General features: G+C 42.0%; 4 protein-coding genes across 7 annotated transcripts; 3 read left to right on the plus strand and 1 right to left on the minus strand.

Moving 5' to 3' along the window:
- Positions 1-3,344: 3,344 nt before the first annotated feature.
- Positions 3,345-164,615, plus strand: PCSK5 (proprotein convertase subtilisin/kexin type 5). 4 transcript variants are annotated; one of them, XM_079996045.1, is made up of 21 exons: positions 3,345-3,936; positions 26,754-26,858; positions 46,490-46,603; positions 62,051-62,194; positions 63,409-63,485; positions 86,795-86,883; positions 93,137-93,309; positions 105,425-105,637; positions 112,866-112,966; positions 129,573-129,676; positions 141,498-141,615; positions 143,662-143,871; positions 149,941-150,077; positions 151,171-151,314; positions 151,655-151,757; positions 153,709-153,902; positions 155,760-155,844; positions 156,577-156,674; positions 156,962-157,091; positions 157,894-158,009; positions 161,324-164,615. In XM_079996045.1, exons 1-21 carry the CDS (start codon positions 3,736-3,738, stop codon positions 161,437-161,439), a joined length of 2,772 nt encoding a protein of 923 aa, XP_079852171.1. In that variant the 5' UTR covers positions 3,345-3,735; the 3' UTR covers positions 161,440-164,615. The 4 variants fall into 4 exon arrangements, with proteins under 4 accessions (XP_079852171.1, XP_079852173.1, XP_079852174.1 ...); XM_079996047.1 differs by lacking the exon at positions 3,345-3,936 and adding an exon at positions 4,324-4,432; XM_079996048.1 differs by lacking the exon at positions 3,345-3,936 and adding an exon at positions 10,431-10,452.
- A 697-nt stretch (positions 164,616-165,312) lies between these two features.
- Positions 165,313-229,878, plus strand: LOC307226505 (proprotein convertase subtilisin/kexin type 5-like; the record flags this gene model as incomplete). The annotated part of the gene is made up of 19 exons (XM_079995206.1): positions 165,313-165,344; positions 172,862-172,972; positions 177,849-177,985; positions 186,644-186,847; positions 189,031-189,099; positions 206,470-206,512; positions 208,040-208,182; positions 210,218-210,418; positions 211,640-211,873; positions 218,711-218,794; positions 219,177-219,321; positions 221,155-221,372; positions 221,982-222,215; positions 222,767-222,997; positions 223,477-223,654; positions 224,175-224,392; positions 225,809-225,909; positions 226,980-227,166; positions 227,829-229,878. The coding sequence occupies 19 exons, from the start codon at positions 165,313-165,315 to the stop codon at positions 228,239-228,241; spliced, it is 3,183 nt and encodes a 1,060-aa protein (XP_079851332.1). The 3' UTR covers positions 228,242-229,878.
- Positions 229,879-235,871: 5,993 nt separating this feature from the next.
- RFK (riboflavin kinase) lies at positions 235,872-242,949 on the minus strand. Its single transcript, XM_079996184.1, has 4 exons — positions 242,793-242,949; positions 240,713-240,864; positions 239,812-239,914; positions 235,872-238,531 (listed from the first exon to the last, which is right to left on the minus strand). Exons 1-4 carry the CDS (start codon positions 242,872-242,874, stop codon positions 238,401-238,403), a joined length of 468 nt encoding a protein of 155 aa, XP_079852310.1. The 5' UTR covers positions 242,875-242,949; the 3' UTR covers positions 235,872-238,400.
- Positions 242,950-273,860: 30,911 nt separating this feature from the next.
- Positions 273,861-278,475, plus strand: GCNT1 (glucosaminyl (N-acetyl) transferase 1; the record flags this gene model as incomplete). The annotated part of the gene is made up of 2 exons (XM_079996118.1): positions 273,861-273,900; positions 277,093-278,475. Exon 2 carries the CDS (start codon positions 277,165-277,167, stop codon positions 278,473-278,475), a length of 1,311 nt encoding a protein of 436 aa, XP_079852244.1. The 5' UTR covers positions 273,861-273,900; positions 277,093-277,164.
- Positions 278,476-288,358: the final 9,883 nt, after the last annotated feature.

Consider the following 288,358-nt stretch of genomic DNA (forward strand, 5'->3'; position numbering starts at 1 on the left):
CAGTCAATGGTGATGAGTTATAGTCCCACAACATCTGGGGGCACCACATGGCTGCCCCGAGTAACCTGGTCCTCAGCGTTCTTTGCTTAGGTTGCTTACGTCTCTCTGTATGCTTGCCAGTTGCTGCACATATCAAAAACAGCTGTAGTTGGTGGGAGTTGCAGTTCAAAACAAAACAACTGGAGAGCAACACATTGGTGAATGCTGCTTTTTTAAGCTTCATACTGTGGTCAAAATCATCCTGTTATTAACCCATCAGTGAACACTTCTCTATATGAGGTTAATTCTACTACATAGTTACATTAAAGGTACCCCTGCCTGTACGGGCCAGTCTTGCCAGACTCTAGGGTTGTGCGCTCATCTCACTCTATAGGCCGGGAGCCAGCGCTGTCCGCAGACACTTCCGGGTCACGTGGCCAGCGTGACGAAGCTGCATCTGGCGAGCCAGTGCAGCACACGGAACGCCGTTTACCTTCCCGCTGGTAAGCTGTCCCTATTTATCTACTTGCACCCGGGGGTGCTTTCGAACTGCTAGGTTGGCAGGCGCTGGGACCGAACGACGGAAGCTCACCCCGCTGCGGGGATTCGAACTGCCAACCATGCGATCGGCAAGTCCTAGGTGCTGAGGTTTTACCCACAGCACCACCCGCGTCCCCACACATAGTTACATTAGAGACAAATAAAACCTATGAGTACCAAGAAGGGAGGAAGTGGATATGGGAGAGAAAGTCACTGTATTGATAATGCTGTTGTATATTTGAAGTAGAACATGAAAAGAGTCGTAACTGTTATCTCAAGAGAGTGCTTTCGTCAAACTCTCAGAAAGTCTTTCTTAGAACCCGTGTACATCTTGATTACTTGAAATATATCTGCACTAGAGTACTGGAAGAACATTACAAGCAGACAGTTAATCACCAAAAGGAATTGGGGTGGGTGCTTGTGTTGGAGGTCATGGAACAAACTTCTTAGTTGGAGATAAGACTAAAACTGCCCAGATGGTTTACAATAATAGTTCTAAATATATATCAGTCGCATCAGGGCTTCATGAGAAGATCTATACATAACAGCATAAACGTATGGCACAACTTTTTGACACAACTGTACATAAAGATAGTAACTCGTGTTATGATGGGATTCAGTTTTCTGCATAAAATGACCAACTTGAGTCTTATCAAAATGTTGCACTTGCACAAATCATGGGCTGCATCTGCAGGGCTCCCCCACCTGACAAACACAACTTTTATATGGGAGGGATCATCAAGGCCCTTCACTGCTAGTGTTGAAGTACAGTTGGGTCAGCTTCTGTGCATGGAATGGAGGACGACACCAGGCTCTTTTCATCGGGCAGCAAAATATCTTGGACCTGTCCTGTCCTCAAAAAAGGAATGAGATGCTTCCTTGTTGTGTGGGAGGCTGGGTGAGAAGGAGGGACGAGCCAAGTGCTGGGGTGCAGATAGGTATATCTGAAGTAGAAGGGGCAGGTGTGCAGCCCTGGACACTCCATTTCCTCTCCCTCAGTTTGTTCACCCCTTTCACTTCTCCATTCATCTGCACTCACATTCCCATGGCCATTCTGGATTTCCATTATCCATTTCCTTTCTTCTCTTCTTCCTCCAGTTTTCTATGCCACAGCTTCACGCTCAAGTTGCCTCAACCCTGTCTAAGCACTGCATATGTAGAGAGCTGTTGCTGGCAGTAGCCCAACCAAATGGCTAAGGTGTGGCTGGGGCAGGGGTGCAGTATTGAAGCCCACCTGACCTACAACCTGAGAAACTCTGGTTTCAAGCAACCAGGAATGGAAACCTTCCATTTCCTTTTTGTGTGAAGAGGAGGGAAGATTGCAAGAGCCTGAGGGGTCTTACCAGCTTGTCCTCATAACAACTAATCATGGTCTGTTCCTTTTGAACTGCTTTTGGATTGCTTCTGATCTGGTGACACTGTTGATGAGCCTTGGGTATGATGAAACTGGTGTACAAAAACTGAAGATGTTAATGATTCTGTCTAATCATTAACTTTCTTAACTAACTAAAACCTTTGGTGATTGCTTTGAAGTAACCTTAAATCTTCCGCCATGCCATTTCCCGTGTTTGCTCAGCTGAAACACAGAAGTTTATAAAGCTTCTATAAAATTCACAATTCAACACAAATTCATGTTTTAAAACTATCATTAATGTGCCAATCTAATCACCAAATTAACAAATAACTGGTTTTACCTCTACTATTATGCACTGGTATTCAGTGGCTTGTGTACTCCAATTAGTGCTAGAAACAGATCCAACAAATGGCTGGCTTTTATATCTTCAAGGGCCTTCCCCTACCATAAGAGCTTTGTAGGGGGCCACGGGCATAGCCAAATCTGCCCCCCAAATGAGGTTCTTCCCCCCCAACAAAAACCCTGGCTACGCCCATATAGTGGGCATAAGAAACTCAGTAAGAAACTTCCAGATGGGAGCTTCACTGTAAATGGGTCATTGAGATATAGCAAATGGGTAGCTGGCAATAGTTTAGCGTGTTGCTTTTAAACTTGTTTGTATGAGGAACACCAGTCCCACAATAAACATGTGTCTGGAAGAACTACTCAGCCTGACGGTGCCAAAAGCTTCCGGAAAGAAACATCATCATTTGAAGACTATGCCTTACTGCAGACTCAGCTCTTCACCCTGTCTAAGAACATTTTGCTTTTGTTTTAACTACATCTCTCCCCCCCCCCCTGTTGTTTTTTAAACCATGCTCCAGGAAGAGTTCTGTGAAACTGAAGCACATGCTCCCCGCTTGGGACTTTCAGGGGTCTTTCAGTGAGTTCTGCTGCTGCTGCTGCTGCTGCGTGGATTCTCGCTCTCGCGGCCCTGCGCGGTTGCCCGCATTTTAAAATACTAGTACACTGTATTTCTTATACGTTCCTCTCTGTCTGTCCAAAAACGCACCACGGGCTGTACTCTTTTTGAAAAAGCGACTCCCCTCCCTCCCCAGTCGAGTCAGAATCGGGAAGCGCTAGGACCAGGCGTGCGCGCGGAGGAGAGCGAGCGAGACGGAGAGACGGCGGGCATCGGACGGGAGGGGAATCGAGCAGCAGCTCTTATATGCGGAGAAGGCGGCTGCTGCTGCTGCTGCTGCCATTTCCACTCGCTCTCCGCGTTCCCCTTCCAGAACCGGGAGGGCGGCGAGGAGGAGGAGGAGGAGGAGGAGGAGGAGGGGGAAAGAGGGAGGCGACCGAGCCTGGCTGAGCTGGGGCGCTCGGCTGCCAAGACACACACACACTGCTGCTGCTGCGACTCTGCACAAGTGAGGAGGAGACCGGGAAGGAGAAGCCCCCGAGAAGCGCGAGAAAGAGGCAGCCCCCTCTCTCCCTCCCTCCCTTCTCCCCCGAGACTCTCGTGGCGCAAGGCAAAGGACGCGAGCTGCAGAAAGTGGGACGGGAGGCTCGGCGTTTTCTTGAGAAACAACCCAACTTTCAGCGCCTGGAGGAGAACTGGGCAACGTGGAGGCGCCTGGGGCTGCGGCGCTGGGCCAGCGAAGCCCCTCGGGAGCGCCCAGGCGCTGAGTCCAAGTTCTGGCTGGCTTCCTTCCCGAGGTCCCTCTCGGTTCCCGCGGCGGGCGGGCGGGCGGGCGGGCGAAGGTGCCCGGAGGTGAGCGGGGAAGCCCGGAAAGAGCCGAGGAAGGAGGCGAGAGAAGTTTCTTTCGGAAGAGCAGCGCGCAGTCGGGGAGGTCTTTTCGCGCGCCCGCCTGGCCGCCGAGATGGGCTGGAAGAGCGGCTGGCGCTGCTGCGGCGTCCGGAGCGGAGCGGACCTGCTGTGCCTGCTGACCCTCTGGCTGGGCTTCTTGCTCCCCGCCTGCAGGACTCGCCTCTACACCAACCACTGGGCGGTGCGGATAACCGGCGGGAACCAAGAAGCCAACAGGATAGCTAGCAAGTACGGCTACATCAATATAGGACAGGTAACCCTCCGCCGGCCCAAGGTCCCCCGCGCTCGCCCCACGGCTTCGCGTCCCGCCGGGCGGGGAGGGGGGGGAGGCGGCGGCCAGGCAGGCGCACATCTGCCGGCGGGGAAAGGCCAGGAAGCGGACGCCCCTCCGCCGGCATCTCCGGCGGCGCAAAGGGCAGGTAGAGGTCTGGCCAGGTCTCCCCTCCTCGTGCGCGCGCGCCCCCGAGTTCTCGAGGAGCAACTCGCGGTCTCGGAGGGAAGTGTTTCGGGGGCTGCGGACAGGCCGATTTGGGAAGGGGAGAGGCGGGCTGGGGGGGAAGCGGAGCGGCTGCGGAGGGAGGACTGCGAGGAGGCTGGGAGGGCGGCGGGGCGAAAGCGCCTTCCGACGGGGGCGCGGGGGCATCTTCCTTCGCCCCGGGGCTGCCATGGGGCGCTGCTCGGCAGCTTCTGAAAACCGGGAAGGAGCAAAGCCGCTCAGCAGCCGTTCCCAAACTTCCTGTGTTGAAGAGGTAAAGGGGGGGGGGCGACGCCGACTCTCCCTCCCTCCCTCCTCCGCTGCTGCCGAGGCTCGCGCCCGGCCCGGAAGACAAGCCCGTGGATTTGCTCACTCTTGGGCTTCGGCTATGATTTAAGCCGCTCCAGAACTCCCCCGCCGCCCGGAGCACGCAGCTCCGCCAGGCTCTGCCTGCGTTTGAATCTCGCACACCTTTCCGGTGGGGCTTTGCCTCCAGGCTGCTTGCTGAAGACGTGCGAATAGGGCTGGGCGTTAATCGGAAGGAATGGCTCCCGGGCGGCTTTAAAGCTCCGAGGAGGGGGAAGTGGAGGGCTGAGGAGGAGGAGGAGGCGCCGGTTTGGTTTGTGTCCCTTCGGCGATCGTAAAAGGGCGACACTCGCGCCGAAAGCTGGGACGAAAACCAAGGGCGCCGCGAGGGGAGAAGGAGCCGCGCTGCGCTGCCGGCCAGGTGGATTTCTCGGTTCCCCTGGAATCCTCCCCGCGCCCCGAAGGGCTGGAGCTGGTGGGGCTCCGGCGCCTGAGTCAGAAAGCAGGAATTTGATGCATCTGCCCGGATGCTTGCTCGGCTTCTCTCCGGGTTTTCATTCTGCTGCTGGGGGGGGGGCAGCTCTCCCCCCCCCGCCCTCAAGCAGCTAGAAGTCGAAGCTCTCGCAGTTTACAGCCTGGCCCGTCCCCGTGTCCTGAGCTCTCCCTTGCTCTTTGTGCAGTGGACTTTGAGCACAGCAAATGGAAATCAACATTTTAACAAGCAGATGGTGTGTGTCCCTCCTCATAGATGGGCCAAGATTTCGCCTCGGCTTCAGCCAGCATAACAGAGAAGGGGCGGGGGCGGCGGGAGACAGGATCACATTTGTACCATTAGGCATCAGTCCTGGAACTTTTCACTACTATGGATCCCCCCCCCCCCGCATTTGGGAAGTATAATTAGGAATACCTTTGAACAGAAATGGAGTAAGCGAACCCTACTCCATCAACTCCACTCTTCTGCAATTAGGACACAGGCTTCCGGATCTGATGCTGAAACTTCAATTGTGCTAGAATCTCAAGCCCCCCCCCCCACTTAATTAAACAAAGTTCTGGTACAGTAGTGGGTAAAGACTTAATCATGTTGATTTATTTTTTAAGCTGAATGATGGGGAAAGTTACAGAGGCTTTGCTACTGCATGATGCCTTGTGCTGACCACTGACCTTTGTTGAGGGGACATAGGAAAATGAATGACAAGAATACACACTGAAAACAGTGGAGGCTGTCTGAAGGCCCACTGAGGGAGTCGCCAGCTGGGCACCCATGGTTGCACATATCCCTACAAAAAGCTTTCCCTGGTCCTCACGGCATCCCCTCCCTCCACTTGAAATTAGGCTTGAAATTAAAATTCTGTTGTATCCAATATAATACGTTGCGATGTGTGCTTGGTTGTGTTTCTGCTGCTCGCAGCAAGTTTCTCTGGTTTGCATATGTGTCCATGAGCTCAAAAAGGTTGGTGACCCCATGACCATTGGAAATAATGGGAACAATGAATGCCAATTGACATGACATGCCCAACTAATTGACTGTCAGGAGCATCTAGAGGGTGGCTAAAAATTCAGCTGTCCTGCTAAAATCCAGGGAGTGCTGAAACCATTATGCAAGAGGAGGTGTAGGTGTTCAGCTTTGTAGAAGAAATGTTCAAGTCTTCAAGAAACGTTTTGAGGAACACTATGTAACTTTCAAAGTGCTTTAGAAAAGTACTTAAGCTTCAGTGGTATTTCTACTGACTTTTCATTCCATATATGCGGTTGGCAGGTTCTTTAATGCAGATGTTTGGGAGATGTCTAATGTTTGAATTAAAGTGGGCTTCCACTTATCTGACTTGATTTAAATTTACTCGTATAGGAAACACCTGGAATTTGCAGAATCCACAGATGTTTGGTTAGCAAACACCTGGAACTAGCTACATCCCCCTGCCAAAAAAGAAAAAGGCAATGAGAAAATACTTGGACCCAGACAAATGCAGTCACTCAGTAAGGAAACACCTGCTGCATGCAGTAACACTTAGAAAATACCCTGCTGCTAAACTGTCATTCTAGACAAGATGGAAAAATAGATTCTCATTACTGACAAAGTCTCCGTGATAACACATCACACATTTCATGGCACTTAGCCAGCTAAGGTGTGAAGCATGCAACCCAGAGCATAAGCCATGGATAGCATGGTTAAAATAACACACAATAGAGTTTTGCACTTATTCTTTATGACCCCAGTACAGGATAGTGTTTCCTTCTGGTTAACATATTTATTACACAAATGCAGAAGTCTAGGGCACCAGTTTCAACCTATACAATACAGATCTTTATGCTGTAAGAACCCATAAAATACACCTGAGCTATCATACTATCAACCTCTCCCCTACCAAGTAGCTCAGATTAGAGGACAGTAACACTTGTCCATTTTTGTTGTGTCATAAAATCAGTTCACACATACTGTATGATTACAGTGAAAGTTTCAAAAAGTAGTTTATTATGGCCCTTAATTTGAAGAGCTTTCTCTCGATCTTCTATGAAAATAAAGTGTTACTGCACAGGCAGTGTAGAAATCTTTGCATAATAAAAGTTCATTTCAGCTACTGAAGCTGTATACACTAAAATACAGTCAAAAGGGACTGATCTACAGTCTACCTGTTGGTGCTCAGTCAGATAATAAAAACTGTTAGATCAATGAGCACAATAATGCAAATACTGAAGTGTCATTCTATGCTGATCTTGACTAGAAGCAGCATTTTGTGTAATAACACTGACAATTCTAAACTCTTCCTGTATTTTGGTATTGGTTATTCTTACTTCTGTTTCTATAGTTGAAGCATAAAGGTAAAGGTACCCCTGCCCGTACGGGCCAGTCTTGACAGACTCTGGGGTTGTGCGCCCATCTCACTTAAGAGGCCAGGGGCCAGCGCTGTCCGAAGACACTTCCGGGTCACGTGGCCAGTGTGACATCGCTGCTCTGGCGAGCCAGAGCCGCACACGGAAACGCCGTTTACCTTCCCGCTGGTAAGCGGTCCCTATTTATCTACTTGCACCCGGAGGTGCTTTCGAACTGCTAGGTTGGCAGGCACTGGGACCGAGCAGCGGGAGCGCACCCCGCCGCAGGGATTCGAACCGCCGACCTTTCGATCGGCAAGTCCTAGGCGCTGAGGCTTTAACCCACAGCGCCACCTGCGTCCCTTATAGTTGAAGCATAGCAATATGTTAAATAGATAGATAGATAGATATAGAGATAGATAGATAGATGATAGATAGATAACAGAATACCCCTTTGATTAGATTTTTTTAAAATCCCAGATTATTATTTTCTCATGTTCCATGGCTCAGTAAAGACTTATATAGGCGTGAATTATATATTGCATGTACACATAGTACTATTGTTAGGTTACTCAAGCAATACAGTGAATAGGTGTCATGAGATTGCTTATATGTAATAATGCCACACACCAGTAGTATTAATAAAATACTAGTTAAGCTTCAACTTGGGGAGGATAAATATTGGACAAGTCTACAAGGAGAACAGATTCCTCAGATTCAGAAAGAGATAGTCTCCACTATTGGAGAGTTCCATAGCTCTGTCTAGTCAGGTTATGTGAGATCAGTTTCAACCTGTTATTTCCGAGGTTGTGGACAGGCTGCTTGGACGAGTGAAAGCAACCACCTGTCTCCTTGATCCTTACCAATCATGACTCATAAAAGCGAGCCAGGCGGGTTGGGCAATGGGCTCTGTGGGGTGGTGAATGTTTCCCTCTGTGAGGGTATCTTCCCTGAGCCCCTTAAAGAAACAAAACACCAACCAATGTGGCCAATTATTGCCTGGTCTCAAATCTTCCATTCCTGGGCAATGGATAGGGAGAAGGCCGTCTCTCAAGCTACGTTATGCTTAGTCAAACCATTTCCCCATCTACTACAGGGCTGCCTCCTCTAATTGGTAGAAGCTCTCTGAGGTCTCTGGCAGAGAGTGTTTCTTTCCTAGCTATGTTACTTGTGAATTTTTCAAGTGGAGATGAACCTTGGCTCTCCTGCATGCAAAACATATTCCCAACCATTACAGTGTTGTAATGATGTGCTAGTGTGGATTTTTACATTGTTGATTAGTACAGATCATGGCATTGGTCCAGCTAGCATTGCTTTACTATAAGATATACCCATCAATGAACTATATGTGAGCCTCGCAGGTGCAAACAAACATCCTGATCTTTTAGTACTTATTGTAAAGATTAATCTCTAGGTATTAGCAGAATTTAATTATCACCTTTCTATAAGAAAGAAGTAGACTTCACAACTTCTTTCAAAAGTACCGTAACTCTGGGAAATGTAAGTGATTGAGTGGGTGGTCATTGAACAACTCCAGGATTATCTGGAGGATGTGGACCATTTGGACCCCTTCCAATCAGGATTCAGGCCCCATCATAGGACTGAAACCGTCTTGGTCAAGCTGGTCAATGATCTCTGGCGGGCTAGGGACAGAGGTGAAAACTGTTTCCTGGTTCTGCTGGAACTCTGAGCGGCTTTTGATACCAATGACCATGACATCCTTCTGGACTGTTTACAGGAGTTTGGAGCTGGGGGCACTGCTGTACAGCTCCTTCCTCCTGGGCCGTGTCCAGAAAGTGGTGTTGGGGGATGAGTGTTCGGACCCCTGGGCAATCACTTGTAGGGAGCCTCGTGGCTCTGCCCTCTCCCACATGCTTTTTAACATCTATGTGAAGGTGCTGGGAGAGATCCTCAGGCAGTGGCGGACCTATATTTTTGGGACCCTGAAGCTTGAACAGATCTGGGGGCCCCTTCACAACCAGCAATGAGGTCTAGGTAACCACTGTTATTTTCTCCTGTGGGGTTGTTCCAGGGCAGATCACTTAAAAAAAAAAAACGGGAAAAAAACAAACGAAAAAACCCCAACCCTTCTACATCTCAGATTTTGATTAATATTGCTGCACTGAATTATCTCACATGTTAAAGATTTTATATGACAAGCTGCCATTCAATTATGCAAGCAATTTAATTTGGAACACTTCATTGGACAGAATGGTCATATACTAGTATAATAAACAAAATTGGTATTAAAATGGTATTAATATTATTAACTTAACAGAGGTGAAAGATGACTAAGTATTGCTCTAATCTATAGTTCAATGGATGCAGGGTTACATATATCTGCCATTACCTAAGAATCCAAGGTCTCTGTTTTTTTGCTGTCCTTTGTATTCCAAAAAATAGCAAATACTCCCAGGGAGATTGTTTAATTGGTTTACTTTTAGGACAATAAGTAAGAGGTCAGAAAGGCAGTGATTATATTGTCAGCAATTCTTAACAGGTAACAAACTAGTTTACCTTAGCAGGTTTACTTTTAGGACATGAGGTAAGAGGTCAGAAAGGCAGTAGTAGCCCTGTCAAGAATTCTTAAGAGGTAGCAAACTATTCTTGTTCATATTCACTTTTCTATGTGAATTTGTAAAAGAAATTATATTCATCTTATTCCGTTTACCACATTTTCTGACTAGTTCTTTGAATCCCCCCCCCTCAAGCAGACACCTTACAACGGGTCCTCAAACTATGGCTCACGGGCCATATCCAGCCCCCAGGGTCCTAAATCCAGCCTGCCTGGCCATTTCAGAACCCACCGCAAAGTCTGAGGTTGAAACGCCACACCGGGTTTACCTCAGCGCGGCGCAGGGACTGACTGAGCGGGTGGCGAGGTCCTCAAGCCCAAGGCTGAAACGCCACACCAGGTTTAGCTCAGGCTCAGGCTCTGCCTCAAGCTCATTCCCCAGTCCCTCATTCTGTCTCCCCCCCTGTCTCTTGGTCGCCTCTTCCCGGTCGTGCGCTGCCTCGCCGCCGCCGCCTCTTGGCACACACGGATTTCACACAGCGCACATGTCCCGCTTGAAGTCAGGGGCAAACACCTCTATCGGTTTCCATGGGGTGGTGCGAGGGGGCCGCAAGTCAGGCCCGTCTTTTTGTTGATTTCCCCATTCAAGAAACTGACCCGCCAAGGTGGGCTTTGCAGCTGTTTATTTTTTGTTGCTCTCCTCTCCTCAGTTCCCACCCAGGAGGCAGAAAGGCTCAGTGGTCTTGTCTCGTTTGCCAAGAGATCTCCGATATCTCTTTTGCCAAGAGATCTCCGATATCGGGATTTTTAAAAAGAGGCTTCCCCGTAATGAAGGGTGGCTCCTTGGTTAGGGAACTGCAGTACAATGGTGCCCCGCAAGACGAATGCCTCGCAAGATGAAAAACCCACTAGACGAAAGGGTTTTCCGTTTTTCGAGGCGCTTTGCAAGACGAATTTCCCTATGGGCTTGCTTCGCAAGACAAAAATGTCTTGCGAGTCTTGCGAGTTTCCCCCCTTTCCCCCCTTTTTCTAAGCCGCTAATAGCGCTAATCCGCTGAAGCACTAATAGGGATGCTTCGCAAGACGAAAAAACCACTAGATGAAGAGACTTGCGGAACGGATTATTTTCGTCTTGCGAGGCACCACTGTAGTACAAACAGGTCCAAGTTGCAATCCACAATTCCCCAGCCTCTTGAGCTGCTCCTTCTCTTTTGAATAGGGTTACTCGTGAGAAAACGGCTCCTGTCTCTGGAGTGCAAGAGGGCATGCTCAGGGCTTTAGAACTGGGTCCTTAGCTGTGTGCCTTTGGAAGTAAATTCAACCCAGAAGGAATGGGCTGCGTGGTTCCCAGTCTCTGCATTAACTTCACACTTCTTCCCTATGCTCATTTAGGGAGAAGTTCTTTGAGTGAAATTCTTAGTAAATTTTAAAAGGGTGGAGTGGGGCAGAACCAGGGTGACAGTCTGGCATCAAAATCTAAAGCCTATTTATTATGGTGGATTTTTAATAATGTTGCAGTATATATATGTTTGAGCACTGACCATTCATATTTTTTTCAAACTATAGTCCTTCCCCCCAACAGCGTCTGAGGGACAGTGAACCGACCTCCTGTTTAAAAAGTTTGAGGACCCCGCCTTACAACCATCATACATAAAGGGGGCAGGGAGGAAATAAATCTGGAACAATTTTTTTCTCTCTCTGTAAATTTTCTTGCAGTTCTGCCTAATCAAGGTTACTGTTTAACTTGAAAGTTTTCATACTCCTACACAAACAAAACAGTAATTCAATGGGGCTTACTCTTAGATAAGTGTGCATAGAATTGGGGCCTCATTTGAGGATTAGCAAAGACAAACATTAACCTTGAACTCTTGAAAGTCAATGGAAGGCTTAAAATGTTGATTTTAATATGATGAAGTTTTGGGCCAAAGGCCCAAAGGAATAGAAAACTTGAGTGAATGAGGATATTCTTCAGAACTTATGAGTAACAGGATATATTTTTTTAAAAGAGAAGACAAGAGTCAGATCTTACAAACCAGTTCTTGAGAAAACTGTTAATATTGATACTAAATTAATTTTGAGAGAAGTAGTAGTTGACTATTTCACTAATCGAAAATATTTAGTCAGTTAACCTGTCAAATACTATTAAAATATGGTCAAATGTTGAAAAATACTACTCCAACATTTAAGGTTATGCTTAACTGAAATAGGCACACTGCAGAAACCTTTTTGCTCCCTGAAAACTACCTCACTCTTCAGCAAATTTCAGGACTGTAAAACGTTTTCAGATATGAAACTGTTTGCTTCCTGGCTTCCTTCCTGGCGCTTCTTCAGAGCGAAGGCAGTGCTTTCTGCCTTCATTCTGAATTGCCTCTGTGACATCACATAGCCAAATCTACTGACCTACATAGCACTATGTTGTTGAGTCATTTAGTCGTGTCCGACTCTTCGTGACCCCATGGACCAGAGCACGCCAGGCACTCCTGTCTTCCACTGCCTCCCGCAGTTTGGTCAAACTCATGCTGGTAGCTTCAAGAACACTGTCCAACCATCTCGTCCTCTGTTGTCCCCTTCTCCTTGCGCCCTCCATCTTTCCCAACATCAGGGTCTTTTTTTTTTTTTAATACATTTTTATTCAAGATATACAATCACACACATCGAAAAAAACAAAAAAACAAAATACACTTATTAATAAACATATTAATTCTAAATAATTTACATAATACAATATATTCTCTCCCCTTTTATACAAAACACAAACAAAAACAAAAACACCAACATAAAATTCTCTATATTTGGGCTCTATTTAAGAGCCTTGGACTCCCTTCCACCCTTTTGGTAAGTATCAAATAAATTCCACGATCACGTATTTTCTTTTTAATCTTAAATATTAATTTTTCTCTGTAAGTGTTAATCCTAAAACCGCCAGTGCTTTCTAGAATTCATTTCCAATATATTTCCAATATTTACTCCAATTTTTTTGAAATTTCTGTTCATCATGATCTCGTATTCTGTCTGTTAATCTAGCAAGTTCAGCATAGTTTACCATTTTTACTTTCCAGTCACTTATGCTAGGTATTATTTCCGATTTCCAGTTTTGCGCCAACATGGTTCTTGCGGCTGTGGTGGCATAGAGGAATAGCATTTTGTCCTCTTTTTGGATTTCTTTGCCTGGCATTGCCAGCAAGAAGGCTTCAGGTTTTTTGGGAAAGGTGTATTTAAAGATTTTTTTAAGTTCGTTATAAATTAATTCCCCAAAAACTTTCACTTTATTACAAGACCACCACATATGGTAGAGGTCGCCTTCTGCTTCTCCACACTTCCAGCAACTTTTATTCTTTAATCTATACATTTTTGCCAATTTTGCCGGCGTATGATACCACCTATACATCATTTTCCAGATATTTTCCCTCAATGCCATACAAGCCGTAAACTTTATGTTGTTATTCCATAGTTCCAACCATCTTTCAAACTCGATATTGTGACCGATATTGTGACAATATCGGTCCCAACACCAGGGTCTTTTCCAGGGAGTCTTCTCTTCTCATGAGGTGGCCAAAGTATTGAAGCCTCAGCTTCACATAGCACTATATACAGTGTTTTTTTCTGGGGGTACGCAGGGGTACGCATACGCCTAAACATTTTGTGAATCTTTGTACTTTTTTCCATTTACTGTATTTATTTTTTCTGATTTGAACTATAAAATGGTGATTTTATTGAGTCAAAATGAGAGTACCCCTAAATATATTTTTTTAAGAAAAAAAGCACTGACTATATATATCAGTATATATCACATTTACTATAAGACCCCAGTTTGACTGGAGTCCCAAGACAAGAAGAGGAAGTTTGTGAGAGGGAATTGTGCAGGAGCAACAAACAAGACACACTGTGAAAACCAGTCACAAAAAATATAAAAAAACCAAGTAGTGGGTGTTCACGAATACTGTGGCCCCCTCACTTCACATCAAAAAATCTTGTGAACTGCCCAGAGACCTGTGGGTATAGGGCGGTATACACATTTAATTAATTAATAATATCCCCTAGCTACAATCAGTGCAGCAGTAATTCAAAGCATTAATTTAGTGGAACTCTCAGAAGTAGACTTCTGCTAATAATATTAGAAAACCCAAGTGAAACAATGCATTCTAATAAATTGAAACTATCATTTTTACAAATCAGAAAGTTATGCAAATATAAAGTATATAAGTGTATGAAGGAGACTTAACAGTTCTTGCTGGTTTTTATCTTGGAATTGCAATGTCCAGGCATAATTAAAAGTGTAAACAAAAAACCACTACCTACTTTTTTGAAGAGGGGGCAGTGATGGAGGTATAGCAATAAGATGGAGAGCATGCTCTCATTAGGGTTAATGGCCAGGCATCCTACGCAATGTGTTTAGTGCTACATATGGCTTGCCAAGACTTGGTTCAGATCAAATTTATTTGGTTCTTTTTACAATTTGTGGTATTTGGAGAGTTGTGACCAGCCATAACAAAACAGCTCATACAGAAAACACAGTGAGACTTAAATTTAGGCAAGTATAAGACAGTAACACCCAGTGAACTTCATGGCTGAGTGGGGATTTGAATCGTGGCTCCCAGGTCCTAGTCCTACAGACAGCGGAGAACCTCCCCCCCAATTTGCAAAGTCACAGATACGTGGAGCTGCCAGTGAGAGATATTGTTTCATTCTGTCCATTCATGTCAACATAACATGATTATTTTCAAAGTTCTAATGTTTTTATTTCTGTAAAGAAAAGCACTTACCTGAAAATGATTCAGGAACTCTCATGCAAACCTTTACAAAAGTAGGGTGATGATCCACCATTTCTAAAAGAAATCCCAGCATTATGCTATCCTTTAAGAGACGTGGTGACCAGAATTACACACAGTATTCCAAGCGCAGCTGCACCATTGTCTTGTATAAGGCCATGATGGTATTTCCAGTTTCTGTTTTCAATCCTTTTCCTAACGGTCACTACACTAGGTAAAGGTAAAGGTAAAGGTACCCCTGCCCGTACGGGCCAGTCTTGACAGACTCTGGGGTTGTGCGCCCATCTCACTTAAGAGGCCAGGGGCCAGCGCTGTCCGGAGACACTTCCGGGTCACGTGGCCAGCGTGACATCGCTGCTCTGGCCAGAGCCAGAGCCGCACACGGAAACGCCGTTTACCTTCCCGCTGGTAAGCGGTCCCTATTTATCTACTTGCACCCGGAGGTGCTTCGAACTGCTAGGTTGGCAGGCGCTGGGACCGAGCAGCGGGAGCGCACCCCGCCGCAGGGATTCGAACCGCCGACCTTTCGATCAGCAAGCCCTAGGCGCTGAGGCTTTAACCCACAGCACCACCTGCGTCCCGGTCACTACACTATAATTCACCAATTTTACTGCTGCCACAACCTGGCACACAACATCTTAACCACAACATCCTAACTGAGCTTTCTGCTATGACCCTAAGATCTTGGTTCTTGGTCAGCCCTCAACAGCGTATATGTAATCTAACATTTTGTCCCAGCATGCATCACTTTTCACTTGTTAACACTGAATCAGATTTATCATTTTAAGGCTCATTTAACCAGTTTGGAGAGAGCTTTTTGGAGCGCTTTGCAGTCTCTTTTTGATAAAAACTACCCTGAACAACTTGGTGTCATCAGCAGACTTTGCTAACTCATCTCCAGGAAGGGCTGGAGATTTGGGTTCAAAAAGCAGGCAACACATAACCAGTAAATCTCACCCACTGTCACAAACGCACAGGACCATAACCAAGAACGACAGCAGAATGGTTTTCTTATATATTTCAAGATATAAGAATATTTATTCTACTTACACTCCTCCCTCCATACCAAACACACCATCAGATACACAAAATCAAATGGGCAGGGACACAGGAAGGGGGGCACCCTTCCCAAAAAAATCCTCCTTTCTCTCATAATTTATGGTCTGCTCTCCCCATCCTCATGCTCAACCTGTATTCCTAGAAAAAAAGATGCAGCAGAATTCAAATAAAGGGGGGAAACCTTTATTCTTCATGCTTGGGCATGGAGCTTAGTTATTCAATTATTTTATGTTACTTATTTATATATATATATAAATCTGTCCTGCCCTCCTAATGCCCATGCACCATTCCCCGCTGTCCCAGATTTGACAAGATTAATGTTAAATTAAGATTAATGTTAAGATTAATTGTGTCACTGTTGCAGATTATTGTGGGAAATTTACAATGTTCTGCAAAATATAAATGTGCTTATTTAGATGTGTGCTCTTGTATTAAGCACGAAGAGCTGTCAGATGTTACTTCTGACAACATTGGTTGAAAGGGATGGAAATACTTTCCCTTTAACTAATAATACAATTGTGTTCTGTTCAGTTCAGGTATCCTTCAAAGTCTCTCAGTTAGGATTATTAGTATTTTTGTCTCTAGGATCTGCCATGGCCAGCAGCTGAGGCATTTAACTACGCAGATGTAGTGGAGGGTAAAATAACTTTTAAAGTTAAAAATGCTGTTGAAAAGCTGAGCCCAACTCCCGCCACCATTTCCTTATGATGATATCTGGATAGTTAGGAAAAGAAGCTGTCGTGTCATGTTGGCACTCAGTTGGTACAGCAGGTAGATACTTAATCACAGGGTCCTGAGTTCCAAGTCCCGTGTTGAGCAAAAAGATTCCTGCATTGCAGAAGGTTGAACTAGATAATCCTTGTGGTCCCTTCCAGCTCTACAATTTTGTGATCCATCTCACTCAACATTGTCTGCATGGGCTAGCAATGATTCCCCAAAGTTTCAGGCAGGGTCAACCCTCTCTGGAGATGCCAGGCTTTGACCTGCAAACTTCCACAAATACAGCTGGTTCCCTTTCTCCCATGGAACAATGACCTTCCCCTTTCTTTGCTTACAACCCTAATGTCTTCTCACTCAGGACTACAGGTAACTGCAGGGGTTGGTGTGGGACTGAAGCTCCAGCTCCTGCTTCTCTTGTATGAAATACTCTCTCTACCAGAGACATGCACTTGTTTAGGCTTGACACTAGACAGCATTCCTAAAGATGTGATCTGACAATAGTTTGTTAATGCATTTCTCACTAGCTATCTTCTTTGGCTTTTTTTGGATTTGAACTATAAAATGGTGATTTTCTTGAGTCAAAATGAGAGTACCCCTAAACATATATTTTTTAAGAAAAAAAGCACTGGGAGGAAGTATATCCTAAAAATGCAATCTCCTGAAGAGAGTTCAAATAAATGCTGCAACAGCAACAATACCATGGTCCTGTTTGTGGGGGGAGGGGGAAGCAAGAGATTTGAATGCAGCCATGAAAATTACAGTATAATGATGTATCATCTTAAGTCCTGTAGCTTCCCCCATTTCCTGTAAACACAGCTTTGTGCCAGAAACACATTTGTGCTTTTATACTAAAACATTCCTGATAAGTTGCATACGGGAGAACAGCTTTGTCAAGGACCACAGCCCTGATGCCCACTGTGACCCTGAACAAATCAGAGTTGATCAGGATTCAGCACATTTGCTTCCTCCAAAGTCAGATTATCTCCAAGGCTAATGTTTAAAATGTAGAACAGTACAGTATTTATGTCCATTTTTAGGCATGCATTTTCATAGGAGCTAACCAATTTGTATGTTTCTGTTAACAGTTTAATACAGGGAACAGAGTGCCATTAAGTGCTTGCGGAGGCCTATACTCTCATCAACACTCACATCTGCTTCATAGCAGTCCTGGCTGCAGAATTTGAAGGCCTTCATGCAATGCACCCTTAGTGGGCCGCATCAACCTATAATAGTTTAGCTATGTGCCAGTCATGCTGCTCCAGTTCTCCCTCTCCCCCCAGCACCTTGCACACTTCTCCACTTTCCCAAGTCCACAGCAAGCTGCATGAAACTAAAAGGGGAAGGGTGCTCTTATTTTGTTACCCCCTCCAACACAGCAAGACCCAGAGAACTTGAGGGAGAGGCAGAATGTAGGTCTTTTCTTTCACTTCCCTGCAGGCTTTGGAGGAAAAAAAATGGAACTAATGGAACTTACTCCCTAGTAAGTATGTTTAGGATTACAGCCAAACTATTTTTGAGTGACGGTAGACTCAGCTACACAACTGCAAATAAAAGGTTTTAAATGTGTTATAAAGTGCAGTATACAAATGTGACACTAGATGGCAAAAGAGAGCTATGCCAAATTCAATGTGGTTTTAAAATAAAAATAAAAAAGCATTTTCAGTGCTTTTTTATATGTGTGTAGATTCCACCAATGTTGTAAACAATATTTAAATAAAATTCACTTGGTATTAGTTCCTGGATGAGACTATAGGCCTCCTTAAACAATTTCTGCAGAATTGATGTTTGAAGAAACAAGGCTGAGTATTTCATTCCTGCAGTGGTTGGCATCCGACTGTCTCAAGAGACAATGGAGGGCACCTCTGGGAGTGAAGTCAAATGCTGTGTTAGCAGCGCTAAAGTGACCGCCCTGAGAAGCAAGCCTGGCCAGTGTGTATGGAGGTCCTGCGCTGCTCAGGGGACAGGACCCCGCTCTCGGCCTTGTTGACACTGACGTACTTCTGGAAGCTGGCACCAGAAGTGGGCTTCCAGAAGTACACAGCCAGCTTCTGGAGGTGCGGCTGCTGTGATGGCCTGCCAGACCTTGCTGCAGTGGAAGGAGGCGGTGACAGAAGCAGCAGCGGCCTGCCAGGTCTTGTGGGAGGTGACAGAAAAAGTGGCAGTGGCCTTGCAGGCCTCAAAGGCCTCTTGGATAGGCCTTGGATAGGCTGGGGAGGCAAAGAGAGAGAGCCAGCCAGCAAAGGGGAGGCAGCGGGATTGGGGCAGAAAATGTTGGCCTGCGTGCCTTTGGCACCAGGCTGGGCTCAGCAGTTGCTGGAAGGAGGCTTACAAGGCGCGACCCAAGTGTCTTAGGGACTCCACTCAGGATTTGTGCAGGATTTATTGCTTCGCCTTTTCTTCTCCCTGCAATGGCATAGACTTTATAAATGGTTCTTGGATTGTTGAAATAAATGCTACGTATATTACTGATATATCAAACTGTAGAATGGTGTTTACTATTTTCCATGCCTTGTTAACCTTTTTTTTACAGATAGGCACATGGGGCTGACTTTGATTCAGTAGAAAGTCTAACAAGGCTGTTAAAGTTTTACTGCTGTGACAGTTGATGCTGATAAAATAAATGGGTGAGATGCTGTGATGGATATTTAATACCTCAACAGATCACTTAGTGAATGAAACTCACCCCCAATAATACCCAGGGGTTGGAGCGTTATTATTGCACAGTAAACTGTCTTGGAGTTGATGATAGGGAATTACTTAATCAACCTTGATGCTGCAGTCAGTAAAATGAAAACATTGCAATTATCCTGACCAGTCATTTCTGCCTTTTGATTTGTAAGGCGAAGTACAATGTTAAAAGGCTTATTGGTTGTTGTGTTATTAAGTGTACCATGGAAACAATATAACTGTTGTAGGTTACTGTATTAATTGCTTTGAACACTGTACTGTATGCTCTTTTGGCATAAATGCAAATCTGTAGTTTACACTAAACAGACACACCTTGTTCCAAAACTAATCAATATCTCAAATTATTTATTTTCTCTAAGGCTGATTCCTTTGCTCATATCAGTTTAATTGCATTGGCTTTACATCTGGTTCACATGAGATTACATCAGAGTAGATACAGCATTTGCTTAACTGATAAACTAATAATCAGTGTGAAGAAGACTGAGCAATTTACTTAGCTTACTCTGAATAGGGAATCAAGTTTTTATTATTTGGTAGCTCAAGGAGGTGAACAAAAATAAGGGAAGCCAAAAAGTTCAAGTAGATTAATAGGTACCATCCAGTGGGAAGGTAAACAGCATTTCCGTGTGCTGCTCTGGTTTTGGTGTTCTGTTGTGTCAGAAGCGGCTTAGTCATGCTGGACACATGACCCGGAAAAACTGTCTGCGGACAAACGTCGGCTCCCTCGGCCAGTAAAACGACATGAGCGCTGCAACCCCAGAGACCTCTGCGACTGGACTTAACTGTCAGGCAGTGGCGGAGCTTCATGCTCCGGCAAGGAGTGGTGGTGGAGAGCAGACGGGGGTGGGGCTGGCATGGTGCCCAGTGCAGGCAGGGGGGCAGCTGTGATGGCACCCTACAAGGATCGCACTGCCGGGGGTGGTGCGCTCCCCCCACACTCCTCTTCCTCCACCACTGCTGTCAGGGGTCCTTTACCTTTACCTTTTTAATGAAAGTTCTGGGAAGGCAAACCAGTATCTGGTCCAAATGCAGTATGATGGCAGCTTTTCCATGTACTTAAATGTGTAGAAAATGGGGGATATAGTCTAGTTGTGACATGTCATCTTATGGTGAGCTAGAGGAGGACTTTGTAGACAAACGTCCCTTGCAGATATGATGGGCTGATCTGCTGTTAGTGTTCTACCAGCTAGTAAATACTTACCTGTTCACATAGGCATAACTAGGCACTGATCCTTAGTACTGATTCTACAGAATACTGGATTCCAGTTTGCATATTTTATTGTATCTGCTTTATTTTGTAAACCACCTTGTTATTATTATTATTTTGTAATGAAAGGTTGGTATGTGAATAATTCTCAGTAAATAATAAAATAAACTAGCAGAAAAGCACCTGGAGGAGAGAGAACTGGGGAGATCTAAGCTGTAGATAAGGGACATGGGTGGCGCTGTGGTCTAAACCACTGAGCCTCTTGGGCTTGCTGATCAGAAGGTCGGCGGTTCGAATCCCCATGACAGGGTGAGCTCCCATTGCTTGGTCCCTGCTCCTGCTAACCTAGCAGTTCAAAAGCACATCAAAGTGGAAGTAGATAAATAGGTACCGCTCCGGCGGGAAGGTAAACGGCGTTTCTGTGCGCTGCTCTGGTTCGCCAGAAGCTGCTTAGTCATGCTGGCCACATGACCTGGAAGCTCAGCCAATAAAGCGAGATGAGCGCCGCAACCCTAGAGTCATCTACGACTGGACCTAACGTTCAGGGGTCCCTTTACCTTTTAAACTGTAGATAAGGAAATATTTGATTCCCCTCACCCTTGGCTTGATACAAATTTGATACAAACCCCTTTTCTACCCAAATGGTGCAAGTCTATGTTTATATATACAGAATGGTCAGTCCATCTAGGTCAGTCCTTAGCTTCCTCTATGAAAAATTATAATCCTTAATTATATATATCCAACTCCTTCTTATTATATGTATCCAACTCCTTCTTCAAGGGCACAGTGGCATACAAAGGAGTATTATCCACATAACTGCCCTGTGTGGTAAATTAAGGCTGAGAGAATGTGAGCAACCCAAAGTCATCCAATATGAGCGGGGATTTAAAATGGATTTCCTCATCCATTCCAATATTTCTCCGCCACACCATGCTGGATCTCCATTGTTCTTGGAATCTCAAGACTGAAAGCCGATGAGGGGCTAATCTGACTTTTTATTTATAAAGAACACATTTTTTTGTTTAGTGTGCTGTTAATATTGGTAGACTTCCAGCAACTGAGTTGTTTTGAGCTGTTGCTCAGCAAAAGCTTGAACCTTCTGAGGTGCACAAAGGCTTTTGCAGAGGGTTGAACAAATCATTTTTCCATTAAATGAAGAGGTTTATGTATGAGTTACTCCTGAAAATCTACAGAATAATTCCCCTTCACTTTTTATTAACTCACAATGCAAATAAAATATTTTATATTGACATCAATAGATGAAATATAAAGACTATCCAGAAATTGTAAATAGTTTCTCACTATATTTGCTCAGTGTATTGATAAATAACATTGCATAAAGATTGCCCACTTTACAAGAAAAAAAGAGAAAGAAATATCAGTGGACATGTCTTGTACTAAATGTATATATCAATAGATCTCTTTTTGCCATTTCAAAATGTACCAGGGAGAAGGCTGGAATCATTATTGAAGCATATGAATTCTAGGCATGACAGTTATGCCAGATTGCTCTCTGGCAATTTTTAATCTGCTCTTTGAAGGAGTGTCATTTCTCAGTGACATTGCATTTGATGTTTAACTATATGTGCAGATTCAGCATCTTCAAAGTGGAAATGGAAGGGGGCAAAAGATACTGATGTAGCCAACTGAAAATCATATTTAGAAGCTTACTAAGCAGTATGTCCTTGTTTTAGACCAATTGCTTTGATTCAAAGAGATAGTGTTTCAAACACAGAGCTCCACTGCAGGACATGAAGAAATCCTAGCATTTGCCATATGTTCATTAAGATGAGAGGTGAATATTTATTTCACAGTTGCTTGAAATAATCTTATTTTATGCATCTGCAGTAGAAAGGAGTAATGTAAATGTTGCAGTGAAATTGTGTGAGCTCACAGATGTAGAAAGGCACAAGCTTATCATTGGTGGAATTGTAAACAAATGGTCTAATTTTTACCATACCTCCTTTGCATTTAAGGAGGACTAAGATTACAGAAGTATCAATATTTTATCTTGGTAAATAGTATGTTCTGTTTTTCTTCACGTACATTCTAAATATAGCAATCCAAAACAAGGGCGATACCGAGAGAGAGTGAGAGAGAAATTGGAATAATCAGATGATCAGAAGCACAGAGGAAGTTTTTTGAGATGACGTTAAAGTGAGAATAATCCATTCTTAAAAACATCTCTATAGAAATATAATCAAATTGTATGTTGCCCAAGGAAAACAGGTTTTTAAAAAACCTGTATAACTGTAAGCACCACTTTCAGTCACTCAGAGGTTTAGTCAGTTTCTGAATATATTTTCCTAGTCGTATATGCAGTGTGTTTTTGCTGTTTTTGAGCTTCTCAGGGTAACTAAGGTTTTTTAAAATATAAAAATTCAGTAAGCTAGATAAATATGTCAGTGTTGCTATATTTAAAATCGATACTGTACTTCACTAAGGGAGGTGGCAGGCTGATCTGCGATAAAGTCACAGCAGAATGGAGTAGGTAGAAGAATCTGTCTCTGACTGAGCTGCTGCTCAGAGTTTAGATGAGAGATAGGTAAGGCAGACTAAGAGATAATACAGTGTATGTGGAACTGCCTTTGAAGACTTCTTAGAAACTTATGTTCATACAGAACACTGCTGCTAGGTTACTACCTGGAGCTGACCAAAGGGAAAACAACCCCATCAGTTCCACACAACTAAATTGGTTGCCAGTTCTTCCCTGAGCACAATTCAAAGTGCTGGTCCTTACCTTTAAAGTTTTGGGATTCAGGTATCAAAAAGACCACTTGAGCTTGCTGAGGTTGTTGCCAGAGGCGCTTCTCTGAATTCCCCTGCCTTCTGAAGTGAGGCGAGGGTGGTGGTGACGAGAGAAGGCCTTTGCAGCTGTGACGCTCTCTGTATGGAATGCCCCCAGGTGCATTTTCAGTGTGGCTTTAATGTGAAAAGTTCGGGGGGGGGAGGGCTTTTATTCCTCTGCTTGGGGTTTATTGTTCTGCTGTGTTAATCCATATGCTTTTATTTTATTTTTATGACTGTTGTGCCCTGCCCTGAGAGTTTTGTTAAATTTAAGGAGAGTATTAAAAAAATCAATACACAGGAAGAAGAGAAGTGAAAAAAGTAAGAGTTCACAAGAGAGAGAGAGAGAGAGATCAGCAAGGAGGACTGGAACCAGGGCATGAGGTGGTGTACATGGCCAGCTTAAAATGCAGCTAAGTTGCTCTTTTTCTCAATTCGGATCGAAGTTGGCTTGGGGGAAAATGCAGTATTTTGTATATTAAAAAATGACAAGAGAGATACAAAATAGATATGGATTGTGACTAACGTTGTGTGTATACCACTTCCAAAACCGTCCGTGGAAGTGCACTTGATGCAGAGTAAATGGAAGTGTGTACATAGCTTTAGGAAAGCATGGGGTCCATAGTAATAAGAAGGTAAAGAGCTGAACAAGAGAGAATGACAGAGAAGAGAGAGGTTTGCATGGCCAAGAGCAGCCAAGCTGCAGAATGCTGAAATTCTTCTAATATTCGGATTGCAGGCTTCAATTTATGATTACAGCCTTAACTGCTACATATTCCTTGAGTAATTTGCTCAAAAAGCTAGATGGGCTATATGTTCCCTGCATCTCTTATCTTTGTCTGAATATTTGCATAGTTAATTAATGATTATGTTGATAGACCGTTGTAACTGTTTAAACTCAATTTGCACCCACATGCCATGCGCTGCCCCCTAAAAAATAAAAAAAGTTGGGGGCAGCCTGGTGTCACTGCAGTATATACATTAGTTCTGAGCACCAGAGTTGTCTGTTTCTTCTTTGAGTATTGCTGCATTGTACATAAGTACATAAGTAATTCCATATTGAACTGCACCAGAACAACACACTGTATTCTTAAATCAGCAGCGGGCAGTTAAAACACTGAACGGCCTGGAGAAAACTTTCAGTTCCTTTTCTTTTTATGAAAATGCATTTTGTTTTGTATGCATCAAGTAATGGATTTGAAAAAGAATTTAATTTCTTTCTCTAATATTATAGCTTTACAATAACTCCAGTCATTGGGGTGGAGCAAAGGTTCCTCATTAAAAAGTAGAACCTCTTTGATCTGTGTTAATTAAAGAGAGGCACATAGAAGATGAAATTACATTGAATATTTTGGCTTAATAACTACAGTATGTGGAAGCTCCCCACACAAATGAAAACCCTAAAGTACTTGGGGAGCCTTCAAGAGTAGAAGAAGCTCCTTGCTGCAGACCTTTGCTCTCAATCTCACTGAGGGCTGTTAACGCAACAAAGAGGATCCTGTGGAGCAGGTGGTTCGTGACAGCACACTCTTGCTCTTAGGGGACCAGATTCAATTAACCCAGCATGCTAGTGGAACCTAGCACAGGGGCTTCTGCTAGTGCAATGGGGCTCCCCGCTCCCCCCCCCCCAGATCCTCTCTGGAGGGTCAAGAGAGGGAGGATGAGAGGAGAAATGCTTGCAGTGACTGAAGGATCAGGAGAGTGTGACGTTGAATTCCTCCCCTTGCTTTTGGTTATGTGTGAGGAGCATGAACTCCCGAATGGGGCTTTTGTCAGTGCTGAGCCTATAAGCACAAATCCTTTGCTTGATTGTTGTGAGTTATTGTGCCTAGGTGCCCACAGGCAATGTCTTGTTAGGTAGCCAATTGAAGTGAAACCTATATTGCTTATTGCTATAAGATTAGATAGTTGTATAACTTGGTATTTATGATGGTATAAGAGAGCACTTCCTTTTCAATAGTTTTTTTCTAATACTGTAGGATCACCTACAAAGATTGGTTAGGAGAACCACTCCTGGATAGCAGGTAGTCACACATTGCTATCTCTTTGCAAGCTTTACAGCACCAACTGTGCTGTCATAACTGTCAGACATCTCTGTGACATGGACAGCATACAATGCTGGCAACACCTACCTGGGGCCTGCAATTCTTCCCCATCCTCCAGTGTGTTAAGTCTTTTGGTAAACTGGACTGGACTGCAAAAGGAGTTCAGTTTAAATATCAAAAATTATGCCAAACCTGTGAGTGAAGAAAATGAGGAAGAAATGGTTTAGTTTCTGCATATAGTGAATACTTTGGAATGAAGATGTGAAACGCGCCTCTGCAGGGAGAGAATCCCACAGCTTAGGGGCTGCCACAGAGAGCATTTCTCCTGGGCTGCCACCACCTGAACATGTAAAAATGATGGAAGAGGATTCCTACTGCCAATCTTAACACAAGAGAGTTTCTGTAGGGAAAGGGGTGGTCTTTCAAATGCCATTTAGGGCTTTAAACACTAATGTGGATGTTGTGACGTGGGGTTTGTGATTTCTGAGGAGGGGAGAGCTACGTTTATAGGGACAGGGAACTAGCTAGAAAGGATACATTTTGGAGGGAACAATATCAGGCAATCACAGTCCTGCCTTTTGGAGGAAACCAATAAGACAGAGGATCCAAATACAGCAGCTTAAATGAACCAATAGTAGCTGTACCCTCTGGAACCAAAAGGCAGTTACTTTACCCTAATGCAAATACAGACAATAATAATACAGATATAAAATCCTTTGACTCAATACACAACAGTGGACATATTTAATTCAGCTGGAAAATGAACTGGCAACCAACACAACTGTTTTAAAGCAGGGGTTATATAAGTTTGAAATGGAGGCTTTCAAACCCCCAAGGCTTGTCTTTTAACCTCATGCTTTGTAAAGGTCTGAATATTTATAATGCTGGAACTGTCAGTGGTATTCTTATTTTTTAAATTATATCTAAAGTGAATCTATAATTTAAAAAAAATGTTCATTTAAAAAGATGTGTGCTGGTTTCCTAATTTTTAATAAAAGGAATAATCTAAAGTTCTAATAGAATTTATTCCTTGTGATACTTCAGATGGATTTTGTTTTGTGAACTAATGATATAAAAAAGCTGAATATAGTACCTTTTACAATAAATTTCCTTGAGCGTACTGGCTAGCAATGCAGCATAATGGTTAGAGTGTTGCACTATGACCTGGGAGACTGGGGCTTGATCCCTACTCAGCCATGCAGCTCACTGGCTGACCCTGGGAAGAGATTTCTTACCACCTCACCATTTCTTAGCCTAAGCCATTTCCCAGGGTTGTTGTGAAGATGAACTGGGGAGAATCATGTACGCCACCTTGAGCTCCTTGGGAGAAAAGAGTGTGTGAGAGAGAGAGAGACTGATTATTTTTATGCTTTTTTGTGAAAATAGTTGGGTGGTAATTTGTACAAAATTACTTAAAATGCTGCATATAAATTAGACATTAAAAAAGATAGAGACAGACAGAATAAGCATCTCAGTTATAATATATGGTTATACAGCTATACAGTCCATCCATTTCATATCATATGTCCTTTTGAAAGATGAGCGCTGAGGATCAAGTAAAACAGCAGGAAATTGCATAATTTATAGTGCTGGTTTTCTTAAAAAACAAAAACAAAAAACCCCAGACAAACTGTTTTTAATAAGTTAAATCTCCCTCTTTTCTCCCTCTCCACTTTCCCCCCTCTCTACAGATTGGAGCACTGAAGGATTACTACCACTTCTACCATAGTAAAACGATTAAAAGGTCAGTTCTCTCAAGTAGAGGTACTCACAGCTTCATTTCAATGGAACCAAAGGTAAGATAACACAGCTAGCCAGTCATATAAGATGCAAGCACTTACATTTTTAATTTGAAATTTTACACTAGGAGACATTTACCTGGATGGCATCTAAGATTTCAAGAGCTGACATATTATCTGTTCATTGAGCTTCTGCTTCACATTAGGATATAATGAAGACAATATTGTATTATTAACGGATGTGCTGTCCTAAGATGTACAACCTAGTTCATAAGGGACTGGCGTATGTATCTGGTGATCTGTAGATCAACCTTCACTAATTTAAGCAGCCACAAATTAGTATAATAGTTTCTTGGTATGCTCTTTGCAAGTAGTAGCCATGTCTTAGAATGAAGAAATATACCTTGTGACAGTAGATGGTACTGCTATGCAATCTCAAGAAACTGCATGTTGTACAGCAGTTGTTCTGGCTGGGTTGCAGCCTTTGGCACAGTGTAGCAGATGTAGGTGCATTGCACCTGTGTTCACTCAGAGGCTGCAGTCCTGAAACCATTTCCTTACTTTGGAGTAGCCCAGCTGTTTGGTGAAGCGCTTTGAAATGTAAATGACTTGAGGGGTATTGCATACCAGCCACAAGTAGTTTGTGGATAAGGTTGCTAGATGTCTTCTGTTTTTTCCTAAGGAGAGCCTTCTTTAACTGCTTCACAACAGGCAGGAATTAAACACACCAACTTTTCCTAAAATGCATAAGATGGAAAAGTTGTGCCTCTTTAATTTCTTATTGTTATGCAACTTTACAATGTATGGATCTTCCATGGGGAAAAGAAAGATGGTACTTATTTGACAAGTTTTTGTTTAATGTATCAGGAACAATTTCAATTTTTACACTTCTGTTTTTTAATAGTATATTCTGACTTCTGTTGAATTTGTAGATATCTTTTTCCTTTGTAACATACTTCTCATGATACTTTTCCATTATTATAGCTATGCCAAACTTTGGCCCTCACTTTTTCTTTTTCTTTTAGGCTGAAATGATAGACTTTCATGTGTGGGGAGGGAAGGTGTTGTAAACCTCTTCCAAGCATGCCATTTCCCAAAGGTTGTTCATAGCTGGTAACATCCACTGTGTTTCCCCTCTCAGCTACCTGTTGGCTGCCATTTCCATCACAGCCAATTAAGGAACTTGTACATTTCAGTATGTGTCTTGATTCTAAGACTTGATATGCCAGTTGCTTGATGTCTTGAAGTACAACATGTACAGATAGCTAACTCAACACAAGGGTTATGCTCCTGGGCATAATCACTTAAAGCAATTAGGGGCGGGGGTTGATTGCTGGGCTTTGGGAAGTAGGCAGGAGAACTCTGACAGGGTCCCAAAGTCCTCCCACCTGCTTCTCAGAGCCCAGCAAGCAGCCCTCCTGCTTTGGAAAGGTACATGCTACCTGCCAGATAGCTTGCAGTAGTAATGTGGCACCGTCTTTGTCACAAGTACAAATCCTAGAGTATATGCATGTTAGTAGACCATGGAAGTGGAGGAAACCCACACCAAGAACTGTTATAAGACAGTCTCATTTCTTTGGCAAGACTTAAGCAATTGTTGGTCATTTGTTGCATGTGATCCAGTTTATTTGCATTTCACAGAATATCTTAATGTTTAACCACATGACTAATTTTGTAGCAATGTATGGAAAATTAGCACATTGTAAACTCTTTCTTTTTTTTGTTTTGTTTATCTTTCTATTAATTGTTGTGTTTTCATTTTGTTCATTAAACAAGCTAGAATTTCATATTAGAATTGCCATTTGAAAGACTTGGTTTTACTAACAACATAGGATTACTGATGGAAATGAACATAAATGTTCCCTGGCGAACTGAGATCTTAACTTGTTGTAAAAGCCATGTTTGACTTCTTGCATTTATAGCTCACCTTCTTCATAATTATCCTGACTGTCAGCAAATGGCTCAAAAGGTTCAGCCTTCATATTCTTAATTGTGCATGCATTTGTTTAAATGGCATATCAGAAAATTTTCTCTCCCTCAATCTTTCCTAAGCCCTTTGTGAGGGTCCATTAGTCTGACAATCTCATTGTAGATTGCTGAACAAGAAAGACTCATCTACAACTTTACAATGATTCACTTCCTAATCAGTGTGACAAATAGATTAGGATGTGAAATGTAGTCAATAAGATTGCACTCATTCCTTTCCTTTTACTTAAACTGCTCATTAGACTGGCTGTAAGGATGGACTTTGAGATTGCGTAGATACACTGTGCTGAAGCAAGTTGTGGAAAAAAGTAGTAATATCCATTGTCCACTTTATCCTGTTATCAGAAACCTAAGCTCCAAAAAACAGGCAGGTGTCATGTTCCAACAAGTTGCAGTGTTGATAGCACTTGTCTTGAAGGCAGATTAAGGTCTTTGGATTTTTACGTTGAAGGAAAGCTGGTTATTGTTCCATTAACTTGCAAGAGATGTAACACAACCTGATGAAATCTAAACATTTAATAGCATTGATCTTGCAGAGGACATAGGGGTTTGTGTGTGTGTATGAGGTTTACTGTGATATATTTGGTTCCACTATGCCTCATTAACTAGAGCCCTTAAGTAAGTCCTTAACTAGAAGTATTCCATGCATCCCACATAATGTTTAAAAGACTCAGCTGCAAACCAGCAAAACTGCTGCTTGAGTCATGCATACAGGGCAGCATACAGGCTAACAGCCTTTATATACTATGTCAGACATATGGATCACCTATTTGAAGAACTGCATTTTTGTTAAACATGGCCTCAGCCTGCCTCAGATCCTCCCAGGGGAGGCTGGGGTGAAGCCAGGGCACATGTAATTAGAAGAGAGAGATGTTGCATCTCAAAGAGCAAAGATGGGGCAAGACAAGTCTGATGGTCCAGTCAAGTTCTAGTGGTAAGTCATATCCAGAGGGCAGAGACTTGAAGTGCTTTCTGTGGCCTCCAAATCTGCCTCTGAACCTCTTGGAGCATCAGGGCCAGAGAATGTGACACTACCATAATTTCAAGTGGGAGAATTATGCATATAAAGGCAGATATTTTGAAGCTAAACTAGCGTCGTCACTCCATATAATTCTGAAGATAATTTCGAATCCCAGCTGACCTCAAGTTGCAGACAGGGGCGTATAAGTAGGGACGGGGGGGGGGGGGCGGTCCACCCTGGGTGCCATCATGAGGTGGGGTGACATGCTGGCTGAATCCAAACCCCCTTTTGCACAAAAAAACGCTGGTGGGACCCATAGAATCCCGTTTGCCCTTTTAAGTGTCGCCCTTTTAAGTAGGCTCTGCCCCTAGAGGCCGCTCTCCTGAGCCGCGGAACCTCTTAGCGGCTTTGGAGGGCAGCGATTCCTCCATCCAGCCTTGCACACCTGTGCACCAAAGCAAGTGAGCGTGAGCTGGAGCTGCTGCGTTCCTTTGCCTCCCCTGTTCATTGGTGATTGGTGCTTTACTTTATATTCACTTGCTAAGTACTGAAGATCAATGAACACAAGGTGCAGCTGCTGTATAGGGTGACATTAACTAGCACAAGGTGGTTCTATCATTAGGCCAGGCATAGGCAAATTTGGCCCTCCAGATGTTTTGGGACTACAATTCCCATCATCCCTGACCACTGGTCCTGTTAGCTAGGAATTATGGGAGTTGTAGTTCCAAAACATCTGGAGGGCTGAGTTTGCCTATGCCTGCATTAGGCAGATAGGCTTGAAGCTGCTCTGTCTCCTTGCAGAGGAAGCAGTCCTAGGTTAGAAGTGAGTAGTTGCAAAGTAGCTTTCTGACATTTTTGAGTAAGACCTGTTTGTATAACTCCTGCTATTTCCATAGATGATATTTTTATTAAGGCTTAAGTGAATTGCTGAAACAGGTACACAGCCTAAAAGGGAAATACAAATATATGTATATATTGCCATTTTTAGGGCAACTTCCTGTTTGCTTTGAGCCTTAATTCAAATCTCTGAATAGTTATTCTAAAATTCAGTTTACATTGCTAGACATCATGTGAGAGGAGTTTTTCAAAACCAAAATTAATCAAGAGTTATCTTAGGTCCACTATGAGTCAAGCTCAGCTCTCTGGCTTGGCCATCTTGTCAATTGAATTGATTTTGATGATGTGATTTCAAAATTTGCAGAGAACAAAGTTTGGAAAAAAATGTTTTAAGTGCTTATGCTCACAATGTTAAGTAAATATACCAGAAAATAACACTTGCAACTGTAAGTACACTATCTTATTTTTCCTTCTTTTAATAATTTCAATGTGTGTGGGGGGGGGGGTGACAAGAAATTTCCTGCTCTGGGTATCACCTGACCTTGCTACGCCACTGGCTGCAGATAAAGCTATAAAGGACTGACAAGAGGGAGGGAGCCTCAGCAAAACCTACGCAGGAGAGTGTAACTGCTCCCTAAAGCAACCATTCTTTCACTTAGAGAAAGTAAAGAGATTGCAGATTACTATTCTGAATTAGAAGACCCTGACATGAGCAGTTAATGCGGTGAAGAAGGCACAGAGTGAAATGATAACAAGGGAGAAGAAAAAGAAACAAGTAGTGGCTGCCCATCTTAGCAACAATTCTTTTTATTAAATCAAGGAAATCAGTTCTCCTGCCATTGCCCTTCGCTTACCATGTATAACACTGCTTCTCTTGAATTTCACATATTGGTAGAAATGCTGGATTATATTGAGTAGGCCCTAGAGGGGAATGTGGGGTGAAAGACTCATCTGAATGAGTCATAGGATAATACAGCATGACTCTAAAGGAGCACAGACACAGCCATATTTTCACAAACCCATTTCTGCTGTATCGTGTAGCCCTTTGTAATTAATTTATATGCATTCAACAGCTTCCTTTGGTCAAACACTGCTGTTCCCTTTTTTGCCCAGAATGTTTGATGTGAAGCAAATAGCAGGTGTTCATGATGTGCATTTGCAGTTGTACATAATCTGTATGTGAGTAGCTAGAAGAATCCCAGACAGGAAATGGAAAAGTGGATAAAGGGGGGCACACAATCTCATGATGGGGACAATTTAAAGTCATCTTAAAATCGGAGCATTTGAGATGAGAGTTATGCATTTCAGTATAAAGCATTTACTTATAAATGTAAAGTGCGTGGAAATTATTTTATTATTTTTCATCTTGTCTTGGTCTATATGTAGAATAATGTGGTGAAATTATTTGAAAAACAGCAGTTGAAGGCTTTCATATTTCACATTTCAATGTGAGACAGAATATTACAGAGACTCAGAATTACTCAAGCGTATTTAGAGAGTTCAACAGGACCGGGTCCTAAAGGAATGGAGAGAGGGGGGAAATTGCCGTCAGCTGCACTCTGGGAGATGTTAGGAGACTTTATTCAGTTTATGTTGCCAGCAAAGGAAAGGCGGCAAGTGGCTAATCTGGCTGACAGGCTGGTGTGTTTCAAGTTGATCTAGAAAAGGAATAAATGGAGAAATAGTTGTTTTGTATCATAAGGGGCAATAATTTGGGGGGAAAGAAAAGGTAATTTACAGAGTTGGCTGCCATGAGATCCTATAGCAGAGGTGAGAGAGCAAGGGAACATGTTGGAAAGAAATTATGCAGAATGCACTAGGAATGTGAAAAGAGCAAAGGGCTAGTTTTATAGGGGTTTAACAGTCTCTGAATTCAGAATTTGCATAACAGGTTGAAATAAAGGCATATGTCTGCCTTTTAATACTGTATATTTGGAGTTACTTTCATGATTAGGTTATTTAGCTAATTCTAAAAGGAAAGTGCTGGTTGAAACTCTTACATATGTAAGAAACGTATGTTGAAACTCTTAAATATTTTTTCAAGTAGTCTGTGGGTTCTGAACCAGAATGAGGACGGAGCATATAAAAAGTGCCCCAACAAACATAAAAGTGGCATCATTATGTATTCTATTCCTGAACATAAGGGGAGAGTTCCCATCATCATGTAGTAACTCTCATGCATGAGAAGAAAATACAGTCTTACCTTGGAAGTCGAATGGAATCCGTTCCAGAGGTCTGTTTGACCTCCAAAACGTTTGTAAACCAAAGCGTGGCTTCTGATTGGCTGGAAGCTGCAGAAGCCCCATTGGACATTCAGCTTCCAAAAATACCGTATTGGCCCGAATATATGCCGGACCCGCTAATAAGCTGTACCTTTAAAATTCTTGGGGGGGGGGGGAGAAAAAGAGACAATGCCCGAATATAAGCCGCTCCCTTAAAATTGGGTTACAGGCTGAAAATTGCTGCAGTTGGTAGGATTGTAACTCTGAGCCAATTTAAGCCTTTGATCTTGCAAGCCCACAAAAAGTACCATACAATTGCTAAAATCGCAAATTGCTATTCAATCGCTACAATTCCGCAGACACTTATACCCACAAATTTACTTCATTTTCTACCTCTTTTTGCCTTTTATCACATTATCATAAAGATTCCAAATATGGTAAAAACTTAGAAAAATGCTGTTTTGATTAAAAAGGTCAGAATCAAATACACATTTATACATCACCCATGGTGGTTTTAATCTAGGAAACATGAACACCAGAAGAGTCCTGCTCAATTTCAGTAGAAAAATTATGGAGCAGAAATAGCACAGACCTAGTCATGTGTGTTCAGAAGTACCTCTAGGTTCAATGGAACTTACTTTCATATAAGTGTGTAGGAGTGCAGCCTAAGCAGTACAGTGGAACCTCAGGTTACATATGCTTCAGGTTACAGACGCTTCAGGTTACAGACTCCGCTAACCCAGAAATAGTACATCAGGTTAAGAACTTTGCTTCAGGATGAGAACAGAAATCGTGCTCCAGCAGCACGGCGGCAGCGGGAGGCCCCATTAGCTAAAGTAGTGCTTCAGGTTAAGAACAGTTTCAGTTTAAGAACGGACCTCGGGACGAATTAAGTACTTAACCCAAGGTACCACTGTTTATAAAATGCTCTCAAGTTTTGTTAAGACATGTGGTATCTAAAACCATGACATGGTACTACATGGGCATAGCCAGGGTTTTTGTTAGGGGGGCAGAACCACAGTTAGTTGAGTATTTTTATTGATTGGGAGGGCAGCTGCCTCCTGGCTACGCCCATTTTCTACTACAGTGGTGCCTCGCAAGACGAAAAGAATCCGTTCCGCGATTCTCTTCGTCTAGCGGTTTTTTCGTCTTGCGAAGCAAGACCATTGACGGCTTAGCGGATTAGCGCTATTAGCGGCTTAGCGGCTTAGCGGAGATTTCAACAGGCGTTGAAATTTAGCTCCTTTTAACTCAACTTTCCCAGTTCTTAGCTTCAAAAGTCTTTGCTTTAATCCTATTTACAAAACCGGAGGACGGACTTCCTTTTTGCGCCTTCCCGCTTCAGAGCCAAATTCAAGTTCGTTGTGCCGTTTTTATCAAGTTCTTACTCACGGGTTGTAGTTTAGAAGCCGAATTTTCAAAGGAAAAAGGTCAGCGCTCTCCGGCATCAGCTGTGCAGCTTCACTCCGCAGAAGTAGCGATTAACTCTCAGCACCGTCCTGTTCCGGAGCTCTTTTCCGAGCCCCTTTGCAAAACGGGGGGAGCGCAAAGGTGCCCGCCGAGTCCCACGGTCGCAGGCTTCACCCGCCTGCGGTTTTTGCGAGGGTCCCCGCTTCGCTGTAGCGGGTAGACCCGATTTCTGCGGAGCTTCCCCCTCTTACTCAGAAGGAGTCTGCCATTGCCGATGGCGCTGCCTCCAGAAGTCCCTGATAAGCCGCTTAACAGCTGATCGCTAAAAGCCGCTAAACCACTAATAGCGCTAATCCGCTAAGATGTCAATGGGCTTGCTTCGCAAGACAAAAAAACCGCTATACGAAGAGCCTCACGGAACAGATTAATTTCATCTTGCGAGGCACCACTGTATATGTAGGCTGTAGAAGCTGTGATATACTGCTAGTAGCAAGGTGCCGTTGCTGCTGACTTTGCGGCTGACTTCAGAACAGTACACTAACAGTAGGTGTCTGAGAATAGACAACACAAAGCCACTGTTTCCCATTTTGAAAGATTTAGGCACTAAAGAAGTGACAATTTCCCAGCCTTTCTCCCTCCCTTGCAATGCACCCACAGGGGGTTTGAAGATGCCTCTAACTGCCACCCCTTGAACAAGCCGGGGCACAACAGAGCTTCTGTCCTATTTATTTTTTTTCCCTTGGAAGAAGGGAGACAGAGAAAGGATAGAGAGGCCACATGCCCCAGGCTTGATACAGGCCAGGACTGGCGGGGAAGAGATGGGTGGGGAAGGAGCCGCCTCCAGCGGAGGATCCTCGCAGCCGTGGAGCCTTAGAGCCTGGCTTCTCCTCCCCTGGGGTTGTGTCTGCCTGCTTCCCTTGCTCCACACAGCAAACATTGTTTCCTCTGCCACCTCTTCCCTTAGACTGGCTAGGCGACCAGTCCTGTTCCTCCTTTCTGTCCATGGATTAATAGTACTCGATGACCTTGGGGACAAGGTGTGGGCAAGGTGTTTTGGTATTTGGAGATGCTTCTGCAAAACTCATTGTGGTGCTAAATGATGTTTGCAAAGCATTATGCTTTCTGGGCTATTTTGTCACCAATGGAACGCATTAAAATGATGTACGTATGCTGTGCCCTAGGGGCATTTAATCTCATGAGTTAATAATGTAATCCTACTATTACCTTAGTATAAATGCTCAGACACTAGAATACCTCTTCTGAATACATGCTTGTGTTTCCTTGAGCAGAATTTAACTCAGTGCATGATTTGTCAGTAGAATTTGTAAATGATCTAAGGATACTTAAAATTAGTATATGCTGATTTCTGAAGGGCTTATATATGGCCTGAGCTGTAATGCTAGGCTACGTAGAAAAGAAATCAGTTTGATGGCTCAACCATGCCTTTAATATTAACACATTTTTGAACACAAAAGCTCAAAGCATTGCTATTTCAGAATCTGAACCCCCAAAGTAATTGAAAAGGGCAGATTATTAAAATTACACCTCTGAAATACCTTTGATTCTTCATCAGATAATTTGTGTTTCTAAAATGATGTTTGCTTGATAACATATATTAGGTAAAATTATGGGGCTTTGCTTTAGATTGATAAAAAGTTAATATGAACTTTACAGTGCAATGGGAGGTTCATGGATCAAACATCAAATGTGCAATTAATCAAATGATGTGATCATAAAACAGGAAAATAATGGAAGATTTTCAGATTCCCCCTCATTCCGTTTTAATTCTTTAGCAATGCAGAGCTTTTCACTGGAACTAGGGGAACGCCATGGCCTTGCAGATAAAGAAGAAGCAGGCTGTGCTGGACAACTAAGCAAAATCAGCTATACTCCATCCCACAGTTAACCACCTCTCTGGTCATCCATATTCCTCTTAGAGAACTACTGAGAGAGGGGGGCAGTGTAAAAAGAGACCCTGGGCCATTTTTGAGGCTCTTATCAGGGCCATGTTAAGTATCGTGATTTAGTTTACTGAAATTGAGAGTCCTTAAATGCATTACTGCACAGCTTTCCAAACTTGTGTGACGACACGTTAGTGTGTCAATGCTGTGTGTAGGTGTGTCACACGAACGCTCCCTGCACTCCTCCCAGGGCTGGAAAGGGATTTGTTTAACCTCTGATTTGCTAGTAAAACTGAATTACTGTGTGACTAAAATGATGCATGTCTGAAAAGCATGTCACCGACATGAAAAGTTTGGAAAGCTATGCATTACTGTATGTTTAATTCTGGAATGTTCCCCAGTAATTCTTGTGTAATTGGTTAACTCTGGTCATATGGCAGGTTTCTTATTACAGTGTCCATTTTGTTGTGTGAGTTGTTGCTGTTTAGTCGTTTAGTTGTGTCCGACTCTTCATGACCCCATGGACCAGAGCACACCAGGCACTCCTGTCTTCCACTGCCTCCCAGAGTTTCCTCAAATTCATGTTGGTCACTTCTATAACACTGTCCAACCATCTCATCCTCTGTCATTCCTTTCTCCTTGTGCCCTCCATCTTTCCCAACATTAGGGTCTTTTCCAGAGAGTCTTCTCTTCTCATGAGGTGGCCAAAGTATTTGAGCCTCAGCTTCAGGAGCTGTCCTTCCAGTGAGCACTCGGGGTTGATTTCCTTCAGAATGGATAGGTTTGATCTTTTTGCAGTCCATGGGACTCTCCAGAGTCTCCTCCAGCACCACTTGTGTGAGTACTTGACTGTAATGGCTGCATTTCCAAGAAAACTGAAGAAGAGACAGTGTTAGATAACTCTCTCTCTAAACACAATGCAGGAGGAGTGGTAATGTTTCTGTGTGAATACATGTGACAGAAAGAAGTATAGAAGATGTTCTCCCAAAGAAGCAGTAAGAAGAAGTCTGCTGGAAGGAGAAAGTGGAAACCTCTCAGAAGCAGCTACATGGCCAAGCTGGGTCACGTGCAGAAGGTTGAGAGCAAGGACTGGAAAGAGAGAAAGACACAGTTAGTTTGAATGTTAAGGAAGAAGCTGTAATCTGTAACTAAGAAAAAACTGAGCCCATGCTTGGATAAGCATATGAATATAAATACTTTGCATATATTCTTACCTAGCTACATGTTCTGCAAGTAAAATCTTTTGAATATTTTAGCAAGTGTTTGGACATGGTTTTAATTTCAAGAAAAGAATCAGTATTGCACACGGTTTGGCTTCCTGGCTGCAATTTAGCTACTCTGCCAACAGGCCAGCCAACCCACAAGGCCAGGTGAGGTGGCTGCTTCAGGCAGCATAATTCACAGGGGTAGCAGATCCTGATGTAGATCTTTATCCCACCCCCTTGTTCCTGATGTAGATCTTCACTCACCCTTTCTTCCCTGGCTGGGGGAGACATCATTTTGTGGTTCACCCCAAGTGTTAATATGTCTTGGGCCAGCCCTGGTTCTCTCTCACACAAAATACTGAACTTTATATATGTGCTTCTTCCTTTGCTGCATGCTGCCCAACAAGGCAGTTAAACCTTTCCCCTATAGCAACTCTTGCTGCTTTGCTTATGACAAGGTGAACTATGCTGAGTACTTGCCAATTTACTATCACCAGGTGACAGTCTTCCTGTGGAATACCCTGAGATATGTCAGAACTTTATGAATTGACAGTTCTTAGTTCAGCTGTCTGACAGCAGAGCTTTTGAACGAATTCCTGTTGGCCAAACCATTGATTTAAGACTAAACAAAGACACACAGATATCAAAGTTCAGCCGAAGTACAGCAAAATCCAGCCTAAAATTGGATGCTGTGAAGAGATACTAGTCATCACAGGACAACACAGGAGTGGTTTCCATAGTCAAATAAGAAAAACAGGGCAGAATAATTTATCAGATCTAACCTATGCCCTTCATGAAATCTACAAGATTATTAGCAATAACTTCAGCTGGTTTTTCTCTTTTTGAGCCTTTCTCCAGAGTGAAGTGGTGGAGATACTTGGCTCACAGTGATCTGCACACAGAATACTGCTGTTCTGTGATGATACTGGGGAACTGCTGAACTGAATTGCCTGCTTTCAGCCACAGTCAATTTCACCCTTATGACAAAGATAATCCAATTCCTGGTCCAGGGATTTCATAATTTTTTCTTGAGCTCTCTTGACTTAATTGTGATCAACTACCAGTCTCTTCTTCAGTGATCAAGTCAGCATCCATAAAGCTGGCAGTGGTGATGGCAGCTGTGGCAAGCAGGCCAACACCTTATCTGATGCTCTGCATAGCAACTTTATGTACTTATACTGTATTGTACTCTATTTTTCTTAGAAGTGGAAGGCGCACTTGGTTTTCCTAACGTCAGTTCATAACTTCCATCTTGGTCATCAGCTGTTGGGGGGGGGGGGGTTATCATCAGCAGAGAAAATAATTGCATTTGATGCAACCTGCTTACTTCTCTGCTTATATTCAGCAAGCCTTCTCCTCTTACCACTTCCGCGTTTTGGCATATTTGTTATGCTCAGGCATATACAATATAACTAAAAGTACTTGACAATAATTTTTAATGATTTTTCTGCAATTTTACACACATTTTTTCACACTTTTTTAATAAGACAAGTTTAAAATTATTGAGAATTCCACAAAAATGCAAAATAGCCAATATTTTTATGTGGTTATTTACCAAGTAAAACTAAATTGCATTAATTTAACCAAAACATATTTTAAATTCCCAAGTCATGTTAAAACATTTAACACCCCTAATTTTTGAAATTTGAAAAATTCAACACACCCTAATCCCTTAATGTTGCTACCGTGGGGGGGGCGACTCTTAATGCTTTTTTCTACAAATTTTCCCTTTCATTTTGTCTCCCCCCCATCTTTCCTTCAATATAAGCACAGCTGTCATCACTTTTTTCTTCGCAGGATTACTGTGTTTGCACACAGAGTGTTTATCTTTTAATGCTCCTTCCTCATGTTAAGTTTCCTTTTCTAACTTGAAACAATTCTGGTCTTTGAACTTCTCTAAGCAGAGAAACCTTATCCATAGTTTTCTAACTGTCTGTGTATCATTTCCTTATTTATTTAGTGTTTTAATCTTTATACATTTTACAAATTTGTTCTTCATCATTCTCATTCCGTCTCTCTCTCTCTCTCTCTCTCTCTCTCTCTCTCTCTCTCTCTCTCTCTCTCTCTCCCCTTTGCAGGTTTCTGTTCTTCGTTATGCAATATTTCCTACCATATTTACTCTGCTATAGTTTCTCCCTCAGTCTGTGGCTCAGTCTGTATCTCCACATAAGAACATGAGGAGAGCCTGCAGGATCTGTCCAATGGCCCGTTCTGCTCAGCATCTTGTTCTCACAGTGACCAACTAGATGACTTTTCAAAACCAGGAAGCCAGATCTGAGCATAAGAGCACTCTCCCTTCTGTGGTTTCCAGCCACTGGTATTCAGAAACCTCATTGCCTCCAGCTAGCAGCTATGATAGCCTTAGCCTCCATGAATTTGTCTAAGCCTCTTTTAAAGCCAATATTGGACAGAATCTACATTGCTTATGGACAATTACCTGCAGTTGTTCACACTATTTTTTTCAGTTGTCAGTGACTGTCTCCAATTAACACTCTCCTCACTCCTCTCTCTGCCCATGAAATACCTTAAGGATGAGTAGAATTCTCACTTCTTTTGCATTACATTCTGTTTTTCTCTTTTCCCCAACCTGTTTTTTTAATTAATCTCTTCTTCTTTGATTGATTGATTTCTTCTTTAATTGCTTTCTTTCTTCTTTGCTTATTTTATCAACACGCAGATCTTTTTTCTTCAGACATTCACAGTTTTGCTTCCTACTTCCAAGGTATTCAACAGGTATTTATTTTTGTCTTTTATTTGGCCTCCCCACACAGTAAACACTTTACTAGCTGGTGGAATAATGTTTTGCAAAATATACTTGAACATGTGTATTCTGGATTTTTTTTGTTTGTGTTTAGTGTTTTTTCTTTTTGTCCCTGGATTTTGCTAGCCATACATAATTACCTGAAGCAATGGAAGCATTCCATAGAAAACAGAAGGGACTCCCCTGCCAAAATGCTATCAACATGTATACATCAAGTCATAGTGGGGATGGATCCTTGCCAAGAATAGGTGATTCCAAACACTCCCAACTGCCTGGCTATAAACAAAATAGTTTTTTGTTTTATTTGGGTTAAATCTCATTGTCAGAGGTCACTTCCAGATTCCGTCTTTATTGAGTATCTGATCCTATTTGTGTACGTGGTCATCAGGTGCACCAGGTTCTGCCCAACATGGGAGCGCAGTGTGCATGTGATGTCACAGTGGGAGGAGGCCCAGTGGGGCCTAGTGGCAGCCTGGGAGGTGCTTGACGGGACCCACCTAGCTGCAGAATATTGAGGGGGGGCCTCATCCTCCATGGCCCTGCATAGATGGCACACCTAGTGGTCATTATATGATGCTATGCCAAGTAGGGCTGGATGATATATTGGGAAATTGTCTGAAACCAGTATGGCGTTCAGATCACAGTACCAATTTCAGGCATTTTGAGCTGGCAATACATGGTGATGGCCCCGAAGCCATAATGTATTCCTAGCTCAAGTTGCTTGTGGACAGGTGCAAAGGTGCAGGCAGGCAGACGGAGCCCGAGAAGATGCTTGGCTGGAACCTTTTGAGGCTCCACCTGCCTGCCTGCCTCCACCTGAGCGGTCAGGGGAGGAAAAGGGAGTCCGCCCAGGTGGAAGCAGGCAGGTGTACAGAGACTGAGAAGGTTCTGGCTGTGCACCTTCTTGGGCTCCGTCTACATGCCTGCCTGCACTTTTGAGGAAGCTCCTGTGCCCCTCTGACTTATATGAGTCGGAGCAGTAGGGGGGGGGGCTCGCTTCCCACTCCCCAGCTGAGCAGTTTAAGTAAGCCCCACCCCTCCCTCTTGTGTGAGCTAGAGCAGTATGGAGGCTTGCTCAGCTGTAGGTCTGAGTAATGTTTCTCAGCTGCTTTTTCGTCCCCTAAGGTGGGGAGAAACAAACATCTGAGATACATTCCAGACATTGTGATATATTAGCATATTGTGATATTTAGCTGTTAATATATCACAATGTTGAAAACCATATATTGCCCACTTTCCAATGCATTCATTCACTTCACTTATTTACTAAATAAATAAGTAACTCCAAGCTTTTGGGGAAGCAGGTTTGTTGTGTGAGAGTTCCAAATCAACTTAAATGTGTGGCCTGAACTTGCCAATATGTGATTTAATCAGACTTCAAAATAGCAACAGCCTGAAAGTGATGTGTTTCTCTTGTAGGACTTCAAAGGCCACCTCTCTATGGTTTTCAAAGCAGCAACCACGTCAGTGGTTGGTGAGTTGAGGCAAGAATGCTATGTTGCTACACTACATTGCTAGTGCAACAAAGAGGTCTGGATTTGGTCCATTGCTGAATCATGTGATGGCAGCAGTGCTGGTTCAGGATCAAACAGATCCTTTGCCAGGCAAACACTGAGATGCTGTGGCGGAGGCTGGCAGAACAAGGCTTGTTGGATATCCAACAAGCCTTGTTCTGCCAGCCTCCGCCACACCATCTCAGTGTTTGCCTCAACCGAACCTTTCCACTCTGGTGGATTGGGGTTTTGGATTGCAGCCTTGGTATATTGTAAGCCTTTATTTCCTAAGAGCGAGTTGATGACTCAAGGGGACTGCTTTGCTTTAGGAAAGATTGCATCTTATTCTGTTTCTCTTTTTTTTCTTTTAATGTCCCTTTTAATGTTAACTTGTGACAATTCTTATCCACTAGAAGAGTGTTTATAAAATACTGCATTGAATACAAAAGCGATCTCTGAGATGACAAGACTGAAAATAATGTATTTTAAACAATTATTTAGATTTCAATCTGGCTTGGCTTTGATTTCTAGACATTCAGGAAATAGAAATATAGAACTTTTGGAATTGAACTGAATGAGAAAATGTGCACAATTACTCCTACAGCTAAGTGTGACATTATGAAATGTTTAAATGTGAAGAAGCCTTGTTTTTGCAGCCTCTCATTTTCTCCAGAAATGAAAATCTGTATAATCAATTACTCCATATATTTTCTTCTTCAGGGCGTATGAGCTTCAAACTATTGATATTTCAAAAATGAAAACACTTTTTAAAAAAACACTTTAAAAATATCACCTATTAGAGAAATGTGTGCATACATCCATACAATATTCATAGGAAACTACTGACATTACTAGAAAATAGCTGCTAAGACTAAAACCCACAGACACTTATTATATTCAACTTAGTTACTCTGTGGACTCAGTGCAAATTTAAGACACATTTTATAAATTGAAGACAGTGATTCTCTGCTTTAGCTCCACCTATATAATCAGTGCAATTACAAAAAAAACACAACAAATTTAAAACTATGGTAACCCAGCACACGGCGAAACTCACTTAAAAATCAAAAAGAAGCAGTTCCCCAACACTAATCCCATATGACTTTGAACACATACAGTTGGCTAATTTTTTGCAACTTTCTTTACTAATTTATACCCAGCTGGGAATAAATTTATTTTGATTATCAGCATTTTATCAGCTTTGCTCAAATATTAGGAATTGTAGAAAATAAGACAAGATAACATACGGGCCAACACTTGCCAAAACAGACTGGTTTTGGCTACATTTAAGTACTGTGGAGCAGTATGTAGGTTTTAAATTTTTGGCTAGTATGTTATTACTAGGGGCTGCATCATTGCCCACTTTGCTCCCCATGCCCCCATTATTCCCCCTACATTTACCCCCTAGAGCATGGAGGTCTAACATCTCAGACCAAGTGGGCCATAAAAGTACTTTGATACAAAACCTGTGATCTGTGCACTGAATTAAATTCCCATATTCTAAATTAAAGAGTTCACAATATAGTTAATATTATTTAAAACACACAATTAATATATTTAATTGAAAATGTAATTAAACTAATTATATTTAAAATATTTATTTTAAAAAATAATACACAAACATATGTATGCACTTTTGTTAACAACATAGACACTGAATCCCTGTCAGGATAAAAAGGAGGGGCTTTAAGAATTGTAACAGTGATATCATTATCATCATTATTATTTTAGAAGGCTTCTAGCAAAAATGATTCACGCCTCCTGTGAAGCCGGTAAATAAATGCAGCCCAAGAAGAAGAGTGCACGGGGGGGGGGGGGGGAGAGTGGCTCCCGGAGCCCCCGCCTGGCCTTAGCAGGTAGGAGTGGCCTGGTGGCAGAAGGTGCCACTGGACTGAGAGCTCGTAGGGCGAAGTGAGGGGCTTGTTCAGCAGGGAGAGGCGGCCAGCTGTGTTGGGGTGGGAAGAGAGGAGGAGGAGGAGGCACTACTGTAGCAGCAGCAGTGGAGGAGGAGGAGGAGGAGCAGGGCAGACTACATGGCTGCTGAGGCAGGTGGTGCTCAGCTCCACTCTGCCAGGTGAGCAAGTGAGCAACAGTCTACCTCTGCTGTTGTGAGTGGCACACGGGAGGCAGCTCCAGAGCAGCCGTACCTCCACTGCCACCATTGGGGGATCAAAGCAGTGCAACACGGACTCCCTTCCTTGGAGTTGGCCATGGAGGATCTCCACAAGGACACTGCAGGACAGCATGGCCTGCAGGCCCCCCTTCCCTTGTCCACCAGGGGCTGCCAAAAAAGGTCTCCCCACCCCATGCAACTTCTAAACTCACTTTTCACTTTCCCGACCACATTTCTGAAGCCACTTTTCTTTTCTGCATCCTTGCTTTGTGACCCTGTTTTCACCTTAAGCCCCATGTCTATAGTTGACCCCCTCATTTTGTTCAACCTCCCTTGCACATAGACCACACCCATTGTAACTTCCCGCATCTCCCACACCCACCAAGCACTTTTTCCATCTTCCACCCAACTTTGAAGCCATCATCCCCTCCTAGTCTTCAGATCCTTTCACCCCCTTGCTTTCATCTTTAACCCCATTCCCAAGCCTGCTATTCCCTTCTCTTTTTGCAACCTCCTTTGCTCTCCCATTTTCACCTTTATTTCCTTTCCCCGCCTCCTTACTTTTCACAACTCTCCATTGCGCACAGATAACCCCGTTCCCACCTCTCTCCTGTTCTGCAGCCTTCTTTGCACTCACAACTGATGCTAATATATGCTACTGTATCTTTAAGATGAATAGGATTTTAAGAGCAAGGCTGTTAGTTTATTAAGTTAGAGAATGTTAGTTTAAGTTGATGGATGTTGTACACATGTGGGTGTTTGCTTGCTAATAAAATATCTTTTCTAAATTACTGCACTGAATTTGGAACTTCATGCTGAAGATAACGCATGGTACCAGGAGTGAAATTCAGGATTGTGGGAAGGTGCTATAGAATATTTGAGGGCTCTTTATCTCTCTCACATAAGGAAGCTAAGGATTGGAAGAGTTTCTCAGTACTCAAACTGGTAGAAGTTTGAGAAAAGCAAAGGTGGAGGGACACAGATGAAAAAAAAAAGTTTTTTTAAAAATGGCGCACAGGACTTGTTCAAATTGGTTTGGTTTTTTTAAAAAAAACAAGCAGAAATAGCAGAGATGGGTATAACACAGAAGCTAACACCAAAAAGCTCAACGCAACAGAGCCTTTCCTAATTCAATTCTTGCAATCGTTAGTCTACTCAAATCTCTATGGCATGAGGAAGAATTTATGGGAGCTGAAGGGATGTGTGCATGTAGGAGCCACTGCCAGTTGTGCACGGTGGCCTCTGTATTCTAAGTGATGCTGCAGGCAGTTGACATACTTGAAAGAAGGCCTCTCATGTTCAGATTACACAGGACACATAAGTAATCAGTAGTGTTTATTATTTTGTAGGAAATACTGGAAAAATCAAATGTGCTTTTGTCCTTTGCTTCTGTGTGTTGGTTTTCTCAACCCTGGATGAACTCTGCTTGCAGCTTCTATTGCCGACCTTAAAAAGTCACCCTGCACAAGGGTTGCAAAATCCTGGAAATCCAAACTGGGATATTTACAGGAAAGGTCGATAGGTTTGCAGAATAAAGTGCAGTAAATTTCCTGTAAATATACCATATGTCAGCTACTCCGTAAGCCTCAGAACTTCCTATGACAGAAGTTAAAAAACCCCCACCATGAAACATTTGTATTGCAATGTGATTCAGAGATGCATTTCTTAGATATAATGTGAAAAGAACAAGTTAGCAACTGTTCTGTGCTACACTTTATAGAAAATAATCTATAGTGGTTTTGATGTGCTGTATGTGGGTGGTGATTATATTTCTTTTTTAAAATGAGAGACTATTGTTATTTTGATTATATGTTCTGTTTTGTTTTCTCTGCTGTCATCAATATCTAATCTTGTAACATATACCAAAAGGTTTCATTGTGGCTATGGTAATATTCCATTCAAAAGAAAGAGAACAAAAAATAGGTAGCAATTCACTTCAGAAGTGATTGTTTATCAAACTTCAAGCACAGCTGAATGTTCAGAAGCATTTTTAAAATAAAACATTTTCCAGGAAAATAAAGAGCTGAACAATGAGCAACAGGTTAAATTACAACAGGTAACTTAAAAGGGATGCCAAACAAAAGATGATCAAGGTTCCAGGTCATGTTTTCAAACTAAGTTACTTATTGTCAGAAACTTATTGAAGATTCTGAATTCCACAGAAAGGACTTGCAGATCTGAGTAGGCTATGTATAATTGGGATACAATAAATACATAGAATATTTCACAAAATCATTATTTTTAAACAGACATTCATGTATCGTTTGCTATGTAGTTGACTCTCAACTTAAATGGGATTTACAGTCTGGGGATAGCATGTAAAACCAAAGCCGCATATAGTCAAAACACTCACTCTCTGCACCTCTGAATGCTCTTCCGAGGTGAGTGTAGTGGTGGCTGAGATTGTGTATGGTTCCCCACCCCCAATGGAAGCCAGCCCCCTTTGATTGATTGATTGATTGATTGATTGATTGATTGGGAGGTAAGCAAATTAAGTACATAAGTTACGAGTAGACTGCATTCATTCTTTCTCTGTCATGATCTTGTGCATGTAATAACAGAAAAACCACCCTGCGTTCTTAACAACTGTATAGCTTGAAAGCCTGTTTTAAGAGTATTTAAGGCACTGTGCTCTCTCCACACACTTACTTTTAAGAAAAGTAGTACATCAACCTGAATTTTGCACCAAGAAATGTATTCAGCTCCTTTTTTGGAACAAACAACTGCAGATTTTATATATTTATTTAGGATAAGCATGGTGTTGTTTTGGTATTTACCACATGTTTTCCTTATTGACAGGTGGAATGGATAGAACAGCAGGTTGTAAAAATAAGGACAAAGAGGGATTACAAACCTGGTGGCATCCAACCCGTGTATTTTAATGATCCCAAATGGCAAAGTATGTGGTACATGGTAAGTTCATATAGGCTATTTCTTGACTAAAATGTTTCATGGTAAACAAAATAGAATGCCATAACTTTGTTTTATGTGAAGCAATAAAGGTTATGAAACTTGATCATATGAGCTGTTACCAATTCAGGATCTGTGTTTAGAATTCCAATACGTTAGGTTTTATCATGGTAGAGGGAGACGTGAACCTGTGTTAGCAGAGAGAAATTCTTTTCTTGAAGGATGTTGCATTTATCTTTAATTAAAGCTATAATTTCTTGAGAAGAAGCATAGATCCCAGAGTGATGATATGGTACTTTTGTGGTTTTCTGACCAACATTAGTGCAAGCTTCTTCCTTTCTCCCCAAATTGGATTACAGCAATGCAATTTATATGGAGCAAACAAAGTCTGAAAATTTCTGTAGGTGCAAAAAGCAGCCCACAAGGGTTTGGTCTGGAGTCAGCAGGTCACATAACATTATGCCAATCCTTGGTCAATATGACTAGTTGTGAGGGTTTTCTGTGCTCATTTCAGGGTTCTGGTTTTTACTCTTAAAATCCTAAAGGTCATAGTATTTCAGGAATCACCCCCTTGGTTATAAACTTGCCCAAGAAGATGATTCTGCTTTTAAGGCTGTTTTCTCTGTCCCCACCCAATCAGACGTTTGGTGGGTAAGTACAAAGGTGGAATTTGATACCGAGACATGGAATGCTGGCCTCCCAAAGGATATATTATCTTTCTCCATCAATGCTCACTTTAAGGAAGACACAAAGAACAGTGTAGTTTTATTAGGGATTCTTAAGGTAACACTTCTGAATGAGCCTTATCAAAGCTGTTTTTACTGTTGCTATAACCTTTCTAATTTTTCCAAATTTTTAATTTGCTGTTTTATTTGTTTATAATACTTTTTTCATATAAAATTCTCTGCTGTCTTTTGTTATACTTATTCTCAAGGCTCCCAAGCCCTATTCATGCATTATTAAAGTTAAAGTGTGTTGGAGATTCCAGGGGCTGTGCGTGCCAACCCTGCCCCTTTCACCTTAGACCTATTAAATCAGTTGGCTTGCTTTCAAGGCTCCTTGTGATCAGGAATGCTGGTCATGCAGGGTGACTTGTAAGCTTTTGAAGCAAACATTCAGACCTTGCTGTTTAACATTGCAAGATCAAGGTGGAGGGGGCAATGCCCAGCCCTGCCCATCCAACATGTTTTTATTTCAAGGAACTCATTGTGACTGGATTGAGGAGGCACTTTGCTGGTAAAACAGTTGGTCTGATATTTCAACAAGTAGCTTCAGGTGATAAGTTTAAAAGAATCCTTCCAGATATTTTGCTGTTGTTTTATGAATGTAAATATCATTGCAGATGAAATTATTTTCCTTTTTTTTTTGAGCAAATGGTGCAGAAACAAACAACTTAGAAAGTTTTATTAGTAACCAGTGTTTGCATTGATGGCTATAACAGCATTATGTTTAAAATAGTAATATGTTGTTGTTGTTGTTTAGTCGTTTAGTCGTGTCCGACTCTTCGTGACCCCATGGACCAAAGAACGCCAGGCACTCCTGTCCTCCACTGCCCCCCGCAGCTTGGTCAGACTATGCAATTGTTCAGATCTTGATTAACAAATAGCCTAGCAATGAAAAGAGCTGACCTAAGTTTATTGTTCCAACTTCTTCATCAAATACCTTTCATTCATATTTCTCAAATGATCTTTATTATAATTCTGTTGACTCCTACTATCTAAGGGACATAACTCAGTATGCTTTGCATGCTGCTGTCTTATATGCTACTCATAAACATAGTTACTTGGAATAAATACTATTAGTCTAAATTAATTTAGGGTCACATGAAAAGAATTTCATCTTTAGAACTGATTCTGAGTAGAATTGCTATAGGGAAAGCAGAGTTTGGAGTGTAAGACTCTGGAGATGCTGCATTCAAATGTACATAGTACTTTGGAGTTTGGGCATACGTAGCATCATCTTTAGGGACGCGGGTGGCGCTGTGGGTTAAACCACAGAGCCTGGGACTTGCCGATCAGAAGGTTGGCGGTTAGGATACCCACGATGGGGTGAGCTCCCGTTGCTCTGTCCCAGCTCCTGCCAAGCTAGCAGTTTGAAAGCACGCCAAAGTACAAGTAGATAAATTGGTATCGCTCCGGCGGGAAGGTAAGCGGCGTTTCCGTGCGCTGCTCTGGTTCGCCAGAAGCGGTTTAGTCATGCTGGCCACATGGCCCGGAAGCTGCACGCCGGCTCCCTCAGCCAATAAAGTGAGATGAGCACCGCAACCCCAGAGTCGGCCACGACTGGACCTAATGGTTAGGGGCCCCTTTATCTTTACCTTTACAGCATCATCTTTATGCAGTGAAGTGGGGTGGGAGCTGGCGCTCAAGCCTAAATTAGATTCAAGTACAGGTTCTGGTGTGCACAAATCTGACATTCAGATGTGTATGTGGGATGGGATGGAAAGACCAGATAGATCTTATGAAGACTCTCTAAGCCATGCTTTGATAAGTCTACCTAAGAGAAGAACTAAACAAACAAAAGATTAAATGGCAGATCAGAGTATTCACATCAACTTTCTTCATCTCAAACACCATTTTAAATTGAGGCCACACATTTATGTTTAAATAATGGGAATGATGTGCATCCGTTTGTACTTCTTAATGAGCAGCAGTAAATAATTTTCTAGTAAAGTGTCCCTAGAACCAATATTCATTAAACTGGCATTTTTCACACAAAAATGTAGAAATACGACATTTAATCTTGACTAGGGATGAATGAGCCCATTATAGTATTAATTTGTTCCAGTTTTACATGGGGACAAAACCAGTGCTATTTTTCTAGAAAAGACCAATGCTCACCACGAACTCACTTTTGTTCTTATATAATAGCAATGGTGCCCACCTGAGAGGTGCTGGAACTGAGTTCAAGCTGAAAATAAGCTTTGGACGGGACCAAGTCTGTGCTGTCCTGTTTCTGTGTCGGTTTTAAAGAGAAAATGTGTTGAAACCTGCAACAAAATATACATTTAAAAAGTGGGGGAAATTACTTAAATGGTGGTCCAAGTGGTAACATTAAGCTTAGTACCTATCAGGTGATATTTTTCTCCTTGCTGAGAATGAGATGGTTTCACTTTAATTTTTTTATTGGTCTATAGTGTGTCAGACACCGGAGGAAACAATCCCCAGGAGCGGATAAGACAAGGAAAAGTCCTTGCCACCCGCTTTTTATTCAATATTTACAGAGAGAGGCTTGGAACACAGCCTCTTGGAATAATGGCATTGTCCCGAGTGACTCTCCACTCCCCTTTTCTCCCACTTCTTCATTCATCATTGGCATCATCTCCCCTGCGGGTGGCGCTGAGCGCCCTTTGCTTCTGAGCTCTCTGCTCTACTACAGTCATACCTCGGGTTGAATGTGCTTCAGGATGAGCGCGTTCGAGTTGCGCACCGTGGCAACCTGGAAGTAACGGAGTGTGTTACTTCCAGGTTTCACCGCTTGCACATGCGCATATGCTCAAAATGACGTCATGCACAGAAGCGGCAAAAAGCGGCGTGCACATACGTGCCGTTGCTGGTTACGTTTGCTTCTAGATGCAAACGGGACTCTGGAATGGATCCTGTTCGCATCTAGAGGTACCATTGTACTTTCAAGGCTCGCCAGGTTCTGGGAATGGGGTCTGGAATGTTTTTTAAAGACCCTCTGTTGCCCTCCTGGTGCTTCCTCTTCCTCCTCCTCCTCCTCCTCCTCTCCCATTATTTCCCAGCTTTCCCCCTCATCTGCCTCTGAGCTGTGATCTCCCTCAAACCCCTAATTCTGAACTAAGGGTCAGGCTGGGAGGCAGTTTCCACCATTCCTCCTCTGCCCAGTCCCTGACATAGTGTGGGGTTTCAGTAATTGTTGGACACTTCACTTATGACTGTTGATTTTACTTTCAGAGAAAATAATCCAACCCACTGCCCACAAACGTTTGGCAGCCCCTGACTTAGCATGATGTATGAGTCAGGTCAATTTGTGCAAAGTGTGTGTAGCAACATAACATGTTTACACACACCAGCTCTTGTGTCCTGGCATTGTAGATTAAAGTACATTCTTGGTGAACTTTGGTGAGCCCTAGCTCTGGCTGAAATAAAACTTTATAGTCCCAGCTATTGGTTCACTTAGAAAAAGCAGCTTACGAGAGGTCTCCCAAGCTCAATTTGTTTTATGATGAACATTTTCAGTTTTTTCACATGTGTTTCAGGAGTATGAACGGACACGTTTCTTAAAAGAATTCTTCTTGTTGTTTTTTAAAAAATGCATGTGAACTGAATTCCTGGAGGGAGCTGCCAAAAGTTCTATTTACTGGCTTCTGAACCTGCTGAATAAAATGCCACAAGCATCTTAAACTCTGCAAGGGAGAAAGAAATGTCAAGGGTGATGGATCTTTAGTTTATCGTAGCATCAGTTTACACTGTTGATATGCCTGTGAATTCTACTGGCACTGTGTATGGCTTTTAAATGAAAAATACTGGTCCAGATTCAAAGAGCTGTTTAGGCTTTCAGAAGACAGGTGTCACAAGTTGCTTCTGAAACTCTCCTCTGTTTGCTGTGGAGTATTGTTGGGGAGCTACTGTTTGAGAAAAATAACTCTAAAGCTCCCATTGGCTCATAGAACTAGTTTTACAGTTCTTTGATCCTTTGCCAGTACAGTGGTGCCTCGCAAGACGAAAAGAATCCGTTCCGCGAGTCTCTTTGTCTTGCGGTTTTTTCGTCTTGCGAAGCAAGCCCATTAGCGGCTTAGTGGATCAGCTGATAAGCAGCTTAGTGGGTCAGCTGATAAGTGGCTTAGCGGATCAGCTGATAAGCGGCTTAGCGGATCAGCTGTTAAGCGGCTTAGCGGCTTAGAAAAAGGGGGGGAAAGGGAAAAAAAACCGCAGGAACTCGCAAGACATTTTCGTCTTGCGAAGCAAGCCCATAGGAAATTCGTTTTGCGAAGCACTTCCAAAACGGAAAACCCTTTTGTCTAGCGGGTTTTCCATCTTGCGAGGCATTCGTCTTGCGGAGCACCACTGTATATTCCTTTTTCATGTTTGCTTGAGGCATTGCAAATCATGATGGCAGAGTGTTTAATAAACTGAGCTCATAGTCTTATTTGCTGACTTTATTGATGTTTAGCTCCTGATCAGTTGTTAGTATGAATATCATAAGTATTTCAAAGTACAGCAGCTCATTATAACTCATTGCTGCTGCAGCAGAGAAAAATTAATAGAGTGGTACATGAGTATTTAACCAATACACCTTAATGGCTCCAAAGTCCTAATAAACAGAAATTGTTGATAAATACAGACATAATTTATGTGAGGCTCTTAATTATTTCATTCCCATAAATTGCATGTATCCCTTTCCAGAATGACAATACCATTTTGTTCATCATCGTTCAAATGACGTATCTATTATAGGCAGCATTTCTGTGAGGTTTAACTATTCAAACAGAACATAACAGAGTGACATAGTATTCTTTATACACACAGCTACTTTACTCCATATTTCACTAACACAATCAAACAAACTTTTTCTATTCAGCCAGTTTTAAAAATAAGAGAGTATTTTTTTAACCAGTCTTATTTTAGAGATATATCACTGTTTCCAGTGGCAACATATTTCTTCGGGGCTGCATGGGTGATAGCCTGCTTACCTGAGCCGCAGTATGTGGCCCAAACAAATAATTATTTCAAAGTACATGAGAAGCTGCATGGTTTTGCACAAGGTACAATTTGTGGAGGGAATTTCACCCAACTGATAAAACTAGGTTCTATTCCATGGGATACAATATGTATTTGTCAATTAATTACATCCTCATCTCTAACTCACTGAGATACAAAATACATACAGTGGTGCCTCGCAAGATGAAAAGAATCCATTCCGCGATTCTCTTCGTCTAGCGGTTTTTTCGTCTTGCGAAGCAAGCCCATTGACGGCTTAGCGGCTTAGCGGTTTAGCGGCTTTTAGCGGCTTATCAGCTTAGCGGATAAGCGGCTTAGCGGCTTAGAAAAAGGGGGGGGAAGGGGGAAAAAGTCGGAAAAACTCGCAAGACATTTCGTCTTGCGAAGCAAGCCCATAGGGAAATTCGTTTTGCGAAGCGCCTCTAAAACGGAAAACCCTTTCGTCTAGCGGGTTTTTCGTCTTGCGAGGCATTCGTCTTGCGGGGCACCACTGTATATAAGTACAGTGCTCATTTTGGATCATGCAGCCATTACTGTCGAGGTCAGGTGGGGAAACATATTGTCTTACAATCCAGTTTGGCAATTGGATGCTTCAGTATTGTCAAAGCAAGAAAAATTGTCAACCAAGTTAAAGGAATGCCTTTATTTGAATAGTACTCTGGATGTTAACCTTGTATGGGAATTGGGATATGGGAGGCCATGAAATCAGTTATTAGGGAAGTATATTTAAGAGAAACATAACATTTTTGGAGGCACAGAGAGGCAGATAAAGATTATTTGCTTATGGGGATAGCAAAGTTAAAAGTCAAATGCAGACACACTGGGAGTTCTAAAATTTACAAGAAATTACTAGTGAAAGGTGTGCTCTAAACATTTATATGATACAATCATACACAGTATGTGGTCCATGGAGAGATTATAATAGTTATTGATTGCTGCTTGACTGGAGATCGTGCACTTTTGAAAATCCAAGAAAGGCTTTTCACTCAGTAGACGATATGCCAACCTATGAAATATGGCACATAGCACTAACTGAGAAAATAACATCAGTGCAGTTTAGCCCAAGGTGAAATCCAGCAGGATAAGTCAGATGAGATCTGAGTCCCTTTTTTCGCATAGGAAAATTGTCACATGAGAGATTTACAGCCCTCATTTTCTCAACACTCATTCTGGAAAGCTACACTTACGCAGTGCAAGGTATTACAAGCTGTGAATGCATTGTTACGTTTTTTTGGATGCTGGCGATCCTTGCTTGTAATAATTTCAGACTCAAAACTTATTTTTGCTATGATTATTACAACATTTAATTACAATTTTCAATAAAATAAAAATAAAAAGATTTAAGTTCAGGCTTGCCTTGGCTCTGGTTGGTTCTATGACTAAGTGTTCCAGAACACAATGATTTAGGATATTGAGAAGTTTTTTTCCAGATGAGAAAGCTTCAAGCCTAAGCCAGCAACAAACATTGCCTCTGCTGGGATGTTGTTGCCGGAGGACTGGAACAGCTAAAGAGCTCAGGGGAATAGCTGAGGTGCTTGAGAAAGATACCTCCTTCTGCTTGACGAAATCAGGGAGAGCATCTGTTCTCAGTAGGGTTGTTCTTCCCCTGAAAGAGCAGGTACATTGTCTGGAGGTACTCTTTGATCCAGAATGGTCACTAGAGATACAGATGGCCTTCATGTCTTGGAGTGCCTTTTTCAAACTTCAGCTCTTCCCGAATAGAGATTACTGAGCACAGTTGGCCATAGTGATGTCGTGTTTGTAGTATTGCAATGTGTTCTACATGGAGCTTTGTCCTTAAATCACCTGGAAGTTATAACTGGTACGGAATACAGTTGTCAGAGTACTGCCATATGACACCAATCCTGAAAGAGGTTCTTTGGATACATATACAGTCGTACCTTGGAAGTCGAATAGAATCTGTTTTGGAAGTCTGTACGACTTCCAAAGCATTCAAAAACCAAATCACGGCTTCTGATTGGGTGCAGGAAACTCCTGCAGCCAATCAGAAGCTGTGGAAGCCCCGTCGGACAGTCAGGTTTCAAAAGAACATTCGAAAACCGGAACACTCACTTCCTGGTTTGCGGCATTCGGGAGCCAAAACGTCGGGAGTTCCAGGATGTTCGGGATCCAAGGTACGGCTGAACACTTCTTGCTGGAATTTAAGATGCTGATGTTGACCCATAAAGACCTAAATGACTTGGGACCCAAATATCAAAGGGAGTGCATCTGCCTGTATTACCCTGCCACATCTCTCTATTTTTTTTCTTTTTTTTAATAAAATGATATTTATTAGAAGTTTCAAAAATTACAGAGAAAGAAAAAAGAAGAAAGCAACAACAACAAAAGAAAATTTTCAAAGCATATATAACAATACTTAAAAAAGGGAAGAAAAAAAGAAAAAAACATAAAAATCAATACAACAATAACAATAAAAACACAATATTCCATATCTTTATCTTTCATTAACTTGTTTCATCGACCTACTCACACCTCCCTTTTTGTATTCTAGTTTAGTTATTTATTTCAGCAAATTCTTTCCATCCTTCTCAATTTTTTAAATAGGTTGTCTTAACAGTCTAACCTATTAATTAACTCAGCAAATCCTTTCCATCTTTCACTATATTCTGTCATTCAGTTTACCTTAGTTTATTTTAACCTTATCTTCCCAAAAATACCTTAAGACTTAAAACTTAATATTTATTTATACATAATTCCTTATAACATTTCTGCTAAAGCCAAATATTTTCATTCCAACATTTTTCCTAATACTCATTAATTTTACACTAATTCCTAAAATAAATTTTTAAAAGTTTTCTTCCAATCTTCCTCCAGCGTCTCTTCTTCCTGGTCTCGGGTTATGTCGGTCCTTACTGTCCATTCCATCTAGTCCATCAACCTGGTAATCTTATATCCAAGGCTCTTAAGTCTTTTCCATGTCCCTTCTGCAGTTCTTCTTCTTGTTTGTACTTGCACTTTACCTGGTCTTTTGTAGATCTCTTTCTTAATTTCTTTCCTTTCTCATTAAGGAGTAGGTCTCGGGGATGTTCCAACTCAAAAATATCTCCATCTCTCCTCAGCAGATCGGCCCATTCCCCACAGTCCCATTCTCCACAGTCAACAGTGTAGTCCAAAAAATATTTAAAAGCATGTTTCAAAGTCCCTCCAAACTTAAGGGGCCCCACAACTCCAGACCCCCCCCCCCGGCCCACTTCAAATTCAGCCTTCAACAACAATAGCTTATGCTCCTGTAGGGCCTCAGGACTCTCCATTTGTGTTACATTTGTGTCACCATATGTGACATTTTAGTGTATTTTTCATCTCTGTTGGAAGCCGCCCAGAGTGGCTGGGGAAACCCAGCCAGATGGGCGGGGTACAAATAATAAATTATTATTATTATTATTATTACTTGAGGTTCAACAGCAGCCTCCTCCATTATCTTCTGCGTTTGCACTTGCTCTATCAAAACAGATTCCTGAGTTGGCTCCTGGATGGTTTCTGTATATATATTCACTGTTTGTCCAAAGTTACTGACTGCAACAGTCATCAAATCCATCTTCTCATGCATCTGCTCCAACAAAGCGCTTGTCTTGCAAAAAGCAAGCACCAAAACTTCTTCCAAACACATTTTTGTTTTGTTTTTTTATATAATATTTATTAATAGTTTTTTTTAAAATTATAACATAATAAACGAAACATACAAAAAACATCACATTTCATAACATATTTTCTTATCCTTTTTGGACTTCCTCACATCTCCCTCTCCTACGTTCCAAAATATAAAAATTAATTCAGCAATTTATCACCTTGTCCCCACCTTATCTAATTTTCCAATGTTATATCTTAAATTTTAGATATATTCATTTCACTTTTTAAAACTTTTTAGTTTAGCCTAATCATTCCAAACACATTTTTGTTCAAGGTCACAGTCTGGTCCCACGATCCTAATCTCCACAGCTGTAAAATCCCCAGAACGATTCCAGCAACAATTTAACAAGCTCCCTCTAGAGGAGGCAATTTCTATTTGTATCCATCTTTTAAAAGCAGATCCAACAAAGAAAAATTACTTTCATTTTTCGGATTTTTTGTTTCTTTTAAATGCAAAAGGCAACATTGGAATCAATTTGTTTCTCTTCTTCAGCTAACTGTCAAAAGATGTTCCATTCACAGTCAATGAACTTCACCAAAAGTCTCCGTCTCTGACACCCCGTTCCCAGGTTTGAGACGGTGGAAATTTATCTTTCTTTACTCTCTCTCCTGCAGGCTTGAACAGTCAAATTTCCCCTCTTTACTCCTGCTTCCAAGAGGGGTTTAGATGATCAAAACAGGAGGAATTTAAAACCTTTATGTACAACTTTCCAGACTTTGGCTTGCACGATTTTTGCTTCAGACTATTTACAAAAGCGGAAGGCGGACTTCCTGTTTAGAACCTTCCCGCTGAGTGCCAAATTAAAGTGTTTCTTAGCCCAATTTTCCGTTCTACTCACGGGTACTTGTTTAGAGTCCAATTGTCCCCAGGAAAAAGTCAGCGCTCTCCGGCAACGGCTGTGCGGCTTCACTCCGTAAAAATAGCAGTCGATTCAAAACACCGCGCCGCTCACCCCACGTCGCTTAAGGTCCCCGCAAAAGGGGTTTCCTTGCGTGTAGGGGGGGCGCTCCTGGTGTCAGCCGAATCCCACGTTCCCAGGCTTCCTCCGCCTGGGATTTTTAAAGGGTCTCCGCCTTCGCCGCGGCGGCAAGACCCAATTTTTGCGGAGCGGGTTCCTCTGGATCAGAGGAATTCCGCCATTGCCGATGGCGCTAACCTGGAAGTGCCTGCCACGTCTCTCTATACACCATACCATCATCGAAGAGTGTCTAGAGCCACACTAAGCAATACTGACACAAATTGTGAACAGTATTTCCAAAAGTTTGAGCTATTTTTGAGGAAAAGATCAGCTGTTTCCCAGACCTATAGGTTTTTCCAATTCAGTTATACTCTTCCTTGTTTATCTAAGGCCATTCCTGGTCCTCCAGCTCCTCCTCCTCCTCAGGGAGGCCATGTGACAGCCCAGCTGTGTGTGCATCACCTTTGACCGGGAACGTGCCTTCGGTTTGGGCTCAGGCAGCAGCGGCAGCGCTGCATGTGTGGGTACACAAAGTTCTACCTTCTCCCTCCCTGCCTCCTCCTTTCTCTCAAGAAGGGATATCTGGGTGCCTTTGCTCCTGCGCTACCTCCTCCCCCCAGGTGTGTATTGTCCCTCCCTCCTCTTTTCTCTCCCCCATCTTGCTCTCTTGCTCCCTCCTCCTCCTCCCGCACCCTCCAGTCCCCTCTCCCTCCTCGTGTTCTCTCCCTTGCTCAGTCCGCTGCTCCCTGTTGTCTTTGTCCTCCCCTCCTGCACGGTTATTTCTTCTCCGTCCCCCCTGCTCCCTTTCTTTTTCCACCCCGATCAGTGGCTGGCTGAGTCTGACCTGATGGCCTCTGCCCTCTCCTCCTGCCTGCCTCTTGCTCCCATCGAGAAGCCCACCACCATGATCAGATACTGATCACTGCAGAAGGGCTCGCAGGGCACATGGAGGTCAGGGGTAAGGGTGTGGGCAGCGGGAGAGGCAGGCAGGCAGGCGCAGGGGGAGGGGTGGCAGTTCTGGCAACTTTTTCCTAAGAAAAACGTGCTGCCCAAGTTCATACAACCTTTCCCACAAGACAATTTAAAGAGGCTGAGAGCACCCTGCCATTTATTTACAGCATATATATGTCATTGCATGTGATCTTTGGCAATCACTCGTAGCCTCAACTTCGTTGGACTGGTCATGTTGTGCCTGATGATCCTCTTCCAAAGCAACTACTCTATTCCAAACTTAAAAATGGAAAGTGTAATGCTGGTGATCAGCAAAAGAGGTTTAAAGACTCTTTCAAGGCAAATCTTTAAAAATGTAGTATAAACACTGACAACTGGGAAACACTGGCCTGCGAGTGCTCCAGTTGGAGAACAGCCTTTATCAAAGGTGTCATGGGCTTTGAAGACACTGGAACTCAGGACGCAAGGGAGAAATGTGCTAAGAGGAAGGCACGCTTGGCAAATCCACACCGTTATCAACTGCAGCCCAGAAACCACTGTCCCCACCGTGGAAGGACGTGTGGATCCAGAATTGGCATCCATAGTCACTTACGGACTCATTGTTAAAACTGTGTTTATGGAAGACAATCTTACTCGGCTACGAGTGATCGCCAAAGAAGAAGATATAAGGAAGGCATACCAGTGATGGTAAAGATTTTGCTCTTGTTGGAGAAGAGAAAGTTCAGGCAAGGACAGTCTGCTGACATCACTAAAGGAGAAAGCTGTCTTGTGGCAGGTTTCCAAACCTTTTCAAAGGAATAGGGTTTATAATCTCACACCCTTTTCTACAGCCCAAGGTACATGGCTTGTCTGAGCCAAATAACAGAACTTATGAGTCATTTCCTTCAGTGAGCTGCCTATGGGCTAATTTCTTAGTGTTAATAGAAATGGAAGAAACCTGCCAGATCAATTGGATATTTTGGATGAAGAAGACTAAACGGGACTCGTCATTTATTTTATTGTAAGATAAGAGATGAAAAACCTATGAGTGGGTTGGACATTGGTCAGTGCATTCTTTTCTTTAGTTTTGGCAATTATTATTATTATTATTATTATTATTATTATTATATTTATACCTTGCCCATCTGGCTGGGTTTCCCCAGCCACTCTGGGCGGCTTACAACATATCTAAAAACATAATAAGAACATTGATCTTTAAAAATTTCCCTAAACAGGGCTGCCATCACATGTCTTCTAAAAGTCAGATAGTTGTTTATTTCCTTGACATCTGATGAGAGGGTGTTCTACAGGGTGGGTGCCACTACCAAGAAGGCCCTCTTCCTAGTTCCCTGTAACTGCTTCTCACAGTGAGGGAACCACCAAGAGAAAGCCCACGGTGCTGGACCTCAGTGTCCAGGCTGAGCAATAGGGGTGGAGACGCTCCTTCAGGTATATTGGGCCAAAGCCGTGTAGGGCTGTAAAGGTCAGCAGCAACACTGAATTTTGCTTGGGAACATACTGAGAGCTAGTGAAGATCCTTTATGACTGGTGTTATATGGTCCCACCGGCCACTCACAGCCACAGATTAGTCATCTTCCGAGTCCCCTTCAAAGGTAGCCCCACATATGCAGCAACAGGTGAGAGGGCATTCTCTGCTGTGGCACTCTGGTTGTGGAGCACCCATCCCTCACATTTTCCATAGACACCAACCCTAATGAGTTTTAGGCATCTTTTTATTTGCCAAACTAACTGGTTAGTTGACTGAAGATGTTTTGTTGATCTCATGGTGCTGTGATATAATCTTAATTTATTATTGTAGTAGTTTGATATTTTTTTTTAGATTGTTTTTATTGTATTATGTATTATATTTTATGTTGTACCCTGCCATGGGATTAATTTTAGTGAAGGACAGATTTAAAATAAATAATAAAAAGTATATTTTGAGTGCATGGCCATGGGGGGGGGAGGGGGAGAATAACCAGCTATGTTTACGAGAAACTATGACTGACAGGGTCAAAATACCTTGAAAATGAATCTTGAAATAGAACTGAAATCTTTATGCTATAAACTGTGCAATGCCTTGGACAGACTGTCATTTAAGTAGCCCAGCCTTGTTTGTTTACAAATCAGAAACATTATAAAACTTGCTCTTCAGCATATTGCATTGGGATTTCTAAAGTAAGTAAAAAATGAGAAAAAGCGGGGTTTTAAAAATACATTGAGACAAAATGGTTGTACACAAAAAAAAGAGAAAGAAAGGAAACTACTAGCAAAAAGAGTTTTCAAAATTTACCTTGCAGGGGAAAAGACCAAGGATTAAATTTAAAATTTTAACAGTTGTAAAAAAAAGAGGTGGATTCTCATTGCCAGACTTAAAACTACTGTTCTTAACCTGAAGCACCACTTTAGCTAATGGGGCCTCCTGCTGCTGCCGCGCTGCCGGAGCACGATTTCTGTTCTCATCCTGAAGCAAAGTTCTTAACCTGAAGCACTATTTCTGGGTTAGCGGAGTCTGTAACCTGAAGCTTCAGGTTAAGAACAGCTTCAGGTTAAGAATGGACCTCCGGAACGAATTAAGTACTTAACCCGAGGTACCACTGTACTATGAAGCAGCTTGTAGGATCTAGTTAAAGGAATTAAAGAATACAGGATTGTTAGACCTAGAATGTTATGGGAAACATTATGGGTAGCATGCTTATTTGTGGTATGATAAGGTAAAAATACACAAAGAATTTTAAAATCATTGCAGAAGGAGTATATACGGAATATAGACTAGATACTAAGCTTTATTGGAAAAGAAAACACCTTTATGGTTATCACCTATAGAAGCCAGTCAGTACTCAAAAGAAAATAAATATGATGGAAAAGTGGGGTAAATATAGAGATATATTTTTCTGGAAATGTATGTAAATTGAAAAAGTTTGAAGAAATCTGAGAATGGATATCAGATTGGTTTCAATATTATCACACCAATGAGTATTTTTAAAAGGATCTATTAAAAGGTTTTATTATGAGTTCTGATTTTGGGGGGAAATGCTTGAAGGAAGAGAGAAATTGAATTCAAAATGTATAAATTATTATTAGAATGGGAGGCGAAAGACAAAATCGTCTAATTGGTAATGATGAAAAGGGTTAAGATTTAGGACACAATATAGAAATAAGCAATATAGAAATAAGGTCAATACATGGCACTTAAAAAAAAAATACCTACTTGCCACCTTTACAAATTCCAAAGCACTAACAGATTGCATGGAGTACAAGGGAACTGATTTGGGGGGGGGGGGAGTGAATGAACTTTTGAGAACTCTTGTGACTAGTATGTGTTGCTATGATACTTGTTCTAAGAATTTATTCCCCCCTTTTCTGCTTGTTCTCATGGAGCCCAGGGGAGCTGGAGCAAAGCACCACTCCTGAGGAAGGCCTGAATAGGATACTCATTAAAAGGATTCACACTCTCTGTGGTTCCCAAATGTCAGCCTCATTTCTTTATAAAATCACCTCCATACACAACAAAGAAAATATGAGAGAGAACAGTTCATTTTTCATTTAACATAAACTGGTGTACAAAAGCTCTGTCATAGCTGCTCTTCAATAAGCACCTAAAGTGGCATTTATTTGGGGGGAATTGTTTTGGCTACAGGTTCTTAGCTGCTGTTCCCCTCCTGCTGGTGCTGCACTAAACATGCCAGGAACTCTTTTTTTGTAGATATAAAGGAATCTGGATAAGTTTCCAGACAGCTATTTCAGGGATTATACAGTACATAACACTGCCTCTCCCTTCCCACCCACCCCAAGCATTTTTTGTGTTTCCATGGCTATTCTGTGCAGGCACTTTGTCTACTTTTATCCACATGCAGTTGTGTTGAAAAATTCAAATACACTTTCTCCCCCCAGCAATCAAGTGTACTGTACTATGGAATGCTTAGAAAAGAGCTGTGGGGTTTCTAAAGGCCCATAATAACAATTAAGTGGTCTAATAACTATACCCTGATATGATGAGCAATCTCAAAAGAAATAACTAGCTCTATTTTCATTTCATTTAGCGTCCCTTTCAAATTATCTTGCTGTTTGTTAATTAGGGCATTGATTTTCTGTCTCTCCAGTTTAAATCAATATGCTCATTTGTGGATAATTAAATTGATTATACTAATGAATAGGCTAATATTTCCTTGCATTGCACTGGCAACTAATTTCCTGCTTTTTTTTCTTGTTTATTTTTCTTCCTATAGCACTGCAGCGATAATATAAACCTCTGTCAGTCAGATATGAATATTGTAGGTGCTTGGAGGAGAGGCTACACTGGAAAGAATATTGTGATCACCATCTTGGATGATGGCATTGAAAGAAACCACCCAGACTTGATGCAGAATTATGTGAGTCTCCACAGTGCTTCGGATAGCTGTTTTATTCTTTTATGCTTATTTGTTTATTTCAACAATTTGTATACTTCTTAATTACAGTATCCTCTGAAAAGGTGTGCAGGAGACTCAGTAGAATGAAACTTACAATTTTCATTTTGCAAGCCATGCATCTGAGACATGGGCACCACTAACTGCAGAAATTTTACCTATCAGTAAACCAAATCTGGTCTTGCCCTACACAAACAAGCTCAAATGTAATGCATTTGCTGTGTTGTTTCAATAATTAATCTTGTCTTGGTCTTTTGCTATGTGGCCATATGTGGTGTACTTTTCAGGCGAGCAGTATTCTGAATCACTGCATCAGTCACACGCAATCCATGCCCTCTAACCTCTAACCCTCTTATGCCAGGCCACATCCTACTACCCCAATGTTGGCAGCCCTCTTTCAGATAGAGTTGCTGATGAACAGGATTCTGAATTGCTGCACAATTCACATATAATCTATGTTCAGGGCAATGATCCCTGTTTTGATTGCTGCACCAATAATATCTCTAAACTCCAGTATTCAAAAGTATCTGGTGGTATTTTCTGCTACACTTCCTGTTCGGCATTATCCTTAGCTTGCTGCTGGAATATATTATTAGGACATGGTTAGAATCTCAATAGTTAACACATTTCTAGATTCTCACTGAGCATAAATTAACCAGGGATTACTAACTCCACCCCATTCAAGTCCTTCATGAATTTAACAGATCAACTTAATTCTCCACATCGTTTGCTACCTATTACCTAAGCTAAAAAATTCACATAAGAGAAAATGACATTAATGTTTAATTGTATTACATATGTGAATGAATATATTTTGGCAATGTTATACAGAATCACTTGAAGGCAATAGACTAATTAGTTTTGAACAAAGGTGAAATAAAGATTAATCTGCCTCATCATTCTACCACATCAAATAACAAGAGTTGCAAAGATACACAGATGTTTACATTGTTTTCTACAGGCAAATGTGGAGAAGAACCACATTTCACATCCATTAAAAGTTGCATATGCTCCCTGAAGATACAAAAAAATATGTCATCTAGTAGCTACTGTTAATAAAGATACACTTTCCCCAAACGGCTTTATTTTTCAAGTTGTATGTTTAAATTCTTTATTGACGCATGGAAATGTTTCCTTTTTCCATCTCTCTTTCCATTTCCCTTCTCTGTTGACTACAGGACCCAGATGCCAGTTTTGATGTCAATGGTAATGATATTGACCCCATGCCTCGTTATGATGCCAGCAATGAAAACAAGTAAGGCCACTCCTCTGGGGAATGCAAGGCATTGTAAATTCAATTGTATCATGTGCTCTCTCTTTTTTCTACAGCACTAATTGCACAAGTTGAAAAATTCTATTTTTGTTAGAATTCTTAACTTTTATCTAGTAAAGGTAATGCAGGGTATGAATTGTGTCTTTTGCACCTCACATATACATGACATATGGTGAAGAAGTTGTTTGAGCATATACAATATGATGTGTGTGTGTGTGTGTGTGTGTGTGTGTGTGTATACTATGTATATGGTTAGATCTCTGAATAAAGTTGAGTTACAAATATTTAAACTGCATTTATTTTCAGAATGGTATTGGTGATACTTTCTCAGGTAGCTTCTGATACTTGCTTGTAATTCTGGTGTCTAGGTGCTACTTTGAGTAATCCAAAACTGGTTGCTGTGTCTATACCAAACAGGAATCAAATACGTAGAGTTTTTGTTCACTAGGTTCATAAAATGCCTGTTTTTTCTGTCTGTCTGTGACTGGAACATAGTTGAACATAGTTCACTGTATTGTGGTCTGGCAAGCGTCATTTTTGCAGTCTCAGGGTGGTCATAAAACCGAGAGGCTTACTGAGTTCCTATTGGCTCACCATACATGACAGGTAGACTAAAACGGCTCAGTGACTGTCAAGTTGTGTAGACAAGGTATGGGGCTAGTCTGCCTATTATTACCTGAATACAGAAAGGTGGAGAAAAAATCTATGTGGAAGCTCCAAAAACTCCGTAACTCTTAAAAGCACAAGTTCCCTTTTGTGAGTCTTAATATGCTTCTCCCCTGTTTAGGAAACAAAATACATTTATGGTGGGAATAGTATGGTCAGGGCCTAAGGGCAGATGTGCCACTTCCTTTCTGTATGACTAAGCTGAGCAGTTTTATTGACTTGACTTCTCTGTTGTGGACATCTGAGAACTGGCTGACCAGCAGCCCTTCAGATATCTTTGTTGCAGGCTTTTTAGGACTTTAAAACAGCACTTTGAATTGCATCTGAAGATACACTGGAAGGCACTGCAGAACTTTAAGCATCAGCAATATATGTTTGATATGAGGGTCCAAGTTAACATCACAACTACAGTGGTACCTCGGGTTAAGTACTTAATTCGTTCCGGAGGTCTGTTCTTAACCTGAAACTGTTCTTAACCTGAAACACCACTTTAGCTGATGGGGCCTCCAGCTGCTGCCGCACCACCAGAGCATGATTTCTGTTCTCATCCTGAAACAAAGTTCTTAACCCGAGGTACTATTTCTGGGTTAGCAGAGCCTGTAACCTGAAGCGTGTGTAACCTGAAGTACCACTGTATGTCCTGAATTAGATGAAGTATTTAAATGCTCTTCAAAGGCATTCCGACGTACGCTGCATTGCAGTAATCAAAAGTGGTTGTTACAAAACCATAGATAACTGCACAAAGGCCATTCATTTTACAGAGGAATGCTCAGAGTTTCTATCTCGTTATGCCTGGATTGCTATGTAAAATGAATCAATCCAAATGCTTTGATTCCAAATAGTGTCATCATCCTGGTGCATCTGAAATGAAGATGCAATGCCATGATTTAGAATTTTGTGCTGGCATAGATGTTGGAATAATCCAATTCTGGCCACCATTATCATTAAATGCCACCAAAGTCACAAGTAAAAAAAAAAGTTAAAAATGAGGACATAAAAACAGAACTCCAGGTAAGACATATTTATTATATCATAGAGTTATCTAGTCCAACCCCCTCTAATGCCAGAATCTCAACTAGATCATCCATGGCAGATGGCCATCCAACCTCTGCTTAAAAATCCAAGGAAGAAAAATCCACTACTTCTTATGGGAGTCTGTTCCACTGTCGAACAGCTCTTACTGTCTGAAAGTTCTTCCTGGTATTTAGTTAGAATTTCCTTTCTTGTAACTTGAATCCACAGGTTCAGGTCCTAGCCTCCAAAGCAAGAAAAAATAAGCTTGCTCATCCTCCACATGACAGCCCTTTAGATATTTGAAGATGACTATCATATCTCTTTCAATCTTTCCTCATAAGGCTTGGTTTCCAGACCCTTGGTCATCTTGGTTGCCCTCCTCTGCACACATTCCAGCTTGTCAATATTCTTCTTAAATTGTAGTGTCCAGAATTGGACACAGTATTCCAGGTGTGGTCTGACCAAGGCGGAAGAGAGTGGTACTATTACTTCCCTTGATCTGGACACACTACTTCTGTTGATGCAGCTTAGAATAGTGTTAGCTTTTTTTGCTGCTGCATCACACTGTTGACTCATGTTAAGCTTGTGGTCCACCAAGACCCCTAGATCCTTTTCACATGTACTACATGCAATACACTGATCTCAGCCATACATTCTATATAACCCTTGTACCTGATGGCCTCCAGTCAACTCATTAATGTTAGGTTTGTTAATAATAGACAGCTCAGACCTCAAGCTTCCACTGTACTCAAGATGCCACACTTTTTGCCAAGCAAATCAACAACTGAAGGCATGGTTGAGTAAGTACAATGAGGGGAATGATACAAGCAGACTCTGTACAAAAGTCACTATTTCTGAGCATAAGGAAACAAGATTCTTTTTAAAAAGTGTCAATTTTTCATTTTAACCCAATTGATACTTTTTTTGAAAACTTATTTCTCTCTAGCCTTGTTGTTATCATAGCAATTACAATGGTCCCTTTGTTGTTTTCTTTCTGCAAGCTCATCACACATATTTAGTTTCATTGCAAATGATGGAGCAGTATTTTTTGTTTTGGTTGCCAAGTAGCTATGGACATTCTTGCTTGATTTTTCTTTGCTATGTTCCACTTAATTAAGTGGCCAACAGAGAAATCTAGCATCTAGGATTTTATCCTCTGGATAGGAGGGAAGGGAACTACCTAAAACTCCAACATTATTTACCCCAGCAAGTTTTCCCATTCCTGCAAAGAAAGGTCAGCAGATAAGGATCTTGGCTCCACTCACAGGTCGAAGGCAGGCAGCAACATTTTGGGATGTAGGTCTCCCAGGATTCAGTTTGCTCCCACCTTTGAAGGTGAGAGTCCACCTCATTGCACCATTTGGCCTCATTGCTCTTTGTTCCCTCAAATACTGCACCTCACAGAACAAATCTTCTCTCTCAAGGTCCGATTCCTGATCCAGATCCTGAGTGGCTCCAGCTAATTACATGTAGTTTGAACGGTGACACCTAACTAAGCTGGACTTACCTGCAGACATCACTGATAAACTCCAATCCAGGAGGCCCAAAACCTTTTGGCTCTGGTGCATGACCACAAGATGTTCCTACAAGAAACTGGAATTTTCTACTATCTTTTCCTGTTTCCAGAATCGCCTCGGTAGAGGCCTTTGACCAAAAACTATCAAGAAGTGGTGGCTCTCTCCTCCATCCTGTCATGACCATTCACTTTCCCCCTCTCCTCCCATCCACTCTTGAAATGATTCCTTAGAGGGGCAACTCTTAAAATGTTCCCTGACCAGGAAATGGGAAAAAGTATGATTGTGCCTTCCTTAATTGTAGTTTGCTATTCCCAATGAAAGGTGCAGGCTCTGCCCTTAAGACAGACTGCAGTACCTATCATTTTCGCTCTACTTTCTCCTTTCTCTGTATGTCTCAGGCGTAGAATTTGATTTTTCTTTCTGTAACTCCTGTCCTTTCTCAAGCTTTGTGAGTTCACAAACTGAATCCTGGGAGTCTTGCGGCCCCAAACTTTGCTGCCTGCCTGCAACCTGTGGGTGGAACCAAGACCCAATCTGCTGACCTTTCATTGGGAATTAAAAACTTACATTTCAGGTAGGTACAATTGTACTTTTTGAATGCCCACTCAAGATTCATAGATTGCCCCCTGAAGGACATTTGGTACTGATTAAGAATTTTTATTTATTTATATAATAAAACATGTAAACTACTTACTAGAACAAAAGACCTCTAAGCTAGTTGACCATTTAAAAAATAATAATCAGCCACCTAAACTCAAAACAATTAAAACAGCATCTCCCCTAACATGTGCAATAGATTATTCTAGCCGTCATTTTTTGTACCAGTTGCCTTTTCTCCTTGCTGGCTTTGGCTGGTGAAAACAGCATAGTCAAACTTCCTTGTTAATTTGGCATGTATAAAAAACAATTAAACAGAATATGGGCCTATAATACAGCAGGAATAGAAGGTTGCAAGATTAGAAAGCTTGGCCCAAAACGTGAAAGCCAAAATCTTCAAAGAATGAGAGTGGGAAAACGTGGGGGCGTGGACTTCTAGCTGCTGAGTTCGTTGGTGGGGTGTAATGAGGAATCTCTTCTTTCTTAAGAACTTCAGAAGATGGAAATACCTACTACAGATATTTGTGCTATCCTGAGCATATTATTATTATTATTATTATTTATTATTATTATTATTATTATTATTATTATTATTTTGCTGGTGTCACAAGTATCAAGTATTGAGCTGTGAAACAGCTACAATTTTCAGGTTGCCCAATATTGTTTATGTAATATCCTCATTTTTTTTAAAAAAGTACTGTGTGTTACCTCAGTTTAAGTAATTTAATACTCATAGTAATTTATGTGCCTTAAATTGTAGAGACACTTTTACATGTCCTGTTTGACTCTTCCTAATATTAAGAAATCCAAAACAAGACCACTTATTAGTATTTATTGCAGGAGCTGCCAGGGCTAAAGTAGTTAGTTCCCTGTTCATGCGTAATGAACCCCACAACCAAAGCTTTTTTCTAGCTCCAAAGGTGTCAGAACTCGCCTCCCCGAGAAGACCCATCCAAAGCCCAGAGACAATATCCTCTGGCTAGGGGGGCGGTGTCTCCTTGTGAGCCAGAGGCAGCCTCAGTCAGTCTCCGTTTGCGGAGGTGCCTCAGTCACCTTCACAGGACTGGAGAGATTGTGCGGGTGGGGATGGTGGAGATTGGGAAAAGAGGCAGCCTGCCCCACTTGCTCAGCAGTACCCCTCTCTGAGAGGTGCTGGAATGCTGTTCTGGGGCATTCCAGCTGGGAAAAAAGCCCTGCCCACAACCTTAGTCTGGAATATCTCTCTAGTAATGAAGGATGTGAAGGTATTACATCTGCTACTCACACCCTGCTCAGGCTACAACATTGCTTGGGCCATGGTAGTCTCTGCTGGCTCATTGTGGCTTACTTTCTGTGTTGGCTCCCACTCAGTGGCCAACTAAAGTTCAGCTTTGGCAGTTTATACTTTGGCAACTAGCCAGGCATCGTTTTGTCAAAAGTAGTTCTTTATCACTGCCCACTACTTTATTGCTTTTTAATAGGTGTCACATTATTTGCAGGGCAGCAGAAGAAGAAGGAGCAAAAAGGGTTTTCGTGTGTGTGTGTGTGTGTGTGTGTGTGTGTGTGTGTGTTTCTTGTGGCTGATTAGCTGTTCTCCCTGTGCAAAGGTCAGAGGGGGCAGGGTTTCTGTTGAGGTAGGTGATTAGCTGTGGGAGGAGCTTATCAGAGCTTGTAGGGCAGCGGCTGAAGAAGGAGCAAAAAGGGTTTTCGTGTGTGTGTGTGTGTGTGTGTGTGTTTCTTGTGGCTGATTAGCTGCTCTCCCTGTGCAAAGGTCAGAGGGGGCAGGGTTTCTGTTGAGGCAGGTGATTAGCTGTGGGAGGAGCTTATCAGAGCTTGCAGGGCAGCAGCTGAAGAAGGAGCAAAAAGGGTTTTCTTGTGTGTGTGGGCGCGCGCAGTTTGATCCATCTTTTAGATTTAGGGGAGCTAGTCTCAAACGTTTGTTGGAGGAGACCTAGGTTTTTTTTGGGGGGAGTTATTTGTCCTGTCTTCACGCTTTTTATGATGGCGGACCACTGTAGCCACCCCCAACAACACGTTCTCAAGATGGAGTGTGAGGGAATAGCTGCAGTTGCCTGCGGTTCCTGCGCAATGTTTGCCATCTTGCCAAAGGTTGCAGGCAGCTTTACCTGCAGCAATTGCATGTTGATTGCCCTCTTAGAAGACAAAGTCCAGCAACTGGAGGAACATGTAGCTACGCTCCAAAGAATTAGAGAGCTGGAGCTCTTCTTGGAAGCAACAGAGTACACCGTCTCCACCAAGGAGGAGATAGGGGACTCCCCTGAGAAGGAGGCTAGTTCACCAACACAGGAGCCAGATATATGGCGTGTAGTGGCTTGGGGATCTATAGTAAACTCCCACAGTGAGGTCACTGTTATTCTTCTCTCCCTTACTTTTCACCCAAATGCTCTCACTTTGGCTTTGAGGTTCTAAATCTTGGATCTCTTCACAGGTATACACATCCCTGACATATAACGCCACTCCTCCTCCTTTCTTGTCTGGTCTGTTTCTCTGAAATAGATTGTATCCCTCCATTATTACATTCCAATCGTGGGACTTATCCCACCAGGTTTCAGTGATGCCTATTATGTCATATTTAGTTTGCTGTACCAAGAGCTCAAGCTCATCTTGTTTATTTCCCATGCTTTGCGCATTAGTGTACAGACATTGAAGTCCATTAATCATTCCCCCGTGTCTCTTATTTAAGGATTTTTTTCCTCCCACCACTAGGTCTGCGTGCTGTTTGCTCCATTTGGTCTATGACATTTGGATGATCATCTTCATCAATTGATAGACTCCTACCTTCAGGAGCACTGTCTCCCTCCCCCGCATTAGTCAGTTTAAAGCCCTCCTGATGAGGTTTCTGAGATTGAAATGAAATGAAACATACAGCGGATATATCAAAAGATTAGCGAATGTACCGTATTTTTCGCTCTATGAGACACACCAGACCACAAGACACACCTAGTTTTTGGAGGAGGAAAACAAGAAAAAAATATTCTCAGAATGTCAGAAGCCAGAACAGCAAGAGGGATCGCTGCACAGTGAAAGCAGCAACCCCTCTTGCTGTTCTGGCTTCTGTGATCGCTGCGCAGCCTGCATTCGCTCCATAAGACCCACACACATTTCCCCTTACTTTTTAGGGGGAGGGAAGTGAGTCTTATAGAGCAAAAAATACGGTAATTATTTTGGCCAGTTGGACAGTATTTGGTCAGATTGCAAGTAGCTGCCCGTTAGGCATTCCATTATAAGACTTTCATTATATTATATTGCATTTGCTGACAGGCTATACATACTAACTAAATGACACTTTCCGTTTTTAAAACCAAGTTTTCAGAAGTGTGGATTCTGCCAGGAAGAAGCCTACAAACATTCATCACTTGAGCTCTGTGATAATTTTTAGGAAGCAATTATGGTTTCTTTAACTACTATGGTGTGCAGGAGTCCTGCCAGATAATTAGTTTGGTTTGAACAAATTGGCAGAGACTCATGAAGTCGTCGGAGTCACAGGCCCACACTAGACTTTCATGTTTGCTTCATTAAAGACAAGAGTCAGCTGTGTATGAAATCACTTCTGCTATGCAAAGTGTCTTGTTTTGTTTTTATGCTGAAACTCCTGTGCTGACCTCTCTCATGTTCAGGTTTCACCTGTAAATATACTTAAAAGCAAAGGTGGGCTGACTTTAGTCTTGGATTGCCTTAAAAGAAAAGATTCTCATGGACGTTGTATGCTTTTCATTTACAAAGCAATAATCCATATTCTAAACATCTTACTATTTAAACCTCATCCATATTAAGTGGTCATTCTATGAATTCTTGCTTTAGAAAATAAGAAGTACCTTGTTATATCAAAACAAAGTCTATTTAATTTAGTATTATTCATCATAACCCTAATCATTAGCAGGCATTAAGCAATCGGCCAGAAATTGGTAGACTTCATGCATTAAAAACCAGGAGCGATGTGTAATCGGCCTAAAAAGGTAGAGAATTTTAACATATGTTCAAAGCTTAGCTGTATAACATGGTCTTATTATCATTTCTGAACCTTAAAGGAGGGAAGCAACCACACCTGTGCAGATAGGGAGTCCCATTACCAGCATGCCACAGTGGAAAAAGCTGTCCCAGGTCCTCACAAGTTGTGCTTCTTAAAGTGGTGGGATGCATAACAGATTTTCTGATGTTGAACACAATGAGTGGATAGGACTGTATTGGGGGGGGGGGGCCAATATACGGTCACAAGCCAGTTATATGCAAGAACCAGCACTTTTAATTTTGCCTGGAGACTGCCTGGAAGCCAGTGCAGATGAAACAAAACTGGGGTGATAATGATCAGCAAAGCAGGCTCTAGAAAGTAATTTGGTCACTGCATCATCAAATATAAATGTATTGTGAAAGAGTACATTTGTTAAGAACACAAAACAAGATTCAGGTTTAGAGTGCAAATGCAGGTTGTATATCTTTAATCTCTTCTGGAAAATAATCATTGTAATGATAATTCTGTTAGGTTGCAAGACTGAGTGGGGACCAATTTTAAAAGATTTTTTTAACAACAACAACAAAAAAGGTCAGGCACTTTGTTCACTCGCAGAGGGGCTCTTCTGAGTGTGTGAGAGAGTGTGCTTAAGTATGCTGTATGTATTTGTGTGACAGAAAGAGAGGGAGATATGCATATGGAGCCTGTGTCAGAAAGCGAGAGGGGAGATGTGTGGTCTGTTTGTGAGTGTGGTCTGTTGGAGAGTGAGAGATCCACTTGAGCAGAGAGAAGATATGTGTGTGTGGTTATAGATCTGCAAAGTGCATATCTTGCCCATCAGGAGGACTGAGGCAACTGCCTCAGGTGGCAGAATCCCAAGGGGTGGCACCCCTGTAGGCACTCTGCTCACATCTTCTGCCACTGGAGAAGCAAGCAGCAGCTTCAGGTGAGATTTCCTGGATCTCTCATGAGATATTGCCAGAAGCCAGCAGTCGCAGCCATAAGCAATGAAACAGGTCTCTGTGTATGAATGTCCATGAAAAACAAATGCATGTGTGTTTGTGGTCTGCATGTGTGTGGTGAGCGTTTGTAAGTGAGATGTGTGAGGTCACCTTGTATTTTTTTTTCCTGGTACTGTGGAATGTTCCCTATTATTAGACCGCAACAGCACAGTTGTGTGTGGAAACAATATTGTGTGATCTCCAATCAGCACCAGCAGGGCATACATGACTTCTCACTGCAAGCATGAGATTGTCCAGGGATGGGGTGAGGGAGCCTCAGTGACTATAGTCTCTTTAATTTTGTGTTATGTCATGACCCCAATGGCAGCCATTTTGTGTTATGCCACACCCCCATGGCAGATATTTTGTGACAGGTGCCTACAGCACTTTCTCAAAATTGGAAATGTGCCTTTTGGTCCAAAAAGGTTGTCCCTGCACAGTCAACAATCAGGAAGCACTCCCAGAATCAAGCATAAATCCATACAACCATATTTTCAGTGGAATATGCTTTAGAATTACTTTTCAGTAGGGATCTGTATGGATCTTTGTTTTGTGAATGATTCATATAAAATCTAATTGGAGGCCACAAAGATGTCAGCTCATAGCTAGACCTCATTTTCAGTCATTCAGAAAGCCAGGATCTCTATGAGACTACAGCTTGAGGTTACAAGAGGTGAAAAGGCTATGTACACTCACCCTAAATTGCAGCAGATTCTCAGAGACTGCAATTCCTCAAAGGGGTTATAAAGATGTCAGAAACAGAAATCATGTTATAATTTGGGCTACAAGCTGTTCAGTGCAATCCTCTGCATGTTTACTCAGAGGTAGGTTTCATTGTGCTTGAAGTGACCTACTCCTTAGTCAGTTTAATTAATACATCAGTCAACTAAAGTTTTAGCTGGTTAAAGTGTTCCAATTTTTTATTAGTGAGGATGAAATTTAATGGCTGGGCAATAAGGCAAGGACATATTAACTTTTAGACTACTTTCATTACTGTGAGACAGAAAAAAAAGATTAAAGATTACACTTAATGGTGTGAGATACAAGGGTTTTTGTGAATAACTTTTTACTTAATTTTTGAAGAAAAAATACAATATCAAAACACCATGTTTTAGGGTTACCACATTTCAAAAAGTAAAAACCAGAACACCCCCAAGATTTTCGACTGACTTGCCTAAGATCTAGGACAAAGAGCCACCTTTCGGACCCCCCCCCCCCCCCCCGGACGTCAATTCCAGGACGCTACATGTTTTTAACACATAAAATAGCATCTTTTTAAAAAGTATACAGAAAAAAATAGAGGCACTAAAAGGTAGTAGTTAAGGGCATACAGTGATACCTCGGGTTACATACGCTTCAGGTTACACACTCCGCTAACCCAGAAATAGTGCTTCAGGTTAAGAACTTTGTTTCAGGATAAGAACAGAAATCGTGCTCCGGCGGCACGGTGGCAGCAGGAGGCCCCATTAGCTAAAGTGGTGCTTCAGGTTAAGAACAGTTTCAGGTTAAGAACGGACCTCCGGAATGAATTAAGTATTTAACCCGAGGTACTAAAAATTAATTAGTAGACCAGTATATATTGGATTAAAATATGATGTGAAATACAGTTGTTCAGTGTTCTTTCCCTAATGTCACAGGAAAGCACTTACACTGAGGCCAAGATAATATTAAAATGTATCTTTAAAGCATACATTGTTTAAATCACCTGTTTTTTCATCAGTTAACATTTATTTATGTTCACATCTGCAGTCATAATTATAGTGTTACTTTACGAAATTTAAAGTGCAATAATATAGCCACTTAGCTAGGCATAAGCCCCACTGAACTCAATGAGACTTACTTCTAGGTAGGCATATGCATGGGATTATGTTGTTAGTGTTGAATCTAAGAAAGCAGGTTAGTCTACACAAGTATAGAACAAAGGATGCGATCTTTTTTAGCTGCTTATAACTAAATAGCATGGGGAGAATTGAAACCAGCAAAACAATGATTTAAACAATTTTGAATCAAAGTACTTATTTTAACAATTTTGAATAAAAAGTACTTATTTTAACTGATTTATGAATTATATATGCCATTAAACAGAATTTTGCAAGGCAATATCCGGATCTCTCATCTCACTAAAAATCACATTTTAAGATTGACATTTTAACAACAAAGCAACTAACTCTTGAGTTACCAGAGCATTAGGAAGCTGGATATTTAATCTGCTGGATAGACTGTAAGACTAGCCCTTCTTATCATTAATGTAACCATATCCCTGCAATGTTAGTAAGTGTTGAAATTAGAATCTAGGCTAGGTTCCAGGGAAATTTTTACATCACGCTTAACTAATTACCCCTTGCAATTTTATTTAGACCTTCCACTTAAACATCTATGCAGAATTGGATGCTTATAAAATGTTTAGTTGTCTGATTTCTGTTCTTAATATAATGTTGTTGCTTAGGAAGCATGATTGATTGATTGATTGGCATAATTTCTGTACATAGAATGGAAATCTTTAGAAGGAATACTCTGTACAAAGCATGAGCAACTTCAGTTAATTTTGTTGGTCAAGAGAAACAAACAATGAATCCAAGCAATGAATATTTTATCCTAAGAAGTGAAAGGTGAACATAGTGTGTGACTGAATATATATTTAACATTCAGAGTTCACTTCAATTGGTTTTTGTTAAGAGCCTGACCTGGACATTGGGGATATACCATATTTTTTGCTCTATAAGACTCACTTTTTCCCTCCTAAAAAGTAAGGGGAAATGTGTGTGCGTCTTATGGAGTGAATGCAGGCTGCGCAGCGATCACAGAAGCCAGAACAGCAAGAGGGGTTGCTGCTTTCACTGCGCAGCAATCCCTCTTGCTGTTCTGGCTTCTGACATTCTGAGAATATTTTTTTCTTGTTTTCCTCCTCCAAAAACTAGGTGCGTTTTGTGGTCTGGTGCATCTTATAGAGCGAAAAATATGGTACTTTGTCTGAGAAAGAAACTTGGGACCCATCATGGCCTCAGCCCACAAAGCCCTACACCACATCACAGATCATACTCTGCCACTTTCTCCATGGAGTTCTGATGAAGGTGGACCCATTGGGATGTTAAAAATCAGTGGATAAGCTCTTGTGTGTCTGCAAGGAGACTTCAAAAATAAAATATATATTCAGAAGGAGGGGCTACTCAGGTTGAGTAGGCATCTACAGCACCTGATGACCAGGAAGGGAAATTTGGCTGCACTAGCCTAAAGCTGCTCAGTCTCTGCTGGACTTGTCCTGATATTGCAACTCCCAATAGTCCATCTTGGGCCCTTCTACTTCCATTGCTTGTTTTCCTCCAGTTTAAGCATCAGCCCCCTTGCCCTGCCTTGGTCTTAGACTGCTTGGGCCTTGGTATGAAGAACTGACCTGGTACAATTCTAAAGCTGACCAAAGGCCATCTTAGGAGCTGTTGGCATATCTAGTCTACTGAGCATTTGTTCATCGCTCATTTATCTCACACTTTCCAATACATTCTCCCAGCACTTCCCCAGTCCCTCTGTTTTGCTTTTAAAAAGAGTAAGTTTGTTGCATTAGGACGACCGAGAGCTTTAATCCAATTTAGTTTTGCAAACCTAAAGTTCTGCTATGTGATTGAATCACAAATATGACAGTCTGGAGGCCAGCGATATTCCAGGAATGTGGGGCTCAAATAGGGGTATGTTGGGGATGGCTGAAGATTTGCAGAGCCTTAAACTGCCTCATTCCCCTGACAGATTCCCCAAAGAGCCCTCAGCTGTACCACTCGTGGCACAATTAATTCCTTCCTGTTGATCGTGGGGCTGGAAATCAAAATCAAAAAAGAGGTTTAATGAAAGCAAAAGAAGGGCTGGAAAAGTTCACTGCCACCCACTGTCCTCGTAACAGTGAGCCATAGCTCTGCTATGGGGTTCTCTCACACACATAGGGTTGCTCCATTCATTTAGCTTTAAGAAATGGGATTAATAGCCCCTGGCCTCAAAGAAAACAACTTTTCATGCATTTGCAGAATTGGGGGCGGGGGGGGGGGGGGGCAGAAACATCAGTATTTATTTAGCCTGCAGCCCTTGGCTTAATTTCATGCAGATGGCAAGGAAAGGAAGGAGCTAAATGGCTGTTAATATTCTGTAAACTCACAGGTTCCTGTCAGACAGTTTGGGAGTATTTTAAATTATTATTTTCATTTCATTCACACACAGATACATCCTTCTTGACTCCTAGGAGTTCCTCTGAGAATGCAGAAGCTGCTAGAGGGACTTACGTTGGTAATGGGCACCCACCCGAATGCAGAAAGGCAAAGAGAGGAACAATTTCTTGAACAATCTAAGACATACTTATTCCCAAGTGGACATCCTACTGATATGTTAGGGAATAATATGTTTTTGTTTAGCTGATTCATACTTGTAAAAATCTATCATGTCCTCTGAAGAAGAATGGAAATCCTCAACCAATCAATCTGAACCATTTGAGCTCATATCTCAAGACCAAGCTTCATTTCACATGCACCTTTGTGCAACTTTCCCTCCACATTTTTTCTTAAGGAAAAACAACAGATGCAGGCTGCAATCATGAGTGGAGCACCAGAGGGGGAGGGGAGCATCTGCAATCATTTCCTCCTCTGCCATTTCCCCCATACGAATCTGCCAGCCAAGCTGCTTTCTCCTCTGCAGAGCCATATAGTTCTGCTTCTCTGGGGAGGAAAGCAGCTTTAGATGGGCAGTGAATGGGGAGGTGGCCCAGGGGGAAATAGTTAAGCAGTCCCCTGTACTGCTTTAGTCTAGAAAAAGACAGTGAAAGGAATGCAGCACCAAAAAGACTATTTTTCCTTAATAAAAAGGGGGGGGTATAGTATCTAGTTTGGACCTTAGTTTTGGTTTTTCCTTGCTGCAAAATATTCCAGTGTGAACTTGCTCAAAACCTGTCTGCAGTATTCCTACCAGTAGGATAAATTGAAAAGGATCGCGTGTAGTTGACAAAAGTCATCGTTTAAATGATTTTCTGTCAACATAACTCCAAGGGTGCACTCTCTCTCTCTCTCAACACTTAACTTCCACCTGTACCCAAACATACACACACCTTTTATCCTTCTTTTATTGCTTTCTTGGGAAATTAAAAGGAAAACAAATTTCCCTTTCCAGATGTCTAATATTACAGCCTGGTACAAAACAGCAGAATCTACACTAGAGCATAATATTTAACACAAAGACACAGAATGAATTCCCTTAAGATTTTGCTATTTTTTCTGTTTAAAACAACAACAATCTACTACAGTTTGCTGTAGAATATGTTCACTGTGTACTGAGTCAATTGCCAGGGCCGCTAGGGACTAATCTATACTAGTGAGTGGTAATGTTATAAATGCATTATAAAAATGTGACACCAGGGGGCACTGTACAGAAATCAATGGAAAATTGCACTGACAGCTATGTATCGTATTTTTCCCTCTATAACACACAGATTTTTTCTCCTAAAAAGGAAGGGGAAATGTCTGTGCGTGTTATAGAGCGAATGTGTGGTCCCTGGAGCCGAAAAATCAGGCAAAAATCAAATCGCGGCGCTTCACGGAGAAGGGAAATCAGAAAAGAGGAAGCGGCTGCTTTCCTGCATTCTGCCTCAGGGTCTTACTGCCCACCCACCTCTGTTTCGTTGCTGTGTTTGCTGAAACGGAACAAAAGCAGGAAAAGCCCCTCCCCTCCAGGCAAGCAGAGGGGAATTCCTCTCTGTGCTCCGGTGCTGCTGGGGGAGAGGGAGAGAGAGGGGGGAAGGGAGAGGGGGGGGAGAGAGAGGGGGGAGGGAGAGAGAGAGGGGGAGGGAGGGAGGGAGGGAGAGAGAGAGAGAGAGAGAAAGAGAGAGAGAGATGGCTGGCTTGGGTAGGGGGAAACATTTGCCTTTCTTTCCTCCCTCCCGTTAAATCCCTCTCCTGCATTCTTAGCCAGCTGCTTCTCTGCACACCCCTCTCATGTCCCTTCTTTGTTTTTCCTTCGCTCCCCACTTAAAATGTGGTTACAAAGCATAGATCCACATGGATCCTCAGGATCTTTGCATTGGGTCACCCCAAATTCACCATCAGATCACATAGCATGTCCATGGCTACAGCCTGCCCCCCCAGAATCACGCACCCACTGTTGCCTGGGGCTGCAATGGTGCAAAAACGTGGTTAAAAAGCATGGATCCACATGGATCCTCAGGATCTTTGCATTGGGTCACCCCAAATTCACCATCAGATCACATAGCATGTCAATGGCTACAGCCTGCACCAAAAAAATCACGCACCCACTGTTGCCTGGGGCTGCAATGGTGCAAAAATGTGGTTACAAAGCATGGATCCACAGGGATTCTCAGGATCTTTGCATTGGGTCACCCCAAATTCACCATCAGATCACAAAGCATGTCCATGGCTACAGCCTGCACCAAAAAAATCACGCACCCACTGTTGCCTGGGGCTGCAATGGTGCAAAAACGTGGTTACAAAGCATGGATCCACAGGAATTCTCAGGATTTTTGCATTGGGTCACCCCAAATTCACCATCAGAGCACATAGCATGTCCATGGCTACAGCCTGCACCAAAAAAATCACGCACCCACTGTTGCCTGGGGCTGCAATGGTGCAAAAATGTGGTTACAAAGCATGGATCCACAGGGATTCTCAGGATCTTTGCATTGGGTCACCCCAAATTCACCATCAGATCACAAAGCATGTCCATGGCTACAGCCTGCACCAAAAAAATCACGCACCCACTGTTGCCTGGGGCTGCAATGGTGCAAAAACGTGGTTACAAAGCATGGATCCACAGGAATTCTCAGGATTTTTGCATTGGGTCACCCCAAATTCACCATCAGATCACATGTCTGTGGCCACAGCATGAAGCCCAAAAATGATACATCCACTGTTTCATTCAGAATGTTTTTTCCCTTGTTTTCCTCCTCTAAAAACGATGTGCGTGTTATGGTCAGGTGCGTGTTATAGAGCGAAAAATACGGTAATATTTTTTTCTTAGCGCTTTTGTAGATCAGTGTAGATCCAGCCTAGAATTCTGCAGTAAAACATTGTGAATTGTGCAATCACAAAACACAAATTCTGCAATGGGAATATATTAAAGTGTAGAAGTTTTGGAATACAAAAGGTGTTTAACTTGCATGCCTCACAAAATGTGCAGAATTGCACAGTTGGGTGTTTCTGGCTATGTGACCTGAATTTGTTATGAGGATTTTTGGGGGAATATCTGGAAAAGAATACAACCGTGAAGGGATACAGTTCTTTTAAGGCAGTGGGATGTTCTGGCAGCAGTGGAGGGAGGTGAAAATAGCTGTGCTTCAGGCAAGAAGTTCCAACAACCAAGCACTAGAATTCTCAGTGTTATAGTTACAGGTAGGTAGCCGTGTTGGTCTGTCGTAGTCGAAACAAAATAAATTAAATTAAATTAAATTTAAAAATTTTTAAAAAGTCCTTCCAGTAGCACCTTAGAGACCAGTAGCACCTTAGAGACCAAGATTAACTTAGTTGGTCTCTAAGGTGCTATTGGAAGGATTTATTATTATTAATTATTATTATTATTATTATTATTATTATTATTTATTTAATTTTTTTATTTTGTTTCTTAATGTTCTCTTTTTCCTTTCCTTTTCTTTTTCGTATAGCTTCAGCAGAAATTGGCAGGACATTGACATGTTTTTCTCAGCAATCCTGAGGGTTAGGAACATGCTTTTTAAATGACAAATTTTCCAAGTGAATTGTGGCTACCACCTGTTTTGTGTGTACTACTTATATACCCAATGTTAAAAACAAACAGAAACCTATATTGTTACTGTCTGATATCTGAACCATGATGCCATCCTTTCCCATTTTCTTCTCATAATTCACATACTGCCATTCACATAAAGAAATATGTTTTGTTTTCTTTGTCTCACATTCTCCTTAAAGACTTTGGGTCATCTGAGCGAATTTCGTAAGACGATTTACATTTACATTTCTAGTTACTCATTCAAATTCCATCAAAACTACATTTTTCTGTATTGATATAAAGGTGTCCGAAAGCACAAACACTATACAGTCATACCTCGAGTTGAATGTGCTTCGGGTTGAGCGCGTTCGAGTTGCGCTCCGTGGCAACCCTGAAGTAATGGAGCGCGTTACCTCCGGGTTTTGCCGCTCGCACATACGCTCAAAATGATGTCACGTGCATGCGCGGAAGCGGCGAAACATGACTCACGCACGCGCAGACACACTGTTGCGTCTTGCGTTCTGTTCAGGATGCGAACGGGGCTCCGGAACGGATCCCGTTCGCATCCCAAGGTACCACTGTAGAGGACTTTCTGTTGTTGCCCTTGTTTCACAAATGCACAGGAATTCCTTTTGCTTTAACACTGTAAATAATCATTCAGAGGAACTCCTTGAATCTTAGGAAGCTTCCAAACAACAGCTCCTAGCACTAAACAAGTGTTTCCCAGCTATAAACTATAAGCAGAATTGTTACTGACTTTCTACACTGGAAAATATAGTTGGCGGGGAGGGGGGTTGTGTGTGCATTATCAATCAATCAATCAATCACCTATCATCTATTCCAGTTGGGGGTGGCTGTTTTAGTATACCTGATGTAATGACTTGTGAAGCGTGCATTTTAACTATTAATTTTTATTGTACTATTTATATTTGTAGTTTTAGATTATACGCCCTTCAGCATAGAATTCTTATTCTGTTAGTGTAAAGGGCCATGTACAGTGATGGTGCTATATAAATAAAAGTCAAAAGAGAACTAATAATTCCCAATCTGCACTTTTATTAAATAATATTTCAAGAACATTTCATCCATACAGTGGGTGAAAGATACTGTTTGTTTCCCCGTTCCTCCAAATCTTAATTTCTGAAGCGGCTACTTTAATTAATCATCAAAATAATTAATCATTTCCCAAATTATTATTATTATTATTATTATTATTATTATTATTATTATTATTAATTTTTATTATTATTATTAAACTCCCTCTTTCTTGTGGAAATAAAATTAATGGACCCTCCCCGCCCTTCTCCCAACATTCTTGATGCAGAGACTTTAATTGATCATTCCTATAGTTATATTATATTTTGGGACTTGAGATTTTATTTTAAATTGTTAACTAAAAATCTTTTATCTGTTGGCATCCCTGCCAGATGTTTATCCTCCATTAGGTGCTGAGTATATGTTTATTGTCAACTATGGTAGCACCCTTTTCATAAAAAATGAACAAGGCTGTGTTCTGTGATGCTGTGTATGCCAATACTGCTTCTAAGGAAGTTATCAGCCAAGGCAGCAGGTGGATGCTGTGGTGAACAGAGAGGGCAGAAGAAAATAACATAATCCCTTGAAATTTTTCCAAGACAGCTGCACAAACACTGCTGACGTACTTGGGGCAGACAGCTAATAACATGAATATTTGTGACTTGCTTTTTGCCAGAATTCTTTTGTATGCAAATTCGTTTCCACAGCATACACCAGGGAACGGGAATAAAAAAACCCTATAAATTTAAAGTATTATTTGCAAATGCCTTCATTGCTGCAAAAACTCCTAAAATAAGTAAATCAACAGTTAGACTGATATAACTTCATAAGGGGTTTGACTTTTGTTACTGAATTGTTGCTGTTTATCTTTATCATATTGCCAAAAAAAAAAATCACTCAAGTGGTTGGTCAGACTAATAAGATTGTTTTTTTCTTTTAATGTCAGTCTTTCACCTTCATGGCCTTTATAATTATGAATAAAGGCTTATTTATTTATTTATTATTTCTATTTTAAAAATCACTTTGAATTTGTGGGTACAGAAAGGTCTGAACTCCTTTCCCAATCATACTTCATGGTTGGTGATGGTGGGGAATTAGGGCAAAATACTACTGAAGCTTTTCCCAATGCCTTCCAGCTGGTGGCTCTCATTCTCTTCTTTCGCACGGTTCCTAGAATGACGCTGTGTGATGTAGCATTGTCCTGATGAGGGGTTTGGGGGCAGCAGGGGAGCTCCCCTAGAATCCCTCTTCAGAGTAGCATGGGGCCATCTTGTAGTGTTGCTCCTGGAGGCTTGGGCGACTGCCAGCTGCAGGAAGGGAGCGAATTTAGCTCCATTCCCCACCTGCCTCTCTCCAAAGTGGTGCAAATGCACACGTGTTTCAGCTTCTATATTTTGGGAGTAATTGTTTTGCTTTCAAAGGCAGCCACATCAAGTCTGGCACCATTGCAAAGGCTTAAGGCTCCCCTGTTCCTACACCATAAGCTCCTAGTCTGCATCAACATCTCCTAGTCTCATCATGTTGGCAATTTGGGAGGGGGGGACCTGCGTTGAGGGCAGAACTGCATAGTTAAGGTCATGTCTAGTTTGGCTCTCCTTTACATCTGGTGGAAATAAAAGATTATCTTAAAAGAGTGAAGAATGGTCAGCATATATGTGGGACTGAAAAGCAGTTCTGCTTATTAAATTCTATATTGGATTAGATTTTTTTTAATATTAAAAAATCTGGTAGAAGTATGCTCTGTAAACAGGCTAACTGTGTATAATGAAAGGATGAATGTTAAGGTCAGGTAGTTGAGACAGCAAAAATTACACCTTGACTTTCTGCCTAGACTAAAATCTTACACAAACGCAAAATGGATCAGGTTTCTTTTTTTCTTTTTAATTAAACATTTTGAGAGCAACCTGGCAATACATTCTGTAACAAGTGAGGTAGTTATTATACATAATACATGAATGTGTCACCTAGTTATTCTATGAGATTTCCCAGGTCCTGAGCGTCTTCATCTCAGAATAACTCTGCTGATCTGTTGCATCAGCCTACATTCTGACATAAACAGACCCAAGTAACCGAAGAGGTTGGGTTGCTTTTACCATCAGTGCATAGTGAGAACTAACCTAAGGTTACCAGGGTTTCCCAGGGACAGTCCCCGGATTTACAAATCACTCCCCATACAAAATCCATTGAAGTTGAAAAGTGTCCCTGGATTCATTGGAAAAAATATGGTAACCTTAAACTAACCTATGAAGGAAAAGGTTGTAATGCGTAGAGTTCAGAGGACAAAAATAGCATCAGTACTTTTTTAAACAATATATTTCTGAGATAACTGTTGAAAAAGTATTGGTGCTAAGAACATATGAAGAAAATGGCTTTAAAACACCTTATGGCATTCTGCCTGTAAAGCTATGTAGGCCCGGCCCTGACCTGCACCTAGCCAATCTAGCACACTGATTATGGAATTCATTGCTATGAGATGTGATGGTCATTCACTTAGATAGCTTTAAAATGGGACAATGACTGGATAGTACCTCTAAATTCAGAAGCAGCCTGCCTGTGAATACCAGTGACTTGGGAACACAAGCATCTGGTTGGCATTAGGAAACAGGATGGTGAACAAAATAAACCCTGGATGTGTTCTAGCAGGGCTCTCCTTTTGTTCATAGCTGAGAGATCATTTGAGAATGCTATGCTACTGCTCTGAGCAACTCGAGGGAAACATTGCACAAATAAGTTCATACTTATCTTTTTAATGCTTTTAGAAATGTGAGTTTTTGTACTGTTGGGTAGTAACATATCTTGGTTACATGATGCTAATATGTTACTCATGTGTGACAATTTATCATCCTCTCAGAATTGTTTTCCTACTGCTAAAATCCCCCCCCCATTTTAGTATTCATTTTCAGAATACTTCAATGGGTTTGTTAGCATTAAGCAACATTGAAAAATAAAGATAATTGCAAACAACAGAGATTAATCAAGCAGAAAATTTTATAAACATGGATTTCAGAATTGAACATAATAAAAGGCTTAAAATGCCAGTAAAATTATAATATTTATTACTTTGGAAAGCACCAAAATCTCAATTATAAAAACAAATATAAAGTGATTATATGCAATTCATTTTCATACATAAAATATTTAACTAAAAGTTTTGCAATTTTGTTAAATGGGGAGGTGTTATGCTTTTATAGATGCATGAATACGTTGCTCATGTTTTAAAACAATACTAACTAGACATAACTAGTTCTTTGATGTGACAAATATGAAGGGCTCTTATATTCTCTGTGCTTTCCAAAATATCTTCTCACAAGTTTTGGTTCAGTATCACTGTAGTCCAGTAAGTCTCTGTTGTTTCTTATACTGATTCATTGCAGAGGGACTTATTGTTAAACTCCTCTCAAAATTGTAGCTCTGGGAGAGGAATAGAGATCTCCTAACAGCTCTTAGCCCCCTTAACAAGCTGCTGCTCCCAGTATTCTTTGGGGAAAGCCGTGTCAGTTTAAAGGGGTATCATAGCACTTTAAATATATGATGTGAATGTGGTCTACATGTGAAAACTGTATACCAGGTCAAGAAGACACAAGGGCCTCTTTAGTATATCATGTTCCACAGTATGAATGCTTAAAATAGGATATGGAGTTGTTTCATAGTTATAATAAACCATGATTTCCAGAACTCCAGTGTTAACAAAGATCTAAAGGTAAGGTAAAGGTACCCCTGCCCGTACGGGCCAGTCTTGACAGACTCTGGGGTTGTGCGCCCATCTCACTTAAGAGGCCAGGGGCCAGCGCTGTCCGGAGACACTTCCGGGTCACGTGGCCAGCGTGACATCACTGCTCTGGCCAGAGCCAGAGCCAGAGCCAGAGCCGCACACGGAAACGCCGTTTACCTTCCCGCTGGTAAGCGGTCACTATTTATCTACTTGCACCCGGAGGTGCTTTCGAACTGCTAGGTTGGCAGGCGCTGGGACCGAGCAGCGGGAGCGCACCCCGCCGCAGGGATTCGAACCGCCGACCTTTCGATCGGCAAGCCCTAGGCGCTGAGGCTTTAACCCACAGCGCCACCTGCGTCCCAAACAAACATCTATGTTGGTGCAAAAACCACCACCAAGGTCACTTAGACAGCTGGTTATCTGATTGTCTGCTATCTATAATTAATTAAGTTTATATACCACCCATCATCCAAAGATCACAGGGCAGTTCACAGCATAAAAAGCCAAAATGAGAACACAAAATACATAGGAAAACAAAAACAAACCAATATCCCCCCCCCCGACAAATTTAAAAGACCATAGAATGTTAATCAGCACATTTCAGAGAATATTTTTCACCTGGCACCTAAAGACAGATAATGAAAGTGCAAGTGAGTCTCCCTGGAGAAAGTTTTCCACAAATGGGGAGCCACCACAGAAAAGGCTTGCTCTTGTGTTCCCACTCCCAGGGCCTTTTGTGGAGGAAACACATGAAGAAGGGCCTCCCTTGATGATTGCAAGGTTTGGATAGGTTCATATGGAGAAGGGGGCCCTTGAGGTATTGCAGTCCTGGGCCATTTAAGGCTTTATAGGCCAAAACCTGTGCTTCAGATTGGGCCCAGAAACCAATTGGCAGCCAGTGCCATTGAGCCACAATCAGTGTAATATGTCCAGCACACCCACTGCTACACCTGCCGATGTAAAGGAAAAGTAGAGCTGTGTGCCATCATATTGCTGACAATGTACTCCAAAATTCTGGATAACCCAACTCAGCAGTTCCATGTAAATGTTAAGCATTGTATGTGATAAAACTGAACCCCAAGAAAACTCATATTGAAGAGCCCTCCCCAAGCACCGGCCTCTGGAAATGGCCATCCAAATAGGACCAGAACCACTGCAAAGCTGTGCCACCCATCCTTAACTCGGGCAGCTGCTCCAGAAGGATACCATGGCTGATGGCACTGAAAGCCACAGAGAGATTGAGTAGAATGAACAGGGACATATTTCTCCTGTCTCTCTCTTGACAGAGGCTATCATACAGGGTGATTAAAGCAGTTTCTGGGCCAAAATCGGACCTAAACCTCAATTGCAATGGATCCAGAAAACAGTTTCCTCCGAGTGTGCATAGATCAGGTCTTTGACCATTCACTTAAGAACCTTGTCCAAGAAGGGGAGATTAACAATTCAGCAGTAGTTATTTTGAAGAGTTCCTGTTCAGGGCCACAGGTGCTCTTTGATACACACAGGAAGAAGTACTTTTACATAGTCTCTGTTGAAATGAAAGGGTGACTTTGTAGGCTTGGAACTCTGCACAGTGGTACTTCCCTGCCCATAAGAAGCCAGTGGGTTGAAAAGGAGGAGGCTGCAAGTAAGACCAAGGGGCACGGAAGTGTTCATAGCCGTATTTATTATAGATTGAAGTGCTTTTTAAAATTTATAATGATGGTGTCCTAAAAGCATCTGCTTAAGATGTGTGATACTTTTTAAAGTTTGATATCAATTCCATATGTTCTTAGAACATGCTGTGTTCGTGCTGCACTTGTCTAAACATGTTGATTAAAAGCAAAATCATAATTTTGGTTACTGGGTTTGACATCATTGGAATGATAAGGATTATGACTAAGCAGCAGTGCCTGAAGCAAAAGTTTAAATGAATTCTAAACATACATGGTGGTGTGTATATATATTTAAAGTGCATGTTTCAGACTGGGGCATCTTACACATAGCAGCTGAAGATGAACACAATCAATGGTATTAAATACAATCTCTCTCTTAGTGGTTAATAGTACTTATATTAAAATATCCGTCTATTCCTATAGGCATGGAACCCGTTGTGCTGGAGAAGTAGCAGCTAGTGCAAACAACTCACACTGCATAGTTGGAATTGCATATAATGCCAGAATTGGAGGTAAGTGTAACTGTTGTCTATGATTAATGTAAAAACCTAAGAGCAGAATCATAAGCAGGCTTGTTCAGAAATAAGCCAGACGAGGGAGAGAAAACACTCTAAAGCTAGACACAGTGCAGCCAATCGATGGGATAAGGCTGCTGCCTCAGGCAGTGGAAGCCCTCAAGGCGGCACCCCACCTGCCCCACCAATTTTGGGTGAGATTTAGCGGTGTGTGAAAAGACTCACCTGGAATCAGTGCCGATGCTGTCAGTGGAGGTGGTGGAGAGGGCGGTGCAGGCAGCAGTGGCAGAGCAGCACTTCCTGTTTCATCTCAAGTGGTGAAATGGGACATGACGTCCCTGGCTAGACATGAGATTTGTTCAAGGTGTATTTTGGATGGGGCCATGAGGCAGGGTCAAGCACCCACCTCAGGCAGCGGAAGTGCGAGAGGTGGCGCTGTGCCAGCTCCACTGCTTCTACTGTCAGTGCGGGGTGTGTTCCGATATGTGGCGTTGCTGCTCATTTCCCTGCCCCCAGATGGAGAAGCCAAGCGGCAAAGCTTTGAGGAGTGCCCCAGATCCTGCCAAGTTCAGCAGGAGCCAAGGCATTCCTTTGCCCCATGTTGCCACTCCACTCTCCCCCCAGGCAGAGGGTGGGGAGAGAAACCGAGCGGCAAAGTTTTGAGGAGCCCTCCGGCTCCCACCACGTTCGATGAGAGGTGGGGTGCAGTGGCGGCCATGGTGGGGGCACAGGTGGCCAAATGGGATGGGCTATGCTTGGTCAGGGGCACTGTTTCTATAAGCACATCTCAAATGCAAAACCTATGATAATGTTGTTATAATATATGTTGTTATAATATATCATTATATGCTACCAACTATTGTTGGAAATTAGTTCTTTGGCTAGATGGATTGTTGACATGGCCCAGTGAGGCAGTTTCCGCTAGTACATGGGTTCAATCCACACATACTAAACCGACCTACCTATGGCTTAGCACGAATGAGCATATGTCCAGTTTCCCTGAATGGAGGATGGAGCTACTCCGCCTTTGATCTTTCTGCTGCCATACCATCCACACATGGCTAAGTAATGGTTTGGCTTAGCATCACGTACATGAGAACTGGATTAATGTTTGCCTGTGTTGTTTTTTACAGCCCTAGTCCATCCAAATGTTTTAACAGCTAGATTGTTGCTTTGTTGCTGTTTCTGAAGTTACAGTGGAATTTAAATTATTTGTTATTTGCTAGGCTGAATCTCAGTTAGAGGACAATTCCTGAGTTATGGTGAACAAATTTAGATAGTCTATCCAGATAGTTACAAGGGGGTTGGACTCGATGGCCCTTGTGGTCTCTTCCAACTCTATGATTCTATGATTTCTGTTTCTTAAGTCTAAAAGTCAATGTTATGGGACATGCCCGGCTGCCATTAAAAATAGTGATCCTGTTTCTCCTCCTATAATTCCCAAGGATACAACATTGTGTTGCAAGTTGTTATCACACCCTATGCTTCCTCAGTTTCATAAGCAACAGTCAATGAAGTGAAACAGGAGCATGGAATCGCATCTTCATGAGTTTTTTATGTTATAGGGGAATAGGATATACAGACTTGTTCTTTTTTGTAGTAGCTGCACATCCTCTGCAATTTATAGTACCAGCCTACTGTTCTTGGCTTAAAGTCAGTAATTTTAAGTGAAATTCTTTATTTCAACATTTTCAGGTGTTTTTCCCCCCCTTTCATTATTCGGCTCAATAATGCCACTTTAATCTTAGTATTTCAGCTAATACTGAAGGAAGAAAATAGCATTGTTGTTACCTAGCTAAGTTCTACATTGAGTAGACCCATTGAAATTAATAGACCTACGTTACTTAAATCTATAAATTTCAGTAGGTATGACAAATGTTGAATACAACCCATTTTATGAATAACAATAATCTGTTAAAACCTGTGAACAAACTTGTGCTTGATGTTGCCAGAACCAGATTTCACTGTCTCAAGCTTAACTGGCTGATAGACAATTAAGATTTTCCTGTTACCAGAAACCCAAAATGTTTTGAAGAATGGTCTGTTATTGGAAAAACAAACAGTATGTTGGAGATTGTCCGTCAGGGTATAACTATTTGAAATATTCAATGAAGAATCTTTTAGCACCTTAAAAAATAGTAATTAATAAACTATTTTCAGAGGCTACAGTTATTTTATTTACTCTGTTTATATAACAGCCCATAACTGGAGATCTCCAGGAAGCTCACAAAGGAGAGAGAGAAAATGTACAGCGCAATAACACTATAACATATTAATTCAAAACACAAAACACAATATAAAACTTAAAGTAAGAGGCTTATGTGTTATTTAAAAGGCCCAAGTGAACAGAAAAGTCTTCACCTTGTGCTGAAAAGACCAACAGGATTGTGCCAGGCAATCCAGTTAAATAATGCCAGCATCGTTTTCCTGCATCTCCACTTAAAGCTTTTCTAGGCTGAATGCTTGGAAGGAACTTTTCTTGGGTCCTTGGCCTGCCGCTGCCAGACCAGACAGTGCAGACCAATGGTGTGACGCAGCAGCGGGCAGCTTCCTATATTCATAACTTGCTTGCTCTGATTATTTACGTCCTTAAGATAAAAGTAAAAGGATTGCGACCTGAATTAATGTTTGTTCTTTTTCATAAAGTAAATTTCACAGTGAGATCAGTATTTGGACAAGTGTGACCTCGCAAAGCATGAGCAGTTTTGTTTCGAATCAATTAGAAGGGGGGGGGGAGACTTTTTCAATAGAACAGCCAGGCTTGGGTTAAGAACTGAATAAACACTCAAGTTAATTCATAGCAAAGATGGGAACAAAGCTGTTATGTTTTATAATTAAAAGATGCTAATTTGGTTTATAAATAGAAACATTTATAACTTGCAGGTTGTCGAGACATGGTATGCTGTCTGGTTTAAGTTGAATCTCTGCTCTGGCAGAATAATAGAAACTGCATTTTAGAAAACAATATTGAGAGTCCTCAGCTCATATTAGATCCAAATATGATGCCACTCTTTGAATGAAGGCACGTTTTATATAAGCAATGAATTGGATTCATGTATGGTTCTCCAAGGGACGCAGGTGGCGCTGTGGGTTAAAGCCTCAGCACCTAGGACTTGCCGATCGAAAGGTCGGCGGTTCGAATCCCTGCGGCGGGGTGCGCTCCCGCTGCTCGGTCCCAGCGCCTGCCAACCTAGCAGTTCGAAAGCACCTCCGGGTGCAAGTAGATAAATAGGGACCGCTTACCAGCGGGAAGGTAAACGGCGTTTCCGTGTGCGGCTCTGGCTCGCCAGAGCAGCGATGTCACGCTGGCCATGTGACCCGGAAGTGTCTCCGGACAGCGCTGGCCCCCGGCCTCTTAAGTGAGATGGGCGCACAACCCCAGAGTCTGTCAAGACTGGCCCGTACGGGCAGGGGTACCTTTACCCTTTACCTTTATGGTTCTCCAAGCCTCCCCGTCAGCTTCTCTATGTAAACAATCTCCTGGCAGTGTGCAGTATCTCCAGTGTCAAATGCCATCCTCCACCTGCCTGCTAAGTTCCTAGGCTAGGGTTTTGCTCTGTGTCCCATCACTGTCCAAAGTCTTTGGACTGTGTTGCTCCAGGAGCCATCCCTAACTCCTTCCCTGCCTGCTTTTAGGTGTCAGGGCTGTTTAGGCAAGCATATGAGCCAGATAATGGCTGGGTGGTCTGGCACTTCCGTTCTTCGGCTGATGCTTTAGTTTACGCCTTTGATATAGTGATTACTCTTATGTGATTTATTGTATTGCATTTTAAGTATTGTGAGCAGTCTTACATCCCCTTTATAGATAAAAAGGCAAGGGATATATTTAGAAAATAAGTAAATGCCTCAAAGATAAAGAAACTGGAATTCTGTGGGTATATATAAATGTGGAAGAGGTGCCCATTTCTGAAGTGTATGCTAAATTGCAGCAATACAGAGAGGTCTGTTCTTGAATTATTGGTTGCTGTTAATTTATCCTTGGTTACTGATTAGTTTTGCTATGGAGTGAAGACATTACACAGAGTGTAATGAAGAGGCTGCGAAGAGCCATGTGTTTGTTAATAAACATGGAATGCCTCTCCTGATGTGAATCTGCAACTGAGACTCTTCTCCACATCGCTTTTTGGAGGGAGGCATAAAAGAAGAAATAGGTGGTTAAATATGTGGTTAGTTGGTTGGAAACCTTTTGTGTAGCAAGTGGCTAACAAGTTTAATAAATAGTTGTATCAATAATAAATAAGGTCAAGAAACCATATGGTAAAAAACTTTCCCATATAGTATATATATATATATATCTAACACTATTCTAAACTGGCAATCCCAGGGTGGCGTACAATAATAACAACACAATGTAATACAATACCAGCAAAACATACCACACCATAGGCCACTTCTTTTCTGAACACACTTCATCAGGTGACATCACTCAAATAAAGGCCTCAGTGGAATTCACCTTATATCTATCTATGCTTCAAGAATGAATCAAGCTAAGAATGAATCAAGCTCAGTTAGGCATAGTTAGGCTTGAACATAGCGGGACTTACTTCTGAGTAAACATGGATAGGGTCTGTGAACAATAGACACAGATACATGAAAGGAAACAGACAGCAAACAGAACAAACATCCTCACACTTGCATACACACAAGGCTGGTGTCAGGAGTTGTCATTGTGGGGCAGCCCCCTAGCCTTGGGCTGCTTGGAAGGATTGGTTCCACCCTTCCTGCCTTCTTTCCCCTGTGCTGTGCCATGCCACCAACAGTGTCGCCTATACTACAGCCAGCAGCTGGTGATATTAACTAGCCTGCCCAAGCAGGCGAGTGAACAGTAATGTCTGCCCATAGATGGAGGGTAAGGAAGCAAGTGGTAGCTGCTGCTCCAGTCCTAGTGAGCGGCAATGGCAGCTAAGTGCTGTTCACTTGCTTTCTCCCTTCCTCTGGGTGGCAGCTGCTGTGGTGGCTCATCATCACCCACCTGCCTAGGGTGTGGAGGGAGAGTGGCAGTAGCAAACAATGGTGTCGTGGGCACTGCTTGCCCTCTGTCCGGTGGAGGAAGAGGGGGAAACACCAGCACCACCTTGGTGACAGTGAGGCAGGCCATGGGGAGACATTGCAGAGAGACCTCCCCCCCAAATATATATATATATATATATATATATATATATATATATATATATATATAGTAAATTTTTATTGTTATAGAATTTTTCATATTTTGATATTAATCACATTTGCTTTGGAATGTTGTTGTTAGTTGCTTTGGGCTTCGTTTTGCAAGGAAAAGCAGGGCACCAATATGAAATGAAAGAGAGAGGAGAGAGAAATAGAGAATCTGGACTTAGCCCTATGTACACATACATAAGATTCATGTACATAAGAGGAAACAAAACCTCACACCATGAGGTGGAACTCAGCGGGCCTGCTTCTCACTGCCCCTACTATTCCTGCTTCTTTCACCACCAATGGTCTTTGTGCCAAGGCCTGAGTGTGCCCTCCTGAGATTGAGAATATACCATTTCTGTCACCATCAAGAGAGTTTTCCAGGTTCTGACACAGAAATAATTCCACACTACCTGGTTTAGCTCTCCAAGTGGGATTTGAATGGCAGTGGGGTGAAATGGTGGAGGTAACGGTAGTTACCTAGAGGGAAGTGCTGTAGACTCTGCCAGCAACAGGAGATCACCTTCCATATCAGCAGGGAGATTTCAGCAGAAGGCATTCTAGTGATCCAGGACTCAGGTAAACAGCAGCTCTCCCCTTCCCTTGAACAGTCTCTTTAGCAAGCAGCTCAAAGGAACTTAGGGGCACCGTATGCTGGCTTCCTCACCCCACTTATCCTTCCTTTCAGATGGATGATTGGCATGTTCATCGTGAACTGAGGCCAATTAAAAATGTATTATAATTTGTTTCCACACCATTACTTTCTGGAAAAACCCTTTTTTATTTTTTTTAAAATGTGTTTTGTTTGAAAATGGCCATTTAAAAAACATTAAATAGATAGAATCCTGTGAAAACAAGTAATCCAAAGACTTCATTTGAGCATAAAAATGCTCAAATGCTATTTATCTTTGGTTTATTTTGTTTATTAATAAAATAAAAAAACACATTGTCAAGCAGAACATGAAATACGAACAGTAACAAAGCTTTTTGGCCCAAAGTATGTTTGAGTCAGTTAAAAACACCAACCATTTCCCCCCCACCAATGTGCTTCAGTATGTCCATTGTCATACAATTTGCCATTTTTCTTTTCAAGGAGTACGGATGCTAGATGGTGATGTTACAGACATGGTAGAAGCAAAATCACTTAGCCTCAATCCCCAGCACATACACATCTACAGTGCTAGCTGGGGCCCCGATGATGATGGGAAGACAGTTGATGGACCTGCTTCTTTAACGCGCCAGGCCTTTGAGAATGGCGTCAGAACGGTATGTTTGTACACACACATCCTCTGTTTGTGCATTTGGAAAAGAAGAAAAATAAAGTAATATAGTAAGATAATGAAAAATAGATAATGTGGTACATTCTATGGTACCTGGTTTTGCTGAAACCAGGGGTAGGAGGAATCCATTGGTTCTGTTCCATAATTTTCCTGAACTAATTACTGAAAAATCCAGACATTATGAAGTACAAATGAATTGCACACTGATTACATAGTCAGCATTCCAGAAACTAGAGGCCTCTGAGCATGCCCAGGCAGCTTGGCATCATAGGAAATGAGAGTGACCTTGGGAAAAGTTCCTGCAATTAAAAATATTTGGCAGCTTGCTTGTCAGAGATTGGGTCCTCCATGTTCCTCTGGCAGAATCATTTTGGAGGAAAGAAGGTCTGATGTCTCTTGTTCAAGCCACACTGCGGGCCTGAGTGTATCTCAGCACCTTTCCTTTCATTCTGAAAGACGCAGCATGCACGGTAGCATGCTAGCCAAACAGGAGGCTCTCACTCTGTGGCCTCCTCTGTCCTACCTGCTAAGGACTACAGTCTCCATAGATTTCTAGAGAAACACTTAATTTCTAATCTTAATTTCAGAATCTTCCATAGCTACCTTCACAAATAGTATTCATTAAGGGGTTATCTTACTGTGACTGGCTGCATGGTTGCCCATGTCCTAGCGTTAGGCATGTGTCCTGAACATCCGAATATTGGCATGAACATTTGAAGGGAAGCTTTACATGAGTAGCTTCTTGTATAAAGGCTTCCTCATGACTGGGACTCTGTAATCAAATTCTGATAGTGTTGAAGGCTACACGCAAGCAGTCACTCACACATAGGCCCCCTTCCCATAGACATCTGTGCCAATATGTGGCTATCCCTGGGGCAGAGCAGGGGCACAGCCCTGCTCCTCAGTAATTCTATGACGACCTTCATGTGCATAGGACTTGAAAGGGCTTACATGTGGGGCATGAATGATAGAAGTAAAAACAAATGGATATAAAATCTCAGATAAAACCGGAAGGGCTGGGGGCTCCCTTTCATTGTAGTGTTTCAAAACAATAATGCTCTCTATTCATACATTTGCAAACTCAAATGAATGGAGTAACCAAGATTGGAAGTGATTAACTTGCTGAATTTCAACATCATGTTTATATTTTAAAGCCACAGAGATTGCAAGCTCCCTTTGTTGCAGCAATCTGAAATCATTGTATCTTCTGTTCAAAAGAGCAGAAAGCAAGTTAAGTTAGTTAAGTTTTTAAATTTTGAGAATCCTGTGTTTTGGGGGGGAGGACCAATCCTATGCTTTTTGAAATCTGCATTTCAGGCAAAGATTCAACAGGTACCATTTTCCTTCCTGACTCTACAGCAAATGGAATTGTTACTGTGGAAGTTCATTATTTAAGCCAGTGGTGGGGAACTTTATATATACTGTATTTATAAATTTTTAATGGATTTTACAATTTAACATTCAACACATTTATCATATAAAAGAAATGTGGTGGGAACTTTTGGCCCTCAAGATGTTAGAAGACTCCAACTCCAGTCAACCACAGCCAACATTGCCAGTATACAGGGATGTTAGAATATTTAGTCCAACAACATCTGGAGGTTTCCAGTTCCACATAACTCACCCAGCCAAACATGATCTATAATGCTAAAGTACATATCCCAACACATATTTATTGAGGCCTTTGTTATTCCTGTTGAAACCAGCGGGCTAATGCACAACTAACTCTGCATGGTCTTGGAATGCAAGTCTCTTAAAGATCTTTTCAATTCATTTTCTGGCCAAGTAAGCACTTCTCTTTTTGTTCCTTCTAGCTTAAACTGACTAATTCAACTCCCTTTTCACTGTATCTTTGGGAAAACATGCCATATGAATTGGGCTTCATGTTCCTTTAAATTCTGCCAGTTGGATTATAGTACTTGGATTTTAAAAGGAGCCAGGAGCAGTGTTTTCTAAAAATATTATTTTTTTATAATTTATTTGTATATTAAAAAAATAAACTCATACAGTAAAGGTAAAGGGTCCCCTAACCATTAGGTCCAGTTGTGACCGACTCTGGGGTTGCGCCGCTCATCTTGCTTTATTGGCCAAGGGAGCCGGCGTACAGCTTCTGGGTCATGTGGTCAGCAGGACTAAGCAGTGCACGGAAACGCCGTTTACCTTCCCGCTATTTATTTACTTGCACTTTGACGTGCTTTTGAACTGCTAGGTTGGCAGGAGCAGGGACCGAGGAACGGGATCTCACCCTGTCGCGGGGATTCGAACCACCAACCTTCTGATCAGCAAGTCCTAGGCTCTGTGGTTTAACCCACAGCGCCACCCGCGTCAAAAAAACTTGTACAGTATTGACACACTACATGAATACTCAGAAGCAAGCCAAACTGAGTTCAATAGCTCCCAGGTAAATGTGCATAAGTGGGTTTGCGGTTTAGACTGCAATTCTGGGCACATTTACCCCTTACGCAGGACTGCACTATAAATTCAGATTTTAAACTTATCTCCATTTCCATACTCATCAATTGATCAACTGCTTTTTTTCCTCTTAATCTTATTTAAAACAAAGATAAAACAACTACATACAAACAGAGAATCATCTCTGAATACTTCATAGAGCTTTGTCAAAGTGTGTATGCTAAAATCATTACAAATCTTAACAAACACCAAATGATACATAATAACCTCCATCACTTGAACTATTGTCCACAACTAAAAAGATATGTATTGTATTTATTTCACAGATGTATATTCCACCTACCTTCCATTATGAAATTCATTGTGTCGTCCATTAGGTCCTTAGGGAGTTCCCTTTCAGGCACTGACTCAGACACAGACCTTCTCAGCTTCAGCCCTTTTACTGCTCTTTCCATTCTGAACTTTAGAAATCTTTCCAGAAATGATGCAATTTGGATGAAGCATTAATGCATGGATATATTAATGCATCCATTGTTTTATTATTCATTCATTGTTACTTCAATACTCATTCTTTATGTATAGCAGATCTGAGAAGGAACCACCACATTTTCTTCCAGATCTTGCACTTGGGCTGGTGTTTTGGGAAAGATCCCAAGGGAAATTGTGGATTTTTTTAAAAAAAGTTTTTTTGCTTTTATGTTCTTCCTTTTCCATGTCCCGTGGCTACCAATTTGTGCCTAATAGCCACAATGTTGTTTTTGTGAGAGTACTCTCTAATGTGGAATGCCATCACTTCTTCTGTTGTTGCTGCCCATGGCAGCCAGTTTGTGCTGGCGCCCACAATGCTTTTATCAAGATACAAGTACTGGTCTAAACATTTACACCTGTTTTTTAAAAAAATCTCCATTGGACATGGTCAGTTATGTACTAACTGACATATTGCCAGCCGCAGAGCTAAGTCAATGTTTTCTGCAACAGAAGCCTTGCAACAGAATTCTGCTGTTTGTATCATCTGTACGTTTAAACAGGACCCAATACATTATGATGACAGCTCAAGGCAGTAGATTTTCTGTGCCCAAGGGACATGGTTCTTGTCTTTCAAAGGAGCTCTATTTCCTTTTATTTACATTTTCCTTGCCTTGAGGTTTTCATAAAGAAAAGTAGGAAGTAAACTTTAATTAGCTGTTTGCATTCGCAGAAGTGGTAGCATACCTTATAAAGAGAAAATAGCCAGGAAACTGTAGTGCCGGGGAGTTTGAACATGGAAGACTCCATGTTTTTACTCTGTGAGCAAAAAGTACTTTGTTGTCAAAGGTAAAGTTGTAAAGCATCCAGGAAAAAAACCCAGTTCTGGTTGGTTCTGTGAAGAAACATATATTAAAAGCTCCTATGCAACTGTGGCTATAGAATACTACCCAACTTTTTCAGGTCAATAACTGGGCTGCGTGTCTTCCATGCTGCATTCCTGGGCGAGTCACGTTACCCATGCCATGATCTCACCCTGAAAAAGCACTTTTTGTGATATTGCAACACTCACAATGGCCACCATGATTTTTTTTAAAAAATACATGGCTAGCTTGTTACTTTCCTCCTTCCTTCCTATTCCCTTTGTGTGCCCAGGTGGAGACCCCCCAACCCCAGGCGACACCCAGGTGGAATAATGGCTCGTGACAACATGTTATGGGATAAAAATTGGCCTGGCCAGAATGTTTCCTTGCACTGGGATAACGTCACTTGCTTGAGTGCATAGCAATGCAGAGCATTGGTGGGGAACCTGTGGGCCTCTAAATGCCACAGGACTACATCTCCCATCAGCCTTGACCCTTGGCCTGGCTGGGGCTGACAGGAGCTGAAGCTGCAGTATAACTCAGTCAGTACAGTAGGAGACTCTTTGATCTCAGGGTTGTGGGTTCAAGCCCTACCTTGGGTGAAAGATTCCTGCGTTGCAGAGGGGTTCGGACTAGATGACCCTCAGGATCCCTTCCAACTCTACAGTTCTATGATTCTATTAATCCTGCATTGAAGATATAAGTAAGATCCAGAATATACAAAAATAGGTATGATAAAAATTATTACGAGTTAGGTGGGAACACCAGCTTGTCCCTTTATACCCTACTGCTGTGATATTCTAAAGAAAAATAACTTTCTTTAGTTTGCTGAGACTTAAACTTCATGCTCTGTGATTTTTAGAAAAATTAGGATTTCACTTCTGCATTTTAATGCATCATATTTGTGAAGTACTTCCACACAAAGTGTGCTGATTGTCCATGACTGATGCTCATTGTGAGTTACAGATAGGTAGCCGTGTTGGTCTGCCATAGTCAAAACAAAATAATTTTTTTTTTCCTTCCAGTAGCACCTTAAAGACCAACTAAGTTAGTTCTTGGTATGAGCTTTCGTGTGCATGCACACTTCTTCAGATACACTGAAGAAGTGTGTATCTGAAGAAGTGTGCATGCACACGAAAGCTCATACCAAGAACTAACTTAGTTGGTCTTTAAGGTGCTACTGGAAGGAAAAAAATTCTTATTTTGTTTTGCTCATTGTGAGGACATTCTGATATCATAAAGCCAAATGTAATTACCTATAAAATACCATGAACCAGATGCCTAGTGGGTTGAGCTACAACTATATGACCTAATTTTGGCCACCCAAAGACCAGAACATATCCAGTATAAAAGAGAGCTGATACTTCTCAAAATGTCCAGTGTGCAGCGTCTAAGAAAGGTCAGAGTAAACAAACGGAACTCTTTCAGGACCCAAGGCAGTTCACAGCATAAATTAAACAGATACCATTGAAAACATGCAATAAATATAAATATAAATATTGAAAACCAGTTTGATAAGTAACCCTATTAAAAACAGCATTAGAGTATGGTGCTGATAACACAAAGGTTGCATGTTCGACTCCCATATGGGACAGCTGCAGATTCCTGCACTGAAATGCTTTTGATTCACTGGCTACATTTGAAGTCCCGGTACCTGTGGGAGTGTTAATTCTTCCCAGCAAACTTGTGAGTAACTATTATCTTAACTGCTTTTGTTGTGCTGCATTGTTAATAGGGCTCTGAGCTATTTATAATGTTCATAGTGGATAAACTTCTGTATGCTTTATGTATTTATGGAAAATATTCCCCAATATACATGTTTTTTAAAACCATTGCTATGGAAAAAACCTCACAGAGGACTGAGGATCCTTTTGCAAATGCTGACAGTGATGCGTGATATCACAACGACAGAGCTCTGAATCACATATCCTTGTTTAGACATGGTGGGAACAAACAGATTTCTTTTCATATGTCTGCACTGTCTGCATACAAAGGAGGGAGCAGAGTTGAAGGTGCATGTAGAAGGGGGGTACTGAATCTCCCCCTCCCTCACCTTATCTCCCCCCCCCCCCCACATCTGCTGCTCTGGCCTCCTTAATCTGTTGTTTCTTCATTGCACTTATATACCACCTTTCCTGCAAGGGAAATGTTGACACAAAATATTATCTGATGGAGCCTGGGCTTCCCTATTTTCCCTACCCTTGGTGGGTGTGAGGCTGTTCCAAAGCTTCTCTCAGGCTGTTGGTGTTCCATAAAAGAGCTGATGGTTCTGTGCTCCTTAGCCTGGGCTCACTGACTTCTCTGATTTCACCTACATTTCTCTTCTCCAGTAACAGAGGCAGAGCTAGGAAACGGGGAAGCAGAAACTCCCCTCTCACCGACCTTCCCTTCCGCTCTAGGAATTGGCAGCTGTATTGCAGCTGTTAACACTTGTGGAACCTCCAAGCAGAGAGCAAGGAGAGGCACTTGGCCTGTGGGGTATGCATCAAGTGGGGCAAGGAGATGGCACTTAAGCTGCACCCAGCTGTTGCTTTTCCTCTTCAGGTTGCACGCAAATTAGCAGTTCTGGTGGGCAATCAGTCCTAACCCTATCACAATTACGCAGGTGGGTGTGTTGATTTTATTTTTTATTATTATTATTTTTTCTTTTTTAATGATATTTATTAAGTTTCACAAAATATAACAAACTTCGAGACAACAAACAACAAACATCAGAAATACAAACAATATCAAAAAACATAAAAAACAAAAACATACAGAAGATTCAACATAATAATAGAAGAAACATTAAAAGAAAACTCTGGTTCGTTCTAATAGTCTTCAAAACCTTATTTTCCTTGCTTCCTCCCGCCTTCCCTTCTTGTATTCCACTTTAAAAAATTTTTCAGCAAGCTCATTCAAATTCGTTTTATCCTTTATCTTTCCCTTTATACTCTTCCTTATCCTAATCACTGGAACCCCATCATTTCATTTTAAATGGGACCATGGCCTGCACAGTGTGGCCTTCGCTGAAATTATCTCAGAGCTGGAAATCAGTTCAAAGAGTCAAAGTACATCTTACAGTGGACCACTATTAATTCATGGGTACTATTTTACCTAGCATTGTTTTAGAAACATTATGTTATTTTGACATTGCATTTACAGAAACTATAGCCAAAGCCAAAACGTCAGGTTTTTAGAAAATTAAAGCTATTTTTGTGGAATAGGTTTTTAAATTATTTAGCTAGCCAAATGATAATGCTGTACAAGCTGCATACTTAGCAAGGCTAGCTAGATCTGCATACTCATGAAGTACTGCACAGTTCTAGCATAGCATATCACACTTAATGTAATGGAGAATGGGAGGACAGGCTCTGAAACCTAAATCAGACACCTTGGCTTTTTGCCTGGGTCGGCACAGTGGCCTCCTTCTTGTTCCCAATACACCATTCTCTTACGTGAGCTGGATGAGAGCCAAAATGTTTGATGGACATTAATGATCAGATGTTGTGCTGCTGAGTCTCTTGTGAGAACTCTGCTTGGTGCCTCCCCTCTCATCATCACTGCCCCCTTTCATCTCTCTCGCTTCACCAACTTTGGCATTGGAGTGTGTGTTCAAAGTGTTGATAGGAACAGAAGGCGCTCTTACAATCACAAAACAACTGTCAATCTTCTGAAGGCGGAGGAAGGATTTTTAATTATTCAGAAATAAGTTGTTTTTTTAATAGAAACAAGAGTCCAAAGCATCAGTCTAAAGGGTAACAATTGTATTTTATGAATTCTAACTGCTCAGTAGTAGGCTGTGGTCCTAAGCACTGGATGTTATGGACATTTTCCAACTAAGTGTACTTAGTCCTGCTTCCAAAGTAAATTGTATGTTGTTGTTTTTAGTGTTGGCATTGGTTGCCTACCAGGAAATAAGCTTCCTTTATTTCCCCGTGAAACCTATAGGCATGGGATTTGCAAGAATAAAATATTGTGCATTTTTCTAAACCCTTTCATTGGGCCGTCTTAAGGATGACCAAAGAATGTTCAGCAAACTATTACAATACTGCGTTTCCCTCTATATTGTTTTCTATACAGAAGTAATAATACCCACCCACCTTATTTTTGTCACTTCACATATTCTGCACAGCTGAATTGTTGTTGTTTCTTTTGTCCCCCTTCCATTTTCTGTACCTTCTACAGTCTCAAATCACTGTGTGATATCACAGGAGGCAGCTTTTTAATTACTTCTATTGCCTGCTCATCTTGTCATTGGCATATTATGGAGAGGCACAGACAGTGGAGAAAAAGTAAATGAATCAGCCACTCTGTCCATTTCTATACTGCTCTCATGTCCAATTACTCTATGTTCAAGATACAGGTTCTCTAAAATTTCAGTTCACTGTCTTAGAAGCTTTTGATAAATGATGTTAAATGAGTTAACATAAAACTGAAGTAAGTGTATTCTGGAATCCCCGCTTATATGTGGGGTCTGTTCCTGGATGCCACAGGTGTCAGCCCCTTCCATTCCACCCCGTTCTGCCCTGCCTCCTTTTGGTGCTGAAAAAGTGCACATGTGCACAGTTGAGCACAATTTGAACACACACAATTGGAAGTTGTGTGTATACAAGCACATTCTTGAAGAGATAAATATGGTTTTTATATATAGGTATGCACACATTTGAGCATTTATGCACTTATTATTATTTATTTATTGCTTTTCTCTAAAAAGCTCAGGATGGCAGACCATGGTTTCCCCCCTTACACAACAACCCTGTGGGGTAGATTTGCCCAAGAGGCAGTCACTGGCTCAGTATCACCCAGTGATCTTCATGGCCAAATGGGGATTTTAACCCTGGTTTCCTAGGTCCTAGTCTGACATTCTAAATACTGCAGCACAGTGGCTTCTGACTGGGACATGCATCAGTTGATTCCATCACAGAAGAATTCACAGAATGTACTGTAGTGTTCAAAATGATTAAGGTACATTGGTACCTCGGTTTAAGAACAGTCCAGTTTAAGAACGATTCAGTTTACGAACTCTGCAAAACCAGAAATAGTGTCCCATTTTGAGAACTTTACCTTGGTCTAAGATAATTATTCAGTGGGTCTGCTCTGTGACTTAAGCAAATTATCACCCTTAAAAAAATCTTTATCACAATCTACGTTGAAGATATTTACCGTAATACAACCAAATGTGAATATAAGGTTGTATTCAAGATCTCAGAGCATCTATCTAGTGACAGAAATGTTCAGAAATACTTCTCTCTTGGGGAGGAAAGCTAGGCTACTACTAATACTAACAGCTTGAATTGTTAGCCAGAGTGAAAATACACAATATGTGGTTATGTTGCTGACTTTATTGTGTTTGGGAAAGTAAAATGTCTTGCATTCCACAGGTTCCGATTTCAGATTCCAGCCAGCAGCAGCTTTTGTTTTCTTATGTTTTCACTGTTAAATACTAATTATAGCTCTTTGGGGAATAGCTTGAAGCTGTTCTGGCTGTTATTCTAAAGTAAAGCAAAATTCTGAGTTACTACATAGCCTGTTATGATACTTCAGCATATTCATGCCAATTTATGCATTTAAAATCCATCCTCTACAAGAGTCTAGAATAAAAATGCTCCTTAAAATCCTAGACAATATTTTTGTTTTTTAACTTGGCACCTTTCTCATTTTTTCCTCTATTAAAAGCAAGAAAATAGCAACTGATTCAGATACATTCATACCATTTATTTTAAATAAAATTTATGAAGCTTGCAAAAGCTTGTCTTCTGTGACTATAGATACCAGCCAATAAATAGCTGTGGCAACACAATTTACTATGAACCAGAAACCATTAAGCTGACTTTGTGCAGGAATAGAGACTGGGGAGACAAGGAAAAACCTAATGTACATTCTGGGCTCTATACAACATATGAGTGTCTTAAGATCCTCTTTACCCTTCAGTTTCACCAATAGGTTCTTGTTGGTTGTATCAGAGTTCTTAGCATTTGAAAATTGTGGCGGAAACAGGATATAAACTGCTTAACTAGCAAAACTCATTACCAGTACTGTATTTCTGGAAGGAACCAAAAAGTGGTATAATCCCCAGCCAATTAGGCCAGAAGAAAAATTATCTCTGAACTCTGCAGAGCTGAATAATACCAAATACAACAAGAAACACTCTATATCCAAGAGATTATATTTTGGGATTTGACATGGCAAGATGTGCTTTCAGATTTGCCTGTAGATAACAGTTCATTCCCTCCAAACTTGCATTCAAGGCCAGTGAGAAATTAGCACCAGTCAATCATGGAAAATGTCTCACTGTGTTAATAGCCTGTTGATGGAAGAAAAATGTAGCTTAGAGTTATACGGTGTTGACTTTAAGTATTTGGTTTTCATCACATCACCTAAAATAAAATTAATAAACTCTTGCCTAAATCAGCACCATCACATTTCTCTGACTGACAGGTCTGCTGAATGTGAACTGAAGTTAGTTAATGAGTCTTTCTTTACTTCCCCCCCCCCTTCCCTTCTTTCTTTAGTCAGTTCAACAGTGACCAAATTGGCTGGGAGAAAGAAAACTAAATCTTAAATGGTAGGAAATATACAGGAAGACAGAATCAGTGACCTGGAGAGATTAGAACAGAAGAAGCTGTGGGCAACAGCAGGCAATTTGGTACTAATAATTTTGTAATCCAAAAAGAGGAAATTAACCACACAGATAGCAAAGACAATAGAATCCAAACCTTTGGTTTTTTTAAAGGTTATATTTCATGTCTTTAATTTTTAAATGATACATTTGTGGAGAGAAATTATAGATGGTAATTAGTATGAGATCAGAATGTAGGAAGTGGTCTTTCTTTAGAAATAGCAAAGATTTTTAATCGTTCCTTGAAAGAGATCAGTGAGTTGAAAAACAGATCATAGCAGAGAGCTGTGAATTAAAATAATTTCACATTCACATGGAAGATACAAATGCTCAGATTTGAATGATGAATTGGGAATAGTATGTGTTTTCTATAGTGCTAATTGAATTGCAATGCTTAATTGTGTACTGTACCTCATACACAGAAACCTCAGTCCAGCTAAAGTTAGTTGAAACTAGCTTATTCCATTGGTTTCCATGGGATTTACGGTAAATGGAAGAAATTGTATACAGTCAGAGTAAGTAGCCAAAGCATATCAAAATACTTCCTTCCTTCACTAAACCTTTATTAGGCATTGCAAATATAAGCCATCATAAAACATCCATATATAAAGTTTTAAGATATATACAAATAAACAACTATGAAAAATATGTAATAACAAGGATTTTCATAGGAGTTTCTTCCTGCTAAATAGTGCCATTTACTTATATTATTTACCTGGATGAAAAATCTAAACTTACCAGGGAAAAGAACAAATAGGTTTTTCCAAAGGCTGTTCTATCTTAGACCATTGTCTCATACTTACACATTTGGTTGAAAAATATAGACTTCAAAACAAGTCCAAGATTTATTCAGTTTTCACAGATTTTCATGGTGCCTTTGAATCAGTTGATTATGTGATATTGTGGAAGAAGCTTGTAGAGTTAGGAAGCAATCAACACTTGCTGATCTTAATACAGAATTTATATCCCTTTAACATCTGCCAGATCAAACATAGTGTCAAAGGTCACCTCAATTCCGACATTCCTAATACGAAAGATGTAAAACAAGGGTGCATTCTTGCCCCTTTTCTTTTTAATTTATTTTTATCAGATCTTCCAGAGCACGTTGAAAAAATAGAATCAAATGCCCCCAATATCAATCAAATCCCTGTCCCACTGTTACTGTATGCAAATGATATGGCCTTAGTATCACTGACGACAATAGCTCTGAAATGTCTTCTATTCTCCCTGGTTTCCTATTGTGAAACCAATAAACTCTCAATAAATTATGAGAAGACAAAAATTCTGGTCTTCTCTAATTCTTGGAAATTTGAGAAATGGAAAATAAGAGGACAAGAAATCCAGCAAGTAAAGATGCACAGATATCTTGGAATTTTATGCTCTCAGAGATAATAAAGGTACACTTCAAATCCTATATGAATGATCAATAGCAATTAAGATGTAAATTAGATTTTAAACCAGAAATATTTGTTCCATTCTGTCTGGGCCAGTTCAGGTGCTTAAAATTAGGCAGTCTCCCACCATTTGCTCAGCTCTCCTCCAGGCCAGTTATTCTGGGGGAAAGAGAGTGGGCTGCAGTGGTAATCAAGCTATATATTGGTTTCAGGGAATATTCTATCCTGACCCCACGTATGTGGGAGGAACCCATTTAACTCAGTAGGACTTGTTTATGGGGAGAAAGATATAGGATTGTGCTGTAAGGGATACTTACATGCTTACTAAATTGCATTAACTACCCTTTCCCTACTTATTTCAAATAGGGCCGAAACAGCTTGGGTTCCATTTATGTCTGGGCTTCTGGAAATGGTGGAAGGAGTAAGGACCATTGTTCCTGTGATGGCTACACCAATAGCATCTACACAATCTCCATCAGCAGCACAGCTGAAAGTGGGCGGAAACCTTGGTATCTGGAAGAATGTGCATCTACACTTGCCACAACTTACAGCAGCGGAGAATCCTATGACAGGAAAATAGTATGTAATATTTTCAACACTATCAAAGCATGTTTTTAACTCATCTTGTGGGAAAGGAAAGTATATCAACTAAGGCTTTATGCAGATGAATATATTTTTTGAGCTAGAAAATTTTGCTCAGAACACCAGGCACATTCAAAGGAGTAGAAAATCAGTGCTTATATTTCTAAGCCACTTTGTGCAAGCAAAAATTGGTTTGCACAAACAAGCAAAACTGGTTTGCACAAAAGTCAAATAAACAAAACGAAACAAAAACACCTGATCATCATCCTATTGAAGGAAAAAATCCTGTTCAGTTCTTTTACTATTTTTCCATCATCCTTAAAAATTTGTCCCAACATTTTCTCCTTTTCAGTCTCTTGCTACTTACTAATAAGGAGTTAAGGTCAGCTGTTTTTCAAAATATTGTCTATCATTTCTTCTAGTAATCTGGGATATTAACCATCTCTCCTGGAAATTTTGCTGTTTTCAAATGATTAATTTAAAGACAAATTCTGAGGTAATTCATCATTCCAGTAATATTTCTATTCATATCTACTTTTTTAATGTATCTCTGTGTGGCTTACTTCCTTCGTCTCATTGATATATAATAATAATAATAGGAAAACAGATTATTCAGTTCCCCAGTAAATCATATTCCTCTGATGAAATTTCTCATCATCTTGTTGTGGGTCCTTTGGTTCATGGTAAGATATTTTATATCCTCCTCTTGTGCAATGCTGGTGTTTTCCAGTTCCTGTGTCTTTGGAAACATGATTTAATTTAGAGCACATTGCTTCCTGAGAATAGGTAAGTTAGTAGGTAAGGCTTTCTGATACATACCACCTGAATCTCTAACACACCATACTTGGAGCAATTTGTGTTTTAAAATTATTTAATAATACTACAGCTGAAAGTGTTGGTTGCCTTGCTGAGAGTCCCATGTGGGGTCTAATGCATATTCAGGCTTTCTCATAGCAAGGGCTTCCATAATAGCTATTGTAATATATTGTTGCCCCCCCCCCATTCCTAATCTCCCAGTGGTGTGAGATTCATGTTTCCTTCAGAATGAGGCACAGGAAAGACTTTGGTGTCTTTGTGATATATGGTTTATTTACACATATGTACATGTTGAGCCTACGATGGAGGGGTTCAATATGGAAATCCAGCCTGCAGGTTTTGTTTCTATCTTCTTAGCTAACATAACTCAGTTCTCAACTTTAGCCTTTTGTCTTTCTAACTAACAGACAGGGGGTGGGGGCTGCCCGTTTATCCTCTGACACAGAACCACTCCCTTTGTTACCTTAATGACCCATATATAGTGGGCCATTACTTGGCTGCCTGGCTATTCCAGTAATTGAATCCATGCTGGATACAGTAATGAGAAGCAGGGCTCAGGTACACAGCCTAGCCACCACAAACTCATAACAGTATCTTCTTTGCTACCCTCAGTTTTGTGTTTTTATTTACAAAATTATTATTGCTACTACATCCTGAGTCCATATCTCAGGATGGAACTGAATGCATTTTGACAGGGTGACGCTTGGGTTAAGACAATGTCATGGGGAAAACTTCTCATCAGAAAGACTGAATGTTAGAATTAATGAATTATGTTTAATATGTCTGACTATACAGATATATACATACAGACATTTTGGAATTGGAATGAAAACAACATTAAAACATGGTGGAAATTGCATAATCAGTGTACAAAAGGAAATATTTGTGGGGAGGGGACTTGTGTGTGGAATTATTGGAATATTTCAGTAAAAATGAAGAAATAAATTGACAACATTCAGCAGTAGTTACACAACTCCTGTCCTAGGAGTTGCCTTAATTTTTTTTTGTCTCTTTGTGTTTCTTGTATATCCTTCTAACAATCCAGCTCAACATTTCATAAGCTAAATGCTTCCCATACATGAGCCTGATAATAGATGTTTAAATATACCAATAATACTTACTGTACGTATTAGTGAGGTATATGTATAGATTTCCCACATTCACATTAGAGTTGGTTCACACAAGGATGCTCACTTGATGTGATGATTCCTGCAACAGCAGGTTCTCACATGAGGAGATGAGTCTTTCACAGGCCAAATGCTACAGTTCAGTGCATCTCACATCACCTCAAAAACAAAACTTTTAAACTTCAGCTAGGAGTCTTCAAGTACTGAGTAATACATGCATAAGAAATCAAGTGATGTGCATTTACGCATAAGCTGGTCCAAATTTCAGAGTTTTACAGAGTGGTAAGCCTTTCACCTAGGAAACTTTGGTGGGGTGGAATTTGTGCTGGCCTGTTCTATGAAACTAAAATTTTGAATTGTGTATTCACTAATAGCATAGATTGTAAGGCCTATATACCATAATAGGATGTATCCGGATAGGTAGGATGTATTATAAAATGTAATCGGTGGTTTTCCATTTCCTGTGTGGTAGGTGGAATTATAAAAGAGACCGGATTCTCTTTGGGTGGTTCAAGAGGTGATTTGACAGAAAGATTCTGAATCCTTGGTTTATTCAGCTTGTACTGATCTAGTGTAAAGCTTGTTGCTGTTGTTGGTAATCAACTAAGTACAGTGGTACCTCGGGTTAAGTACTTAATTCGTTCTGGAGGTCCGTTCTTAACCTGAAACTGTTCTTAACCTGAAGCACCACTTTAGCTAATGGGGCCTCCTGCTGCTGCCGCACCACCGGAGCATGATTTCTGTTCTCATCCTGAAGCAAAGTTCTTAACCTGAAGCACTATTTCTGGGTTAGCGGAGTCTGTAACCTGAAGCGCCTGTAACCCGAGGTACTACTGTATTGGGTATTCAGATTCAGTTAACAAAAAAGAAATTCAGTTTAGCATGTTGTTTGCCTTTCTATCATAAAGTGCCACAATAGGAAAGAAATGATTCCTTCAAGACTCCATTAGGGTTGTATTTTCACTTTGAGGAACAACCAACTCAAAACCTTTAACATGTTAATAATGTTACAAACATTACAGGCTCAAGAAAGAAACATGAAATCTATTGTAATAGGTTTAAGATAAAAACAGTGATAATGTGATCAGCAAGGAAACTATGTTTGACCTGAATAATTGACCTTTCCCAATAGCATGCCTTCATAATAGCTACATAGAAATGCAGTTTCTCCCTAATATCAGAGCAAGTAACTTGACGAAAAGTGTTGCAACATAGTCATCTAGATAGGTGTAAGTAAGCACAAAACTGCTCATCCTGAAAATTCATAATGAGGCCCTTGAAGAGTGCAACTGAACATCAAAAGCTGGGGGGGGGCAGCAGAATTAGCTGAGGATCATACTGCCTGATAGACTACAGCAATCTTCCTCTCCAGAACCCCTTAGAGATTCATACATCCTAAATTGGATGTAGCATCCCTTGCCTGGCAGCAAGGTTAGAATGGGGTGGCTAGACATATTTGAAGTCATGTATCAATTCTTGATGGCACCCCAGTCCGGCTCCTTGGGAACAAAGATATGTGAAGGCATAGATTGTGCTTGCTGATAGCCAGTGTTAGCCATGCCTGCAAAGTCCTTTGAAAGGCAGCCGGCCCCAGCTAACAGATGGCCCTGGGGATGGATGGGCTGTCAGCTGTGGAGTGTAAGCCCCACCAGGCCTCCTTTAGAAGGGCAAAATCCCAGTTCTGCTCACAAAGCAAACAAATAATACTATTTAGAGGTTCTAAAATCATTAACCACACAACCATTGTAGTATTGCAGGAATGCTGCAATAAGAATGGCATGTAAGGCTTCTTTGTCCACGTTTATTAGAAAGATTACACTTATTCTGAAATCTATGAAAGTATGCTGTTTTGGTCATGTAAATTTTTATAGTGCCAGTCGTATGAAATGGTTATTTGAGCTCAGTTGAAGTCATTTTACCTGGCACATTAAAATAATTGCCAAGCTCAAACATGAGATAGCAGTTGGGATAGCATGTGGAGCAGGCGGGTTTAATCAGCTGTGGTTAAAAGATGGAGAATTAGTGCAGTCCCTGCCCTGTTGAATGGACTGACATCTTTCACACACTCATCCTCTTTTTATTTCAAATTTATACCCCTGCCAAACTTCACATTTCTACATTGTGATTAATGAGGTTGTTCTTCAGTGGTCCTGGAATCTCAAACATCATTTTTCTTCTTGAAGGAAGGTTGCTTCTTGGTGGTCCCACTCTTCGTTTTTGAAGATGGATACAAGCTGTCCCTGACAAGGCAATCTTAGCAGCAACCATTCAACAAGGGGGGGGGGATCGTGTTAAGCCTTTAGACTTTCATCTAAATATCTTAACTGCTGTCGACTCAAATGGGACACCTCAGTGAGTTTTCTTCAACATTTTCCATAGTGACATACTTGCCAAGGAAAGGGCTCTTTAATTAGCTGAAAATGTGATTGATTGTCTGTAGGGTTGTTGCCCATAGTTTTCGTTCTACTGTAGATCGTGTATGAAATCTACTAAAACAAACAACTGGGGGGCGATCAGCTTGGATCCAGGACTTGCCCACGTGGAAGCTGCTCACAAAACAGGCTTTCCCATCTCACGGCTGCAATCCAAAAACAGCCAACACCTGTCCTGGGAATTGAGGAACTGAGGAAAACCTTGGAAGAGTCTAACGAAGCAAAAACAGCTTGCACAGCTCCCATTCACACTGATCCTGCATGAAAACCTGTTTTTTTTACAGAAGTTAAAGTAAGAGGTTGGCATCTAGAAGGGGTTGAAGAAAACTGCTAAAGCTGAACATCCCAAACCAGTTGCATGTTTCTCTCTTTGGTCATGAGGCTAGGCCTGCTCTCCCTTTCTCTGCTAATTTTTGAAACTGACCCAACAGAGTTTTCATGTGCTATAAGCACTGAAAGGCAACAGTGTGTTTCTCTTTTTTGAATGGCTTCTGTTTCTTAGGTGTTCCTCGTTTCAGGGCTTAAACAACACCACAAGTGCATGTGATTCTGTTCTCTATATGTTTACTGCAAGAATTAAGCAGCACTGCTTTCCAGTCTTTCTGAATAGTGGAATCAAAGGCAATGGTTGTTGACATGACTGATAATTGTCAAACACTTAACATTTATTTTTAGCCTTTATAATTTGAATAGAAGGAAACTTAATCAGCAGACAAATATGAGTACTTGTATTAAGGTTTTGTTGTTTTGCATTGACTTAAAATGACTCCCCTCTTAGGGTTGAGCCTGCCATGGAGTAAGGAAAAGCAATCTGTTTCAGGCAGCACCATGAGGATGGGTGGCATCTGGATGAGGCAGCAAGACTTCTTAAAGTGTTGTTGCTGGTAGGAGAGTCACCATATGAATTATTCTTAACGCAGAACCACATATTGGGCTAGTAAGGTAAAGGTAAAGGGACCCCTGACCATTGGGTCCAGTCGTGACTGACTTAATTGGCCGAGGGAGCTGGCGTACAGCTTCCGAGTCATATGGACAGCAGGACCAAGCCACTTCTGGCGAACCAGAGCAGCGCACGGAAACACCGTTTACCTTCCCGCCGGAGCGGTACCTATTTATCTACTTTTACTTTGACGCGCTTTCAAGGTTGGGAGGAGCTGGGACCGAACAACGGGAGCTCACCCCGTCGTGGGGATTTGAACCGCCGACCTTCTGATCAGCAAGTCCTCGGCTCCGTGGTTTAACCCACAGCGCCACCCGACCCCTTATCTTTACCCTTATCTCCCACCACTACAACAACTACCAGAGGGTGGTGTCATGGAAGGGGATTTTTTCATTTGTGGCCTCTCAGCTAAGCCTGCCTGGCACAAACTTTTAACAACTTTCCAACACCAGGTTAAGTAGATTGTTGCAGGTTGTATGGTCCATATACTTCTGATTGTTTCATTGTTGCTGCTGTTGATATGATTCTTGGGATTGTTTTCATTAGTAGTTAGTATATTGATGAATGCAAGGTTTTTTTTAAAAAAAAAAGTTTGTAAACCACCAATAATATTTTCTTTTATTGGGTGTCTATTTAATCAAATAACAACAACAACAACAACAACAATATTTCTGGCTATGGCCCTGAAAGAGTCAAACTAGTATGCTATTACTTATGAAAGATAGCTGTGACAAAGTTTTAGAACTCAGGGATATGTCAAGCCCATGATATATAGATAGAAGTAGTGTTCTTATACAGTGGTACCTCGGGTTAATTCGTTCCAGAGGTCCATTCTTAATCTGAAACTGTTCTTAACCTGAAGCACCACTTTAGCTAATGGGGCCTCCCGCTGCTGCCATGCCACCGGAGCACAATTTCTGTTCTCATCCTGAAGCAAAGTTCTTAACCCGAGGTACTATTTCTGGGTTAGCGGAGTCTGTAACCTGAAGCGTCTGTAACCTGAAGCATATGTAACCCGAGGTACCACTGTATTGTCATTATTTCTTGAGTGCACCTGAATGCAGTAGCATTAGACTTGGCGTGGGGTACTTGTTTTATTCCTGACAACTGTTGAGAAAGTAAGAATTTTATTTTCACATAATTTTCTTCCCTGCATATTGTCATTCTGACTTTCAAGCTTTTTTTAGCACATACATAACTCAGTTCCTATTGTATGTCACCTTCTTGGCTCCCTGTTAACTTTTCTACTGGCAATTGCATTTATCTTTTCAATCGGCATTCCACATTATTGTTTTAGCAGCTTTGTACATTGTTTCCTCAGGCTATTATATTCCTGAGGATCATTATGTCTACTTGAGTAGCCAAGGCACAGCACCCAACCTTTCTCCAAGCAGCTTATATCCACACCTAGTGTGGACTGCTTTACTCCCCACACCCTATGTTTTGGTAACTTTCTTTTCTGTAGCAACTGATGGTGCAAATAATAATGATCTTCAGTTCATTTTTTGACAGATAGAAAACTTAAGCAGGGTGGAGTTTAATTTTTCATGCAATGTTAGCATAGAATATTGAAAATTAATGAACTGATAGAACTCAGTAATAAAACCCATTATTTTAATGACTTTCAATTTCACCTGTTGCTTGAAATTTCAAGGCAGCTAGTTTATCCTCTTGCTTTAAAGAATTCAAACCAAAGACTGTTTTTTTAAAAAAATTAAACAAAATTCTTCCCAATCAGTAATTAAATATATTTCACATGCTCATAAGTCATTTGAAACATGTTTTTGATTCCTACAATCTTGTGAACCGCACTGAAATCTTTTGACGAAGGGCAGTATATAAAAATAAAAAAATATAAATAAATAAATGAATAAACCATGCCATCAATTACATACTCTCCTTTTCCCCAGATCACCACAGACTTGAGGCAGCGTTGCACAGACAGCCACACGGGAACATCAGCATCGGCACCTATGGCTGCAGGAATCATTGCACTGGCTCTGGAAGCAAAGTAAGATTTGAGTGATATGAACAGTCATTAAGACATTAGCCTTTGCACATTTTTTGCTTTTTTGCTGCATTTACATCGAGATGTAGGCATATGCCTCCACATCAAGTTGGATTTGGACTGTAGTTATATTCTAGTAGATTCTCACTTGCTTAAAGTTAGTTTATATTTAGACACTGCTTAGTGGTTTATCATAGATCAGTGTTTCAGGCTTGTGAACTAAAAATACGCAAGTGGCACATGCAATCAGCTTTTATAGTTACTATCCTCGGTTTCTTACAAAATAAAGCCAGATGTGGGACCATATTTGTGTGCATGAATGAGAATTATACCTAGTTTCTGAGAATATTGGTTTGTATCCAGACTTAAGTAGAGTAGTTTCACTGAAATCAATTGGACAGATTAGGTGTGACGTCCATTGAGTCTATTCTCGGAATGACTTAGATACCATTGAATGTCTCTACTACAAATGTTACTGTTTGGCTGCAACATATCACTTATAACCAATTGTACTTGCTTGCATTTATTTTAAATATTATTTTAAACCACAGTTTCTAAGCAGTGTACAATAGGAGTACAGGAGCAATTCTAAAGGGGTATAGCATAAAAGTAGTTAAAATTAACCATAACATTGAAAAACCTGCTTTAGCTTGTTTTGTTGTTGTTGTTTATTTAATTTATACACTGCCCTATACCCGGAGGTCTCAGGGCAGTTCACAGAAAAAATCAAAATATAAAACCACAAAATACATAATAAAAATAAAAACAACCCAATAACCCCCCCCCAAAAAAAACCCCACATTTTAAAAGGGCATAGGATGTCAATCAAATCAACCAAAGGTCTGGTTAAAAATGAATGTTTTTGCCTGGCGCCTATACATGTATAATGAAGGCACCAGACAAACTTAACTTTTGTTGGTTTTACAAGACTGGAAACATAATTTTGAGCCAGCATCTAGCACTTGTCAAATTGCTATTGCTGAATTTACTGGGCATGTGTACGGGATTATAAAAAAGACATAAGAATTTGAATAAGAGACAATAAGAGATGGTAATTGAAAAGCTGATACTGTCTTAAGTAAATCAGTGCTTTTGTTATAATTAGATTGTTACCAATACAGTACTTGGGGAAAAGTTAATACAGTAATATTATCTGCAAATGACTTTTCTTGTCACATCTTAATCTTTGTTGTAAAACATAGTTTTTTCATAACTGGTGCATACACACACAAAAATATATATGATTACTTATTTAATGAATTGAAATTGCCTCTGATTGTTTGAAAAGTGAAGCAAATTACTGTAATATCTGAAACTATCAAAATATGAGACCACCCAACCCATAAATCTGTGTTACCAAGGGTCTGAAATCCATCACATTATTATGTGTGAGGAGGCAGAAACAATTGGCTCTTGCTGGTGTTAGTATTTGCAGAACACTTCTCTAGTAATAGCCAAGACCAGGTTGAAGGCCAGGCCTCTTCTCCCAGCATACTGTGGAAAACAAACCTTGAGATGGTGCTGTAGGCTTGAGGCTGAGAAAGGGAGAAGAGGAGGAGGAAACAGCTGTAGGCAAAGCCCCATAACATTTGGTACTTACCTCAGGAGCACAGTAAGGCATGAATAGGCAACAAAGAGGTTAGCTCCCTCCCTCTGCCAAAACAGAGGTCCAAAATGCTGACAGGCTAACCAGGTGGGGGGCAACCTCAATTCCTAAGTGCTAAAGGAAAGGCTGTGGGGTTGATATAGGAGGATATTACAGTGGTACTTCGGGTTACAGACGCTTCAGGTTACAGACTCTGCTAACCCAGAAATATTATCTCGGTTAAGAACTTTGCTTCAGGTTGAGAACAGAAATTGTGCAGCGGCGGCAGCAGGAGTCCTCATTAGCTAAAGTGGTACCTCAGGTTAAGAACAGTTTCAGGTTAAGAATGGACCTCCAGAACGAATTAAGTCCTTAACTCGAGGTACCACTGTATGGAATGCTAGCAATATCTGTGTTACCTGTGCACAGGGCTGAGCCTAGGAGAAGCGTAATAAATGTAAACACAGGAAGACAGAATAAGTCCATAGGCTCAGCCCTGTGCACAATTAACACAGAAATTACTGTTGATTAAAAGATTACAAAATGGGTCCCCAAATGCATATTTGGGTTGGGGTTAAATGTGTAGGATACCTGCCTTAGATGAAGAAAACTGCATCTCTTCTGTCAACAAGGCAGAACCTGTAAATAATAAATCATACTTATCTAACTTGGAAATATAGCCTGAACTTGATCAAAATTAAACCTTGTTCTGGGATTATTTAGATGCTTACACCTGAACCGTAGTTATGGGAGGTTTTTTGTCCCGGATGAAGCCTCCAGGAGGCGCCACTGAGGCTTCCAGCCTCTTTGTGTGTGTCTGTGTGGTGGGCAGTGCCAAACTGAATCTTTAACCCAGATGAAATACGACCTATTTTCACCCCTGTTTACAGTAATTACCCACTTGTTATAAATCCAGAAAAATGCCAGTTGTATTTCACACAATACTTTGTCTGGCATCATGCTGTTTTTTCCCCTAAGTCCTAAACAAAAATATTTGGTTGACTGGGTGGTATTCAGTAAAGTTTTACTCAGAGTAGACCCACTGAGATAAATGAACTTGACAGGTTCATTAATTTCATTGACACTACTGTGAATAAAACTTTGTTGAATACCACAGCCTGAAAGTCTCTTGTTAGGAAGCTGATATATAGACCTCAACCACATGTCTTTGTTCCTGATAGTCACCCCAGATTCTAGGTCCAAGTCCATGTCCTAAAGACCTGCAAAGTCTGGCTGAGTCCTGGCAGTGGTGTAATATGATTTTGTTTTTTAAGTTTAAGAGTGTGTTTTTTCATATTAACTGATGACAAAAGCTGTAGCGCTGAGGGATGAATCAGGGTCTTTCTACACAATCCAGTCTGGATTCAATTCTTTGAATGTTTTCTTCCTAATGTGGGAGAGAGTTCACTGTCTAGACTACTATTCAGCAAACAACCAAAGGAAAAATTCATCAGTAGGAAGCTCCCCCCCCCCCGAAAAGCCTTACAACTTTTTTTTTTACAACCGTTGTTTGATCACACTTTGATATGGAAATTTTTATATACACTAAGAGCTTTCCCACTGTCAGTAACTATAACTTGCATTATATTTCTAGAACTCAATGTAGTAATAACTGAGCTTCGTCATGTAAACATTCCGGATGGGAATTCATCATACTGATGGCTATAATCCAGTATAATTCATAATACTGATGGATGGATGAATCCCAGCAGTGTTGCAACTAATGTTAAACATGATCTCATATATTTTAGACCATTATTTGAGAAAATAAATAGGAGTAGAGGCAGCCAGATGCTCCATAAATGTTTTGAAAATTCACACCAGGGCTATTTAAGTACTATCTGCAGGGAATCTCTCAAGAAATCAAAGTATGTTTCCTTGTTTGACTTCTTCCAAGTAGGTATAGGTCAAGCATGGCCTGTTTATAGCGTTTTGCAAGCAGACTGTGAATATGTCCCAATAGATCCACACCTTGAGTACCCACTGAGTTCTTCCCTTGCCCTCGCAACTGACATGGAAACTGGTGGGGCTTGTAGTTCCAGTCCCTTCCTCAGTGGGACGTAACGCTTTGCTGTGGAACTGGAGTGCTTGCTGCTACATCTGCTCCTTCTCCTTCTCCAGCCCCAGATAAGTGGGCCTTGGGGAGGCAAGAGGAGGGAGAGGTTGGTGCTGAACGCAGTGGCTGATGCTTTGAGTACCTTCATTCATTTTGGACATGCTCATTTGGAGCAAACACCAAAGATCAAATTGAGTGCCACTTTTCACTCTTTTTCCTTTAAATTGTATTCAAGAATATGTACAAAACAGAGCTAAGATAGCCAGTGGGGAAACTACCTGGTTTTGGCAACTGCAGGGCAAAAGCAAGGCACACACCAATATTTATCCCTTCATCTGCCTTTGTATCTGATAAGATTCAGTGCTGATACCTGAATATACAACCAGGACTTACATAATTAGCAGCAGGTGTGTGCATCACCAAACAACTCACATGCAAACCAAAGAAGAACAGTGTGTTACATAGCCCAGTAAATTAGAACATTACATTGGAACAATTTTTGCATCAAATTTTGTTACTCTATTGTACAGCCCTGATTTAGTTCAAATGTTGTCACCACACCTAATCCAATGTGACTGATTTTCTCAGACAGAATGTTATGATATATATAAAGGGTGGTGAACCTTTTCCACTCTGAGGGCCACATCCCCTTCTATGCTGCCTTCCAGGGGCCAGATGGCAATGGTGGGTGGAGGCAGAAGCAGAAGTGGGCACAGCAACAAGTGCAAATGCTGCCTTTCTCCTCCATGCAGACAACCAAAAGACACCAGAGCTCAATGGCACATTCCAGACAGGCAAAAACAAGAGGGTGGGAAATCAGCAGGGTCATGGAGTGGGGAGCAGCCTGGAGGGGGACATATTTGGTTTCCCACTTCTAGTATACATGCTGAAGTATAATGTCTGGGGATAATGGAAAAATGTGGGAAATTGTTGCTTATCTGTACTAACAATGAACTATGGCTTAAGGACAACGTTCTTTGAAGTCTTAAGAAACTGGAAGGCACACAGATGTATTAATTCTCCATAGAGTATGAAGAATTTGTTGCTCTCTCAGCTGTAAATTATATTCCTAATGTTCTTTAAATTAGAATGTGAATTTTGGATGAATCACTGGATTTGGATTTATCTTAAGCTGCACAAAATACTGGAAGTTGTTTGGGTTAGTCTCTGAGTGATGGGTAATTTGTGGAACAGCCAGGCAGCTGTGTTATGTTCTGTTTATGACCTTTTGGGGTGGAGTTTTGTGGAAACTGTAGAGGAGGGAAATGTAGTGGAATACAAATGTTTTTTAATTTCTTTTTTTCTTAGTGGTCTACTGGCAAATTAATTAATTGTACAGCAGAGGGGTTGCAACATAGAAGGGTTCAAAGATGTGAATAAAATTAGCTTTGGCAAAAATGTAAAATTCTATTGTTATATAATACTTGGAAAGTCTCTTACCTCACTATCTGATGCATGTTTACTCAGAAGAACTCACACTGTGTTCAGTGAGCTTACTGCCAGGTTAATGTGCATTGGATTGATGTCTAAGGCTGTAATCCTATACAAACTCACCTCGGAACAAGTCTCATTAAACTCACTTCTAAATAGGCATGTATGGGATTGTTCTGTTACTTCAATATAGCATACTTTAGAAAAAACCCTCTTGTTGATTTTATTCCACCTGCTTCACTGAAAACCATGAGGTAACAGCCCAGTATACTTTCTTTTATTTTGAGCAGGAATAACAGAGTAGAAAGCATGGTGGGGCACCTCCACTCACCTGACCCCTTGCTGGTCAAATAGCTGCTGCTTAACCGGAGGTAGAGGTGAAGGAATGCCAGATTGACTCCACAGGTATACTGCACCAGCCTTTCCGCTACCTCATGCCTCTACTTTTTGGTAAGCAGCAGCAATCAACTAGAGGTCAGCTGTGCAACATTGCCCCGCCATGCCATCTGCTGCTGGAAGCAGACAAGGAGCATTCCATTCAAAAATGTTGTTCTTGATTCCCCTATATTTTCAATGGAGTAAGTTCCATTGAATACAATAGGACTTGCTTCTGGGTCTACTTTTTGGAACTGGGTGTTTCTTATGGGCATTGATGCAAAAGCAGTTGTACTCAGTCTGCTCAGCTCCCCTTGCATTCTGCATCTTCTGCCAAATGCAATGCTTCACACTTCATTTTAGGTAGGTGAGGGAATATAATTAACTATATTTTATTCCCCTACAGACTCACAGACAAAAGGATCCACTTACCACTTGTGGTTAAAAGTGTGGAGCCGAGCAGAGTTTAAATCCCATCTTAGGCTGTTTAATTAGAAGCATAAGAATTAGCTGTTAGGCTGATCTCCCCTTTATTACTCCATTTATCAAAGAAACATGCTGCAGACTGAAATGTAAGTTTAAAACATATTGTTTACTCACAGTTGAGTATTTGTATTTAGCAGTAACTGCATTCAAAGTAACTGAAGGTAAAATATTTGTGTTTGCCACAAAAACAGCTTCAGGCATGTGCCTGATGCTAGAGCAATTGGAGGCACGCCCTCCTCCTTGGCTGGCTGGAGAGAGAGTGTGGGGGAAGGAAGGAACAGGAAATACTTCTTTGCTGCTTCTTTCCTCCCGGAAGAGGAGGGGAAATATTATCACATAGAGCCTTTTCTACCATTTATGTTTCTATGGTCTGAGTCAGCCTATGAGCAATAGAACTCTATGGTCTTAACCGCTTCACATGCTAACTAGCAAAAAACATTCATTGTTAGATTTGACTGAATAGATCCCACACTTTTAATATTCTGCTTTGTTGTTTTTTCATGGTGCCATTTGGAAATAGTCTGCTTATCCCAGCCCTCTTAAAATCACGTGTACCTTCATATTCTGCTGCTGACATGCTTGTACAAAAGCATCTCTCCTTAGGATAGATGACACCAGGAGCCTAAGGATTCATTTTTGAACCTGCCCATTTAATACACTGTCTCTAGTCTGAATGTGTGACCCTCTAAACAAGATGAACTGGTTGTTGCTGCTATTTCCAAGTAATTGAGCCCTTTGGTCAAGTAACTGAGCCTATTAAGTTTGCACAAATAGGGACCTATGAATAATTCAGAGGATAGGGTGAAAGCAAAGAACTCTTTATTCTTCTGCCCCCTTCCTTTCCTTTGAAATAAATTACCCATTCCCCCCCCCCCCAGTTCTTTCAAAAGAGAACAAAAAATTCTCTCCCCCACTCCATTTCACCATGCAAAAGAATCCTTTGAAGGTGAAAATTGAGATCTGAGGATATTCTCCATTGGGTATACATCCTGAGACCTCAGTTTACGAACCCTTTTTTGGTCCAAGGCATCATTTTGCAGTTGTAAGTGTTAGACACAATTCCTTAACGGGGGGGGGGGGAGGCAATTGGAGCACCTTTTACAGGTTTAGACTGATAGACTAGCTGCAGCACTATCTAGAGACAGGTGATTTGGCCTCAATTCGTCATGGACTAGTGCGTCTAGACTAGACTACTGCAATGTGCTCCATGTGGAGCTAATTTTAAAGACAAGTTTGGAAATTTCAACTGGCACAGAATGCAGCTTCCTGGTTATTGGTGCAAATAATGACCATATGACACCATTACTGAAACAGCTGCACTACTTACCAATGAGGTTTGGGGCTCAATTTCAAGTTCTGGTTTTAGCTTTTAAATCCCTATATTGTTTTGGACCAGATTACTTGAAGGACTTCATCATCTATATTCTTCCTTTTTGTGATAAACTCAGACACAATCTGCTTTACACATAAAAATATGAAATTGCAAAATTAAAATACTTAATAAAACAAAGCATGAAAATTTTATGTAAAGTAGCACAGCAGACGTATGCCACATTATGCAAATGAACAATAAATGTTAAAGGCAATCAGCCATGTTCTCCAGTAAAGTGGGGACTGTGCACACTTTCTCTAGACATTGTTTAGAACAGAAGTGAGCTAATTACTGTATTTTTCGCTCTATAACACGCACCCGACGATAACACGCACATAGTTTTTAGAGGAGGAAAACAAGAAAAAAAAATCTAAACGAAACAGTGGATGTATGATTTTTGTGGTTCATGCTGTGGCCACAGACATGTGATCTGACGGTGAGTTTGGGGTAGCACAATGCAAAAATCCTGAGGATCCATGTGGATCCATGCTTTGTAACCACATTTTTGCACCACTGCGGCCCCAGGCAACAGTGGGTGCGTGATTTTTTTGGTGCAAGCTGTAGCCATGGACATGCTATGTGATCTGATGGTGAATTTGGGGTGACCCAGTGCAAAAATCCTGAGGATCCATGTGGATCCGTGCTTTGTAACCACGTTTTAAGTGGGGAGGGAAGGAAAAGCACTCAAGGGACAAGGAACACACGTGGGGTGGGTGGAAAAGGATGCTGTTAATAATGCAGAAGAGGGGTATAAGAGAAGGTTCCTCTCCTCTCCCGCTTTGCTCCTTTAAAGCAAGCAGGCTCTCTGTCCCTCTCTCCTCCCCACTCAGCGACTCTTCTCCCGCTTTGCTGTTTCAAAGCAAGCCACGGAGGAGGGAAGGAAGGGGAACCATGGATCCTCTGCTCACGACTGCAGCAGATCCCCCCCGCCACCCATAGGCATTAGCTCCATAACACGCACAGACATTTCCCCTTACTTTCTAGGAGGAAAAAAGTGAGGGTTATGGTGCAAAAAATACGGTATATATATTTTCCACTTCTAGTTTTTCAAATTTATTATCTTTATTAATCCTTTGGGGACATCATGAAGAGTGAGGGCAACTCCTTGTAAGCATCACATGAGGAAGATTTGCCATTTGCTGTTTGGCTGATGGGTCCCTATTTCACACACACACACACACCCAACACCCCTTGCTCATTTTTATTAATGCTAAACATTTGGGGATTCTTTTCTGGTAAAAAGATAGTTTGGTTTTTGAAATGTGGCCAGTTATCTATCAGTATTGGTTATTAGTCTTGCTAATACATTTTTTTTTCCAGCTTTCAAGAGGCTTAACAAGAGGTTAACAACTATCTCTTGGGAGGTTAAATGAGTGCTGAATCAATTAAGATTAATGAGTTTTTTCTCTGAGTCAGTGATTCGCCTAGGAAAGGATGCAACTTTGATATATATTGCATCTTTCTAGAAAAAGTGCTATTTTTCTAGAAAAAAAGGTGCCAGAACTGAACAAAAACCCTGCACCTACTTTATTCTACATACCTTTAAAGGGGGGGGGGCTATCCCTGCACATACCACATAATTCTGAGTCAGAAAAAGCAACACATGAAGCAACTCTGAAAATCATGTCTGAGTCGTGGTGGTGTTAAAGGGCCAGTAGCCCTGAGGCTCACACATAGAAGGAAAACAGCTTGGCAAACAACACTGTACATCTGTGTTTGAAATTAACAGATCCCTTTTCTTCTACGGCAGCTACCATGCTCAGTGAAAATGTAACCCAGGGCCAGGAGTAGCTTCGGTACTTTGGGTTTGCCCCATGCTCCATATATGCTGGGCAATGACTTCTGTGGAGAGTTACATTCTGAGAGTCCATATATTCAGCCTGCAAATTTAATCAAACTGAAGTTCATTAATTCCTTTTTTCTGGATCAGAGAAATGCTGTGGATGTAGTGTATCTTGATTTCAGTAAAGCTTTTATCAAAGTCCCCCATGATATTCTTGTGGAGAAACTGGTAAAATGTGGGTTGGACAAGGTAACTGTTAGGTGGATTTGTAGCTGGTTGACTGACCGAACCCAAGGAGTTCCTTGTCAACTTGGGGGGGGGGGGGTGACAAGTAGGGGGCCACAGGGTTCTTTCCTGGGCCTGTTGTTGTTCAACATCTTTATAAATGAATTGAGTGGATGCTCACAAATTTGCAGGTGACACCAAACTGGGGGAGGTAGCTAATGCCATAGAAGGCAGAATCAGAATTCAATACAGTCGTGCCCCGCAAGACGAATGCCTCGCAAGACGGAAAACTCGCTAGACGAAAGAGTTTTCCGTTTTGGAGGTGCTTCGCAAAACGAATTTCCTATGGGCTTGCTTTGCAAGACGAAAATGTCGTGCGAGTTCCTGCGGGGTTTTTTCCCCTTCCCCCCCTTTTTCTAAGCTGCTTATCCGCTAAGCCGATAAGCCGCTAAACCGCTAATAGTGCTAATCCGCTAAGCCGTCAATGGGCTTGCTTCGCAAGACGAAAAAACCGCTAGACGAAGAGAATCGCGGAACGGATTCTTTTCGTCTTGCGAGGCACCACTGTATGTCCGTACCAGATTGGAGAACTGGGCACAAGCTAACAAAATGAATTTCAGTAGGGACAAATGTGAGGTTCTGCACTTAGACAGGAAGAACCAGATGCACAAATATAGGATGGGGGGCACCTGGGTTGCTAGCCAGTACATGTGAAAATGATCTAGGGGTCTTGGTAGACCCTAAGCTTAACATGAGACAACAGTGTGATGCAGCAGCAAAAAAAAGGCTAATGCTATTCTAGGCTGCATCAACAGAAGTATAGTGTCCAGATCAAAGGGAAGGAATACAGTGGTACCTTGGTTTGCAACCGCTTTGGATTACAACCACGTCAAACCTGGAAGTGTGGGTCCCTTTTTTTGGATTACAATGCATTGGGGGGGGGGATTACAACCCCTTTTGGGGGGGGAAGGCCCCTCTTGCGAAAGCGCGCCTTGGGTTACAACCTGTTTTGGTTTACAACCAAACCTCTAGAACAGATGATGGTTGTACACCAAGGTACCTCTGTAGTACTACTCTATTCTGCCTTGGTCAGACCACACCTGGAATACTGTGTCCAGTTTTGGGCACCACAATTTAAGAAGCATATTGACAAGCTGGAACATGTGCAGAGGAGGACAACCAAGATGATCAAGGGTCTGGAAACCAAGCCTTATGAGGAATGGTTGAGGGAGGTGGGTATGTTTAGCCTGGAAAAGAGGAGACTGAGAGAAGATATGGAAGTCATATTTAAGTGGTAGGTCCATTGTGTGGAGACGATGGCTATTTGGTGACAAAGAGAAGGTTGAACTACTCAACACCTACTTTGCCTCTGGTCTTCACCCAAAAGGAAAGTGATGCCCAACCTGGTGATAACAGGATAAATGATGTAAAGAGGAACCTGCAGCCCAAGATAGGAAGAGAGGAGGTAAGCAAACACCTGCCTACTTTAAACAGGAGGAGATATAATAGCCATCTTCCAATATCTCAAGGGCTGTCACATGGAAGAGGGAACATGCTTGTTTTCTCCTGCTGTGGAGGGGAGGACCAGAACTAATGGCTTCAAGTGACAAGAAAGGAGATTCCGACTAAACATTCAGAAAATCTTTCTGACAGTCCGAGCTGTTTGACAGTGGAACGGTCTCCCTCAGGAGGTGGCGGACTCTCCTTCCTTGGAGGTTTTTAAGCAGAGGTTGGGTGGCCATCTGTCATTTATGATCTAGTTGAGATTCCTGCAGTACGGGGGGTTGGACTAGATGACCCTTGGGATTACTTCCAAGTCTATGATTCTTATTCCCTACACCCAGTGCTCCAGAGGTGTTTCAACTAATTAGATTCCTTCTTTACCTCAGAACACAAGATAATGATCCTGGTTGTTAACAAACAATAGTTTTGACTGACCACAGTTTTCCCAGTTTGGGTGTAACTTGGGAGTAATCGCAAATTTGAAAGTAGAAGCCTCTTTCTCCATTCTCCGCCTTCTGACTGTGCTCAATGAGACAGGGGGAGTACATGAGCCTGAGGCTCATTCCTAATTTAGTTCTGCATTTGAAACAGCGCAATATATTACAAACTAAATGAATACAAGAACCTTGAACCTGGTCTGACAACATAGGGATAGCCAGTAGAATGTTTTTTAGCACTGGTGTTACATTTTGGTGGTTGTCTGTCCCCACCAACTGTTTACCTGCAGCATTTTGCACAAGCTGGAGCTTCCCACCCAGGCGCAAGGGTGGCCCCACATGGAGCACACTGCGATAATCAGCTCTTGAAGTTACAAATGCATGAATCTCCATGGCCAAGAATTGCCTTAGTAGCTCTAGCTGGTGAGAAGGATTGATCCAGGAGACTCTCAAAAGAACGGCAGCAAAAAGTACAGTAAATGCTTGAATTTGCAAACCTGACAGAAACCCCCCCCCCCTTTTTTTTTTTTTGAGAAAATTTGTCACAGCACAGCTAGGCCCTCAGTTCATATGCTGCTCATGCCTACTTCAAATGTCGGGTGAAATATAGTTATTTAAATTAAGAAATTTAAGTTGCATATCTAGTAATTTAAATAGTAAGTAAGTAGTTAACATTGGAGAAATTAATCAAAATATATTTGTTAATTAATATTAGGTACAGAAATTTAAAACATGACTGTTGAGTATGCAGGAGATTAGTAGGCACCACAGTGCCCTCTAGTGACAGCAAGACTTAACAACAACTTAGGTACACACTGTGACAAGGGGGACCCTGGAGAAGCTAGAGAAGCCTGGCTGTACACCGCAGTTCTTCAATAAGGACCAAAACAGAATGGCCACCACAGTGAAAATTTTTGAAAAATAGGACTCTCTCTTGTACTTTCACCAAAAGGAAAAGTTATAGGTCTCTGTTCTGTGCTTTGTACTGCCAAATGCAATCTATGTTGCATTAGTGAGATTTGTTTCAGGGTGCTCTTGCTCAGAGTTTTTTAATCCATGCCTTTTTTGCAGCTATGTTTGTGAATTTGCACATATTATGTTTGTTCCGATTTATTGCCACATATACAAATGAGAAGTTACGTTATGCAATCAAGAGTGTTGATCATTTCTTGATTTTTTTGGTCAAAGGGAAAGGGGAGGGGAAACCTTTGATCACAAACCAGCTCATTCCCATAAGTGTTTTTTCTCCCCTTGTGTTGGGCACATTGCAGGTATATTTAATAACTAGCGAAATTATGTTAAATAGTGGGTAGACATAGCAGACGACGCAGCGATTTCTCCAAAGCAGCTCTTTATTTGTAAGCTGGAACAGAACTGAACAGCAAACAGCTCAGCCGGCCTGCTTTTATAGGCAGCCGGCTGTCAACATTGTAGCAACAACAACCCAGGGTTTCCCGCCTAAAGTAACTGATGTGAACCTGAGTGAAAACTATATACACGATACTCCTGGTGGCCAGGGTGAGAACTTCAATACATAACACCCCTCCCCACCGAGATAAGGCATTAGTTACAATCATAGTGTAACATACAGCATTACATACAGCAATACCCTTATTGGTTTCAGTAAGGCACGTAAGCATATTAATTGACCCAATTTACCATACAGCTTTACATGTGCAGTTTGTCCAGTGAACATAGTCTTTTAAATATGGGCTACTGGCCTTGCAGATTTCCTGGGCGGAGAGTTCAGCAGCTTCCGAGGCCACGGCCTCCTCAATGGCTTTCTGCAGTGTGAGGTCTGCCTTGGCAGACGGATGTCCCGGACCCCGCAGATGATTTGATCCATCAGGGCATCGTCTAAGTCTTGGAACTTGCAGTGCATTGCAGCCTGTCGGAGGGCGGTGGTGTAGTTGTTAATTGACTCCCCCCTGCCTGGTTCCGGTGGTAGAACACATGGCGAGCAGCAATCTTGGACGGCTTTTGCTCGTAGTGATTGCGGAGCTTCTCTTGAATTGTGTCCCACAGCTCTGCCTGGACAGCTAGAGGCGCAACCAATGCTCGGGCCGTTGCGAACACTTTGGGGCCACAAAGGCTGAGGAAGAGGCCCCGCTTACACTCCTGTGATACTTCTGTCAGCTCATTTGCTCGGAGGTAGCAGTCAAACCGAGCGAGGTAGCAGTCCCATGATTCAGAGGCTGGGGCAAACGGTGGTAGAGGCATGAGTGAAGCCATGGTTCCGATGCCGACGTGGAGGGCGATGGATGGAATACAGTGCTCTAGCCAGAACGGTCAGCTCTGAATTGGTTCTGCTCCGTGATTTCGCTCAGTGTTTCAGCTCTGTGATTCAGCTCATCTCAGAGGGTGGCCGCGTCAGGCTGTGCTCTGTTGTCCATCGATCCCACCTTCGTCGCCAGTGTTAAATAGTGGGTAGACATAGCAGACAACACAGCGATTTCTCCAAAGCAGCTCTTTATTTGTAAGCTGGAACAGAACTGAACTGCAAACAGCTCAGCCGGCCTGCTTTTATAGGCAGCCGGCTGTCAACATTGTAGCAACAACAACCCAGGGTTCCCCGCCTAAAGTAACTGACGTGGACCTGAGTGAAAACTATATACACGATACTCCTGGTGGCCAGGGTGAGAACTTCAATACATAACAAATTATTGTTTGGATCGGGTTTAATACCACATAGGAAAGAGAAAATATTTTATTAAAATCTTGCATTTGAACACATAAACATTGTTGGTCAAAGTGAGGCCTATGCTTTAATTTTTGGCATTTGTGTTTGGCATTTTGTGTAGCAACAAAATATAATTTTATATATTTAAAGCAATATCTCCTATGTACAGTGGTACCTCAAGTTACAGACGCTTCAGGTTACAGACTCCGCTAACCCAGAAATAGTATCTTGGGTTAAGAACTTTGCTTCAGGATGAGAACAGAAATCACACGCCGGCGGTGCAGCGGCAGCAGGAGGCCCCATTAGCTAAAGTGGTGCTTCAGGTTAAGAACAGTTTCAGGTTAAGAACAGACCTCCGGAACAAATTAAGTATACTTAACCCGAGGTACCACTGTATTTTATTGCAACATCTCCCCTGGAAATTATTAACATCATAATTCGTATTCATGGCCTCATTCTGTTTCCAGTCTGAACCTGGCAGAGAGTGGGAGCCCCCATCAATGAGTGTAGAAGAACTGGTGGAATCCATGTCCTTTTGTTGCCTAGGGGAATCCTAGTTTTACACAAAGGCTTTAATGTTTGCATTAATTTTTGCATGTGCATTGATTCCTCATACTTCCACTTCTAGTTCCCTGAATCTGAAGTTTATCATCTTGATTGTATGCATATAGCTAAAAGCAAAGTGGCACACACTCCTCATCAGCAACACAAAGCACTTATTTCTCCTGACCAAGTTGAATTTTGAAAATCTCACAGATTTAATCTACAGCAGAAAATAACGAATGGCAATGCTTGCTTTTGTATAAAATATCTACACATCCAATGTTTCAAAAAGCTAAACTCTTTGTCAGACCATGTTGTCTGGAATATATTAAAACGGATTAGGAAAATTACAAATTCAGCACTGTAGTTTGAATAGCAGGCGCATAAAGTTATACTTCTTTTGTGTCTTCCCAGAATATTCACAGTTCCACCTTTTTGAAAGTTTGATGATTTGGGGAATGTTTCCAAGCCACTTTTATTTGTATTAGTGGGAACATGAGAGCATTTATGCACCAACAAATAGTCAAGCAGTTATAGATAGAAATTTGGCAGGCAATGATGAGTACTTGAGCTTTCATTTCCTACTTTTATTTTGTTTAATTTCCATATTTGTGAAATCAAGCATTATTTGAATCTTCTATGGTACATTTTATTGTTTAGTTGTAGGATTGGAATGCATATAATATTACCATTATTATTAAAAAATATTTGCGGAATTGCATGTGAAGTATAGTAGAAAATCTTTATGTGTTTTATTTTAAAGTGTCCAACAGCTGCATTTGTCCCAGTGCTATAGGTTAATTCCGTTGTAGGAAGAATATGGGTTCTGTTCAAAATTGAGCTGGACAAAAAACCCTTTTGAATTATCTGTGGGAATTGGATGGTTATTTTACCTGACAACTTAATCTCATACATATTACTGACAACTTAATCTCATCCATATTACTGTTTCATTTCTTTTTACTGCTCAGATGCTTCTAGAGACTGGATTATTATTTTTCAATCCTTGTGAGTTTTTTTGTGGGTGATTGACACATTGATGTACTAACATGAAAGTCAAGGATAACCTGGACTTGAACTGTACTGATTGCTGCTAATTCAAATGTATTAGCAGACTCAGCAAAGGAAAAGGGCAGCAAGACTAGCAGTAGTTGCTCACAATTCCATTGCTAACAGAAACCACAGTTAGACCTGAAAGCAACCGTAAATTGCCTATTATTTCAGTGCTCTTGGACAGATAAGTAGTCTTACCATTTAGACACTACAGAGTTAAGCATTCTATAAATTGTTTAAATAAATAAATAAATAAATATTTTCTTTTGTTACAGTTTTTCTAGAGATTAAACCAGCAGGGTTTAATGAAGCCACAAGCCTCTGGAGCCATGCTATTCACTTTAGATGGGAGCAAAGGTCAGGGTGCAGGCAAATCTTGCACCAGTCTGGAACACTGTAATGTGGTGGCAGTGAGGCCGACATAGCCCCTACTGCTCTCTGTCCCCAGAATGCCCCATTATGGGATTTTCTGCAGACTCCACACCAGCAGTGTGACACTGGCATCGCTCTCTGGTCAGGGGATGGGGAGATCATTAAGTTGTCCTCCAAGACATCAGCAAGTGGTTGATGGGGAAAGTAGTTTAGGAACCACTGGTAGATGATATAGATTAGATAGATAGATAGATAGATAGATAGATAGATAGATAGATAGATGGGGAAAGTAGTTTAGGAACCACTGGTAGATGATATAGATTAGATAGATAGATAGATATAGATAGATAGATAGATAGATAGATAGATAGATAGATAGATAGATAGATATAGATAGATGGGGAAAGTAGTTTAGGAACCACTGGTAGATGATATAGATTAGATAGATGATAGATAGATAGATAGATAGACAGACAGACAGACAGACAGACGTTCTTCCTCTAACTATGAACCACTTCATGCTTGTAAAAACTTTTCTGCCCTGAAAATTATGAAGATTGAAATTTACTGCAGTCTTTTAACGCTGTATATTGGCTGGAATACATTGAGAAAGGTTTCTGTCCTTTGCTTTGAGACACCCCCTCCCTCTCCTCCTTGGGCTTTTCTTATTTTTTTGTTGTAAAATGACTGTTCACTGTCTTTCCCTAGTCGACTACTGACATGGAGAGATATACAACATATCATTGTAAGGACTTCACGGGCAGGGCATCTGATTGCTAATGACTGGAAAACCAATGGGGCTGGTTACAAGGGTGAGTATTCCCTTCCTATTCATCATTGCAAACCCTTTTTTCCACCTTCCAAAAGAGAAAAATCTCATACACTTTGCCTGCCAGTTAGAGCTATTCTATTTTGATTAATAAGATAAACAAGACCATGAGGTCAAACATTTGGGAAGTCTGCCTCCTTGTGGCTTTACCAGCCACTTGTATCATGTAGCTATGCCATATGCAAGTTAGAGGAAACCTGATTGGAACAGTTAATATAGGTTGATTTTGGAGGCAAAAATGCTCTTCAGCTAACTCTTAGGCTAGGAAGCCTAAATGTGATTTTTAAGCCTGATGTTTAGAATAGTATTTACAACATTATGATTTTTTGAAAGTAGTGATCAAAACAACCCTTACCTAGAAGTAAGTTCCTTGAAATCAGTTAGACGTATTTCTACATTATAAATTTAGGATCATGCTATAAAGCAGGGATAGGGAAACTGTGGCTGCCCAGATGTTGGACTCCAGCTGCCCCCAGCCCTGGCCACCGCGGGCAATGGACAGGAATGATGGGAGTTGGGGTCCAGCAACTTCTGGAGAGCCACAAGTTCTCCATCTCTAGTACAAAGGAAGCTAACCAACACATAGTTCCAAGTTCAAGTGCACCAACAAACTTCAAGATGTAAACTATTAGCTGTATGCCACCATTGTGCCAAAATAATAAATGATATCATTTACCACATTTGCAGAAAGTTGTTGGTTTTTTTAATGGTAGTCCTGGGGAAAATATTTGCCAATACAATATTTCTAAGCTTAATAAGATATTTCCTTTATGCAATTTGTATGGATATTTAATTTCTGAATAACAAAAAGGCATATGCAGTAATTTAAGAAGGAAATCACCTTTGGTTCCTGAAAACAATAAAACTAAAATGGGCTGCATGCAAGTGGTGGGTGAAGTCAGGCAAAAAAGGGGGTGGAGCAATAGACAGGACTCTTACCATTGCCTGGTGGACTACAGTCCAGCCATGCAAACGTCCTCTATCCAGGCAAGCAGCAGGCATTTCCAGACACATTCCAGCCCGCTAAAAACAGGCCAGGAAGGTGCAAAGCATGGCCAATTGGGGAATGACCTAGGGAAGAGACATGGCCGAGGGAATGTCCTGGGGGCTGGATAGAGAGGCCACGAGGGCCACATTTGCTCCCCAGGGCTGAGGTTCCCCACTCCAGATGTATGTCATCAGGCAAGACTTGCCAGCTACTTTTCTCTGAGCATATTTTTTCATCTGTGCCCTATCTTGGCTCGGTATCATAAGCACAAAAATATATAAAATGGCAGGGCCGGAGGAAAGTACACTGTGCCATATTATGTGGGATATTGAGGCACTATTTTCATGTGGGATTCATTCACATGCTGGCAGATTCAGATTGCACAAAGTTGATTTAGAGTTCTTGGAACAACAACCCCCCCCCCAAAAAAAGGACCCAATCAGACCTTTTGCAATAGGGGAATTGACTGGAAAATGCACTGTAAAGAGTGAAGTGACAATTGCTTAGCACAGCATCATATAACCCTGCAAAAAAATCAGAATGAATGTTCAAAAAACAGCTGATGTTGTCTAACCAAGCAAACTTCGTGCAAACATATCAGGATGAATAAATAGGTTGTCAGGAATCAACCATAGAATCATAGAATCATAGAGTTGGAAGAGACCACAAGGGCCATTGAGTCCAACCCCCTGCCAAGCAGGAAACACCATCAGAGCACTCCTGACATATGGTTGTCAAGCCTCTGCTTAAAGACCTCCAAAGAAGGAGACTCCACCACACTCCTTGGCAGCAAATTCCACTGTCGAACAGCTCTTACTGTCAGGAAGTTCTTCCTCATGTTTAGGTGGAATCTTCTTTCTTGTAGTTTGGAACCATTGCTCCGTGTCCGCTTCTCTGGAGCAGCAGAAAACAACCTTTCCCCCTCCTCTATGTGACATCCTTTTATATATTTGAACATGGCTATCATATCACCCCTTAACCTCCTCTTCTCCAGGCTAAACATGCCCAACTCCCTTAGCTGTTCCTCATAAGGCATTGTTTCCAGGCCTTTGACCATTTTGGTTGCTCTCCTCTGGACACGTTCCAGTTTGTCAGTGTCCTTCTTGAACTGTGGTGCCCAGAACTGGACACAGTACTCCAGGTGAGGTCTGACCAGAGCCGAATACAGTGGCACTATTACTTCCTTTGATCTAGATGCTATACTCCTATTGATGCAGCCCAGAATTGCATTGGCTTTTTTAGCTGCCGTGTCACACTGTTGGCTCATGTCAAGTTTGTGGTCAACCAAGACTCCTAGATCCTTTTCACATGTACTGCTCTCAAGCCAGGTGTCACCCATCTTGTATTTGTGCCTCTCATTTTTTTTTGCCCAAGTGCAATACTTTACATTTCTCCCTGTTAAAATTCATCTTGTTTGTTTTGGCCCAGTTCTTTAATCTGTCACGGTCGTTTTGAAGTGTGATCCTGTCCTCTGGGGTGTTAGCCACCCCTCCCAGTTTGGTGTCATCTGCAAATCTGATCAGGATGCCCTTGAGTCCATCATCCAAGTCGTTGATAAAGATGTTGAATAAGACCGGGCCCAAGACAGAACCCTGTGGCACCCCACTAGTCACTCTTCTCCAGGATGAAGAGGAACCATTGATGAGCACCCTTTGGGTTTGGTCAGTCAGCCAGTTACAAATCCACTGAGTGGTAGCATAGTCAAGTCCGCATTTTACCAGCTTCTTTACAAGAATATCATGGGGCACCTTGTCAAATGCCTTGCTGAAATCAAGGTAGGCTACATCCACTGCGTTCCCTTCATCTACCAGGCTTGTAATTCTGTCAAAAAACGAGATCAGGTTAGTCTGACATGACTTATTTTTCAGAAATCCATGCTGACTATTGGTGATCACAGCATTCCTTTCTAGGTGCTCACAGACTGTTTGCTTAATGATCTGTTCCAGAATCTTCCCTGGTATTGATGTCAGACTGACTGGGCGGTAATTATTTGGGTCCTCTCTTTTCCCCTTTTTGAAAATAGGGACAACATTTGCCCTCCTCCAGTCTGCCGGGACTTCGCCTGTTCTCCAGGAATTCTCAAAGATGACTGCCAGTGGTTCTGAGATCACATCTGCCAGTTCTTTTAATACTCTTGGATGCAGTTCATCCGGCCCTCGAGACTTGAATACATCTAAACTAGCCAAGTATTCTTGTACTATCTCCTTAGTTATTCTGGGCTGTGTTTCCTCTGCTGAATCATTTGCTCCAAATTCTTCAGGTCGGGCATTGTTTTCTTTATCGGAGAAGACTGAGGCAAAGAAGGCATTGAGGAGTTCAGCCCTTTCTGTGTCCCCTGTTTGCATTTCACCATCTTCTCCTCTGAGTGAACCCACTGTTTCTTTGTTCTTCCTTTTGCTACGAACATACCCATAAAAGCCTTTTTTGTTGCTTTTAACCTCTCTAGCAAGCCTGAGTTCATTCTGTGCTTTAGCTTTTCTGACTTTGTGTCTACACGTGCTGGCTATTTGTTTGAATTCCTCTTTGGTGGTTTCCCCCCTTTTCCATTTTTTGTACACATCCTTTTTTAATCTTAACTCGGTTAAAAGTTCTTTAGATAGCCACCCTGGCTTCTTTAGGCACCTTCCATGTTTCCGTCTCATTGGTATTGCCTGAAGTTGTGCTTTTACTATCTCCCTCTTAACAAACTCCCAGCCATCATGAACTCCCTTTCCTTTTAGTATTACTGTCCATGGGATCTCACCCAGCACTTCCCTAAGTTTTATGAAGTCGGCTTTCTTAAAGTCAAGAAATTGAGTCCTTGTATGCTTGGCTGCTCCTTTCCGCTGCATAGTAAACTTCAGAAGAGCATGATCACTCGCGCCTAATGATCCTTCCACATCTACCCCACTAACCAGGTCATCAACATTGGTTAGGACCAGATCTAAAGTGGCTGTTCCTCTTGTTGCTTCTCCCACTTTCTGGACAATGAAGTTGTCTGCAAGGCCAGTGAGGAATCTGTTTGACCTTATGCTCCTGGCTGAGTTTGACATCCAACAAATATCCGGGTAATTGAAGTCCCCCATTACTACTATCTCCCTTCCTTTTGCATGCTTGGCCATGTGTTCCAGGAAGGCATCATCTATGTCCTCCATTTGGCTTGGGGATCTATAGTAAACTCCCACAATGAGGTCACTGTTATTCTTCTCACCCTTAATTTTCACCCTAATAATAATAATAATAATAATTTATTATTTATACCCCGCCCATCTGGCTGGGCCTCCCCAGCCACTCTGGGCGGCTTCCATAGAAAGCAAAAATACAATAAAATATCACACGTTAAAAACTTCCCTGAACAGGGCTGCCTTAAGATGTCTTCTGAATGTCAGGTAGTTGTTTATCGCTTTGACATCTGCTGGAAGGGCATTCCACAGGGCGGGCACCACTACCGAGAAGGCCCTCTGCCTGGTTCCCTGTAGCTTTACTTCTCGCAATGAGGGAACCGCCAGAAGGCCCTCGGCACTGGACCTCAGCGTCCGGGCAGAATGATGGGGGTGGAGACGCTCCTTCAGGTATACTGGACCGAGGCCGTTTAGGGCTTTAAAGGTCAGCACCAACACTTTGAATTATGCTCGGAAACGTACTGGGAGCCAATGTAGGTCTTTCAAGACCGGTGTTATATGGTCTCGGCGGCCGCCCCCAGTCACCAGTCTAGCTCCCGCATTCTGGATTAGTTGTAGTTTCCGAGTCACCTTCAAAGGTAGCCCCACGTAGAGTGCATTGCAGTAGTCCAAGCGGGAGATAACCAGAGCATGCACCACTCTGGCGAGACAGTCCACAGGCAGGTAGGGTCTCAGCCTACGTACCAGATGGAGCTGGTAAACAGCTGCCCTGGACACAGATTTGACCTGTGCCTCTCACTTTGGCTTTGAGGTTCTAAATCTTGGATCTCTTTACAGGTATACACATCCCTGACATATAACGCCACTCCTCCTCCTTTCTTGTCTGCTCTGTTTCTCTGAAATAGATCGTATCCCTCCATTATTACATTCCAATCGTGGGACTTATCCTACCAGGTTTCAGTGATGCCTATTATGTTATATTTAGTTTGCTGTACCAAGAGCTCAAGCTCATCTTGTTTATTTCCCATGCTTTGCACATTAGTGTACAGACATTGAAGTCCATTAATCATTCCCCCGTGTCTCTTATTTAAGGATTTTTTCCTCCCACCACTAGGTCTGCGTGCTGTTTGCTCCATTTGGTCTATGTCATTTGGATGATCATCTTCATCAATTGATAGACTCCTACCTTCAGGAGCACTGTCTTCCTCCCCCACATTAGTCAGTTTAAAGCCCTCCTGATGAGGTTTCTGAGATTTTTGGCAAAAACATTCCTCCCAACCATTGTGAGGTGCAGCCCATCGCTTGCCAAAAGTCCATCTTCAAGAAACTGCAGTCCGTGATCTAAGAATCCAAACCGTTCCTGTTTACACCATTTGCGAAGCCAGCTGTTCACTTCCACTATTTTTCCCTCTCTCCCTGGGCCACGTCGTTCAACTGGGAGGACAGATGAGATGACAATTTGTGCATTTAATTGCTTCAATTTCCTGCCCAGAGCCTCGTAGTCTCTTTCGATCTTCTGGAGGCTATTGCTTGCAGTGTCATTGGTTCCCACATGAACCAAGAGGAAGGGGTATTTGTCAGTGGGTTTTATGATTCCTTGCAGTCGTTCAGTTACATCTTGGATCTTAGCCCCGGGGAGACAGCACACTTCCCGAGACATCTTGTCAGGCCCACAGATCACTGCTTCTGTTCCCCTCAGTAGGGAATCCCCTATCACCACTACACGCCTCCTCTTAGGTTTGGTCGGGGTTCTTCCGTGAGCTGTCCGTTCCAAGGTCGCCTGCACATTCCCTGAGGACTGACTTTGCTGCTCGTCTTCATATACCTGATCGACTGTAATGAGGGAGAGATCCTTAAATGGAGTCTGCTCTTCGTCTTCCATGCTAGGGGAGAGGACCTCAAAGTGATTGTGTATTTCTAAACAATCAGAGTGAACCCTGGGCCTCCTACTTCTTTGAGTCACGTTTCTCCATATATCTGGCTCCTGTGTTGGTGAACTAGCCTTCTCAGGGGATTCCCCTGTCTCCTCCTTGGTGGAGACGGTGTGCTTTGTTGCTTCCAAGAAGAGCTCCAGCTCTCTAATTATTAGGAGCGTAGCTAAACGTTCCTCCAGTTGCTGGACTTTGTCTTCTAAGAGGGCAATCAACATGCAATTGCTGCAGGTAAAGCTGCCTGCAACCTTTGGCAAGATGGCAAACATTGCGCAGGAACCGCAGACGACTGCAGCTGTTCCCTCACCCTCCATCTTGAGAACGTGTCGTTGGGGGTGGCTACAGCGGTCCTCCATCATAAAAAGCGTGAAGACAGGACAAATAACTCCCCCCCCAAAAAAAAACCTAGGTCTGCCCCAACAAACGTTTGAAACTAGCTCCCCTAAATCTAAAAGATGGATCAAACTGCATGCGCCGCTGCCCTGCAAGCTCTGATAAGCTCCTCCCACAGCTAATCACCTGCCTCAACAGAAACCCTGCCCCCTCTGACCTTTGCACAGGGAGAGCAGCTAATCAGCCACAAAGAAACACACACAAGAAAACCCTTTTTGCTCCTCCAGCTGCTGCCCTGCAAGCTCTGATAAGCTCCTCCCACAGCTAATCACCTGCCTCAACAGAAAAACTGCCCCCTCTGACCTTTGCACAGGTCAAATTCTTTGCATCACATTTTGTTTTCTGTATGTGCTCATACATGCTAATATCTAGAATACTAGAATACTATTTTGTCATGTTTTCTGCCATAGTGGCAGTAATTTATGAAATCTATTGTATTTTACAGTATTTGTCAAGATGTATATATGTGAAACATTGCAATATTCATATGCATTTGCAGTAATTCTGTGTCTTTTATTTTAAGCTGCTTTTGGGAGCCATCTGGTATATGTCAACCATATTTTAGGGTGGGGTTCACACACACACACACACACACACCCACACACACACACACACACCCCCCACTGCCTGATTAATGCCATAGATGAAGGGATACCAAGAACAGAATGTGACCTAACAAAATTGTTCTATAACCTCATGTTGGATTTGGAAAAGGGGAAAAACTAAATGGCCCCCATCACTGTGGAATTGAGGAATCAACTTTAACCCAAATAAAAAGAATAGTTTTAAGTAAATTAGTTTGGCAATGAAAGCTGAGCAATGGTTCCAATAAAACTGTAGCTCTCTCTAAACCTCTTGTTAGTTTTGGACCAAGGAAAAGCAAATGATTTAGATTAAATAACAATATCCAACTTTGAATTTGATGTGAGAGGGGGGGAAATTGCACACTGCTGTTGGCAAGAATGGATCGGTACTTTACTATTGCACATGGCAATATTTCGTGTAATATTTCACTATTGTCCTCAACTACAGCCAAGAATAACAATTAAATGCCTGTTTTTCATAGAATGAATTACTCTGATCAGACTGAGTTTCTTGTAGAAATGTACCATCAGTCTTTTGATGGCTGAAACATATTTCTTCCATGACATGTTCTTACTAAGGCTTATTTGAGAAATTAAGGAAGCAAGCTTCTAAAACTGATTTAAGCTGCAATCCTAGCCCCACCTGCCTTGGAGTAAGGACCATTGAATTCAGTAGGACTAACTTTGAGTAGACATGATTACTCTTGGTTACACCTTCCTAGGGATTCTATAGAACACTGTGGGACACTTCTGGGAAAACAAGTTTAGGATTTCACTGTAACACAGGATGCGGGAGAACTGCCTTTTTCTGTGAAAAATGAATAAGGAGCAAGTAGGGAAAATGAAAGAATGCCTTTCTTTTGAAAAGGGAAATCAGAGGAGTAAAACAGCAAAAACCTGAAGGAGTCTCAAACTCAACAAAGAGTCAATGAGAGCTGGCACCCTGAAAGTGGGTCAGCGTGCCTTTTCAGTGGGCTGATTAACTTGCTTGCATGGCAACGCTGTGCCTCAGAGCCGTTGCTCCTACCGATTTCAAGCCAGAAAACAGATGGAAAGAGCTAGAAATGCACCCATTGCTCCCCACAGTAATGGGAGATAAATGAGTGTGTGGGTGTATGTATGTCTTTATATTTGCTCCAGCTATGTGTGTTGGAGAATGGGCTGCTAGTATTCACTATGACTATTTAGCAAACAGTGTTTTTAAATTCCCATCAGCCAAATGAATTCTAAGTATTCATTTTTTCAGCTCAGAAAACTACATTTTTCTTTTCTAACTGCTTGAGATCTGGCTTATTTATAGTGTGCTTTAATAGAAACAGAAAGCTTAATAGACTGTAGTGTGTCCTGCAAGGCTCCTTTTCAACCTGCTACTTCACCTCATACAACTTTTCGAATAATTAATAAAAGCTCACTCTTGCAAAAACAAGGAAACATCCCTTTTCTGTCCTTTCTTTGTAGGCCTCAGAACTATTGATCTCTATCTGCTATAGCTTACAACCCTAGGAGCTAGGTCCCAGGGGCCCTGCATGCTGTGGTTCACACATTTTAAATGTGGGGGCCAGGCACCCACAAAGTGCAGCACAGCTGGGCATGCACGCCATGGGGCATACACACACATCACCACCAGGCCCCGCTATGTGCACCCGCTATGTCACCATACCCTGCTATGTGCACGAGGGACATCAGCACACCAGGGGTGTGATGACATGGCACACATGCCCCACATGCCCTGTGGTGTGCACACACACACACCGTTGACATCACACAGCCCCAGGAACCTGCAGTCTTTTCTACATCAGGCAAAGACCTGTTTGTTTAGAGGTCATAGACTTTTCAACATAACTTTAGCTGATGTTAACTGCTGATTGGTTGAGTTTTTATTATCTATCCAGGATGACAGTTTTGTGTTTAGCTGTTTTATGTGTAATTTTAATATTGTGTGCTACTCTGGCAACCCTTTTGCTGAAGAAAAGTCATACAAATAAATAAATTAGCAGTAATGGTAATCACAGTATTACAGCTATTATCCCATGGGGATTCAGTGAATCCCTTGTGTAGGAATAACCCAAGCAAGACTAGGGTCCCTTCTTGGATTAAATACTATAGTCTAAATATATAGATTTAAATATTTAAATATTTAAATCTATAGATTTGCCAAAACCACTGGAGGTACACCTCCCAGCACATCTTCAAAGTTTCCTAAAGGTCCTGTAACCCACCAGGACTCTACTGAGAAGCAATGCTAGCACATACACTAATTAATGGTTTGTTGGAGTGAGGACATAGTTTATGGGGGTGGGAGCAAGAAGCTGATCTGCTCTTTCCCCAAATCAAACATCTCCATATCCCTGTGGCAGGTTTGTGGTCTGCAAAGCACCAGTATTTCAGGCAGGGAGATATGGGTATCCAGTCTCCTTGTGCCATACTTGGTATCCGGTGGTATGGAGAACAGATTTGGGACTTCTTTTTCATAGCAGGATCACTGACATATGCAGGAGCACCAAAAAGATGGAGGGACTTTCCTTGCTCTGGCAACTAAGTGAGATATAAGTGAGGGTTTAAGTCAGGGTTTAACATTGTTTATGGCAGAGGAACATAGCAAAAGTCAAAGAATGAGAGAAATAATCAAGCAGATGCTGTATAGCTCTTTCCTTTTCTACTTCATGCTAGCAATTTGGCAATACTTCATTGCACAATTGTATAATGGAGGTGAGGTGAAGCTGTGAATTCCCCTTGGGATGGCATGAGTCCGGATGGGACTGCCGTGATGAGCTCCTTCACTTCAAAATGTAGCACTGCATCACTGTCACAGGGGACCTTTCTGTGTAGTCTAGAGAAAAGCTAGGCTTCAGAACTGCACAGTTCCAATATTCTTTAAAGTGGATATTTCCCTCATTTACAATACCTAAACAGTATAAAAAATTTACTTCTTTTGGACAGTCAAGCTAGTTGAGAACTGCATCAGCAGTTGTCTGTCTTCCACATGCTTCTACCCTGCTTTTGTGAGTCACAGGTCACCTTGCTACTTGGCTCACAATGAGATCCCTTGCTACAATACTCACATTGATGTAAAAGTATGCCTGAACATAATAAAGACATGTATTTAGAGCAGCAGAGAGGCTGCGGTGGCCTTTGGTAGCACAGAAATGACAGTATTTCATTAGACTTTTCAGGTAGAGCTTTGCAGTTCATGATAAATAAAAGTATATATCCCACCCATTATCTTTCCAAGAAGTTGTTAATGCAATTGCATTTCTAACATGTTACCTGAAAGGAATCTTATAGCACTGCCAGAGGCTCCTGAAATTGATAATGTCATGTTCAGCAACAGTAGCAATTCTAATTTAAACATATAAAAATGGATAACGTTTTAATGGTGTGGTCACATGAGTAAGCACATCTTTTTTGTCAAGATGTAGGGGATTAGCTGTTTTATCAACTCTGTAATGTTTTCCCAAATTAGTGTTATTCAGTCTGTGAAAATGATGGGCCTGTCTCAGTACCTAGAGCTGCTAGCCAAATCCATGTGATTGGGGGCCTTTGAAGTGTGAGCATTGCAGACAACCAAATATCAGCTGTCTGGAATGGCTGCACATGGACGTCCATAATAGCACCACTGAGGCTGTTTTGATTTGGCTGGCAGGGGTCTAAATCACTTGTGTGTATGCATTTTTGTTTAAAATGGCAGGGCACATGCTACTCTTTGTTCATCACAAAAGTAAAGTTCTGAAACATTAAGTGTACATTAAGTGTATCAGCCATGGGAAGTTAATGTGGGTACTACAACGTTGGGCGGTAATCTTTTTCTCAGGAGTAAAAAGATAGACTTATTAAATAAAATACATTCAAAATCAAGTTGCCAATAGGACGGTAGCTTTTTCTACCCATAGCTTGAAGAGTGTGATGGAATCAGGGTGCTAGCTGAACTATGTATGCAATTCTAACATGGTTTAATAGATAATTTCCATCAACAAATGCTTAAAATTAACAGTAAGGATTACTGAATTGCCTTGAAAGTTATGAGTACTAGAGCACATGATAACTGTGCGTGATACATTATACAGCTAACATAAGCAAAACTCAGCTTCAATAAAGCGAAAAAGAGCTTACAGTATAAATCTATACTATAGTCTATGCTGTATCATATTCAGAATTCCACAGCAGCCCGCACCATGGTGTTTGTGGATTCTGATTATGGCTTTTACTCCTTATAACATTCCAACATTTCATTCTAAAAGCTTGGGGAAAGCACCAGCTAAGGTGGGGCAGTGTTGCCCAAAGAGACTCAAAGATAATCTGGTGCACACACATGTGCTCCACCAGGCATTTTTCTATTGCTTTCTGGTATTATAGAATCTCAGCTGTAGGTCTGGTTGATGCATCCAAGCAGAAACATTGCCGTTCTATAATTATCATTCTGCAAGCCACACTTTTGTTTAAACACTATCTCGGCATGCAGCCACATACAGAAATGTTAATGTGAACCAGGTGATATCCAAAGATTGCAGGCAGTCACTTCTGTGATCTTAGGTGCAATTTTTCCAGCTGCCACAAACTCTGTAATTACATTACAATCACATGGGGAAATTGATTGCACATGTATCTGTGAATCAGACCCATATCTGACTTTGCCAGTTAACAATTGAACAATGAATTTAGATATGATTGGCAACTATATGCAGTATGGTTCTTGGCAATTAGGTGAGAGAGGAGAATTAAGAGGAATGTAGCAGTAATGTGTGTTGTGTTCTATGAAAGAGCATACAATTACTTTGTAATTGTAAACAATTCTGTTTATATTTTGCAGTTAGCCACCTATATGGATTTGGATTGATGGATGCTGAAGCCATGGTGATAGAAGCAGAAAAATGGACAACAGTCCCTCCACAGCATGTGTGTGTTGAAAATACAGATCGGCAAATCAAGTAATGCTTGTTGAAGACGTTTGTTGACACATATGCATGCATATATATTTACTGTGGCTGTATATTGCAGCTTGTATTTGTTTGGTTTTCTGTAAGCTAATCCTAAGGCAATGGTTCTCAAACTTTTTTTTTTCCTACTGGGCATTTGAAGATTTCTGAGATTCTTGGCAGATCACTTAATTTTGTGCTTGTGTTTTACAAATCAAAGCACATATATAACTCATTTTTTTATTATAATTTCAGTGCCAACATTGCCATTGAAAATAGCGCCATATTATAAAAACCATGGTTCCTAGGCCAGGGCCTTGTTAGCCTGTGAGACTCACAACAAGCCAATATGATCAAGTGCCAAGTCAGCAATTAGCTTTCCCTCTGGGTGGAAGAGATGCAGAGAAAATACCTTCTCAGATGCGGTTCCCCAACTGTGGAACATTCTCACCTGGGAGACGCACCTTTTTACATTTTAGGCACCATGCCGTGCCATTCCTTTTCTTCCATGTGTTTGATTGTTGACCCTAACCTCTTTTTTGTAGTTCTGGATCTATTGGTTAGCTTTAATATACTAGATAACAAATTATATCATTAATATAACATGCTTTGTGTTTAATAATAATATATAGACGTTTGAGAGGAATCCATCTAGTGACAGCACTCAGTACACTTCTACCTCACAAACATTTCTGGGTTTGGGTCCAAGATCTAAGCTCTCACTCCCAGTCCATGTCGGCTCTGGATATATGATCAGGGAAGTCTATGCATGCGCAGTCTGTACCATACACATGCTTTGCTCAGACCTGCAGTTGAATTCATGGAAGTCAGGACTAGAGGAAAATAGGTGCAACATAAATCCCTGCCCCCTTCTGTACATGCATTCACTGATCTCACACCAGTAAAGGGAGGACTGCAGCAGGTATCATACCAGGTGTTTTTTGAATAAAGAAATATATTAAGGATATTTGTGCTGCTGTTCTGTGAATGTCAGTTTATGAAGTTTCCATTCAGACTGATTTTTTATTTTAATTAAATCCTTTGTTACTTTGATGAATACTGTACGGGTGCTGTGCCCATACACAGCGAGGTCCCTGTGGGGCTCAATAGACTGTTCAATAGCATTGTGCTCCCTATGCATTCCATGCAAACACAGAGACAATGCCCCAGGATATTATGAGCAGTGGCAATTTTGTACATTATTCTGCTGCAGTCCTCCCTTTCCATAATTCAAAAGTTATTTGTGGTCTGGATCTCAGGTTTCCTATCTCAACTTTTCTGTCTAAGGTGGTATTTATCAGGCCTAAATCTAATAATTCCAATCAAATTATAATGACAGCCTCATGGAGGCTTATAAAAGCCTGAGCCAAAAGTAAACTAGAACATATTTGGCAGAGAAACCAGTTTAATAATGTATAGAGCTTCTAACACCTTGGGGCTGATTGCTGTTTCCACCCTTCACCTCTACAAGCCTGCCTTGATTTTTGGTGGCCCTGGTTATAACTTTTGTTTTTGACAAGCTCACTTCCAAGGATAGTTACTGATTTACATGATATGGAATCTACCGTACATCATAGTGCATGTATCTTTAGTTGTTTCACAATATCAAGCTGTGTGTGAAAGTTATAATTTGGTTAACGCAGTTGTATGAACCAGACTTCAGGGACACGTATGGTGGCTTGTGACTTAAATGTATCATCTCTCATTTGTGCCTTCAGAAGAGGCTACTCGTACAGCTCAAATAATTTTTAATAGAAAGATATGAAAGACAATATAAATTGTTTTCTGGAATCTGGAACTTCTGTAAACTAATTGGCTTTCTTGTTAACTGTGGTGATGCTTATCTTTTAGCCTGGAGTACTATTTATGTGAGGGTATAATTGATTTCATCTAATGAATAGAATGTTAAGCTTACCCAGGCATGTAAAAAAAAGTCCTGCTTAAGCCTATTTCAGTATCACCAAAATTCAATACACAGTTCAAGGATAAAAGTGATTTATAACAAATTATTTTTAGTATTCACTGGAGACCATGACTATGTTGGTGTCTTTGAAACAGAACAATACGACCAGATAATATTCGTAATGGACCAGATAATGGTGTCCGTTCAATATACAAGGCGACAGGCTGCGCAGATAATGCCAATCACCATGTCATCTACCTGGAACATGTCGTTGTGCGCATCACTGTCACTCATCCCCGGAGAGGTGACCTGGCAATTTATTTGACTTCTCCTTCTGGAACAAAATCTCAGCTATTGGCTAACAGGTATAATAATCATATTCAACTTTCAGTCCAATAAGGGTTGACTGTCCAGGGTGTACCCAATTTAAATAAACGCAAATGGAGAAACCGCGTAGATATGTCTTGGAGAGAATTAAAAAATGAAGTGGAACTGGAGATCTGCTGCCACTGTTAATATCAACAGTGGCTAGAATAAGGCTGTAATCTTTAGCGTTGGGCACAATAGATTTTGACAAATCCTTGAGGGATGAGATCATTGCAGAATACAGAGGAAGTGAAACAAGATCAATATTGCAAGACGATGGTTGATGGAGGAATAGCTGCTAATGACGTGCTGTTAAAGTTGTCTTTCCAAAATAAGGATAATGCCAGAGTGGATCTTCCAGCCTGTCGTGTCTGACCTGTGTTTCACCCATGATACTATCATAAACCTTAGTTCCATTGTTGATCTTGTCTGTCTTTCTTGAGTTCTGGTGCTGATCAAGAGCGTCTAACTGGATATTTTATGAACTCTGATTCTTATGAGGTTGTTTTCTGGGGTAAGTGGACAAGTGGCCCAAGATCCTTTAGCATAATCAGTTGGTTGGGTTTGAGTCAATGAAATGATGAAAAAGGCTTGTCTATTAATTTTAATGGTCTGGCTAGGGCTATTGTCGCTTTAGAATTAATACTGCATAATGTGAGGAGTTTTTCAGCTAAGTCTCCAGAGTTGTTAGCTAGTGCTCTCGCATGACCAGGTCATGGGTGAACTTTTGTCCTTCAAACTTCAGTGGCACGCCCAAAATTCTGCACCCCTGCCTCTCGCCTTCCATTCTGTTCAATTCACTACATCATAGTTGCAACACCCTTTGGCTTCCCCTAGACTCTGCACCCAGTGAAGCACAACCCGTTGCACTGGCCTAAATCCACCTCTGAGTAGGTGACACTTCCACATGTGCAAGTTGCCAAGTCTCCCACCTTGGTGCAAGTCTCCCAAGTTCTGACAATTCCTTCCTCTCTCTGTTGCATGTCCCATATTGATCTGGAGAGTCTCTCAACTTGAGAGCCAGTGTGGTGTAGTCGTTAAGAGCAGTAGTCTCATAATCTGGTGAACCGGGTTCACTTCCCCGCTCCTCCACTTGCAGCTGCTGAGTGACCTTGGGCTAGTCACACTTCTCTAAAGTATCTCAGCCTCACTCACCTCACAGAGTGTTTGTTATGGGGGAGGAAGGGAAAGGAGATTGTGAGCCACTTTGAGACTTTTTAGGGTAGTGATAAAGCGGGATATCAAATCCAAACTCTTCTTCAACTGTTAGGATCAGCTCTAAAGAGTGCACAGACATGCATGGGGAGGAGGGGACAGGACAGCCACATTATGCATGCAACATGCTGCATGAAAAGTTTTGGATTGGAGCCTCAGTTAGCATACTTGCTTACAGCACAATCATTTCACTACTAGCAGAATGTCAGATTTTGTGATCTTGCTCTAGTATAGCTGTTACATTTGGCCTAATCCGCTGGCACTGGGAGCCTTAAACTACATTTTGTTTGGCTCTGTCCAAGTCTAGATAATACACAAAATAGAGAAATAAAAAGAAAGGTACATAAAGTTCAGCCTGCATCAAGTACATAAATTCAAATTGAAAACAATACATGGTTAAGTATTGGTGGGAAAGAATTATGCTCATGACTTCTAAGTCAACTTTAGAAGTGTTAAACTTTGCCTGTAGCATACCCTATGTTTGTCAGGGGTAATTGGCAGGTTTTATTTTAAGGTTATCCTAAGTAATATTGGAAAGGTAGGTCATCAGTGTCTCCCCCCACCCCCCATGCTTTCCTTTGAAGGACTGCAGTACCTCAAGGACCCCACTCCCCATATAAACTGACCCAGACCCTGTGATCATCACCTGAGGTTCTTCTTTGTGTCTCCATGCCACTCCAGAGAGTGGCCACACAAGAATGGGCCTTTTCTGCAGTGGAATGTTCTCCGGGAGGTTCATATTATTATTATTTCTTGTACACTCTTTTAAAAATGTCTAAAAGGATTCAAAAATAATGTTTACAATGTTATTTTCTTTCTAAGTAACTGAAAGTAAATGTGGTGGTCTGTTGCTGCAGTTGAAAATGTGCATCATCATTGTTCCGTAGAAAAGAGCTTGTTTGAATACAAAAATGCAATAAGGATAGGATAAGCAATGCTTGAAAACATTGTTGCATGTTGTTAGCTTCAAGAATGCCTTGGCAGCAGATATCCCTGCTCCTTGGTCAGTGCTGTGTTGCTACTGACTCAGACACTTTTTTCAGACATAGTGAACCTTGGATACACATGATTAATAGCAGCAATTCACATGTTTTTACTGAAGTCGGAAAAATCATTGATTCATCATTAATCTTGTGGGTTTGATTTGGAAGTGATTATTGAGATTGCTTGAACTGCAAAGATGTATTTAACACTTGAACTCTTAAAACATAAACAAATCTTCATTGTGCATTTTATTAGACTGTTAAGCTATTATATCAGACAGTGTTAGGGTTTTGTCTATGAATACTTCAATTTTTAATGGTGGTTACTCATTTTAAAAAAACACCTTAAGGTAGTGAGAATGATAGTGTTTGCTTATAGGTATTGGTTGGATTCTGTTGTCATTTGCTGGAGTCTTTGCATTGTTTGTAAGTTATAGTTACAGATAGGTAGCCGTGTTGGTCTGCCATAGTCAAAACAAAATAAAAAAATCCCTTCCAGTAGCACCTTAAAGATCAACTAAGTTAGTTCTTGGTATACCAAGAACTAACTTAGTTGGTCTTTAAGGTGCTACTGGAAGGAAATTTTTTATTTTGTTTTGTAAAAGTTATGACAGTTAACACCTACCTTTTCACGTGGTTAGACTGGATATTCAAGGGACAGAACAGAAGAAAATTAGAGGAAAACGCAAGCTTAGAAAGGGACAGGGATCACATACTTTCAGTGCAACTCATAGAATCATAAATTTGGAAGGCACCTTTAAGACCATCTGGTCCAACCCCCTGCTCAGTGGAGGAATTCCAGAGCAAGAACGTCGAGGAGCTGTAGTGGAGGTGGCCCATCCCTGGGCAATTGGTTTCATCGTCCATGTGTTCTTGTTACCAATATGTCTCTCCTGATGTTAAACCAAAATCTACCCTCCTATAGTTTAACCTCAATAGATCTAGTGCTGCCCTAAACTATGGTTTATTTAGCGTAGTATTGTGAGAAAATAACTTTCAGCAGCTAGCAGCCCCGGTCGCAAGAAATCGAACATGCCATCTTCAGAGGCGATATACTTCTGAGAATCCGATCCTGTGGGCAGACAGGAGGGCGGGAGGGCTCCCACACCTTGCTTCTGAGTTTCCTCAGAATATCTTGCCAGCCCCTGCTGGAGTCCAGGGAACTTTAGATTGATCCCGCATGGCAGATACCCTGACCATCCACTGAATTACTGAAAGCTCTTGATCAAACTGTGAAAGCAAACAAGCAAAATGCACTGTTCTCCCCTTCAGCCTGTTGTTTTTCATGAGATGCTTGCTTTCCACTGTTCCATTCTATTTTTTTTCAGTGAAAAATATAATTCTAAAAAGTATTCTACCCATTTTTAATGCTGCATAGCCTACGCCCCAACTTCTCTGTCTGAACTGGATGTTGACGAAACCTTCAAAAGGCCCTGAGTGTTTCTGTTGATATAACTGACAGAAACAAGTGCTGTTCCAATGTATTAGCATCATTCCAGGCAGGCAGGCAGTGAATAAAAAAATAAATAGATTCTATGGCTCTGGGGAAATAAGTATTGTTGAAGACTAGGAAACAACAGCACGAGTAAGCAGATGTGGGAAAAACATTTACTTTTGTTTATTTCAAACTGCAAAACAGTATGAAAAAGACACATTTTTAAAAGAAGAATAGCTATTTTGCAATGTTCCAGGGCCCTATATTTTTATTGTATGTAAGGCAAAATGGAAAATACTGTTAATCAGGGGAATTGACACAGGTTTGTTGTGCAAATTTGCATTAAAAATTGCCTATGTAGTTTCTGAGCAAATTAAGATAGTGTGTGCTCAGGACTCACTAGTACTGTACAGTCATACCTTGGTTGTTGAACGGAATCCATTCTGGAAGTCCGTTCGACTTCCAAAAACATTTGACAACCAAGGCATGGCTTCTGATTGGCTGCAGGAGCTTCCTGCACTCAATCAGTAGCCACGGAAGCCGTGTCAGACGTTTGGATTCCAAAGAATGTTTGCAAACCGGAACACTCACTTCCGGGTTTGCGGCATTCAGGAGCCAAAATGTTCGAGTCGCAAGGCGTTCGGGATCCAAGGTACGACTGTACTTCGCAGCATACCAATCAACCTTGTAAGAAATGTAACAAAAGCTTTGTGTTGAAATGTTTTTTTTTTATTTTTATTTTTAAGGAGCAGGGGCCTGAGATGTGAGGCCAGCAGAAAAGTTCTTGGGCTTGGGCCTTTAATAAAGAAGAAGGCATTCAAATTCAATATTGAGATTACTGTTGGTTTCCCTAATTTCATTGTTCAAGTTTTATAATACTCAAGGATTATAAAAAAAGAAATCAATTGTCAGCAGTCCAAGGTTTCAGGTTTAAGCAGTCCAAAGGTTTCAGTGTTACAAATTAAAGAGATTTGAGCAGTTTATATAATATTTCCCAAAAAAGTGGTGAAGGAAAGTGTGACAGACACACCCACACTGAAGATGGGTAACCTGACTGCTATTATAGGTATGTTATTTGATAAATATTTTCCTGTATTCCCAGAACAAAGGTTTTTTTATTAACTGTGGTAGCGTTTACTGTATGTTGAGGGGAACTTGTGACCAATTAATTCTCAGCCAGCGAATCTAAATAAGGATGAGGCACTTTTAGAACAAAACAAGAACTTTATTTCCTCTCAAATAAGTTACTGCCTAGTGGTTACTTTTGAAAGTCAGAATACTTTGTTTAAAACAAACGCTTGTTACAGAGATATTTTAGATAATAGAATGTAGAGTTGAAAGGGACTCTGAGGGTCACCTAGTCCAACCTTATGTAATGCAGGAATCTCAACTAGATCAATGCATGACAGGTGGCAATCCACCTCCATTTAACCATTAATCTTGTTTTGCCCTTTCCAGCCCCGACCACGTGCCCCTAATTTTGGGAAAGGCAGGCTGGGGCTCCCATGTGGAGTGTGTCAGTTCAGCCCTGCAGAGCAGTGGCGTTGCTTGGGTTCCCATCAACACATGCACTCCCACTTACACACACGCCAAAAACAGCCCCCAAAAGGGACAGGGTGGAATGGGGCAGGGCTGGAACAGAGAAATCCCCACTTATGCATGTCCTGTAAAAGAACCCCAGTATAAGTGGCTTCCATGGGGGAGCCCCAAAAAGAATGTGGTTTGTCAAGGGAGCCGTGGACTCAACAAGGTTGAAAACCACTGTTCTATTCTATTTAATATTTATATGAAACTCTTGGGAGCTGGCATGTGAAAACTGGGAGCATGGTGTCATCAGTGTACTGATGACATGCAACTCTATCTCTCCATTCCATCAGAATCAGGAGAGGCTGAGAAGGTGTTGGACTCGATGGGAGGCCAAAAAATGAAGCTGAATCCTGTTGAGATGGAGGTGCTATTGGTGGGTAGTTCCCATGTCTGGAAATTAGGTGTTTAACCTATTCTGGGAAGGGTTGCATCTGAATTCCAAGCTGCCACTTGAGTGCTTATGTCCTGCTTAAGCTGGACCACCAGCTATAGCTGTTCCTGGTCCAGGATAGGCTGTCTCAGTTGTCCACACTCTGGCAGCCTCCCACTTTCCTGTCATGTCATTCCCCCCAGGCTCTTTTTGTAGCATCCTATAGAATCATAGAGTTGGAAGGGACCCCATCCCCCTGCCATGAAGGAATAACCCTGCATGCATTTCTCCTGGAAGTTGGAGACAGGAACTCCAATGTACATTTTAACTGGATCCATTACTGTAATTGGATTTATGGGCTTGCCTGGTTCCTTTAATAATATTACTTTATATAATATAAAACATTTATATAAAAGTATGTTCCTATTTGTTCTTGTATTTTTATGTTAGTTTATATTATTATTGGTTTCTTTAAAAGGTTATTTGACCATTCCATGGAAGGGTTTAAAAGCTGGGAGTTTATGACAACTCATTGCTGGGGTGAAAAAGCAGCTGGTGACTGGATTTTGGAAATTTATGATACCCCGTCACAGCTAAGAAACGTCAAGACTCCAGGTACAAATCTTATAATTTTGTTAGTGATGTGCATTTAGGTTCCAGTGATAGAAAAGTCTCGTAGTAGTAGTAGTATATTTATCAGTCACTTAAAAAAAAAAGAACTCAAAGCTACTTACAAACACTAGAAAGAGATATATATATATTTTAAATAATTGCATTTCCATGTTCCTGTTTCATTTGGGGTGACTTCAAAATCATTTTTTTTGTACATTTCATTTTAATGCATGTTTATAAGTTTTGGTAGCTGAGACACTGAGAGGATAGTAGGAGTAGTAGAATGAAAATAGTTGAATACAATAGATGTGTATCCTATGCGGGGGTTTATGTTCTGCAGATCATGTCAAATCATGTATAGTCAAAACACACTGGCTTTAATGGTGGGTGAGATTACCAAAGTCTTTTTTCCCAGATGCCTGCCCCCTTTCCACCCTCTTTTTATTTTGTGTGTGTGTAAATACAGATATATATATATATATATATATATATATATATATATATATATTCGCCAAACATGTAAAGCTTGAATGTGTACAAGTTAAATGTGTGTAAATTGTGGGCTTACTGTAATGACAATTTTTCCCTGCCATTTCCTTCCTGGGTTGTTTGCCACTCAGCCCTACTAGAGGTTCAGCTATCCTCCCAATCCCCTGGAATGCCTTGGACTCTCTAAATCTTCTCCGGAGGGTTCTCCAACCCTCTGGAGCAGGTTTAAGAGTGTGGGGTACTGCAGGAGGGGGGATAGTAGGAAATTGCTTGCATATGTGGCACTGGAAAACAATTGGGACATACATGGAAGAAGACTAAATCAGAATGTCCATTGCTTAATGGACATTTTGAGGCCTATGTTATTGTGGTGCCAAGTAATTTCTTTCCAGCATCTAATACTGATGCTGCCATTGTTGACAGGTTTTTTCAGGTGGGGAAAGGAGCAATTTTATTTTTTGTATTGGTGTTATTAGTATTAATTATAACTATTAAAATGTTTGTTACATTTTTTTTCTGTTTATAGCTCAGACTATGATACAAAAATAGAAAATAAAATTAGAAAAAGTATTTTCCATATCTCATGTTTTTCATATGCCTCACCCAGGTAAATTGAAAGAATGGTCCTTAGTACTTTATGGTACTTCTGTTCAGCCTTATTCCCCAAGAAATGATTTCCCAAAAGCCGAACGAGTACGCTCAAGTCCAATAGAAGACCCTACAGAAGATTATGGGGCAGATGACTATGCAGGTAATATGAAGCAGAATGTTTCAGGTCTGTCTGCCTTAAATATGCCCACCAATATACTAGTGTAAAAGATTAGCAGTCCCCTTTTCACTAGCTTTTACATAATGCTATTAATGTCATGTCCTGGTTCAAGAAACCTTGGATAGTGACTTTGGCTAAAGATCAGTCAGGGTCTGGTTCAGAAATCCAAAATTCCCCACAATACGTATTTCCAGTTTTGATTTATTTTATTATTATTATTTACTTCCAAAGCAAATACATAAGACCAAATATTTTCTAACAATTCCTTTGAAGTAAAGACAAATGGTGATTTGCTTTCTCCCTCCCGCTGCTTTCGCCAAAGGTCCATGCAATGCAGAGTGCAGCAAAGTAGGATGTGGTGGCCCAGGACCAGACCATTGCAATGACTGTCTACACTACTACTACAAATCTAAGAACAACACGCGGTAAGACAGTATATTGCATTACTCATGGCACACGAGCCCCACAAAATTATTAGATTATGCTGAATATCTTGAATTTACTTGACAAACCAGTTTGAATCTTAGCAAAATTCTTATTCAAGATACTTTTACATTTTCAGCATCAGTAGGCTTCAGAGACTAACTATATGTTACATGAATGTGTGCACATTAAAGCACATTTTTAAAGTGATTCAGGGTATTTTAAAAAAACAAAACCTGCAGCTTTAGGATGTGGAATTTGGAGTAAAGAAGTAGGGGGAGGTAATATATTATTTCCTCACTTGCTATTACTTTTCTCCAAACAGATACAACACATCACATGGCTGGGATGGGACTTAGGACCCTCATTTTATGGTAGTCCCGATCTTTCCTGGAGCAAAGTTTCCAAAACATGTAGCTGGTAGACTTCCATTTGATGCCTTGGCCATTGACTTACAGTGTCTCCTGGGGCTCTAGTCTGCTTCCTTGGGTGAAGCTGTCCAAGTTTTGGGAGTTTGGGGTCATCAGTATGCTGATGGCGTCCCACGCATACATCTCCTTTCTATCTCAGTACAAGGAAATAACTGAAGTTGTGGATCGGTGTCTGGCATCCGTTACTGTCTGCGTGAGGGTGAACAAATTAAAGTTTAATCCAAACAAGACTGGAATGGCAGATCAGGGAATAAGGGTTCAACCATGCTAGGATTTGCTTACACTGCACTTGAAGGCTCAGGTTCATAGCTTGAGTTTTCTTCTGAATCTATTCATAAGTCTAGATCTCCAGATTTGGCAGTGGTTTTTGCACAGTTGACACTGGTGTGCCTACTATACCCATTCCTATAGGTGTTAGATCTGGCCTTGGTTATATATACATGCCTTCGTTATATATAATTGGAATACTCTATGAACAATGTTTGGAACTTTACCCAATTTAGATTTCTGGAGCCAAACTGTTAACTGGGGGAAGTTATGTAGGGAGCATGTGATTCCTAAATTACTACTTCTGTTTCTGGGAACAATTCAAAGTGCTGGTTCCAACCTAAATAGACCAGTTTATGACTTTCCCATACAAGCCTGCTGAGAGATCTCCAAGAGAGGCAGTTCTCTCAATCCTGCCAATATCTGAGAATGAGGAGGGACATGAGAAAAGACCTTTCTTCATGGTTGTGCCTGCCCACTAGGCACCATGTCAGATGTCCTTCAGGTGACAACTTGTTCATTTTGACAATCCTTTGGCTTTGTGTCTTTACTAGGTTTTATCTGCCCACCATTTTATTTTAGTTAAGAATCCTGGTTGACTTACAAATGTTTTATTATATTTGTATTGATATTGATGATATTGACATTGCTGTCATTGGTTCTATATGCAGAAAGAGAGGATACAAACTGAAATACTTTTAAAAATGTTAATGAAAGGGCTTGGCAATTAATGGGCAAAAGCTTGAAGGAGTGAAGAATCTTATCTAGACACAATATTCAGGTGTTTGAGCCTTCATGTGATTAGGGTTTGGTAAGGGGAGAATGGGGACACACCTGATAGGCCCACCCTCTCTGATGCATTGATGTCAGTCGGTCTCTTCCCTTCCACTCATTAGAGACTGAAGATCTGCAGAAGGACGCCTGCTCTACATGCCGAGGGTCCCTCTGTAATTTTTAAACCTGATCATACAAGAGCCTACAGGCCTGCTCTAGGCCATTTGCCTTCTAACAAAGTGGTAGCAGGACCGGTAATTGGGGTGTAACAGTGGAAGCAGATTCAGTGAGCCTACCTTCCCTTATCGTGTGAGGACTAGGACAGCTGAACAGGGCTTTGGACACAAATGAGACTGGCTTGGTTTGTGCCATCCATAAACAAGAGGAAAGCCACTGTTCTTTCTAATCAACGCAGTTGCTTTTTTCCTGCCAAATTCATTGATAATTCTGACTCAGTCTTTTATTATCTTGTACAATGAAGAATCTGTGTTCCCAACTGTCCTCCTGGTCACTACAGCGCCGACAAGAAACGCTGTAAAAAGTGCTCACCCAACTGTGAAACATGTTTTGGAAGCCACAGTGATCAATGTAACACCTGTAAACCTGGTTACTATATCAATGAAGAGTCCAGGAATTGTGTTACCAGCTGTCCAGATGGGTTTTACCTGGATAATAGTAAGTATTTAAAAACAAAACCCTGTTATAATATTGGAAATAATTGGAAATCTTCAAGTTGCCATTAATGCATATTAAGGCTGATGGTATTTATTAAACCATTACATACTGCCTTTCCATTTCAGTTTGAACACTCAAGGCACATATCAGAATTCTAAATATACCACTGAATAAACACATAAAAATAAACACATAAAAACAGATAACAGCAATAAAAAACAACAACAATCATAATATAAAGGAAATCTGGCATAATACAGTCAGACATCAGGGATCACGAAGAAATTTCTAAAGCTTGTGCTTCCCAAAATAAAATGAGAACCAAAACACACTCCTCTTTCAAAATTCGTACTAATCAAAATTCTCCAACCAAACAATGTCTACAAATATGCATTTATTGAGACGAAGTTTGTATAAAAATTAACATATTAGTGGAAATAACATACTGAACACAGTGAGACTTAGTTCTAGGTAAACATGTATGGGATGTTAGTCTCCCTTTTTATGCCCAGGACATTTCATTCTACAATGGCATTGCCACCCCCTACCGCATTTCTGGTTTTCCCCATTGTTTCTCTTCTTTTTCATACTGTTTTTGTAAAACATACTGATTTTAGTTCCTCAGTCAGGGTGGTTATCTTTATGTCTGCAGCACTGATGCCAACTACTCAGAAGATAGGAGCTTTTACACACACAAGAAAGTTCCCCGTGATAATGAATGTCTACAATCTACACTTTAATTCTGTACAGCATCATGTACATATTTTTAATAATAAAAAAAATATTACATGGATATGTATACAAGAAGTTTATTTCTACAGGACCCAGTGGTTATGTGCTATGAAGAACAGCAAATAAAGTCTAATTTTTTTTTTATTTTTTATAAATGTAGCTTGTTATCTTTTGGCATTACTGAAAAGGTTTACTACAACTCAATGAGGAAAAGTTTACAGAATTGACCCCATGTATTAAAATCATTTATATAATCAGATTATAGAAATTATTTGAATGTTAGTACTTCAGCAGCACAGAATATTACTGTATCGGCCTGAATATAAGCCTCACTTTTTTCCTAAATTCTGACCGTGAAAAGTAAAAGTGCAGCTTAAATTTGCAACCTTACAAAAACTGGCTTTTATGATATCGCTGCTGAAACAAACATACGGTAAAATGGAAGGGGTGTGAGTGCCTGTGGAATTTTAAGGGAACTGCTTATATTCGGTGTCAGGGAACTGCCATCAGGGCCAGAGGGAGAGAGCGGGCTCCAGAGGGATTCCAGAGAGCGTCCTGGGATGGGGAGAGGCAGCCCATCTTCTGGGGAAGGGAATCAGCGTAGCACCAGTGGAGAAGGGGGGCAGATGGGGGAATCTGCGAGGCGGTCCCATGACTCCTCGCCGGGGACCAGCGAGGAGAGCACGGGTCCTCCGCTGCCCACACCCTCCCTGCGCAGAAGGCTTCCGCGCAGGGAGAGTAGGCAGAGACTAGGCGTCAAAGAGCTTCTTTGCTGGAAGAAGTTCAAGAAACGCCCACTGACGGATTCTGCTAGCAATTGAGACAGCCACGGGCGAGTGGCTGTCCGGACAGAAAAGGCAACCCAGCCAGGTGTGGTGCCGGTTTACGCACGAGCAACCCCTAGAACCATTACATTCGGGTACTGTCTTTTTTTTCTTTTCCCCCCTTGAATTTTAAAGGTGCTGCTTATATTCAGGTGTGGCTTATATTCAGGCCAATACGGTGTATTTTATTAAGCTCCTATTTGTGGTATCACATTAGGAATAGCAATAAGCAAGGAGACAAAAATATATTATTGCATGTAATTGAACTGGGTTCTTTTCGTTGTGTTCCTTTTTTTTTCAGATAAGATTGTGTGCCGTAAGTGCAGTGAAAACTGTAAGACATGCACTGAATTTCAAACCTGCACAGAATGCAGACATGGCCTAAGGTAAGGAAATGATAGATTGTATTGAACATGGTAGCAAGGAAAGTTAAATAATATTATTTAACCTTCACATTACAATCTGCTGAAGTGTAATATTCATTATATGTGTAATCATGGACAACACTGAATAAAAAAAATGAAAAGCTGAGGAAAATGAAAGCTGTGGTCCGTTTAATATACAGTGACTGCATTTGCGTGTCAAAGTGGGCCATAAATCATGGCTTACTGTGAATGATCAGCATGTTAGCACATGCTCTCGACTTGATCCTGTTTCATTCTACCCTTCGTAACCAGGAGCCTTGATTCCCATAATGAGCAAACCAAAAGTTGTGGTTTGTTTCTCTCTAAACAAACTTCAGTGGTAAGCCAAAGTTTGTTCTTGCATTTCCAATCTTGGCTTGTTTGGGTTTACACATCACGTTAATGCAAGGCCTGTAATTTGTTGCTGCTGGCGCCAGGACAGGCAGAACAAAATTCAGCAGAGAGCAGTAGCCTGCTACTCGTTCATGGTATAAGTGCGGGAGCGGAGAAAGACTTGCTTACAGAAAGCCTCTGTAAGCAAGTCATTTCACCAGACTGACCCTAAACTCATGGCGTGGTACTGAACACAAGTGTTCCTCAGAGTAGATGCATTTGTTTAAACATTAACAATATGTTAACTATTGCCAAAAAAATCCATACAGAAGTGCCACATGCTAATCAGCATTTTCTAATTCTGCTTGTGTATCTCTGTAGTTTACAAGGATCCAGGTGTGTCATCCGCTGCGAAACAGGAAAATACTACAGTGGCAGGGACTGTGAGCCATGCCACCATTCCTGTGCTTCTTGTGCAGGTACCTCTGATATCTTTTCATCAATGTTCAATCCCTTTTGTGATAAAAGGGGGGGGCACATTTTTTTGTAGGCTGTTAATTAGCTACACTATAGCGCTTCTTCCGGTGCTAGGACCTATCTGTACTTATACTTGACTTCATTTTTTAAATCTTTTTGAAATAACTTTTCATTAAGTACACAATCCTATTCAATGTATTTTCAGTAGTCATTCATACTTCTGTGTGCATTGTCTTTATGCTCTGCTGCAAATTTGTCAATATGTTACCTTGTTCTGTTGACTTCTGAGGTCCAGGAGCAGATGCCTGCATAAACTGCACCGAAGAGTATCTTATGGAGAATGGGAGATGTGTGCTGGCTTGTAACAATGGCTACTACTTTGATCACTCGCTAGAAAATGGATACAAAACTTGCAAAAGGTAAAAAGTATTCCTCAAAAACCAAATGCATCTATTTAGTTATGTAAACCATTACTAATTTGAGAATATAGTTCTGGAATATGATACTATTATTTAGTGAAGTATGACAATCAAGCAAAACCTTCAGACATAAATTTAATACTTGCTTTTCTTGTGAGTTCTTTGTGTAATTCCTGTATTTGTAAGATTTGATTATGTGCTAGAAGATACGTTTTATGCATCACATTCATTTCCAGGGATAGAAAAAAAGAGCTGGCAGTGCTTTGGAAGAAATGGAGACTTTTTTTCTCCATAGCCAAATTAATGCTAGCTTTTCACTGAAGGAGACTTCAGCAGTCAGCTCTATAGAGTGACCGTAGTAAACTACTAGACTTCAGGAAACTTACTCATCTGGCTCCAGCGCTCAGCAGTCTTATGCTATTCTCCTTTGGAGAAGAATTTCCCAACTATTTATCTCTCTTCTACCCACCCACCATTTTCTTCCGTCTTCTATCCTTCACATTTGTTTCACAAGATAATGTATATAAAGTGTTTTGAAAATCCACAAGAGCTATATAAACGCTTATTATTTTATTCCATCCTATTGTCTTGCAACGGGGCCATGAGATTCCTTTCCACTTTTAAGGCGCCTTGGGGTTCTTTCACCTATATACACATGTTATTTATTTGTCATATTTGTAACATATTCCACTTTCTGTACTTAGCTTCAGCACCTCTTGATATGAAATAAAGGAATCAAACAGTTTTTGATACTGAGACAATGTGATTAACCATATATTTAACTTACTGTCTTTTCATTAAGATGTGATGCCAGCTGTTTTGGGTGCAGTGGTCCAGGAGAGAAAAACTGTACAAGTTGTCCAAATGGCTATATCTTAGAAACAGGTCTCTGCACAGTTGGTCTAGTCTGTAAAGATGGTAAGTATTTTTCCCGGTTTCTGTCTTTTTCCAGATTCTTCACATCTGTTTCATATAACATAGCCGTAGTAGACTCAATTCATTATGGTTTTCAATTCACAAGAATAGAATGCATGTGCTACTATTTATTTATTTCTTCATGTAACATCCATAACTTTGGCAGCTGTTTACAAATATTTAGCAATATTATAAACTAAAAGCAGTCTGGGTGGTAGGGATATTCTGCAGCAGAGGAACTGAGCCTTGCTGGGCTCACACCAGCCAGCAAAAAAAAGTTAAACCACATCACACACACTTTGTTGTTGTTTGCCTTGCCCTTCCACTGAAACAACAATTCTACAGGGTGGAAGAAGGAGAATCCAAGGCAGAAGAATCACCAAAGCTCTCCCATTGTTTCTTGGGTGCCTCCCTCATTTCCCCTTCCAGTCATTCCAATGGGGTCTATTCTTATTGTCCCTCCAACTACAGGATTATATCCTAAAGTAATAATCTATTTTTATTTATCTCTTTAAATGCCATGATTCACAAAACAAGAAGCAGAATTCATGAACAACATTCCATAAAATAGTAAATGTACATATGGGAGAGGCTGAAAGTTATTTTTAATTTTTGGATTCTTAAAGGGAGCTATATAAGGGGGTAACAAGTGGAAAATGGGGGCTGCTGGGACTGATATATTTTCTTAGAAATGCACATTTGCTCTAATTAATAAACTAATTAATACTATTGAAAAAATATTTTGTACCTTTTTCAATATATTCATCCATTAAATTATAGGTGCCCCGTGTCTATTTTTACTGCAATACAGTAGAAAAATAAGTTATGAAAATGTGATTACTGACATTTCTGAGTGTCATCATCTACATAGTGCCTGCTATCCCTTTATTATTGATTTTAATTTAAGAATGTGTTTTTTACCCAAAGACTGTTTATGAGTAAACTATCATTTATGGAGTGAAATGTTTTTCCCCAAAAATACAAATGTGCTTCTCAAAACACATTTGGAGATCTTAGCTGGGATAATGCTGGGCAACTATATATGTTTGGTTGAGAGGGTCCATCCAAATTCCAGTATATATTTCTGCACTAGTCTAAAAATTGAAGGACAGATTTCAGAAGACAACAAGGGCTAGAGGATATAATGTTGCATACTACAGTGGTGCCCCGCAAGACGAACGCCTCACAAGACGGAAAACCCGCTAGACGAAAGGGTTTTCCGTTTTGGAGGCGCTTCGCAAAACGAATTTCCCTATGGGCTTGCTTCGCAAGACGAAAATGTCTTGCGAGTTCCTGCGGGGTTTATTCCCTTTTTTCCCACTTTTCCTAAGCCCTAAGCCGCTTAACAGCTGATTGCTAAAAGCCGCTAAACCGCTAATAGCGCTAATCCGCTAAACTGTCAATGGGCTTGCTTCACAAGACGAAAAAACCGCTATACGAAGAGCCTCATGGAATGGATTAATTTCGTCTTGCGAGGCACCACTGTATTTAAAGTAAGTAAATTATCAAAGTGGACATCCGACCAGCGATCATCAGTAGCATGCACCCCTGTGGAATGATGATGATTCCCACCATCTTCATTTTCCTGGCTTTTTAATCCAGAGGAGTTACTAGTAAAATTCTCTTAATTGCATCAGCAGCACTACCTATAAATTACCCAAACAGTTTGTATGCTGCCCATATTACGTTTTGCTAAATGGGTATCCTTATTCCGTCAACTCGTGTGCTATTTTCTTCAAGGCCTCAATTCCTTGTGCAAAGATAGTGTATAAGACAAAAACAAGCCATCTGAGAAAAGCAAGCAAATTGTGCCTCCTTTCACATATTTCACGCTTTTTAGACTGTGCTGTGATGCACAACCCAGAAATCTTAATCAAATGTTTACTGAAGACTAAGCTTATAGTAGTAGAAAAAGTACTGGTTCCTGTAAACAATGTCCATTCTAGTTGACTTTATCAGCATTCAAAGTAAAGTGTGTTGGAACAAAGTTGCACAATGGAGCAGCCCATTCCTGTGGATTCTGTTAAGTTCACCGCAGTTTTGCTCTTCCTTTTGATTAGGGGAGAAAAGCTCCATGGGAACTCTAAAGCCGTTTGACAAACAGTGCCAGATTACTAGATTTCCTAGATTACTAAGGAAGCCTCAGCTGATTGGCATGACAGAATAACATATTTTAATGGTGGCTCGTGTGTGGATTGCCCCCTTGTCTTCAGATACCCATGCCTTTCACCCACAATCCCCTGCTTCTTGTTCTCCGTTCCTGTGAACCAGCTGCTTTTGTGTCTTACCAACATCCCCTTATCCTCTACTGTGGCGCTGTGGGACACCTGCTGGCAACTTTCCCTTCTAGCTCTGATGACTCCACTCCCCTTCCCAAGTGTTTTCTCCAATTTCATGATTTGTATCCAGTGACAATTTCCTCCAAACTGAAAATTTCACCTTTCCAGATTCTACCTCACATTCTGCCTTCCCCTTCCCTAGATGCTCTTAGAGCCACTCCACACTTTACTCAAGAGTGTGAACTAAGGTGCAACACATTTATTTTAATAATGGGATTTCCATTACAACCTGAGTGAAAACGATCATTATTTCCAGAGACTTTATGGCCAGTACAATACAGTTCACTCATTACTTTTTACTCATATTGTGGGAGGCAGGTAAGGGGGCGGGGGTTGTAGACCACACCTAAGGCCCAGACCAGATTAAGATTTCTCCAGAAAGTAACAAGTGAACAGGCCCATAAAAGCTTTTGATTGTCACTGGTTATTTCCTAACCACAAACACTTATTTTTGGAGTAGAAAGGTTTAGGAACAGGATTAATGGGTGATATTCAACTAAGCTTTACTCATGGTAGGCCAGTTGAAATTAAAGAGCATGATTAAGTTAGGTCCAGTGTAAATTAAACTAAATGAACTAAATGAAACTTGGTTGAATACCACCCACTATTCAGTACAATTTTCAGTAAATATTCTTGGGATGTGGCTGTTTATTCAACAGTATTCATAATACTCAATAAATACCTTCCACTGTATTTTTCACTGTTTTCTAATATTTTTCTTTCTGGTCTCCCCCCCCCCCTTTCATGAATGGATACAAATCACTCCTTCCTGGAACACAATATCTCTTCCTGAAAACAAATGCTGTTGTGACTGAAACTCCCTTTGATGAAAACACAATTTCCTATTTGTTACCTGCTACCTGCTCCTGAATGGTCTCTTCCATCAAATTTGCCTGTCTGACAAATTAAATCTTCCTTCACTTGATACCATGCTGTTTAAAACTTCAACTTCTCTTCACTCTCTTTGACCTCTGGAAGCAACGGAAGAATCTTGGGCCGAAGGAGGCTTCTGTATGCTAGTGAAAAAGAACAATCTTTGTCAACGAAAAGTACTTCAGCAACTTTGCTGCAGAACATGTACACTAAAAGGCTGAATTGGCACCTCTCCAAGTTCTCTTGCTCCTGTAGACTTATAGATTAATCCATATTATTAAAAATGAAAAAAAAAGCAAACCACCTTTCTCTCTCTCTTTCTCTATCTCCCCTTTGGGGAGAGAGTGAACTGTATGTTGGAACTTAAAATAGAAAACTACAACAAGCCTACCTTTCTTAACTGGGTGTTTAGAACAAAGCATCCTGGATCACAGTGTCAGTATGGTATGACCAAAGCATTTGATGCCAAAATTAAAGATTTGATTTCCTATCAATTTAAGGATATTCCTGCATATTTTTTTCACATTCTCATTTCCTTTTTCCTGGTTGTTTCCCCTTCAAGATGTGTAGAGTGTTTCAAGAATACAACACAAGTTTACAAGGATTAAAACAGAACAAAAAACATGCTTGCATTAGTCTTTTTTGTGCTTATATACTCAGAATGTGGAAGAATGTTAGGCAATTAAGCAATCCTTAAGAGAATTAGAAACAACCTTCAAATCAGAGCTATGCTCAACATCCACTGCAATATTAGAAGACTCTAATGCATCTGCCTATGGTTTCTAGTCGTATCCTATATTGTGTGTTGTTTGTTTTAATTATACTGCATTTGTTACATTTTGCCAAAAACCATTTTAAGGTGTAGCCATGTTAACTGGTATATTTTGAAAGCTGACATTTTTGTCATAGTTTTATTATATTTTTAAAGGTGCAAAGTTCTTAAACATTCAGGGCTTTCTTCCTGCTGTGAATAAACTCTGAAAGGTGCAGAGTCCTGTTAAGGTTTTGATTTTTTTAAAAAAATGTAGTTTTCATACTTGAAACTGGAATGCACCAATAATAATGAATAATATGGATCCACTCTTTTAAACATGGGGTACTACTCAGATGACCAGCACACAAATCCAGAAACCCTTTGCATGTATGTGAGCTGTGATGTATACATGGATTTCTCCATTCACTTGACTGGTTAGAGCATCCCAACTCCTGCATCCTTTTATGCAGCTAGAACTGCCTTCTCCATGAAAGTGAAAGTTACCTCCCTACTATTACAATGTATGCACTGCCATGTGCCTGCCCTTCTGGAGGTACATATACAATGGCTTGTGCATGAGTTTTAATACATTCTAAACCTTATACATACACGGTAGGCTGTTTTCTGCCCACTGATTGCATTCTCTGGATTGTGGCGATGGTGTACAGGGGTTGGTGTTGAGATCTATCTTGCAATGAAACTTCTACAAAATGTTTGCATGTTTGGTGCCTATAACTGAAATACACTGAACCAAATTTAACTATTGATGTTCATACATCATCAATGGAACATAAAAGAGTGGACCAATATGGTACTTGTGCAATAATAGTTAATTTATAGTTCTAGGCCTGGTGCTATTCATATTCTGCTATCATATAATAAGTAGAGAAAATCTCACCCGCAAAAAAACCCTTAAAACTATATATATATTGTATTTTCTAGGCAATCTAGAAATAGCATTTAAGTACAGTTCATACATTCCTACATGGGAAAATAAACGTATGATAGATTATTTGAGATAAAAACATTATTACGATAGATTATTTGAGATAAAAACAGGGACCCAAATTTCTTCCTGCAAAATAATTTGTTTCACTGTGTATGTCAAATCTAAAATAGGTTTAGTTTATCATGAAATAAAACAGAACTTTCCAGATTTCTGAAAGCACCATTAATAGCCCCTAAACATTACAAATGGTTGTGCCAGTTTGTAGAAACAACAAAGCCCTCTTTTAACAGAAAAGCTGAATTATTCCAAAAGATAACTCCCTCTAGATCACCACCAAATATATTGTTCAAAAGAACTCACTTTTAAGATTAAAATTGTACGATTTGTCACTTTAGGCCTCAGGGTTTGAATATATACTGTCATTATCAATTTAATAGTTATTATTATAAACTTAAACTCATTAATAGGCATGCAAAATGGCAGTGGATTAAGTATGCATAAGTGCTGAGGATGGTGTCAGTAGGCCACTTAGTGTTAGTTCCTTTCATTTATGTTCTAGAGACAACTCTCTGAGTTAGGGAAAATTTTATTGTAATAAAATAATCATAACCACTTACAGGTTTTATTACCATCAAGTGGTATATACGTTTTGTTAAACAAACATGCAGGTAACATAGTGACAAATGGAGACACTTATTACTAACAGAATAAAGAGTACAACTCTTCTAAAAACTATCCGGGATCCGCACAATGGGGAAAAGAGTATTTGTTGCAAGTGCCTTTCACACAGCACACAGCAAGAAACTCATTGCATTCCACTACCTGCTCTCAGGTTCCCCTCCTGTGGTATCTTGTCTGGCTGCAGTAAGGAGCAAAAGGAAAGTTACAGTCCCTAAAACTCATTCAGAAGGTACCTAGAATAGAAAGAAATGCACAAGCAGATGATCTGTGACAAAGCACCTGAAAAGTCATTTACTTTAAACTGGAAATGCTAACAGTATTTTTGGCTTTAAAGTGGTGAAAATGGGGAAACATCAGACATCATGTCACTGATGCAGCTGAGATATTTATGATTAAGTCCCACTGAAATCAGTGGAGCTTAAGTCAATCACATATAATTTGTCAAGCTTATTTCAACAGAAATTAAGTTTGGCTTGAAGATACTGGGCCTGGGCTGGTGACTGTGTCTTCTAGGAAACCACAGTCAGCTTGATATGTTTAGTTCCATTGGCATCTATCTACTTACTAAAAATTCTGAAACTATCACAACTCTGTTGGTACTAATTTAACTGCTAGTACTCTCTGGAATGCTTTGTTTTTCTACATAACATTATTAACAAGAAAATAATGCTTTCAAAGTTTAAGTTAATGGTATATATATTATATAAATAAATAAATATTATATTATATATATATATATATATATATTCCTAATTGTGATATAATGTATTGAATTGTAAAGAATTTATTTGGATACTTACAAATGCTTCTAACACAACTATAGAAAAGAATTTAATTTTTTAAATACTGACACATTGTTAAATCCAGGTACATTTTTACTGAGGAATACTGTACATGTGTAAAATGTCCAGTTGTTATTTGTAAAATAGGGTAGTACTGTTGTAATTGATATTGGCCAAAATCAATGTTATTCCATATTTTATTTTTTATTAAATTAACCTACGTTCCTGTTCCATTGGTGTAGTAAAGCACATTTATGAACCATATGCATACAGTTCTATGCTTAGAAGGGGACGTAGTTTTTCTGGGCTTCTCTTCTTCCCCACCCCATTTTTTTCAAGAAGCAATTTGGTACTAAAAAAGAAATCACTGAAATAAAGTGAAATAATGTTTTAAATTAAATATATGTTTGTCTATAAAAAGAAAAAATACTGGTGTTTGCAACAATCTGATAGTGTTTTTGAATCGTGGTATCGATCAGCTTGGACATCTCTTCAGCTGATGCAGAATTTTCACTTTAGAGGACAGGAGGAGAAGTGAGGCTTAGCTGCACTTTATGCAAAGGGCCAAATGAGTGACACAGTTCACCCAGCAGAGGAAGGAGCAGCCCTTTTTGGCACTGAAGACCACATGCACAAGGAAGCTGCATGTCTGTGGGTGGGGCCAGACCTGGTATCCCCCTCATTCTTCCACCACTCTAATAAAACACACACACACACATTTACATATACAGTCATACCTCAGAATTCGAACAGAATCCATTCTGGAAGTCCGTTCGACTTCCAAAGTGTTCAGAAATCAAGGTACGGCTTCTGATTGGCTGCAGGTAGCTCCTGCAGCCAAACGGAAGCCTCGTTGAACGTTCAGGTTCCAAAGAACGTTTGCAAACCGGAACACTCACTCCCGGGTTTGTGGCATTCGGAAGCCAAAATGGACGAGTGCCAAGGTGTTCGACAACCAAGGTACGACTGTACATCCAAATTTACTCTCTCACACAGGTGCATGACTTCTCCACTCTCTCACACACGTGTACCAAACATTCCCCCACTCTCTAATATGCAACCTTCTATTCTTTCCCCTCCCTTATGTTAATATGTTTATGTGTATCTTATCCCCACCCCCACCAGCAGCCATAGGATCACTGGAAAGTGGAGGCTTTAGTCTCCCCTCCCACCAGCAACTCCAAAGAAGCCAAAGTTGCAGCCCAGCAACATGGGAATAGCTGAGTTTTCTCCACTGCCTGGGCAGGAGGGTGAGCCACGTAGAGAGCAGCTGAGGGTGACAGGTTGCCAACATGTGCTCTAGTGCAGTGTTTCCCAACCTTGGGCCTCCAGCTGTTTTTGGACTACAACTCCCATCACCCCTAGCTAGCAAGACCAGTGGTCAGGGATGGTGGGAATTGTAGTTCAAAAACAGCTGGAGGCCCAAGGTTGGGAAACACTGCTCTAGTGCATGCAGAAACAAAAAGCATGATCATCATGATCATGAGGCAATCATGCTTGGATTTTATTCCACACAGTGGCGTGTAAGCAATGGCTAACTTAAAGTAATGGCAGCCTATTAAATAGTTTGAGAACTGCTGGACATTTATTCCTATAGGCCAGCGGTGTCTGCGATCTACTCCCACTGTAAATAAACTGGCAGTGATCTACCCATTGGATTGACCAGAGTTGTTGAGCTTTTTGAGGGGGGAGAGAAATATGTTGGTTCCTTAGAATAATATCCGATGGACAGCAAAATCATACACAAATATGGAGCAAAGGTCACAGGGGCCTGGTTCACGTGTAACAGTAAGCCAAACTATGGCTGACTGGGACCACACAAATGTGCAGTATCCTGGAGAATTTACATCTGGCCCTTCATCATGAAAAAGCCCAGTTTCTCATTTTTCCAGCGTTTTCTGATTTTTTAAAAAAATCTGGAAACTTCTTCAGCATTTTAGTTCAAAATTCTTCAAATGAACTCATTTTTTTTAACTAATGTACACATTTTTGCAAGTACTTTTTTCGGGATAGAATGTATTTTGTACACTATTTTCACTAATCTGTTTTTATTGACCTTTCCCCCCATATATGCATTTTTATAGACACTGGTTAGTTGCACAGCTAAGCTGCATCCCAAAGTCTGGACAAGAGTAAATTTCAAAGGGTGGTTATGCTTCAGTTCTCATATTATTTCAGAAAGTGTGATTTTAATAGATTCTGCTTTGAATGTGAACTGAATCCAGTTTCTTCCCCCTCCGTACTGTTCTGACAGTATCAAACACATCCTCCACACCTTGAGCCTCATTTCTTCATTTTTTTACCTGTGCTGCTGCACTTTGCCTTTTTGCCCACTGTGATCTCTTTCCTCTGCCTCTGGACTCCTTGCCTTGAATTTCCTGCCTCCAGAAATGTCTTTCAACTCAAGTCCGCAGTCTGATCTATACAGAGAACACTCTCTGTATCTAAGGATTACATGTTTTACGTAATTCCAGCCAGACAACTCCTTCTTTGAGGGCGGCTGTAATGTGAGCATTTGCTTGCTTGCAGCTTTGTTTCCTGCACAGTTTGAATATGTATGCACGTTCCCATGCTGCCACACATTTCTGCCATTAGTATTAGAGGATTCACAATACAATATAGATTTATGAATATAAGTATTGCACTTGGATAGACTAAAAATGTATCCAAAGTATCATAAACAACTTTCAACACATGTGTTTCTCTGAAGCAGTAACACATTTTAACAATCCTCCCCATATTATAATATTTACACGGAGAATGACTGGTGGAAGTGCTCCTACATCTTCAAAATGTAACATGGAAATTACCTTCAGCAGGTTACCAGTTTCCATGCAGACAATTCAATAGCAGAGAAGCCACTGCTTAAGCCAACTAAAAGGCTATGCACCTGACTCCTTTCCAAACACTAATATGTGCAAAGCTTTATGAAGATGCAAATTTCTAAACTAAAGCTGCATTCCTAAGCATATTTACTAGGAAGCAAAATCCATTGAACTTAAACTGTACTTTGATCTTCATTGACCTCAAGTGATACATGAGAACAGCCTTCACCAACCTGCTTCCCTCTAGATGGACTACAAATCCCATCAGCCCTGGTCAGAAATAAGCCTGCATTAGAAAGTGTTCCATAATTCTTCCCTTCATGAAAAATTAATTTCAATTGTATTTTATGTTTTTAATCAGGTATGTGAACTGCCTCAGGAGGGCATTACAGTGAAAGGCAACCTATGACTGCTGAGACTAAATCGATAAACAAAATGTCTAATGTAGCCTGGTCAACTGCAAATCCAGTGAGGGATTTCCCAGCGCAGTATCACTGCTCGAAGCTGTATTGTTACCCATGTGAGGCAGTGGTTGCAGGAGGATGGAGTTCCCATCCCTTTCCTGTATTCTTACCCCGTCAATATGGGGGGGGGGGAGCCATTTTGAGCTTCACAGCTACCAGAAGAAAAAGAGGCGGCAACATTGCCCACCAGGAGCTGCTCCTTGTGAGGGCGCCCTAAGCAAGAAAGTGCCCTTAGGGTGCGCTCTGGTGAAGATATTTTCAAAGTGACTTGCTAAGAAGCCCAGAGTGGTGCTTCCTTTCCATTTCTGGCCATTCCTCCGTCTGGTCTACTCACCCAGAGAAGCACAGGTGGGGACTCATCCAAGCCCCCCCCCCCCCGCCCCTGTGGTACTCCATGGGTGGGGATGGCAGAAGCAGTGGTGGTGGCTGGAAGCATGGGCTCCCTGCACTATTCTGGACTCCTGGCTCACTTCTGCCATTGCTACCCAGCTAGAGCAGAATACCTTTACCTTCATGCCTTGCATGGCTAACACCACACCACCACCACCTCATTGTTTCTGTGACTGATCTCAGCACCCAGAAGCAGTGGAACAAAGACAGAGGAATGGTGTGGCAGAACCAGTATTGATTTAATATGAAAAAATAAATGAGGCCAGAATTAGTCCCTATGGGTCACAGAATTTGCGCATGCATTTCAAACAGTGAAGTCTACCATTACTGAAAGTACCAGCAATTCACCATGCCACTGCATTTTATTCATTATTGTCAGTTTTCAGTAGTTGGAAAAATAACTAGAAAAAATTATCCCCCCTCCCCCAATGAATTTGTGATAGTCTCTTCCCTCTGCTTCAAGATATTGTTAGCCAAAGGAAGGGCGGCCACAGTTTTCAGAATGGTGAATGAAATCAACAAGCCCCACCCACTTCCTGATTCGCACCAAATATTGACAAATCATACCCAAAATAGCCTTCTAAAAATAGTTACTATGGTGGGCATTACAAAAGATAGGGGGCTGCCCCTGCTTCTGTTAGTCAAGCATTGAATGATCAGAGAGCCCATTAGGAAGAACAAAGTGGACAAACCCATCTCTGCACGTGAAGTGGATGTGGGAACGGTCCCATAATGTGTCCATTTGCAAACTGTTCTCTGTCTAATCAGAGATGTTTGGAGGAAGTTAAATTCTGGGCTAGGTCCCCAAAATGCATTTCCCCACAAAGGTATAAAATAAGGAGATGAGTGAGCAGCTGCTTAATTATGATCTTTATATATTCCAGATTTGCACTTGAAAGGCAGAAGCAGTGTGTGTCAATTCTTGGGGAGAACATGACTTAAAGGTTATGATTCCATTGATTTTTTTAACAGTATTTTAGAAATATGGGCATTGTCTACCATAATGCCAAATGCAGCCAATTTGATAGAGGCTGAAGGTGGAGGAACTTACACAGTACAGCAGACATTGTACAAAGAGAGCAACAGGAATGGTCAAAGAATGATTTAATACAAGGCTAATAGTATATCGACAGATTCTATAGCCCAGGGGAAATCATAAGATCAGAGTCCGCAGGAACACCCACAGAACTTCTCAGTGAAACATTTCTTTCCACTGTATTGCCATCAGCTTTTATTGCTCTGTGGAAATCCTGTGTATTGAATTGTTGCATAATTACTCCCTTACAGCACCCAGTAGTGTACTAGGTGCTTCATTTTTTCTGTGGATCAGAGGCACAAAAACCAGGTCTATGCCTGGAGGAAATTTGTTATTTCCTGTAATATATATGGTTTATACTGGGGGGAAAAATGTCTATTTGTGTTTCATATCTCCCTGAAAGATAATTTGTGTTGATATAATTCTCTATATTGTTTTCCCGTAAATATGGATCACATAAATATTAAACTGTATTTTGGGTACAGTAGTTACTTTGGGTAATGCAGGTTTTGGAGAGAAAACCACTATCAGAAAACCAGACTTTCTTCCATTTCACGTCCTCATTTACTTGGGTTCTTTCACAGGAGCTGTAACCTTTATATTCACAGCTTATCAGCTTGGCGACTAGCCTCATGCTCCCCTCTCTTTCTTCTCTTTGCACACCCTGGTTTCGATGCTAACATCCCTGGTTTCATACCCTGGTTAGTAATCTGTGATTAAACCACAGTTTTCCAGTTTGGAGGAGGAAACTGGTTTCAATATCACTGCAAGGAGGGAATACACAAGGACACAGCTTGTTCGCAGACAAATAAACCATAGTTATTGGCCTGGGACCATTACATCTCAGCCCCAGATGCTGTAATAGAAAATCTGCCTCACTAATCTGCTGAAAGTCAGGACACCAGTACAGTATGCATATAGTTAAACATAACCCATCTTTGTATATGGAATTCAAGATACAATGAAAACCATTTAACAGCAGCAGCCAAATATTAAGCAAGCATAATACACTAAGAACATTCTGTCCAATATACTGAATTCATTCATTGTCAGGGAGGTCCCACCTGCCCTCCCTTCTTCCCTGAGATATATCCTGGTCTTGGAAGTGGAGAAATGCTACTTGCTGTGTCACAAGTGTTACTAAACCAGATATAAATCGGATAAAAATGTGGATTTCTTCATTAATACTTTTGTATATGCTATGTGCACAAGAAAAGTAAGTTAAATATAATTTAAAAAATATTTCTTGAAAACAAAAAAGTAAGGTGGAAAGGCTCAGCATTTTCACTCCCTGCCAGACACAAATGTGCTAATGATTCCTGGAAATCAGTGTATGTTTGCAAATCCCTTGGTGCAAAACAGTTCATTTGTTATAGAGAATTCCAAATGAGTTTAGAGCCAACTCTGCAGACTGAATTCCTCCAGAGATGTGTCATTTCTCTATCTCTCAAGCTATCTACCATGCTTATTTATGCTGAGCAGAACAAATTATGTCCAAAATTTATTCTATTCCCTTTTCATCCCAACCAAAACCACATTTTGAAAGACCCCCATTTCCAAATTCTTCTATATACAGACTATATTTCATCTCCGCACTCAGCTATTGAAACTTGTGTGCCTGGTGTTCTTCTGTGCGCCATGTCCTGCTTTTACACAAAAGAAACACGTTTTCCTACTTCTTATATGCTGCTCTGTCCACCTGTGCTTCTCACCTTTGGTCCACTCACAAATCTTTAGATATTTTTTAAAAATTAAATGTATACCACTATTCATTTTTTTTTAATCAAAGCAGTTTACAACAAACATACAAAAAAGGCATGTAAAATTTAAAATCAGAGATCAGCTATTACAGATAGATATTTTCTTAATTGCCTGCAAAACCTTGGTGGCATAGAAAAGTTTTAAGAGACTTCTAAATATTAAAGCAGCAGGCACCTCCCAAATCCCTACTGGCAGCACATTCCCCAGGATGGTGCTCCCACACATTATTTCTGTGACCAAGCTGCAATATAAGAGTTGAGGTGGCCCCTAAGGCACCCTGCACCTATGTTAATACAAGTACCCTTAAACTGGTGGTATTTCTCTCATTCTACTAGCTATTTTGTGGCTGCCACATCACATGATATTACCTATTTTGTTTTGTTTTTCAGCTCACATTAATAAGCATGTAAAGAGTTTCTCCAAACTGTAGGTCAGCCCTTTTTGAATTCTTATTTGTTTTTACAAAATCTATGATTGACCAGTCTTGGTTGTGCAATGCCCTACGTGTTAGCTTTTCTTTTTCCAATCCATGTTTTTAAAAAATACAATTAAGCACTGTCCATTCCAAGATATCGAGTGCTTTCCAAAATGGTTGTTTATTGTGATATCAATGCTCCTTGTGTATGCATGTTCTTTGCATCATCCACAAGATATTATTGGCATCAAAATGCCGGCCAAAATCCCCACACTACCTCTACAATTTAAATTGGATCTACCACTTCCAGGAAAAATCTGCTATTTTTTTAAAAAAGACACTGTTGCCAACTTCCCCATTGCAATATCTCAACAACTTGTTTGCAGGGATCACCCACTAAGGGTTTTTTCACATGTTACTATCAGCTGAGAAGAATGAGTTACGCAACCGCTTTCTGCCTTTCCAGAGTAGTATGCGAAAGGAGAAGTTAGATCTGTCTCCTTCATAGGTAAATATAAGAGCTATTCCTGTAACAAGCAAACCCAATAAAGTATTCCATGACATCAAGCATAGGGTGGCAATTTAAGGTATTTTTAAAAAGGGAATGCTGATCCCCATCATCATCATCATCCTTATTCCCTTTTTTAAATTGCCACCCTATGCTTGAGAACCATTTCTCATAATTCTTCTAAAGGTACCCCTGCCCATACGGACCAGTCTTGACAGACTCTAGGGTTGTGCGCTCATCTCACTCTAGAGGCCAGTAGCCAGCGCTGTCCGCAGACACTTCCAGGTCACGTGGCCAGCGTGACATCGCTGTTTTGGCGAACCAGCACCAGAGCAGCAGACGGAACGCCGTTTACCTTCCCGCTATAAAGCGGTACCTATTTATCTACTTGCACTTAAGAGTGCTTTCGAACTGCTAGGTGGGCAGGAGCTGGGACCGAACAACGGGAGCTCAGCCCGCCGCGGGGATTCGAACCGCTGACCATGCGATCGGCAAGCCCTAGGCGCTGAGGTTTTACCCACAGCGCCACCCGCGTCCCCATAATTCTTCTACATAACACAAACTCATCTTAGGAGCCTTTCACACATCTCCAGCTGGAATAAACTACCAGGGAGTATATCACACCAATTCTGGCCCAACTGCACCGGCTACCTATTATTTTCTGGGCTCAGTTCAAAGTGCTGGTTTTGACCTATAAAGCAAATACTCAAGGACCACCTCTCCACAGATGAACCAGCCAGGACCCTGCACTCTTCACAATAAGAACATAGGAAGCTGCCTTATACCGAGTCAGACTCTCTTGTCCATCTGGCCCAGGGCCATGACTGGCCACTGAGGCATCTCTGCAGCTTTCATCTGGTCTCTGACCCCTGATGTATTCTTGAACTCCATGGCTGTGCCTTAAGCAATTTGTGCCTGTGGCCTGACCAGTACCGCTGCAAGCCTCGAACAAAGCTTAGGAACAGGAGCTTGGACACCCACAAAACTGACAAGGTTTTTTCTTCATCTGGTATTATGATGCCTTCTTGTGCAAAAGGCTTTGTCTGTAACATATAACAGAAATCAAGTAATAAATAAGCTCTTATTTGTCAGGGGAAAATATCGACCCTCTTGGTAACTGTCAGGTCTGTGATGATTCCTGTTCTACGTGCCCAGAACCAACATCAGAGAACTGCACTGGCTGTACAAGGTACGTGATTATTCTTCATTGGGGGGGGGGTCTGTAGCTCCCTGAAACTTGCAGCATGGTCCATGTCTAGCGCATTACAGTCCAAGCTGCTCTGTAAGTTGAAGAGGAAGCCAAGCATGTGATGAAACAATAACATGTTTTACGTATCCAAGTCTGGAATGATCCACACAGTCTAACAAAATACCTATTTCAGGAGTGGGGAGCCTTCAGATGTTGCTAGACCACAACTCCCATCCTCCTTGACAATGCCCACAAAATCTGGGATGACCATAGGATCCCTACAACTGACCTATTTAGACATGTTGAATTGAATGAAGTGTTTGATTGTCTCCAAAATTATGAAAGGATTTCTAGCAGCTCTTTGTAGAGCCACATAGCCTGATATGGTTTCAGTTCAGCTCCATTCATATCACTGTTTTGAATATTTTTCTCTGCAATGTACAGGCTATTTGCAAATAAGATTACTCTACCTTTGTACTTCACCTGAGTTCTTACATCTCTCTCTCTTTTTCTCTCTCCTCTTACTAGGTTTTCCTTTATTTTTAACTTTTTAGATGTATCTAATGCACCCTAGGTGCTTTTAAGGTTATAGAAAATGCAATAAGAAATCACGAGAAGCAAAAGAAAGTGAAACATAAATGATTGTACTGCATATAGGAATAAGTCACGAGGCTAATAGAAGAAAAATGCTTTGAAGCATGCTATTTTTAATTTATTGGCAGCTGGCCCTCTCAACTCTCAGAATCTCCTGGGTCCTCTGGTGCTTTATGGCCTTTTAATAGCTTGGACCAAACCAAGTAATGAATGACACTTCAATAATGCCACCTGGCATTCAGCGGAGATGAGTTCCTACCTTAAGGTTTTCTTTTGCTTCCACAAAGTATGAAACAAGTCTTGTGGGTCTTCCAAAACTGAAAAGTCTTGTGAAAAAATTCCTTTAGGATAACATTACACAACTAGTGTCTTCTATTGTTTGCATCGGCTGTCAGGATATTTCCCTATTTTTAAAAAAGAATGACTAAACTCCTGCTTCTTGATGCATCATGAAAATTACCAGTTGCTCTGCTATCCTACCCATCCCCCTTTTTATATATTATTATTTTACTATTACTATTTGCATCAAGCCACTACCTGTTTCAGTTTAAAGATGAAAAATCTATTCTGTAGCATAATTTATCAGAAAAGCTGTGAAGAATTCAGGATAAAGATCTGCACTGACAAAAAAAGATAATGAAGACATTTTTACATTTATGGTTCGTCCAAATTTGAGCATTGTTTGGCTGTTTATCTACTTCCCACACCCTTCAAATTTGATCAGAGTAGTCTACACCACCGTGTATTTGAATCTGTATATAAGCAGCAACTACAGTCTTTCCTGTTCATAACAGTAGGCATGCCCTGCATTTGCCCCGTCTCCTAATTTGTTGATTTTATTACGCTATTCATATGCCAACTGGGAATACATGCAGAGAGCTGCACACCAACCCTCAATGCTTTTTCTTGTTTTTAAATTACCTGTCCATGAAGTGGGCAGAAGCACATAGTCAGGCAACTGTAAGTTTGCTTGTGCACTTTTTAAGATTTGTGCAAATCTCTGGGTCGGGGGGGCGGGGGGAGAGAAATCATTCCATTCAGGAGCATACTGAAAATAGTTATGAGAACAGTCAGAAAAGAAATGAATGCACTGAGGAAATAGCAGACCCTCCAAGTGTCCCTGTTTTCCAGGGACAGTCCCAGATTCACAGAAGCCGTCCCATTTTCTGTTCTGATCCCACAACGTCCCGCTCTTCCTTTGTTGTTGTTGTTTAGTCGTTTAGTCGTGTCCAACTCTTCGTGACCCCGTGGACCAGAGCACGCCAGGCACTTTTGTCTTCCACTGCCTCCCGCAGTTTGGTCAAACTCATGCTGGTAGCTTCAAGAACACCATCCAACCATCTCGTCCTCGGTCGTCCCCTTCTCCTTGTGCCCTCCATCTTTCCCAGCATCAGGGTCTTTTCCAGGGAGTCTTCTCTTCTCACATGAGGTGGCCAAAGTACTGGAGCCTCAGCTTCGCGATCTGTCCTTCCGCTCTTCCTTAGGATGCCCCTATTTTCATCAGAGAAATGTTGGAGGTTATGGGGCTATGTGACTCCCGATGCAAGGAGATAAGCAACTATACAACCTTTAGAAGATATCTGAAGGCAGCCCTATATAGACAAGTTTTTAAATGTTTAATGTTTTATTATGTTTCTATATATGTTGGAAGTGGCTGGGGAAGCCCAGTCAGATGGGTGGGGTATAAATAATAAAATTGTTCTTATTATGGAATTGGACATTCCCGTTTTCACTGAAGAAATGTTGGAGGATATGACATAGTGGGCAATGAAAGGGGAGTATCAGAAAGTGACCATTGATCCACCCACCTCAAAACATGGAAAACAATCACCTGAGACCTTGAGTACAGTGATGCGGAACCCGATTTCCCCCAATTTTTTGGATTGTCCACAAATCAAATACACCTAAATTTATAAAGGGAAAGCATTAAGACTGGTGTTGTTACAGGGTAACCTCATGTGGACCAATTAAATGAAAATGCCAACAGCTGCAAACACACAGTACAGTACAGTGTGGTCAACACCTCCAGATTTTGTTGGCAAAAATCATTCCGAAGTGCCTCATGATTTCTCAAAAACAGGTCATCATCACTCTACCACTCACATCCCAAAACTTTCCTCTGAATCTTATGTTTAATGAATGGAGGCAGTCTAGGCAATAATACAGCAACACTTTGGAATACTATTTCCTTCTTGATGTCCAGATCTCATTCAGATGACAAATTCAGCAGCCTACTGAGCCCACTAGTGGTTAATAAGCGTCTGTAACTACCCACAAGTTGAGACTATGCTATCTGTTTCTAAAGCTATGTCAGCACTGCAGTCTATTTTTATTGTTTTATTTACTTGCAGCTAGGCCTCTACTGAGTGTCATTCAGAGCAAGGGACTAATAATAAACTAGCATGCATCCTTGCAAATAGATTCAGGTCACTTCCACACCATCCATTGAAAGCACTCTTATACCACTTTAATAGTCATGGCTTCTCTCAAAGAAATAGTTCACTTTGGGTACTGGGAATTGAAGCTCTGTGGGGGGAATAGGGATCCCCTAACAAGTCTTGGCACTCTCAACAAACTACAGTTCCCAGGATTCTTTGAGGGAAGCAAAGTTGTATAAGAGGGCTTTGAATGGACAGTGTGGGTATGGCCAGTGCTTTTTTAAAAGGGGGTGGGGGGTACTCAAGGGTACGCAGTACCAGCACCTCTTTTGTTGTTGTTAAAAAGTGTCATTTTTGTAACAACTTCATGGTGAGTACCAGCACTTATTCTTCTAGAAAAAAAGCACTGGTGTGACCCTACTCAGAATTAACAGCAACTGCAGGCTAAGGTATCTCCTTATGAATCAAGGTTCTCACAAGTAAAAACTCATGTTTGCTAATTGAAATGGTTTTCTCTTCAGAAGCACACAAACAACAATCAGGCACTTTAGCCTGCTATTTCAAATAAAGGGCAACTTTTCCTCAGTATCACCTAACAGACATTGCAATGAACATTTGTGAAAAATCAAGACCTCTTTAATAAGCTACTGATTTCCCATAATAAAACTTAAAAATATCACCCTAAGAACAGGTGTATTCTATGCCGTCTGTTTCCAGCAAATATCCTAACACAATCAGGAATCTGACAACTGAATCCGTGTTCAGAATCGGAATCGGGTTTCAACAAGGGCCTAAGAAGCAGTAATTGTTTAGGAATAATATCCAGAAATAAACACTAGATAAAACAAAAACAAACAGTGTAAGGAGCCAGGAAAGAGCTGCCAAAGGCCGGATACTCTAAGACAGGCATGTCCAACAGGTAGATTGTGATCTACAGGTAGATCGTGGGGGTGTCCCAGGTAGATCACGGAATGAAGTGTAGTGATTGCCTTTGGTCAACCCTTCCCTAAAAAAAGCTCTACAACTCCTGGCAATGACAATGGGTAGATCACAGCTGGTCTTTTTACACTGTGAGTAGATCGCAGTCTCTTGGGAGGTGGACATGCCTGCTCTAAGGCCCTGGAGATACTACAGCTTTGGGCTGTAGTAAGTCCCCCTGAATAAAAGCTGTGGTACAACATTGTCTCTGCATCGTCAGGGTGCAGGAAAATTTCAACATTTCTGTCTCATGCACTGGTGAAACTGCATCATCTCATCCAGAATACAACTTTCCCATATCAATGTTGAATGAAATACAGTAATTAAAAACAAAGAATGCGGCCCACATTTGAAGGACCTAGTCATTTGCATCCTTCTAGCAGCTTAAACTATTCATCTGCCAAAACAAACACATCCTTCATAAAAAGCATCAACTGTTGACTCTTTTTTTTAAAAAAAAACCCCACAAAAAAACCCACACTAGGATTCCTGGAGGTGACGTCACAAACGAAATTGAGTAAAAATTACAATAGATGAGCTAAAGCAGAGAGTGTGTGTGTGTGAACATGAAAAGTGATTGATTCTTCCAAAAAAAAATTAAAAAAACTTAGTAGGATCTTGGAATACTTCAGTGACGAAGATGTGGAGACAGAGGAACATGAGATCAATGAGGATGGTCTGTGAAAATCTGGCTCCAGGTGGCAAAATAAAGTCAAAGTTCACAGCTTAGTTGACCTTACTCTTTATCTTGCCACATGTCATAAATACGTTTCATGCTGATAGGAGAACAAAGTGCAAAGAATATAAGGAATATAACCGAACATGGAAGCAGTTCTCAGAATCTGTTTGAGCTTGTTTTTTAAAAGGAAAGTATTCTTCTATTCTTTGATTCTAGTATTAAACTTCCCCCTTTTCTTTTGTAACAGTTCTTTGAATGATGGGCGCTGTGTTCTTCAGTGCCCTAAAGGGAAATATGAATTTGAAAGTCAGTGTCATTCATGCCATCAGACCTGCATGGAATGCAGTGGAGGCGAACCCAACCAGTGCTCCGCTTGTGGAAAAGGTAAGGAGGTGCTCTTTGATCACTCACTCCTTTGCCTTGATTTTAGTTCAAAATCCAAAGTGGATAGGAGAGTTGCTTATAGGACGTTGTTATTTTAAAAAGCAGTATTTTATATATTTAGTATGCCAGTATATTTTTGTACAACTGGGATTTTCTTGGTCCCACTCCATTCCAATCCCAGACCAAAACTGAATTCCAGTTATTTATACTGGATACCCACCAAATATACCCATTTATTAGCTAATGGGTTCCCAGTCTTCCAGAGTCCTGACAGTATCAAACATGGAAGTGAAGGATTTTTGCTGTCAGGACTCAAGGAGCTGCTGTTTCCCTCCTGTTGAGCAGTGGCAGCCTAGACAGAGGGATAGAGTGGCCGTGTGCCACACTTTACAGACGCCAGTCCTCTGTCTGAAGGCATCCTCTGTTTGAAGGGCTGCCTGGTCCAAGGCTCATTAAAGATAAATAGCCATTTTAAGAAGGGACAGCAGGGGCCTTGGAACTTTCCATTTAGAGGTTCTTGACAGCAGACATAGGCTACTCCCCACTCTGGTGCGTTGCATGTCTATTTAAATCATATACATTTGCATCTCTGTATATAAATTTAATATACTCTCCAACATTCCCTAGAAAATAGGGACATTCTATTTGCAAATGTGATTTTTTTCATATATATACCCAACCTCCCATTTATTCCTTAATTCTTTTTACATAAATTTACTGCCATATCAAAATACTATTTTTATTAATATTTTCACAATTTATAAATGTTTGTATTTATATAAGCAATTAATAAAAACCGCTGGGATCACTCAAAAGCTGCTACAGATTTTCACATGGTATAATTTTGTTTAAGATATGTTCTGAAGGCCTCTCATTTTGATACAAATTCAATTCGCGATTTATTGTTTATTTTTTCAGATACACTATTTCAGCATATTCAGTCAATTTTTGTATCCACTCTTGTCTAGAAGGAATTATGTCGCTCTTCCTCCTTGTAGCTATAAGAACTCTTGCTGCCACTGTTGCATATATATATATATATATATATATATATATATATATGGAATATCTGAATCAGTAGTGCCTAACAGATATGCCTCTGGTTTCCAAATAAATGAGATTCTTAACATTTCTTTCTAGTTCAAAGTGGATTTCCTCCCAAAATTTCTTTATTTTGCTACATTGCCACCATATATGGTACAGTGAGCCTTTTTGGTCTCCACATCTCCAAGCATTATATTGGCTCCTTTGTACATTTTGGCTAATTTTATACCACCAGTGTTGCATTTTTAACAAGTTTTCCTTTATGGCATAGCACGTAGTAAATTTCCAACTATTCTTCCACAGGTTTTCCCACTGGGATATTGTTATAGCATACCCAGTCTTGAGACCATTTTATCATGGCTGATGTAACTTCCTTCTCCTCGACTTCCCAGTCTAGGAGGAGGCGATAAGTTTTAGAGAGGGTTTTACTTTTTGAATTTATTACGTCAAATTCAAATCTCAAGGTTTCCTTGGCGAACCCTTTTTGTTTATCTACTTTAAATCTTTCGAATATCTGATAATATTGAAACCAATCTGTAATGACATCTCTTAATTCCTCAAAGCTCTTAAGTTTCAATTGGTTCTCTTCTTCTTTTAAAAGTGTTTTATAGGTAGGCCAATTTTCCAACATGTTTTTTTTTTTTCTTTACCACTGTGGCCTTTACTCCAACCGATCTTTATATTTCTCCCAAACTTTAAGAAATGATCTCCTTATGATATAACTTGAGAAATCTCTGTGTATTTTTGCCTTTCCATATATTAAATAAGCATGCCAACCCCAACAGTTATTATGTCCCTCCAAGTCCAACATATCCATATCTTTCAAATTGCACCATTCCTTCATCCACTTGAGGCAGGCTGTCTCATAATACAATTTCAAATCAGGCAGGGCAAAACCACCTTTATATCTATTAAGACTTAAGAAATGTCTAGTAAATTTAATACATAAAGATCAGGCAGGATTTCTTCCAAATAGGCAACTTAGAGATAACGTAAGGCACGCTATAAACATTATTGAGTACTTGGAATGTAAGAATGAGATACCCGCGGCGCTGATTTTTATCGATGCTGAAAAGGCATTTGATAACGTCTCTTGGCAGTTCCTATTGAAGAGCATGGAAAAAGCGGGGCTAGAGAGCGAGTTCATGAACGGAATAAAAGCAATATACTCGAAACAATCTGCAAAACTGATTATAAATAATAACTTAACAAACTCATTTAAAATTGAAAAAGGAACAAGACAGAGTTGCCCTCTATCCCCGCTTCTATTTATTATGGCACTAGAGGTAATCACAAATAAAATAAGAGTAACATCAGAGATCCGTGGGATCAAAATAGGAACAAAGGAGTATAAGTTAAAAGCGTATGCCGACGACTTGATGCTATCCCTGGAAAACCCACAAGAAAGTGTTGGTAAGGCCTTGGAGATGTTAGAAGAATTTGGTAAGGTATCTGGTTTCAAATTGAATAAATTAAAGACCAAAATTTTAACGAAGAATTTGCAAAAGGATGAAAATGAAAAGCTAGAATTACAGTATGGAATTAAAGTGGCAACTACAATAAAGTATCTGGGAATTTGGTTAACTACTAAAAATATAAACTTGATTCAAGACAACTACCTTACGACATGGAAGCAGATTAAGAAAGACCTGGACACCTGGAGCAGAGTGAAACTCTCGTGGATGGGAAGGATGGCGGCAATAAAAATGAACTTACTTCCAAGAATGCTGTTTTTGTTTCAAAACATCCCCATGATCAGAGGCTCTAAAATGTTTACAGATTGGCAAAAAACTCTTTCGAAATTCATATGGCAAGGAAAAAGGCCAAGAATTAGATTCAAACTTCTTACAGACCGGAAAGAAAGAGGGGGATTCTCGGTACCCAACCTAAAATTATATTTTGAGGCAGCCTGCCTTTGCTGGATCAAAGATTGGATCAATTTGGAAAATACTGACTTATTAGACCTCGAGGGGTTCGACAATAGGTTCGGCTGGCATGCCTACCTATGGCAAAACAAAGAAAAAGTACATAAAGGGTTTTCTAGTCATATTATTAGGGGGCCTCTATATGAAGTGTGGGAGAAGAATAAAAAACTCCTTGAATGGAAAACACCCTGGTGGCTATCACCAATCGATATTTCAGTGATCAAAAAAACCAATATGGAAGGAAAAAGGTTTACTTATGAGGACCTACTAATAAGATCAGAAAGTGGATGGAGGATGAGAACATATGAGGAGCTGAAAGAGAAATTAACAAGCTGGTTACAATTCCACCAAATAAACGCAATATGGACGGAACATAAAAAAGTAGGGATGAATGAGAAGAAATCCAAATTTCAGATAGAAATAATAGAGGGTAAATCCAAATTATTATCTAAAATGTATGATATACTATTAGAATGGGACACCAAAGATGAGGAAATAAAGGAGGTCATGACAAGATGGGCAATGGATCTGGGATATAATATAGAGTATGATAAGTGGCTGAATTTATGGACTAGCGGAATGAAATTCACGGCATGTGTAACACTGAGGGAAAATTTAGAAAAGATGATGTACAGGTGGTACATTACCCCAGCAAAGCTAGGGAAAATGTACAAGACAGGGAATAAGTTTTGCTGGAAGTGTAAAACTAAAGAAGGTAATTTTTTCCACATGTGGTGGACATGCGACGAAATGAAGAAATACTGGGAATATATTTACAATGAGTTAAAAAAAATATTTAAATATACATTTCCCAAAAGACCAGAGGCTTTTCTTCTGGGAATAATTGGGGACGAAATTAAAAAAGAAGATAAGACATTATTCCAGTATGCTACAGCTGCCGCTAGATTATTAATTGCCCAAAATTGGAAAAGCCAAAGTATCCCACCAATTAGTGATTGGCAAACAAAGTTATTCGAATTTGTAGAACTTGCAAAAATGACACAAAAAATTAGAAACCAAAAGAATACAAAGTTTATTAATGACTGGAATAAATTTATGATTTATATTGAAGGGAATTACAAGAACCTAAAAACTATAGCAGGACTGATATAGATCTTACGATGTGCAAATCATTATAACTATCAACTGCAGGAGAAACAAACTATTCATACTAAGAAGCCTGAAACCGGGAGGGATGGAAGTCAATAGATGTGTAGAAGAATGATTAAAATACTTAAAGATATAAAGATATAAATGAGAAGACAAAGAAGCGTAATGGAAATCGACATTGTTTATACGTTATGTATTGATATTTATTTAGTTTTCTTTTTTGTGTGTGTTGGGGTTTTTTACAACTGTTGTAACCGTTGATTTGTTTTTCTTTTTGGTGATCTAATGTGAAAATTAATAAAAAGAATTAAAAATATATATATATCCTTTATATCTATTAAAATCTGACGTTTAATCCTGGGTCTCCTGCCCTCCCATATAAATTTAGATATTTCTTGTTGCCATTTTTTGAGGCAGCCTACCTCACTCAGAATTGGGATCATCTGAAATAAGAAAACCAGCCTAGGGAGAACATTCATCTTTATGATCGAAATCCTACCAAGGATTGACAACTTCAATTTAGTCCAGGTTTCAAGGTTTTTTTAAATTTCTTGTCAAGTTTTTATATAGTTATCCTGAAATAAATTTAGATTTTTGGGAGTAATCCAGATGCCCAAATATTTTGCTTTCCAGAAAATCTTCAGTCCCATAGCTTCTTCTATGTCTTTCTTTTCAGTCGTAGGTACCGTATTTTTCGCCCTATAGGACGCACCATCCCATAAGGTGCACCTAGTTTTTTTGGGGGGGGAAATGAAGGAAAAAAAATATTATTTTCCCCCCCCAGGTGCGGGGCTGGCTGGGGCAGGGGAAGCCGAGCTTCCCCCGACCCCAGCCCCCAGAACAGGCAACTCTCCGCAAGCCATGGGAGCCCAGCGCCGGACTCCCACGCGTTGCGGAGAGCTGCACAAAGTCTGGGCACGCTGAGCTCAGCGCGCCCAGGCTTCAGCATGCAGGCAACTCTCCGCAAGGCGCGGGAGCCCGGCGCGGGCTCCCATGGCTTGCGGAGAGCTGCACGAAGCCTGGAGAGTGAGAGGGGTCGGTGCGCACCGACCCCTCTCGCTCTCCAGGCTTCAGCGAAAGCCTGCATTCGCCCCATAGGACGCACACACATTTCCCCTTCATTTTTGGAGGGGGGAAAAGTGCATCCTATAGGGCGAAAAATACGGTACATTTTTAACTATTAACCTAGTCTTATTAGTGTTCAACTTAAAGCCTGCCACTTCTCCAAAGTTATTAAACAATTCTATAACTCTTATCAAACTTGCTTTGGGATTTTCAGTCATGACAAGCACATTGTCTGCAAATGCTTCAATCTTATACGTGTTGTTGCCCAAGGTGATACCTTTAACACAATCGTCTTCCCTAATTTGGTTATTTAATACTTCCATTACTAAGATGAAAATTAGGGGTGATAGGGGCATACTTGCCTAGTTCCTTTATTAATTTTGCATTCCTCTGAGATATTACCATTGATGATTAGTTTTGCCTTTTGATCAGAATAGATTGCCTTTATTCCTCTACTAAAATTTTCGCCGAATCCCATTTCTTCTATCAATTCTTTCATAAACTTCCAAGACACATTATCGAAAGCCTTCTCAGCATCAACAAACATGATGCCCGCTGCTTTGTCAATTTTAAGTTCCAAGTATTCTAATACATTTATCAGTGTTCTTATATTTGATTGCATATATCTTCCAGGGAGAAAACCTGTTTGATGTTTGTGAATTGTCTCCTTCAACAATATCTTTAATCTGTTCGTGATGATATCAGCATAGATCTTATGGTCATTGTTTAGCAGAGCGATAGGTCTATAGTTAGCGATATTTGATAGTTCTGTTCCTTGTTTATGGATGACAGAGATAGAGCTCTACTTCCAAAAGTCTGGTAGCTTCCCAGTTTTAAGGATGTTGTTCATTAAATCTTTTAGGGGTAGGGATAAAGCATCTAATTTTTTATAATAAACAGCTGGAAGACCATCAGGACCTGGCGTCTTCCCTGATTTTGATCTTTGAATAGAATGTTGTAACTTTCATCGCTGTAATGGGGGAATTAGAAGTTATTAATTTTTCCTTAGAAATCATTGGTAATTTACATGTCTTTAAGAATTCCTTAATTTTTTCATTCTTCTCCAGGCCTTCTTTATATAGTTTTGAAGAGACGTTGACAAAAGTTTTCCTGATCTCTTTCGGGTTTTGAATCCAAGCTTCCTCAACTTTAATTTTACTAATAATTCTGTCATCTTGCTTCTTTTTTATCTGCCAGGCCAATAATTTACCTGGTTTATTTGCATACTCAAAGTTTCTATGTCTCATCAATTTTATTTTCCATTCTATTTCCTCATTTATTATCATAGAAAATTGAGTCTGTAAAGTTTTTATGGTTAGTTTTGTTCAACAGATGATGATCTGTTCATCATCTGGTTTTTGGAAGAGTTTTTTTTCATTTAACCAAATTTCCTCCCAAATTTCCATTTTTTTTCTTTTCCTTTATTTTCTTTTGGATTGCATTATGCCTGATAAAGAATCCCCTTAACACTGCTTTGCTCGCATCCCATACCATTTTTTCATCTGTTCCTTGATTCTAATGAATTCAAAATATTCAAGTAAAATTCGCTTTGCCTTCTGGACTATATTATCATCTGTCATCAATCCTTCATTGAATCGCCATATTTTTGTTTTTTCTTCCTCTTCTTTGAACCTAATTATTACAGGATTATGAGCAGATAAGGTTCTAGGACCAATTTCCACGTGATTCACTTTACTTAATAATAATTCTTTTGTCGTCCATATTGTGTCGATTCGTCCTGCCAATTTATGCGGTTCAGAATAGTGCATGAATTGTTTCTCAAGAGGATATTTGAATCTCCAAGTATCATTTAGGTTCAAAGGTTCTATTAAATGAAAAAAGGAGTTCGGAAGCTTATTTTGTCTTGTTTCTTTTTTTAAAAATCTGTTCTGTCCAATCCAGATTACCAACTACTCCGTTAACATTTTCCATTAGAATTAGCTTTCCCCTCAGGTATTCCAATGCTTTTTCTTCTAATAGATGGTAAAATTCTGATTTTCTTTCATTAGATGCATAAATTCTGATGACTATTATCCTTTCCAAATTAATTTTTATTTCAATTATCACTATTCTGCCTTCTTCATCAATGAAAAGCAGTTTAGGTTCCAGATGAGATTTAGCATATATTACTACTCCTCTTTCCTTTTCCTTACTAGATGCAATAAACTCTAGACCTAATCTCTTGTTAATTAACACTCTTTTATGTTTTTCTGGGTCTCTTGCAAGCAGATTAATTCATATTTTTGTTTTACAAGAACGTGTTCAACCTTATTTTTCTTAAATTTATTATTCAAACCATTTATGTTCCATGTAATGCATTTAAAATCCATATTTTATTTCGATTTCACAATATACTCCTCTCTGCAGAAATTATTCAACATAAAAAGAAAAAAGGGGGAAAGGGGGGAAAACCAAATTCAGTTAATATCAAACATTACTGTTCTGGTTCCTCTGAATGTCCCCAAAGAGGCCTCTTTCCTCCTAATTCTTTCCAGTAGGTTCTCCAAAAAAAATTCTGCTTCTGGTGCAAATGTACATTTTATGCCAACCTGTGCCCTCTTTGGTCCTCTTTTTTTCTTTTTCAACATGCATTTCCTCTCTTTGGTGATGCATAACTGACCACTCTACAGAACAGTCTCTCTCTCTCTCTGTGTGTGTGTGTGTGTGTGTGTGTGTGTTGTGGCAGATAACCCATTTAGTCGTCCTGATCTCAAGGATAGCAGCTCTTAAGACTGTATTCTCAGCTAGGGGAAAAACAAGGTGATTGAACTCAGGTTGCCTTTTGGATTGACTTGGAAAACACTCAATCAAGTTGCATTAAGTCTGTGTCTTTAGGTTAAAAGGTTCATAATGAAAACAGTGAAACATCCTCCCACCACTGTGTGTGATTTTATCTAGAAGAGAAGCATGCAGAGGTAGATGCAATTCTAAACATGTGTTGATACATCTAGGTATTTATTTTCAACAAAATTAACAGGCCAGTTCTCATTGTCATAAATCCAGCTCGTTTGACAAGAGGTTTGAACAAGCCAGACAGCACATGGGAAACAAGCAATGCTTTACATGGCAGTATGAATGCACCCCCAGAACACTTCCGAGGATCAATGGGGCTTGTATCCTGGGTTACTGTGTGAGCAACTTCAGGGAACCTTTCTTTTCCAGTCATTGCTTTTCCTGAAGATTTCCCTGCATTAATTTAATTAAGCACTTCAGGCTTTCAGAGAAAATAATGGGCTTCAGAATGAGTTTCTGAAAGAAAAAGGTTCAGTTATTGTTAATGGGAAACCTTTCCATTTCTAAGCAGACAGGTAAATGTAAGAGAAGAGGCAGCAGCAACTCCAAATCTCAATTAACTGTTCTGGTGGCTCAGCCACAAATGCTCCCACTAATCAGTTCCCCAGATCAAAATGATATTTTAATACAAACAGGAAGGTTTGGGGTTGATTTGTTTGTTTTTGATGAACAATTCTCCTAGTGTTTTTTGTTCTGCTTTGTCTTGCTTTCTGCCTTACAGATAAGAAAGGCAACACACGCTTCCTGTACCTGGGAGAATGCAGAGAAAGTTGCCCTCTGGGCCACTATTCTTCAGAGGAAGAGAACATCTGCCTGCCGTGCTTTGAGCACTGTGAAGTGTGCCCTGATCAAACCATGTGCGAAAGATGCTTTGATGGATACTATCTGGCTGATAATAGCTGCCAGAAGCACAAATGTAGAAAAGGTAAAACTTCTGACAACATCGTGTATAGGGAAGCTTTTTTAATGTTTAATGTTTTATTATGTTTTATATATGTTGGAAGCTGCCCAGAGTGGCTGGGGCAGCCCAGTAAGATATGTAGGGTATAAATAGTAAAATTATCATTATGAATTCGGATGTCCCTATTTTCATTGGAGGAATGTTGGAGGGGATGCAAGTATAGGCCATGTGGTGCCCATAAGCTGGTTCTTGATTGCCAGAGTTTTTCTCCCAGAACACCTGCCCTAAGGTAGCCACTGTGCGGTGGCAAGCATGGAACTGCCTTACTGGGTGGCGGAGAAGAATCTCATGCCAGTATTAGGTCCCCCTACAGTAGCACAAGCTGACCTCTTTGGGACGCTTTAAGAACAATTTACAAAAATGATTGTCTTGCTCTGATGAAAATGTCTCTGATGAAGATGCAATGATGCAGAGTGAATTTCTTTATCCAATCTCCAGTTTCTCAAATACACAGATTTTCTGAAAGCATTTCAGCTCTCTGGTCTCTGTGGATATGTTTATTTAAAATCAATAGACAGAAAGCCAAAGAGGTCAATACATTAAACGCACAAAGTCTTAACCCTCTCTTCAGGGAGAGAAATAGTTGACCTTGTTGGGTGACCCTTCTAAGGCTGGCCTCAGACTTAGCACCACTGCAGCCCACAGACTGACTTCTGGAGAGACATGTAAATTGTTCATTGGGGTTGCAGTTAAATTGGGTCTGAATTTAAAATAGAGACTGACTTGACCCATAACAGCAAACTCATCAATGTTTATAAGCTATACGCATTTATGTTCAACATTGCCATGCTTGTACAAGACCTCTGACTGGAAGTCATCTCCCCAAAGCCTGGAGCTTGCCTGCATTGCACTTCACATCCACCATATATTGTTAAAACAATCTGACCTCTGGTGAAGAGCAAAACCATTACATTAGTGCCTTGCTCATTTCCCTAACAGCAACAACGTCGGTTACTGTCGCTTGGTGCTGAAAATAAAAATAAAATCCTTTTGGTTCATGCAAAATGATAATCAAATTTACTCTAAATACTCTTGTATGCCATCGTATACTGAAGGACATGAGCAGAGTTTTGTTTTTATTTCAGGTTTGATGAACTTGAAATGTACATAAGCTTTTTTGCTATGAAAACCATTTTGGTCTGGGATTAGAAACTTGCCTGTCTAATAATATGCCCTCTGTCCAGACAGCTTGACACATCTGTGCTCTATATTGCATCTGGCACAACGATGAAATAAAATAAAATGTTAGTGAGGTAGTTGCAACAGTGCACTGTTAACGTGTAAAAGCTCTGTTTTCACAGTAAAACTAAACAAGCTTCACCATTAGGACTCTAGCACAGGAGGCATGCGCAAGGCCAAGGCGAGGGCAGGCGGCAACGGCCTCCCCTAAATCAATATAAATACCGGTACTTAACTAACTGAGGTTTTGCCCACCTAACAAAAAGCCTACACTTTACTTGGGTGTAAGACTCCAGAGTGACCCAGCCCTAGATTATACTGAAAGAGGTTGATGCAAAATTATTTCCCAGTGATATCCCTGGTAAAGTTTGTTGGAGCTAATCAGCAGCAGTGCTAGAACAAAACAAGCAGCAGCGTGAGCAGAAGGGCAAGCAGGGCCCAACCCTGATATTACACAACTCCCCACTGTGCATGCAGCCCAGAAGAGCTCTAACACAAAAGGCTTCAGTCTTCACACTCAAAGCAGTGTCATGGAGGGGATGTCTCTTCTGCCTATGGAGCTCCTCCATGTGCAGAACTCTCACACGTGTCGTTTAACACATAAAGAGAAGTGTCCCACCCTGTGAGGTAGGCCAGTGGTTCTCAATGTTTAAGCCATTATTGGCTACCAAAGGCCCCTGTCACAAGTTTAAAAAGTGGACATGAGAACATTTCCAGGCAATTTATTCTGATAAATAGGTATATTTATGATGCACAGACCCCAGGCATACGTTTATTGAGACCTTTGTGCCTGATGGTCACCTGCCATCTCCTTAATATTGATATTAGCAGACAATGGAATATTTGGGGGCAATGCTGCTGACAGACCAATGTTACAAGTTTCTGTTAGTCTCAGAGAAATGATGTTTGGATTCCCATGAAGTGAAATCCGTGTATGTTGACTGTTTCATGGACTGCCCAATGTGCAGGTGAAGCAAAGGAACTTGACTCAGAAGATTGCATTCCTTGCGCAGATGGATGCCTCTCCTGCAGCCTGGGTATGTTTTATTTTTTAATCTTTAAGTTTCTACTTCTGTACTTTCAGTTATTTCTTTAATATGTACTTATATATTTGTTTTTTGTTTTATTCATATATGCCACCCTTCAGGGCAGAGCTCTCCCCAGGCAGCTTACAAAAGCTAATTTGTTTCATGCACATAATAGGATAATTTAGTTTCATATAGATAACAGGGCCCAGAGTTGAGCTGGATCCGGGCACAATGGAAGCTACTATCCCTGTAACCAACTGCTGTCACCACAGCAGTCATCTTGCCCCATAACAGCTAAGTTGCATTATGCCCCACTCCCACAACAGACAGTTAGTGACTGGCACCCACAGAACTTTCTCAAAATATTTCCACAGGCCAAAGGTGTTGGCAACTCCTGCATACATTAAAAAAATAATAATGGAGCATGGTCATGTTCTGTAGTAAAGTGATATATCTAACAATTTTTAATATCCAAAAGTAACAAATAATGCCAAACAAATAGTAAGACAATAACATATATTTGTTTGGTTAATAAAGTCCTCAGGGCCTTCTCAGTCAGTACAGTACACCAAAGTTTCCCAACCTTTTTCTAACTATGGCCTCCTTCTGACCTCATTTTCTTCCTGTGGCCCACCATGGACATAACCAAGCAGGGGCAGGGAGCAGCTCCCCCCCCCAAATAAATACAAATCAATACTAATCTGAGGTTCTGCCCCCCCAACAAAACAAAAATCTTGGCTACGCCCATGCCCCTTTCCGTCCTAGCAGTAGAAATGTAGCTATTTAAATGCTTTGTTTGTAAATAGAAAATGTTTTATTTATAATTTTGATAATTTATACAAAATACAATTACATAAACTGATAGGAACATAATGGAATATTGTTGAAGCTGAAAAACACAGAATCATGGAGCTGGAAGGACCCCAAGGGCCATCTTTCTAGTGCAACCCCCTACAATGTAGGAAACTCAGCTGAAGCATCCATGACAGACGACCATCCAAGCTCTGCTTAGAAACCTCCAAGGAAGGAGAGTCCAGAACCTCCTGAAGGGAGATCCATCTTCCATGTATTATAAAAAAGTAAACAACACTTATTTGACCCCAGTTATTTGACACAGGAGGGGAATCCTACACATAAAGTCCAAAACACACAAAGGGAGTTCAGTATATATGGGAGTATTTTTAATAGCAAGTATTCCTCACTGACCTGGTGCAAAAAGATCTTGTCATTTGGAGGAGCCCTGGCTGCCTAGATAGAACCCTATGGGCCCCCACCCTACCTGGGAGTAAGGCCCACTGACCTCACTGCGGCTTTCTTCTGAGTAGACAGTTATTTACTAGGTGCCAGTCGTCAGCAGCAGGTGCCCCCACTCTGCTAGGTGCTGGGGTGGATTGTACCCTGCGCCTTGCAGAGTCAGACCCAGGCTGCCACCAGGTCCAGCACTGGCAACAAGCAGCTCTGGCTCACCCAGCCCTACCCACTGCCACCCCACCCCCACACTTACTGGACATTGGGGTTCTGTATCACGGGCTTTACTGGTCAAACCAGGAGCCTCAGCAATCACCCTCTCCTCCCCTGGAAACAAACCGGGACTGCTCCAAGAAAATGTACATGGCAAAAAGGAGCACTAAGCCCTGGTGGGCTGCCCCCTTACCTGCTTGTGATTGGCTAAGCAGATAGTCAGCCAATCAGGATTTTTAGAAAAACGATCTTTTCCCCCCTTCACTTCTCGCTTCCCTTTGTAGCCTCTGAGTCTCCTGCCGTGGCTCCCAATTTATGTGGTTTTCACCTGTGGCCCCCTTGGAATATCCTGGGGCCCCTAGGGGGCCATATGGCCATTGGTTGGGAAACACAGCACAGCCTTGGCAAATAACAGCCTTGATAAACAATATCTTCACTTCCTCCTTAAGCCAGCGTCATTCCTTTCCCCAGCTGATGTGTGAGTTGAAGGTCTGCTTGTGGCAGCAATCTTGATGGGGTGATGGAAGAGAGCCTCTGAGTTTCTGGGGTCTACCAGCTCTTTCATTTCTGACCAGTAATTTTGCACAAAATGTATGGACAGCTATAGAATCATTTCCCAAAATGACCACTGTTTGCATTGGCCCCAAAACTGCTGTTTCGTCACACGGTGAAGGCTGGTTCATACACACATGCCTTCTGCTCGATGACTGCAGTATCAAGTGTTTCTGGGCAGTGATCACAAATCAGATCCCATAGACTTTTATTATCATTGAACAGTGCTTTTAGTTGGTAGTCAGTTTATACTAACAAATCAAAACAGGTGACACAAAAATAAAAAGGTTTTTGTGCTTGTGCGAGCTTGTCTAGAGTCTGATAGTTCAGGGAACTAACTCACCTTCCCCACTTCTGGAACATTCCTCCTTTGGATTTTAGGTGATAAATCGTTTGGTAGGATTATTGTCTATTAGGCAACTCTGTTCCTCTATGAGCTATGTTTAGTTTCCAAACTCAGTGTATTTCTGGGTCAGGAGCCTATAGGAAATCCTTGAAATCTGAAACTGTGGTGGGCTGCTACAGGCGATGCTACTGATGCATAGCACAGTTTTCTCAAGGAGTGGACTGGGACCCTTCAATGGGCCTTGGCGTCTCAGTGCTCATTATTATTTACATCTTATTATATATAAACTGGGAAAAGAAAGAAAGGGTATAAGAGAGGAGGAACATGTTAATATAAAGGGATCAGGGAGAAGGGATGAAAGAAACTGATTGGGGGGCACACACGGATGAATGGGACGCGGGTGGCACTGTGGGTTAAACTACAGAGCCTAGGACTTGCCGATCAGAAGGTCGGCGGTTCAAATCCCCGCGACGGGGTGAACTCCCGTTGCTCAGTCCCCGCTCCTGCCAACCTAGCAGTTCGAAAGCATGTCAAAGTGCAAGTAGATAAATAGGTACCGCTCCGGTGGGAAGGTAAATGGCGTTTCCGTGTGCTGCTCTGGTTTGCCAGAAGCAGCTTAGTCCTGCTGGCCACATGACCCGGAAGCTGTACGCCGGCTCCCTCGGCCAATAAAGCGAGACGAGCGCCGCAACCCCAGAGTTGGTCACGACTGGACCTAATGGTCAGGGGTCTCTTTACCTTTTTTTTTACACACGGATAAAGGGATTAGTTGAGTGTGCAACAGAATGTGAGTAGAAATCAGTAGAGATGGGTAAAAATACATTGAGGGGCATGGGGGCAGGTAGGAAAGGGAAAAATATAAAAGAAAAAACATTCTCTGCTTAAAGCCTGTGGTGCATCAAATTCTGACTTAACTGGTTAGGCTGAGTGATGATACTTCCAGAGCAAATGTATGCCCATAGCTTGATGAAAGCTGAGCTATGGAACTCCTTGCCACAGTGGCAATACTGTGGCAAAGAAATTAGCAATTTCCAAAGATGGATAGGATACTTCTGATTCCAGAGGCTTCTAAAGAGTGAAATAGGATTTCGTTATGTGTATGTTACAGTCTAATAAAAATTGCTCCCGGACTACAATATGTCAACCTTCATACGACAGCAGCAGGAGAAGCTTTATGTTGTTGGGCTGTAATGGAGGAAACCTATCTCTTTATTCCTTTCCTTCCAACTGCTGGATGAAAATTAGAACAGGAATCTGAGCCTGCTTATATTTTTACTTAGGGCCAAGTTGTCATGACATGGGGAGGGAACCCCTAACCAAGTACCACAAGCTCAGTCCAAATCCCTCCCCCCACCCCCCACCCCCCACCTCAGTGCAGCTGCTTTTAATCAAAGACAGCAGGATATCTGATCACGGATATTCCATGTCATGTCTAATTTATCCTTTAGTTATTGGTTTTCCTCTAACTTTGAAAACTCCGAAGTATATTATAATACTGTTGTTTTTTTAAAAAAACTTTTAAATTCCATTATAGGTCAAATTTTCCTGTGATGTTTAAGCTTATTAATGCCAAAAATAAACCATGAATTAAAAGAAATGTTCATTTTATGCTTGATGTTTTGTGCTGATATTGGCAGTCACCATCCAAATACCATCTGAAGAGATGGACAGACTACATTGACAAACTCAGATGGAGAGTTGGAAAGATGTAGTTCTTTGGTCCCTTATATTACTCTCAGTGGTTTGCTGTGCTATACAGTACATAATTAGAAGTTCAAAGATGTTTCATTTTGCTAGTTTTATTACTTTTGTGCTCACAAAGTCTGGCAGGAATATGTTGGGAGGACCTATGACCTTGGGAATGAATGAGAGCAGGACGACCCTGAGAAAACACATTTTCAAACTGATGGAGTTACAAGCAGAGTTTTTTGTTTTGTTTTGTTTTTAAAAAACCCAATTAGTATCGCACAGAGACAGTTCCAAATGGAGATAAGCTTAGACACCTTCAAGCAGGGTTGCAAACTCCTGAAAGCCAATATTTTGGTATCTTGGAGAAGCCTCCCCAGGATAAATGCCAACAGGATGAAGCTGTGATGCCTTAGTCATGGAACTGAAAAGTTGAACGGGACCCCGAGAGTCATCTAGTCCAACCCCCTGCCAACTTCCTGTGCTCTTACTCAACCATTTGTTTGCTAAACTGTCAGCTTGGTACTTGCAAAATGCAGGTACAGTTTTTGCACTGTAAAAGGGTCTGAGGCAGCCTGCACTCTGGGCAGAAACAGGTTTGTTTCTTTTCTCAGAGGTCATTTCCACAGTCAGTGAAAATGTGGTGTCAGGGAAGGGGGTTGCCTATAACCTGAACCTCTGAATATCCTTCTGTGAGGCTTTTTCCGGAGAGTTCTATATATGAAGCTTTCCTGTTCCCACCTTCAGATGAATATGTGAAATAGAAGAGGTGCAATGAGTGTAAAACTATGTAAAAAAACCCAGAAACCCACTCTTCCACCCAATCTCTGCATGTAGATACGCTGTTTGATGAGGTCTCGGGACAGTTGAAGGTCTTGTGGGAGAATCCAAAGTGTAGGGGTCCAAGATTATGGGGCATTGAAGACCTGTTGCTATTTTGGCAGCAGATCCCTGTCTCCAGTGTCCTAGGGCCACCCAATCAACATGAAAGGGAAGCTTTTCAGCCACTGAGGTCTTCTCACTCTTTGTGCCGATGGGAGCCAATCCAAGTGAAAAGAGGTGAGTCAATCACTGGTGATTGGCTCCCAGGGTCACTCTTTTTTTAAAAAAAAAATATTTTATTTAGGATTTTCTTGTTTTACAGAAGTGTAATGCCTCGTATTTCCCCCCCCCCCATGTAACATTTTTACAAATCCGTTTCATCCTCCTAGGGTCACTCTTGAGAAAGCACAGCGAGGAGTAGCTGTTCTGCTTGCTTTAAAGCTAACCTTTAAGGGTAGGGCTGCCATAATTCTGGAATTTCCTGGACATAGCTGGGATTTGCCTGTCAAAAATGGTGTCTGGGCAGAATTTTTAGAAAAAATAGGTTAAAAACTTTTGAGATTTTCCAAAAATCCTAACCCTAACCCTTCAACAACTTTGCCAAAAGAAAAGCTCAACAACTCTTGCGTTGGAACTACAAGTAAACACAACTTAAATGACTCTGAGTATTGCCATACTCCAAATCATTTGCCCATGATAGAAGATAGTAGATCTAGCTAGCTGAAAGGCAACACATGGAGACCTCCATTGATCATTGAAGTGCATCCCTAATTATTATTATTGCCTACAATTATATTCTTATATAATCTTAAAGAAGGGGTGTGACTGGGAGGAAGTATGGCTGTGGCTATCATGAAGGCACCCTGCAGTTCTAAATTTATATTCATACTACTAGTGCCATGGCAGAATTCCTAGGTGCACTCAATACTCCTTGCTTCAAATCATTTATCTGGATCACCTTGTTAGCATTCTCCCACTCTAGGGCCTTACTGGGGTAAAAGAGCATCAACATTTTATAGCACTTGTTTTAGCATGTGGTGACTGATCTTCTCTCTGTGTCCTTTTTAACCTATCATTGTCTTTAAATGGCATGCTGAGTATCCAGTTGAGAAACTTCCCAATCTCTCCTCTCTGTCTTTCTGAGAAGCTCATGCAGGCACAAATAAAACCTTTCCTTAAAACCATCTTTTAAATTTAAATTGTATTTAGTGCAGGCATATTTGCAAGTGAGATGTAATAACTTGAAAAGGGTTCTGCAGATTCCATTTCGTATGCATCCTATACAGAGATAGGAAAGAAAGAGCAAGACAAGGATGGCTTTGGAATATTGAAAGAAGCTAATGATGCATCTAAAGGACACAACTGTCACATTTATGAGTTGATGGCTGGAACTATGGCAGTTACATTTTTCACTAGGAGAAAGTATTTTGGTTTCTGTTGGAAAGAAAGCCCACACACAAACAAAAAGACACTGTATCTCAAAATCATGCCTGATGATGAATAGCTACAATACCTAGCAAGACGGAGAGCTTGGCCTTATCTATTGACCTAGCAGATAAAATTAAGGGTGTTGTCTCTTGTGTCATAACCAGTTTGTCACAAGATCATAAAGCCTAGACTCTTGAATTTCTCATCTGCATTCTATTCTACATCAGTAAGATGCACAGACATAAAAGTCTCAAAGTTACATTGAACCTCACATGTAAAAACTTCCAAAAAGATAGGGAAACACACCTCATGTGTTATAGAAACGCCCCCCCCCTTATCTGAAAACTATCCTTATTATAAGTCCTTCCCCAAACAGAGCCTAAGATTTGTATAGCTGCTTGCCTTTCTCTTGAGCAGCAAAATACTTCCTGTTCTACCGTATCTTTCGCCCCATAGGACACACTTTTTCCCCTCCAAAAATGAAGGGGAAATCTGGGTGCGTCCTATGGGGCTAATGCAGGCTTTCGCTGAAGCTTGGAGAGCGAGAGGGGTCAGTGTGCACCGACCCCTCTCGCTCTCCAGGTTTCAGGAAGACATCCGCAGCCGTGGCAGCCCTGCAGGAGGTCCGGCAGGGCTGTCTAGGCTGCGGATAGCAGCCTGCTTCCCGGAGCATCGGGCGCCCTGAAAGCAGAGCGCCCGGCACTTTGGGAGCGCATCCGCAGCCTGGGCAGCCCTGTGGGAGTTCTCCGCAGGGCTCCCCACGCTGCGGATAGCAGCCTGCCACCCGGCGGGCGGGGCGCCCTGAAGCAGAGCGCCCCACGCGCCGGACAGAGATCCACAGAGTGGGGAGCCCTGCAGGAGTTCCCCGCAGGGTTCCCCACACTGCGGATAGCAGCCTGCCGCCCGGCGGGCGGGGCGCCCTGAAGCAGGAACCAGGCGCAGCACCTGGTTCGGTTTCCCTGACCTGCTTTTGGGGGGGAAATAAAGGAAAAAATGTTTTCCTTTATTTCCCCCCCAAAAAACTAGGTGCGTCCTATGGGACGGAGCATCTTATGGGACGAAAAATACGGTACTTCATTTGAGAGCTTCACGTGAGTTGGAATTCTGAAAACTTGATTGCTGATTCTCTCCTGAGCAGCACTTTGCAAATACCATCAAAGATCTTGAAGTCAGCTGGACCAAGTCAAAGATCCATGTAATCCTGTACTGAGCATCCAAAGCTCTTTTAACCATACTTTCCTGATTTAAATGAAACCGGAAGCCCTAACTTCCTGCTTTGTTTGCCAGCTTGTATGAAAGGAGGAGTAAAGGGACTGTGTGAATGGGCCTGCTCATCTTCAGCCAAGATATGATAATCGAAACTCTTTGCTTCTGACTATCAGCGGCCTGAGGCCCGCAGTCCCTTGTTGTCAGCTGAATTTAAGCATGAGGAACTGAGATTGACAGATTCATCCATCCATCCCTACACAAACCTAAACCAACCTTTCCCAACCTCAGGCCCCCATACATTGGATTACAGCTCTCAAGATCCCTCACCACTGACCCTGCTCACGAGGGATGATGGGAGTTGTAGTCCAACAAGATTGGGAAAGACGGCTCTAGATGACTTTGCCCTGCAGTTTTGTGTAGGTGTTGAACAGGATGGGGGACAGAATGGACCCCCGAAGCACTTTATAAACCAAATGAGCCCCTGTAGTACTGCCTTCTGAGACTGATGCTCTAAGAAGGACTGGAGTCAACATAATGACATGTTTCCTAAACCCAACTCAGTTGTTAACTGTTCAAAGCAGTAATCAATTTTGCACCTTTGAAGAAAATGCCACAACAGTATAAATGAAATTATATCATCATTGTTGTTATGTACTGGGTTGAATAGGATCCAAACTGCAGCAGTCTGATTGGCCCTAGAACAATAGGATCCAAAAGGCAGCAGCCTGATTGGTCCTAGAACAATAGGATTCAGAATGCAGCAGTCTGATTGGTCCTAGAACAATGCAGCAGTATGATTGGTTGGCAGGAACTACCCAATCATGCTCCAGATAGAAGTGAATCCACAACCTGATTGGCTTACAGTAGAATTCCGGAATTAGCCAATCATGTGCAGCCCATTGTGTAAATAATGTATATAAAGCAGATACCTTGAGGGGACATTCATTCATTCCTCCTCACCACTATGAGCTGAATAAAGAGCATGAAATCACTTTGCGACTCTGAGTATATTTCACTGGCGACGAAGGTGGGATCCCGCTGAGCTGACTGCCACACACAGCACCGCAGCACCGCCACCTGCCGCATCGCTGCCTCGCACCGTGTATCCAGGCTTCAGCTCCGGGACACAAGGAACTCAGAATGGCAACCAACAGCAGCTTTTCGCCGTTCAACCCAGCATCCGGAGACTGGGAAGCATACGCCTCCCGTTTCACCTTCCTCCTAGAAGCCAAAGGGGTCACCGATGAAGAAGACGCCAAGAAGAGGGCAATATTCTTCAGCGTCTGCGGAGAGGAGACGTTTGAAATCGCCCGGGCTCTCCTTGCGCCTGAAGACGTCGCTACTGTTCCATACAAAACAATAATGGAACAGCTGAAGGGGCACTTTTCGCCGCAGCCCTCAGTGGTGGCTCATCGAAATGCCTTCTACGCAAAGCGGCAAGCCCCTGGGGAAACCATAACTGGGTTTATGACCTCTCTCCGCCAAGCCGCCCGGTTCTGCAACTTCTCAGAGCTGGAGAACATGCTTCGTGACCGCCTCGTCGGTGGCCTGAGGGATGAGAAGCTGCAACGACGCCTCTACGCTAAGAAGGACCTAACGTTCCAGGTCGCTCTGGAGGAGGCCCTGGCAACGGAAGCTGCCGAGAGGTCGACGCAAGAGGCACGGCCGAGCCAGCCATCCCAACCGAGGGTCCACCATGAAGACCTCACCGACGACTCAGGATCCAACAGGGAGGAGGTGCACCGAGTACAGCAGCGCACTCAAGCAGCCCACATACCACAGCTGCCTCGACGAGAAGGAGGGAACTGCGCAAGCTGCGGAGAAAGTCACGAGAGGAGGACCTGCCGTTTCCGCAACGCAGAGTGCAGGCAGTGCAGAAAATCGGGACACATCGCCCGGGTGTGTCGGGCTCGGCCCACCCGACGCCAGGCATCAGATGACCAATCCAAGAGCCCCAGGTCCCGGGGCCCAACGCACCAAGGCAACTCGACTGAGCTCACGGACTTCCAGGTATACCAGTTGCCCCACCCCAACGTAGAGAAAATTTATGTTGACGTACAGATAGAGGGGGCCCCATGCCGCATGGAGCTTGACACGGGTTCAACTCTATCCATAATCTCGGCAAGGACCTTAAGGAAACTGTGTCCTACTGGGGGTCCCAAACTCAGGCCGGCCCCATTCACCCTCCGGGACTTCCAGAAACGTAAGGTCCCCACAATGGGGGTGGGGACCTTCAGGGTGCAATACCGAGGGCGGACGCGGCAACTGGAATTGCTGGTGGTCAAGGGCCCCTACATTAGCTTACTGGGATTGGCATGGTTTGGACCACTGGGGCTAGCCGTCACCGGGGTGAACCACACTAGCTTACAAGTGGACGTGGACGCCATATGCAAGGAATTTCCGGGGGTTTTTGATGGGAAATTGGGACAGTATACGGGCCCCCCAATTGCTCTACAGCTTGACCCCGCAGTACGACCGGTCAGGCTCAAGGCCCGCCGGGTCCCGTTCGCCCTGAAACCCCGTATAGACGAGGAATTGGACCGGCTTGTGGAGCAAGGAGTGCTGGAGCCGGTGCCTAATGCCCCCTGGGAAACCCCAATTGTCACACCCGTCAAGCCTAATGGTTCGGTCCGCATCTGCGCAGACTACAAATGTACCATAAACAAGGCCCTTACGGCCCATGCATACCCAGTGCCAGTGGTCAGCCATGTTCTTGCCACCCTGGCTGGGTCGAAAATTTTTGGCAAGCTGGACTTGGCCCAAGCATATCAACAGCTGCCAGTAGATGAGGCCACAGCAGAGGCACAGACGATTGTGACGCACAGAGGAGCATTCAGGGTAAAGCGGCTGCAATTCGGTATCAGCGTGGCACCAGGCATATTCCAGAATCTAATGGACTCTCTACTTAAAGGGATTCCTGGCGTCACCCCCTTCTTCGATGATGTGTTGATTACCGGGCCCACACCAGAGGAGTTTGAGGACCGCCTCCGCACCGTTCTGCACCGTTTCCAGACGGCGGGTCTCAAGGTGAAGCGGGAAAAATGTCTACTAGGAGTGCCTCAGGTGGACTTTCTGGGATTTATGGTGGACGCAGAAGGGGTCCACCCGACTGGGGACAAGGTACGGGCCATTTGTGATGCCCCAGCGCCCAAGAACAAGACTGAACTTCAGGCCTTCTTGGGACTATTGAACTTTTACCATTCCTTCCTTCCCCACAAGGCGGCGGTAGCGGAGCCCCTACACAGACTCCTGGACAAGCGGGCCCCTTGGGTGTGGGGCCAGCGCCAGGAGGCCGCATTCCAGGCAGTCAAGGACTTGCTTGTCTCAAACTCGGTCTTGGCACACTTCGACGAGAGGCTGCCGGTGGTGCTAGCATGCGACGCCTCGCCCTATGGAATTGGCGCTGTCCTGGGACACCAACTCCCGGATGGAAGAGAGGTACCAGTGGCATACTTTTCCCAGACACTCAACGCAACCGAGCGGAACTACTCGCAAATCGACAAGGAGGGTCTGGCAATCGTGAAGGGAGTAAAAAAATTCCATGATTTCTTGTACGGGCGGCCCTTCACCGTGGTGACTGACCACAAGCCGTTGCTTGGCTTGTTTGCCCCTGAAAAGCAGACCCCCCAAGTGCTGTCTCCTCGCGTCCTCAGGTGGTCAATTTTCCTTGCCAGCTACCAGTATGCACTGATTCACCGTCCAGGGAAGGCGATGGGCCATGCGGACGCCCTCAGCAGGCTACCACTACCGGAAACAGGCCCCGACCCAGCACCTGCACAAGAGGTTATGAGCCTGGAGCTGCTTCCTGACCGCCCCATTCAGGCACAAGAAGTTGCACACCATTCCAAGAAAGATAGGGTCATCTCCCGGGTCCTGGACTGGGTGTGGAGGGGATGGCCCAGCAGCAGCCCCGGGCCAGAATTCGCCGGCTACACAACCCGCAAACATGAACTGTCGGCCCACAAGGGGTGCCTGTTATGGGGAAGCAGGGTCGTTGTTCCCCAGCCCCTCCGCAAAAGGGTCCTCACAGCCCTACACGAGACACACCCAGGGGTAGTAAGAATGAAGGCCCTTGCCAGGAGTTATGTGTGGTGGCCAGGGATCGACGGAGAGATAGAGGCCTGGGTCAAACACTGCCAGGCCTGCCAAGAATCCCGCCCAGATCCCCCAAGGGCCCCAGTCCAGTCCTGGGAGTCCGCCCGAGCACCATGGTCACGCCTGCATGTGGACTTCGCTGGCCCCTTTCAGGGGAAAACATTCTTCATAGTGGTGGACTCCTACACCAAATGGCTGGAAGTCGCACTGGTACCGTCCACTTCTACGTCCGCAGCCATCCGGGTACTACGCAGGCTGTTTGCAACCCACGGGCTCCCTGACACTCTCGTCTCAGACAACGGGACTGCATTTACGTCAGGAGAATTCCAAACCTTCACAACGCAGAACGCCATCCGCCACATCCGTTCGGCGCCATTCCACCCTGCCACCAATGGCCAAGCAGAACGCATGGTGCGGACCACCAAGGACACCCTTCGCCGTATGACACAAGGGGATTGGGAGTACCGCCTTGCCACATTCCTTCTAGCACAGCACAGCACCCCCAGCTCAACGACTGGCCGGAGCCCCGCTGAACTACTAATGGGTCGGCGCCTTGCAATCAGATTGGACCGCCTTCACCCCGATAGAGCTCAGGATGAGGCAGTGGTGGGGGAAGGCAAGAACCCCCGGACCTTCGAGGCTCAGGACCCAGTGTACGCAAAGAATTTTGGGGCAGGCCCAGCATGGGTACCCGCCACAGTCACCAGGGTCACTGGCCCCGTGTCGTATGAGGTGCTAACGGATGGGGGGCAATGCTGGCGCCGCCACTGCGACCAGATACGGCGACGATTCCCAGGAGAAAACCAGGAGGAGGAAAGGGCAGAGGAGTCCCAAGGGAACAGAGGGGCAGTGAGGCCCATAGAGCACGAGGGGCCAGCAGGAGAGGCAGAATCAGTAAATACAGAGAGGACCCACGAGGCCGAAAGGACACCGGAACCAGAACCACGACTGAGTGAGCCGGTTGCGCCAGACCAAACAGCCCCATCACAGCCAGCATCCTTGGAACACGAGCCAGAACCTGAACCCCGGACCAGGGAACACCCCAGGCCGCAACGCACACGTAGGCCGCCGGCGTACCTCGAGGACTATGAATGCGACCTCCCGGGCAGGACTGGAACTTAGAGGGGAGGGGTGTTATGTACTGGGTTGAATAGGATCCAAACTGCAGCAGTCTGATTGGCCCTAGAACAATAGGATCCAAAAGGCAGCAGCCTGATTGGTCCTAGAACAATAGGATTCAGAATGCAGCAGTCTGATTGGTCCTAGAACAATGCAGCAGTATGATTGGTTGGCAGGAACTACCCAATCATGCTCCAGATAGAAGTGAATCCACAACCTGATTGGCTTACAGTAGAATTCCGGAATTAGCCAATCATGTGCAGCCCATTGTGTAAATAATGTATATAAAGCAGATACCTTGAGGGGACATTCATTCATTCCTCCTCACCACTATGAGCTGAATAAAGAGCATGAAATCACTTTGCGACTCTGAGTATATTTCAATTGTGCATTGTTATTTTGCTTATTTAATTAGAAGGGGGGGGGAGAAAAGCTTGTTGCTCTAGAAAGCAGATCACCCTCCATTTTTCTGATTTCAATGGAAATTTAAATTGATGCTGTATGTATATATGAATTGTTTTGCAAACTTCTGCAATCAAAACAGTATGTGATAGGTTGGAAGCTTTATTGCAGATTGTCTTCTAGGTTGAAAAGGTATTGGGTATTTTTAGTACACACACCCTTTTCTCACTATATTAAAGTATAGTTAAATGTCAAAGCATGAACCTTGTTATACGAAGTAAGGTCTCTTTCCTGCTGCATGCTTAGGACTGGGATGCACAGATAGGGAGGTGAGTCTGAATTTGAGTGGAAATATACTGTTGAACTGAAATTTGCCTGGTATGCCTAAAGCATCGCCTGTAGTCCTAGTTTGTTGTTTATAGATGCCCACATGGTTGATTTTCCCCAACATTGAGTGCAGCACACTGACAGCTTCCTCAGGTAATTTCTTGTTTTCGTTTACAAACTTTAAAGCAGTCACAGTTCTAAACAATTGCTTTTGGCAAGAGAGCTGGTTTTCTCTCAAAAAAGACATCCAGTATACTTGGAAAGATGATATAGTAAAATAGGTTCCTGATTGAATGCTGAATACAATACGTTAGAATTATGGGAGATCCACAGGGACCATGTGAGTCCTGATTAGATAAGAGAAGGTGATGTCTTTCTGAGTTTGTTCTCCCCAAGAGTTGTTGCTCTTTAATCATTTTAACTTTAAGAATAAATAATCATAATAAATTAATTATACTCTGCCCATCTGACTGGTTTCCCCAGCCACTCTGGGCAGCTCCCAACAGAATAAAACATAAAATGTTAAAAACTTCCCTAAACAGGACTGCCTTCAGATGTCTTCTAAATCTTCAACTGCCTGACCTTAAGGGAGTGAAATATCCAACACATTTGGCATAAGGTTTAGGGAATACAAAATGTATTGTCACAGCAAATTCCAAGCAAATTATATGTAGTCCAGTAATGAACTCAGAGTGGTGCCTGACTTTGGCTGCAGTCTTAATGCCTGTTTACCTGGGAGTAGATGTGCCAACTTGAATAAAATATGGGGGGGGGGGCAAGTATTATGCCCTGCATAATTGATCACATGACGTGGTGCATGGACACCATTTGAATGGCAATGCCCATCAACTTGGGGGGTGGCTCCTTCAAATATATTTTTGGGGGGCTGAAGCCCCTGGGGGTTGGCTCCTTTGCCTGGGAGTAAGCCCCAGTGAATTCAGCTGAGATTTATTTCTGAGCAGACATGCAGAAGATTGTTCTCTTTCACACATGCTCAAATTCCTGCACAGTCATCAACTCATTTAGCATAAGTTAAGTCCCAATCTACAAAACTGAACTATGGCATCCAATTCTTTTCCTTATTATGAGGCTGAATCATATGACAACTGAAGCAAGGCCCATGTTTAAGAGTGAGAGAAATAATTAGTCCTGTTTTTTAAAAGACCCTTTGATTTCCAATTCCAAAAATATTTCTATGAGTGCTTATTTAAAACTGGCCTTTGGTTAGCAATAACAATGAATTTTGTGTTGGGGATGGCACAATGTAAAGACATGTGTTTTACTGTTGGTTATTGTCAGAGCTGCCTCTAGGTCCCAGCTCACAGAGGACCAACGCTAGGCTGTAGTTATGTACAAAAGTCTTTATTGAGGTTCAGTTTCCATTTCAAAGCCGCAGCGCGCAGCTCTACGTCTTAAAGCCTAGACCGGCGAAGTACCGTCTGAGTCTCCTCCCCTATGACAGCAGTTTAAGATCCTAGCTCTGCTCCACCTTTTATGCTGCTCTCTCCTCCTCTGGGTCCTCCTGCCCGCTGGGGCATTGCCCTTTCTGGACTCTTCCGACGCTGAGTCGCTTAGCTCCTCCCCCTCCCTCCGGCGGGCTTTAGGACCCGGTTCCCAATCCTCACTCTCTGCTGTCCCGCGCTCCTGTACATTTGAACTTGCCTCTCGCGCCAACCCAGTGACCTTCCTCCTGACCGTTACACTGCTTCTGTCACTGCTTCCCTCTTCCGGGATACTGGCCAGATCTGACCTCTCCTCCGTTGTCTGACTCCCCGATGGAGGTGTGGTCAGCCCTGCCTTATCTTCTCTCCCTGGTGGGGAATGCACTGGCCCCGATCCTTGGGACTCTTCCCCCCCACTCTGCTCTGGTGGGGAAGCTGGTCCTGATTTCCAACTACTGCTCTGGGAGTCTCTGCTCCCCCCTTGCTCCTGGGGCGTTCCCCTTGGGAACCCCCTACCCCTGGCCACTGGCGCCCCCTTCTGTGAATCTTCCGATTCGCTGGAGAGGCTCGTGGAATCCCTCGGTCCACTGTCCTCTTCTCCTACGCTCCCCTCGGATTCCTCCCCCTCGCTCTCCATCTCCTCTCCTCCCTGTGCCTCTGCTCCTGAACCCCTGACAGTTATGTATAAATTTGGTGGCATAATTTATTTTATGTTGTACCTCATCCTTGTATCAGCACTGATGAAAAATGGGCTATAAATATTTCCTAAAAATAATAATAAATAGTTCATTAAAAGTCGGCTGCAGTATTGATGTCAGTAGCTGGATTTAAAAAAAAAAAAAAAGGAATACTGAAAACCAGCAGTCTTTCTTGAGAGACTTGCTCTTCTAGAGGGACTACACAGCCATCACTTAGATGTGCCAGTGCTTTTTTATATAGAAAAATGGTGTTGCTACTCACAATGATCCTGCTTTTCACAATCCCCCTTTTAGCTTCAGTTGCCTGCTTGCTCTCCAAACCCTCCATTTACCTTACTGGAAGATTGGGGGGGGTAGTGTTGGTACTGTGAATCGTTGAGTACCGTCAGAAAAATACTGTTGAATGTGACCTTCCAGATGCTTCTGGTCTCCATCTCCCATCAGTCCCAACATGGTCAATCACAAGCATCTGGTGGGGCAAATGAAGTTGTGCTGTTCTCCTGGCTCCTGAGCGCTGCGTATGCTTCCTGGGAGGAAGAGAGGGAGGGGCAAGACAGTGAGAGCTCAGCTGGTATGGGCATGGCAACAGGAGTGTCAAATGGGCGCCACACCTGTTGAGCTTCCCATTGACTTCCAAGGTGTTTGGAAGCCCACCTGTGCTGTTCCTCTGTCTGCTACTGTGGCTGGTGGTATGGTTTCCTGTGAGTTGTATTCCAGCAACATCTGGAGGACCCAAGGACATCTCTGACTTAGAGCGTGACTATCTTCTAGGTCAGTATGTATTATAGGATTGAAGCCTGAAACTAACTGTCAAGAAACATCAACTATACAAGCAATCTCATTATGTGAAGATCACTCTGTGCAAGCAATTATACTTCCAGTGGGAGCTGCTTCAAAAAGGAGAGGGCTGTCCTATCTGCCACCAGTGCAAGTATTAGGCATTGTCTGGGGAGGGGAAAGTGGAAATAGGTATCTATTAGATGATGCCTGTGATATCAAAAGGGGGCACACCAAAAGTCTGTCCCCAGCCTACCAATGTAATTTTGATAATCTTAGCAATTTAGAAATGTAATTTTTCTGTTCTCTGGAAAAACTGTTTTTTTACAAGAATATATAATCTGCATTCTTACACCTTTCACCTGCATGAAAATAACTAGTGATTGCCTTCTTTAGCACTGTTCTGCTCAGTGTTCCCATATGTCTTTGACTATTATGTCTTTCGGAACCAGAGTCTTCTTAAGAAATAGGCCTGAGTTTATACTAGTGTGGTTCAGTGACTGGAGTGTTAAACAAAGACTGGAGAGACTTAGGTTAAAATCCCCACTTGCTTATGAAACTCACTGGGTGAACATGGTCATGAAACTCGCTGTCTTGAAGCCTAACTTACTTCACAGGTTTACTGTGAGGATAAAATGGAATTGACGGTCCTTTGTAAGTTCCTCAAAAGAAAGGCAAGATATAAATATAATGAATAAAGAAGGTAAGTTATACAGTTTGAGGCTAGTCCTTATGAAGTCTTTATGTATCCAGAATTCTAGGGACAGCAAATTTAAGCCAGGCAATAAAAACTTGCTATCAAAGAAAAACTGTATATCAAAGGAGACATTTTTCACCAAAGCTATTTAAATTAGAATGGTCATCATCATCATCAACAACAACGATGTTGATAGCATTCCCTATTTATCTAAGCATTTCTTAATTTCCCACTGTTCATTTAGGCAATTGAGATTTGGATACATGAGAAACTGGCACAGTATTTTGTTTCCAATGTGTGGTTTGCTTTTAATTCCAGATGACCCAAGATCCTGCACATCATGCATTCATAGTTATTACATGTAAGTTTATTACTCTCTTCCCCACTTTCCCTCTCTTTCTCTATTTTCTGAAACACAACAGTGTCTTAGATATTTCAGAGCTAAGCAGGGTGGAATATGCTGTTTGAATGGGGGGTGGCGATGGTTAATCTATAGCCCTTCAGATGACGCTGAATTACAGCTCCCATCATCAATGACCATTGGAAATGCTGGCTCAGGCTGATGGGAACAGTAGCTCAGCAACCCCTGGAGAGCCAAAGGTTAGCATAACATAACCTAGCTGTCTTCAAGGGGGGAGGGGCAAACAGTGGGTGTGATGGACAGGTTCCATTGCTGCACCATCCTGAGCTCTCTGCTGCCTCCCTCCCCTCCCCTCCCCTCCCCCTCCCCCTCTTGTAACTGGCAGTGATGTGTAGCTTTGTGAAGGCAGATAACCAACTTCATTCTGCCTGCACTGCTACAGATTTTAACTCTTGGAAACCTCAGTGAGGAAATGAAAACAGGAAGGGATTTCCAGGATAATTGCTTGAGTACCGTATTTTTCGCCCTATAGGACGCACTTCTTCCCCTCCAAAAATGAAGGGGAAATGTGTGTGCGTCCTATGGGGCGAATGCAGGCTTCAGGAAGCTATCCGCAAACCTTGGGAGCCCGGCGTGATTTCCCTCGGGCTCCCAGGGCTTGCGGATGGCAGCCCAAGCCAGAAAGGCCAGGAGAAGCCCTGCGCTCTTTAAAGGGGTTGCACGGCTTCTGCCGGTTTTGCGGGAGGTGGGGGAATTCTGGCTTGGGAACAGCCTTGCCAGCCTCTGGAGGACAGTGGGGTGAAGGCACCCCGCTGCCCTGCAGAGGCTTTGCACGCAGCCGTCCCGAAGCTAGAAGAGCAAGACAGAGCCCTCCGTCTCGCTGTTCTGGCTTGGGAACAGCCTTCCTTTGCACGCAGCCATCCCCAAGCTAGAAGAGCCAATAGAAGCCGCGCAGCCCCTTTAAAGAGTGTGCGGCTTCTGCGGGAGGTGGGGAATACTCCCAGAGTTTGTCGGGACTGGTGGGGGAAGGCTTGCGGATAGCAGCCTGTTCTGGGGGCTGGGGTCAGGGGAAGCTCGGGCTACCCCTGCCCCAGCCCCGCGCCTGGGGGTGGAAAGAAAAAAATATTTCTTTATTCCCCCCCCCCCCAAAAAAAAACCTAGGTGCGTCCTATGAGCCGGTGCGTCCTATAGGGCGAAAAATACAGTAATTTAATCCCCATGACTGTAGCTCAGTGGAAATCACACATCATCTGCCATTACAATTGTTTTCTTCACAGACCTGCTTGTACTGCTTCACAGAACCCGGGGGTAGCATGGGACAGAGTCTGAGAAAGGCTCCCTTAACTATTAAGCTACTGTACTTAAAAACATTCCTGAGTATTGTCACCCCTCATTTTAGAGGAGATGCTTGCCACACATGAGTACATTTATGAGAGGATTATGCTTGTTCATTGTAATTGTTTGATGCACCATTATCCATCCATAATGAAAATTATGATGATCAAAAATGCTTCCCTCCCCCCCCAGGTACAAGCAGCAATGCTATCGAACTTGTCCTCAGAATACATACAATGATGAAAAGTCTCTCCTTTGCATAGAGTGTCAACCAAATTGCAGAAGCTGCGACAAATATGAGTGTTACTGGTGTAAAGAAGGGTTTTTTCTTCTAGGTAAGAAAGGTGACAAGTATTTTACATGGGGAAATGATTTCATGCCTTGCCCAAGAAGGCAAAATGTGCATTCAGTTGAGAGAGACTGGGAAGGGGCAGAAATACCATTCAGTTCCCATTTCAAGCCAAATCTGTCAAAATTGCTCTTTCTCAAACAATATGAGAACCAAAACATAGCCATCCTTCAAAATTCCCACTTATCCAAATTATACAATGCAGTTCTCCAACCAAACAATGTTTGCAAAATTGTATGTATTAGGAGAAAATATGCATAAGAATGACTCAATATTTGTGAAAATAGCATTAAATAATGCACTGTATTAGGAGAAATTGCTTGTAAAAATGTGTACATTAGTCAAAACTGCATAAGCAAATACGCAAATTAAAGATCCTGGAGAATTTTCATGAGGCTTAAAAAAATGTAGACAACTGAATTGAAGATTAGAAACATGAGAAACTGAGACAACTAAAATTGGCAGATTGTTTCATCCCTAAGGGAGACTAACTACAATCTTAAATCTATGGGACTGTAGGTTCCCAACCGCCTTTTAAAAAGAATGACCCCCAGACATCTGCTTCAATAAGCCTAAAGCATTCAAGGTTAAAATTTCATTCATTTTAATTAAGTGCTTGTAAACTAAGGTTCAGGAAATAATGCCGCTAGAAGCACAAATATGTCTTCAAATCTGCACATTTAAACTTTAATCAACTTTGGATTTTAAATGTCAGCAATGAGATTCAGAGACAACCCCCTACTTTTGGGGTAAAGAGGAAATATATATTTATTAACGGAACTCCCAATGAGCCTTTCATTTTAAGCATGTTAATGCAAACTTAATTTGTTCAATATAAGAGATGAATGAATGGCACAAAGTAACTTTAGCCTGAAAATGGTTTCACATCACTTCCATTCTTTGTAGGTGACTTTTTGCAGTCAACATGTGGCATAATCCACATGCCTCCTATTATGGTGTATGGTTATGGAATTGCAGGCAGGCAAATATGCAGCCCACACTCCAGAAGTCAAGACTTGTATAGACCTGTGAAATGCACTTTGAACCTTTTATGAGGCTCAGATGTACATACCTTGTCCCCTTATCATAAGTTATTTGGACCTTGTTATCTTATTCAAACTGGATTCTCTGTGGTCAGAGGTTAAGAAAATCAAGCTTGAGGTATTATAAGGAGGTGGAGTTGTGGCTCTGCTTTACAGTTTTTCAACTTTCATATACTCCAAGCTTCAACAGAGAACCGGAGTGCTCCTGAAAGTTGGCCAGCAGTTGTAAGTAATAAGGTAGAAATTATGCTTAGAGTACTTACTTCTCTAGACTTTGTGTTGGAGGCTGTATAGCAGAGCCAAAACACAAACCTGGGTATGAGTGTATAGATCTGTAAATTATAACAAATGTGGAAATAAAAACATACCACTTTAATTCCTCCACAGAATTCAAATCTAGAAGATTTAAAATATTTGAACTGCCAGCATTTAAAACATACCAAAGTGCAATGATATCAAAATCTCCACTGTTATAACCAACAAATGTGACAAAATCCAAATATAATCATGTGCTAAACATGTTTTAACCTTATATATTTATATCTGGGTTTTACCAGATTTCACAATTAGAAATCTGCACTATAGAGATTTCAATATCTTTGCAAATTGGTATGTTTTAACTTTGATACTTCAATAACATTGGTCCTTCATACATTTTAAACATCTTGCAAATCTGAAATTTGTGGAGAGATTAAAGTTGTGCATTTTCATTTACACACTTCATTCATTGAGGAATACACTTTATATATTAATTTTACACATCTGTACACTATACACCCCGTTTTATATTTTGGCTGTGTACTTGAGGTTGGGCTGTGCATCTGCATTCTCTAGTAGAGCTAAACTTTCCTAGGGTGCCCCAGTTTGCTTAGTGGCAATTGAATCACACATTGTTCTCTACTTTCAATGCTCCAAATAATAGGACTTAGCTGGCATCAGTCACAATATGACATAAAGGCTTTTTTATTTTTCCTCCAGATGGGAAATGTGTGAGTGATTGTGGGGCTGGTTACTACAGCGATGAGGTCACAGAAGAATGTGAGCCATGCCACCGGACCTGTGCAACATGCAAAGGGTTCGACTCCAACAACTGCACTAGCTGCAAAGGAATTTTACAGTTACTCCATGGAAAGTGCGTGAACCTCAAAAGAAAGCAAGTAAATAGGAAATTCTGGAATGGTATGTTGCCCAGGCTTCCTCTGAATCCCCCCCCCCATTTCTCTCTGCCCACAACCACTGGGGGGGGAAACCTCATTGTTTCCAAACTCTCAAATAGATTTTATGTATAGAAATGTAAGTGACTGTATTTATATAGGACCAACATCAACACTTGGCAGCTTCTGGCAGTCCAGTATCCCAGCAGGGCTCACGACTAACGCCAGACCTGAACCCCATGCAAGGGGAAGGTGGATCTGCAGCAAACCGTTATATAAATTACCCTGAATGCCTCAAAATGAGTATCATTCTGTATGTATATACAGAAACTACATCTTCACTAATGCAAATAGAATATTTATATGCATCACAGAAAGAACAGACATACAGTAGTTTCTTATGAATGAAGGTGAACATTTTATGTTAGTATAAAATGCAGTGGGGGGCCGGAGCCTCTAACAGGTCACACACACACACCGCTTAACAGCAGCAACAGTCTCAGAGTGCTTCTTCCTGCACTGCCTCTGGAAGACAGAGGACCCCTCTGATAATCATTAGCTCTTCACTCACCACAGCGCTGTTGCATCTACTTTATACCACAGGAATGACTCTCGCTTGATTGAGTTACATTCCCCTATCAAGAGTATGTCAAGATTGTTTGATAGTTTAATGTTTTGATCACATCATAACCTGGTTAGGATTTATCCAGGAAAAATAAATGAGAACACATGCACTTGAAAACTACATTCCCTCCACAAACATACAGTACACATTGAGATGAACACAGTTTTGAGCATAATGATAGTAGTAAAGTATTGAATTCAACTGAATTTAGAGTGTAATCTTAATAAAATAAAAATCTTAACAATAGCATTACATGAATAAGTAAATGATAAATCATTAATATTATTGTATGATTGATTAGTACCTAATAATTAAATACATAATAATTAATAAACCCTGACATATAGCACTGTTTTGAGCATAATGATAGTTTTAGAAATCTAAGAAAAGTATTGAATTCAATTGAATTTAAGGTGTAATCTTAACAAAATAAAAATCTTAACAACAGCATTACATGAATAAGTAAATGAGAAATAATTAATATTATTGTACGATTGATTAGTACCTAATAATTAAATACATAATTAATAAACACTGACATATAGCACTTTTCTCTTACTTGCAGCTCTTATTCTGTTTCATAAATATGAATAATGATTATCAATCCTATTTTACTGCTAGAGAGACTGAAACTGCATACCTCCAATGGCTTGGGCTCTGCAGACCTGAAAGACCTCTTTCCTTATGTCCCTTCACGATCCTTACGGTCAGCCGAGAACGATCTCTTGTTGGTACCACCCGTGCACCAAATCCAGGCAGAAAGGGCACTTAAAGAGGCGTTCTCGGTGGCTGCTCCACAGTTGTGGAGGGCGTTTCCCCTGGAGGTTCGCCAAAACCCAATTGTCTGGAAACGATGTAAGACTTAAAAAAATCTGTCTTTAAATATTACTATCTACCTTGGGCTTTAATGGAAAGGGTGGGCTGCCCAGTTCACTGAATAAGGTTCCCAAGGGCTGCTTTTCTCTAAAAATGCAATACTATAAACAGGAATTTAAGGGGAAAGTTATCTACCTGAAGATGTAACCAGCTGAGGAGTATTGACTCTAAAAGACTCTACAAGCACAGATGGAATATGCCACCTGTGTTAATTTTGCCATTCTGTCTGGAGTAGTAATGATCAGCAAGGAATCAACAGCATCCCTTTAGGACTTGCAAGTGTCAAGTAAGTGTAGCTGACAGTAACAAAGTGCCTTGTCCTAATACAGCTAGAAGGTATTTTTGTCTGAATCAGGACTCACATGCCCAAACAGCTTTTGCACATGTGCTTCCTCATTTAACAGGATACCAGCTTTGCTCACTGGAAAGGCGGTGGGGGGTTAATTAATATGCAGAGCATGGTTATTCTTACTTTATGACATATCTGGAGGAGATACATAATCACTACACAGTGAAACAGCTTGTGATACTGTGTACACAACTTACATTTAAAGCATATCCAAAGCACATGAGCTCCTGCAAAGAATCTTGGGTGGTTTGTTAAGGGTGCGAAGAACTAGAGCTTTGTGAGGAGCAAACTACAGTTCACAGTACTCTTTGGGGGAACCTATGTGCTTTAAATGTATGTAGCAAGAACTAATGTATGCTCAGCCCAGGAGAAGTGGAGGAAATACACATGCAAAAAATACAAAAATCATAGGGAAATAGCAGACACATCTACAGCCTGCGTGCATGGTACATTTATGAGCAAGAGAGATGAGGGAGCAATGCCACTTCAGTGGCTCAGCCTCCCTGCCCTGGGAGAGAAGGGGCAGAATGCAGTGGCTGTGCATATATTTCTAATGTTGAAACACTGTGTGTGATCCTGCAAAGCAAAAGGGTATTCACTTCCCTTGCTTTCCTGCTCAGTGTGCTCTTTTCTAGCACCCCAAGTTGTTGAAGTGGTCTTAAGTGTTGGAAGTTTGTGTCTGGAGTATCAAGGCTGAGACCCCTTTTGAGTTCTAGACAGAGAAATGTTAGCAACAAATTTAAGTTTCTACACATGTTTTGAAGCCAAGCAAAGTGCTTCATCTGTGATCAAAGTGCCCCTTTGCCATAGCTTCCCTGTGTTCCCTGTGATATTGAATTCTAAGTGTGTGCAACATAAGGGACAGAGGCCCATGCTACATCTTATTATGGTCTCCTTGTGTGTGGGGTGTGTGTGTGTGTGTGTGTGTGTGTGTGTGTGTATTATATGTGATGTGATTGGTTGCAGAGCTACACATATCATACACTATGTTGTGACAACATGGAGCTGTTGTTGACACAGGGATGGCTTAAAAATGGTTTCCCCCTTTCCAATGAAGTCAAGAAGAGTAAAATTTTAGGTTGGTATCAAAATATGCCCTTGACGGGAGGATGACAATGAATTGAGAGGGTATTGTTTGGGTTTTGGAAGAAGTATTCCTCTCCTGCCTGCTACCCCATCCCACCCATATATCTGGCACCATGTGGCATATGTTCACTAGTGGAGTGACTCTGCAGGTATCTCAAGGGAGTTGTTCTGGCATATCTGTCATGCTGACTGTGTATCTGGTGTGGCATTAATGCAGTGAGTCTTCCACTAAATCTTAAAGCCCATCATCCAACATAACTCCGCTACAGTACTGCATCCTCAGTTCCAAACTAGGGTAAACTGTGAATAAACTGTGATAGAAAGTAATGATGAGTCTGAATTTGACTGGTATTCAGACTTTTAAGTGTAAGCCAAGAAAAAAAATTGTCTGGGCCAGTATGCGTAGCGCAAAGAACATCTGCATTTTATCTTGTGCGCCAGATGATGAAATTATTTTGGAAGCCATGAGACATAATAGTGAAGGGGTTGTTGCGCTGTATGTTAACCCACAACATCTCGACTAGAATAGAATAGAATAGAATAGGGGTGTAACAAACTGAAAGGGCTTTCGAGTAGCAGATTACTTACACGCTACATCACCAGTCTTTCATGTTCTTCAGTCAGGTCACTGAAGCAAAAGGGAAATAAATCCAGAAGAATATGTGTTCTGCAAAAGGGCCTCCATATATTTTAAAATTTGAGCTTTTTCTTTAAAAAAATAATAATTCAAGGAATATTATATATCAAATGGTCATAATAATGTATAGCTGAATAGATAAAATTGTTACAGCTGCTACTGCTGCTGCAAATGTTATTTTTATTAATTTAAATCATTTGAATACTGTCTCTCCTCCCACCACACACTATTCTCAGGGTTCTCCTGCCCCCCCCAAGCCCACTGGGCAAAGAGGGAGGAGACTGGAGAAAGCTCTGTTGTGCTGTGAGAGCCTTTGCACTGGCATCTGCTAGAGGGACTTATCAGCTGAATCCTGCACTTCACAAAAATGGTTTTATTTGATATCTGAAACATTAAAATGTGCATGTACATTGAGGTCCTAAATGACATGGACAAGAGGCCTTTTGGGGGACGAGTGTCATCAGGCCTTAGGGACACAGGACTCTGCCCTGCACTGAGACAGATAGCTAGTTTATCTAGCTCCGTGTAAGCTACTCTACATAGACTGCTAGTAGCTCTCTAGGGTTTCAGACAGGAGTCTTTTCTCAGTCCTACCTTGAGGTGCCAGGGAACAAACGTAGCCCTTGAATGGTGGGGTTGCCTTATTGCAAAAAGTGAAAATCAAGACACAAAATTTGTTAGCAAAGTTGTTCAGCTTTTTTGAGGGACAAATCCTGGCTATTTCTGGGAAATCGTGGACATATAGCAGCCCTATGAATGTTAGGGAAGGCCTTCAATGTGGTGCAGGTCTGATTGTCAGTCATCTGATACCACACTGGGTGTCTCTAGAAATGCACAACAAACTTTAGGCTGTTCCTGACTCCAAGATGGGGCATGCTGGATTCTGGACCTGAGCACCAAGGTATTTTGGTCTTGGCTCTGCCAAAATAACCTGGACTGGGAATGTGAGTTTTCATCCAGCCTGACTTTTGCCACAAATGTACATTCACGTATTAGAAGCCAGCTAATCTTATGTTAGTGTAAATCACCATGCCACTGATTTTGTAATCTGTTTACAAAATGAAAACTGTCAAAAAGGATTTGGCATCAAGAGAAAATGATGGTAAATCTTTGAAACAAAATCCTTATAAAATCCCTATAAAATGTAGAATTGTAGGAGTCTAGCAACTCCCCACCCCCTGGAGTTTCATGCATTTATTTTAGACATTAATTTGTTAGATTAATGTTGTAGTTCAGTGGCTGTCAGTATGATAACTAGACTGAGAAATAATGTATATTGGGGTTATTATTTCATTCTCAGCAGGTCTATAAGACCCTCAGATTTATAAATACTTATATGTTCAGAGACTGGATAGGTCCTAGGATTTTATTATATGTATATATTGTTTTTGTTACACCTTATTCCATAATTAGAATTATCTCTTAGAAGTATGTTGCCTATTCTGTGCATTTGTATTCATATCTGTATCAGTTTTTGAAAAGCCATAAACTGAATATGATCTAATAAATAAACAGTTCCCCCTCTGGCTGTAAAGGCAGCACATTCCGGTCGCATCCAGGCTACTTGCTATTCTAACCCAATAGGTTACTTTTTTCAGTCATGTGTGCATTGCTGCAGTGTTGCAACTGCAAGGTGGTAAACCTTCTCTACTGTTCTTCACCTGATCAACAGATTTGCTTCCGACTGAGTGTACATTTTTCAGAGATAGTCAGAGCAGAATACATTTCTTTGAGACCATTCCATTTATTTTCAATTTAAAAGCATGAGAACCACACTATCTGGTATGAATGAAAAGTTACTTTAGAACATCAGATGGTATCCAATGATTTTTTTTCCTGTTAGCACAAAGACTTCTGCCTGCACAAGTTCTCCACCCCACCCCCAAATCTGTTATGGGGGATCCCCCAGCCTTCCGGATGAGAACGGTGGGCACTGGAGGCGCACAGGGGGAAGAGAGGAAGAAGGTCCCATTTGCAGGCAGAAGGGTTGCGTGCAATCCACTGAGATTATACATTGTGATATTATGCATTTTATGGCCTATGAGGCAGAAGAGGTAATGTTTCCAGGCACTGAAAATAATAGTAAATGTACTGAGTGAAGAGATTACAACAATCTACTCTGTACAAGTAATCACAGGAATTTCTCAGGTGTGGAATGAAGGACTTTGTACAGAGAGTACCTTGTCTGGTTTATCGGTCTGTTGAGCTATGCTTCATCTAAAGTTACTGTTTTACGCTGCAACCCTTGCATTCAGTAAGCCCCACTGAATGCAGTAGGATTTGTCTCTGAATAGACATGATTGGGATTTCCTTGTTAGTTGAAGACAATAAGTTGTCTTGGAAAAGTGGTTATTCATTAATAAGAATATCACTCTAGCTGCCTTGAATAGACATAATATCAGAAGAACTCCTGCCCAGATAATATTGAGACATGTATACATCTGTGGCTTAATGCCTGAGCAGCAGTTCACTGACCTACAAGAAATCAAATATGCATCCAGTTGCCCACCAGTTGTTCATCACATGCCCTAGTGATTTCAAATTGTAGAATTCCTAATCCCCATGGACCTATAGGTGTAATTATGTTGTTGGCTTTGCCACTTATTACTTTGACTACTGACAAAATAAGGGACGCGGGTGGTGCTGTGGGTTAAACCACAGAGCCTAGGACTTGCCGATCAGAAGGTTGGCAGTTCAAATCCCCACGACGGGGTGAGCTCCCATTGTTCGGTCCCTGCTCCTGCCAACCCAGCAGTTCGAAAGCACGTCAGAGTGCAAGTAGATAAATAGGTACTGCTCCGGCGGGAAAGTAAATGGTGTTTCCGTGCATTGCTCTGGTTCGCCAAAAGTGGCTTAGTCATGCTGGCCACATGACCTGGAAGCTGTACGCCGACTCCCTCGGCCAATAAAGCGAAATGAGCACCACAACCCAAGTCGGCCATGACTGGACCTAATGGTCAGGGGTCCCCTTTACCCTTTACCTTTACTGACAAAATGCATTCAGGGAGACCAGGTGGGTACAGTAGAAGATATTGCTGTATTACTAGACTAAATGAAGTGAAAGCATATTTGGTTACATCAGAGTTCAAGACCTTTGCATCATATCAACATGTGCAGCTTTTTAAGTAGCACACCTGATTCTGTATCCCTATGAAGAAGCACATTCATGGAAATCCTGGAAGTTTTCAGATCTTCCCTAGGACAGAGATGCATTTGCAGCCCCTTTTAAATTATATCTGAATGTAGTTTAAGAGATGGGTAATGTCAAAAGCAGCTGTGAATGTAAGTATTTATAAGCATTTCCATCTGACTGGAAGATAGAATTGTTGACTGGACAGCATTTCATGTCTCATGTGCTTTGTAAGGCCACAATGCCTAGTACATAGTCCCCTCTGGTGGAGACTCAGAAATATTACAGCACTAATAATCTTGCAGCTGGAAAAAGCATTATGCAAACCTTGAATATTACCGTTTTAGTTTGAGAACAGAGGGTAAGATCAGCTGTGCTAGCTAATGATAAATAAGGATATCAGAGACATAGGAACAGAATGAGGAAGCTGCCTCAGCCAGTAGATGTGGGGGCAGTCAGCAGCAGTACTCCTTCTGTTTCTCCTGAGCTCCCGAGTTCAGTGGTTTTCAACTAGTGTGCTGTGGCACCCTGGGGTGCCTTGAATGATGGTCAGGGGTGCTGCGGGCAACACTGGTCCCTGTCCCTCTTTCCTTCCTCCTCTGACTGCCCTAGTCATTCCCCTCTGTTGTACAAAAGAGCTCTGCTTACCCCATGGCCTGTCCTGAGCCTTTAACCAGCTTACTGCCTCAGGTGTAATGAAGAATGTTATTGTACTGCCAGAGTTTTAAAGATCAAGCTGCCAGTCCAGCTGGTTTTTGCATGTAGAATGGGAAGGAGGTATCATATTGCCTTTCACTTCAGGTAACAAAAAGTCACTTTCACAGGCTAATCCTTTGTAGGGACACATGATTAGGCAATGTTTCATGTACAATAGACACCACGGTGGTACATCGTTACTCTCTGATGTTCTCATGCTGGCACTGTGATCAGACTTGGATCATCAAGTCCCTTCAGCAAAGTGAGGGCAATTATCACCTGCACTGAACCTGTTTTGCAGGGCTGGCTCACCCATGAGGCAAGGTGAGGCGACCGCCTCAGGCAGCAGAATCCCCATGGGCAGCAGATCCAGCCTCCAAGGAATGCATTTGGCTGCTCCTGCTGCCACAGTGGCAGCAACTGTTTTATTCTGCTTTTTATATGTTGGAAGGAGCCCAGAGTGGCTGGGCAACCCAGGCAAATGGGTGGGATATAAATATTGTTGTTATAGGACGTCCTTATTTTCATCAGATAAATGTTGGAGGGCATGAAAACTGTTATAATAGGATTGCAATAGGTAGAAGACCACTGTGTCTTGTATATTTCTGCACATTTTAAAATCAGGATTTCAGTTGCAAAAAGTGAATTAAGTAATTAACAGAAATCTAGATGGATGCTGCCTTGTTGATTAGTAGACATTGTTTCCACCCCTTATTTCATTCATATTCTGTGTTACTATGGGCAATATCTCCAGTCAAGGTGAAAGTCTCATCATCTCAGCAAGATTTGCATTTATTTCCCTTTATTATCTAAATGATACTAAATAATCATATCTGGAACCATGTATTCTGGGCATGCATGCCCTCAAATATATAAAGTGACATTATTAACTCATTTCCTCCTTATCTCCTAATACAGCAACAACTACTCAGTTTGAGCCATGTGATCCTTCATGCCAAACCTGTGAGAAAACTGCCAGCACATGCACTTCATGTCCCCAAGGTAACAGCATTTATCTTCTTTGTTGCTACACATTGCCATTATCAAGAGGTTTTCGTATATTCTCATAGATTTCAGCTAATGCTAGAAAAAAAATGTTAATGTTTAAAGATAGGCTTTATGCATGAGTGGAGAACATACAGTTAAGAATTCATTAAAACATAACAGTATGTATTTATTTATTTATTTATTTATTTATTTATTTATTTCCTTCCTTCCTTACCGGTACTTACTTACCGTACTTACAAAAAAGCATCCTAATTCTCATTCCACCTTTTTCTGCATTGTAGTGGAAACTCTCCATTAATTCCTGAATTAGTTGGAATTTCCAAAATGTCATGCAAATGTCTTTCAAAACATGCTTTGCCTGTTCCATTATTTTCAGAGAGATTTCTTTTTGGCAAGTCTTGTATCCGCACTTGCCCACGAGGAACTTTGGGAAATGTGAAGACAAGACGTTGCGAGTGTCACTCTGATGCAGACATGCCACGCTATTTGCACAAAGGCAAATGCTTGCAGGAGTGTCCCAAGTACGTCTCCATTTATATTAATCTGTGCAGACATGCAGCTTTCCTTCACATACTTCTATGTTGTTCTCACCTCTGTATTTTCTGTGACACAAAATGGATCTAATCCTTCTGGTTGTAGAAAGCTGCATAATGACCTGAATGCTTCAGAACAATTGCCAATTTGCAAATGAGGGTGCTGAGAAATGCACTGCGGTTTTACTCACAGTGACCCCTCCCCAGGAAGCAAGGCCTAGTCCATAGGTGCCAGCTCGGCAGGGCTGACACACGGCAGGGTCAAGCGTGGGATTCAGGTTCTATCACAAGACACAGGTCTACACAGATGCCCCTTCCACCTAGACCCCTCTAAGGAGGTACACCTGTGACTGCGTGGTTCCGAGGTGGGGGTGAGGCACCACTTCACCCCCCATGAAATGTTAGACTAAAGATTCCACCCAATGCCTTATCCACCAAAGTTGTGACTACTGCTATAATAATAATAATAATAATAATAATAATAATAATTTATTATTTATACCCCGCCCATCTGGCTGGGCCTCCCCAGCCACTCTGGGCGGCTTCCATAGAAACCAAAAATACAGTAAAATATCACACGTTAAAAACTTCCCTGAACAGGGCTGCCTTAAGATGTCTTCTGAATGTCAGGTAGTTGTTTATCTCTTTGACATCTGATGGAAGGGCGTTCCACAGGGCGGGCGCCACTACCGAGAAGGCCCTCTGCCTGGTTCCTGTAGCTTTGCTTCTCGCAATGAGGGAACCGCCAGAAGGCCCTCGGCGCTGGACCTCAGCGTCCGGGCAGAACGATGGGGGTGGAGACGCTATGGGGAAGGCAAAACCTGCAAATGGGACCAATCTGTTTTCACCGAATATGGCAACTATTATAGAACCACAGCAAACCCAGTAATCACATAACCTTAGAGGGAGGAAATGTTAATATACAACAAGCCCCAAAGTGTAATTATGAAGGTGGGGTGGGAGGATGTGCCCTTGGCCGACGGTGGTCCCAAGGATGGGGGGGGGCATACTGCCTTTTTATAGCCAGGGGTGGGTCAGAGTGAAGCCTGCTCCCAAGCCCCACCCCCTTGGACTGGCTTGGTTGGTCAGAATTCAAACAGGGTCTGGCGGAAACTCCTGCCCTTCCCATTGGCTGGCATGGGGATTTTCTAGCTGCCAGCTGCCCAGCCCAGCAGTGCTCTGAGGGGTAAGGACCTGGTGCAGTGGGCCACAACTGCCGTCCACCCCAGGACAGGGTAAGCAACCTCAGTCTTTCCATCAACAGTGTTGTGGGTTTTTTAATGTAATGGATACACTCCCAATGGAATACACTGTATTAAAAACAGTTTATTATTATTATTACAATTGTTTCAACATACATATAGATAAATAATAAAATATCTCATACTAACCCAGAAGCTAATGTTTAGACAACACATGCATAATTACAGCCAAATGACATTTTATGCCAAACTACTATTTGTACAGCAGGTTAAACAGTTAAACAGTTAAAGTTCACTGAAGAGTTTTATAATGTGAGTGGAGTCTTCTATTTCCTTTTTTTAGCTGTGCCATTCAATTGCAAATGAGTCCTTGTGCTTCAGCCCTTGTGTGGATAGGACTGCAGCCATAGAGTCCTAAGGGCTGCATAATACTGTATATTAGTGGAGAAAAGATGACCTGACACCTCAAGATCTAAGGCCACATGGTGTACAAAGCCATGTCTACTGTGAACACTTTCTTAAAGCCCTCAGCTCACCCCAAACAGCCTTTTCTAATTCTCTGAGAATTTACAGCATGTTCTGTTGCTTGATCTTTTTTTATTCTTTGCTTCTACTTTAGGGGCTTTTTCACTAAAGACGGGGCCTGCAGAGAGTGCGACAGCCCTTGTAAAACGTGTGAAGGAAATGCCTCCAGATGTCTGTCCTGTGAAAGTCCTTTTCTCCTAGAACAAACAGAATGTAAACTTGCCTGCTCAGAGAACCACTTTGCTGATGATGGCATTTGTAGAGATTGCCCTGAGATGTGTCAGGAATGCATTATCAAGAGCTCATGTAAAGGTACTACAGAGAATCAGCAGTATGGCACTGACCCAGGTCGTTAAATGAATGCCTATTTAGAAATGCAGGGGGGCGTGCTTAATGCTCTTCCATTTTGGTGTTTTGAGACAAAACCAAAAGCATGGGAAGAATGTGCTGGGAGAAATAGATTGGTGCTTACTGAGGTCTGACATATTTCTGCCCTGTGGACTTTGCAGTACATTCTGATCTAGAATCTCCCTGGACAGCTATTCCTAGCTAGCATATCTGTGTGGGGTCCACCCAAGAGCCAAGCGGCTTGTGTAAATTTGGTGCCTCACATCAGTACTGCAAAGACTTTTACAAAAACATGCAGATATGACTAGAGTTTTGGATCAGGCCACTCTAATATAGTCTGAAAGAAAATCGCTGTATTCTGATTAGGGAGGGGTGAGCCTGTTGACTTAAGTGGCAGATAGCAAGAAGAGAAGAGCGCTTGTTGAGACATAGCTGTGGCAATGGATTTTAGTTTCGTTGCAGCCAGCCAAACGTAGAACAGAGGAAGGGGAGAGTTCATAGCACATTCAAGAGCACACTGTGCTATTTTGTATTCTTTTGCATATCCTGATATATTCTCCTCTTTCTCAAAAGTGTGCATTCCACCATTTCACCTGCACAACGGGAATTGTTTACGTTATTGCCCACCTGACTTCTTTGCTGACTCCAACCGCTGTTTCCCCTGCCATAAAGACTGCAAACAATGTGATGGACCAGATTCCAATGACTGCACTGATTGTTCAAAGGAATTGTATCTATACAATGGTGAATGTTTTTCAAATTGTCCAGATGGCACTTATTATGAAGGAGAGACTGACATCTGTAAAGGTATGTTTTTCAATTCAGAGGCAGAGGTCAGAAGTCATTTTGATCAGTAATTCCCTGCCAGAAGACATCGATGTGCCACTGGTATGGATGCAGCAAATGAACTAATTAAAGGCTTATTTGTCGTCATCGTCCTCCCCCCCCCCCACACACATGCACACACACTTCTTATAGGCAAGTTTACCCCAGAGGTGGGGATTGCTTGACTTATGAGCCAATCATGGACCCCCAGTGGTGTCCAATTTGGTCCCTAAAGCAATTTCCCCCCAAACCACAACCACCTATCAATCAGTTGGTATTAATTCTGTGTTGGCTGTGGGTGCCTGTTCTTAGTACAGTGCCCACCCAATGCAGTGGGAATAAATGTAACATGATCCCTGGTACAGCATGCATTCTGTGAAAAAGACAGATATGGATGCAGAAACTGTTGCAATAGAGACATAGGCAAAGCTAGAGATTGACAGTTAACTGTATAAATAGACTAAAAGGAGCCAAGTAGCCATCTGGGACTTGTAAGAGCCTTGAACAAATAGTTGTGATTCTTCACATTTCAGACTGTGACAGGACATGTCAGACCTGTTCTTCTTCCACTGACTGCCTTACCTGTGCAGAAGGTCTGTTGATGACTACTTCAGGCCTGTGTGAGATGCCCCAAGGCTGTTCCAGCACTGAGTTCTATGATGGATACACCAAAGCATGCAGCCCTTGTCACAGGAAGTGTTTGGAATGTACAGGCCCTGCGGAAGATCAGTGTTTCAGCTGTCCCCAAGATATGCTTCTTCTCAGTAAGCATTGCCCTTTCCCCAAGGTTGTATCCTTCTTTGTCATCTTCTGTTTCTTTGTCTTCTGTGAATGATTCAAATCACGTAGACAGAAAAGTAAGCAACTTGCACAGAGCTGTCTAATCAGTTCAAGGACATTGGGAAACATGCAAAGTGGGCAGGTGCTCTGGATCAGATCATGAGAGTCTCATACCTTCTGCTAATGGTAATCTTCCAGTAGATTTTATCTAGGGAACTGACTTTTCCAAACCAGTTACTCCTTGCACCTTAACACCAGCTTGCCACTGACATTCATGTGATAGTGCCTGGCAACTCCGCCATAGGATTTCCATAACCTTTTCCTGAGTTACAAGCGAAAATGAGAAAGAATTGGTTTTTGTAAGACTCTCAGTATCCCCAAGCACAGTTGAGTTGATGTTTCTTATTGCAGTGCAAAAAGGGGAATGCTGCCTGTCTGTAATTTGGTGCTGTTCTCTCTGCAGATGGAACCTGTGTTGAAGTCTGTCCAGATGGATATTATATGGACAGGGATGAAGGCCAATGCCACACTTGCCACAGGACTTGTGAGACTTGCAATGGGAAGCACAGCAGACAGTGCCTGTCCTGCGCACCAGGCTGGTACAAGCAAGAAAAGGGATGTGTATCCATTTGTACAACTGGGTAAGACATTAGGTCTCAAGTTAAAAAGCTCTCTTGGATAGGAGCTATGCTAAACTGTAACATAATTCCCTTAGAATTGAGGAGTGTAGCCTGAGGATCTCCTGGCATACTGAATCTAAATGTTAATGTTCCTATCAACTAACACCCAAGAGGAAAGGGGAAGATATTTTTACCGATATTTACTAATATTGCAACTCCCCAAAAAGAAGGTTTAGTTTATAAGTTGGAACTCTTTCAGAACTGCTGGCTGTAGCATATCAGTGAATGCCAAGATAGTGAGACTAAATTTATGAGCCATCCTTGCCAAAATGATCAAGGTGCATAGCAGTAATACCAAACACACACACCCTTTTTCTTTTGCGAGATTCCCCTTTCACTCATTTTCATGTTAGAACTTCATGGCTATTACAAAGCACAAACACCCAGCATCTGTTAACAATTCAGATTTTCAAAATGCAAAGAGAATCAAGAGACATTACCCTTCTTTAGAATCCTTGTGTGCTTTGTTTGTCTGTTTCAGGTACTATGCAGACAATTCTACTGGCTCTTGTGAGAGGTGTCACAAAAGTTGCAAGAAGTGTATGGGACCAGAATCTACAGACTGTCTGTCCTGTGATAAAGATTTATTCCTGCTGCACTCCAAAAATGAATGCCACATTTCCTGTCCTGAAAATTACTATGCTGATCGTGATGCAGGCAGCTGTGAGCGGTGCCATCCAACCTGCCGTACTTGCAGTGGTAAGATACCACACTATATGCTTCTGCATTCACAAAGTCTTTTTCTTCTTTGCTGCCTTCACTGCCACTAGGTAGGCTCAATGACGAGCCCTCACCAGTGTTCTATTACATTTGACTGCAGTTTTCTTCCACTTGCATTTGATATGTCTCCCAGCTTGTTTCCTCGCCCTAAGCTCTGAAGTATACTAAACAGGCTCCACGAAGCAGGAGGGGGAGCTCAGGAATGATAGTGTCATCAGAGGTCAGATGGGGCTTCACCAGAAAATTCCCCAGAGCCATCTGAAAACCCATTGGATCCATCAGCTACCAAGGCTGGACCATCCTAGTAGGTCCCTAGTAGGTCCCTGCCTCTGCAGAGCGGGAAAGATGCTGAAAGCCTAAATCTCAACAGAAAGTGATCTGACCACCACAAGGGACTGATGTCAAGTTCCTCCACTTTCAGATCAGCTTCTTCCTGCCTAATTAAGAAAATAAGTTTCAGAGTGTGGCCTGTCACATGGGCTGAAGACATGTTGGGGCAGCCCGATGGTCATTGCGGCAACCATTAAGTCCTCAGCCACCCCAGGACCAGTTGCCTTGGCAATGTCATCATGGAAGTTGAAGCACCCCAAAACTATCCATCTGGGGGTCCTCAGCACTGCCTCTGAGACCAGCTCTGTCAGCTCAGGCAGGGAGACTGCTGAGCAGTGAGATGAGTGGTAAAGCAGCAGAATCGCTAATGTATCCTGATTGCCCAAAGCCAGGAACACACACACTAGATTCCCCTGCAAGTGGACAGAGAGCCGGGGGGGGGGGATTTCTATGGAGCACAGCAACTCCCCCTCCCTGGCCCTCAGGTCTGCCCTGATAATAGTACCCAGATAGGTACAGCTGGGTGAGACCAACTCCACCCTGCTCACCCACCCAGGTTTCAGTGATACAGGTCAGACTGGCCTCTTCACCCACAATCAGACCATCAGCTAACCTGGCATTCAGCAGCTGCAGACCCGAGGGCTGGCTGATAAGACAACCACAATTCCCCAAGTGTAATTATGGAGGGGAAGGGGGGAGTGTCTGAAACTGATATTGTAATAGTAGAATTATTTAACTGAAGTCTAGAATGGTTTTTGTTTCAAAATCAGCTTAGCTTTTAGGGATCAAACACGGCAACCTGCTTATTTTACTCTATTTACTTTGTTAATTAAATGAAAAACCACTGATCTTCAACTGGTGAGTCAGGACACACTACTGTGTTGCTGCCTGATTTAAGGTGCAGCACCAAGAGCAGCACCAACTTACAAAATAATAAGATGAAATGAGCTCCCAATTATCTGTTTGGCCTAAAGGATTGCAAAGGACTGCAAAGACTACTGAGCTGCAAGTTGGGAGATTTTCTATTACTTACCCTTTTAAAGTGATTTTATTTGTTGTTTTAAGGGAAAGGACCACTCTTCTGCACATCCTGTGTATGGAGCTACCATTTCGCTGCTGGAATCTGCAACTCAGAATGCTTGCTAGGAGAATACAAAGCCTCAGAGGTACTTCATGCACCAACCGACAAAGAAAAAAACAAAAACACACACACACCCTTCATTGGCATTGTTACATTAAACTAGTGATTCTGAAACATTTCACCAAGCGATCCATACATTAACTTCCTGTTCTCTCCTTGTTACAAATTATTACCAGCACCCATTGCGCTGTCCTATTTTTTCCAACTCGCTTATTCTCATATATGAAGCAACTAATGGTTGCAGGGTTCCTTCCAGCTCTGTGATTCTGTGATAACAAATAAGAAATAAGAAGATCTCTAGCCTGATCCCATGGTCCAGCTTCCCAAGGTTATCAGTGGCCTTGATCCAGCTACAAGCAACACATGCATGTAAATAAGCTTCTGCACAGGTACATACATACATAATTTTATTTGTATGCTGCCTTGTCACAGTTCAAACCATGCTCAAATCAGCTTACAACATGAAAAACACACATAACTACAATGTAACAAAAGTAGTAATAAACAATAAACAAAACATTAAAAAGACACAACCAAACTGAACAATTTCCACATAAATCACAAGTTCTAAAATAAAGATACAAAAAACAGCAATAACAACCCCCACCCCAAAAAAGAACCCTAAACAACACCACAGCCCAAGTGTCTGTTCAGCAGCTTCACCTTTGTAGCTGGAGTCAGTCATGGCTCTGCTCTTCCAAGCCAAATGGAAAAAGGCAGGAGCAGGTCTTGCAGGACTTGCAGTCAAGATGGCATTGCAAGGAATGAAGAACTGGATAAAGAACTGGACAAATAGGTACAGTGTGCGTGATTCACTAGCCCATGCAATAGGCAGAACTACAAACATGCAGATTTTTTAAAGGTGAAATATTTCTGATTGGCTATTCAATAGCTGCATTTAGTCCTCCCTGCTCCTTCCTCCTAGCTAAACAGCTTTATCAGCAGGATTCTGGTTTTTTAAAAAGGGCTATAGGAAAGCCACCTGGCCTGTTGCATGTACACTTTTTGTTTGGGACCAGACAGTTAAATATTGTATGGTAGGTTTCACCTTATAGAGTCAAAGTAAAAGTTTCTTCCGGTGTTTCTGACTTTAAGGAGCACCCAGCAAGATGTGAAAAATGTCATGACACTTGCATGCAGTGTAAGGGGCCTGGTCCCTTCAACTGTACAGAATGCCATCTTAACATGGAGATCTACCTGGATGAAAATCGTTGTGTGCCATGCTGTAAGAGTTCTGAACTTGTGCAAACTCAGGAGTGCTGTGACTGCAGTAAAACGCAAGGTAATAATGAGCAGAAAGGGTTGATGGGAAATGTTTAATGGTCTTGTACACAGTAACTTCTCCTTCTCCTCTTTCTCCCCGCTCCCCCTCCTGTATGCAAGTCCTGTGAAGAATTGCAGTGTGAAATTAAATCAGCAGACTGCAGTGGTAAAATCCAGATTTGCCACCTAAGACGTGCACCTGTTACATGCATTGGTCGTAACACAATACTCCTGTGCCCTGCTGGTTCTCTTTGTTAATGGACAAAGCTTTGTGTCACAGAGGATTGGCAGCAGACACTACAAATACACCTCAAAATTTCTTCAGGTGTTTTGGGAATTCACCTGGAGATTCTCTAGTGTCGTTTGTTCCTAACTAACTGTGCAATCCTAACCATGCCAACACAAAATTAAGTCCTATTGAGTTAGGGCTTACTCCCAAGCAAGCAGGGTTACGATTGTAACCAAAACTAGTATTGGCAGTGGTGGCCTTGTGTGAGTGTGAAGAGAGAAATTCATGTTTATCTCTTTGTGTGCATGAACAAATCAGTGATGAATTCAAAACTGGATGGAAAAGGTTCTTCATCCTTATCCTAAAATTTGTTTCCACTTTTAAAAATGCGTGTGCATGCATGTGTGCTTGTGTGTATATATGTGTGTATATATGAAGGCTTTGTTTTTCAGATGAATGTATATTACGCATCGCTAACTTGCCAGAGGGACTGAAAGGCAAAGCTGCAGCTTTGGTTGTTGCTGTACTCATTTTGTTGCTCCTTGCCATTGGAGCTCCTGTTTTCATATGGAGAAGATCACGGGCCAAACCCAAGCCAGTAAAGCAAGGTGGATATGAAAAGCTGGGAGATAATGCAAAGGCACTTGCCTCTCTCAAAAGCAACCACTACCAGGGCACCAGTTATTATGAAGATCAAGTGATTGAATACAAGGACCGGGATGAAGATGATGATGACGATGATGACGATGATATTGTTTATATGGGCCAAGATGGCACAGTCTATCGCAAATTTAAATATGGACTTCTAGAAGATGATGAAGTAGATGAACTGGAGTATGATGATGAAAGTTACTCCTTTAGATAACCTTTAGTTAGATTATGTGTCACTTTGTCTTTCCTGCACACTCAGAATCTCACCTGAATGGTACAGACAGCCATTTACAATAGATATATTTGCAACCATTGTATGTGAGTGTGGGTGGATGTGGAATACATACTGCTTTGAAGGAGGAGATGGCATTCAGCTTATCAAGTAATTATGTGTATACTATCCTAAATTAGCACCTTGGTAAATGGCTGTCTATATCCACACAGAATTTTTTCAAATATAGTTTGAATATAATATAATTGCTTCCTCCTGCTCTCTTATTATTATATTATATTGTCCCTAGGGCTCATGATACATTTCTAGTACACAAAACACCTGAGCTGAATGTCCAACTTATAGTCCTCTTTAATTAAGAAGACCACCACTCTAAGCATGGAACAAAATGATATGGTGTCTTCTTTATCTGACATATCTTTATTCACCTGTTAGTCTACTTATTTTGTGTGACACAATGCTAAAAAGAGTTGGAATGGGTTACAATGGTTCAGAGCTCCATATGCAACTGGCAGACTGGCAACTCCATTCACACACAATGGGATTTCACATAAAGAACGCTGGCAGCAGAATCCCTGGTCAAAGGCTTCCATGTGCTCAACAAGGCTTCTTTTCCTCCTCTGCCTATGTGCCTCATTGTCCCCTGAAATTCCCTGTCGTGCTCGGGAGAATACCCAGAACAGTGGGGAAGGAGGAATCATTCCATCTGGCAAGCTGATATGCTTCTGCAGATGGGACATTCAACATAGCACACCATTGAATTCCATCCAATAAATATGCATGCTTCAATGCAATATAAGGTTCAGCTTCCCCACCCATAGCCTGTGTTCTTTGTTTTCACTGCTTTGTTGGGAATATTGGGGTTTAGATTATATAATGCGTCGCTTGATATGACTTGATATGGCACCAACAGACATGACAGGAACACCCATTCCTCTCCTTCCTGCTGCTTCCTGGGCCCTCCAGGAGGCCCCCAACCCTCCGGGGCAGTCTGGAGGAGAGGAGGGAAGCCTTACATGTGGGTGTCTATGGTTGTATCTTTTGGGTTATTCCACATGAAGTAAAAGTCATCTCATTCATCCAGCTATTATACAAATGTAAAAGAAACAGGTCAGGCAAAAGTTCCAATTCATACATGCATGTTCCTAATTTGATGGCTGGTGTCACTAATCTGCAGCACAGACAGAGCTTTCAGGTCACTTCCTTCTATTTCACTTTTAATTGAGATGAAGTAGAATACATTCATCTGAGAGTCATCAAGCAATTACACACAAGTATGTTAATCATGCCATTAGCCCCAAATATCTTGCCAATCTGTTAAATTATGTACTGTTATTAAGAGAGATGTATTTATATTTAAATAGTTAACCATACTGGAATGAGCTTTCATGATATTACTTGATGCGGTGGATTATAGTTTGCACTGAAATTCATTTTGTGATGGATTTATCTCTCACTAGTCTCCATTTTCAGGGTATATTGCCACCAAATTTATTAGGTCTCTCGGCTTTTTAATGTTTCCTAGTATGCATTAAAGTGCATTTCTCATGGAAGTAGCTGCAAATACCATTCTGTGTAAATGTTCATTTTTATTTATTAAATTTGTATAATGTCCTTCATCTGTAGATCTCTGGGTGGTTCACAACATAAAAATACAAGATAAAAACACAAAATAGATAATAAATACAAAAACAAAATAAAAACACAAACCACAAACACATTTAAAAGGGCATCAGCATACCCTCCAACATTTCTCTGATGAAAATAGGGATGTCCCATTCCATAAAGATAATCTTACCATTTATACCCCACACATCTTACTGGATTGCCCCAGCCACTCTGGGCAGCTTCCAACATATACAACAGGATTGCCTTAAAACGGCTCAGGGTCAGATAACTCCATACCCTCCAACATTTCTCCAATGAAAATAGAGACATCGTAAGGAAAAGTGGGACATTCTGGGATCAAATGAGAAATCGGATGGCTTCTTTAAATCAGGGACACCCCTGGAAAGTAGGGACTCTTGGAGAGTCTGCATCAGGTGTCAATCAGCCAAAGGCCTGGCTGAAGAGGAACATTTTTGCCTGGCACCTGAAGGTATAAGAGTTTGGATTTGATATCTTGCTTTATCACTCCCCTAAGGAGTCTCAAAGCGGCTAACATTCTCCTTTCCCTTCCTCCCCCACAACAAACAATCTGTGACATGAGTGGGGCTGAGAGACTTCAGAGAAGTGTGACTGGTCCAAGGTCACCCAGCAGCTGCATGTGGAGGAGCGGGGAATCAAACCTTGTTCACCAGATTATGAGTCTACCGCTCCTAACCACTACACCACATGCCAAATCTCCCTTGGGAGAGCATTCCACAAATGGGGAGCCACTGCAGCAAAGGCCTGTTCTTGTGTTGCTCCCCTCTGGGCCTCTTGTGGAGGAGGCACACAAAGAAGTGTCTCTGTTGATGATTGCAGGGTCCAGGTAGGTTCATATGGGAAGAGGCAGCCTTTGAGGTACTGTGGTCCTGAGCCATTTAAGACTTTATAAGTAAAAACCAGCACTTGGAATTGGGCCCGGGAACTAATTGGTAGCCAGTGCAGTTGGGACAGGATTGGCATTATATGCTCAACCCATCTTGCCCCTGTGATCAACCTGGTTGCCAAATTCTGCACCAGTTGAAGTTTCCAAAGCATCTTCAAAGGCAGCCCTACATATAATGTGTTGCAGTAACCTAACCTGGAGGTTTCTGCCCATGTCCGCCACAAATGGAACAAAGCCAACGTTACAATAAATCTAAAAAATTTTGCATAACACTTGAAACACTCTGATATTGGAAATTATGTATTTGACTGTTTCCCAGGCTACAGACTGGCACATTTCATCTGTGGAAAAACCCTATAAATTGGACAAAAAGTACTGTCTTTTGGTTCCTTAAAAGATTGTGCAGAACTGGTTGTTTTTTAATGGCACTTAAATGCAAGGGAAGGGACGCGGGTGGCGCTGTGGGTAAAACCTCATTGCCTAGGACTTGTCGATCGCATGGTCGGCGGTTCGAATCCCTGCGGCGGGGTGAGCTCCCGTCTTTCGGTCCCAGCTCCTGCCCACCTAGCAGTTCGAAAGCACCCTTAAGTGCAAGTAGATAAATAGGTACAGCTTTATAGCGGGAAGGTAAACGGCATTTCCGTGTGCTGCTCTGGTGCCGGTTCGCCGGAGCAGCTTTGTCACGCTGGCCACGTGACCCGGAAGTGTCTGCAGACAGCGCTGGCTCCCGGCCTCTAGAGTGAGATGAGCGCACAACCCTAGAGTCTGTCAAGACTGGCCCGTACGGGCAGGGGTACCTTTACCTTTTTAAATGCAAGGGAATTAATCGTTCCACTTCTCTTATTAATTGTATGGCTCATGATGATAGGAAGAGGAGTGCCTAACATTGCACCAAAACATAAATTAAATGAATGGAATGCAAAAATGAAACAGTATCATTAGGGAATGCAATATTTGTTCACTTGTAATTCAAGCACTAAACCTGTCATGCCTATGACAGCAGATTAAAAAAAATATTTATATAGAAGTATGCTGATTAGATTGTATTGTAAGCATTACACAGTTCAACTAAAAACATTTGTGTATTATACTAAAACTGGAGGGAAGAAAAAGAACCCATATTTACAATTTATTTTGCACTGAAAGAATGCAGAAGGACGCAACCTTGTAGGGCAGAGAGATTACTTGAGTCCCTCACTCTGTATCAGAATTGTCTTTTTATTTCTTAATCAAAACAATGCTTATTATGAGACATTTTGATATGAATACAACATGCCTAGGGTACAGAATACATATATGACTATGGAGTTGGATCCAGACTTTGTATTCAGAAAAAACCCTCAATTGCCTTGCTGACAATTTCATTTTCCGGAAGGTGGAAGAAACAAGAGGATCATCTATCTTAGACCTCTTCCTCATGAACACAGAGGAACTGACTGTCAAAGTGGAAGTGTTGGGAACCTTGGGAGGAAGTTATCATGTCCTTCTGCATTTCATGATACAGAGGAAAGGGAAAGCCGAGTGTAGCCAGACAGGCACTCTGGAAGGCCAATTTCTAAAAGCTTCACGAGCTACTGGGGGAGATCCCATGGCCAGAAATACTCCGGGAGAAGGGAGTCCAAGATGGATGGGAGTTTCTTAAAGGTGAAATATTGAAGACCCAAATACCAACAAGAAAAGAGGGGGGCATCTAAGGAAGCTGGTGTAGTTGCATATGGAGCTTATAGATGAGCTAAGATTTAAGAAGGGCGCGTGTAAGAAATGGAAGAAAGGGGAAATCACAAAGGAGTATACACAAGTAGCCAACAGTTGTAGGGTGAAAGTCAGGCAGGCTAAAGTTCAGAATGAGTTCAGGCTTACAAGACAGGTTAAAAATAGTTTTAAAAGGTTTATTCAGCTATCTTCAAAGCAAGAGGAAGAGCAAACAAGTGGTAGGTCCATTGTGTGGAGACGATGGCTATTTGGTGACAAAGAGAAGACTGAACTACTCAACACCTACTTTGCCTCTGGTCTTCACCCAAAAGGAAAGTGATGCCCAACCTGGTGATAACAGGATAAATGATGTAAAGAGGAACCTGCAGCCCAAGATAGGAAGAGAGGAGGTAAGCAAACACCTGCCTACTTTAAACAGGAGGAGATATAATAGCCATCTTCCAATATCTCAAGGGCTGTCACATGGAAGAGGGAACATGCTTGTTTTCTCCTGCCCTGGAGGGTAGGGCTTGAACCAATGGCTTCAAGTGACAAGAAAGGAGATTCCGACTAAACATTCAGAAAGACCTTTCTGATAGTAAGAGCTGTTTGACAGTGAATGGACTCCCTTGGAAGGTGGTGGATTTTCCTTCATTAGAGGATTTTAAGCCGAGGTTGGGTGGCCATCTGTACTGGATGCTGCAGTTGAGATTCCTGCACTGCAGGGGGTTGGGCTAGGTTACTTTTGGGGTTCCTTTCTGCGACACCCTCCTTGTAAATAGCTTTAAGTAATCATTACTATTTCTAAGCAGACAATAAAAATAAATGGCTTGTTCAAACAAATACTTTACTGCAGAATATAATTGATAATTTAAAAAAATAATGATTTTAAACTATGCGGCCCTTACTAGCCCTACTCTTTCCTATGAATGGCTGTTGGGGAAAGTTTCCTTTTTGGCTTGCTGTAAAAGATGCTGAGTGGCAGATACAGGAAGATGACCAGTACTAGGGAAGAGTAAAATTAACCCGTGCAATTATCAAATCACTTGAGTTTTCTTAAACTCTAATAGGCTATGAATTGCACCAGGTATCGTATGTACAGGCACACCTTAATGTTGCAAGAAAAATGAGGCTGTGGCCTCAGCATTTTACTCATGTTTGGAGACACGGTCAGAGTACAGCCGTGCCATCTTGGCTGGCTCTGTTTTGCGTGTGTGACAGGAGTAGCAGCAGCACTGCCAGCAGCAATGGAGAGCTTGTTCTCTAGGTGTGCAGTGTGTGGAAAGTCATGAAGTGTAAGTAGTGGCGGGGGGGGGGAGAATAGGTGTGGGGTGGGCTTGTGGGCACGCCTGTGTCTCCACCCCTTCTTTTTATCCCCTCCACCTTTGTGTGTGCATGCATCTGAGTCTGTGATCTTCTGCCTTGCGCTCATTCTGACATTATTGGGCTTCATAGTCAGAATTGTGTTTCAATTCCCAAAGTGCCTACCCTAATGGAATGTGCTGCATATGCCTATGAAATGAGTCTTTTTTAAAAAATGAATGCCTCAAATATTAAATGTCAGTTTTCAATAGCAGATACTGCAGTTCCAGCATATTTCATAAGTAAGAAAATATTAGTAAAAACAGGCATATACTTCCTTTGACAGATGGAATTGTTTAAAAAGGTGGCAAAGGGACCAAGCATACAAACGACTTATGTAATACTAGCAAAAAGAAAACCTTTGGAGAACAAGAGACTTATGCCAATTCTTCCTAGCATACTTTTTGGGTACTGAGAAAACCGTCGTTTTATTAACAAAGTTCTTGAGTATCCAATTGAAGTCTCTGCAAACATGTGTATGACTAGTTAGCAACATTTTTATAGGTTGCTGCGCTTATTCATGACAGATACCTAGTTTGAACTTTTAGCTAGTAGTTGTATCTTTAAGAATAAATTGAACCTTTAAAGAATTCCAACAGTTCAGACTGCTGTAAACAGTAAATTAATCTAATGGCGTTGAAATATTTGATATTGGATTGCCTCATTACACACACAGCTCTGCCAGAAAGCTGCCACTGGAATTATTTTTCTATGAAAGCTTGCAAATGTCCATGTTTTATGTCATCCAGAAAGTTGGACAAGATACTCTGATACCTTTAATGTCTTATTTGCACATTTATTTTGTAGATAATGCAAGCATAAAAACTGCTGCCTATTTTTGTTTAATTTTGGGAAGGTAGTGACCAATAAGTGTTACCGGTACTTGGTGAATCTCCTTGGTGGGGGAGGGAATAACCTAATTTATTGCCCACATTTTTCCCTGAAGAGTTCACAGAATACTCTGAAGTTTAGGTAAGAACGGAAGCTCTTCTTAAATCGTTAAGCATTAGTTACTAAATGCATGAAGGAGTTGGTGGGCCAGCTCCATTCCCTTGACAATGGGCACACTGGCAGCATTTTCTAGCTACAATACATGTTGGCTTTCTTCATGGTACCAGAGGCCCAGGCCATCAGAATTCCTGTTCCCATGAAGGAAGCATGTCATGCTCATCCTTGCAAGGTTGAATCTGCCTCTACATGGTCTCACTGCTCCTGGCTCCCCTCCAATGTACTTGGCACCCAAAAGTAGCCTCTGCATAGATGTGATAGGTCTATACTTCAATATGCAGCTATGAGAGAAAGCGTAAGCATTCTTGCATACTTACCCAGGCACAGGCTTTGCATTTTTCTTTCTTTTTAAAAGGGCAATTATTAGTCTCCATGATTAAAGGCAACAAGTAAAGAGTTGGAGAAAGGCTTTTGTGCCGTTTTAGCTAATAGGTATTTCCGTTCATATTACATGTTTTTAAACAAATAGATAACATTTAGACCACAGCCTTGTTCCTAACTATACTTTGTACTTGTTAGTGAAGGATGAAGTGGAGCATACTTTTTAATCAGTTTTGTAAATATTTGACAGAATCTGTAGTCCCAAAGCAAATAATCTCTCGTTGCTCAATTAAAGCAGATCAGGAGCAGTACACATTTCACACATAATAGCATAAAATATTCACAATAAACATTGCCATAAATTGTGGAGTAAACAATACCATATTTTCTGTGTATGAGACACCCCATGTATAAGACAACCCGTTTTTTGAACCCAAAATTAAGAAATCGGGCCAGAGCCTGAGCCAAGACTGCCCACACCAGAGCCTGAACCCCTGTGCATTCACCATCTGTGTATAAGACAACCCCCAATTTTTAACCAAAAATATTTAGCAAAAAACATGGTCTTATACATGGAAAAATATGGCAGTTAGTGCAAACTGCTACCCCAGTGTAATGCATGTGAAGTGCCAGATGTGGACAAACTAGGCATGTTATTCTGTATTCTTTGTACATCAAGTATGACAAACTGAATAGTTACATATACACATTTTCCATACTTTTATTTGTTGAAATGAGTAGAAAAATAAAACCCTTAATAAAATTACAGTGGTAAATTTAAAATGAATCATCTTAAATACAGGTATATAAAAAGATAGAATTCAATAAATGATTTCATACACTCATGTATTTTTATCTGGACTGAACAATGAACATTTTTCTTGTTCATACTTTATAGTGCAGTTTTTCACAAAATTAAAGTACTCTGTGACTACATTCTCTTCATTCAAATTCAAATGCTCAAGATTCATAAACCCTTCCAGAAGGCACTCATTTCTAAAGACAACACAAATGGTAAACAATCATAGGTAGCAACATTATCAAGACCTCAGACCGTTAAGCTTATGTTATCACCTCCGTCAGACAGTATGCTTACTTCCAATTGCTAACATTTAAATTATTGTGGGGTAAGCTTCCACAAACCTATTTTCCAGAAGCAATAGCTCAGCTTGGCATGGCATCTCCTTTCCCTCTCCTGAGCCAGAGAGGGGACTTTTCCATGTGGCACTACAGAACTTTGTAGTAGGAAGAAGCGCTTTTTCTGGCTCTAAGTCCACCTAATTTTGTGCTGCTCAACCCTGAAGCTGGAAGAAGCAGAAACATGCTGCTACAGGCCTGCTAATTGCATGCTAGAACATACACATTACCTGGCACACAGAGAACTTGCAAGTCAGTGGAAACCCAAATCATAAATATCTAATATATTAAAAATGAGGAAAGCCTAATTGTTTGGACATGGGCGGCGGGGGGCGGGGAGAATAGTGGACATGTTACTAAAAACTAACTTAGTATTCAACTAACTTTTACTCAGGATAGATGGACTGCAACTTAATGGACCCAAGTTAGTTATAGCCATTCATTTCAATGGGTGTACTTTGTGTAAAAGTTAGTTGAATAAAACCAGAATATTTAAACTTAACTACATCATTCAGATATGGATATAGGAACATTTCAACAATGACAAAAGGAGACTAGAGGTTTCTCTGCAAATCAACACAATGGGAAAATTCTGAAATATACAAGCACTTTTCCCACAAAAAAAGATACAATAAACACATAAGAGGCAAACAAGGTGACAATGACAAGCCCTGCATTTATTTCCAACCTGTGTGCACGTGAATTCTGGAAAAGGTATGATCTTCAAATGCACATTCAGCTTGCATACTCATTTGTAGGTCTTCAACACAGATTAATAGCAGGACTTCCCACTGCAATTTCACTGCCCACAAACATGTTTACACATTTAACCATGTGAAAACTGCTGTGTATTTAGCTCCCTACAAATATATTGCATTATTCTTAAATTAGGCTCTTTCTGGGACTGCACAAATGCCCAAAAGTTTACATTCCAACACATTTTTTCTAAGCAGTCTAACATTGCATTGTAGGACTTTGGTCATGTTTAACATAAAAGGCTTCAACAATTTAGAAGTATACTATGTGTACTTCTAAAAGAAGGTTTAACATAGAATCAGAATTAGACACAATTCTGATATCAATTCGGCTTCTGCAAAAGCTAAAAGTTGCTTAGGCCAATCCCCCTTGCTTTCCACCCTATGTATATCACTAAAGTTGTAGGCAAGTCATATATTATGCAAGCCATAAATCAAAGCTATACCATATTTAATCCACAACCAGGCAATGTCGCTAATGAGTGCTTATACACAGACATTTCACCAAGAGGCAACTGCTAAATTTATATAGCAGCAAAGCAAGCCCCATACATCTTCTAAGTCAGCTAAATTCATCACTGAAATCTCCATTTATTTTACAATCCATTTTGTAAAAGTTACGTTGTGCATAGATATGGTGAGACAAAGACTGAAATGTGTTTTTAATCATTCTACAATAAAGAAAAGAATATTTGTTATTTTAAAGTTTCTGATTTATCTGGTTTCAAATGCTTCTCTGGAAACCAGGGTCTTTGCACCCTATTGAGAATCAAGTACAGAAGACAAACTCTGTTATAAGTATATAAAAATGCTGTTTTGAAGTCTCATTAAAATCAATGGCACAACATAAATCCTGAAATGTGACTAGTTTTCCTCTGGATGCAACCCATTTTTAATTATGTACCAAATGAAAACCAAGTATCCAAAAGAGAAGTCTACTTTACCATTGTATTTCCCTCACTACAAGAGTGTCTGGCATGATTGCTTTGACCTTTAAAATCAGAAAAGGATGCTCATTTAAAGATTAGCTAACCATCATTAGAAACATTTACATATTACCTGTCAACATTAAGAAAACTGTTTCTGAGCCTTGGATGACCTAGTAATAGTAACAGTGTGTACACATTGCCCTGGGTATGGTGAAACCTTTTTCCTAACTTGCCATTATAATATGTAGACTAATAAAAGTTACTTTTGCCTAACTATTTTACTTCAATACCAATACAAGCAGAACTCTTAAACCACAGGAATACTGGTTACAGATTTTTTTCTCTCTAAAGGACAGCCACTAAAATTAGTGCAATATACAGTGAAAATTAATGAGTGGCATCACTCAATGACCATTAGCTATGTTGGTAACAGTAGTGTGGAAGAAGTTGTCTTCTTTTAATTTCTGGTGTTCTGGCAAGTCTAGTTTTTTCTTAGCTTCTTCAATGTCATCTTGAATAGCTGCTATTAGTGCATCTGTATAAAATGAAAAGAAGTTGATACCATTTCACAGACTAATTCTGAATAAAAGATTCAGAAAACATTCTTAAAAGCCTTCTTCAAAAGTATCAAAGGTACTTTATCACAGATAAGGGGCAGACTCAATATTGGTTCAGACACAGCAAGCAAACCAGTTTGGCATTACAGTGGTACCTCTGGATACAAACGGGATCCGTTCTGGAGCCCCGTTTGCATCATGAGCAGAACGCAACCCGCGTCTGCACGTCGCAATTCGCCACGTCTGCACATGTGGCGAAACCCGGAAGTAACCCATTCCGTTACTTCCGGCTCGCCGCGGGACACAACCTGAAAAGATTGAACCTGAAGCAAACGTAGTAAGAGGTATGACTGTACATGGACAAGCATCAGACTTGTCACAGTGTTCCTCTTGCACAGCAAACCAGCTGCCATTACATCCATATTGGACGAGCTAATGTCTCAAGGCACATGATGCAGCAACATTGCTAAGCTAAACAGATCTGGCCTTTGCCTTGATGACGACCATCCAAGAACCTTAGTACATCTCCTACGTTTGACTGAATTCAGACAAAATATAAAGAAAAAAACCCAAAACTGTAAACTACAACTAACTCAATGTTTTAAAGTATGGTTTGCACAATCTGTAGTTTGCAAAAGAGAAAGGCATGATTTGGTATTACATTTCTCTGTTTTGTGCCAAATTGAGATCTACCAGTCTGGTACTGTAAATGTAAGTTTATATTCTGTTCCCACCTATCCTCCAAGAAATGTACACCATATTGAGAGTAAATACATTTCCTATTAAGACAGTTGCCTTTATATAACCCTGTGTTCTAAAATGCATTGGCAGTACACAGGGAGAACATACAAGGACATACAAACAATACACAACTGCATCCTGGAAATGTCTGGGGGGGGGGGGAGGGGGGACATGTATCTTGATATAGGAAACTCCAAAATACAGTTTTTCCATCTCACTCAAAAATGAAGCTACTAAATAATAATAGTTAATGTCTGGGCAGCTTGACAAAGGGATATCTAGCTTGTTACAGATGTCATGACCATGAGAGGATGTATTGAGAAGGGAAAAAGAGAACAAGGGTGGCAGGCAAAGACAACATTGGGGCTGCCCTAGTCGGACTGTGCCCCCCACCTTGGGTCCCTCAGCAGAAAGTTGGTATATAAGTACAGTAAATAATTAAAGTAAATAAATAATGAATGAATAAATACTGCTATAGCTATACTAACAGTGGTTACAAAAGGTACTTAGGACTTACCTAAAGAACTGAAGTTTTTTTCTGGTCTTATGTATCCAACAATAATTATGCTAAGTATTTCTCCATAGAAGTCTCCTGCGAAGGTGTGAATGATGTGTGTTTCCTAGAACAACAGTTTCGTAATTTAATATATAGGCTTGATTGAGAATTTAGCAATCCTAATGGCCAGATATTACATACTACAGAAGGCAGAGTACAGTTTTCACACTATACTGCAGTTTACACTTTCAAAACAAACAAAAACCCCTTTCTAGGTGCTACGCATGTAACAATACAGTGCAATAGAGGCAGAAACCCTTTAAGGTTGCTAGTCCTTTGCATATGTTCCTGTTGCACTTTCACACAACAGTTTACTGCTACCAACTTTCCCGTACCATTTTATTTCTACCTACCCTTCTAATATATTAGCCTTTCACGTGAAATCAGTTTGAAATAGCAATTGTGTATCTCCTTCAGTTCAGCGAACACTTCCTCATGAGTTTACACAGCTTCCAGCCAAACTAGTTCTGATGAAGCACATAACACCTGGGTTCTTGGAGAATTTAAAAGTAACTACCATTGATCTCAGGATAAGAAGCATTCTGTCACAGCCAATACATGTATCCCAATTTCAGTTTAAAGTGTTAAATATCAGTATTTGATCTGTCATCAAAGATCAGAAATAGGAAATGTATTTCCTATAAAGCTGAAAGGGACTCCCCCCCATGCTATTGCAATTATTATTATTATTATTATTATTATTATTATTATTATGGAAAACTCCTTAATTGTGAGCTTAGCAGCATGCAGACCTTAATGCATTCAGATCAGCTCTGACATTATCAAGGAATATTATCAGGAACTGTTCCAACTTTAAGTACATTGGTTTTCTCATAAGCTAGATAAAATATAATGCTCTTACCACTGATTTTTTAACATTCTTATAATATGGATTCCAGCCTATGCTCGCAACCATTTTATGCACATCTCCATTTCCAACACAAGCCCAGCCAAAGTATATGCCAGTAGATATATCAGATGGGAAGCTATCAACCACTTCCTCAGAAAAGTTAGCTGAAAAATATAAATGAAACAATTACATTAAAACCTGTCATAAACAATAGGAAAAGGATGATGCCCCAGGTCAGTTCAGTTAACTTGGTATTCCTATTTAGATGGTACATGATTAGAATCCAGATCAAGGTTGGGTTCTGATTGTCCTAGTTTTAGCCAGTGTTTTAAGTCACCAAGAAAGATGGCATTTAAATCCATTCTTTATCAAGTCATGGTTTGTGAAACAATTGTGTATAGTAATTGGTTGCTAGGGGAAAAAAACCACAACGGCTATACTGATATACTGCACAACACAATAATCCAAAAACCTCTAGTACTTCTATTTCTTTAGAGATGCAAAAATTTTCTCTGTACATCTGCAAAACCACTAAGCAAGCTAACTTATTTTAAGACAAGGGCCACAATACTCCACAAAATTTTCAAGACTGTAGGTTAAGACCTGACAGTCAACTTGGTGCAAAGTGATTAGTGCATCAAATTAAACTAGGAGAACTTTAGTCCCATGGAGTTCAGTGAGCGGCCACAAGACACCTGCTAGAGCTCAGCCCAGCCTACCTGTAAGAATAAAATGAGGTGGGTAGGAATAACGTACACCAATCCTACTTTTACACTGATGGAAGGGAGAGATGCACTGGAATAGCAACTGCCACATCTGCAGCCCTGACTTTTTACCGTGGACAGGGTGGAGGTTGAGGCAGCTTTTAATTTATCCTCTCATTTACTGTCTGCAATGAGAGTGAATTAGCTATGCCAAGTCTACGACTGGTGCCCGTACGTGAGACGTATCTGGGAAATGAAGGGACAAAGGATGTGGCATTTCCATGATATTCCCCATTTCCCTCTACTCTACTAGCCAGCAATACTTGCTGTGGGCAGTAGCATAGCTAGGGGGGCAGGGCACCCTAGGTGGCACTTACCTTGGGGTGGCCTGCCAGAGCCCATGGTTCCAGACAAGTCCAGGCACCCCAGAGCCCAGTGCATCACTCCCCAAAGCACCACAGCCCAGGGTTGGGCTTGCAGCACGTGGAGCTGCTGTGTTGCCCCCAGACACCACAGGGTGGCTGAGAAGGACACAAGTGGCACATGCTGGCCCCGCAAGCCGTGTGGGGTCTGCAGTGCGCCACCCACAAAAGCAACAAGGGGCTGGCATCTGCCCACCACCTCCCTCCAGCAGGAGGGTGCCCCGCAGGAATGCAGTGGCTCGGACTCCAGCTCTGTGCTGCTTTTGTAGAGAGGGCTGGGCCAGCTCCTGCACGCTGTGTCACAGATGGAGGGAAGTGAGAGGGACATCGTTCTGGCAGTGCGGCCCACCCTGGCTAAGCCACTGACTTCCCAAGGGGGCTTCCATCTCCAGTGGAGCAGCACCTGTTCTCTTCCCAGAGGTCACTCATCTGGCTTACAGGTGAGGGTAGGACGGTGCCCAAAATCATGCAAAATGCAGTTGGCAATTGGTCGAGAAAACACTATTTCTCCGTAATATAAAAGTCCCTGCTGTTTGGATGATAAATATTAACTTCCCACAACTGCATCAGAGTTTAACATTAATGTTAAATTCGGTTTAATTTTAGATCCAATTACTGTATGTACTGAAAGCAACAGCTACGTTTATATCCCATTTTTCCTCTAAATCAGATTTCTCCAAAGCTATTGATCCACCAGCAGAGGGTGGTTTTGTTCTATTTCTTTATCTCCTTGGCTCCCTGCTGCCTCTTCTTCATTGTGCCGCCGTCGGGAACAAGGAGCCGGTTTCCTTATCAGATACTCCTCCCTCCTTTCGAAATCCCGGTGAATCGGGTCGCGGATATTCTCCCGCGTGGCTTCAGGTCTGGGACACGAGGCCATTCGCAGGTCTCTGAAGCCGCAGGTCTGGTGGGCGGGAGGAAAGCGAAGCCCGCCACCAAGGCCCCGAGGGCCGGGCCCGCGCTCACCTGTGGGGATGCCCAGCTCCTTGGAGCCCCGGCCGAAGCCGCGCACCACCTCCCCGCGGCAGAAGTACGGCAGGCTCCTCATGGCCGCCCGAGAGAAGCGCCCCGCTCCGGCCCCTCAGGCAGAAGCAGCAGCAGCACGGCAGGGAGAGCGGGCGGGCGGGCGGCGGACTGGGGCTGCGCCGGTACGGAAGGGGCGGGGCCTCGCGCAGCGTCACAGGAGGCGGGGGCGAAAGGCCGCTGGAAAGTTCCAGCTCTCGCGGCCTCGAGCCCGCCCCCTGGGGGCGGAGCCACCGCTCTCCCCGATCCGGTTCTGCGGGGAGGGAAGAGGAGCGACGGCGGCGGAAGGGGCGCCTCTGCGCCTGCGCGTGGCCGGCCAACAGCCAGAAGCCCGCCCCCCCCTCCCGCGAGCAGCGCGCGAGGAATCCTGGGAGGAAAAGCAGCTGCCTCGTGGGCCAGCGGGGCTCGCCTCGTCTGCATGCGCGGACGCGTGTCAACCCCAGTAGTGATCGCGAGCCCCTTCCGCCGCAGCAAAGGCTTGGAAGGAGCCCTGGAACTGCCTTTCTCCGCCCTCGGCACAAAAAGCATGAGGTCAAAAGCCCTCGAAATGAACAGCGAGGCAGCATCACGAAAAGGGGGGCAAGATTTCCAGAAGCCTCGAGGGCCTAGCCAGGCTTTGGGGGGGGGGCGGCGGGGCAGGACGCCCTCTTGGCACTATCCTCTGTCTGACCCTCTAGCAGATTCGGAGTGAAATGTCCCAACAACACTTCTTTTAAATTACCTGCCTTTGACCCCCAAGGGCTCGGGGAAATCTGTCAAAACCTTTCTACAAATTTTGTTAAGTATTTTTATATTTTTTTACTTCTTCCCTGACTTCACCCATGAGAACTCTCCATCAGGGAAGATGCAGGAAGCAGGCACAGGAAGAGCACTGCGGGGGGGGGGGCTAGAGGACCCTTGGGGTCCCTTCCAAGTCTACAATTCGGCGATTCCTTTTTGCAGAGTTTCTGATTATGGCAATAAGGCTCGGCCAAACCAAGACACCTTGGCACCTGAGGAGAACAAAATTCTATCTCCTCCACCAGGGAAGGAGTGAGTGAAGATCTACCTAAAGACCAAGATCTACATTGGGATCTATTGCCCCTGTGAATCCTGCTGCCTGAGGTGGTCACCTCCCTTTGCCTCCTGGGTGGGCTGGCCCTGAGAATGCTTTGAGCAATACTACTGTCTTAAGATACCGTGCTTCTCTATAAAGAGAGTGATTGCCCTCTTGCCTACTCTGCCTCACAGCTACACGCCCCAGCCACATGCTGTGTTTGGCATGTGCCCAGGTTTCCTGTCCACACAGCGGAGATGTTTGTTTTGTCAAGTGTGCAGGGTCACCTTCATGGGCAAGGCATGCAGACGATGTTGTTTTTGTTGGCTGGCTGCCATAGGTGTCACATGATCCAATATGTTCTCTTGCATTAAAAAGTCTTGGCACACTGCTGGAAGCAAAACAGGTGGCACCAGGGATTTTCCTTGGCTGTGTCAAGTCATGCTTCCAAACTCTGATTTCAGCTTTACCTTTAATTGGTACAGAACACTGATACTTTCACAGGTGCTGGTTTCCTTTCACAGTGAAGGTCAAAGCAGCACCTGCTGAACTTCCCAACACAGAGATATTGAAGCTTTAAGATTTAGTGGCGGGGTGGGGATGACCAACAAACAAACACCCTCACTCCACCAAAAGAGAAAAAAACTGACAAAAAAGTAGGCAACAACCCCCCCCCCCTGCAAAAAATACAACAACAGGATTAACAAGCTCATAAACTCAATAAAGCGGGAGGAGTATGGACTTTGGCAGGCTCCAAACAAAGTACCTGAGGGTGCTGTGGTCCCCACAGGTGCCACTGGGGCCCCCAGGGCTAGGCAGTTGATAAAGAGGAATGAGCCAATGCTTCACAGCTGAAATAGAAGCTAAGAAGATCTGCAAGGGTGAGAGGAAGACTCCAGTAGCAATACTATGGAAGAACTGCAGGCAATATACCTGCAGTTGGCTGTTAAACTGCAAAGATCGTGAACTCTAAATAGCCTGTGATTTAACTTGGGTGAAGATTAAAAGGTTAATTGGCTAATGTTTGAAGGTAGGATCTACAGCAACTATATAGTCACTTCTTTAAAATAACAGTAACATTAACATAGGTGAAGCAACATTGTTATATATCCAACCTGTAAATAAACCTATTATTTTATATTATAGTAACCTTTAATAAATTGTAATACATCTCACTTTCCAATCTTCATTTTCTGATCTGTTCATCCCATGTCTATATCTAGCAAGAAAAGGCGTTCAAAGCTATTATTGACTTAAAATGATGGCAGTAGGGACGTTAACTGGGATAATGCTAATACATACTTTTAATATATGGTGTATGTGGCAGAGACCCTATGTGTAATAATATAAGCATGGTAAGTGCACCCTTTGTGAAAGATTGGTGGCAGATGTGTGGGACTGTCAAGACTAGGTGGCCAGTGCAGATTGGTGGGCAGTGCTGGGATTGTAAAAACAATCAGTCCACAGTCAGGTTTGTGAGTACTTTGAATCTGAATTCTGGTCAGCAACTATTTGCACAGGAGAAGGAGGAGGGAATGCTCATCCCAATTTTGCTAGTTCAAGTATAGGTTAGGAGAATCTGCATGGAAGGCAAAACCAGTGTTATGTCAACATAATGACTTTAATTCTAAAACTCCACAACAGAAAATGCAAATTCCTATTGTTTTCTTCTGCAATAGAGTAACCTTTCTTAAGGTTCTGTCATGTTCAGAAAATTCAGGCTAATTGTTTAAATATTCTTCTTCTGTCCACTGGGTGGCACAGATCATCTACTTTTAGATTCAAGAATAGCTGCTCGGGACAATTTAAGTTACTTCAGTAGTTAACTTAAGTTATTAGTTTTAGGACAGCTTGTTGTATAATGCTATGTAATTCATATCTAAGATCTCTGCTTGGAGACTAATCTGCTAATAAGCTCCTTGGATATCTGGAATCTGCTGGTATCTTGTTCAAACTCTGTTTTGGATTCTCCATCTGAGACAAAGCACAACATCCAGCTGTGATAGCTGATTTACATGATACATGATACATGATACATGATACATTGCAATGTTCAGGCTACACAATTAAAAAGTATGAATGTCACCACAACAAGAATCTGTAGTTCTCCACTAATTTTTTGTCCTCTGATGTATTTTAATGTGCACCTAGAGTTGCATGTCCCTTGCCCTGCCCCCCCCACTGAAGAATGTGCATTAAAGGTAAAGGTAAAGGTACCCCTGCCCGTACGGGCCAGTCTTGACAGACTCTGGGGTTGTGCGCCCATCTCACTCAAGAGGCCGGGGGCCAGCGCTGTCCGGAGACACTTCCGGGTCATGTGGCCAGCGTGACAAAGCTGCATCTGGCGAGCCAGCGCAGCACACGGAAACGCCGTTTACCTTCCCACCAGTAAGTGGTCCCTATTTATCTACTTGCACCCGGGGGTGCTTTCGAACTGCTAGGTGTTATTCTAAAGCAGCAATGCAGCAGCAAGCAAAGGCTATAGCAGCCAAGTCAGCTGCTTGTGGCTGGAAAGCCAAACAGGATGTGTGTGACTGTTGCCATGGAAACAAAGGGGCAGTCCATTCTGTACTGAGCACCGGATGTTAGCTCAGTGTGTGTGTCATATGACCTGTACAGGATGTACATGGGTGGAGTTTGGAGTTTCTCTCTGTTTGTTGAAGAGAGCGGACATGTTTTCTCTGTACTGAAGTGAAAGACAGGAATAAAACCATGTAGATACATTTCTGTCTGAGTCTGATTCCCCTCCCTGGGGATATGCTGGAGAGCAGGGAGGAGGAGAAGCAGTTTGGTGTGTTTTTCTCACAGCCTGAGGAAAATCGCCGGAACGGACCTCGTGTGTTTTTACTGCCGGGAGTCGCCGGAGGGAGGTCAAAGGAATTCAGCCGGTGCCTGGAGAGATAGGCACATACCTCTGACCGGCCCTGAATTCTGACATTGGTAGCAGTTGACGGTTGCTACGATCCATGGAACTCTGCAGAATTGGAGCCTGAGATGGAGGCTGATTCTCTGCAGCTAGAAGCTGACCAGAAGAAGCTGAAAGCCAAGCTACGGAGCCCAGGTATGAGATTTTCGGGCTTAAGAGTGTGAATGCAGATGGATTAATTCTCTGCTTCATGGGAGCAACGTTTGGGAAAAACAGCTCCGAGAGAGAAGAGTCTGCATTCCAAACATTCCTGTGGTTTTTCCTGTCCAAGGAAAGGAATGTGGTTGCTTAGCAACGCAGATAAGGGCTGGAAGTCAGGCTATGCCCAGAGTGGCAAAAACAGCTCGTGTTTTGACTAGGTCCTTACAAAGGAACTTTCCAAGCGGCCAGTGTTATAGCTGCCAGGTGCACAGAGTGTAAACAAGCCAGCTATTGGATTTTAGAGGCTTGTGTTTGAGAGTCAATGCAAGGACTCAAAATGGATGCCAAGAAGGGGGGAGGCCTGCCTTCTCCAACCCTTTTGACCAGTGACAATTATGCATCTTGGTCTATTAAGATGAAGGCTTTGCTGCAGAATCAGAGACTGTTTGGGGTGATTGAGAACCCCATCCCTGCAGCACCAACGCGTGCTTGGGAGTCACAGGATGTGAAGGCCAGAACTGCCATAATTCTGTGTGTGTCAGATTCGCAGCTTATCCATATACAAAGTTTAGAGCACGCGAAAGATGTTTGGGACACGCTGAGAAGGACACATCAGAGAGATGCAGGTTCTTCAGCGTTGCTGTATTTTGAAAAGCTGACTAACCTGAGGCTTGCGCCTGATGGAGATGTTCAAGCGCACCTGACGGAAATGAAATTTCTGCGTCAGCAGATGGTGGAACGCAATTTCCGTCTGCAGGAGGAAGTGTTTTGCTTCATGGTGATCAACAGCCTGAATCGGACTTACAAAACGGTTGCCAGTCAGCTGGGGTCTCTCCCAGCGCAAGATCTAACGTCGGACAGGGTCTTTGCCGTGGTTCTTTGTGAACATGACAGACTTGCCGCCCTGGAAGTCAAGGACAGGGGGAGGGAAGAACGGAGTTCAGACACCCCCACTGCTGTAGCTACTGGAGGAGACGCTGTAGCTATGAACGTTGTCCGATGCCACAATTGTGGACAGACTGGGCATCCTCAGCGGAACTGCAGGAAGCCACGTCAGAACAAAGGAGCCAAGGGAAGCTCAACGAAGTCTGAGGCGTCAGGCAGAAGTCATGCCAAGTCACAGGCGAAGCCTGCAAAGGCTTTGATGTCCCTAAAAGCCACACCACAAGTGGGGAATTCCTTCGTTTTAGACACGGGAGCGACGGTTCACATGACCCATCGCAGGGATTTGTTTTCGTCGTTTAAGAAGCAAAGCTTCGTTGTACAACAAGCCAACGGTCGAGAGCTGGAAGCCACCGGAATTGGGACTGTGTATCTTAAAAGTCTGAACTTGACTATAAACGATGTTTATTTGGTTCCAGAGTTGAAGTACAATCTGCTCAGCGTTTCGCAGATTGCCAAGAAGGGACTAAAACTGTCCTATGATGATCAACACTGCGAGATCTACAAAGATGGAGAGTTGTATCTTTCTGCCAAAGAGAAAGATGGACTGTATTTGTTGACTTTTGATCAAAGTGATTACATGGAATGTAATTCTTGTGATTCTAACATGATTTCTTTTGCAGGTGTAGCCAAGAAGAACGCCAAGCAGGTCACCTCAAGGGTCGACAGGGCATTTCAGCGGGTGTATGCTGATGTGATTGGTCCTTTAGCACCTTCTAGAGGCAATGCAAAGTATTACCTAATATGTGTTGATTCTTTTACAGGTTTTGTCTGGATTTATCTTTTGGAGAGACCGAAAGAAGCCTTAGAAAGGTTTAAAGAGTTTTGTGACAAAGTTAAAAATATGCATGATGCTGACATAGATTGTCTTTGCACAGATGAGAAGCCAATTTTTCTCTTACAGGATTTCCAGAGGTTCCTGAAGAAGAAAGGGATAAGACACAAAATTGCAGCTTCCGAAGAAGCTTGGAACAGATGTGTCTGTGTTAGGGTGAACAAAGAATTGCAAAAGGGAATGGAAGCGCAATTGCTTAGTTCACATCTGCCACATGAGTACTGGGCTGAGTCACTAATGTCATTTTGTTACACGTGGTTGAGAAAGGTTTCAAAAGACTTGGGATGTTCTCCTTTTGAGAAACTGTTCCACAGAAAACCTTCTGTTGCCCATTTCAAGGTTTTTGGGTCTCATGTGAGGACAGAAGCTCCAGGTGGAGTAAAGAATGCCAGAGGCATTTTTGTGGGTTATGAAAAGGGTCTCTACAGAGTAATTTTGTCTGAATCTGGGAAGGTGATTCTCACAAAATTTCTAGAGAGTGCTCCTGAACAGGAGAGAGTGATTGTTCACACATTTCCCACAGGTGATGATGATGATTCTGATGATGATGATGATGATGAGTTTGATCTTATTGAGTTCAGTAGTACTGATGATGACAGCGATAGCTCAGACAGCTCAGTTGTCACAGTCATTGAGAGGAAATCTCACATAATGACTAGACCCTCAGAAGAGGAGGATGAACCACTGATTAAGCTTAGTACTGGTTCTCCAGAGAGTTCAGAGGCTGAACCAGAAAGCAGAGAAGAGCAGCACCTCTTACGTAGGTCTGAGAGAGCAACGAAGGGTGTACCACCCAAGAGGTATTCAAAGGAGTTTGCCAACCAAGCTATTGCATGTGTTGCTGTTGTAAACGACCAAGGTCAAATTGAAGCTGTGTCTGAGTCAGAGACAAAGGCACAACAGAGAGTTGCTAACCAAGGTAATGCAGAAGCACTCATTCCTTGGAAGTCACACAACCAGAGAGGTACATTGGTAAAACCAGTGGCGGGTAGTTCCAAGGGTGGAACTGAAACAACAGGGGAGTGTTATACATATAACAACTGTTTGTTTTATTCTCTGGATAACGCTTTGCTCGCTGCACGCATTGATACTTTAGGGGGAGTATGTTATTCTAAAGCAGCAATGCAGCAGCAAGCAAAGGCTATAGCAGCCAAGTCAGCTGCTTGTGGCTGGAAAGCCAAACAGGATGTGTGTGACTGTTGCCATGGAAACAAAGGGGCAGTCCATTCTGTACTGAGCACCGGATGTTAGCTCAGTGTGTGTGTCATATGACCTGTACAGGATGTACATGGGTGGAGTTTGGAGTTTCTCTCTGTTTGTTGAAGAGAGCGGACATGTTTTCTCTGTACTGAAGTGAAAGACAGGAATAAAACCATGTAGATACATTTCTGTCTGAGTCTGATTCCCCTCCCTGGGGATATGCTGGAGAGCAGGGAGGAGGAGAAGCAGTTTGGTGTGTTTTTCTCACAGCCTGAGGAAAATCGCCGGAACGGACCTCGTGTGTTTTTACTGCCGGGAGTCGCCGGAGGGAGGTCAAAGGAATTCAGCCGGTGCCTGGAGAGATAGGCACATACCTCTGACCGAGCCTGAATTCTGACACTAGGTTGGCAGGCGCTGGGACCGAGCAGCGGGAGCGCACCCCGCCGCGGGGATTCGAACCGCCGACCTTTCGATCGGCAAGCCCTAGGCGCTGAGGCTTTTACCCACAGCGCCACCCGCGTCCCTGAAGAATGTGCATACGCCCATTTAATTCCCATTCATTAAAGCTATAATCCTATACTCACCTGGGAGTAAGCCCTGCTGTAGTAAAAGAGACTTAATTCAGAACAGACATAGGATTGGACTGTAGGGCACACTTTAATTGCTCCATGATCATTGTGGTGCTGGGAAAAGCTACCTTTTAGAAGAAAAAAGCTACATCTCTTGGACTCCAGTCCTGAATGGGAGGAAAGCAAAACCTGATACCACTATGCCATAAAGTAGTAAAGAGAATAAGTCCTTAATCTGCATGTTAAAGAAATAGCACTTAGTGGGGAAACCAATGGCAATTATAATGTTCAAGTAATGCCACAATACCTGTGAACCATTTATTTTTCCATTAGCATATTTGCTAAGCAAAATGTTCTACTGAATAAATGATTCACATGGTTCTGCCATATACGTAAATGGAATTTAAAATATTGCTTTAAATGCAATTATTCACCTGCTTAACTGATTCCAGGACCTGGGCTAGCCTACTGGTAAGGTGGCAATTGGACTGTCACTTCACTTCCTCATAAACACACCCTTAACAGTTGTTCTGTAAATAAGACTCTAAATCAATTAAACATTCTAAACTAACAGAAGATTTCCCTAAGACAAAAAAATAAATAAAAATGTTCTCTCCACTTTTTCAAATGTGTCCTTGATTTGTCATCAGCCTTGATGGCTTTTAAAGGAGATTAGATAAATTCCTAGAGGATAAGCCTATCACTGGCTGCAAATCATGACGGCCACAGACAACCTCCACAGCTGTAGGTGGTAAGCCTCTGACTACCTGTTGCTTGGATTCACAAGTGAGGAAAGTGCTGCTGCACCCATTACCTGCTTGCAGGTTTCCACAGGCATCTGAGCGGCCCCTGTGAGAACAGGATGCTGGCCTAGGTGGGCCTTCATTCTTACGTGACCACACACAGGAAAAAAAGTGTGTCTTACAGTTCAACGCCTGTGTGGGTGTTAGAGTGTGAACCTCACAATGTGCAGGCACGTTATGAAAATATAGAGGAAGTGCATTTTTAAGGTCTTGAATTTGAAGCTGGCAATGGGATCCAGAAGATCAATTCCAAGTGCAGGTTGCTGAACAGTAACTAATTTTACAGGAGAATAACTCTGAAGAGGAAGTTGCTGTTTTTTGCTTTGGCTGGGCAACAGGGGGCTTCCCAGGGAAAGGATCATAACTCAGTAGTCGAGCCTTTGCTGTGCATGCAGAAGACCCCTGACCTCTCTTGGTAAGGCTGGGAGAGACCCCGGTCTGAAATCCTGGAGACCTGATGCCAATCAGTGTTGATAATACTAAGCTAGATGGACCAAAGGTCTGACTCAGTATAAGGCAGCTTACCCATAGTAATAGAATATTATCTTGTTTGGCTGGATGAAGAGCTTTGCTGTGGCCCATGCACTGGTTTGGACCTGAAGTTGGGACTGCAGTGATGTGCTCTATGTGGGGCTTTCCTTACGACTGGTGAGGCCCACGCAGGTAGGGCACAGTGCCCCTTACAGGTCATACACCTGTGCTAAAAGCTCTGAACTGGTTGTTTATGTTCAACGAGGGTTGAGTTCTTGTTACTTACATATAAAAGCCCTAAACAACTCTAAGCCAGGTTACCTGAAAGAGTGACTTCCCTCCATTGCCCAGTAAGGGCACTGATAGCAACAAATGGAACTAGCTTAGCCTTGCCCTAGCCTAATGATCATTGGTTTGTGGCAACAGGGACCAGTAGTATGGAAAGCATTCCCTGATTAAAATGAGAGGCACCATCTGTACTGGGGTTCCCCTAGCTTTTGAAGATGTACCTCTTTACATGGGTATTCCCTTGATTAATTTTAATGGGATTGTTTTATTGCCTAGTTTAATGGTGGGTGTTCATATTTTAACGCTTGTGTGGCTGGGTTTTGTAAGCCACTTAGAAGCCTTTATTAGCATTAGGTAGTGTATAAATTAATTTAGTAATGATTATGGAAACTGCTGACTTGTGAGTGGCTGGACAGTATCCTACTGCACAAATATAAGAGTGACATCTATTGCCCCACCCACTACCAGTATGTGGAGCCTGGGAGGTTGGTTTTGAAGGAATGCAGCCTCTGGGCTAAAAAAGGTTTCCCACACTTGACGCAGATGCACCAAAGAAGGCCTGCAGCAATAAGGTACTTTTGACATCACTGCTCACCTGCACGGCAGTTACTGAGAAGGGGTCTGATACCTTCAACCAGCAGGAAACTGCTGTGTGACTCAACCAGTAGTGTTACTGGTCTCCATTTTGCAATATCAGTGTACCTTTGAAGTTAGTAAAGACCCACCCAAGAATAGGCCATGAGCTGAGGTTTTCAGTTTCTGTTGCCTTAATAAAGTTAATTCTCTTCAGGCAGACTTTTCAGTTTGTCTTAATTTTTATACTGAAATGTTATTTTTATTTATCTTTCATATCATCTTTTTGTGATTTATTGTGATTTGTTTTATTTCATTTATGATCATTTTAGGTTGCAAGCCTAAGTTCGTTTACCTGGGAGTAAGCCCTTGTCCTGGGCCTGTTGTAGTTCAATGTCTTTATAACGTCTTGGATGAAGAAATTGAGGGGATGTTCATCAAATTTGCAGATGACATCATGGTGCTCAGTGGTGCCTATTTCCAAGTAAATATGGACAGGAATGAACAACTGAATGTTGTTAGCTGCCTTGAGTGCTATTCTGTAGTGGAAAGGTAGGGTATAAATTATTTTAATCCATAAATAAAGTACACAGGGGGGAAATGTTAACAATGGAGCCAAAAAGCCATGAAATGTAAGGGCTTATCCATCTTTGAGCATCATATAGTTGTTAATCCACTTTTCCACCCGTTGAATGGCACTGAAGTAGTCCACACCCACTTGTATTTCAGTTTGTATATGGGGAAGAACATTGGTCTTTCCCATTCATATCAATAGGTGTTGCCTTTTGTGTTTGTCCTTGTCAGGGAAAAAGGTGGGGTATAAATAAATATAATTCTAATTTGATTTGTTCTTCTGATTTGTTGATTCTTTTATGCCAATTAATACTGATGGGACATAGAATCACAGAATTGTAGAACTGGAAAGGTCATCTAGTCCAACCCCCTGCAATGCAGAAATCTCAACTAAAGTATCCAGGACTGATGGCCATCCAACCTCAGCTTTAAAACCTCAAATGACCAAGGACAGAACCCTGCGACTCCCCACTTGTCACTCTTTTCCAAGGTAATGAGGAAGCATGTTTGCAGATAGCTGTATGTGCACCTTGTTTTTGTTTTGAAATATCACCCAGGAAATGCAGAAATGCACACTGCCAGGCAATTTCAAAATCTCAGCATGCAGTTTTCTAGTTCTGTGCAATTATGAGGGATCGAAAGCAATGTATGTATTTAAGGCTATACTTTTGTTGCATGCCACCCCAATCTCTGAGCGGTGTGAGATTCCAGAGGTTCCAGGCACTTCCCCAAGGTTTGGCTTCCTCGGAATGAGAGACAGTGGAGACTGTGGTGTCATTATGATATATGGTTTGGTCACACACATATATACAACCTGAGACTATGATGGAGGGACTCACAGCATTAACCCCCTGAGTGGATCTTGCTTCTCCCATAGCCTTGGATTCAAGCAGAAATCAGGTATGGCTGTGTCTCTCCCAGCTGCCCAGTCTGAAGCCTTGCTGCTAGCTTCTAGCTCACACACCCAACTCTCAACGGTGCCCTCTGTCTTTCCAACTACCAGCTAGTTGAAGGAGGGGTCCCACTGATTCGTTCTCTGGCACAGAGCCACTTCTTTTGCCACCTTAGTGGCCCAAACTTAAGAGGGCCATTACCAAACCAGGAAGCAAGCCTGGCTCTCCCAGGAATTGAATCTATGCTGGATCCAGGAATTTGAATATCCCAACACTTTGATCAGGAGCACACTGGAAATAATCTGAAAAGAAATGAAATTCTCAATGCACACTTTTCATATTGTTGCAGTATGTGGTGTAGACATTTTAATGCCATTTGCTTGTGCAGTTTTCTGGTTCTATGCAAAACTGAGGGATCCAAAGAAATATATAAGGCTATGCTCCTCTGTACAGGATTGCCCCAGAAATAACTACAAGCACAGCCAGAAAAGGTCCGTATAGTTAAAGCCATGGTTTTCCCAGTAGTGATGTATGGAAGTGAGAGCTGGACCATAAAGAAGGCTGATCGCCGAAGAATGGATGCTTTTGAATTCTGGTGCTGGAGGAGACTCTTGAGAGTCCCATGGACTGCAAGAAGATCAAACCTATCCATTCTTAAGGAAATCAGCCCTGAGTGCTCACTGGAAGGACAGATCCTGAAGCTGAGACTCCAATACTTTGGCCACCTCATGAGAAGAGAAGACTCCCTGGAAAAGACCCTGGTGTTGGGAAAGATGGAGGGCACAAGGAGAAGGGGGCGACAGAGGACGAGATGGTTGGATAGTGTTCTTGAAGCTACCAGCAGGAGTTTGACCAAACTGCAGGAGGCAGTGGAAGACAGGAGTGCCTGGCGTGCTCTGGTCCATGGGGTCACGAAGAGTCAGACACGACTAAACAACTAAACAACAACAACAAAACTTATGTTTATCATATACACACACTTGAAACTGTGATGTAAATAACAGCAACTTGCATGGAAGAAAAGTTTGTGTATGTGCATACACAGTCTTGTTTTGAGGAAATAAGACTTGATGCTGCAAAGAATTAAGATTATATAAATATGCAGAAATTAGGAAGGAAGAAGGCATGAGAATGGATGCAATCATGGAGGGAGGATTTGGAATGATGAGAGGAAGACAGAGCTGATTTTAAATGAATGAGGTGTTAGCTGGAGGGAGACTTTTCTTTAGAGGAGGCAGATATGCATGAAGGGGGAAGAGGAAAGGAGGGAGGATGTGGGCTGGGGGGAGTCGAGGAAATGGATGGATAGCAATGATTCCAAACAAAGGAGGAGAAAACCATAAAAGAATATGCCAATGAGAAGGAGGTCAGATGAGGGGCCAGATTGTTAGTCACACCTCTGAACTGTGGTGAATGTGTGTGTGCTTCTCAGCATCTTGCACTGCTCCCTACTGCTGCAATCCTCTCCTGGCTGGCACTGAGCCAGCCCAACAGCTGAGTGACAGCAAACTGTCCAGAGCTTACCTCCTTCAGCTGGACTAGAAGGAACCAGGGCAGAACTGATAGTCTAGAAGCACTGATAGTGCAGAGACTCTGACACCATCAAGTTTTCACCACAACACACACGTAACAGGCTGTAAAGTAACATAACATTGTATGTACAGTGGTACCTTGGGTTAAGTACTTAATTCGTTCCGGAGGTCCGTTCTTAACCTGAAACTGTTCTTAACTTGAAGCACCACTTTAGCTAAAGGGGCCTCCTGCTGCTGCTATGCTGCCGGAACAGAATTTCTGTTCTCATCCTGAAGCAAAGTTCTTAATCTGAGGTACTATTTCTGGGTTAGCGGAGTCTGTAACCTGAAGCGTATGTAATCTGAAGCATATGTAACCCGAGGTACCACTGTAATAAAACTGTGATTTAATCGTCATAAAAAAAAACTGCAAATCACAGTTCCTGCCGGCACTAACATATCATATTACTATTAACCTTCTACATGTATTATTGTCGTGAAGTCCAAAGATTGTCAAGTCAAGCATTGGCAACAGGAACTGTACGTTGTAATCGTTGAACGTGACAATCTTTGGACTTGACAATCCTTGGACTTCATGAGAATAATACATATAGAAGGTTAATAGTAATATGATATGTTATTACCATCAAGAACTGTGCTTTTGCAATATTACGTCTGTGTTGGTGTTCTAAACATGATTTACGTAATGAGGCAATTGTGGTGTGTGTTGACCATCAAGTTTCCAGCGAGATCTAAGTTGCTCATTGAAAGCAGAGACCTAACGTAATCCAGTGAAAAAAGATACCTCCTCTGACAATGTGTGTAGCCAGTGCTTTTTTTCTGGGGGGACACAGTGGTACGCAAGCCCCTAAACATTTTGTGAATCTAAGTTTGGCCTCATTGAGGGGCAGTATTTCAATATGAGTAGGAAAAGGAGAGTATCCCTAAACATTTTTTTAGAAAAAAAGCACTGTGTGTAGCCCTGGGGAAATCAGCCTTGGCCATAATTCCTCATTAACATTCGGTCATGCAAGTGTGGTCTCCTCCTTTATCCATGCATCAAAATGTGGTTTTTTTTCTCAGCACACAATCGTGTTTTGAACTGAAGAGGAAGAGGAAGCAAGTGGGGGAAGGGACTGCTGCAAGTGAGAGGGAACTGAGGCTGGGTGAGGTGAATCAGTGGCAGCAGTGAGGGAGAGGAAGAGAGGCATGTCAAGGGGAGGAAGAATATGCAGCAGTGGTGACTGAACCAACTTTCTTTTAACTAGTCTGCATCTCAGTCATGGGCGTAGCCAAGAGGGGGCAGGGGGCAGCTGGCCCCCCCTAAATAAATCAAAATCAATGCAAATCTGAGGTTCTGCCCCCCCTAACAAAAGCCTCCCCTCCCCACAAAAATCCTGGCTACACCTTGATCCAAGTTTTGCCTCAGTTTGATTAGGCTGTCTGTGTGTGAGCAACATGAGAGTCATTAAGCACTGAGGTTAAAGGTAACATAATCAAGGTCTCAATGATTGAAGCAAGGATGCCTTGGGCCTCCATCAGATCCACAACTAGCATGACTTTCCAGTGGTGACCAAAGAGAGTTTTAATGCAACCCTTCTATTTCTCTGTATCTAGTTTTTCCAGGAAGTAAGCATTTAACCCACAGGCAAGGGACTATACTATTGGCAACTGTTGACCCAAACAGAAAGCAAGCCAGGTTAAACAGACTTGCAGAGCCAGAAAGGATATTTGTGTAATGTAATGTCCTGTAACTCTTAAAGCTCACATTCATTTCTGAAATTCTCCTGCATAATTAATGATAGATGCATTACAGGAAATTCCAGTGCTTAAAGAACTGGTTCACTTTCTTTAAACTTGATTGGATTTCTCTAGACCAGTTTTTAGGGCACAATCCTTTAATCAGGATATGCCGACAGAGGACCTGCAGGCCATATGGCAGAAGTGTTGGGATACTGCCAGGGAGACAAAGTCCATCATGGCTCCCAAGCCGTCTCCGGACGTCCATCGACCTCCTGTAGAAACGCAGTATCAGCAATTAGTGACACGAGCTCCAGAAAATACCTTTCCACATTCCAGAACTGGTGCATGCTCTATCAGCAGATAATGCGCAGCGAAAGTTACACTCAGGAGAGTATTATTTAGAAGTTTATTCAGCGTTGGTCAGAACAAAGAAAAAACATGACTGCCTGCTTCGGTCTGCTCAGGCACAGAGAGAGAGAGACAACAGCTCTATCAAAACAGAAAACATCCTGTGAACAGGAAATACGCAGGCTGTGACACAAACATCCTGCTCCCTTTTAAGGTGGAACAGAAATATCCTAACATCCTCCCCCTTTCCGTGTAACCTGTAGTACCTGTGGTTCAACCCAATTGCAACCTCTGTACGTAAACCTTAAGTTGTTCTCTGTTAACAACCTTAGACAACAGATCAGCAGGAATTTCATTTCCTGCCATGTAGGACACCTGAATGAGTCCTTTCTGAATACACTCTCTTGCACGATGTAGCTTAATCTGCAAGTACTTGGTTCTTTGCTTGCAACTCTCTGAGTTCAGCAAAGCCAAACAAGATCTATTGTCTTGATACACTTGTATAGGACATTTCACAGAGACTCCGATGTCCTTAAACAGTTGCATCAACCATTCACAATCCATGAGTAAAAATGACAGAGCATTGAGTTCTGCTTCACAGGAACTTAGGCTCACTGTCGTCTGCTTCTTGCACAGCCAGTCAAACAGACAGTGGTTGTACATGTAGCATACTCCAGAAGTGCTTGTACCATCCGTGGTGTCACTTCCAAAACTAGCATCTGCAAAGGTTTCAAGACCTCCAGTCTTCTGACTGGTGAACCTCAGCCTGTAGTGCATAGTCCCTTTCAAATAGCGGGCTATGCGCTTCAGAGCTTTCCAATCCTGAACAGTAGGATTGTTAGCATGTCTGCTAAGCAGGTTAGTGCTTACAGCTATGTCAGGTCTTGAACATCTAGCAATGAAATTTAACTTGCCTAGAATGCATCTGTACAGTGTAGTGTCAGAAAACGCTTCAGCAGTACTATCTACCTGGTAACCTGTCACCATCGGTGTGTCTGCTGGGTTTGCATCAACCAAATTCAACCTGGTTAATCAATTAGAACCATGAAGTACCTTGCTCCACCCAAGGAGGGCGCAAGTGGACCAACCAGGTCTGCTGGTGGACTAGCTGGTAGGGTTTGGAGGCCTGCCTGCTAGACTCCTTGCCTTTTGGAGCAACCTTCACCTTGTTCTCTGCACAAGATACACATTTCATGTGAAACTTACAGGGTTTGAAGTTCAAACCTTCAACCAACTCAGGCATCTTGGCCAACGCCTGCCAAGACATGTGACAAAATCTTTGATGTGCTTCATGAATACATCCTGCATGAAGAACCACCTTGTTAGTTTGTGCAACACAACAAGAATTAACATTAGACACAGCAACAGCATTGTCATCATAAGTTATACAGAATAAACCATCTATAAACTTTGCATGCAAAATGTCCTCTTTGCCTTTTCTGATGACACAGACGTTCCTCTTGAAGGAAACCTCAAAACCACACCCAGTCAGCTGTGGGACACTGAGCAAATTGTCCGCTGCACCTGGAACATAAAGTACATCTTTGATGGTAGTGTGCAGACTTGCCAGTTTCACGGTCCCAACTCCTGCAATTCGCAACGTCTTTCCATCAGCCAGGTGGATCTCACCATCTTGAGGCGTGAAGGAGATAAAAAGATGTCGGTCCTTTGAAAGATGGCGGCTCGCACCAGAGTCGACGATAAACCTGGCCTTGGCCTTTGGAGCAGCTTTTCTGGCAAGCAAAACCTTGTTTTCCACCGGCGTGGGCTTTTGCTGCTTGCCCCCCTGCTCCTGGCCATCAAACTTGCCTTTAGCCTTTGGTGAAGCAGTGCCAGCAAACAAAGCCTTGTTTTTCCCTGGCTTGGGCTTTCCACCCCCCCCCCCTTCTGCTTCTGGCCATCTGCAGGCATCTGTCTCTGTTTACCTCTGGCCTTCCGGTATCTGTGAGAATGACCATGGCTCCCATGAGAAACAGAGCTCTCAGCTGCCGACTCCTTGGCTCCCCCTGGAGACTGGAATGCTGCCTGGGATGACATCACATTCAGCTCCCCCTGCAGCTTGCAACCGGTGCCCTCGGCATCCCTGCAAACACTCTCATTCTGGGAAACAGCCAGGACCTCCGATGCAGTCAAACTCTGGGCTGGGATGACCGGCAGATGAACTACTCTCAAAGCATTCCACATCTGACGTGCAGTGGTGTTGCCAGCTAGCGTAGCAATTTCCTCCAGAGAGACGGACAAGACTTTTACGTCTACGGCTTTCGAATCTTGGGCCTTCCATCTCTCAGTCAGAGGAACTGGAGGGGCTTCACACACAGTATGCCACACCCCAAACTGTCGCAGCAAGCTCTCACACCACACAGCCCAGGTCTCATAATTGTGCCTGTTTAACTTTGGGCACTCAGCAGCTTCTGAGGATTGTAAAAGATCCATGTCAGCTTTTTACTTGAGCTGTGAGTCTTATTCACTTCAGAGACTCCTTATCTTGGCTCCCATTAATCACGAAGCCTGCTTGGCTCGGCTCCCAGGCCAATTAGGCAAGCCGGACATCAGAGTCTCTTGCCGCGGCAAAAACAGAAAAGCCTTTGCTTTCGCTTTTCACCACACATACCTCAGCAGTCTGTCGCAGTCTTACTCTCCTGTAAGTGCTGTGAAGCTGGGCCCATAACCTGTTGTTGGGATACTGCCAGGGAGACAAAGTCCATCATGGCTCCCAACCGTCTCCGGACGTCCATCGACCTCCCGTAGAAACGCAGTATCAGCAATTAGCGACACGAGCTCCAGAAAATACCTTTCCACATTCCAGAACTGGTGCACGCTCTATCAGCAGATAATGTGCAGCAAAAGTTGCACTCAGGAGAGTATTATTTAGAAGTTTATTCAGCATTGGTCAGAACAAAGAAAAAACATGACTGCCTGCTTCGGTCTGCTCAGGCACAGAGAGAGAGAGACAACAGCTCTATCAAAACAGAAAACATCCTGTGAACAGGAAATACGCAGGCTGTGACACAAACATCCTGCTCCCTTTTAAGGTGGAACGGAAATATCCTAACAAGAAGCTCCCTGCTATGCTGGCAAAGTTGGCATTACTAATGCTGGCACAACAACTATCCTCATGTATCTGTGTCACCAACACAACCGTGCCAGTGTAGCAACCAAAATGGGACACAGATGTGTACAGGACATGGAAGGAGCAGACTGATGCTAAATGCTATACACTTCAGACCCCATCTATGTCCTTAACAACATTAAGATGTCTATAGAGCGGGCATAAGGAAAAGTTCACCTATTGAGCTCAGTAGTGAGGGGGGAAACAGCAAAATGAAAATCTCTTACTGCTTTGCCCACAAAACAAAACAACTTATAAAATTTGGTATAGCTCTGTACCCAGTCAGAGTACACCAACACCTGGATATAAAGAGACACATGTCAGGCGGTAAGATGTGCTCCCTGGGGCTATAATCACTCTGGCCTCATGTCACACTTAAAAAACACAAGGGGTTTCTTTGGTGAAGGAGAATTGTGGAGAAGGGGCCCTCTGCCTTCAGCACACACCTGCACCAGACATTTAAAGCACTGTTATACAATTTGTTATATCATAGTCTAAAGTATCCTTGGAACTGCAATTTGTTTGGGGTGCTGAAAATTGTTGGGAGATCCCCTTCCCTTCACAGTACTATGTTTCCCAGAATGAATTAGCAATCAGTCCCTCATGGTTTGTCTGGTGACATCAGGTGATTGATAGTGGGTGGAAATAGTTCCCCACCCCAGGTTTAGTATTACAATACAAGCTACAGCAAGCCTTGGACTCTCTCCCTCCCTCCCTCCCTCCTCCTTCTCTGATGCAGCCAGAAGCCACTGGTAGCACACATCAGAGTGCCCCAAAATACACCAGTCATTGTGTTGCCTTCAGCAACAAAGTGACCACAACTTAGAAGCATAAACTAGAAGTAGGGCCATCACAATTTTCTAGATCAACTTTAACAGACAGAAGCTTTCCATATCTCCCATCTCCATGCTATTAAAAAATTGTCCCTGTTGTCTTTACCCCTATCATGCAGTTGTACATAAAAAGGAGCCCTGAAAAAATAAAGGCATGACTACCATCCCAAGAAAACATTGCAGCAAAGGCTAAAAGCATAAGCCAGGGACGTGGATGCAACTCCTTGTAGGTGACCTATGGGGGAGAGGGAGAAGCATGGGTTGCATGCCAGTGGTGGTCCAGACCAATGCAAAAGTGTGGGGGGCCATCTCTCATAATGACCCCCACCTGCACATCCACACACAGACATTCATGCACACAGAAGCAGCTGGCACAGTGGGTTCCCAACACCAGAATGACTGCTGCTGCTAACCTGGACAGCGAGTGGGTGCTGCTGCTGGCAAGAGTGCCCGGGTGCCTCCCCCGGGGTGCCTCCCTGACCTTGCCACCACCCTGTCCCACCCCTGTAAGTAGCAGCAACGCTGGTGCCAGGATGGCAACTCTGAGGCACTGCCCCAGTGATCCTGCATACACATTTTCTCACATATACAGAGTTGCACAACTCTGGGTCCAAGCTATCCTGTTTTTCCTTGCCAAATTAGATGGTTAAATAGATTTTCCTGCCACCCTTTAGACAGGAAAAGTTCTCCACAAAATATTTTTGTGCAGCAGTGGCCAAACCAACTCAAGCTGCATCCTGATACTGAAAAATTCTGGGAAGTGTTTCACATAAAGCATTTCCAGTATGATCTTCACTTGGAATGGTCTCAGTAGGCTGGGGAAGCTTTCACTATCATTATGTCTGTGAGAAACATACCTACAGTAGGTGAATTGGTTCAGGTCACTGAACTAAAAGTAAAGGTCTTTTATTCATGAACTCTGTGCATACTAAACATTTCTCAACTGTTCAGCTTCCCAGGACATTTTGTATGATACAGGAAGCTAAGTTTGAGATGCTCTTGGACTACAATTCCCATCATCCCTGCTATTGGCTCTGCTGCCTGGGGCTGATGGTAGTTGGAGTTCATCAGCGTCTGGAGGGCTGCAGGTTCCCTGCTGTACTATTACAATAAGTGCAAATACTGGTAGCTTATGGACTTCTTTTTTTATCACTATTGACCGCAGCTGAATCCTGAGAATTGACGTGGCCTGGGATAGCACTCCTGCCAACAGACCAGGTCCTTGCTTTCAAATTTCAGTGGTGCCCTGTGTGACGCCAAAATTAGGCAACCCCTGCCTCTTGTCTTCTGTTCTAACTCATTGTTGTGCCACCCCCTGTGGTGCCCTCTGGGCTCAGTGCAGAAGAACCAGTTGTGCTCTCCTAAATCTGCCTCTACTTCTTGATTCAAGTGTCTTAGTGGCAAGAACTACCTTTGCCTTCCTTCTGCTGGTTCACCAGCTACAGTTGTTCCTGGACTGGGGCAGCTTCACCTCAGTTACTCAAGCACTAATAACCTCCTGTTTAGATTACTGCAACATATCGTATGTGGAGCTACCCTTGAAGACTGTCCAGAAGCTGCAGAATACTGATGCTTGGCTGGTATCTGGAGTGGAGAGAGGAGATCATATTACTCTGATCATCACATCTCTGCAATGGTTGTCTGTGAACTACTAGACCCAATTCAAAGTATTGGTCCTATTGTGCCCCTAATGACTTTGAGCCCAGGTAGCTGAAGGAGCACCTTCTCCAGTATTGCCCCACCTTCAGCAGCAATACTGTTAGGATGAAAGGGGCACCACCCCAACAACCTTAGCCAGCCTCTACCTGCCAGCCTTCTTACAACCAGTCAGTGGGCGGCTCTGCCTGTCCTTGGCTGTGCTTCCAACTGCCTGCCCAATGGGCACCAACCACCACTGCCCAGTGCCCACCTAACTACTAAGATCAACCAGAGATGCCCTTCTTGTTGCCCCAACATTAGCTTTTGCTAGCCAGATTGCGCCCTCTCTTCGGCCTGACATTGCTCTCCCCCTGCAGGGGCCACTTTGAAGCACAAGGTAAAAGCCGCTCCATTTGTCCAGCAGGCATTTGCGATTTAATGCACAGCTGGCGGAATCTATTCTTGCTGTTTTATTTCGGGTGTCCTTGTTTAATGCTTCGTTCTAACGGTATTTCCGTGTTCGCTACGACGGTGTTGTCAGCCGCGATAGAAGAGCGAGCAAATGCTGCCCCCTTGGAGGCGCGCAGTCGGCACGTGCGCGCAGGATTGCCGCCCCGCTTCGGCGCAAGGCGGCCACGCGCGGGCTTCCCGGCGGCGGCAGGTAGCTGGGCGGGAGCGCGCGCAAGGCAGCTCTCTGGGCTCCTGGGCGGGGAGGGGCTTTCAGGCCCGGCGAGGGGAGGCGCCTCCGACGCCCGGAGCGGGAGAGAGCGAGGTGCAGCGGGGAGCCGGGCGCCGCGCCCTCCGGGCTCTGGGCTGGCGTCTCCCGAGGATGCGCGCCGCTCGCGGCCGGCTGACTTCGGGGAGGGCTTGCTGCCTTGGCCGCGCAACTCGTGTCTCCTCGCGGGGCAGCTCGCGCTTCCGCCTCCGCTCAGAAAGGAAGCTGAAAGGTGCGCCTTCTCCTCCCGCCGCTGCGATCCTCCCGGCGCCGCCCGGGAAGAAGCCCCGCGGAACCAGGTGGGCGCGCAGCGGGTTGCGCTAGGCGGGCGATCCTCAGCTCTTTTGCATCTTCTTGCTTGCTGCACCCGAGCTTCACGTGTTGGGGGGGGGGAGGGATCTGATTCAGGCACTGAGTTCTAAAAAGCTCTTCCACACGTTCCTGATTATCAGTGGAAAGGTTAGACAGGTAAGACGGTGCGTTCCAGACCAGCTTCGCTTTCTGTCTTTGGGCTTGAAGCGGGCGGAGGGGAATCCGCTTTCATGGGGGAATTCCTGCTAAAAAGAAAAGGGAACTGGGTGCAAATGGTGGGCTCGGAAATGGCTGAACTCCCTGCCAGTATCTCTTAGAACTAGAGTCCTTATCAGCCGGCAAAGGAAGACGGGGGAGGCAAGTGGCTCCTTTGAAAGAGAAAAGTTTCAAAAATGGATTTCTGGTTTAACAGCAGGATTGCTTTCCCGCTCCCAAATATTGTGATTGTTTTGCTTGAGTTCCTATATGGGTTGTTTGATGTTCCTGCCGGCATAATTTCAGTTCAGGCCCTACATTGCTGAATGATTTCTGAAGAGGTATCAACAAGGCAGTCAGCTTTAGCAACTCCCAGTGCAACCCCAGCCAATTAAGTCCTGTTGAATTCAGTGGGACCTGCACTCAGGTATGTAGGGTTAGGATTGCTGCCTAACAGGTTTATTATAACATCACCTTTCATGGACTAGGGGCCACTTTGTGAGATGCATGATGTATGTATTGTCTGAAGTCAGCAAGAATATATATGCACATGGCTGTAGGTCTACCATCCTCATATTGTGAGGTCTGATGAAATTACTGTGTAAAAAAGTAAACTAACAATTAACACTGAAATTTAAATATATGTAAAATAAGACCAGTGAGCGTTCACACAGCATATTGATGCCTTTACCTTGGTCAGCTATTTAACACATGTTAATGAGAACTATTCACACCACATACCATAATTCCCCCCCCCAAAAAAAATATATAGTCCGGCCCCCCACAAGGTCTGAGGGACAGTGGACTGGCCCCCTGCTGAAAAAGTTTGCTGACCCCTGCTCTAGGCCTATGCCAGGTTTGGATTTGTTTTGTTCTTTGCCTGGCATCTGCTTTGTTTGCCCTGTGTAGAATGCTGTAGGGCAGGGGAGGGCAATCTTGGGCCAGGGACCAAATATACTCCACCCACCAAGCCTCTCTGTCCAGCCCTCTGGACTTTCTCCAGCCCCTGCCTCCTCAGACCTCACACTTCACTGGCCCTGCTGTGTGACCTTTTCAAGGACTCTTTCCTAGCTGAAATGTCACCTTGAACTGTGATGTTATCTGGATGAAACCTGGAGAGCTAATGTGGGGGTTTTTTGGGGTGTGTACGCGCATGTAGAAACTTTTCACCTGCACATGCCTGGAATATAGCCTCCTGTACAAAAGGTAGAGTTGCATCACTTGCTCCACACACTTCTTTTTGCCTGTGATTCCCCACTGGCATGTAGAATAAAATGCGGGGGGAGAGGGGAGTAAATTTAGAGCAGTGTAATCGGCATTGGTCAGATCGCCATGATGTTTTTGTTTTAAATTAGCCAGAAGGATTTGGGACTGTGGACACACTAACCCATTATTTAGAACAATCTCCGCTCAATATGTAACTGATTACTGAATTATTACTGATGATTTGGCAGCTTTCATCAGGGCTGATTACTTAATTTAAATGCAAATATGATTAAAAGTAATTTAAGTTGCATGAGTGTAGTTAAAAGCTATCCAGAAGGTCCTGAAGCATGTTGAATATGTGGTCGTTCTTTTTTAAAACATACCTTCACATAGGTGTTTCAGGAGGAGTTGTTATAAAAATGCAGCTGCAGCTGCTGAATGATTCTGTTTGATCTGTAATGCAACACTCTTGGACAAAGAGGTTGACACATTTCCAGCCTATTAAAAATACTGTGCAAACCTTCAGAGTACAAAAGTGGTGGAAGTTCTCTGTTTATAAGTTTTCTTGCGACTTTCTTGACTACTTCACTACCTTGTGGGAAAGTTGTGTGCTAACTTGAAATGTGCATGTGCGTAAACAAACATGCTTTAAAAATTATTTATTTACTTGTACTGTTTCCTTACTTCCCATCAACTGAAGCCCCCAGTCTTAAATAGCATCCCTGGTGCTCAAGGGCAGCAGATACCTAGCTATTCCCCATTGACTATCTGTGGCTATTTATGATGAGCAGTCATGAGCAGGCAATTCAGGATTGATCTGGCCTCAGGCCTCCTTTTCTAGGGTGTTCTGAAAAGGATATCTGTTTAAAAGAAAGAGGAGGGGTTGGTGGCTTTTAAACAGGGGTGTGAGTGGCCCATTTGGAATCTGTGCTGTTCCAAACAGGTCTTCTAAATAAGGCTGAAGGTAACAGATTTCAGGCTCGCCAAGAACATAGAAGCTGTTGTGCCGAGGCACAAAGGCCTTTTCTGTTTTGGGTAGCTCTTGGCTGGTTTATCCTTTCTGCTAAAATTCTCTTATTCTCTTCTCTTCCTTTTTAATTTGTAAGAAGTAATTATCCTGCCATCGCGGGATGGTCAGGGTAAGCTTGGGTTTCTTTTCAGGAACTTTAATAAGGTGGTGTCAGTGGAAGCCTTGATTGTCATCTCATTCCTGCTACACAGCCACCATCTGTTTCAGTGGAGCTCCTGTCAGGGTGTTAAGCAAGCCCCATAGGCAAGAAGGGAGACTGAACAGCGATAGGGCTTAATAGAAGTCCCCCACAAGGAAGAATTCTATGAATACAAATATTGTGCAAAATCACACAAAGGGATGATCGGTAACAGTGCTGCATAGTTTATGATTGCTGTCTGGTCCCACCCAGTTTTTCACAATGAATAAATACCCTTCTGAAACACTGCCTTTTAAAGGAGATTATATTGCCGTGCTGTTTTATTATATGACTGTTCTCCGCTGCATTCATAAACTTCAAGTCTGTATAATCTTATTTGTCTCAAGCAAGAGCAATATTTGCAAGAGTTCCCTGGAGCTTTTCCCCATTGCAAGAACTTTTCTTTAGCACTTCCAGTCAACATTCTTTTTAGAACAATGGTGTGGCATCTTGCAGAAGCTGTCCTTCTTTACATGACCCTGACTGGCCCAGGCCAAACGGGAATGAGCAATTAGTAGCCATCATTCTTTGGAAATTATCTCTTTTAGTTTGTGGAAGAATGAATACTAATAATAACCAGGACATCTTTTAGGTGTGGAAAGTTCGTAAGCAAATGCTCACCAGCTTGAAGGAACAGTGCATAATCTTCCCTTCTGAATTCATTTTGGAATTCAAAGAGGCAAAAAGATCCTACAGAACTCCTTGCCATAGTATTAATTATGACAAAATGTTATCTGTGTAGATTTCTATTACTATCCCAGGCACCATCATGGCCTTGATCTGTCCCTGTGTGCAATGGTGGATCTTGGGGTCTTAAATTTCAGCGGTGCCCTGTACAGCACCAAAATTCAGCGCCCCTCCACCTGTCGCACTCCATTCTAAATCATAATTGTGGCATCCCTGGTGGTGGCGCCAAGGCTCTGCATCCAATATGACTGAACCAGTTGCACTCCCCTAAATCTGCCTCTCCTGCGTGGATGCCGTCAGTGATGTCTTTTCACCATTTTAGGGGTGCCCTGCCTCCCAGCTGAGAAGGACCCCTATAATTTCCCTCACCCTTATGGATTCTATAAACAAATATTGTTAAGTATACTAACAGAAGATGGCACAGGAAATGATCCCATAGTGCTGTGAGTAACCACTTAAATCACACTCACAGTGCATGCTATGCTGTGTAAGGTCATAATCAGTGCAGTCTTACTATGCTATTATGTATAAGTCATTATTCTGTCAGTAAAACCTACCTTTGTATTTCCTCCCTTTTTTACCATATAGTAACAGGATTTTAGTTTTCTCTTGTAATCCTCAATATTTCAAGAATTGCCAGTTTGGTGGCAGATCATGTGCTTTGCATGCAGAAGATTACAGATTCAGTCTTCAGGAATGACTGAGAAAGACCCTGTCTGAATCCCTAGAGAGCTGCTTTCAGTGTAGACAATACTAAATTAGATGGGCCAGTGGTCTGATATAAGGAAGTTTCCTGCTAGTTTGTTACTAGCTATATTGAAGCATATTCAAAGCATGATCTGGGAATAATATTGCTCACATATTGGCTCAGTCATAAACAAAACTGAGGAGTCAAGGGCAAGTCACTGTTAAGTCAAGCTACTACAGGTGGTGATCATTTTGCACAGGGGTTCTGCTCCTGGCCCCTACACACGTCAGCAGAACATATATAAGCGTGCCACCCCCACCCACCCCGTTCTGTTCTGCCCCTTTCCAGGTCCAAAAGGACCCGCATGTTGGCAATTGCGCATCAACTGGATGTACCTAAAATTGTTGCTGCCTGTATAAGCCCTTGGCCATGTGCAATTTGAGGATGCCAGACTACTCTAGGGATTGCACTCTACACTGATAGTGCAATCCTAGTCATGTCTATTCACAAATAAGTTCTGCTATATCAAAGAGTGAGGCTGGGATTGTAGCCTAAAGAATTTAACTCTCTTTCAGTCAACTGCTAGCTCTTCAATCTTTAAGAATTCAGAGTCTTATCTCTTGAGTCCTTCTTTCTGTTTCATGTTAAAGTGTGTTATCAGCAGCACTTAATGAAAACACTGACCAGCATTATTCACTGTCTTTCCATTCCTAATACCTTTTGCATGCAGTCTTTTAGGCAGCTGCCTATATGTTTTATAGTAGCACTGTCGAATCCACATTTCACTTCAGCAACAACAACTTGTCTACCTTAAAAGTACAACAAAATTAATTGCATTTCCTTAATTAGCTGGACGCAGGTGGCGCTGTGGGTTAAAGCCTCAGCGCCTAGGACTTGCCGATCGAAAGCTCGGCGGTTCGAATCCCTGCGGCGGGGTGCGCTCCCGCTGCTCGGTCCCAGCGCCTGCCAACCTAGCAGTTCGAAAGCACCTCCGGGTGCAAGTAGATAAATAGGGACCGCTTACCAGTGGGAAGGTAAACGGCGTTTCCGTGTGCGGCTCTGGCTCGCCAGAGCAGCGATGTCACGCTGGCCACGTGACCCAGAAGTGTCTCCGGACAGCGCTGGCCCCTGGCCTCTTAAGTGAGATGGGCGCACAACCCCAGAGTCTGTCAAGACTGGCCCGTACGGGCAGGGGTACCTTTACCTTTACCTAATTCCTTACCAAGAATGTCTCTGCTGTCTGTAATAATAATTTGTTAAACCATGTTGATTTGTGGCAATTTCCTTTTTCTTCCACAAGGTGTACTCTCAAACTGGTTTGTTCTAATGTTCCTGGACATAAAATTATGTGAGTGCATATTTCATCCTCAAGTTTAATGGTGGGCACTATAGTTGTTTTTTAATAGGCTGCCAAGGTAACATCAGTTCTCAAATATGATAACTAGCTGTTTTAAGAGCTACTCATCTTTCTCTTCTGTGATATGTGCATAAATGACATTGGAATGTGTAAGTATCTTTTGTCATGTTTCCTGGTGCAGGGGTTGGACTAGATGACTCTAGGGGCCCCTTTCAACTCTACAGTTCTATGATTCTATGCATGTTTTCCTCTGTCTTTACTACATCCTGTTTATTCTTTCTTTCTTTTCTGGTCAGTGTCATTTTTCTCCTTGTTTATAAAAGAAAACATGTTTTGCACTTCTTTTCACCCTTGGTCTTTTCTCCTTGAATTCAGAAAGGGAATATTTTGATCTATCCCTCTTTTTTGGAGACTACAATATACCCATCCACCTACACATAGAGACTAGAATTCTGGTCTTGGGATCCACTTTCTGCTCTGGCATGCTTCTCCTACTCACCTGAGGGGTGGGAGATCCTGAGTTTGCTGTTGCTGGCAGGATGATTTCCCTCCCCCTGCCTGCATAGAGAATTTACATGTATAGACTTTCTTCTCACATGCAGACTGCATATTTCTGACGTTCTTCCGACCTCATGTACTTCCCAGTTTCTGGTCATTAGGAATAATTTCTTTCAGGACCTTCCAGACTCATGATCTAGTTTCCTTTTATTCCTTTCTGCTTCTGTCACTGTCTTTATCTTTTTCTGGCTACTCTTGATTCTGTTTCTTCAAGTTTTGACTCATTTTCTTCTCCTTTCATCTTGTTACTTGTGGCTCATCTGGCTTTCTGTGAAACTGACTTTCTGTGAAACTGTCTCCAAACTGTTGCAACTATTACTTAGGACACCATATAACAAGAATGACCGGGAGGGAAGCTGGACTTTGCATATTGAAAGCTGCAGGTCTAGAATTTCACCCCACCCAACACTCCAATGGCACTGCTTGGGGGTGTGTGAAGCTTTTGGTGGTAAAGTAAGAACTTTGTAAGTTCTGATGAGTTTGATCACATCAGTCCAGCTCGTGTTTGGTTCCTTTCACATAATATACCTGTTTTAATGCTTTCCCAGGCAATCCCAGTCCCATTTTTTAAAAACTTTGTTTTATGTCTTAGTATTCATTGTCACCCAGTTCACCTTGTGCTTTAACAGGGATTTGGGCAAAGATATCCCTGGCCCCAGATATACCATAATGGCTCTCTTCTGGTTCTCCTACTGCATTTTTTAAACGGTTCCTTCTGTATAAGCTTGACTATCGTGGAAATTAAAGTGAAAAGTTATGTATCGGATATCATTTATAAAAGTGAACTTCACCTATTATTATTATTATTATTATTTTATTTTATTGAATTTATATACAGTACCGCTCATACCTGTAGGTCTCAGGGCGGTTACACAGAGCCCTCTATTTTGAACTTGTATCTCTTTTTCGGCAGAGTGTGTGTCAAACCACATGTTAATTTAATAATATTTTTAAAAGGCTTTTTAATTCACCCTCTTTCTTTTTAAGGTAAAGCAGCTACTGGCCCCCAGTATGGTGTTGATTAAAATCAGAGCACTTGGCACCAATTTCCTCCCCCAACTGCCTCTTTGCTCCTGAAAGTACCATTTGGGGGGCTGCATTTCCTTCAAAACGAGGGCTTGCCTTTCTGATTTTAAAATTAAAACTGTGATTAACATAGCTTGTTATTTAGGCCTTCCATATAAGTTTAATCTCTATGGATGCATTGGTTTATTAAGAAAGGCTGAATAGTTGCTAGATCTTATCTCGCAGCACTGCAAAATTTTGTTAATACAAATGGGGCACTGGGCACCTTTGATAATGGAAAGGCTCCTTTAGAGCTTAGCTCATACTTATTTCATCTTTTTAAAAACCTAATGTTACTAAACAGGAAACGACCCCCCAAACGCTTCTACAAAGACACTTAACTATGGATTAAAGTACTATAATGTCTTTTTCTGAATTTAAGATTAAACTCAGTTGGTCATAGGACTAATCTGAGAAAAGCCTTCTAAAATGCAATAAGAATATAAGGTTTAAGGAATCCATATTTAAGTTGCTTAAATGATCCTATTATGCAAGAGTAAAGACAAATCCCTTTTCTTGTAGCTACAGTTCTGCTTTTTTTGTAAACTATGCAAATTAATAGGTTAAAAATGATGGTCAGTAACACAGGATGGTTCCTATAATTCAGGGTTGGAAATATATATAGTCCAGATGTTGTTGAACTGCAACGCCCACTACCTCTGACCATTGGCTATGTTGATTGCAGCTGAATTAATACTAGGTGACTTCATTCTGATTCCTGATTAAACTAGCCGGTATCTCTGAGGTGTGGTTTACACATAGGCAGGGAATAATGTTAGAAGTATGGTTTTGTTTTCAACAATCTTTTTTTTTTTTTTTGCACCCCTTATCTGTCCCTTTTTAAAAAGATATGGAGGAGGGAGAATAGTTCCACCACTGATTCATTTCCCAGAGTGAATCCTACACAGGAAAACAATGCAAGAGAAGGCAAGAAAGAACAGTCTTATGTTTAATGTGGTTATCTAATCAGGGGTCACTGATTAACAACCCAGAAAGTCAGGGAATAAAGAATGACCAGTGATAAAGACCACAGATTTAAGACTGTAACTGAAACAAATCAATCAATTGTATGGTGCTTCATTCAAAGCACATAATTTCTTCATATGGAAGATAATGTTAGTCTGAACTTTGCTCTATATCACTACAGTTTGATTCAAAGTAAGATAGCAATATAGTACTTATAAGATTGCTGTTGTAATTGCATTGACAAAGCCACCAATCATCCAAACAGAAGATTTGGCCTCTTTCTAAGTTCCTCTACCCATCTGATTCTCAAACAGCACTTCTAATTTCCACAGCATATCCTAATTTCCAAGTTTTCTAGCAGACTTTGTATTATGCAATGAAGTTTATGGTTACCCAGCCAGAGGGAGGAACACATGAATAGGAGTTTGATAGACAGCAGTATGGAAAGAGGGAGAGAGGGAGCGATAGTGAGGGGAGGATTGATCAAGAACTGGACAAGAAAGATTTTACATCAATTGCATCACCTATGTGAGTAGGACAACGTAGGATGTAGACTATAGGTATCCATAGTCTACTAGGAGGAAATGTAGTGGTTCTCCTGCTTTTCTATCATTTCCTTATTAAGGTCATTTTCTTCAAAACCTTTCAACAGTGCTTAAAATTCCACATCCATTGTGTTGCTACTGTTCTTCTCTTTGGCATTTTACTAGGCTGATGACATGATTAGACCAAAGGCCTATCTAGATAAATATTCTGTGTGACCAACTTAGCATTATGCCTGAACTTGTCTTTGTGGTTTGTTTCCCGCAGACAAACCACAGATGGTTACAGCCCATGGTTTGTCCAGAGTAAGACAGATCACGAGCCCCAGGTTGAAGAGAACACAGCCCTGGGTAGCGCAGCAGCAGCAGCAGCAGCACCAGGACCAGAGAAGTCCTGCTGTAGCTTCAGTCTTCACTCACAGAACCTGTACTTTCGCTCAGTCATGCTAAGCCGAACTAAAAATATTGATGCTGGATTTGTTATTGCTGAACTCTTTTGCATCTTTTAACATGAAAAATTAAGATCCGCTATGTGTTAAAGAGTAGCCACTTCTTTTTAAAAATGTAAAAGCATTGTCCACTCCAACAGTGGCGAAGCATTATTGTCAGTAGGCAGATATACACATACACACCCAATGTTTTCTCCCTTAGTCATACTTAAAATGCAAGCTCAGATTTAAATGCCTTTCAGGTCCAGCATGTTGCAGGCTTAGTACCGTATATATCTTACTATGCCATGTGAGTTGGAGTTTGCTGTTGAACCCAAACTGTCAGTGCCTTGACATTGCTGGGAGATTACAATTAGATTGGCATCTCTGTGTTTCATCTTTGCCATCAGAATTAAACCCAAAGTATGCAGAATGTGGTAGTGAAGTCAGTATAAATAAGCAGGGTGGGAGGGGGCATTAATATAGCCAGGTTGCTTTTTATGTGCTGTAGCAACAGTTGAGTCTTTCATCCATCTCTCTTTACCTTGCTAGCAGGGAGTTGAACAGTGTGGACTTCATGGCACTAACTCCAGCCAAGACCGTTAACCAGGACTTTGTTCATCATGTACAGGTCTCTGCCTGGAAAATTGACACAGTGGTCTCTTCAGGATGTTGGCTGGGGCGAAGCAAAGGTGAACCCTGATTGCTGTTCAGGAAGAAAGAAGGAGGAAGGGGCAGTGGGGTGTAAAAAGAGGTCAAACTTCAACATGTTAGTCAGTTTCTGTAATTAAACCTTATACATCCCAAGTCTGAAAGTTGTACCATAATTCACTGAATAATTGTCACTACCACATAATCGCCACACTCTGTTTTTTCTGTCCAAAGATTGGTTGAGTCGCATGGTAAATTCCTTTCCTCCCCCAGCTGCCACCCCGCTCCCCTCGTTCCTCACCGTCTCAGCCATAAGCTCCCAGGCCGTCCCTGGGCTTGTGGCAAACGGCCAGGAACTGCTGCGGGACTGCTCTGCCTTGCCTGGGTTCTGCGTTGGCGTCCCGGGATACGTCACCCAAGAAGGGAAAGCAGCCGGTGAGCAACCACCTCCAACACCTGTCCATGACCCCTTTGTCTGCCCCTGCCCCCAGCAGAACCTTCAGGTACCTCTAGGTGCATATCAATCATCTCCCAGAGGCCAGACAGCAGGTTGGAGTGGGAAACAAAGATGAAAGCGAAGGGAGGTGGAGGTTGGGTCTGAAGCTGTGGAGTGGAGGATTCTTTACGGGGTTGCTGAATAAGCCCTCCCCTAGTCTCCCAATCATCTGCCACGAAAGGGGCGGTGAACGTGAGCGAGAGGGCAGGTGTGGGCTCAGGGACCAGAAGATGCTCACCGCCACCACCTCTGTGGTCTGGGATGAAGATGGCAAGGGTGGAGGGGCAATAATCTGAACAGCCAGTCAGCCCCCTTGGGGCAGCAGCTGCCGGAGGTCTGGCATGGAACATGGCGCAGGCGGGGGCCTCATATAAGGGTCGCACCCCCTTTTTTGCATCACAAGTTTAGTGTAAAATCTCTGGTGATTATGTGGTGAAATACTATATTTTTGCCTTTGCTTCTCAGAACTCAGGGCAGCTTCTGTCAGGTTCTTCCATTCGCACTCTAGCCAGATTTGTTTAGCTTCAGAAATGGGACTTCATGGGCTGCTTTCGGATCTTCTGGTCCTAGATGTGCATGGAATATATGTTACCATGGATAAATGAGTTGATGGTAAAATGAATGATACCTTGTGCTGATTGTTTATTTGCTATAAACTTCTGCTGGAACTTGATGAGAAGTGATCTTTTTCTCAGACTGATTCAATACGAATATAATTAGATTTTCCAAAGAATGTAAACTTTTGTTTAAGGTAACATTAATGTTTAGCCAAGCACCCATCTTTTAAGTTAAAGACTTTCAGAAAACTTTCATTATCTCTCTTTCTTTGTAGATTTTCAGTTTAAATCACTGTTAATTCTGTGGTTTCAAATGTAATGCTAGGATACTTATAAAAAAACAATAATTACAGATTGAAGAAATGCACTGTCAGCTGCTTAGTGTCTTAAAATCAGAAAACTTCAGCCTGTCTCTAAATATCCTAGTATTTTATTTCCATGAGAAATCTCAGATTTATGTTTAATTAGACAAAAGGACTTGGTCTTCTGTGCCAGTTTACATCCATCATTGACCTACTACTTTTACTCATGGGAGTTATCCATTTGCTTGATTCAGTCTTAACATGTGATCATGCAGCTTATTGACTTTTGGCCACAACAACTGTTGCAGTTGGATATGAAAGGAAACATATTAAAGGAAAGGTTGAAAACTATACCAGTTAAACAATTCTATGTTAGTTTCTCTTCACTGCTTCTATCCAGTACTGCAGCTACTTTGTGTCTAGGGTTGCAGTCCTTTGGGTTGTAACCAGTGCTAGTCCTACTCAGAGTAGACCCATTGAAATGCATGAACCTAAGTTAGTTAAGTTCATTAATTTCAACAGGTCTGTTCCAGGACCAGCATTAGATCCATCCCAGTGCAGGACCAGCCCACCCATGAGGCTGGGTGAGGCAGCGGATCTGGCCTCTGAGGAGCATTTTGCCTCCTCCCCTGCAACCCCTCGCCACCTGCTCCTCTCTGGCCTCCTTTCACTCAACTGCCCCCCCCCCCCCGCAGTTGCCTCAGGTGATGACTAAGGGAAGGGGGCTGCCAAGGGCAGCATTATTTCTTTTGCCTCTAGCAGCAAAATGACCTGGCTCAGGCTTGATCCTGTGTAGGCTTACTAGAGAGCAAAATTGACTGAATAGAATTAGGATTCTGAGTAACTATAGTCAGGTTGCATGACTTTCTGTAGTTTTGCGCCTTCACTGGTTTCTCTTTTCTTACCTCCCCCTCCCACACCACATGTGTTGTATTTTAAAATACCAGTCAAAGTTCCCCACCCCCATCACTTTTGTTGCATCCTGTGCTCAGACGTCTGTTCCTCTTGATATCAAGTTTGCTTCCTCTTTGTCTTTATTTAAGCAGCTTCTTAATCTTCTATTTTCTACTGTCCTTAATTCATGTGATATTTTCTGGGTCAGAGGTAGAATAATGGTTAGAGTGTCTGACTAGGACCAAAAAGAGCCAAGTTCAGCTCCCCTTTCAACCGTAAAGCAAAGCAACCTTGAGCCACTCACTACCTGTTTGCCTCGCTCTCTACACAAACTTTATATGCTTCCTTGAGTGGCTTTGAGGAAAAGCAGAACAAAAATGTAATAATAAACTTATCAAATCAGTTGTTGTTCCTTTTTACTTACTTACCTTCCTCTTTCCCTGTCTGTAATTTTTAGATTGTAAACTTGCAGTAAGAGCCCGAAGGTTGTTCAGCCATTGATAATTAGAATGATTTTGTAACTAAAATGTTTATGATTTTAGCAGATATAAAACAGAACAGATGACATAGCATACCTTAAGTTTTTCCTATAAATTAATTAGGACTATGAGATGACAAATGTTCCTGAGATGTCCCAGCATAATGTGTAAAGTGGCCTTATATATATAGAGAGAGAGACAACAACCTAAGCCAAAGATAGCTAACACGATTCCCTTCAGTTGTTTTGGACTACAATCCCCATTATCCATGTCTATTGGCTATGATGGCTGGGGCTGATTGGATTTGCAGTTCATTGTATCTAGACATCCCCAGGTTGGCTACCCTTGACCTAGACTGGCCCTGGACTGGACATGCCAATGATACAACAGAACTACTAGTGAATAAGCATTGCACCTTTAACCTTCCACAGATTATCTGTGACACAGATAAAAAATTCAGAATTTAGTTTTTCATTTGAATTTATGTGTACTTTCACTATTCTAGGAACTTCTGAGAAATGCAGACAGAAGGCTCTGAAGCTGGATCCTGATCATGCGTATGAAGAAAGTCTCTTAGATGCATGGGAGGTCCCAAACACACTCTGAAATGCTGAGAAGGAAACTTCGTCACTGTCATAACCTACGCTTCAAGTTTCTGCTGGTGTTGATTTTTACAGCAGGCACCCTGTCTCTTATCAAAATCCATCAGAAGCCAAGCTACATACATCATGGGCGTCTGGAGCTAACTGATGAATACCCAAATAGTAACATCAACTGCTCCAAGATATTGCAGGGAGATCCAGAGGAAATTCAGAAAGTGAAGTTGGAGCTCTTAACTGTTTCTTTTAAAAAGAGCCTGAAACTAACTCCAAATGATTACATCAACATGACAACAGACTGCAACTCCTTTATTAAGAAGCGAAAGTATATTATGCAGCCTCTGAGCAAAGAAGAAGCTGAGTTTCCCATAGCATATTCAATAGTAATTTATCACAAAATTGATATGTTTGATAGACTTCTGAGATCGATTTACGCACCACAAAACTATTACTGCATTCATGTTGATAAGAAGTCCCCGGAGTCTTTCTTGGCTGCAGTGAAGGGGATTGCTTCATGTTTTGACAATGTCTTTGTTGCCAGCCAGTTGGAGAGTGTAGTATATGCTTCGTGGAGTAGAGTGCAAGCAGACCTCAACTGCATGAAGGATCTCTACAGGAGGAGCACAAGCTGGAAATACCTGATCAATCTTTGTGGTATGGATTTTCCTATCAAGACTAACCAAGAAATAGTAGAGAAACTAAAAGCTCTTAAGGGTGAAAATAGTTTGGAAACCGAGAAAATGCCTTCAAACAAGGAGACACGATGGAAGAAGCATTATGAAGTTGTTGATGGCAAAGTGAAGAATATGGGAATAGACAAACAACGTCCACCTCTTAATACTCCCATTTTCTCTGGTAGTGCTTACTTTGTTGTTAGCCGGAGGTTTGTTGAATATGTCCTAGAGAACAACAAAATCCTTACTTTTATAGAATGGGCCAAAGATACTTACAGTCCTGATGAATACTTGTGGGCTACTATTCAGCGAATTCCCGAGGTTCCAGGTGCAGTCTCTGCCAGCGACAAATATGATGTCTCTGACATGAATGCTCTTGCCAGGTTTGTGAAGTGGCATTACTTTGAGGGGGATGTGTCCCGGGGTGCTCCGTACCCACCTTGTAATGGAATTCACATCCGCTCTGTGTGTGTCTTTGGAGTGGGAGACTTGAACTGGATGCTACGAAAACACCACTTCTTTGCCAACAAGTTTGACACTGACTTTGACCCCTTTGCAGTTCACTGCTTGGAGGAGTATTTAAGAGACAAAGCACTGTATCAGCACAGCCATTAAAGTGCAACCATCTGCATGGTACAAACCCTTTCCCTCTGATAAGGATGTCAAAAATATTAGAGATTAAGTGTGCGGTGCACCTCTTGCCTCTCTTCCACCTGCCTTGCTGGTCTTTTTTAACAAGCCTTGTAGGATGTTTACTAGCTGATTATGTTGTTCTACATACTTTGTCTTGGTTTTCTGCTGTTCCCAAAGGATTCCCATCATATGCATTCTGTTGTAATAGACAACAACAGAACATTTGGTATGGTCATTGGAAACAAAGAGCTCAGGTTTTCAACATTAGCACTTCATAACAGTTAAACTGGACTAAAGCTTCCCCTGCCTTTAAGAATCTTATTAGAGATCTAAACAGTGTTTAGATCTGGACTAAAGCTTCCCCTGCCTTTAAGAATCTTATTAGAGATCTAAACAGTGTTCTCAATTTTTTGGTGCAGCTACAAAGGGCATCCCCCCCCCCAATTAATTATGAAGCAATGGCAATTAGAAGGAAGGGAGGGAGGGAGGGAGGGAGGGAGGGAGGGAGGGGCCAGGAGTGAGCAGGTATCATAGGATAGAACATGGGTTGTCTAGCAGGACTATACTTACAAATACAAAGAAAATTGAGAAATTCCAAAGCCACAACTTCTGCAGAGTTCACATTTACAGTTTGCTCAAGTATCTTTAGAGCCAAATAATTAAACCCTGCTTTTGTTGAAAATCCATGAAGCTTTTTAAAACTCTGCCAACAGCTTTGTATTAGCATACTTCATAGAAACCACAACATGTATTTTTATGCATAAATTTTAATAGTGGCTGTATTCTTAACACATTTTGTAGTTGTTCAAAAGTGATGCAGCAAAAGCCTACTGGCTAAAATATTCTCAGGGAAATATTAATGTGCCTTGTTTTGTTAGTATAAATGCTTCATTGTATACAATATCTTCTGTTTGTTGCTTGATACACTCTTGGAATATTTCATGAAAGTGATATTGTAACTTAATAATATTAGTCCTGACTTTCTGAACACCTTAAATATAAATTAAAACAGTTTTCTTCAATGGCATTAGTGTGAAATGCAGAACATGACATTCAGAATTGTTGCTGGTGAAACCTATTTTCTTTTTTCTTTCCTTTTTTCAAAAACCTCTGTGAGGTCAGTGAGGCAGATGTTGGCATGGTATGATTTACATAGGCTCACTTCTCAGATTTGGTGTGAGAATCTTAGGCAGGGTTTGATGCCCTTGTCTTCTCCAATATGGTTTGCATTTCCTACAGCCTGAAGCCCTTCTCAGAACTAATACCATTCTAAAGCCTCTGGGAATCTTTTCCTAGGCCTTTGGGGAGTCGCTTTGAAGATGTGCATGTGATTCAGAGGGGACCTAAATGCCCTACTGAAGATTCAGGTGTTCCCAAGTGTCCTTGCTCCATAACACTTGATCTGTACTATGTATAATTCTGTAACAGTAATATTTCGGCACTGCTCTTTTATATCCACCATGGTATAAAAAAATCAGCAATCTTCTATGGAAGACAAAAGGAGAAAGCCAGTTATAGTTTAGAATGGGATCTAGAAACCTACCAGCATTCCTATTATATATAACATAGCTCGCTTTCTCAAAGAGGAGGCATGGTCACATTTTGCTGACTCTCACCCCCAGTCGAGTGGCCAGGATGCCAGGCTGTTTGCAGAAGCAACCTTAGGCACAGGTGTCTGGGTGCTTTGGGGATTCTTGTTCTGCCTTCCTCTTTAGAGCATATGAACTGTGCTCATTATGAACTGGTTACAAATAACCTGCATTTGCATCTGTTTCCCCCAGTGCCTTTTGCTCAGTTGCCATTTTTAAGGAGTTTTGCTGCAAACCAGCCAGCAGCAAACCATTCAGCCATGTGAGCAGGGGCTGATAGAAGCTGTAGTCCAAAGTGCCTGGAGGGCCTAGGTTTGGAAATGCTGCTGCAGACCATAACATCTCTACAACCACCTCACTACCATTTTCTTGCTCTTTCTGCCTGTGAATGAACTTCAGACCTAATATTTTGGGTGTATGAGCTCTTAAACCTGATACTGACCCTTCCGCCTCTGGATGCTGACTTCACAGTACACTTGGTTGTTAATTTAAGCTGTTTGGGTTGAAATGTCTTGCTTATCTTGTTCCTAAGAAGCTACCTACTCCAAATATGTGCCATACATAGGCACACAGGACCACATTATCTTGTATTGTGGCTCTGGTGCAAGTCATCCTATGTATCTGAACTGGTGTCCTTTATAATGTTACTCAACTTCTTTTGAAGGGTAATGTGTTCGTAAACACATTTAACAGTGCAATAAAGGAAGGGGAAATGTGTAGGAATTTATTTTGATGCTATATGTAACCTTATAGTTGAAAGGCTTAGGATGATTATAAATGAAGTTTCTATTTTATTAGTGATTACATTTAAATAGCTCCTCTGCTATAGACTATGGGAACAAATAACATCTAGAATCTTACTTATATACACACAGCTCTTGTTATATAGTTGGTATATATTTTCGAATGCATGCCATTTCTGGCATCAATAGGACATTTGCAATGTTGAGTACTTAGCGCAGCATTAGCAGAGAAAGAAGGGTAGTGTTGCAACAGCCAGGCAAAACTTTAAAATGCAACTTGGCAGGCGACCAAGTTGTTTGCAATGCAATCCTATGCTTGCTTGCTTAGAAGTGTGTCTCACTCAGGACCAGCTAACCCCCGCCCCCCAGTAAGGTGCGGTAACCGCCTCAGGCGGCAGGGTCCCCAGGGGCAGCAGATTGCAGTGTTGATAGTTCTTTAACTCCCTTGTTCCTGATTTTGATCTTCACTCACCTTGTCTTTCCTGGTGGGGAGGAGGCCCCCATTTTGGCGTTTGCCTCAGGTCTTGGGCTGGCCCTGCTCTTGCTATTTTCAGTGGGGTTGAGGGCTGTATTCCCTTGGGGACAGCATTTGTTAGGGGTTATATGTTGCTAGTAGGTGGAGCCAGAGCAAAAACTGGGTAGGGTTTGCAGCACACGGCATAGCACTTGTCCTGTACCACCCACTTGCTGGGTACCAACCACCATTCTCACAGCACACATGAGAACAAGAGCTTTATTGAAAACCGTGAAACTTTAACTTCAGGGTCATAAGGAGATCTCTGCTGCATCTTGCACAGTTTTAAGTAAAACTTCAGTTAATCACTGCTTGAAAGCGAAGGCTACATCAGCAGCCCAGCTGTATGTTTCGCTTGCTGAAAATGGAACTTACAAATGGGAAGAAAGGTTATCTTTCATTGGACCTGGTAAGCATACTGTGGTTGTGCAACTGAGAATAAAAACTAAAGGCAATTGACACTGGTGCTCTGCAACTAAACCTGTACCAGTATATCTTTTCCATATGGATCTTCTGCAATACCAAAGGAAGTTGAGCATGTTATTTTTAAGCCATTTTGACTGTGATGTCCAGCTATGATAAATTAGATTCTAGATTCTTACGTTGTGAGAGAAAATACCAAAAATGGCTTCTCTTATCTGAGTGTTAGTACTGTATTTAAAATAAATATAATATCCCCAACATGATGCTAATTGCTAATTCAAATAATTAAGTATCTCATTATATTAGTCAGCTATTTCAGCCTAGAGTCTGTTAGGCAGCAGTGAGACTATGAATCTTAATTGGGGTTCTATACTTGGGGAAGTGTATCCAAGTTATACGGAACATGTGTGTAATTCTGCAACTTGCATCTGCCACACTCATCAAGATTCTGCAGTGGTTTTAAAGCTAACAAACAGGGTGGTGGAATTTTTTTAAAGAGTGGTTGGTACAAATACAGTGGTACCTCAGGTTACAGACACTTCAGGTTATAGACGCTTCAGGTTACAGACTCTGCTAACCCAGAAATAGTACCTCAGGTTAAGAACCTTGCTTCAGGATGAGAACAGAAATTGCGCGATGGCGGGAGGCCCCATTAGCTAAAGTGGTACCTCAGGTTAAGAACGGACCTCTGGAACGAATTAAGTTCTTAATCCAAGGTACCACTGTATGGGGGATTTTGCATATATACTATACTGCTTGCAAGGAGGGGGAAGTATACTGTTTGCAAAAATATAAATTAGAAAAATAATTTGAAAAGTATGGAGAAATGGGGATTTCAGTGCCTGTACTGTAATATAAAATACTTAATCCAAACACACTGGGTTTGTCTGTATATATAAAATGCTGCTGTTCCTCTTTTAATAGCTGCGCTTGTTCAAGCAAAGACAAATGATAGGAAACAGAACATTTTGTCTTTAAGCATTTGATCTTCATGCCATTTTTAACTACCACAGAAGTCAAAAACAGCCTTTCATTTTTACTTATATGATTCATTTTTGTATTAAGAGGTTAGCTTCCTTGACTCATGCAAAACAGTATCTAAAGTTTTGCATTCAAGAGAAAAGAGGGGTCTCTATTTTCTGTTCAACTCTGTTTTATGATGATCATGGATCTGCCACATCAGTGTTAAGCTGATGTGAAGAACCTTTGCGCTGGAGGAACTCTCCCCTTACAACAAATGAATCAGATTCTTAAGAGCTTTCCTTCTCTGGTGAAATCAATGAAAGCTGTGTTTAAATAAACAGGACCATATGAATATTTGTTGTCCTATTCTATATTTCCAACTGATAATCTCTTGTTTATTAAAATGAGGTATAGGAAATGTGTGTACTTGTTCAGTGAAGAGATTCACAATCTAAAGCCTTAATGGAAGTTGACAGTATGTTGGTTCACAGGCCAGATCGACAGATGCAGAAGAGGAAATGACAACTAGATGGCTGCAGTGCTGTTAAAGAGAGAGATTTCCCCCGCTTTTGTTGAACTGGAATGTGTTTTTTTTAAATCAATGGATGATTTACAAAGCAAAGGATAACAAACAACCAATGGTGGTAAAGTCTGTCTATATACAGTGTACTCCCAAGAGCTGAAAATACAGAAGTTAAAATGATCTGCGAAAACTGGAGTTTACAACAGCAATGTTGGTGGCACACCTGTTCCTTATGGTTACATCAGTGGTGGACTTTGGTTCTATGGTGGCCTGAGGCCTGAGGCCAAAATTTGGCACATACTCCATATCCTTGTCAGGTAAGGAGGCACTGAGGCCTCTACAGGGTCCTAGCGCCCTCCCATCTCTTTCCCAAAGCTGGAAAAATGCTAAGCAGACTTTGGAGAGGACGCAGGAGAACTCTCGGACCCTGTCGGAGCCTCACGCCTCCTTCCCAAAGCCCAGTGTCTCACTTACTAGGCTTTGAGATAGTGTCCTCTTGGCTCAGCTTGCTGGGGCTGATGGAAGTCGGCCCCCACAACATCTAGGAGGGCTCTGTGTTGGATATTCATACTCTACACAAGTTGGTGTGGCAGGAGAGGATGGCAAGAGTGCCAGGAAAATTCAAGGACAATCAAAGAAACATTTAAACATTTCAGTGTATCAAAATATTTTTTTCAGCCTATGGATAGATATCTTTTCAAAATAAGAGCAAGACCAAGGCTTTTTTGTGATGAGATGAGAATTGGTCTCAAATTAGACATAAAATAAATGTGATTACAAGCAAGTTCACACCTCTTGCTGAGCTTGTATACATACTTAAGGTACATATGTAAGAGGCTCGTTTCTAATCATATTTTGGGAATGGTTCATGTTCTTATGTAGCTGCATTATTTTGTACTTTCTTTATGTCCCATGATCATATTATCAAGCACTGCTGGAGGTGTTTCTGATTGTTTTCTAGTGTATTTCTTATCAATAAAAAAATTGGTGTGGCACAAGTGAATTTTTATTCTGAAAAAGTGGCCCAGAGAAAAAGTTTGAGACCCACTCCTGTACACTTTCGAGTACAGCAAAATCAATACCATTTTTCAGCCAGAACTCACTGGAACTCAGTTCTGGCCCCTCTCAGGTGGGCGCCATTGCCATTATAAGAGAGCAAGGGAGGCATTCGTGGCAAGTTCTGGCACCTCTTTTTCTCGAAAAATAGCACCAAGCAGAATCTTAGAATGTCATAGTCCATTGCTCAAACTGTTAGAGTGCAATTCATCTAACAAGCACTGTCAACAGAAGCACCATGCAAGGACTTTTCCCTATGCCCCCCTGGAAATTGGCTTGGGGGAACCCCAGAACAGGACCTGGGGAGAAGGAGATGGGGGGGGGTTGCTCCCTCCGGCAAGCTGCAATGCTTGTACAGAGCAGATGGATAACTCATCATAGTGCAAAATTGGATTACACCAGCAGTTTTCAACCTTTTTGAGTCCATGGCTCCCTTGTCCAACTACATTCTTTCTGTGGCACCCCTGGGGGGCTCAGGAGCCCATTTATGTCATCCCTTGCCTGCAGAGCTGGCAGCCTCTCACTCTTTCTTGAACACCCTCCTTTGTGGAGTGTTCCCTCAGCCTCCTCTCCTCTCTCCTCTCCTTGGGAGTCCTCTGGGCAGCCACGGTTGCTGCCCCTGGTCTCTGAGCTGCCCCCCTGCCCCAAAGAGAGGTGCCTCCGGACACTTCCCCACAGGGGCCTGGGACTTGTCTGTCCATTCCCAACAGCAGGGGCTGGTGGACTGGCTGGCTGGGCTCCTGCTTGCTTGCTTACTCTGAGGCCGCCTCAGCTCCTGGCACCCAGCACCCCCTGGCCAGCCCCAGAGGCACCATTCGCCTGCGGAGCTTGTAGCCAGGGCTGCTGAAACAAACAGCTGGGCAAGCCTTGGGGAGGCAGAGATGGCATCCAAGGAGGGAGGGAAGGAAAGAGGGACAGAGGCCAGTGTTGCCCGCGGCACCCCTGACCACCATTCAAGGCACCCCAGGGTGCCATGGCACACTGGATGAAAACCACTGGATTACACCCTAAGAAAGGCTTTAGAGTTCTAGGATGATGCAGCAATTAGGAAAAGAGTGGAGGATAAATAGGGCAACACTAGCCTTGCATAGAGAAAAGGAAAAGCATTATGAGTTCCAGTCCACCAGATGGGCCTAAAACTTAATATTGACCAACATGGGATACATTTCAGACATTAGCTTATTCACATGCCCATGGCATATATAGACTTTACTGAAAGGAGGCCTTGAAAGTATTTACTGTGGTCAGGCAACAGAGACTTCTTTGTTTCTTTTGGCAACTATTAATGAGACCCTACATTTTTAGGTGTTGGGAAACTTGTGTTCTTGATATTTTTAATTAAATACCAAGTTGCTTGGGATCGTATGTCTAAGCCACACTGAGAATGCTCTTCTGTTAACAGGGAGGGAACTTTATATATTTTCATATGTCTTGGTCCCAAATCGGCTCCTGAGAGCATGTTTCCTTTGCACGCCGAGCCTGAACTTCTCTACAAATGGAAAGTGAGACTGGAAATATGGGTGTAGGCCCTGCTGTAAAAGGCTGGCAGTCACATTTCAGGCTTCATAGTAATGTACATAGCATTAATTTAAAAGAAAAACATTATTTTATTTTTAAAAGAAAAGTCCTGAAACTTTAAATCATGGAAAACTTTTAAGAGGCTAATAAATGGGAGTGATTCAATGAATGAGAGCATTCTTCTCTACTCATTGCAGATGGGGTTTATAGAAGGCCAAAATGAAAATACTAGCTTCTCTCAGAGGCAAAAGCTGGGGTTTTTTTTTAACTCCTTGATTCTTGATTTGTTATACAGTGGTACCTCTGGTTACAGATGCTTCAAGTTACAGACGCTTCAGGTTACAGACTCCGCTAACCCAGAAATAGTACCTCGGGTTGAGAACTTTGCTTCAGGGTGAGAACAGAAATTGTGTGGCGGCAGCAGGAGGCCCCATTAGCTAAAGTGGTGCTTCAGGTTAAGAACAGTTTCAGGTTAAGAACAGACCTCAAGAACGAATTAAGTTCTTAACTCGAGGTACCACTGTACCTACTAATAAACAGCTTAGCTTTTGATGGTTGTAAACCCATGCTGCAGATTGATTTGATTTTTGTCACCTAAGCTGAAAAGAACACTTTGTAGCAGTGGTGTACCAACCCCTGCCGCCGGAGACCGGCCAAAGTTGCTGAGCTTTTCTTAGGAGACACCACCCTGCAGACCCCCACCCCATGCCCAGTGTGCCTTGCCCCTGCCTTCCTATGCTACTGCTCTGTGGCTGGTGCACAGAATTAATCAATGTTATGCCCTCCAGGTGTTATATGAAACTATTGGCCTGGAAAAACTACCTTATGTTAGATAGTAGCTGTGAAAGTGATGTGTAAATTGACAGAGGAGGAGAAAAGTAGACCATGGTAACAATTCCTTATCCATAAGTATTTAGAAATACCATGGTTTAAATCAGGGTTTTGCTCAGGGCTGGATTGCTGCTTGTATTATGAAGCATGTTTCCTCAGTTTTATTTAGATATACAGATGTGTGGTTTTCAGTCTTCCTTAGGAGACAGGATGCCTTGGATTACGTGTGTATCAAATGTCAGCTTTCATGTGTGGAAGTGCCTTGGATTACATGTGTACCAAATGTCAGCACATTTAGTACCCCATTTTTAGGAAGTACATTTAGTACCCCATTTTTAGGAAGTTATGTACACATGTACATAATACCTCATTTCAGTTGTCTAGATATTTTAACCATTTGGGTTACACTTTAGCTTTCTTCAGGCATTTATTGCCTGAAGGGAGCAAGTGTGGTGAAACGGGGTGGGATGGCTCATGCATTTAGCTCCACCCTCTAAGTTGCACATCTCCAGCAGCCAGAGCGCACGGAAATGCTGTTTATCTTCCTGCTGCAGTGGTACCTATTTATCTACTTGAACTGATGTGCTTTGGAACTGCTAGGTTGGCAGAAGCTGGGACAAAGCAACAGGAGCTCACCCTGTTGCGCAGATTTGAACTGCTGACCTGATCACAGTGTCCTGTTGTGCCAGAAGCGGTTTAGTCCTGCTGACCAAATGACCCGGAAAGCTGTCTGTTGACAAACGCTGGCTCCCTTGGCCTGAAAAGCAAGATGAGCACTGCACCCCATAGTCACCTTTGACTGGACCTAACCATCCAGGGGTCCTTTACCTTTTACCTTCTGGAGTCTGCTGTACACACTCCCCTCATGATTTAGATGAAAATCCTACCCATGATGACAAATCTTGCCCACAGTCACTCAAGTACAGTGAGTACGTGTCATGGACCTATGGCTTTCCAGATGTTATTACATTACAACTCCCATCATCCCTAACCATTGGCTGTGCTATCTGACGCTGATTGGTTGGATTACAACAACATTTGGTAGGTGAAACTAAAAACCTAATTGAAAAAACTCTGTAGCATTATTTTCAAAGAAACTCTTACTGAAATATCTGGATGCAGTTTTTTCCTATTCAGTCTCTACAGCCACAGCAGGTGCTGTAACCTTCCAACAGTTTGACTTCACCCCCAAAGGGGCTCTCCTCCATTGTCTCCCAACACAGATAGGTGCCAACAGTTTGTTCCTGTAATCAGATGTTCTGGTTGATATGCCACTTGGTAAGATAGTTAACCAGAAAGCAAGCTGACCTTTTAATATCTGACTAGTTTATAACAGCTGTTGCAGCAACCCTAGAATGCAGTCTACAAAAGCCAGAGGCTAATAAGAAATGAGACGACTCTACACGTGGACATCACCAGATGGGCAGCATCGAAATCAGATTGATTATATTCTCTGCAGCCAAAGATGGAGAAGCTCGATACAGTCAGCAAAAACAAGACCTGGAGCTGACTGTGGCTCAGATCATCAGCTTCTTATAGCAAAATTCAAGCTTAAACTGAAGAAAGTAGGAAAAACCACTGGGCCGGTAAGATACAATCTAAATCAAATCCCTTATGAATACACAGTGGAAGTGAGGAACAGGTTTAAGGATTTAGATCTGCTGGACAGAGTGCCTGAAGAACTATGGATGGAGGCTCGCAACAT

Source organism: Podarcis cretensis, assembly GCF_951804945.1.
Source record: "Podarcis cretensis genome assembly, chromosome: 11".
NCBI lineage: Eukaryota > Metazoa > Chordata > Lepidosauria > Squamata > Lacertidae > Podarcis > Podarcis cretensis.

Coding starts and splice junctions, on each gene's coding strand:
- PCSK5 (XM_079996045.1), top strand. CDS start 3,736: ATGGGCTGGAAGAGCGGCTGGCGCTGCTGCGGCGTCCGGAGCGGAGCG. Junction 86,884..93,136: donor ATATAATGCCAGAATTGGAG/GTAAGTGTAACT, acceptor TTTCTTTTCAAG/GAGTACGGATGCTAGATGGT. Junction 151,315..151,654: donor TGGGGCAGATGACTATGCAG/GTAATATGAAGC, acceptor CTTTCGCCAAAG/GTCCATGCAATGCAGAGTGC.
- RFK (XM_079996184.1), bottom strand. CDS start 242,874: ATGAGGAGCCTGCCGTACTTCTGCCGCGGGGAGGTGGTGCGCGGCTTC. Junction 240,865..242,792: donor GGAGCTGGGCATCCCCACAG/GTGAGCGCGGGC, acceptor TATATTTTTCAG/CTAACTTTTCTGAGGAAGTG. Junction 238,532..239,811: donor AAAAAACTTCAGTTCTTTAG/GTAAGTCCTAAG, acceptor CATTTTATACAG/ATGCACTAATAGCAGCTATT.